Source organism: Emys orbicularis, chromosome 10 (assembly GCF_028017835.1).
Source record: "Emys orbicularis isolate rEmyOrb1 chromosome 10, rEmyOrb1.hap1, whole genome shotgun sequence".
NCBI lineage: Eukaryota > Metazoa > Chordata > Testudines > Emydidae > Emys > Emys orbicularis.
Genome location: NC_088692.1, coordinates 2,774,893 through 3,013,248, shown reverse-complemented (window position 1 = coordinate 3,013,248; position 238,356 = coordinate 2,774,893). Strand labels below are relative to the sequence as shown.

Below are 238,356 nucleotides of genomic sequence, written 5' to 3'. Positions count from 1 at the left end.
TGTTAGGCCTCTGCAAGGTGCCATGTCATCATAAGAAGGACACAGGCATAGGTGCTGGAACTAGGGGTGTGCCCCCCCCCAAGGCTTTAAGTAGTTATCAACCCAAATACATGGTTTCCGCCTTCAGCACCCCCACTATAAAAATTGTTTCAGTACCCCCGGACACAGGGATGAGTCATCATGCAGGGATGCTGCATCAACACATCTGAAATGCAGGAGGCCGTAACTGTCTCACAGGCTGGATGCAGGAGGCTAAGCTCTGTGAAATTTGAGACCGGCCCACAAATTTTAATCTGAATGGAAAAATTGGACAGAGGCTGCATCCAGTGGGATGGAAGTGACTTCTTCTGAGTAGAGAGACCAAGACTGTCATGTGCTTTAAGATATAAAGACAGTTATTCTCAATTTCTAAGCAACTTGCCAGCTAATTATAAACAAAATAACATAGCAATAAAACAGCAATAAATTGGCAGCCAATGATAACAACAACAAGAATGATCAAATAGGAGGCACAATCTGGAAGATTAAAAATACATTTATTTATTGGGAAAAAAATAAAAGAACAAATGATCCAGTCTGACCAGAAAACCTTGGTCTAAGGCATGCATCTGTTTCATCTCCACACCCCGGAATACCTATTCCAACACCGCACTGTGTAATAATGGCATCCAGGACATGTTACTTCCTCAGGTCTGAAGAAGAGCACGGTGAAAGCTCAAAAGCTTGTTTCTCTCATCAACAGAAGTTGGTCCCATAAAAGATATTCCCTCACAGAACCTGTCTCTCTAATATCCTGGGACCAACACAGTTACAACACCAGGGCATGTTACTTATAGTTCAGTGGCACTGGAAATTGTACAGAAGCCCTGCAAAAGGGTAGGTTAATAATCTAGTCAGTGAACTGGTTGGTAATGATGCTGTGATTTATAACCTAGTAATGTCCCTTTAAGCCTTCAAAGTCCAGAACTGAGATCTTTTTGGTTGCAATTTATTACTAGTGCAATGGCAAAGCCCAAGTATTTTCCCCAAATCAACCTCCCTGCTGTTGGAAGCCCTCCCCAATTCCCACTTGTTGTGCACAGCTCATGAGAACTAGACAATAAGAGCTGCCATATTGGGTCAGACCAATGGTCCAATTAGCCCAGCATCCTGTCTCTGACAGTGAGTACGGCCTCCAGGGAGTGTACAGAACACGGCAATTATGGAGTGATCCACCCATGCCTTTCACTCCAAATACTGCCTATGTGATTGTCAGAAAACATTCCAAGAGTCCTAGATATATGCACTTCCTATGTGATCCACTTCCTTGCTTGCAGAAACCCTCACACATCACACCTGGTGTGGGCCTCCTCCTTCATCTACCTACTGCTTCTGCCAGAAACCTTCCCAGATCCCCCAACACTTGTCTCCCAACTGCTGAAAAGCCTCTCTGATCTATCTCCTGACCTGTGCTTTCTATTTTACCTACTTTCCTTCAGCCAGAAACTTACCCTGACCTCCTGGATGTGTACTGTCTTTCTGACCCACTTCTCTGCTCCTGGTTCCAACCCCCAGATGGGTAGAGTGGCAGCCAGCCAGGAGTACATGTGTGGGGAAAAAGCAACAAAGAGTCCTGTGGCACCTTATAGACTGACAGAAATAAGATGCCACAGGACTCTTTGTTGCTTTTTACAGATCCAGACTAACACGGCTACCCCTCTGATGTGTGGGGAAGAATTTCCTGAAAGGGAAATAAGGGTTTCTTGTCATGGGAGGAGGCAAGATCAACAGTTGGGGTAGATGAGTCAAGGATCTTTGAGGTCGGGGAAGAGGGAGGGATGAGAATCCCCCAGTGTAGTTTATCACTAAGGTTTAATGAGAGGAAAGGTAGACAAATATAAGAAGGGTGCAGCAGCCAGCCACATATAACAAGAATCATGATACAGGGTTATGAGAGGCTGCAAAGATTACATCTGGTTGTTGTAATTGGATAAGCCTCTAGCACTGGGACTCTCCTAATAACCCCCTTTCAGATGGCTCAGGCTGGTTTTGGAGCCGGGGCACCCTGACTCCTAACTATCTGCTTAACACTGACTCCATTTGTGTTATTTCTTTTTATGGAACATAATGAGAATGGCTGCTGAGAGGTAAAACCAAGACAAGGACAGAAAGTGACTGGAGCTGCCCTTGTCCAGCTGACCTAGGCAGTACAGAGAGTTCAGCTCCCAACACATACCTGTGTTTCCTTCCTTTGAACTAAGAATCTGAGATAATTAAATTTTAATTCTAGGCCTTTAAGGAGTCATTGGTCCCCTGGAGAGAAAGCAGAATCCAGACTAGTGCAGACAGAAGTTTAATGTAGGAGGAAAGCCTTATTTTTAAAAGGGAAAATGCCTCTCTATAGTCTCTTCTTAGATCTCAGTTTATTGCCCAGGCTATACAGGGATTCAGCTGTATTATGCAGAGCCAGCCCATGGGTGCAGCTCTACAAGGGGTAGGGACCACTGGGATAGGAAGGTTTGTTAATGAGACAAGTGGTACCATGGATTCAAAATGTAGCAATTACAAAACAAAACCACCAGGGAAATGGCTCCAAATTGAAGCACAAAGTGGCCATCAGTTCAGGGAGTATTGTGATCAGGACTTGTGGGGTTGGGGTGATGTTGTTGGAGGTAGTAGCAGGGCCATTAATTCAGACTTGCTTCCACATCTGTGGCCCTGAACAGTAGAAAGAGGATAAAACCAGTAGAAAGGGAGGATAAAGCCAAGAAAATCCCCTAAATCCCAAAGCTCTATTTAGGATTCTTATTAATGATCTAGTGTAATAGGAGTTGTGTGTAAATTAGGGCTGTCAATTAATCGCAGTCAACTTACGCGATTAACTAAAAAAAAATCTCAATTAAAAAAATTAATCGCGATTAATCGCCGTTTTAATCGCACTGTTAAACAATAGAATACCAATTGGAATTTATTAACTGTTCTTGATGTTTTACTACATTTTAAAATATTGTATATTGATTTAAATTACAACACAGAATACAAAGTGTACAGTGCTCATTTTATATTATTTTAATTATAAATATTTGCACTGTAAAAATGATAAAAGAAATAGTATTTTCCAATTCATCTTATACAAGTACCATAATGCAATCTCTTTGTCGTGAAAGTGCAATTTACAAATGTAGATTTTTTTTGTTACACAACTGCACTCAAAAACATAACAATGTAAAACTTTAGAGCCCACAAGTCCATGGAGTCTTACTTCTTATTCAGCCAATCGCAAAGACAAACAAGTTTGTTTCCATTTACAGGAGATAATGCTGCCTGCTTCTTATTTACAATGTCACCTGAAAGTGAAAACAGGCGTTCGCATGGCACTTTTGTAGCTGGCATTGCAAGGTATTTACGTGCCAGATATGCTAAACATTCATATGCTTTGGCCACCATCCAGAGGACATGCTTCCATGCTGATGATGCTCGTTAAAAAAACCGGTGTTAATTAAAATAGTGACTGAATTCCTTGAGGGAGAATTGTATGTCTCCTGCTCTGTTTTATCCACATTCTGCCATATATTTCATGTTATAGCAGTCTCGGATGATGACCCAGCACATGTTGTTCGTTTTAAGAACACTTTCACAGCAGATTTGACAAAACAAAGAAGATACCAATGTGAGATTTCTAAAGCTAGCTACAGCTCTAAGAATCTAAAGTGCCTTCTAAAATCTGAGAGGGATGAGGTGTAGAGCATGCTTTCAAAAGTCTTATAAGAGCAACACTCAGATGTAGAAACTACAGAAGCCAAACCACCAAAAAAAGATCAATCTTCTGCAGGTGGCATCTGACTCAGATGATGAAAATGAATGTGTGTCAGTCCGCACTGCTTTGGATTGTTATCAAGCAGAACCCGTCATCAGCATGGAAGCATGTCTCTGGAATGGTGGTTGAAGCATGAAGGGACATATGAATCTTTAGCACATCTGGCACATAAATATCTTGTGACACCGGCTACACCCGTGCCATGTGAATGCCTGTTCTCACTTTCAGGTGACATTGTGAACAAGAAGTGGGCAGCATTATCTCCTGAAAATTTAAACAAACTTGTTTGTCTGAGCGATTGGTTGAACAAGAAGTAGGACTGAGTGGACTTGTAGGCTCTAAAATTTTACATTGTTTTGTTTTTGAATGCAGTTTTTTTTGTACATAGTTCTACATTTGTACGTTAAATTTTCATGATAAAGAGATTGCACTACAGTACTCGTATTAGGTGAATTGAAAAATACTATTTGTTTTGTTTTTTTACAGTGCAAATATTTGTAGTCTAAAATAAATATAAAGTGAGCACTGTACACTTTGTATTCTGTGTTGTAACTGAAATCAATATATTTGTAAATGTAAAAAACATCTAAAAATATTTAAAGAAATGGTATTCTTTTATTGTTTAACAGTGCGATTAATCACGATTAATTTTTTTAATCGCTTGACAGCCCTAGTGTAAATACATGTTTGGGTCTCAGATTCTCAAAGATTCCCATTGAATTTCCTTCTGATCACTGTGCACTGCTAGATGGATCCGGAAAGCTGAGGTCACCTGGAAATGCTGAGACCCAAGAGGAAAGATTGTGTGTAACACAGATATATGGTATGTGCTATTCTTTGTGTTTGTTTAAAAAGCAGCATAGAATTCATCTGATTCGCTGCCTCCACTTTCCTGCAGCTTTCTTAGGAGAAACATTTTCTTAAGCAAATAACCCTTTGGCTTCTGTAGGAGCTGAGAGATATATCTCCACTGGCTGTACAGTGCTTCTGCAGTCACCAAAGTGTTGTATCTGCTGTACACCCATGGAGTTAAAACAGGGATGAATTTAATTCACTGTTTAAGGGGAGCAGCATCTTCCCATGCAAATACATTGGAGGTTGCTTCCTAAATTCTCCCCTGGGAATTTACATCTATCTAAAGGTTTAAACTGGTTAAAGCTTTAAGAGCCAGAGAATTTTCTTCTTGTTCCAAGCATGGTGACAGTGTTAGCTGAAACTGCTCCTGTGCCTGCCCTGCACACTTTGTACTCCTGTTCTCCAGAAAGCTCTTTAGGTCGGCTTGCTGATGAATGGCCTATTAGGTTACTGTACTCAGACAGAATTTGCCATAGAAACTCAGGTAGTTGTCACCAGTGTGTAACTGATCCAAAAGCTTTGAAGCTGTTGTGATGGTCTTGTCTGGTAATTTTCCTTATTCCAATCTACTACTGGCTAGACCCTGTGAAGAAGAGGTAAGCCTTGCATGGGCTGCTTTCATACTGAGAGTAAACTAATTTTTCTAGTCAGGGAAAGCTTCAGAATGCCAGAAGGTAATTTTTTAGGGCAATGGAAACCAGTTCACTGGTAAATTCCTGACAAGGAAAGTGCCAAAGTAAAATTGGAGGAGACAGAAAATGCAGCAAAAATATTAGTTGTAGGGCAACTCCTACCCCAAAGTGTAACCCAAAGGTCAGGTGTGGTGTCCTATAGGCTACAATGCAGCCCACAGTCATGCTGTTCCTGTTATCGTAGAGTGAGGACAAAGCTAAGGAACCACAGGTTCTTACTGCTGGTGGATACAACCAACCAGCAAGTTTTGTGCATTGATTCAAGTGCAAGAAGAGGTTCTGGGTGTGTGTATTTCTTTGTGATGTTATATGTATGTACAGTTTAGGCCTGGCCCTTGCTCCCCTGAGGAGTTATTAATAGGACCCTTGGTTGGGCATGGTTTGGGAGCCCTGGTTTAAGATCCTCGGGGCAGGGACTGTAATTTTATTTGTCTGCAAAGTGCCATGCACAGCTATAGAGCTGGCTAAATAAATAGGAATAATTGTAGGAATCCCACAGAGCCACCAAGACTGCATGCTGGCACAGATGCGGCAGCTTGATATTATTTTTGGGACTCTCAGATAAAAAAAATCACCTGCTAAATATAATAATATTAGGATGAGTTTGAATCTGAAGTAGGTAAAGATAATTGAATCCACAGGCTGTGCTGAGCAGCCACCACATACCAGTCTGTGTCTCATCCAGAAGTTTGGATGATGGTCTATTAGGAAACAAAATGAGTCTTTTTTCTAATCCAGAGTTTTAGCCTTTAGCTCAGAGATCCCCGGCCATTACTAATTCCTGTGGAAGCTCTGTTTGCAGACCAAAGGCTGGAGCTCAGTGTCAAGCCCGTGTCTGGTGCTTTAAATTACCCAATTACATTGAAAATGTATTGGCAACGGAGACAAAGTTTTTTTGACATGCTAAAAAAGAAAATCCATCACAATTATTGACCTTCATTCATATTGAGTGGGTTTAATAGCTAAAGAAAATTTCTCCTGGAATTCCTATTTTTATTTCTGTGTCACCACCAGAGGGCAGTGAATACACCAGCTGGCGCTCCAAGTCAAGATTTTTTTTTACCAGCTGAAACAAAACAAATTTTCTGTTAGTTATGGGCTTTTTTAAAAGGGGGTCCCACAAATCAAAGAGGTTTTCCTTTTGCAATCCCAGTGTATCTTGGTCTTTTCTCTCTCTTCTGCAGGTGTCTGGATGGACATGGTAAGACTATTTGGTTTTGTTGTTTACACAAGACCTGTCACCAGGTGCTATGTTCTTCATAGTCTTAATATGGCCAATTATAAGCTATAAGGGTTTCCTAGCTCTTCCCTAATCAATAACACCCATGCCATGTTAACTAGACATGTTGCAGGTGCCTGACAAACATTGGGGTGTCTCTGATCATACCAGTGCGGAAGTGGGAGCAGTTCGGTACTAGACATTTTTCCTTCATTTTTGCTATTGTGTGATTTTGGGGCTGATGAAAGTGAGGAGCTAGAAGAGCTAAGCATACGGAGGAGAGATGCTGTGCAAACTTCCGCTCACAGCTCTGCCAGTGAACTTCAGTCCTGACCTGCAGCCCCCACTGCTAATCCAGTCATGAGTCCTCACAACTCTGCAAATTAACCTCAGTCCAGACCTGCAGCACCCAGGACTATTGGAGATTTGGTCAAGAATTCCCTGTGAGTTCTACCCATGCACCTCAATTCTGCTTTATAGCACCTTGTTTTATTCTAGTCCGGGGTTCCTCAATTTCCATTAATTTCTGCCAGGATACTGGTCTGCAACACACCTTGCTATTTCAGCCGCTGCCTCAGGTTTCTTCAGAGCAGAGACTGACAGTTAGGCTGAACTGTGCTAAATAGTGTACTTTGTGATGTGAGCAAATGCCAATCCGGAACTAGGCTGAGACACCCCTCCCCCGCAACTCTTCACATCTGTGATCTTCCCCTAGCTCAGCATTTCTATCATGACCCAGATCCCTTATCAGCTTCCTCCATTCCCTGATCAAGAGAAGTTAAATTTGCACCTGGGAATATGGCAGCCAGTGTAGGAATCAGCAGCAAACTGGGTGGGATTATGGAAGGGGAGAGTAAGGAGCACAGTAGAAATGCATGGACAGACAGCACTGCTAGAGGAGAGCAGGAATGTACATTGGCCAGTTAGCAGAGTGAGAAGTCAGTCATTAGCCTTTGATGTTAAATGCTGCCTTGTCCTGCTCTAGACATCCTGCAACAGTGAAAATATTTAACGTAGAAAGAAGAGTGTAGTCAGGAAGTAAACACACACAAACAATCCTCCAGGAGATAAAGCTGCTGTTTGCTGCTGATTTTCTGTGCCTGGCCAGAGACTGAAGAGACTGAAGCTGCATTAAAATGGATTAGGGGCACATATGCAGTGTTGTTGTTGCTGTGGCAGTCCCAGGATATTAGAGAGACAAAGTGAGTGAGGTAATATCTTTTATTGGACCAACTTCTGTTGGTGAGAGAGACCAGCTTTTGAGCTTATGCAGAGCTCTTCTTCAGTTCTGGGAAATGTACACAGTGTCACAGGTAAATACAACGTTGCTCATATCACAGAAACCAGGAAGGACCAGAGGCATCTCCACAGCATCAACAGGAACTCCAGCCATTAGCTAGAAATAAGTGAGACATCTCAGATTGGGCAAAATGATTGGCATGAAGTATAGCTCATGGAATGCCAGGAGGAGTTGGTCCTTAGGTGATGTACTATGACACTGCCTATGAAGAGAGAGGGCCACAAGATATCGAGAATTTCATCTCAAGATGTGTACACAACTGGTGAAGAGTAGACAGATGTGTGGGAATCTTACATCTTCCTCCGAGATATATGGTACTGGCCACTGTTGGAGACAGGATAGTGGACTAGGTGGACCTTGGGTCTGATCTAGTCTGGCAATCCCTGTGTTCACTAAATTATGCGTGGAATTGTTCACTATTTCATTCTGAGCAATTTTATGCCCCTGCGTGTAGACAGCTGTGCTCAAAAATGGGTTGTTTTGTGGTTGATGACAGGGCCTATTTTTGCACCCCCCAATACATCAGAGGAAGAAAATATTTTTGGAAAAACATGTCTTCTTGAGTTCATGCCAAATGAGAAAAAATCCTCCTATTCTGAACAGCTTCACTTTTGTTGTGAATATTTTGTACACTTTATTGCAGTCAGTCACACATCTGAAAAGATCAAACATTATCCCTCCTGATTAAGGATGTAGAAATGCTTACTGACTGAATGGGGCAAATTTTCAGATAAGCCTCAACCCATCCTCTAAAATTAGAACATAAGAATGGCCATACTGGGTCAGACCAAAGATCCATCTACCTCAGTATCCTGTATTCCAACAGTGGCCAATGTCAGGTGCCCCAGAGGGAATGAACAGAACAAGTAATCATCAAGTGATCCATCCCCTGTTGCCCATTCCCAGCTTCTGGCAAACAGAGGCTAGGGACACCATCTCTGCCCATCCTGGCTAATAGCCATTGATGGACCTATCCTCCATGAATTTATCTAGTTCTTTTTTGAACCCTGTTATAGTCTTGGCCTTCACAACATCCTCTGGCAAAGAGTTCCACAGGTTAACTGTGCATTGTGTGAAGAAATACTTCCTTTTGTTTCTTTTAAACCTACTGCCTATTAATTTCATTTGGTGGCCCCCTAGTTCTTGTGTTATGAGAAGGAGTAAATAACACTTCCTTATTTACTTTCTCCACACCAGAATTAGTAGGGCAGTTTTTACTCTTAGGTATTTGTAGGCACAATTTTGCATGCCCAATATCTGCAGGAGCAAAAAAGTCAAGTATTTCTGTTCAAGCTGCATTTGTGCGTTCAAAGTGAGTAGTCAGACATCTAACTACCTGACTTGGTTACACAAGTATACCTTGTGCGCACACCGCATTTTGCATATGCAAAATGTTCCACATGAAAAATTGTGCATGCATAAACTTGGGCCTGTAATGCTCTGTGTGCAGACTGTGTCTGGGCACCTACATGAGGCAGGGAAGACAGGGTTTGCTGGGAATTCTATGAGAGAACCTGAGCTTTCTGGGTCTCTAGTCCCATTTCCAGATTTGAGAGGTTCAGATACTTTCCACATAAACATCTCTTTGGGCTGCTTTTCTTGTTCAAATTTCCAGTGTCCCTGCTTCGCAGCCCATCACTATTTCTGTTTCCCTTTGGTTTTGCATTTGTGTAGATGGGGGCAAAAGTAACAGTAAAAGCACACACATGTTTATATTGGGCCAGATTTAGCTCTGATGCAACTCTACTGAGGTCCACAGTGTTATACCAGGGAAGTGTTCGGCTCCTTGTCCGTATGATGGATAAACAGACTTGTTGTAAAAGTAATGATTGCTGTGGAATCAAGAAAGAGAAGGTGAGAGGGGACAGATGCTTATGAATGTTACAGCAGTGACCCATTTATGGCCATTAACAGATACAATTAGAGATGGAAAAGACCTACATCTTTAGGAAAAGACCTACAGCATCACAGCCATACCAGAGCAAGGTGGGATTGTTGCCCATGGTGTCCTCTCCAAGGCTTTATCCTGTCAAGTTTCAAGTTTCACAAGTAATGGGGCTCTCACCAGTTCCCTTGGGAGACTATGTCATGCCCCTCTGGATGTCACCATTGGGCAGTTTCTCCTGATATTCAGCCCACATTGGCACATAAAACAGAAGAAAGTCGTGCTGTGTGGTTCCTAATGGGATGTAATATCCCTCCCCCAGATTTCTACCCCAGGCCCCAGCTCCTGTTGGTGCCACAGCAGGAGGCATAATACCTTAAAATCTTTTACCTTGCTAAGCCCAGGGATCCTGAAATGATGAGGAAGCAAAGGAGAAAATCAGAAGACAGCAGTTTAATATTCAGTCCATGTTATCACACATTTCCCTGCCTTTCTGGCCCTCTGTGTCCAACTCTTTCAGCCATTCCCAGCCAGGAGAATGGCTACTGGTTTCTTTGCATGGGGGCCGAGTATGAATAGGAAGTAGGAAACACAGTTCTGATTACACTCTTTAGCCTAGATCTTGGCAGTCATCCGAGTGAGGTGCTTTTCTGTGTGCCAGATATGTATCGATGCATTTCTACCCAGCACAATATCCCTGATTTTCTCCCCAACACAGCTGGTTGCCGGACCAGGCCAGGACAGTGCTTCTGGCCATTCTCTAGCCCTGTATTTCTGCTGCTTTGACATCCCATAGTTGTCTATTTTGATTTGCTCGTGTGGGTAGTAGATTTCCCTGCTTGGGCTCTAATCCATTTTAACTCCTTTCAAATTCTAATTCCACTTATAGGTCTTCAGTCTCAGGTCAGCGTGAGACAAAGCCATTACTAACACTGTAATCAGTCTGCAGTTCTCTTTGGGGTGACAGTGAGATTAAACAGAGTAAAAAAAATACGCATGAAGCTAACACGCAGCATCTTGAGGGGAACTTATTCTGTTCTAAGGAGACTGGAAGGTCATTTTAGTGGCAGTTTGTTGTGGTAGTGAGTGGAGAAAAATGAAACCCTGCTAGAATGAATCTCTCTTTATATTGCTGATCTCAACACTTTCACCATTAAGGTGCCTTACATAAGTTTTTAGCCAGTTCAATCGCTATTGTGGGCCTTAAGGAAAAAAAATAGCGTATAGGCTATTCTTCCCCAGTGAAGTGCACCTTGAATGCTGGATTGTGGATATAGCAGCTGATCAGACCTGGCTGTCTGAAGGAGTAAAAAGAATTTGTGTGGATCAGTGATACGTGCTCCTGAAGGAAACGGATGAGAATGAAGACAGTCCTGAAACCTCAGGGGGACAAACATGTCCTTTGTGAGAGCCTGGCTGGCCTGCCTCCGAGGGCCACAGATTTCTGTAAGTCTTTTCTCATATCACAGATTCATAGCAGTTAGAGCTGGAAAAGACCTACCGTAGGTGGTCACCTGGTCCATCTCCCTTTAGCCAAAGCAGCATTGTTCCCTAGTACATAATCACCAGTGTTTTGCCTAGTCTCATTTCAGATGTTCAGCCTGAAGGACAACTGTCTGTCTGTCTGTCTCCCTGCTTATATGGCCCTTGTCTGGGGTCTCCAAACTTCCCTTGGGGAGCTCACTCCACAACCTAATAGCTCTCCTGATATTCAGCCTAAATTTTCCTTTGCTTAATTTCACTCCATTAATCACAGGCTTGTTCCACCCTGAACACTTACGCTCTCTCCTGGACATTTTCACCTGTACGATGCTCACAGACAATTGTTATATCTCTCCTTTAGTTATTGCTCCTTGTTTAGTTCTTTTAATATTCCTTTGTAAGACAATCCTCCCAATTCCCTTTACAGCACAGCTTCAAGTAGCTATTTGCAGTAGCAGATCCAGACGGTGATTATTAATATAGGTTTCTATAGTAATGGATCTCTCTCTCTCCCCCCACTATCCTTTCCCCCTGTGAACAAGCTGCTCCATGTCATCCCTGCTAAGAGGAGGAGGTTAGAGATATTTGTCTTTCACCTACTTGGATTTTAATAGGATATTAAAAATCTTTTAATCTCTTGCTGAATTCCAAATGATAAAACTGTAAGGAGGGCTCCTCAGGACTTAAGTGAGAAGAGAAAACATAATTTTATCACTAAAATTGGAGTTAGAAGAGTCAAGCTGGTCCGATAGTCACTGGGTGAAAGAACAGCTGAAATGATGATGCCATGGCTTCTTTCACACATATGCTTCTGTACTGGGGATGAGCGTGGACTGGAGTAGGACTCTGACCATAAATGCAAAGGCAGAAGACAGCCACTTTGGGTGATAAATCAAGATTCTATTTACACACCAACCCTGCCCCCGCTATTCTTAGTGAAAGGGCTGGCACAGATGAAGGGTGACTCAAAATAATAGGGAAAAATAAGAAGGGGAAGATTTTCAAAGATACAAAGGAGAATGAGGCACCCAGTTCCCTTAACTTCCAGTAGGAATTAGGCACTGAGTACACAAATGGGCACAGGAATTCTCTGTGGTTCTCTGCTCACAGTGCTTTGGTGTAATCAATCTCAAGATGGGAGTCAGGTATTTGGAATACTCTCCTATCACTAGGTATGAAGATTGAGAGATGCTGGAGACTGATTTTCTTTTTAGTTTGTATTAGCGGTTGTTATTGGAGCTTGTTTGGAACTGGTCCATGGTACTGGTTTAAAAACACCTGGGTTTTGTTACTTTGCTTTTTTGTAATCTTGAGTGGAGTTAGAGGCTTTTGGAGTTGAACAGTGCAAAAATAAAAATGCATTCATGATGATAATTGATTAATGGTTATTATTACTAACAAGCCTCCATAAATTGTATGTAGTGCAGTTGTAGCTGTAACGGTCCCAGGATATTAGAGAGACAAAGTGGGTGAAGTAATATCTTTTATTGGACCAACTTTTGTTGTCTCTTTCACCAACAGAAATTGGTCCAATAAAATATATTACGTCACCCACCTTATCTCTCTAAGCCTCCATAAAGTAATGTATCCAGTCATTTCAGGCAAAATGCTTTTTATTTCCTTTGGAATATTTTGATTGCAAGGGCCCTGTCTCTATTAGCTTTTCAGACATGCTGAATGCATGTTAAATAATGTGTAATAAATAAATCTGAGAGTAAACGGCATCTTCATAGAGAGGCTGGATCAAAGGAGAGCAAGTGAGTCTGTATGCAAATTATTTAGCTAGTATCAAAGGACAGTTGATGGGTATGCCTACAAATTATTTAGTGAATCCAGTGCAGCTGAAAAAGAGGTTCAAGGATGTTGCTCTGGAGTGTTTAAAGAAGCCTTGATGATCACATGTTCCAGTTTCCCCTTAAATGTGTGCTTCTTCCACAAACACTAGTGGCTGGTGAGCCTGACACTTCTTTTGTGGTTTGATCTTCCCCATTAAGTCAATGGGAGTTTTGCCATTTGTCAGGCTCTCTGTAGTGGCTCATGACATTGAGTGCCTGCCGCAGGGCAGACTGTCAAAAAGAGGGCAGACCCCCCAAACTGGTGGTATGTTCTAGAATTAGATTTCACCAAGCCGGTAACAACACATTTCAACTCTTGGGTCACTATAACAATCTCATCATGGAGTCACAGACAGTCCCCTTAGACTCTCCACCCTGGCAAGCTGGATGTAGTGATAAATGGTCACTTACACCAAAAATCACAAAATGTTCAGATTGCTTCCAGTCCCAAGAAACCAGTCACATACCCCAGATCAACTGGTACCCTAGATCTTACACCAAAGACAACACCTGTAACCAATTCTGTAATAAACTATCTAAAGTTTTATTAACTAGGAAAAAGAAAGAAGAGAGTTATTTACAGGTTAATGGAAACAAACATATACACACAAATGAGTTGGAATCTAAATCCTGAGAGTGACAGTTGTAGTAATCAATTGTGAATTCAAGATTCTTTCAGGGCGGACCCAGGCATAGCCCTGGGGGATCTCTAACTTCAGTTTGGTGTCTCTGGCCTGTGAGAGTTCAAACAGCAAAGAGATGGAAGACTTTCCTGTGTCTTTGATTTATTTCCTTCACTCAGCTTCCAAGTCCATAGGATGAGCTTCCTTGCATGTAGCATTCCCAAGGTGCGATAGGGCCATTCACCAATTATTTGTATTGCAATGTTCCTTGATGGCCCATCTGATTTCGATAGTTCTTCTGGACGGGCTGGGGGAAAACACCCATCCCATCTGAGTTCACAAGTTTAGAGCAAACATTTTCAAAGTTGTAAAGCAAAACTTACATATTTCCTTGTAGCATGGAATAAAAACATTACAAATAAGATTAATGCATGCAGCATTATACAAACATTCTATAGACTCTAAACACTAACTACATTCTTATAAGACTAATTCCTATGTTGAGCAACACATAAGTGAACTGGTCTGGTCTCCAGTTCTGAGTTTGTCAGTTCTTAGCTGATGCCTGCAGCCTGGGCAAGAGCTGGCACTTGGCCTGCCAGTATCACACCATTGATTTCAGTGGACGCAGAATCAGATCCTTTGTTCTTACTCATGAATCAGGCCTTTCATACATCCTCTTCTTAAATTCTGGCTTTACCCTTCATTATGCTGAAAGTAGGTCGGTACCACATAAAGGGTGTTGCAGCTTACCTGGTCTTGGCCAGACTGGTGCGAGTGCAGTGTCACCTTCCCCATGTGAAGCCTGTGAGTGCTCATCCCAGCAGGATCTAGAGGATCTGGCAAATTCTAATATGCAGTCGTTGTGTAATGAGAAATCTTTGTTATAGTAACCCATTTGGAGTCATTTGTGTGACCTGGTTTTTAGGGTGACATTACCAGGAATATGAAATGATGGTTTCACTACGCGGGTAAAAGACAGTTAGTTTGCTTCCAAAGGAAACAAACGGACTAGACTAGAAGGATAAGGAGCAGTTTGTAGGGAGGGATAAAAAGGATCTTCTCCCCACCCTATCATGGGCATTTTCTTTCCAAAGGGATGAGAACACAGAGCAGACTAGAATTCCCACCAGAGGGCATCCTATATAAATAACATCAGCTGGACCTAATGTTCTTACTGTATGGGAAACAATTTGACAACTTTTTTTCTTCCCTCCCTCTCCAGTTACAACCATGCCGGCTACCAATCAGGGGTGGCCTGAAGAGTTTGGGTTTAAAATAAGTGGAAACGGTCCTTGCTACATCCTTGCAGTAGAAGAAGGCAGCAGCGCTTATGTAGCTGGTCTTCAGCCAGGAGACCAGATCTTGGAGATAGAAGGCCAGCATGTTTCCGCCATGAACTGCGAGACTCTCATCAACCTGGCGAGGCAGTGTGAGAATGTGCCTCCCAGCATTGGAGTGGTCTCACGCATCCAGCAGATGGATATCAATCCTGGCCCGGATGGAAAGTTTGGTTTCAGCCTGATGTGTAACAGTGGCAACTCCCTGCAAGTGGAGAGCGTAGCCCCAGACTCACCTGCTTCTGAGTGTGGAATGAAACCGGGAGACTACATGCTGGAAGTCAACGGGATCCCAGTGAAGCTTTATGAAGCAGCAGCTGCCATGATCAGATCCTGCCAAGGGAAGGCTCTGAGACTGGGGCTACTGCGGCTTGGGCGGGTGCAGAGATGGACCAGCAGCAGTGTACGGGGATTCGTCCAAAACGCCGACGCCATCCACCAAGAGAGAAAACAGAAGGCTCAGGAATTCAACAAGAAGGTAAAGCCCAGGGTGCAGGGCCAGATGGCTGTCTGGCAGGGCACTGTGAGTCTGGCTAAAGCCAGGGAAGGGGAGGAGGCTGTGGTAAAAATGGCCAGATCCACGTGTTCATAGATGATTGTTATTAGAACATTTAGTGGAGCTCTTCACTCAAGGAAGGGGTGCACACAGAGTCAACACACAAAGTATTATTCATGATTGAGCTCTATTAACAGAATCTGTCCAGTGACATCTTAGCAGATTTGGATAATATAGATCCTTGTTTTCCCTTTTCTCATGTATTGGGGTCACTGATGTTTGAGTTGAGTGAAACTGGGACACTTCTGGTCTCAGGAATTCAAATCCCCTGGAGTTTTACCATGAGCATTGGGTTTGTTCACAAAATGCAAAGACCAAAAGGCCATATCCTCAGCCAGTGTAAATCAGGGTAGCTCCACTCAAGTCATTGAGTTTTATATGATTTCCATATAAATCTGTCAGTCACCCCAGGTGTGCTCAAATATTGGGGGCCAGATGTGATTTGGGTCAGGGGCTGTGGGTTGCGGCTATTTCCTGGTCGAGGCAGGACCCTATATATTCATGCATAAACAAGGAGGACTTGCCTGGTGTCTTGGCCATTTCCTGTTATTTCCCTTCCACCATGTAAGTCACAGGGAACCTGTGGAGCTGCCTTTCTCTTGCCACTTGTTGCTTAAGGCAGAGTCCTGGCAGCCCAGCTATGCCTTAGGCTCTCATGCCTGCTACCGTTTTTCTGGTGTGTAGAGTATTTTCAGTGCCAAGCAGAGTGTTGGGGGCTGACTTTGGGCTTAGCGCTTCCATCTCCCATTGACTTCAGTTTGAGATGTGGGTTCTCTGAATGTCTGAAAATCAGGGGTGTGCCTCTCAGATCCAGCTGGAAATGAGAATGTTCCCATGCATCGAGTCTATCTGTGCAGTGGAAGGGTTCACAGAGGCAAGTTTTGGGGACATTCTCTTTCAGTTACCAAAAATGTCTTCAAAAGGAGAAGGGGGATGGTCTTGTGGGAGGAACCTGATTTGTCAAGATGGTTTTGTGGTTAAAACATAGACTTGGGAGTCAGGAGACTTGGGGCCAGATTTTGTTCTCATTTATAACTGTGTAAATTAGTGTGACCCTAAAAGAAGTCAATGGAGTTACATTTGGATAAAACTTGGGTTAGTGAGAGTGGAATCAGGACTCCTGGGTTCTATTTGCAGCTCTGCCATTGACCAACCGGATGGTGACCATAGGCAAATCACGTCCCCTTTCTGTGCCTCAGTTTCCCCATCATTTTACAGATGAGGATTGTGAGAATGAATTAATGTTTGCAAAGGGCTTTGAGATCTTTGGATGGAAGGCTGAAGAGAAGAGCCAAGTATTATTAATTTTTCGCCATGAAAACATAATTATTGTCTAGCGATAATCTGTAAGGCCAGATATCCTTCTCTTCAGTATCTAAATATTCATTTAGAGTTTTATCATATCAGCCTTTAAAAAAATTAGCTCTTATTTTGCAGCAAAGGAAAAAAATCAAAGTAATTACAGCTTCATTGTGTTCCTGATGGTTACCCGGTGGGTAATTTGCCAAACTCATCACCTCTTGCTAATTATAAATTTGATCACGGTTGTTTCTTTAATCTTCCTACTTTCCATTTCAAAGTAACCTTTTAAAATACTGTTATGAAATAACCGGGTTGTGTTTGTTGATCCCAAGCTGATAAACACCAAGACATTAGTAAAGAGATGTGTCAGTATCAGCTGAATCTCACTCTTCAGTCAAGCTTTAAATTAAGGGCTCACAAATATGCATTTAATTTATGATTCCAAAGGCAGTCCCACTGCATGTTAGACAGATACCTCCTGATTATTGAGGATTAACAAATGGATGAAGGTGTTGGTCTATTTTACACTGTCTAATGCAACTGGATTAAATCACAGTAAATGTTTCTTGGATGATTGTCATTAAAATTTAGGAAGCAAGCACATTAATGATTTTGGAAAGGTTCTTCCTCATGCAACGTGTGCCTGTAAGGTCAATGGGACCATTCATGGAAGTGGAGCTGGATTTAGCCATGTAGGTGTGGTTGCTGCATCTCTATGTAACTTTAATCAATCTGCATTGCTTGCAAGCAGTAATCCCTCCACACACTTTGTTTCTCTACCAGCTCATCCAGCCTCTTGTTCCCCAGAGGGTTTGAGAGGAAATGAGTGTGTAGAGCTTTGTGGGTTGCTGGTTTCAGGAATGAGAGTGTAATGGCTCTGATGTTTTAAGTAGCCTAATTTTCAACAAGCTGCAGAAAATAATAAAACCCAATAGAGTGCTTCCCTCCATCCTTTATCGGTAAACGCTGTTTCAGTTAGAGCTGCTGGTGGTAGAACTGGATAGAAAAAGCCAAAAAGCCAGGGGGAATGCTTGGGAAGCTCATCTGCATGTTATTACCCAGAATGCACTAGTAGCTCACCTCACAACATCACTGGGGTCCAGGCTCTGGTCACGTGCTAAAAGGTTTAAGGGTGCTTGTGGTAGCACTGGGTTCTCTGCTGTGTGAACCTGAGGTGCAGAAGGCTTTTCCTACACTGAGCACTAGATCATTATCTTATTTGATTCCGTGGGCTATCAGCACTCATGGAGGGGGCTGGGTGACTCACGTGCCAATATTGATATTATTGTCATGGCTAGCTATGCTGTGGGCATGAATCCAAACCCTCACTGCCCTATCCCTGACCTAGGGGCTCGAAATCTGCATCCAAACATTCTCAGTGTCTGAATCACTGATCCAGGATCTGTTCCTTGTGTGTTATTGGATTTAATGTTCCAGTCTGGCCCACTCCAAAGGGAGCTACAGAAGTTGAGGGGAAGAATGGACCCAGAGATGGGGTTCTGGCCTCCTCGCTTGTTGTTCTTTGTCTGAATGGCGAGGTGGGGTGGGACTTTGTCAGGACATAATAATGATACTTAGGCTTTCAGTTCCAGGTCACCCTCTCCTGTTGTTATTCACTAAGCACCCAGGCGTGTGCCAGGCACCATACAGACAATCATAACAATGAAAAAGACAGTCCCTGGCCTGAAGAATTTACAATGTAAACTGAGCCCAAGTGATTGGTGGCTGCTGAGTAATGAATGAGATGACTGGTCCCAGTCCCCTTCCCAGTGGTAAATGATACTGTTTGCACCATTAGGCCCCCTTGTGGGCAGTCAAGGACTGAACGGACCACGGAGACTGAACATCTCTTATCCCTAGTCGTAGCCCCTTCAGGTCATATTTATGTGCCTCAGTAAGGCAAAGGAAGGGCAGCTTGTCCTGCCACTGCCCATCCTGTGTTTGCTCTGTGCATAAACACAGAGAGTTCCCTCTTATGGCTGCCAAGCCAGCTGTGCTACTTTACACCCACTTGACCATGGCCCAAGGGGCCACTCTAGAGCTGAGAATTGCAGGGACGTAGAGATGCCCTGACAATCTCTTTTCCCGAGTCACCTCCCTGCGTGGGGAGGAGAGGAGAGGGGAAAGTAGCTGCAGAGTGTGGTGTAGGAGATGCTTTGGTAGCTGTGCTCCACCCCAAGGATTCTTCTAGGTAGGGGAATTTTTAACTCGCTAGATGGCTGGGTTTATGGCTGCAGCAGCCAGAGGGCACCCAGGATTCTGGCCCAGAATTTTCATTATATGACCAGGTTTTATCATTTCTTTTGGGCTAAATCCTGAAGTCCTGACTCAGAAAAAACTTTAACAGGAGGACCTCAGGATCTGGGCCACTGAAAATACCAGGTTCATTGTAAACCCTGCACTGGCACTTGAGAGTAAGGAGCATGTGAGTCTGTATGCTGTCTAACTGCTGTCTTTACTGCTCCAGATTTAATAACCTTGAAATGTCTGCTGCTTACTGGGAATTTCAATAGTTGTCACGTGATGGCTTTTTCAAATTGGCAACTACCTTGTGGTTTGTGATGTAGGTTAGAAACACCTGTGAGAAGTGACTTTGGAGAACTTCAAAGTGGAACAAGGACCAGGAGGCAACAGCTCCTTTTCCTTTTCTTATGTAAAGGTCTCTGTCACCCAGCACATGGCACTTCTCAGATGGGTTTTATTTTCTGCTCATTTTAGATATTTTTGTGGAGTGGAGAGAACCCAACCTAAGGAAAGGTGTGGGTCCCTTTGTTACTCAGGAGCAAAGAGTGAATGAGTTCTCTGGCTACTATTTCCAACCTGTATTTGTAAGTGTAACGGGGTGGCAGGAGCTGATTAAGAGCTTTCCTAGCAGTGCCCTGCTCCAGTAAGTCAGATGCCTGCAGCATTTGGGGGCAAAGCAGTGACCCCCAAAACGTTTAACCAATGGAAAAGCAAACAAAAGAGGAACTGGGGCAGGGGGGGATCTAGACAGTTTTCTGCTTGCTTGGCATTTATTGTTTCTGGAGAACATTTGCCTAGAATGCAGACTCTCTGAAGTCATAAATTCCAGGGTGAGCAGATGGCTCCAAAGCCAGCTTACACAGCAGGTGCCAATCTTTTAGGGCAACTGTAACCTTGAGCTCAGCTGTACCTGCCAGTACCTATTGATGCCTCCCATTTATTTATATGTCAGAGATGGGATTTTTCAGGGTCATGACCCCCTTGCCAGGGTCCGCTATGGGTCAGAGTATGTGTAAGTGAGTGATTGAAGGCTAGCCAAGATGCACTGAAGACTAGCATCAAGGCTCTTCATTAAGGCAGAGAAAGGGAGCTCGGAATCTCAGTCACAAAAGTCGGAGGTACCAGCAGTGGCATACATCCCAGTGGTTGGGAACTATGAGCTAACATGGCCCCTTCCCACTTTCTGCACCAAGGCAAGAGTTTCTCTAAGGTTAATTTCCTATTTTTCTGCAGCATTTTAAGAAATTAATAGCAAGAAAATATCACTCTGTGTAATCAAGCAGTAATTAAAGGGTTAGGATAGAATCAGAACTGCTCAACTGTGTCATGCCCTACACTGCAAATGAAGGTTATCTTTGAGCTCATGTGTGGGGTTCTGTGGTTTTGAAGTAGGAGAATTTCTAATCCTGCTGTTGCTGTAAAGTTCTCACTGGCCATCGCATGTGATCAAGGACAGTTGTGAAGTCCTAGGGAACCCTGAGTTTGTGTCACTAGCATCTAACATAATCATTTGATGATAAAAGGTGGGTTTGATTGTTTTTTAAGTAAATTGTTTCCTCTCTTTTGTGTTGGTCCAGGTATTACAATTATGTATGTGTTTCTGATGGATTTATTTCCATTGAGTTTCATGTCAGTTTCTTCTTCTATTAATGTGTATCTTTCTCCCACTCCCACACAGGCTGACGAAATTCTCGGAGATCAGCCAGAGGTAAAAGAGAAAGTTTTCACCATCTTGAAACAGTATGCGGCAGAGAGGAAGGTGGAATACTTGGCTTACACCCTTTCCATGATTCTCACCAAAGAATCCCATCAACTTCTCATTGACAATATCAGGTACAAAGTGATCAGTAACTATCACGTTGTCATGCAGTTAATTAATACATGGGGAGACTATATTGTTTTGACTCCTACCAAGGGGAGCAGGCTCCTGACTGAGACCAGATCAGCTTTGCCAAGAGACGCTAACTCGCAGCTGAGACTAACTCAACATAGCACAAGGATAGATTGTCAAAAGCTGACATTTACACATTGTTCTCCATCGGAGCTGCTTGGTGGTGAGTTCAGTAGAAAATCTAGCACCTTATGACTAGCGTTTGTGTCCCCACTACTGGGTGGAACATTAGACCTACTCCAGCATGTATGACTATGTCACCCTTTGCTGGAGCCCCACGGAGCTATAACTACAGCTAACTGACAGTGTCCTGGAACTCAAGTGAGGGGGCTTGTAAATTAGAGCAGAAGGGCCTGAATTCTTTCCAGTGTGAAGTTCATAAGGCCACAGATTAGCCATCAGGACACTCTCATTTAACCCACTTGCAACAATCACTGCTTACAGATCACAGGCTCTTGGTTTGAGTCCCAGCTACAGTATTGTGCAGGACACGTTTGCATGGCAGGTGCATTCACTAGGTAGAGGAGTCAACTGGTTAGAGATGTGTGTCCTAGCACATGGGCATGTGTCATGCATAACCCTGCTTGCAGAGGTGACGTTCACTGTGGCTAACGTCGGTTGAGGGATGAAATCTCCCATTGTCAAGTTCACAAAAATGTTCTGGTTTGTTGCCTTTCTCAGTGAGTCATTCCATCTACTAACAGCATTTTAATTGGATCCCTTTTTTGGACATCATTTGAAATAGAAATTAAATTAGCTACAGAATGTCTGGAAATTAACCAAGGAAGGTGATGGAAAATAAACCAAAATCCACAATTAGAAAACTGGAGCTAAATTCGGGTTCAGTCAGGGGGGTGATGGATTGACGAGCAGCAGAGGCAGACTTCTGTGTGTGGAGGCTGGGGGCTGGAGGGTGAATCAGAATGAGTGGGAGCTGGCAAGGCTTCATCTCTGCCAGATTGGCTGGCAGATTTTTACCGTCTACCTGTCTGCTGCCATTGCAGAGTGCTGTGTCTGAGCTCAACTGCCTCCTGTGCCCCGGGATGGCATGTTGCCATTTCTATGGGTCACACACTTGCAAACACTCATGGATGCCATGGGTCTGGGAAACACCAATTAGTAGTTGTGTCAATTCAACTGAACTACTTTCCAAAGCACTACATTTATGGCAGTTTTTTAAGGGAAGAGGAGAAAACTCCCCCCAGTAGCCTTGGTTGTAGAGCAACTGCTAAGTGACTATGTAATTCTAGAATAATAGAACATTAGAAATGGAAGATGGGTCACGTCCCAGTCAGGATTGCTCTCTACAGTCTACTTCTGTGCTTTGTCCAGTTGCCTAGGTGCCCCAAATGCTTCCACATCCCTTGGGAGACTGTTTTGTGGCCTAATAAATCTCACTGACAGGATGCTTTTCTGCATGTTCCTTTGCTTAATTTTACCCCATCAGCAGGAGTCCTGACTCCCTGGATCACCCTACAAAATCCCAGCCCCTTCTTGGTATTTACACCCTTAAAAATCTTGTGGGGCCTGATTCTGCTTTCACTTACACGAGTTTTATATAGATGTAACTCCACTGACGTCAGTGGGCGACTCCCAAATTACACTAAGGTAAATGAGAGGAGAACGAGGACTGTAGACTTTTCTCATGCCACCCTATGGCCAAGACCTACTGGCTTCATTCTCCTCTGCCTTCCACTTTTTGGTGTCATTTACACCTGTGCAAAGCAGGTGTGAAATGCTGCCCCGTCTGAATGGCAGTTGGGAACCCGGCCTTGCATGGTTAGCGCTGTTCATTTCTCCTCATAACTCAGCCCCTCCAGCCCTTTATCACTGTGGTGCTCTTCTCTGAATTCCTTCCAGTTTGTCCTGATCCCCAGAATGAACAGCACTATTTTAATTAATCTGCGGCACAAACCCATTGTCTCCCATGAACAAACAGGGACTGATCCTGCTCCCTTTGAAGACAGTGGTAAAATTCCCAAAGTCGGGGATCTTTAGCCTGACTTTAGACTTCTGAAAGTGGCTGGCTTTCCATTTCCCAGTAAACACTGCAAGCCTTGGTCCAGGCGACAGCCCTGGTATCAGCTTTCTGTGGAGCTGAGTGAAGCCTGCAATTACAGCACTGACCTGCCGTGTGCATCCCAACACTTGCTGCCTGTCATGAGAAAACCAGGGGGCCAGAGGCTCTGCAAGGTCTTGTCAGGATAATTTGTCTTTCAAAACTTGATGGGAAAATATTGTTATTATGAGAAGGAAAAAAGCAGCTCAAATCTCCAGCTCCAGTGACGTTTCCAGACAATACAGCTTCCCTTCCCCTGACCCTGAGTGTGAACTCCTGGTGGTGGGGGAAGTGGAGAGGGAGGTGGGAAATCAGAAGGATACAAGCAGGCTCTGTGCTTGGTAATTTTCTTTTAATATCACACAGTGTTGAATTAGTGGCAAATTCATTATTTCCTGTTTCCCATGGGACATTTCCTCTCAGCTTTGACACCCAGCACAGCGGAAACACCTAATGAGGGCGCAGTGAAAGGCTGGGAGATCACTTGGCGCTGAGCCATTTACAGGCTGTGTCACTACCTCCAGTCAAGAAAAAAAAGTTTGCTTGGCCTTAAATATTGCTCCATCTCTGAGCCTCTGGATGAGACTATCCTTGGCAATGCTGCTTGCTCTGCTTTCTGCTGCCTTGCATGCGTGTGTGTGTGTGGGGTAGAGCTTGAGGTGTCTTGGGAATGTGGAGGTAGTGTGTGTGTGTGTGTGTGTGTGTGTGTGTGTGTGTATACCAAGGGGAAGGTGTAGATTTGTGTGTGTGCAAAGGAGGGGTGTGTGTATTGCACCTCAGGGGGGCTGCAAGTCCATGTATATGCGCTGTACCTGAATCTCTCCCCACCTGCCGGTAGATACACTAGATCACAGCAATTGGTTTTTCTGGGCTTGGCACTTACAGCACAGCTTGAATCCCTGCATAAAGGCTGTACAGGAAAATTACTGCCCTTGAAGCTCCTTTTCTCACCAAGTGGCAGAGAGAGTGGCCTGTACCATCACTCCAAAAGGAGCCAGAAACACATCAGTTAGAGTGGCTAAGCTGCGGGGAGATCAGTGTGTCTGTGGACAGCACTTGGAACGTAGAGGTTAGATTTTCCTATGCAGAAAGAGCCTTTGTGCCTTTCTCTTTAAGTGTAAAGAGTGAGGACCTGATTCTCATTTACAAAAAAGCCACTTCACACCAGTCTGGCAGTGTAATGTGCCTTTAAAGTAGTCATAAATGACATTTACAGTCACTGCCAGAGCAGTGTAAAAGGGCCTGAGTCGTAAATGAGCATTAGGCACGGCGTATGGCATAATGTCGCAGACATCTGCCTTTTCTGCAGTCACTCATTATATTCAAAACAGGTGTTTCATGCTCTTTGGCCATGTTGATAGGATGCACAAAATCACCCCAGCACACCGTGCTCTCAAACTCTCCATCGACATGCAAAGGGGTGCACGCCCTGACCTTACCTGGCTCCGCCCATGGGCTATCCAAGAGAATTGTGGATTTGCAGGATTGAGCCAGATCTGGGAACTTCACTATGTGATGCCTGGTGCAACCCCATCAACCGTGCTCACTCTGACTAGTACAATGGCCCTTAGTAGACTATGATTGTTTAATGCTGATGATGGCATGGGTGTGCATGCCCCATGCACAGAAGCCTTGACTTTGAGCTCAGTTACATATTGATTTTAGTGGAAATACCCTGCTGTGAGATCAGGATTGGGCCCACAGTCTGTATAGCAGGCACTGCACATTCTTTTTATGGCCATGCAGTGCCAGGTCTATTTTGCAGTGGGATGCTGTCTGCATGCAGAACACATGATGGGGATTATGGTCCATCGGAGATGATGTTCATTAGGGAATCAGGCCTCCATCTGGCTCCACTCTGGGCCCGGCTTTCCAATTCCTGTTTAATCAGTGGAATTGTAAGATATTACGGTTACCATAACAACTGTCCTCCATGCACAGGGTCTTAGAAACCTTTTCAAAGGGAACTGCAACTCAAAGAGAGTGATGGGAGCTCGCAGCCCATCTTGCCCGCCTTCTTCATGCAGCATCACACCATGTTTCAAATGAAAATATTGTCACCTTACCATGTGCATTTAGCGCATGTAGCTTCCTTTAGGAGAAAGAAAAAGTGAATCATTAATCAGGCGATGGCCACCTTTGAAACATGACTGAGAGATAGGCTCAGCCTCCTGGTACCCATCCATGCTTGCCACCTTTCAACCATCTGCAGCTCCTGGTGTGTGTGGAACTTCTGATTCTCTCTGACCTAGTGGCAATCAGAGTGGGAATGCTGCTGGGAGGTGCCAGGGGGCTGCTCTCTCCTTACTTCAACAACTGCACATCTCAGGCAAGCAGACCTTGGCGAGAATGGGCATCTGTGCTGAGAAGGGGTGGGCCAGATGTAGCTGATGGCAGGTCTCAGGCAGTGCCTCCCTTGCTGGGTGAAGACCAACCAAACATATTTCCCATGTAATTATTCCAGATAATCATAATGGATTTTGTCACCTTTAGCTAAATTAACTCTGCCTTTCCAATTAAATCTTGTTCCTAGTGGAATCTCTCTGGGTGCTTAGCCACTGTGACCCTGGGTGGTCTGGGGGCTAGTGCACAGTCTAGGGTTGCAGGAGATTAGGGGTCTGCTCTTGGCTGTGCTATTAACCTTCGTGTGACCTTGGGACAGGTTGTTTCACCTCTGTGTCTCAGTTTCCCAATCTGTGAAACACACTAACTCACCTCATGGTTCGTTCATTACTTGATGTAAAACTGAGATCCTTGGCTGGAAGACACTATAGAAGATCTCAATATTGTTATCGCTCAGCCCACTTTCTGACACAGGAAGATGTACATACAAGGCTGAGCTGGCACACTTAAGGAATTTACAGGCAGAAAATTATCTTCTCTATGGAGGCAGATGGTGGGGAAACTTCCAGCTATGTTCATTTCTTTCTAGGTTCGTCTAATGCTCCTCAGTGAAGGGAGTAAACAGACTCCAGTGAGTTAGACGTGGAGCTGGGAGTCATGAGCACTGGCTTCTATTCTTAGCTCTGCTGCTGTGTGACTTTGGGCAGGTCGGACTCGTTTCACCTCTGTCTCTCAGCTAACTCATTTGGGAAATGGAGACCATGATTCTTACCTCCTTTGTGAGGGGCTTGAGACCTAGGGATGGAATTGAAAAAGGTTCAAAAAGGGGCAGCAAAAATGATTAGGGGTATGGAACGGCTTCCGTATGAGGAGAGATTAATAAGACTGGGACTTTTCAGCTTGGAAAAGAGACGGCTAAGGGAGGATATAATTGAGGTCTATAAAATCATGACTGGTGTGGAGAAAGTAAATAAGGATGTGTTATTTACTCCTCATAACACAAGAACTAGGGGTCTTCAAATGAAATTAATAGGCAGCAAGTTTAAAACAAACAAAAGGAAGTATTTCTTCACACAACGCACAGACAACCTGTGGAACTCCTTGACAGAGGATGTTGTGAAGGCCAAGACTATAACAGGGTTCAAAAAAAACCTAGATAAGTTCATGGAGGATAGGTCCATCAATGGCTATTAGCCAGGGTGGGCAGGGATGGTGTCCCTAGCCTCTGTTTGCCAGAAGCTGGGAATGGGCAACAGGGAATGGATCACTTGATGATTACCTGTTCTGTTCATTCCCTCTGGGGTACCTGGCATTGGCCACTGTTGGAATACAGGATACTGGGCTAGATGGACCATTCGTCTGATCCAATATGCCTGTTCTTATGTTCTTATGTAAAAATCACTATCAAGATTATGAATGTTATGATTAGATTTTTATGGAAGCATAGGTACAAAATATAAACAACTGAAATTGTATGTGACTGAATGTACAGACAGTTGGGGCAGAGATAGGTGAACCAGCATGGGTAGAATAAAACCCCAGCTGGACCTTCACTCAAAACTCAAATCCATCCTGAACTTCAAAACAAAAAATCTTATAGAAAGGACCTTATTCTCTAAAAATTCTCTTTGATATTCACATCATTTCTGTAGCCCGTATTCCATTACTATGGAACTATATTGTCTTCAACTCTCTGAAATTCTGTAGGATTTTTCCATACAGGGGATTCAAATGAGCACCTGAACTTTCAGATGCTTATTCCATCTGGACCTCTAAGCCCATGGAGCGTTGCCTGTTGCTTGTTTTCCTCACTGTTCATATTATTCCCTAATGCACAGCATGTTGTGTCAGAGTCTGAAGTCAAAGTAGCTATCATCTATTACTCTCCTGATGCTAATGCATGAATTTCTGAAGCATAATCAGAGCTGTCACTCCCCAGCATCTGATTCCCCAAAAGGGCAAAGCCATCAAGGCAGCTTCAAATTTTGTTTCCTGTGATTTGGAAGATAACTGATTAAAAAAAACCTTAATCGCTCCCTGTGCCCTGGTGTGAAAGGTTAGGGCTGGAGTAGGAGGGCTCAGTGTACTGGGCAGCTAATCTCAGTTTACTTAGCTCAGGGAAAAGATTTACCATCTAATCTAATGAAATGAATTTGAGAGAAAACATTGCTGTAGAAACCCAGGTTCCTGTTTGCCAGCTGTGTTGTTGGAAGCACGAGCTAGGCTGTATGTCTTGCCTTCCCTGGGTACATTCCCTCCTAACCCCCAAAACTTTGTCGTTGGCTCATGCTCTCAAGCATGAGAGTTTATTTCCCTAATAAATGGGGGATATACATATAAATGTCTAATTCTATTATGTGCTTGGCTTCACTGATACCGTGTGGCAGTGAGTCCCACAGGTCAATTACATGTTCTGTAAAAAGCATTTCCTTTGCTCAGTTTTAAATTTGTTGCCTTTTGGTTTCATTAATTGTCGCCTTATGAGAAAAGGGTAAATAGAAGCAACCTCTTTAGCTTCTCTATAACAGTTAGTTAGTATGCCTCAAGTGTGTTCCTTCTTATTTGTCTCCTCTCTTAAAACTTTACACCATCTCAGACCATTCACTTTCTCTTCAGGAGGAAGTTTCTCCAACTTCTCATGGAGCATCTTTGAGCCCCCTCTAGTTCTGTGTTTTCTTTTTTGAGGCAGGGCGACATGAACTAAATACAGTATTCCAGGTAGGGACCATTCAGTCAGATAAAGGTATTAGAAGATTTTCAGCATTAGTCGCCATCTCTAGCCTAACATTTTGTTTGCTTTTTTGACTGTTGCTGCTGATTGAGCAGAGCTTTTCCGTGAACTATCCAAAATGAAAGATGATGAGATGCCCTGATTTGCTGCAGACTTACTGGATATTGTATATAGTTTTTGGTTATTCCTACATGGCTTGAGATGGATCTATTCCATCAGGTATCCTTCCACCTTTTCATTAGGGATGGGTTTAAGTCAAGTCCGTGGATCCAGCCACCCCCAGACTTTGGAGATGGAGGTTTGAAATCTGGATCCAGATCTAATTTTTGTAACTTGGGCGGGTCTGAGCTTTTGATGTATTCTGTTCTTTTCTGTGCAGATAAATGTTGTACCAGGTCCATCACCATGGTATCTGCACACCACCAATAAATGCATTAAGTGACATGACTAGCATCTGTCACATGTGCTCCCTTCCTTTCTCTTTCCTCTTCTTAAGGGGAAAAATGCGTATGGCTTTGTTGGTTTTGGCTGTGTGCTGTATTACGTTTCTATTAGCAAAGGCAGTTGGAACAAGTGCACCTGGCACTTGGAATTGAAGGTAGTGAAGTTTGAGTTAGTTTTTAGTTCCTGGGGGAGTTCATTTCAAAGTCTTGGTCCAGTCTCTGAAAAGTTCAGTCTACGGCAAAAGTGAGCTTTACCCTTGCAGTTGATGGTTCCATTAGGGATGTAAAATATCGTTTTAAAAGTTAACCCTTTAAACAATTAAAATTATATTGTTTAAACAGTTAACTGATTAAAGGGAGAGGGGCTGGGGCTGCTCTGGCCGGTGTGAGGCTGGGGTCGGGTTTGACCAGCTGGGCAGCGTGGCTGGGGCTGGGGTCGGTCAGCTGGCTGGCCAGCCGGCCCAGGGCTGCTGGGATTGGTGGGCGGGTGGCTGGCTCAGGTCAGCGGGCCAGCCAGCCAGTGGGGGGCTGCTGGGGTCGGCCGGCCGGCCAGCCCAGGGGTTAACAGTTAAGGTGGGTTAACCAGTAAGACTAATGCTTACCGGTTAACCGGTTAATATTTTACATCCCTAGGTTCCATTGGGCCAGAGGAGCAGAGCTGTCAGCCAGGGTCCTTGTCCTGGAACTTTAGATGATCTTTTAGGTATTCTTGACCCAGACCATTGAGTGCCTTGAAGATAAGGGCTGAGACTCTGAATTTGCTGTAGAGCATAAGAGACAGCTAGCACAGGTCAGGGTACATTTCCTTTGCAGCAGAGGTGGAATGAGTTCTAATGGATAGAGCAGGTGTCAGGGAGTCATTACTCCTGAGTTCTTTTTCAGACTCTACTCCTGGGCATGTCGCTTAACCTCTTTGTGCTTCAATTTATTCTTCTGTAGATTTGGAATAATATAATACACCTCTACCTCGATAGAACGCGACCCGATAGAACACAAATTCGGATATAACACAGTAAAGCAGTGCTCCGGGGGGGCAGGGCTGTGCACTCCGGTGGATCAAAGCAAGTTCGATATAACACGGTTTCACCTATAATACGGTAAGATTTTTGGCTCCCGAGAACAGCGTTATATCGAGGTAAAGGTGTACCTACATCTCAGGAGGGCTGGGAGGCTTTGAAAGGAATATTTGTTAAGCATCTGGAGGTTTTCTGAGGAAAGGTATTGCTGTTACTATATTAGAAATGTGTGTGGACCTACAGCATACCTGGGCAGAGTGCACACAGGCTGTAATTCACATGAGTCTGTACTGTATTCTGCACATTCAAGTGAATGGCAATCAGTGCAAACTGGAGAAGAGTTTCTGGATGCTACTGACTGAATCATATGTTCTTTAACTCTGAGCTATTGTATGGGGGCAGCAGGCTCCTTAGACTAGCATATGGAATCCCCTCTCAGCCTCGCTAGACTAGCGTATGGAAATCTACTCAGCACAGCAGACTTGTGAAGTCTCCAAGGATTTCAAGCCAAGCAGAAGGAAATGGTGAAAGGAGCTGTCTCCCCCTTTAATTTAGTTTCCTAGCTGTTTAAAAAAAAACAGTACAAATACCCAGCCTCTCTCCTTCCCCCACTGAAATCAGCCTGAGGACATGTCATGAGGGCACATGCAGCCTGAGGAGCATGGAGGTCCTGGAGTGACTGTCTGGGGTGGGAGGGGGCTGTAATGATTTGTGCCGAGGGCTGGTGGGTAACATACATTTGCTTGGCTCTCACCCGTCTGAGGATTCCTCTTGCTTTCATCCCCCAGTGTACTTTGACTTGCTCCTCCCTCTCGTTCCATCTCCCTTTGTGTTGATGCTGTCTGGAATTCTGCCCACCCTTCTGTGTTGTGCTGGTCCTGTAAGGTGCTGTGCACCCTCCACCCCAATGGAGCAGAGGGTGCTCAGTGCCTCTTTCCGGAGGATCAGAGTCCAGAGGGAGGAGGTGAGATTTCGTTTTTCCACCTTGCTGGTGCCAACCCCCAGAGAAGCTGAGCAGATGCACCAACAAACCATCCAACAGAGCATCAGGAACAGCAGTTCTCATGTCTCTGAACGGCAACTCTCTTGGCCACCTGTGGATTGGGACCCTGGAGTAAAGGGGTTGGAGACAATGCAGAGACTGAAGTGAGATCTGGGAATAGAAGGAGCTGCTTTACAAAGCAAGCAAATAATTTCCCTTTAATTCAAAGCCTCCAGACCTGGAGACAAAGAGGACTAAGTATAATTAATGGTTGGGATTTTTTTGTGGTCGAGGAGCTCTGTGGTAAGTGTGGCCTTGGTTTAACATTTGATTGAGCATTTAGACCTAACACTTCCCTGCAATCTGCAGCTGGCAAGATCACCTCTTGGCTGGAGAGCCAGCTGGGTCCCCAAGGAGGATGTTTGGCACTGGGCAAATCTAGGGAACTCTTCTAATCCAATCGAGCTCACAGCTGTCTGTGCAGAGCACTTGGTGTAAAACCCCTGAAGAATGCTCCAGTTTCCTGAGCGACTGACTCAGTGCTACATGGACTGAAACAATAGGTCCTCGTGGGGCGTGTAGTAGCTTTGGGCCTGTTATTGCCGTGTGCTGAGCACCTTCCGGTCCCTTTGGCTTTAGTGGGACTTGAGTGCTTTCAGCACCTTGCAGGGTTGGGCACTATAGACCAGATTTTCAAAACTATTTAGGCATCTAAGATGTAGGTAGGCACCTTGGGGGAGTTTCAAAAACATCTACCCAGGCTTTAAATTCCAGCCCCGAATGTCTATATTGTCTCCCGGTTTGCCAACACATTTACTCTTTGGGATCCTTCATACATTAAAAGGCATTGTCCCAAATCAAGTGACTTAAGATGCAAATGCCTAGTTTTAGAGAAGACAGAAGTCATTGGCTGTAGTGATCTAGAGACACACTTAGGTGTGAATGATACAGCAGTGTACAGTCTATCACCCAGAATGAGGTCACCCAGTCAGATCATTTCTCAGTGTTTGCAGTCACTGGTGTGCTGAAGATGTATGTTGTCCTGAGAGCAGATTTAACTCCTTGTTTTCAGTTCTGTGGGCAGGGATGCAAGGGCAGAGTTACAGATGTTTGAGTGACCTTAACTATGTATTTACATGTTTCCATTTTTTTAAGTTTAACTAGAAATTTCCCAACTAATCTTTTTTAAGAAAAAGCAAGCCTTCCCAAAGTTCTTTACCTCTTCAAAAAAGAAAACCCTCCCACTGGCATGCACACATACATGGAGGAAGGCTGAGGGTTTTTTTTTGTTAAAGCATCATCAGTTTTTCTCCAGCTATGCCTTTTGTAATTAAACATACTGTCTTGTTTGAAAGTTGATGGGCAATGACCCTTTGAAGACACTGTCCTCAGCATTCACCTGACACACCAGGGTTCTAAGGGAACCATATTCTGAGGCATTCACACCACTCTTGCTCAGTCCTTACAAAAGCAAGACTCCCTGTGACACCATCACCTGATCTCCCAGCTCCAAACACTTCAGTCTTCCCCCCCCCCACACACAAGCCAGTTCCAGTGCTTCTTAGTGATTAAGACTCCTGCTGAGTTGTAAAGTCATTCCACACTCCTGCCCCCATATAAACAAGAAGTCCATCACTACCAAGTCTTTTCAACTTTTCATCCTCAGCTCAAAGTTCCCCACATCCTTGTAGCTCCCCGGATTCCCCAGTCACCTCATATCAGAGCTTCACAAGTCCATTGGATTGCTGCCTTCACATCTCAGCTCCCCAGTTCCCTCTGAATAGAGAGTTCTGCTACTCTCACTCCAGACCCTGAGTCTCTCGGGAGAGACTTTCCCCCAGGCTTCCCTAGTCCCTGGTCTCCCTTTCTGGCTGTTTCCTAGACTCTCTCTCTAGCCCACTGCAGAGAGTGTCTCAGCATTCTGGGTCTATTATAAAAGAACCCTCCTACTCCCTACAGATCTCTCCTTCTGCTGAGCTCAGAGCTTGCCCAATTATCAGCTGACCCTGTTCAGTCATGTGACCTCTCCTTAACTGTCTCTGCAATTATTGTTAGCAGCTGAGGCCCTTCCTAAGCAGACAGGTTAATCCCTTCCCTGCCAGTCAAGGGACAGGGTATGGGCACCCTGTCACACTCCCACTTAAGTGAATGGTGGTTTTGCCTGAGTATAAGCTATGTAAGTAGTTTGGTGCAGTACTGAGAACAGTGTGACAACAATTTTTTTATGAGGTTCAGATGAAGCCAAGGGTTTCCACAATGACGGCAGCTCACCTGTGCCGAGCTCATTCAGAGACTCACTCTGTGGTGTTTGCAGCCGATGAATTGAATGAGACCCTCATAAGCTGAGCTAAATTGAGCAAACTCAACAAATGCCCTTTGGAAGGGGACTGGATGACTCAGAATAGATGAAATGAGATGGAACCTTTTGCCTGTTAGCTGTCAATTTGAATTCAGCTCAGGTTGCTGAAATTTGTTCCCAACTAATGGTCCCTTACAATATGTGCTAACTACTTGTGCTAAATAATCTGTTCCATCTTGCATGTTGCTGTGAGGCTGGGAGTACCGTTCTGAAGGAGACTCGGCGTGGCTCGAAAGCTTGTCTTGCACACCAACAGAAGTTGGTTCAATAAAAGATATTAACTCCCCTACCTTGTCTCTCTTACCAACCAATGGTCATTTAGTGGCTGAAATGAGTTGATCGTTTCTATCCAGTAGAAAGGTGTCCACATAATAAAAAGCCTGTCACCATGAATAGCACTAATTGCTTCCTTGCTGGCAATCTCAGAAGAAAGACCAAGCACTAAATGGGCCCTGGAGCCTGAATTCCTTTTGGGGGGTGGTCTGTCAGGTCAGGGTGGAGCAGAGTAAATATGGAGATATACCTATCTCATAGAGCTGGAAAGGTCATTGAGTCCAGTCCCCTGCCTTCACTAGCAGGACCAAGTACTGATTTTTGCCCCAGATCCCTAAATGGCCCCCTCAAGGATTGAACTCACAATGCTGGATTTAGCAGGCCAGTGCTCAAACCACTGAGCTATCCCTCCCCCCAATAGATAGGGGATTAGGGGAGGCTTGTTGCTCTTCTGTACCCGTGCTGGAGATAAACCGAGAAACTCAGTCTTCTGGTACTTTTCACCAGCATTGAAACCTTCCCCCAGCATCTCTGTTTAATTTCCTTTACATTTTCTGTAATGACTCAGTCATTCCTGGTCAGCATGCCATGGGTTTACAAATGCTGAATTTCTACATAAGAAAAGGAGCCCGTGCCTTTGACTTCTTTCGGTGGCTGTATATTCAGCCACTCAATGTGACTGCTGAATTCTCTCTTATAAAGCAAAAATAACAGGAGTACTTGTGGCACCTTAGAGACTAACAAATTTATTAGAGCATAAGCTTTCGTGGGCTACAACCCACTTCTTCGGATGGTTGTAGCCCACGAAAGCTTATGCTCTAATAAATTTGTTAGTCTCTAAGGTGCCACAAGTACTCCTGTTATTTTTGCGGATACAGACTAACACGGCTGTGACTCTGAAACCTCTCTTATAAAGGTGTGTGAGACAGGAAATCATTAGCACCATATGACATCAAAAGCCAGTAAAGTCCTCCGCAAGTCCTCTACCTGCCCAAGTGACTCCTAGACACAGATATTGTAGTGATATGGGCCACATAAGTTCCTAGATATAGGAGGTACAGATGAACACTGACTTCTGGCCCATTTCTAAACCAGTGCGGTACTTTGCATCTGAAGTCTTGGGGTATCCAGTGACTCACTGTGCATCCAGGAATAGAAGATAAAGAAGCAGAATGGAGACGTGTTGCATGAGAGTATTCTTGGTTTTATCACTGGAATCCAATGGTTTCACAATAAAATACATACAGTTCTTCTGCATGTTAATTCTCTGGTGAATTATTTTAATTGTAGATTTCAGCACAAGCTTAGTAATTTTTTTCATAGAGAAATGGTGAGATTAGGAGTGTTATAATTGGGTCCCCCAGCAAGCCCCTCTGTGGTCTGCCCCTTGGGCAGTGAAACTCTAGCATTTTTTCTGCTGATAGGGCCTGCTGTGCCCCCCCTGCAGGATGTGCACTTAGTTGTCATCTCTCAGCCCACAGTTTAATGTGCACTGTCTCCTCCCCCAGATCCCAGCACCACAAGCGCATTCTTTCTCTGGTTAAAGCACACCTCTGAATGTGATGCAGATTTTTCCGTGCTGGCATGTATTGTGTGAAGAGTAATGCAGCTTATAAATCCCCAGTTTAGCTGCTAACCCTAGCTGTAGCCTGATTGGCTCTTTCCTTTGCACTAGCTGGATTTAATTTTGGGATGCTGCTGCTGCTGCTGTTGGGTCTCCTCCTTTGATGATTCCTCCATATGCCTCCCTGTCTCCCCCCTTAGTGATTTAACATATTTCCTGCAAGGTGTTTGTTTGGCATACCTCACGAACCCATAGATTTAGCACACAATCAAATCCCCCTTCTGGAGAAACACTCCCCCTCCCTCCATGCTAGGGTTGATTTTTTTTTTCCAAATGGATTTCAGCCCATTTATCCAGAATTAAGCTCCTGCAGATTTTAATTTGCTGACATTTTCATCCGTTTCGTTGTGGATAGCAGGGATAATGCACGTGCTGTGCCAATTCCTCACTGCGCTCAGTCCCCTTGCCCATATGGTTGGTGTACATAGTAAAGTGCACAATTTTAGTTCTGCTCAGATATGATGAAATACAGCAGCGAGAGGGAAAGATGAGCTGCCTCGGGTAAGTAACAAATGAGACCTTTCCTGGGGGAGTCAGGGGGTGGAACTGGAATGATTTTTAACAACTTAATTCCGTAATCTAATGATAACACCGGACACTGCAAAAACTCAGCCTGCTAAAGTTAATTAAAGCTAAACATCCTCCCTGTACAAGGGCTTCCGTCGTAGGTGACTTGTTGGGTCAGTGGGACTCAGCCAAGTAGAGGGAGACAGGGAAACTTTTTCCTCGATTCCTCAGGCACTTATAAATGTCAGACTTGTTTTTTTCAGACAATGACTCCAAACAATGGAACTCTCTTGTTAGTTGGGGAACACCTCTGGGTTGAACCTGGGTATGGGTGTGCGGAGGGGTGTGTGTGGGGGGGGGGGGGGAGGGGGAATGTCACATATTTAAGTTAGAAAGTGACTGTGTTGTGATTTTAGTAGTTTGGGGCCAGCTGGGATCCCGACAGTGTGTGAACCTCTGGGCTCTTCTTTCATTTCACAACTGTTTTTATTACATGGAGGAGTTGCAGTATCAGCAGAGAAGTTGCAGCACATCGCTATACTGAAGAGTACCTTCCTAATGCTGTCTCAGAAGGACTGAGTATCTTTTTCCAGATACTTTAAAGGGACACAACTTAAAAATCATGTGTTGTAAAGAAACAGATTTATTTCTTAAGTTACTAACAGCATTTTAGTGCCTTAAAAATCCAGTGTACTTGTCACTATTTCTGCTCTTTGTTTACATTTTGCATTTCTCTCAGCTTGGACAGTGAACATCAGTGAAGTCGCAGTCACTTTTCGTTATTGTCTGTTTCGCTTTTAGGTGCCCAATACAGCAGTGTTTGGGTTTAAAAACAACTATTTTCATTAGAAAAAATAACAGGAGTACTTGTGGCACCTTAGAGACTAACAAATTTATTAGAGCATAAGCTTTCGTGGGCTACAACCCACTTGTAGCCCACGAAAGCTTATGCTCTAATAAATTTGTTAGTCTCTAAGGTGCCACAAGTACTCCTGTTATTTTTGCGGATACAGACTAACACGGCTGCTACTCTGAAACCTATTTTCATTAGAGTTGTTAAGTTGTGGAAATGTTTAACCCTATCACCATCTGCTTGATTGACATTGGACATTAATTGACTCTTTCTATTGCTCTTCAGTGTTATAAAAGCTTGTTTTTACAAACTATAAATGTTAATGCCATACTTAAATTGATATTGTCCCTTTAACTTGGGGCTTGACTAGCTGAATGTGTGTAGTGCAGGGTACGTTCAGATTCTAATCTTCCTGTCTATTTCACTGACCTCAGATCATATTTGTTCATTAGATGATAACTCTAGGCATGTTATGCAGTTTATGATACATTTTTATGCACTTTCTTGACATCTTTTCCTCAGGCTGTATTTTAGTGTAAGGATGCGTTCAGCGGTAAGGTGTGTTACTGGTACTTTCTTTATTGTAAATTATTTGTCCGCTTTCTAAGCAACCTACATTTGTTGGGAGAAAACCAAACAGTATATTCCATGAACATCCCCCCTTCCAGGGAGATGGGAGTATGAGTGATTTTTTTTTATCAGTCACTTTAGATTGCTGACAAAGATAAAACCTCTGCCCACCAGGGATTCTTTTATTACTGAAGAGATTCAACTAAGTTCATTTTAATAATGGTTCAGACACAATCTATTTTTCTTGGCATGTTTTTCACAGCAATAAAATTGCTTGGAATGTCACAGTATTAAACTACTACAGCCATCTGTGACACTCACTGGATAAGAAATTTAATTTTAGCCAGAGGGATTTATATATTTTAGATTGTGCCATTTTCCCCACTCCCCCCACCCAAAGATCAGCTCCTCTAAGATATGATGGATGTTTTCTCTGTTTTTATGTGGAAATACTGCTACTAAGAGATATAAATATCCCCATTGGATTTGCTTTATTTTGTCTTGCTGATTTTGTACAGAATTTAGAACTTCAAACCAAAGAATGCTCTCATCTTGTCTAAAAATCCATGCAGATCCTCTGTGAAATTCTGTGCAAAGCAGGAGAGATAAAGGAGGAAAAGCAGCTTCTTGCTTGTTTCCCTTAAAAAACCCACTAATCTTCTAGTCAGACATATGTTAAATGACCCAAAAAAGGAATTAGGGCAGCAGAAAAGGTATCTGCAACTGGATAGCAAGAATCAAAATGAGTGGGAGTGAGGCTCCTTTTACATTGGGGAAAGTTCAAATAGGTCATGACCAGTATAGTCCAATGTAAACTCTCCTGTGAAGATACTACTCTTTGGTTTGACATAGTTCTTTCTCACGATGTCATGAATGGTTTGGTCAAAACAGATAGGAGGTTATATTTTTTTTAAAAGTTAAAAATGATTTGTATCTTTTATGTCAGAAAGTAATTGTTCGATTCAAAAATATTTTTAGCTTTCTGTAAATGAAACAGCCATGGGAAGCTGAATTAGTTGTTATTTCCAGACCATGGAGTTTAAAAAACAGACTAGACCCTGAATAGAGCAACGTGATTGGATGTGCTTGGACGAAGCTGTTGCTGACACACATCAACCCTTTAGAGTTAGAAATGCATTGACATGTATTTAGTTCCTTGGAGGGATGATATATTTTCACAAAACCTGGAGCCCCCTTTCTACCATACTGAAATATCACTCCTAAAAGCAAAAGTAAGGAGTCCACGTCTCTCTCACTTCCAGCAGTTTTACATCACTAATTCTCCACTAACTTCCAGAGACGGACTCCAGTTTTTCATTGGTATATGTGAGTAAAGGATCAGGCCCACTCTTTTCAGTTTTAGTATGTGGGGGGCATAACTGCTACCTGCATGTCCCTGGGAGTGCAGGCTGCTCTACCCTTCAGGGGGAAGGAGGTATAGGCAGGGTTAAGCGGTCTGCAGAGTAGTACCTAGTAGTGTCTTCACTAAAGTGCTACAGCCACACAGCTGCACCAGTACCTGGGGCTCACTGGGGACTGCTTTGGCCCCTCGTGTAATTTAAAGCAGCCTGAGGGCTGCTCTAATTTATGTTGGCAGAAACAATCCTTTAGGGGCTGTTATGGACTGCAGCATGGTTTGGCCACACTTTTGCCAACCCTCTGCCTGCTCCCCATCTGCCCTATCAAGCCAGCTATCCTGGCTTTACAGCAGGAGAATCCCCAGCTACCCTGGTAGGGCTGTTTCGTGCTGGCTGAGCATTGTCAGAACCCTGGCTCTAACTCCCCTTATACTTTGGGGAAGTTTGGATTCAAATAGGACCCATGTCTAAATTAAGTAAAACGAATTCAGATTGTGGACTTTGAATTCTCCTATGATGATGGAGGACTGAGAGAGGACTCATGGCTTGATTCCATGTTAACCTTGTCTCTGGTGTAGTGCTTTACACCAATGCAAAGGGGATGCAAGGCACGACTATTCAGATTGGGTGTGTTTTACCCCCATTTGGCACTGGTGTAATTGAATGCACGAGGTGCAGGGCAATGGAGAATCAGGGCCTTGGAGTCTGGATCCAGATCCAGATCCAGATCCTTTGCTCTCTCAGTGCACTGGGGCACTGTAAATGGCACACAGTAGGAGTCCGAACCGAAGGAGCTGCAGATGGTAATGAGGAAGGTGCTGGGCAAAATGATGTGTGGGAGCTGACTGCAAACACTCAGTTTCACCAGCTAAGCAGCACCTGCCTGCAGGGACCAGTCAGCCGGCTAGAACATGTTGATCTGTTATGAGGGAAACAAGTCAGCCTGCTCTCCTAACATTGTGATCTACAGATAAGTTGAACCAGTTCATCTCCAGTGTAACATCCCCTTCACAGAGACCAAGTTTGCTAGTGTCTGCCTCATAAGATACCTTTGAGCCTTGCTGGTACTCTTTCCTGGATGGAGTGGTTTCTCACTGTAGTATATGTATTCCATAGACTGGGGGGCCTCCATGCAGCATTCAGAGTACTACAAAGTGCCGTTGGCTACTGTCAGAATTCTGAGGTGCAGCCTATGGAGGTGTTTGGTCCCAGTGTGCCTGCTCTATCATGATCTGAGGGGTTCTTGTTTGGTTCCAGATGAAGGGTGTGACAGCACAGGGCCTAGAAAAAGGCACGTCTGAAGTAGGGGACCCCAAAGAAGGTAGAGTGTCTGCAGAAATAACCCCCTTCTCCTCTCCCACAGAAGTCTAGACTGATTGATTGGAGAGAGGCAGGCTGCAGCTGCTCTTGGCAGAGCCTGCACTCATGGGAAAGGTAGGAATTGTTCTAACTACACCACTGCAAAATAACTCTGAGAAAATGGCTCTAGGAGTTAGGTTGAAGCCTGGCTGTGCGATCTGGGCATCTACTTTGCAGTGTGGGAATAAATTTTGCTTTGGAGTAGGCTATCAGCTGTCCTGGAAGGGGGAAGGTAAGTCACCACCACAGGCCCTGTGGGCTAGTCCACTACCTGTGTATGTGGCACTTTTCTGTGCAGGGAGGGGCAAGATGTCCCTAGGGGTTAGCCTGCAGCCTGTGTGTGGTACTTGGCAGAGGAGGGGGACGTGGTCACTGGGCCTCTGTAGGTCAGCCTGGAGCATGTGGGTAAGTTGATGCTTGGTTCAAAGGGATTAGGTCACAGCCTGTGAATGGTGCTTGGCATTGTCATTTGCTAAGCTGCTTAGAATAGATGATGCAACAAAAACTTTCCTGTTTGTTTGTTTGGTTGTTTGTTTGTTTTGCCTCTAAATGAGAAGTCCCTGTGTCTTGGGTATGTCTCTGAAGCAGGATTGTCAGAATTACCCTTCACAGTAGGACAAAGCCACTTGATCAGAATGTATTAAATTACCTGAGCAGAAGATGACGTCAGTTTCAGTAGCTGAAAGGGATGTTACAAGCCCATGTACTTCTCTGCTGATTCCTCCCAGATTCTGGAGCTCATGTAGTGACAAGTGAGAGCGCCCCAGGGACCAGACTCCCATCTATTAATAGGCAAGGTCACCCATTAATGAACACAAAGTGTTACAGTGGCTCCAGGGAAGCTCTTACTGGCCTTTTGTTCTGGGAGATGGTGCCACAGTGGCAATCAATAGTTATCTGAACAGAGGATGGGGTGTGTGAGTGCAGAGGGGATTAATATGGTATCTTCTTGCTGTTAGAAAAACATTCTGCCATGCAGGGGATCTAAACTCAGGGCTAGAGCTGTGGTCCTGGGTCAGCTGGGGTCAGGAATGCTGCAGAAACAGCACAGTTAGCACCTGGGAGAGAGGGAAGGAGGATCACCTAGTCCCCCTGGTTTTGATGCTCAAAGCAAAATCTATGGACTCTGAAACAAATCACATCCAGCCCTCAGCAGTTGGTGGGAGGGCCACTACCACCCAACAAGTGTGATTCTCCTCTGCAGTGTCCCTTGTGTAGCCATGTACACCTGTGCAAAGTGAGTGGAGGACTAAGAGGAAGAATAGGGGGAAGGAATCCCAGATGAGTCCCTTTTCATGAAAATATTGGACTTCTTCTTTTGTTTAAACAATACCCCATTATCATGCCTCCTTCAAAGCATTGAGCTAATTATCTGGATCAATAAAAACATGCTACGTCAGCTTTAGTGGCTATACAAATGATTCCACTTATCTTGGTTTAGTACCCTATGCCATTACAGACTTCATTTGACTCTTTCCTAGCATTTAACAAGAAATCTGGAACCTGTGTCTCTGCTCTCTTACACCGGAGCAGCGCAAAGCAGCTGGAGAGTAGCAGAGTATCAGGGTCTGCGATTTCATTTCCACCTGTGCAACGTGAGTGTAAAACTCAGCCATGTTGGTACGGCAGCATTGTGCATTCGCTTTGCACTGGTAGGAATGACTAGGTAAGGTGCAAGGCAGTGGAGAAATCAGGCTGCTGTTGAATTAGAAAACTACACTGTGACATAGCACTTTGCAATACTGTGTATATTATGCTGCTAACTAGAGATACCTATAGACGTCTCCTTCCCTAATTTCTTCCTTTCATTTTAACTGCTAAAATATTTCACCATGTTCCCTCTTCCTAAAAAAAAAAGCATGTGGAGTTCTGATAGAAAAAGGCAGACAGAGGTGACTGTGCTTTGGGGATCTCTCAAGATAAAAGGTGTTATAGAGAGGACTTCGGGTTACGTTGGATAACCAGCTGAACGTGTGCTCCCAGTATGGTGCTGTGCCTAAGAGGGGTAATGCAATCCTTGACTATATAAACCGGAGAATATTGAGTAGGAGTAAGGAGGTGGTGTTGCCTCTGTCTATAGGATTAGTGAGACTCTGACAGTTCCAGTGTCCACATTTCAAAAAGGATGTGAAAAACTGGAAAGGATTCAGAAAAGAGCTATAAGAATGATTCAAGGTCTTGAAGACATGCCTTACAGTGAGAGACTTAAGAAGCTCAATCTCATCTTGTCAAAGAGAAGATTAACAGGTGACTTGATCCCAATCTGTAAGTATCTACCTGGGGAGAAGATTTCTGATAGCAGAGGGCCCTTTAACTTAGCAGTCAAAGGCATAAGGAGCTCCAGTGGTTGGAAGTTGAAACTAGACAAATTGAGACTGGAATAAGGTGCAGTTTTTTAAGTGATGGTAATTAGCCATTGGAACAATTTACTAATGGATGTGATGGGTTCTCCATTGCTTGGAGTCTTTAACTCAAGACTAGATGCCTCTTTCTCAAAAAACGCTTTAGCTCAACCAGAGGTTATGGACTTTATACAGGAATTACAGGGTGAAATTCTATGGGCTGTTATGCAGGAGATTAGATTAGATGATTTTAACAGTCTCTTCAGACCTTAAAAATCTAAGGATATTATGGTTCTCCTGAAATCCTTATCCAGTTTGTACTCAGTCTTTATGCTGTCAAAGCTCCAATTGATGACTTTGGACAAAGTTTTGCATGAGTAAAGACGGGGAAGGCTTGGTTGAGAACTTCAGGATTTGACCCATTGTTCTCTGTTCTGATTTGCTTCGCTCTTCTTGTTTGTTTACAAACAGCTATCACATAATGCCCAACTCAGCATCTGTTCTTAGGTGGAAAAGTGCCTTCATTTCTCTTTAATGATAATTATGGCCACATCTGCAAAACATCTGTGGCTAAACGAATAATTGAGCCTTATATTACAGGGGATAATAGTCTTGTGCACATAAAAATGCATTGTGTGAAAATTACAGTTCTGCGCTTGCTGCAGAAGCTGAAGTAATAATTTCCATTTGCAAATCCTTCTTGCGTACAGCTTGTTTTGTAGAAGCTCTGATGTTCCTGGGTTGTTGTTGTTGATGGCCTGATTCCAAGACAGGGACTGTAAACACATGCACATGTATTGCTGATTTTCCATCTCTTCTGTTCTCTGGGATATGCAGGATCTTTACATGTTTCCACTATATCCCTGAGCATACTTGCAGAGAACATCCCCTGCCCCAACTATTTTAAGGTCTGGAGTATGTATCATGAGAGTATCCACTGAAGTGCTGCGGTGGAAGGGTGGTAGCGGTGGAACTTTGTTTTAATTCTCTTTAACAGTGTTCGGTTGCAAATAACAGTTCCCATTAACCTCTTTAAACCTCTAGGGTACCTTGTGATACCGCCTCTGCTTTTAGGGGGATGGTGTGAGATCATACGCAGCATCTGCATTTTGGAGAAATGGCAAACACCACCACATCATAATACCAAGTCAAATTTTGACAATGTCGTGCAGTGTCACAGAAAATATATTTAGCTACTTCCAGTGCTTGGTGGCAGAATGCTTATGTCTGGAAGAGACACGGTTCTGTGAAAAGTCAAGTGGGACATCCCTAATATATGGCTTTGCAGAGCATTAATTGGGCTATTTGTGAGCTGAGAATGGACAACTTTAAGCGAGTCCTGGAGGTAAAATGTGGCCCCATATTTAGGTTTCGTAAATAAGCTTTATAGACTAATACAAATGTTAGAAAGAATTTCTTTTTTAATCCCAGTGGAAACAGGTTTTCGTTTTGAAACCATGAATTGTGCCCTGCAACCTGTGCAGCTTCCACATTGCAGCACTGGGCTAGTGCATAAGAACCCGAAAGTGAAATTGGCTAGATTCCAAACGTGACTAGAACTGACTGCCAAATTAAAAACCTGGCATAACTGTGAAAAGTAATTCAGTTTAATAACCTCGGCTCTTGCTGTATTTGTAACACAGGCAAGGATGTTTGCATGATAAGAATAAGTGATTTTTTTATTTTTTTTTTACCTGGCAGTGTATGTTTAAGGCTGAAGTGTTTTTTCCCGGCTGGTAGCCCTATTGGAGGAATTTATATAGTACAACTCAGATGTAATCCAAATATAGTTCAGTGCTTTAATCCATCCTGAGACGTGTTTCTCGGCACAACTGACAAGCTCAGGGTCAAGTTGTGGCGATAAATCAAACATTTTTCATTTTTTATTCCCTTGATAGCTACCTGAAGATAATTTCTTAGACTGGCAGCTCGGCGCCCTCTTTATTAAAAAAAAGAGATACTGTGCTGTGTAGAAAGACAACATTATTAAAAATCAAGGGATTTTTTTTATATAGCTCTAAAGATTGGACTTCCCAACATTGCAGAAATGACGTGGAGGGCTGCTTTACATAATGCAGCTTTTATATCTTGGGGCTGCAGTTGGACTTTCTAAAATTATGTTATCTTTACTGAATAAATAATGTACACTGCAGCATAAATTTACATGGCTCTTTACAACCCTGGATTAAGGCACTGAAGAGTGTGCAGTCTAACAGCTAAATCACCTCCCTTTTCTGAGCTAAATCATCTCAAGGGGCCTCCACTGCCTAGCACTCTGGGTTGTCATCTACCCTTGTGCAAAATGACTGTAAAAATGCACTGTGCATTGTTTTTACACGTGTAAATGACAGCACAAGGTGAAAGGTCGTGGAGAATCAACCCATTGACTCAGTAGAAGCCGAGTTGGGCCTGTATTTGACACAAATGAGAATACTGCCATGAGCAAGGCAAACAGGATTTCTCCTAACAAACGTAGGACAGTGGCCAGCAGTCAGATATGGAAGGGTGTGGGGACTATTAATCATGAGAAGAACAGTGGGAAGATTCTTGGAGTATTTGGGTTTGAGGAGAGAGAGGATGCCTGGCAGAGGAAGACGTGAAGACTGTTCCAGTTTTGGGGACAGCATGGTGGAGAGAGGGCAGGAAGCTGAGAATGAGAGGAGATAAAGGACTCGATCCTGCAAGATGTAGAACACCTCCGTCCTGCCAGGGGATGAGGTGGTGGCAGCTCCTGGGATCTAGCCAAAGAGAGCAAGCAGGTAGAAAGACTGGGAAGAGGAGGGAAGGGGATAATGCTGAAGCCCTCGTTCCTGCTGGTGTTGGTGTCGCTGCATACTCTTGGGTAATGGTGTAAGGAACGAGACTGAGCATTGCACTCGGCTCGGAATCACATTGGTCTCAAGTGGGCTTTTTTCAAAAAGTAACAGTGATGAAATTGCATTGAGGCATGAGTGTGAATGGACAGAAACACAGATAGGCTCCTGCTGTGTGCTTGAAACATCACAAGAAAGGCAGTGGCTTCTTTGGCACCATTTCTCATTCTGAAATAGAGCTGGTGTGATCCTTCAGCGCTATTTTGAATCAGGAGCGTAAGGGGAGGAAATGTTGTCGTGGCTGAGAGGGAGAGAAGAATATAAGCTGGAAGGGGTATAAATTGGTGATAGATCCTATATCAATGCAGCACCAGCCCCTGAAGAATCAGGGTTGGGAATAAAGCCGTCTGCTGGAACAGATTTGAACCCATAGCCTTCCAGGCAAGAGGCTCTGAACTGAGCCACAGGAGTAAAAGCTCACAGAAGGATAGGTCTGAAAACAGCTAAGCAATCCAGAATCAGAGGGGTAGCCGTGTTAGTCTGAATCTGTAAAAAGCAACAGAGGGTCCTGTGGCACCTTTAAGACTAACAGAAGTATTGGGAGCATAAGCTTTCGTGGGTAAGAACCTCACTTCTTCAGATGCAAGACACTCCCAATACTTCTGTTAGTCTTAAAGGTGCCACAGGACCCTCTGTTGCTTTAAGCAATCCAGAGTCACTGGTTGCTGTTTTCCTTTAAGGCTTTTCACCCATTATAATGGCATGTAATTTAAACAGAAGCACTTTAGAAGTCAACTAATAAGCACTATCAGAGGCATCCCTCCGGAGTTCAGGAAAGATTGGTGTCCTCCTTTCTTTGCAGTAATGCTATAAGATAGTTTCCAGCTGGAACTACAGAGACCGTGTCTGCAGTTTTAGAGAAGGCAGGAGGCTTCCTTGCTGGGGTATGGAGAGGCAGGGGACAGTCAAAAACATCCCTCGAGCCACTGGGCAAAATAAAAAGCAAAGCAGTCCTTAAAAGCAGAATTGATGAACAAGGAAGACCTTATTATGTGGTAAACCCCCAACTCTGGGACAGAGAGTGCAAGAAGCTAGACAAGAGGAAAGCGTGAAAGGGAAGACAGGAGAGGCTTATCCCAGGTACAGTTCATGGGCAAATGGTCCATCTGGATACATATCCCTCAGCACTGAGGGAGGTGTAAAGTGACAGCAGGTGCACCGGCTGGTGTGTGGTTTGCATTAGTTTGGATCTGAGTGTGATCCTAGTCTGACTCATCTGCCTGAGGATCTGAAGAATCTTCCTTTTGTTCCTATCACACGCTTACCAATGGGAAAGGACCGGAATTTCTCTCGACATTTTCGGTATGTCTTACTGATCTCTCTCTCTCTCTCCATTTATAATGCATGATGTTAGATTTAATGAGGATGTTTCATAATCTTTGGCAGAGCAGACTAATGGGTCCCACCCCCACAAACAGCGTGAGGCTGATTTTACTAGTGACTTCTGTTGTTGCCGTTTTATTAAACTATATTCTTTAAACATATTCTCTTGTGTATCATGTTGTGAAGCAGGGAGGTGAGAGTCCCTCTTGATATGGCTCTGGGAATATTGTTGTACATTACCAGAAAGATACTGAGAAATTGGAGGGCGTTAAAAGAAAAAACAACAATAAAAAATTCAGGGGGCTGGAGGGATTGGGGAAAGATTCAAAGAGCTGAATGCGTCTGGTTTGGTTAAGCCAAGCACACAACAGAAGTCTGAGGCGTGTAATCGCTGAAGATGAGGAGGAATTATGTAGAATGATACATAATATAGGCGTAATGGGATGAAACTAGGAAAGAGAAAAATTAGGCTGAATATCAGGGGAAAAACATCCCAACAGTGAGATGTATCAGGCTGTGGAACAGTCTCCCCAAGGGAAGGGATGGAAGCTCCATTGTTTCGGGTTCTTAGAACTAGACTGGTCAGAACTCTAGGAATGAAAATACTGACGAGAACAATCCTGCACTGTTAGGAAGCTGGACTGGATAATGTCATAGGTTTTTTTCCATCCCTAACTTCTCTGATTGAATCTTAGATCTCCAGTGGAGGTGCCATTCTTAGCTATAGAGTCAGCCCTAATTGACTTGGAGCTCTGAACAAGCTTCAGGCTTCTCTGTTTGCTAACTGTGGTCAGAACTTGTTCCCAATCTTCTATCTGAATCTTACTGGAGGTCAGAACTGTGGAATTTAAACTGCACTGAAAGTCTGCAGTTCAGAAACCATACCTGACACAGAAATCACAGCAAACTGGTTCTGGTTAACACATCATTAGTGCACACCTGTTTCTGGAAACCTCCACTTAAAAAAAAAAAAAAGGGGGTATCTTTTGCAAGGTGCTTTACTGGGTATAGGAAATAGTGGGAAGGAAGGAAATACCTTGTCTCTGAAATATAAGTTGGAACAATGGGATTTTCCTATATTAAGACAGACAAATCATTACAGCCTGTTTTGTGAGTTTTTAAAAGCGTGATCATAATACATATACTGCAAATCCTTTGCTGGTATTAATTAAACAAGGAGAAACAAGTGGTCCTTAGATACTATGGTGACAGGGGTCTTATAAAGATCCAGGTTAGATAAAAACGATGATTACTTTTAAAATAACACAGCCTTGTTACATGTGCGTTTGGCTCTGAAGCTGGGAACATGCATCCCGCAGATACACAGTACAGATCTATAGCAGAGTGAGCTTTGTAAGAGGAGTCTGGGCGGACACAACCCTCTAAAGCCTTGTCTATCCTGAGAAATTAACGGAGTTAGAACATGTTAACTAACATTTTTTAAATAGCACGATATGAAACACAATTTTATCCTTCGTATGGACCGGGATGGTCATGTTTAAAAGTGTGTATCACACGCTTACTTAACAGGTTTTAAAACTGACTGTCCTTGTTCACACCAAGGGCAAGCTCATTTAATGTCAGTTTGGTTAAAACGTGTTAATTAACACGTGTTCTGACAATGTATTTTCCCATAATAGACAAGGCCAAAGAGCTATGCTCTACACTCGGGCACAGTGGCAGGACGCCAGCTGTGGGGGATACCTTACCGAAGAAGATGAGACGTGTCTAACCCTGACCATGTTCATATCTAGGTGCAATATAAAGCCTTCTTCCAGAAACAGCAGCTTCCCTGGCCCAGCCAACAATCAGGGAGATAGCTGGGAAGGAAGCAGAAAGCAAGAAGGAAAGCAAAAAACCAAAACTTCTCCCAGGCATGTGCACACAGGGAACAAGGGGAGCTGTGAGACAATTGCCACTTAGGGCATGCTCAGTGCTGTGCTTAATTGTGGTACACAGCATAGTTACCACGGTGATGGGCACCTTAGAAAAACCCAGGGTAGATTGAAGAGTGAGCAAACTCAGGGGCATGGATACCCCATGCTGACTCTTTTTTTCATCCCATTGACATGCACATATTGTGGTGGTTGCCACAGAGCAGTTGCACATGATCAGATTGGCCTTTCATGCTAGATGTACACAGCTGTACTCCAGCTTGGGTGTGTGTGCGTGAGTGAAGGGAGGGTTAGTTTCAAGCCCCATATATATTTTGGACTCTAAATACAAACATGGAAGCTATTACCTTTCTCTTTATATAATCAGTCAGCAATTTCCAATGCAGAGTATACAGTCAGCCTAGAGAGCTTGGGGCCTGACCCCTGGGCTCCCCATCACTAGGTCATCTGGACAGTTTGTGTTATGAAAATGCGGAACATTCGGAGAGCTTGTAGCCACCCTGTCAGCAGCTCTGGAGCCTTGGCTAAAGCTGCAGACTAAATACTGCTGACGCATGGGGTCAGGTGTAGCTCTTTAGACTCCACCCTGAATGTATGGGAGATGGTGGTAGCCCTCTGGAAGAGGGGTTTATGCTCTGGTTTCCGCCAGAGTGGAAGGAAGTGTAACAGCTGCCAAGCCTGAGGAAAGGAGCCCTAGAGGCTGCCAATCTGGGGTCAGGGAGTGTCATTTTGGAATTACTTTTTTTGTCAATGAAACCAGAACCAGGGTGAGGGTTTTCAACTTGACAGTGAATGTGAAGAGTTACTCAGGAGCTGTGTGGGGACGATACCAGCACCAGGGCTTGAGATCCCCACGAGCAGCATGGAATGGTATTTTATGTCATATAAAGATAACGCAATGCAGGACTTGGCAATGTTCTGTATCGCCAAAGTACTGCAGTAAATGGATGCAACCTGAGGACATATCTGCAGTTAAACCATTTGCTAGTCCTCACTGACCTTGTTCCACCATCCCATTTCAGACCTCAGAGCAGAACCTTAACGGGAGACATAAGCTGTCAGATCAATTTATTTTGCTACCGGAATGACTGCATTCTGCAGCACACCATGCACAGCCAGCTAGAGAATAGCCAAGAAAGACGCTATAACTAACGAGCATGATGACTAGTTGTGGAAGTTTGGAGTGATGACTCAGTGCAGATGAAGGCTAAATTGTCGAGCTGTCCCTTCAGATTTATGCCTGCTTAAGGTGAAATGCACAGAATGAGTTAAACAGTGATTTCTGTGAAGAACGTTCCTTTAGCTAGGCAGCAGGGATACTGAGCATGGAAATACCTTATAATTAATCTGTTATAAAATATTTTCTTCCTCCGTGAAATACTCTTGATACCTCCTGGTTCACCGGAGGCATCCCAGAAGTGCATCATTCTGCAACAGTGAAAATACTGTGGGCTACGAAGAGACCACTGGCATCTGTGACGTTGCTTTTTGGGAGAACTTTAGTGAAGCAGGAAGCAGCCTGAGGATTTTACAGAGGGCAAAAAGATTTAAACAAACATGTTTATGTGCTGAATGCCCACATCAAGGTTCGATGGCCAGGGAAAAGGGGAACTGCATGCCTCCCCAAGATCGGGTTAGTGGGAGGAGAGGGTGCTGAATGTCACCTTAGATTTGGTTAAAGGGGATGGAGTTGTGTTGAGTGCTCTGATGCCTGGCTAGTGCGATCATTCAGCATAGAAACCTGGACTTAACTCAGTTTTCATTGTTGCTTTAATTTGCCTTGGTCCTGATCTGAGAGTTGGCAGGGACAGAAACATTGCACAGATACACTGTGTGATCTGAATGTGTTTTCAGCGCTCCCAGGTATTGGCAGGGGCCTTCCAAGGTACCATCCTCTCCACTCCCATAGAATCACACCAATTAACAATGGTGAAAGGCCTGTGGCTCCTAGTTTGGTGGGGCAGATGTCAGTTTAGTACCTTGGGACTTTTGTGCTATGCACTCTGGGCTCCTCATTCCCAATATAACGCAAAGTCTCTAATACAATGCAGAGTCTCTGAGGCAGGTCCTTTGTGTCACCACCAGTTGCCTAAGCAGATTTGCAGTTGTCATTTCTACACCTGCAGCACAGAGGGGTGTCTTTATTTACAATAGGGCCTGATTCTCCTCAGCCTGGCATCGTGCGTCACAAGTTACTTCTGTGCAAAATGGGTGCATCCAGTGGTGAGAGAGCAGGGAATTCTCATTTGGTAGCATTTTCACAGCAACTGCACAGGGCTAAAGGCAGCACAAGGTATAAGCCCCTGGGGAGTCAGGGCCCAAAAGCCATAGAAGCTGTGTCAGCATCTGGTGCAAGAGCAAGTTATGGTGCTGTCCTGTCACAGATCTCTGGGAGCCTTTGATATATGGAAATGCTCTCTTGCTCTCTGTAATAAGATAAAGAACAAAGCTTTAGAGAGCACATTCAGCTGGGCTGGAGGTCCACACAGAGATGACTGAACTCTCCTGCTGTGCCCTGTCCCATTATGCACTGGGCATCATGGGATGGATTCTTTGGGGACTGTCTCTGCTTCAGTTTTAGTAAAGCCCTGTATAGCCAGAGGCTGAGCACATGAAGTGAGGGTAAAGAATTGAATGTTTTATTTTCAGTCAATGCAGACCTTGTGTGTACTGAGTTACCAAGCCATTCTAGGGACCTGTTTTAAGGAGTAGCTTTGAGCAGGCACAAAACACTCCACCTATGACTTTTCTAGGACATTACAATGCCCTCTAATGGCAACCATAAAAGCCTTCTCCCTGCTGAATCGCACAACTTCTGTGAGACTCAGGCAGAATCAAACCCAGAGCTGATCTGTGGGGAGCTGGGACCATGCTGTCCCTTTGCTGTGCTTTCCAATAAACTTCACAGATATACTCTGCTTTGATGAAGTTGCAGGGTGTTTGTGGTCTAATATGGAGTGTTTACTCAGCCACCCCAAATGTGAGTCTTGAGGCAGTTACTCATTGTAATTTACGATCCAGTCACTGGCTTTTTGCTAAGCTAGTGCATTATTGCTAACAAGGAGATTTAGTGCTCAGATGCGTCTTTAATTCAGTGGCCTAGCAACATGGATGCAAAAAGGAGAGCTGCATGGTATAACATATTGTAGCAGGTGCACTTTTGGTGCACAAGTGACTATGACTGTGCCAGCTGCACAGCCCTCACTCCCCATTGCGGGTGTTCCCAGACCAAAGAATCAGGGGAGCAACACCGGGCTTGGGCTGCGATCCAAAATACTCTAAAGGCTCATATTTAGACATTAATCAGCTGGTATCTGATCTGTTCAGCGCTCAGACAGATTCGATAACACCTGCTCCCTTTGGAGAATTACTAAGGGTTCAGATCACATCACTTTCAGAAACACCATCGCATTTTCCTAGATATAAGGTGTGCAGAAAACAGTGTCTTCAACGCCACTGAATAGTGGGAGCTAAAGGGAGTCCTTCCACATTTTGCGCACACAGTGGATTTTGGTATAGCTGGGGCGCAGTCAGCCCCATGGCCAAATAATCCCACCTCAGTATTCAGTAGGTTTAGGAACTCCTTTTGCATTTGGATCCAGTATTCACTCTGTGCCCTGCACCATCGTGTAGTGTTACCGATCATTGCTAAACAGTTACATCCCCCCAGATGCATTCTAGTGGTGAGTGATATGGTTCTTGTGTAGACTGTATAGTTATGAATGAAAGGCAGCATGTGAGTAATTATCATTTAATGGTTTGTAAAGTGCTCTGAAGATGAAAAACACTTCATATGGTTTTAGTGAGATTATTATACCAGTCTTTTACCCTCATTCTTGCTAACAACTCCTAATTCTTTAACACTGAATAAGTTAATAGTGCAACACTTAAAATAGCCTGTAATCATGTTTATAATACTAGCTGTAGTTTCTCTCTGTTGTGGTTTTCATTTAAAGAGTGTGGGCCAGCTCTCATCTGGTGTGAATTGGAATAGCCACACTGGCTTTGCCAGTTTACACCAGTTGAGGTTCTGGCCCTCAAATTTTAACAGCAAAAAAAAAAAAAAAAGGGTTTTATTTTGCATGTAGAGAGTCCAGCGTTTACCCTCGTGGGGAAACAAAGCACAATGTAGTGATTAGGGCACAGGACTGGGAGTTCTGTTCCTACCTCTGAGACCAGTTTGCCGTCTGCACCTCAGCTTCCTCATCTGAGAAATGGGGATGATGTTGTCCTACTTCCCAGGAGGGTTGCAGTTAGTGCCAGGTGAGCTATTTGTTGTCACCTTTTAAAAAAGGAATGTAATCCTCTCTTCTGTGTCACTGTGGGGGGTTGTGCTGATTTCGCAGCACACAAAACAGAGCAGTCAGGCAGCCTGCAGTCAGTTGTGGTCCCTTCTTCCCAGGGCCACTTTTATAAGAGTTTAGAGAGAGTCCAAACAGAGCAAAACTGGCAATAGCAAAACAAAGACAGCAACTACAACCACCACTCCCCACATGCAGACCTGTAAGCAGGGCTCCAGTAGTGCTATGCAGCCTCCTAGGCAGCCCTTCCCCGCTCCCTCTAGGCTGCTGCATTAACCCTTTAGGGTCGGGGCTAGGCAGTGTCCTTGTGTCTTGTCACAGCCACTTATTCACAAACACACTGTGAAATTTATGAATGTGTTCATTCTTTTTTTTAAAACAATCACCAAATTTAACATGGGCATATTTCAGTCTCAGGGGTGCTTGTGAGCAGTTTGTTGCTACTTATTATTAATGTATGAGCACTAGTTTTGAGTTCTGCGTTTCACTATGAGGGAGTTAAAGCCGTCATTGTACTTGGTAGACGTGGGATTTAAAACCCTCCCTCCTCCCACTACCCTGAATTCATCCATTTTTTCCAAAATCCCCTTTGATGAGTTGCCTAAATAAAGGGGGACAACACTCCTGGGAGCTTGATGCCTTTGACGGGTGCAGCTGTAAATGCTAAACATTCCTGCTGCAGCAGAGACACTCGTTATTTTCTACGCACAGTCAGGGATCGTTTTTCTTTTAAATATTTTAAAATAAATGTTAATGCTGGCAGAAGGGGCCAGATTGCAGCTTGGGATTCCTCTGCTTCTCCACAGAACGGGCATGGCACAGGCAACAGGAGTGCTGTTCCTCACCAGTGTGGGTGAAATTTGACCTGGAGGAACCACTCTACGGATTAGAGACCTCATGGCCCAATCAGTCCCCGGGCTCTAGATTACCATCTAATGCCATTTATAATGGGAGTTGAAGTGAATGGATGGCTGCATCCTCAGAACTGGCCTGACTCCCACAAACTCATTTCACAGAAGGCACCAAACAGCAATCAGATGGTAATGACTTTTGGTCACCACTGCCCTGGGCTGATTACTTGATTCTACATCCCACCTTTAGTTCCCCTGAACTATCCATTCAGTTCCTCTCTTGATGTTCAGTCATTATTCTATCACCTTCTTCTCTGCTTGATTTGTGTTCACCAATAGATGGCTGTAAGACAATGAGCCAGATTCAATGCCTGGATAAGAGGCCACAACTCCACTGAAGTAATGGAGCTGGGTCTTGAGAAACCAACACTGAGTTTGGCCCAATAATTCTGCTTATAATTCAGCAAAAACTTGATGTATATCATTTGTGATCTTTAATCTAGATTATTTGGAAGCTGTAAACCATGGGTCCCTAGTTCGCCGTAGATATTAGAAATTTTTTTTATGCACTGAGTTCATTTTGATTACCAGAAGACAACAAGGCAGCAAAGTAATAATGAACTATTGACCCTAGCCAGAATGTATTGGGTAGTGAACAACTATAATTGTGGAAGAATAGACTGACAATAAGACACCCTATGGAGGTATATTGAGTTATAAGGATGGTTACTATAGAAACACTAAAGGATTCCAGTTTCCCAAGGAGCCCTTAACTAGTGCAAACCAAATGGGTGGGAGTGGGGTGAACTGGGATGTCATTAAGTCACTATTCCAGTCAGTAAGTGGAAATGAAAATTTGCTCCACATACTGAAACAAAGCAGTGACATTTTCCTGAGTCCCAGGAGCTGAAGCCTGAAGCTTTATCCAGGAAAGTGAGGCCTCTGGCTATCTGATGTGCATGCCTTCGATCGTACGACCCCATGGGCTCCGGCACAAGGCAGTATAAATGGGCAAGCCCAGTGGGGCTGCCTGCATGTAACTGAAGTAAGAACTTGGCCCAAAATGAATAATAAAGAGCCAATTATTGGCAAAAAAAAGCTCAAAAACTGAATGGAGACCAGTCTTCTATGTGAACTGGTCTATACTGGAAAGCTAAGGCTCCGGGGGAGTCAGCCAGGCAGTCATTGTTAACGGTGGGCGCCTGCTCCTCCTTCTTGTACACTTCGGAGAGTTTACTGATCTCCTAGTGGGAACATGCTAATCAGTTCCATGGGAGTCATAGATTCACCTTGAATAAACTGTGAGAGAAGGGACGACACAAGAGACGTGCAGAGGCAGACGAAAGTTTAAGGCTTTAGAGTTTTTGTAACTCATTTTCTCATATACTCAAAACATGAATGAATCTGTTTTTTCCGAGGAGAATTCTGTGTTTGCTGGTAGATCCTGGTATTTTCCAGCTTGCCAGACAAATGAAGATGGAAAGCATATATAATATTTATCAGACCGAGATATGTTCTTCGAGGGGTTCAGAGTTGGCACTGAACCTAATGTAACAAAGAGAAGAAGGTTGGCCTCTCTTGTGCACAAATCTTTTAGCCGAAGCCTATCTGAGGAAATTGATTTCAGCCAAAATGACCCCAGCAGTAGAGCTCTCTGTACTGTGTGCTGCACTCTGCTTATCAGATCCTGGGCTGAGGTTGCATGAGGTGAAAGTCAGAGCAGAGTTTAGATCTGGGTCTATGCCAATGACTGATGTTGACTGTGAAGCCACAGTTCCTTATGGAAAGACAAAGGGAAGACTAGAAAGGGAAAACTCAAGTCAGGATACAGGGTGAAGCCATGAAGTCCAGATCCCCTACTCAGAGCAGTGAGCAGCAGATGGTATGGTGCTCAGCTGATTGGTGCTGGCAAAGGGCACAAGCAGGAAGAGATACATGCTGATTCCACGGTCCTCCCTTAGGATTCAGTATGCTGGAGAGAGAGAAATTGTTAAAGAAAATCACTTTGCATGTTCTATATATCAAATGCTGCTGCTAATGTGATAGACAAGGTATGAGTTTAAAGGCTGCCTGGTTAGCGTCTCTCTCCTTTCTGCCTTTCAGTTCTTGGTAATCTCTTTCTTCCTATTTAATATTATTATACTGGCACCCATCACCCTAATATCAGAGCATCTTCCAAGAGTAAGAAAGACGACAATATCTCCCGCCCCCATAGCCAAGAGGTAAGCTCAAATACAGAAGAGTAGGAATGTTGGTGTGTGTTAAGATACTATTGCAGGAAAGTTGGGTGAGGGGAGATAGATATCAAAATTCTGGGCGGCAGATTGTCCCAATAAAAAACCAGTAAATGTCTGGAGGTGGTAGCTTGGCATCCTTGTGCATAGACATTAGCGTGGGGGCGTTTGTACACCTGAATATCAGTAATACGGAGAATGCCTGGAGGAAGGCAGATGATTTCATCCTGCTTTTGCTGTTAGAACGTAGTTCCTATGAAATACCATCTGGCTGATCAACTTTAAAAATCCTTTTTGCTACGACACATGCTGTAGAGCCACGATACTTCATATACACGGCAAATACCATAGCGGTTTCCAGATACTGAAGGGGGGAAAAAATCAATGACGTTTTGAACTACCAGAACCCACAGAAACAGAACCTGTTGGGCTGCAACAGAACAGACATTGCAGGGGCAAGACTCTTCCCCCCCTCATTCCCGGCTGTTTGGGAAGTTACCTGGAGCGGGGCAAGTATTTAACTTGACAAGGTTCAACGAGTTGAACCTTGTCATTACCAGAAGAGAGGGACTGGCAGCTTAAGGAGATTCAGAGACTGGGCATATGGTGGGGGGTAATAGAGTTGTTCAAATCCATCTCTGCTGGAAGAAATCCCTCTTGTTTTCACGGCCGTTGCTCCCAAATTACAGCCGCTCTATAGAGGGTGGCATTAGAGCCTTTTCAGGATTGACTGGAGCTGTAAGGAGTTGTGGGGAGGACTTTGCAACAGAATCCTACAAAAATATCCAGCAGGTGATGTAGCCAAAGATGTGATGATCGTGCCCACTGGGTGTGGTCCTGTATTCTTGCATGAGTTGCTGTTTGGAAAGCTGATGGATTTATGGTGCAGTGGGGTTTAGTGCTACTGGAGGCCACTTTGAACTTTTCCGCAGGTGCCGCTGAACCCAGAGCCCTGCCACCACAACTGGGACACTGCTGGCTTTGCTCCTCTTCTGATTTGCCTCCTCTGTCATGTTTGCCAGGATCTTCATCCCCAAGAAACACCGGCAGCGCTTTGACGAGGTGGTGTCCCAGAGCCTGATCAGCAAACTCTGCCGGTCAAAGAGCGAGCAGCACACCAACCGGCTGAGGCGCAGCCGCAGTGAAGACCACCAGGAGCGGCTGCTAGTGTCGACCAGGGCAAGCTCAGTGCCTCGGAGCCACGAGGAAGCCAGCAAGGGTTTGCGGAAGACAACTTCTCTGATAACCAGTAGTGTGGGATCAGGGGCTGCCCGCAGGTAACATACTTCCTTTAATCTTCAAATGCAAAGCTGGTTGGTCTTTAGTAGAACAAAGCTTGGTTATTGTGAAGGAGCGGGTGCACTGTAATGGGGAGAGACATGAGAAAAAGGGAAGAGAGAAAAAACAGGACTTTGGTAGCTCATAGCAAGTAAATTTAGTATAGAAATGAGACTGAATTGTGGCCTTTTTGCAACCATTTCCACTTTGAACTCTGGGAAAGTTTGGGCTCCACGTCACAGCTCAGGCCCATTTCCTGGTAGATCCTCTCATCTCAGTTGGTTTTCTAAAGTTGTTTCAATGAATTCCTTCTGGTAAAGAGGGTGTGCTCTGCTAGGGGTTGTAGAATTCCTTCCTGCACGGCCCAGGTCTGATGCGATGCAGGTCCCCGTCTAGGCTGCATGCACAGTGTTCAGTTTCTCAGCGCATATGCTGGATTGTATGATCCTGGGAACTCCTCAGCACCATCTATGGGAGGCCACTAGAAGCTGTAGCAGAAATTGGGGGAAGGAATGAGAGGTGCGAAACACCCATTTCCATGGCCCCATGTGGCTAGACCTCGGCATGCTTGGAGGCCTCAAGGAGCCTGTTTGAACCATTCCACAGTGACTAGTAGGACATGTGTTTCCTTCCCTTCCCCTCTGATCTCATTTCATACTTCACAAAAGAATGTGCTGGCTTCTTTTTTTCATTGTCATCACAGCTGGTGAATCCTCCTACGGGACTGACTGTAAAGCCATCATGAGACGCTTAAATTGCTTATACGCCTACCAGCATCTTACTGATGGGCACAAGCACAAAACAAATCCCTTTGCAGACAGGATTCCCCACGAGTTGGGACCAGGCCATTCCCTCCCCTGGTGTAGAGGAGCCTCCCACACTTCTCTCGTAGTCCTGAGTCTCCCCTCTTGAGTTCCTTTGACTCCCCTCCTTATCTACATCACAGTGACTGGACCTCCCCCCAGTTGAGCCCAGGGCTGGATGTGACTCTCTCCAGACCTTACGAACGCTATGCCTGAAGTGTCCAGAAGTGTCTACAGATTGACACAAGCTACTGTGTCTCTGGGTCCCAGCAAGTCACCACCATAGCACTCCTAGTTCCTGCCAGGCCAGAGCGAGGAATTGAGTTCAAATCTCAGGCTTGTGCTAACTGTAATTAGATGTGCCATAGTAACACCAGAGTGCTGGGCCAGTTCAGCCCATTCAGCGTTTTCAATAAAAAACGGTCTCATTTTAACACAAATATGAAAAGCCCCATGCTGCCCTGTCTGTGGGAGCCACGGGATTAGGATTGCCTAATTACAAAGAGAATGTTGCAGGCAGGGTGGAATGAGGGTGATGCCTTGGTACCTCCCAAGGGGGGTTATAACACAGATTATCCCTTGCTATTGCACCCTTGTTTTATTTCACAGAATTAGCAAACTAAATTCTGCCCCGATTTACGCCAGGTACGCCTTCATGGAAGTCAGGGCGGAGTTTGGTGCACAGAAGACAGAAATGGAACTAATCAAAACTCCATGCCATCCATCTCCCTGCCAGCACAGGATCAGTCCTTATAACAAGTTTTCTAGAGCTGTATCCCAGTCTAGTTTTAAGTGGTCCAAGAGAGGGGGCTTCCATCACTTCCCTGAGACAATTCCACAGTCTAACAAACCTCCTGCGGGGAAGATTTTTTCTAATGCTCACCCCAAATTTTCCTTGCTCAATTAGTCTTAGTATCATCTCAAGTAATTCTTCCCCCCTATTGTTTGCATCCTCAGGTGACCATGTCTGTGTGTCTTCATGTTAAGAATATAGTATTTCTGCTGAACTGCACCATTATACATTTGTTAATTAATTGCTGAGAAAGGAAATTTCCAAAGGAGAGCAGGAGTGGGTGTTCTGACTTTCCTTCCAAGACCTGAGCAGCTCTTGCTGCTGCTGGCATCCCTTCCTCTCTCCTCAGTAGCCCATCTGCTCTGTGCCAAAGGCTCTCATGTTAATGCACACTAAGCTTTAGCTTCCAGAAAGTTTCAGTTGGTATTAAAGATCGCTTTTATGGCTCCAGAATAGATAGCTTAATCATGTGTCCCCCAGGGCCAGCACTTGCCTGTTCTGCAGCTGCAGAGAGAACACTTTCTTCATTTCAGTTTATTCAACTAGTTCAGTTCAAGGACTAGTTCATTCAAAGTTAAACCAACTGGGCATTGAAAAAGAAGAAAAGCTTGTTTTCCTCTTCCATTCTATGACTAAAAACTAGGTGAGAGAGGATGAGATTTACTAGTTCTAAAACGTTGAAGGACATGGTGACCAGAAACAATCAATTTAATGTACTAACTACAGATAATACTTCCTTTGTATAATCATTCAGTTAGTTTTACATGCAAAACATATGTTGATCAACTTTTGATTTTTTTTAATGTAACCAGCATATTTAAAGTAGTTTTATTTAATAAAAAAATTAATACTGTTTATATGACTTTAAATTGCATTTGAATTTCCATCAAATAGAATTTGACACAAATTGCAAGTAAAAAATTAATACAGTAATTTGGTAAATAAGAAATGCATCATTTACCATTTTCTAACGTAAAAATGTAAAAATTAATCTGAATGTGTGTTAAGCTATATAATTGTTTAAATAAATGTGTAAATATATAGTGTAACCTCCTGATTAGCAAAAAGAAGCAAAAAGTTAGTGTAAAGGTTGTATTTGGTAGTAAATCAACATGTCTTAATGGTTACCAACCAATGAAAATCAGCCTCTCTTTAGGAAAATAACTAAAAGATACAAATGCAAAACATCATTAAAACTGATTATTTAAATCAAGATTTTCTGATTGCTGATTTAAAGCATGATTAAAATCAAAGATTTAAATCACTTTGATATAAATCATTCCCTGCCCATATTTCAGCAACTGATTTGCCCTTGATTTCAATGGGAGCAGGATTGGGAATGATGCTCAACATTTTCTCAAGTGACCAATGATTTGGTGAGCCTTAATTTCTGGATGCCCCAGTTGAGGCAGTTGAGTCCAAGAGCACTCGAAGAGCTGGGACGGGGCTGTTTTTGAGCTGCTATAAAACCTGCGGTGGCAGGGGACCCCAGGGTGAGACACCCCTGTGTAAGGAGTGAGTGGGCAAGCTGTGCTGTTCAGACACCTGAGAGTGCTGTGTTCCAGAACTTTCTGGAGACACTCTGTAGCTCGCTAATTAGTTGAGGTATTCATAGAGCACCAAGCACCGCAGGGTCCTGGCATGGGCCCTCTCGCTGACTACCTGAGGATGGAGGAGTGGGGACATCTGAGGTATGGCTGGGGGACTTCCTCTCTTGACTCATTATCTGCTCCATCGCCAGGGTCTCCCAGCTGCTGTCACTGCTTGCTCTCCGTCTCAGATTGCCTATAATTAAAGTTTTCCCCCTAGTCACTGCCGTCTCCTCCAGCTCAGACTACAGCTCCTTTCTCTCTCCAGTGCAGGCGGAGCTGGAGAAGGAGGTGAATGATTACATGGGAGATGGGGACTGGTCAGTCAGATGATCTGCAGAGGGCCCAGGACATATTTGAATTGGCCTTGCCTGGGGAGAGATGCAGAGCATCTGAGTCCAACAGCTCTTTCAAGTGCTTTGCATTGTGAGGAAACGTGTTACCCAGGGGCATGATGGGAATTAGCAAGCCTGGGGGAGCCCAGAGTGATGTGAATTCTATTATATGCCACCACCCAAGCTGGTTTAGCGCTTCAACAAACTCTAGATGCTTAGTCAGTGAGTCAGTGGAACTTTCTTTAAAATTTGGCAGCAAACATGTAGGGTTTAGTATTATTGTTCTGTATTTCATTGTAATTATTTTAATAGATTATAATAAGTTTAGGCTTTAACATTGATTGGCAATTTTAAATAGGTTTATGTTTAAAAAATAAACTTGCATTTAATTTAAACAAAAAAACTATTATTTAAATTTTAAAAAATCTAATTTAAATGTTAAAATTCTGAATTTTTTATTAAAAAAAAATCATCAAATTTTTATCCACCTTAAATAGGGGGCACCCAACTCAATGTTAGTGAAATCCAGGGCGAAAAAGATCCAAAACGTGCCGTGATGCAGGAAGGGAATATGAAACAGGAACCAAAAGCTTATTGGGTTTTGATTTAATTCCTTGTTGGGTTTTGATTTTCCACCTGCAGAACGGTTCGAGTTTACAAAGGCAGCAAAAGCTTTGGCTTCACGTTACGTGGACATGCCCCCGTGTGGATTGAGTCCATTTTGCCTGGTAAGGAAACCTGACGTTACCAGGTGACATTGAGCTTTACACCCAAGATCTAGTCTGAATGGCTGTCAGAAACATTATTTGTTTTTATTACTTTAGCATAAACTCTCATCCCTTTGACGCTGTCAAGCTGCTTTTCCCCAGAGTATCTTTATGAATCGGGCATTTTCTAGTGAAGTCATTCTTCCAATAGACTAACTCCCCTCTAAGCAGAGGTCCCCTGTAACCATATCCACAATCAGCATGTTTCTTTGTCAGCAGCCTTAATGCATCCCGCACTAAAAGACCAGTACAACTAAATGACACGTTTCATTTCCTCCTATATTTAGGCAGCCCAGCTGAGAAGGCTGCTCTCAAAGCTGGGGACCGAATCTTATTTCTCAATGGGCTGGATATGAGGTGAGATGCTGGCTGTTAAAACTGTCTCTTAAAAATGGTTTAAATGATGCTGCTTAATATGCAGCAAGCTTAAAACAAATATAAGGAAGTACTTCTTCACACAATGCACAGTCAACTTGTGGAACTCATTGCTGGAGGATGTTGTGAAGGCCAAAAGTATAACTGGATTAAAAAAAGATAAGTTCATGGAGGATGAGTCCATCAGTGGCTATTAGCCAAGATAGTCGTGGATGCAACCCCATGCTTAGGGTGTCCCAAAACCTCTAATTGCCAGAAGCTGGGACTGGATGGCAGGGGATGGCTCATTCAATAAGTGCTCTGTTCTGTTCATTCCCTCTGAAGCATCTGGTACTGAACACTGTCGGAAGACAGGATACTGGGCTAGATAGACCATTGATCTGACCCAGTGTGGCCATTTTTATGAGAACCCAGGATAGTGTGAAATAGCCAGGCACAACTGTGTTCATGAACATGAGAGGTGTGCAAGTTTGTGAGGAAGGATATAGTAGGTATGTGCACTAAGTGGCTACTTACGTAGGATGTGAGGTGCTTTTGTGCAAGGGGTGTGTGTGTATAACATATATATGCAGGCATAGATGTCTCTGCAGTGATCCTGGCCTCATGCAAATGTTTTATTTTAATATTATCATTTCTGTAAGATTGGTATTCCAGAATTTTGTCTTCCATTCCCTTCATTTATTTACAGATCATTCTGCCAATAGCCATGCATAATGCATGAAATAATATAAACAAGACAGCTCTTAAATGTAACAGTCCTGGAATCTCTGACTCGAATCAATGTCAATTCAGTTGTGTGTGTTATGTAGTGTGGAAGGGGCAAGGTACAAACCAGTCCATGAATCACCCCAGAACAGGATCCTGAGCATAAAACTACACCGACCATAGTAGTTCCACCCAGAACTACTTTTCTCCACCTACTATTTGCACAAACAAGGATTAAAAAAACCAAAACAGTCCAACCCCACCAAACCTCGGCTTGCTCTGTGTCCCATTACACAATGACAGTAGCATTTATTCTAGGGCTAAATCTTACTGTACAATAAGCAGAAGTGAAGTGCTAGAACAGTCTGCATGGTAAAAGAGTGATTCATGTTTAAAGGTTAAACATCTAATGCTGCTTTGGCTGGTTCCCGAGTTCTCGACTTTCAGCTGATCCAGCAAACTTTTGGCTGAAGCAGCAGCCCCAGAAAACAGATGAGACTATTTGTAGATTACCCTCTGATCCTGCATTTTGGGAAACAGTGTCTCGGGTCTGCTTGTACTTTATCCAAAATGGCTGTGCCATCAGCAGGTAAAATGTGTTTCGCCCTCACTTTGGATCTTCTCTTCACAGACAAGGCTCTGTGAAAGTGTATCATGTTAGATGGAAAGATCAGTTAAGGAGTCTGTCAGCATGAGCTGCAGAAGTGCCTGCATCATTAGCCACAACAGACTCCTTGACTCCCTCCATATACGTGCTTTGTAGTTATTCCATGCTGCAGGCATGGCCGAGAACATCCCACAAATGTTCTACAATGAGATCCACTGCTGCCCGCAAGCTAGTTCTGTTCTGCATGGGATAGATCACCAGGAGCAGAATTTGCTCCTACATCTCTAATGCAGAGCTGCAGCCCCGGGAGACTACAGCTAGAGTACCATACTCTACCTCGGTCTGAGCAGCATGCTGAATTTATAGTCCCAGTCGTAAAGATGAAGGCAGCTGTGATCTTCTCCATTTTATACCAAGGGGTGCAGCTGTCAAAGTCCTGCCATTGTGCCTTTGTTTGGGTGTCCCTCCCAGACTTGTTATGTTCCTGTTAGGTGAATCCTACTTTTCTTGTCAATCCTTTTCATCCTTAGGAGACTTCAGAGATGCCCATGTCACAAATGGTGGGTGCAGTGTAGACTCTGAAAGTGTTATTTATGTGGGTTCTCTTTGTCTGGCTCTGCAGGAATTGCTCCCATGATAAGGTGGTGTCCATGCTGCAGGGCAGTGGGGCAATGCCTACCCTGGTTGTGGAAGAAGGGATGGTCCATTTTCCAGTTGGTAAGATTGTTAAAGAGAAATGCACAACAGGTAGACAGAACGGAAAACCTGGAGTTCACTCTTGAATTTGCCATGTCAGTGCATGGTGGGGCTGGTGGTGGGGTGGAGATGACTATCCTTCAAACCACTAAACCTGGTGGAGGAATCTGCCGGGTTTCTCCTTTGCTCCCCATCAAATTTCGCATGTTGGCTTGAGCCTGACACTGCTCCTGCGTTAGCTGGAGAGTCACTGGACAACGAGGAAAGGTAGTTCCTCCCCCAACGGCTGAGCATTCTTCCTCTGCAGTCAGAGTTGCTGCTGCCAGTCTTGAGGGAGCAAACTTGGTCTCAGCCCCACACAGCTATCCAAGGGATCACCGTACTGCTGTTAGTTTTCTGGGCTGGCCCTTTAGAATGACCTGCGTTCAAAGCCTGTGTGTGTATATGACTAAATGAACACACCTGTGCATATGTTGTTGAATATGTAATTTTGTACATCTTATTTAATGTAACTCTGCTGTGTTCATGAATAATTTATCCTGTGTAACTTGTGTACTTGTTGGTAAGAATGTCAGAGTCATCGGAACATATGGGGCAAATTCTAGTGTTTCACCAGAACAACTCCATTGACTTCAGTGCAGCGGAGAGGAGAGCTTGGCCCACAATGTATAGGTGGCTGAAGCTATGTCTACACTGCACTGCAATGTGGACTGTGGGGAGTGGGGTGGGGGGAGGGTGTGTAATCACAGAGTGCATCAAAGTGCTACGCTCTAACTACCCTGTGTGGCTGCTGCTGGCGTAAACTAAAAGGCGCATTAATGTAGTCCTCTTTCAAACAGGAGTACAGTAACATGAACTAGATACATTTTAGTTCATGCCAGCAGCATGCACTTGGGCCAGTTAGAGCACAGCACTGTGGTGTGTTCTGCAGTTCACACTCCCATCATCTGTACTTTGGCACATTGTAGACAAGCCCTAAATCATTTCCTAAGCCAAGTAAGGGCAGGCTCGGTCAGTATTTTGTTGGAATGCTGCCAAGGAACTCCTAGCCCCAGGAAATACTATTGGGATTCCATGAATGGCACTGTTCCCTTTCCCTCACTACTGAATCCATTCTAGAGCCGAGTGTTAGGGGCTCGGTGCTGCTGAAGGTGCTGTCTTTTGGATGAGAAGGAAAACTGGAATCCTGGCTACATAATAATAATAATAAATAATACTTATTTCTTACATAGCACTTTGCATCAGTAGATCCCAATGCACTTTACAGTCTTTACTGGATTTATTCTCCCAGCACCCCGGTGAGGGAGGGCAGTGCTATTATCACAGATGGGGAACTGAGGCACAAAGAGGCTAAGTGACTTGTTCAAGGTCACACAGAAAGTTTGTGGCGGAGCAGGGAATTGAACCTGGAATGCCTAGGCTTGTGCACTAACCACTGGACCATCCTTCCTCTCAAAAAAAAGTGTCTGGTTTTTAGTTCTGGTGCCTTGCCAAATGCCTACTTGGGTAATTACATTTTGCAGCCCTAAATTCCCTCTCTAGGTTCTGTTGGATACAATTTTCTTTATTTCCTGTCTCAAACGGTTGTGAAGTATTGCTGTGCACTGTTAAACAGCTGCTGTGTCCCACTCCAGAGGTGTCTGTACTTCAGTGGTAGGAGCAGTACAGCGTGACTGTGGCAAAGTAATCTGACCTCTTTGTGCCTCAGTGTACCCAAGTATAACATTTGAAGTACTGCACTCAAAGAGGATGTTGCGAGGGCTAAGTACATTAATGTTTGTAAAGTGCTTTGAGATTCTCAGCAGAAGGTTGTCTAGAAAAAGAAAGTATATGATTTTGTGTATATTTGCTATTCTTAAAAAGAATCCTTCACTTTAGAAAATATGACTCATGAGGGGACGTAAACCACGTTCAAAAGAGCTGAGAAAGGTCTAAAAGTCTCTTTTTGTACTGATTAAATTTCAGGCCTATTGAAACAATAGAAGCTCCATGATAGTTTATTCTGTTTATATTGGTTCAGCACATTTGAGAATGGCAAGGTTAATGATAAGCTGTGATTCAGCCGGAGTATCTTCTTCTGACGAGCTAAAGTATCCTGTTCACCACATTGCTTTTCAGTGGCTGAAGTGTTTTTGTAAATTAGTCTGTTAGGTCTGTTTATTTTGAGACAAAGATGCACATATGCTCCCTTACACATTCCTTTTAATATCGGCCTTGGTGGGTTTCCACTCATAATTCACACACTCTGCGTTACCTCGCTGATCTGGCCTTATCAGAGTCCTTCCTACTGATAAAAACACAGAGTCCAGGATGCCTGGGCAATCGAAGCTGCAGGTATACAGGGATCAGAGACTCAAAGATTGAACCTGTTCTTGGAAGTCTGTTCAGGCAAGGCTCCCATTGAAGTTAATGGGAGTTTTGTCTGAGTATATGTAAAAGTGGAATAGTTAATTAAATGAGGACAGAAGGTTTTGAGGATTGTCGGATACAGCTTTAAGGCCATGCACATTAGGTTCCCCCCCCCCCCCCCCATAGGTTTGTTTTAAAGGCTAGAGACCCTTTGGCCTTGATAGTTTTTCTTCTCCAAGGGAAGAAATTCCTTGTAGTTACAGGGATAGGTGTTGGTGGACTCCCTTCTTGTCTTTTCACAACAGACTTGGCTGCAATCATTCCCAGCTCTTTAAATCACTTCCCCTCTTCATGCTGGAGTGCAGATTCCCTCAGAGGTACCGGGGCTGAAACTGGATTCTGATGCCTAAAGCTGATGCTAAGATTCATTGTTGCCTCCTGTTCTTTATCCATTTAATAATCTCTTTCCTCTGTGCCCATGTGCTGCAGATTCTGAGTCTGCTAACTCCCCGAACCCCTCCTCAGCCCTCACCTCCCTGCAGTGGGTGGCAGAGATACTTCCCTCTAGCATCAAGATCCAAGGAAGGACCTTCAATCAGCAGCTGGAACGTCTGTTGACACCACCTGAGCGCTACATCATCTGCAAATCACTAGAAGGCTTCTTCCAGCATCGGTAACTTATTAAATGCTGTATTCCTTTAGTTGGTTGTGGTGGTGGTGGTGATGTCCCTGGTTACAATCTGCTTCTTGAATCAAAGCACTGAACCTCGGTATTGATGGCAGATGACAGAACAAGGAGCAATGGTCTCAAGTTGCAGTGGGGGAGGTCTAGGTTGGATATTAGGAAACACTATTTCACTAGGAAGGTGGTGAAGCACTGGAATGGGTTCCCTAGGGAGGTGGTGGAATCTCCATCCTTAGAGGTTTTTAAGGCCCCGCTTGACAAAGCCCTGGCTGGGATGATTTAGTTGGTGTTGGTCCTGCTTTGAGCAGGGGGTTCGACTAGATAATCTCCTGAGTTCTCTTCCAACCCTAATCTTCTATGATTCTATGATTGGAACAGACATTAGCTTTATTGACCATATCAGCATTGCCTAGATACCTGCACTGTACTGATTATGGTGCTTAAGGACTTGATCCTATAAGATGCTGAGCACCCTCAATGCCCACTGACTTCAATTAGAGTTGAAGTCACTCAGCACCTTGCAGGATCAAGCCCGAAACTCTTTGTTCTTTCCCATTATGCCTGGTCCCAGAGTAAACCTGGGATGGATTCTTTGAGTTGTTATAAGGCCTGGAAGGGATCTTCCCAGAACATTGTAAAGGATTCAACTGAAATTTCCTCACTTTCTTGGCTATGTTCCCCAACTATCCGCGAGGCCCTGTATCCCAGTGACTGTCACTCTGGATGAGGAGATGTGGCCATTGCTCCCCTACTGAGATATTCAGGGCTGCTGTTTAAGCAGCAGCTAGAAAAGGGTGCTGGAAGGCAACATGAGGTGCAGTTTCCCTTCTCCCACAAGTGATGAGCACCCACTGGGATACTGATCTGTATTCCATGCCTACCCTGTACATATCCATCAGAGAAACCATTAAGATAACAGGGTGGAAAGCCCCATCTGGCCAGATGCCCAGCCCACTGAGGGGTCAGGGAATCATCCAAACCTATTACCTTTTGAGATTCACCCATAATTGCCCCTTAATCCAACATAAAAATTACCTTGTTCTTTTCATGCAGCTAGGGGTCTCTGGCTGCCTGGACAGGCCCTGAGCCAACAGCATGTCCTGTTCTTACAGTCAGCCCCTTTTGTTTAATTTTCATTGTGTTTTATGCCTCTCTTATTGTTCCTTTCAGCATTTTGGCTAATGTGTTCCCTTGGCCTTAGCACAAGAATGCCTCCCGCTGGCAAACTTTTCTTCCTGTAATTGAACACATCCTCTTTGCCCTGCTGCAGGCCTTGAAACTGATCTTATGGAGGTGTTGAGAACTTCAATAATGCACTTGTTTTCCACCCTTGACCCTTAATCTTTTTCATACAGTGCTGATAAAGCCATCATCAGGCCTGACATTTGGATATTAGGAGTGATAATGTTCCCGGATGGGCTGCTCAGGACCATCTTTCTTAGGCTAGGTCTACACTACCCGCCTGAATCGGCGGGTAGAAATCGACCTCTCGGGGATCGAATCATCACGTCTCGTCGGGACGCGACAATCGATCCCTGAATCGACGCTCTTACTCCACCAGCGGAGGTGGGAGTAAGCGCCGTCGACGGGAAGCCGCGGAGGTCGATTTTGCCACCGTCCTTACAGCGGGGTAAGTCGGCTGCGATACGTCGAATTCAGCTACGCTATTCGCGTAGCTGAATTTGCATATCTTAAATCGACCCCCCCCTGTAGTGAAGATGTAGCCTTAGAGCCTTGGCATTCATTGGGAAAAGCAGCCTGGCTCCCCTCTCCCTTCTATCGGATATTAGTTACTATGGAAAGTTTACAGGTGTAAATGCCAGTGGCCAAATCCAGAGCTCCTACCCAGAGTAGTCAGGCAAACTCCTGCTGACTTCGCTGGGAGCTTTGCCTGAGTAAGGACTGAGTACAAATGGAGTAGGGAGCTGACTGGCCCATTGATTTCACTGGGAGTTCTGAGGGAAGCTTTCAGAATTTAGCTCCATGGAAGATGAGGGACTGTCCATGGTGGTATAAGCTACTAAATACAAATGCACCAATAACAGCACTGTTCATAGCACTTCTCCTTCATTTCTTCTTCACCTTCAGGGCATGATGCTGCACACACTAAAATCAATGGGAGCATTACCGCCTACATCAGGAAGTGCAGGATCAGGTCCCTACTTGGCAGTGTCTCAGAGCTCAGAATTCCACACCTGATTAGATACCTTTTAGCACCTTGGCACTGGCTGAATGAGCCCTCCTTAAACACAGATTGTGCTAATCCTGCCCCGATTAAGCAGCATTCGTTGCTTTGAACTCTCATGAGGCAAGAACAGTTCTGTATAGATTCCCCAGTCACGCACTCCCTGATGGAGCAGAGGATGTTGTATTCTGCATTTTGTTTCGATGCCGGTCATTAACAAGATGCAGTTTTGCAGCCTATAGGCCTGATCCTACTTACATTATAGTTTTGCCCTTGTCTTCAGTGGCAGCAGGATTGTGCCCATAGATATTAAAAGTAATGAGTCTAAGGCTTTGTCTACACTGGCAACTGAATGACAAAGCTTTTGTCATTTAGAGGTTTTAACCCCCCCTCCCCTCCCGAAAGGCAAAAGTTTTGTCGATGAAAAGCGCAGGTGCTCCTGCCCACAAAGCTACCGCCGCTCATTGGGGGTGAAAAATTTTTGTCAGCAGGAGAGCTCTCTCCTGTTGTCAAACAGCAGCTACACTGCACGCCTGTACCTGCACAGCTGTGTGGCTAAAAGGTGCGTAGTGTAGACAAAGCCTAACACTTCCTCTCAGGTGCTGCATTCACCTGTGGCTTGGTCCTTCGGATACACCAGCTCTGATACACCAGCTATACGCCACTGCACGAGACAGGGACCTAGACTTGGTGGACTAGTGGTTGGATCAGCTGTGGCACCTCCTATGTTCTCATTTGATTTTGTTTGTGTATAGTTTGCCATGGTTGTCTGAAAATGAGGGACAGCAAAATAGAATTAGCTGCTCAGTTACATGCTAAAACATTGGAAAGGTCAGAACTGTACGATATAACACTGCCTGTCACCGACTAACATGCCAGACGTTATAATCCCAGTGTCTCCGTCTCGGACAATGATTGAGTGTATTGAGGACTGCAAATGGCAAGCCAGGAACATACATTGCTTCAATTCTCAGCATCCCTCGGGAGGCCAGTGCAGATGACTGGTAGCCAAGACTCCCAAGTTTTGTTTTCAATTCTGCCACTGATTTGCTGAATGATTCACTTCACCTCAAAGACTGGCCAGCCCATTAGTAAAATAGGGGTAGTATCTACCTCACAGGGGAATAGGGTGGGCTCATTACTTAATGCTGATAAACCCCCTGAAGATCCTTGAATGGAACATGTGCTTGAGATGGACAAAGTATGATTGTCTCAGGTGCTGTGCCAGAGATGTAGGTAGCCAGAATAATGAGCAATCTTGGCCTTTGCTCAAAGCTGGAAATGAACCTTCAAGCTTCTGTGAGGTTCAAAAAAGTTTGGGTAACTTTGTGCTGCTTCCTCATCTTTGTGGTTTCCCACTAATATAAACAGCTTCCATTTCTCAGGTGACCACTGCACTGGGATGGACTAGTATCTTAATCCTTTTACCCTGGAATTCTTTGCTACCACATGCAAAATACAGTCTTGGCTCTTAAGAAATCAGTGACGTTACTCTTGATTTAAATCAGCATCACAGAAAGCAGAATCTGGCCCTACATAGAGAGTTCCCTTCCACTGATGCAAGGTTGCCCTTTTCAGGCTAAACAGTCAAGCCGTTTATCAGTCCTCTCTGAGGCTTAACAATCCTTTCCCACTTGGTGTAGAGATTTCTACACCATCTTTACATGGCACCATTGGGGAGACCCAGTCCAGCCTTTGCTGCAGGCTGCAGCTTAAGGGTCTTAACTATGCAGTGGCTGTCTTCTCCACTCAGAACCCCCGGCTTCACTTTGCCCTGGGCCACTTCCTACTTACTGCCTGACCAAATCTTACCTCTCCCTGGGGGTTCTCCTTCTTCTTCCACCTATCTCTAGGCCTCCTCCCAGGCCCTTTCCAGTAGTCTCTAGAAGCCTGCTTCCTTAGCTCCAAAGGGGATCAGCCTTAGGTCTTATCTCATCCTCACACTGACCAAAGAGCAGTACTTTTTATAGCCTGGCCATCACATGGTCCTTGAGTCACATGCTCTGGGACTGCTGCAGAACTACATTTCCCAGAATTCTCTTGCTTTAAAGAGTCAAGTACCAGTGCCAAATGGGCTGGCAGTGCCTGCTTATAAAGGGCCCAGTACAGTTACACAGACAAATAAGAGACAAGCCCCTGCCTACAGGAGCTAAAATCTAAGTTAGATATAGGACAGAAAGAGATGAAACAAAAAGGGAGTTTTCATGGGAAGGAATACTGCAGCAAAAGTAGGTGATCATTGTCTTGACTTCTCTTTTCAACTGTGCAGGAACATCGATACTCTCATAGTGGATGTGTACCCCGTGCTGGACACACCAGTCAAGCAGGTCATTTGGCAGTTTATCTACCAGCTATTGACATATGAAGAGCAGGAGCACTGCCAGCAAAAGATTGCCAGGTTCCTTGGTTACAAGTCAGTGGCAGGTGAGAGGAAAGCTCCTGTATTCTGACATGTGCACGCTGTGTCTCATGACTTCCCTGGGGATTGGGTCTTGTTGCATGTTATCACATTGTCAAGAGCAGCCTAAGATTACTGGAGGTTAGGTTGAATATCTTGTGTTGTGCTAGGGCTCGAAAAAAGTGGTGAATTCTCATTGGAAAGGGTGGCTTGCCAGCCTTTCTTGAATTGGACAGAGCTCCGGGGCCTGATTCTCCCCTGCCTTGCACCTTGTATAGTCACTCACACCTGTGAAGACCGGGTGTAAAATTCTACCTGATCAGAATGGCAGTGTTGTACATCCACTTTGCACAGGTGTAAATGACTATCCAGGGTATAGGACAGTGCAGAATCAGGATCCTCTGTTTCAAGCCCTGATCATTCATGAGATATTGATCTTTAAACCTGGGATTGGTCCAGGACTGAAGGCTGCTCTTCCTGCACTTTGGACCAGTGTAATTTTGGGAGGAAACTCCACATTTTGGGGGAAAGAAAGAAAAATATTTTTGTGGTAGGTTGTCTTAAAAATGCATCTGAGACAGTCGAAGAGCTGCCTAATGGATGCAATTTCTCCCCTGATGTCACCAACATGTGGCATAAATAAATGTCTACAATTAGGGTTCAGTTAAAATTAAGGACCATCAAAGATCACACAAAGAAAATGAGAAACATGCTTGATTCCAGCCTCTGCCTAGGAGGTTTTGTTCTATCACAGAGATTTAGGGTGGCATTAGCAAATCACATTGCATCCTGCAGTGAAGGAGTCTGCACCTACCTTTTCTTACTTGTCACTATCTGTTGTTGCTGTGGCAACATACAAACCAACTGTGGTTTGCTGTGGATTATGTGCTTCACAATCAGACAGCAAAAAGGCAGAGGGTAAATTTAGAATGAAAGGTTTTAATCTTTGTATCTAGATTTGTTAATTACTTTTAAATTCCTGTGTTTTAAACCATTTACATTTTGCTGATAAGTTTATTTTAAACATGGCTAAAACTGCAGGAAAGAGTTTTCAATTTGAAGAAGGGGAGGACTTGTTGAGACACACTTTTTTTTACACAATCTGTTTACAAAGGAAAAGTCATTTGTGTAGGGGCAACCAGCTCTTGCAGTGTAGGCACAAATGTTCTGAATTGAGCATGCAAAAATGCTTGTGTATTTGCTCACCTAATTTGCACGTACAATTAACATGACTGCGTTTGTGCATTCAGAATAAGTGGGCAAACGTTCATATTTTTACATGAGCATTCCAAGCAGCTGGGCCCTGATATTCAAAATGAAAACTTTAAATGATATTATTATTAACATCAGAATCATGTCAGGAGACAGATTTGAAGTCTTGATTTCAGTTGCCTGTATTAATTTATTTTAACACTGGTAGAGAGTGGGTCATCCTTTCCTATTCTATGAGTGCAGTTTTCAAACATAGGCATTTAAGTTGCACAAGTAAAATGTGCTACAAACATGTAATTGTGCCCGCTATACATGTATGTACTCTTTTTCATGCACATATATGTATTTTACAGGTGATGCTATTCTAAGGTTAGCCCTTTCCCCCGTGTATATGGTTAGATTAGATATGTATCTACTTCAGGTCATTTGATGTGAGCTTGGGCTTCTGAGTGGATTAATAATATTGTTTGGCACATACACATCACTTTTCATCTTCAAAGCACTTTACAAATAGTAATTTAAGAATAACCTACAAGGAGTTGGCGTTACTGGTCCTATTCTACAGATGAGGGAGGTGAAGCACAGGGTGTGGAAGTGACTTACCCAAGGCCACATAGTTTCAGAGGCAGGATTAAAACCAGGAGTTCCTGGTATTCAGACCTTACAATTAGGAAGTGATGGATGTGCTCCCTTCCATAAAAGGTCAGTCTGTGCTCACGTGACTTTCCATGTACTCTGGTACAGTGTGTGCATACCCATGTTTGGGAACATGAAGGCCAGACCTCCCCAGATTTGGGGCAGCTCTTCATTTGATCTGGTTCCAAACCAAATGGTCGTCTCCACTGTGGTAATGTTTCATGGATGTCTGTCTGAGTGCCTACCTGCCAGGCACTGAACACCATAGCCTCTAGGTTCTGATGTAATGCTAAGATTATTTTACCCAACACCAGCATCAACCATGTGGTTTTGGAGAATTCTTCTTACAGCTTGCATTGCAGCAGTGCAGTACAGACTGCTTTGCATGCCAGGAGCCCATCCCTAGAGGGCGGAGAAAGAGAAGGTTGACTGTTTCCCTCTGGAGTCATTCCTGATGAGCCATAAATGCTGGGATCCTGTCCCCATGTGGGGGGGGGGGGGGGGGATTTCAGGCTCACAGAACTTTGTGGTCAACAGCAGCTGCAAACCTGAATGTCCAGGGGTTGTTCCTCTGTGATGAATAGGAAGATGGTAGGTGAGGCGCACTGGGAGCCAGTGCATCTTGCAAAGACACATGGTAACTTATCAAGTCTCTTTGCAGCTGCAGCAGAGCCAGAGGCAGAGGAACGGCACCGTACTTCGGTTCGAGGGGCCTCAGGATGTCGGGGAAGCATTCGAACGCGAGGCCCTGAGGAAGGTGGGACAGGAGGTAGGTAATTTATTGCTCCATTAAGATTCCCTTTGGAGAGCTCCTGTGGCTGTTTCCCATTTATCCTGGGCCCAGCGGGCCTGGTTGTTAAGACGCAGACCCAAGAGTCAGGATTTCTAGCTATCAGAGGGGTAGCCGTGTTAGTCTGAATCTGTAAAAAGCAACAGAGGGTCCTGTGGCACCTTTAAGACTAACAGAAGTATTGGGAGCATACATACATAGGATTTCTAGCTGTTGTTCTGGCTCAGTCCTTGATTTGACACGGGTCTAAATAGCAGCACGAGGTACAAGCTAGCAGAGAGTCAGGCTCACAGTCCTTGGCAGCAAATCCACTTTTGTTCTGACAAGGAACAAACCGTTTAACATCAGAAAGTCCTAATGTGAAAGCTGCCTGGGCTGAGCCTGTAAGTTATTTATTCAGGATCCCTAACGTTGTTTAGAGGGACAGCCAGGGAGAATTACAGTGGGCTGCCAGGCCAGTGGATTAGCAATAATCTAAACCATTCTGCACATTCCGCCCCGGGGCTCTTCCAGGGATAAGCCTCGCTGCAGCATTAAGGGATGGATGAGGCTCACTTCTGTCTGTCTGGATCCATAGTTCTTTCTGGATCTCATCATTGCTTGTCCAGACCTCCCCAGGTTCACACCTAAAATGGTGTTTGGAAAGTCCCCAGGACCACAAACGCTGGTTCTGAAGGGGTCCTGGCTCGTTAACCCGTCCAGCTGCTCTCAGTGCGCGAACTGCACTGAGGGATAGATATAGCCTTCCTTCTGTCCCCCACAAACACCTCATTCTCCCTCCCACTGGTAAGCCACAGCCTTCTAACCTTCCTGCAGGGCCTCTTCCAACATCCTGAAACCCCTGCAGCTCTCCCCAGGAGAGCATTACACTGCTGCTGGTTCCATCCTCCCACCTCAGTTCTCTGCCAGATCCCTCTTGATAGTTTGACGTGCAGTCACAGCCAATCCACCTCCCTTTAGCAGCTGGCACCCAGCGCGGAATAGAAGTCTGCCTGCGGCGCTTTCTCACTCATCGGTTTCTCAGCACCATGCGACTCACCATAACCAGCCATGTTCCTCTGACATAATAGCCTCCTGTGCCTCTAACAGGGGGATAATGGGGCGTTTAGAAATGAGAACCTAAGTTCTCATATGAACTTGTCACCATTAACAGGGACTGTAGTGTTACTGAACTGTCAAAGGAGGATGCTGTCAGAGCCGCCAGTTAGAAGACATTTCTACTGGGAGAATCCAGTAACCTGCTGTTGAGGGGGATTTCCTGTGCCTGATATTAATGCATGGAATCCAAGACAACTGCATTAGCCAGAGGGAAGCCTCAGATTCCAGATAGATATTTGGCAGCTGTGAGGTTAGGAATATTGTCCTCAGCTGCCCTTCTGAAAAACCAGAGCAGGAGGGAAGCGTGACCTGTTGTCCTAATAATATTGAGAGTGAACTAGTCCCAAACCGAAAGGAGACTGGTGGGAATAACCCATACCCAGCAGATTTCCAGCTGTCTTTATTGTACAAACCACTTGTTCAAAAAGGGGTTTCTAGGTCAGTATGACAAAGAATCTAAACTGGAGGATGGTATCAGCCTGTCTGCTATTTATTGCTAGTGAGGAGTGGCAAAAGTGCCAGAGATTCAGATGAACACCCAAAAACACAGGGGCCTCTTTGAATGTCCCCCAAGCTACCCACACCTGCTGGATTTGCAGGGTGCCTGGTGAATTTCTGCCTGTTGAGCTGCAAATCTTAAATTCCTTCTCTAGATTTTACTCAGGTCTTGCTCAGGTGTTTTACCTATTGATTTCAGTGGGCCAAAGCCTAAAGGCCTTACTCAGCATTTACTCAGGCAAGCTTTATTGAAGGCAATGGGCACTTTGCCTGAGGACTGAGTGAGGACCCCAGGATTCCAGTCCCCAAGAAGGGGAGCAAAGGTGGCATTATGCATAAGCTATTGGGGCCATGCGGCTGGCCCAGGATCACTGGAGTACAAGGTGTTCCAGCCATGTCCCCTCTGCCCCAACACACACCTGGATGCTGGCTCTACTCCATCTGGGTGTCCTTTTATAGCACAAAGGCATGGAATGGGATGGGGATCTGTCCCTTGGCTGTATTTTAACCCCTCCAGGTCCAGCAGGAAGTAAGACGCCCCTGGGACTCCTCTGACCCTGAGCAATAATGCTTCAGGGTGGGAAGGACTGACAGTGTTTGAACTCAGTTAGAGTTTTTGGTTACACTGATTTGCCCAGCTTTGAGTTGCAGCCCATCTCTCCATTATGGCTGATCTGGTTCTTTGGCCTGAGGTGAATGGTTTGATTGGCCACCGTGGCCACTTCTCCCGAGAGCAGGCTCAGAGTCCCAGTTCCATTTAGAAACACGGGTGAGTGACTGCCAGGGAGGAAACTCTTTTTAATCCCTGTCTTTTTCCAAATATTAAAGAGCCGATGGAGAGATTTACATTCCTTTCAGCCCAAATATTTTTATCTCCACATCTAGGGCCAAATTCAACCCTGGTGCAAGCAGGCACATCTCCAGAGAAAGCCGTGGTGTGCCACCCAATCACACCAGGTCTGACTTTGACCCATTTGCTCTGAATGGACAAAGTCCAGCTATTAATGGCAACTGCAGAAAAAACACCCTGATTCTGACACATGTGGCACAGAGGAAAATGAGTTTAGGAATATGCCTGCTGGCCTGTTGCTAGTGGAGTGGCTGTCCTAGGAAAGCTGTTCTATCTGCATACTCCCCCATCATAACCCTGTGAGTCCCAGCCCTTACCTCGTCTCACGCTCACTGTTCATGCTCCTGCTTTTATTCTGGTGACAGCTCAGAATCTGTGGCATGGGTTTTTCATTTGTAGTGATTCTGGAGTCATCTGTTATCCAGCACATGACAACTAGGGTGAAGTGTCCTAATGAAAAAATATCCAGGGATTTAATAAAAAAGAAGAAAATCTTTGGTGTTCCAGTAACAAGATGCCTTGATAGCACTATGAAGGCACTATGATGGATACATTAGAAATACCTATTGACAAACTGGGTAATGTTCCTTCCTTCCTATGTTGTACTAGAGATGTGCAACTGGTGCTGAAAATTTGTGCAACACTAGTAAAGTGCATCACTGATGAAGTGGGTTTTAGCCCACGAAAGCTTGTGCCCAAATAAATGTGTTAGTCTCTAAGGTGCCACAAGGACTCCGCGTTGTTTTTGCTGATACAGACTAACACGGCTACCCCTCTGAAACCTATTGATTATACTGTAATAATAACACTGAGCACCTTTCAAACAGTGAGAAATTACATGAAGCCTCACACCAACCCACCAGCAAGGTAGGCAGGTTAACACTAATATCCTCATTTTATAAACACAGAGGGGCAAAGTGTCTTGCCCCCAAGCATAGGAGTAGCTGTTGAAATGCAGGCAGCATTCCACTGTTCCTTGCTGCCAGGCTTGTATGCCAGTCACTAGGCCACATCTAATTGCACATGTGATGTCTGGTGTCTCTATGCTCAGTGTCATAATTAAAATATTTTCGCACATTTGCCTGGTCTACACAAATATTTTCCCTAGTGGGTGACCCTATCCTACAGTGTAGATGGCAATTTAAATGAAGATTTTAACAAATTACCCACAGTGCAGAAGGAAATATGTCACCATTCATTTAGGGTTTGGGGACCATACAGTCCGTAAAGTCTGAATTATCCTTGTTCTGCATCAAAGGTTCTGCTGAAGGGAGTGAGATATTTGGGTCCACAGGGAAGATGAGATCAGGCTCTTAGTCTCGTGTGAGTGGATGTTCCCTGTTCTCTGAGTAGTGAGAGGTGGGCAGGTGCAGCAGTGAAATCAAAGGATGCTCATACAGGGGACATCACTGGCAGTTCTTTCCTTCCCAGCAGGTCACAGCGACACCGGGGAAGTATCAATTCGACTGACGCCTGGAGAGAGGCAAGCGGGTGATGGCACATCCCTTCCAGAGACTCCCAACCCCAAAATGGTTTGAACCTTGGCTATCTATGTGTGCAGCTGTTTGGGTGGGTTTTTCTGTGAGGAAAGTGGTGGCTGGGAGAGAAGAGCTTTCCTGGGCAGCTCTTGCTCGATGAATATGTAACATTTTGACTTCACAGGGCAGCAGAACAGTTTGACTTTATTTTATGTTCACATCAGAAGGCAGATAAACAAGGGAAGGGTGCTAAGGGTGCTGCATGCAAATGTATCACCTTGGCATCTGCTTCCCATGCCAGAAACAATCCCTTCAGCACCTCATCAGAGCGGCTCTCTAAACATATTACCCTGGCAGTCAGTTGCTTTAACAGTACTGGCATCTTTCAAAGCCTTGGTACAACCTAATCAGAGAGAGTGAACGGTGTGAGATTCAGAAAAGAGGGAACCATCTTCCCTTAGTGTCAAATGCTCCTTAGAAAAGGGCGATTTTTTAGTGCAATCAATAATAGAGAGCAGTTGGGATCAGGGATGGGACACAGAGCCTTCCTCTTCTACATCACTGGTTTTCAGACATTTCCAGAGTTGGACATTTATGGTTGTTTTTTTCTTTTTGCTTTCAGATGTCAGCTGTCTATGCAGAGTTAGAAAATCGCCTGATCAGCAGCTTTGCAGGAAAGATGGCTAATGCCCCCACACACAGAGATTCACCCCCTGTTCCAGACCAAGCAAACGCTGCAGGTAGAGGCTTTCCTTCTCCTGGTTTTGGGATAGAGGCAGTTCATTTGCTCTAGCTGGTATGATGACCCGCAACACGCGGGTTTGGTGCTAGTTATGCAGTCCCAGGATTATGTTACATTTCTCTTTGCACCCGGGATCAAGTCCTTTGAGGTCTCGTGACAAATTACTGCTCCATTAGGGTGAAATCAACACAGGTTTATTGCAGGCAGTCATCCCCTTTGGAGGAGAAGGGGGGTGAAGGGTCTGTTGGCTCCCCTGGTAATACTCTGACCTTCCGCAGCGCTTGGGCAGGGCAAGAAGCACAATCTCCCAGGTCCAAAAGAAAAACACATCAGTTGTGTGAAGTGTAACAGTTCCTACCTACCCCCAGGGAGACTCTCTCCAGAGACGGGTAGATCCTGGCCCCAGCCACACCTTCCTTCAGGTAGTCTCTAAATATCCCCTGGCCCCGCCCACTCCTTCTTTCAAGGAGCTAGCGCAAGACGTCCCCTCTCTCTGCTGGTCAGCCACTACTGAGCTGGGCTTTCCCCCTTTTAACCCTTCCTCCAGGCTTGACAGCTCTCACAGGTGTATTGGGGCAGGGTTGATGGAACCCAGAGGCTCTAATTAACCCCTTCTTGGTCAGTGTTGGGTCTGTGCACCGCATCACAGCAACTTTTTATACTAAGGAAGGCAACAGTGCAGCCTCTGAGTCTAAGGGGGCCCACAGAGTTCTAGAATGTGACCTTTATCTTCAGTGGGGAGTTGCCATGCTCTGGTTTGATCCAAGAAGCTTCTGCTCAGATCAGGATAGATCACTGCATGCTGGCAACTATCACCTCTCCAGGTTGCACCTTTATTTCAAGGTTGCTGTATTGTACACAGACATTGGAGCGCCAAACAGTTTGCTCTAGTGACCCATGGCTGGTTGAAGGCTAGGCATCCGTGTTAGACCACAGGAAAGGTTCATAGCCCAGCTTTCAAATGAGATGTAGGCCTGGAGGAGTCTACTCTGCAGCACTGTTTGTTTCCTGCAGGTGTTCGGAAGTCGGGGATGACGATCTCCTGGCAGAGTGATCCTTTGCCCTCCCAGCAGTGCTATTACCACCCACACAGCAGCATCCCCTCCCCCAGCAGCACAGAGTCCAACCCCTACGTCAGCCTAGACAGCAGCCCTGCCCCTTCCCCCAAGCACATGGACTACATGCTCAGCCCCCTGTCTCGACGGAAGAAGCTCTTCACCTTCTCCAGGCCCCCACGCAGCCGGGACACAGATCGCTTCCTGGACGCCTTGAGTGAGCAGCTGGGACACAGGGTCACCATCGTGGATGACTTCCTCACACCCGAGAATGACTACGAGGAGGTGAGTAAGGGGACCTGGACAGGGCTGCGCTCAGGGGTTGTGTTCCCTGTTGGGATGATCGGTGAGGTACAGTCGCATCACACTCAGAGAGCAGGAGGGAGCAGCTTGGTGGCTCTATCTCGGGGAGGCTCCTGCAGAAGTAGCTGGATGGGGACAATGAAGGAGAGTTCTGTGCTGTACAGCAAAGCACTGCGATCCTGGGGCAGGGAGCTCTCCCAGGGCCTGACTGCACTGTGGAGTTAACTCAGGTTATCTACACTTAGGCCAGGTCTACACTACCGCGGTAGTTCGACGGCTGGCAATCGAAGTTCCGGGTTCGATTTATCGCGTCTGGTCTGGATGCGATATATCGATCCCGGAAGCGCTCGCCGTCGACTGCGGTACTCCAGCTCGGCGAGAGGAGTACCGCGGAGTCGACGGGGAGCCTGCCTGCCGCGTGTGGACCGCGTCTGAACCGCGGTAAGTTCGAACTAAGGTATGTCGACTTCAGCTACGTTATTCACGTAGCTGAAGTTGCGTACCTTAGTTCGAATTTGGGGGTTAGTGTAGACCAGGCCTTACATTACTGCTCTCCAGTCAGCCTAGCTCGAGTGAGAGCAGCCACACACAGGCGCTGCACTCCTCCCGTGAGGGCTCAGCCCATGGTTCTTTGCACTGCAGGAAGCTGTGAATTCTTCCCCAGTGAATTGTGTCCTAGGTGCTAGCCTGCGTCCACACTACAGAGTGGTCATGTTAACAGCTGACGAGTTGTGCTAACTCGAGCTTTAGCTTGTACCTTGATGGGCTGTTGTGCCCAGTGGCTGGGAGTAGAAGCTTTTCTCATGGTGTAGTTACATTCTCTTTTTCCCAAATCAGATGAGTTTCCATGACGACCAGGGCAGCTATGTCACCAATGACATGAGCAGTGCCAGCGAGTACATCAGCAGCAGCGATGAAGGGAGCTCTCTGACCTACTCCACCCTATCCGATCACATCCCCCCTCCCCCACTCAGTCCGCCCCCGCCCCCGCCGCAGTTCCATGCCTCCAGACCAGTCACTTTGAGCTCAGAGACCACAAGAAATATCTCCTCCCCACTCTCCAAAACCCTAGGGAGTCACTCACACCCAGTTCCTCCCCCTCCCCCTCCCCCGCCTCCCCCACCAGTGCCATGTGCACCCCCCCTGCTGCAGCGGGGCCTCGTACATCGCAGGAGCGAGTCCAGCCACATGAGTGTCAAAAGGCTGCGGTGGGAGCAAGTGGAGAACTCGGAAGGCACCATCTGGGGGCAGGTACCGTATGGAACCCAGCAACTGGAATGACAGCACTCAGGCTCAGTCAGGGCAGGATGACAGTGGGTCCATTACTGAAGTCTACATCAGGAAAGTAACAGTCCAAGTAATCAAATCTCAGGCTCCAAGGCCTACACTATAGGGGTCGGGAAAGAAGATTTCCCCATGTGCAGCAGCATTTCCAGTTGGCCAGGTGCATTCTGTGGGGGTGTTCTTCCCTCCCCCTGGAATATCAGGGGTTGGCCACTCCTTAGGCAAGAAACTGAAACAGGTGGACTCACTTATCTATCCCAAGGTGGCAGTTCTTATGGTGCCTCTCACTTAATTTCATCCTTGCTTTGTTTGGATCAGAACCCAAAGGACCACATAAGGGTCAACTGTGATTAGTACTGGAAAACATATCCAATAAGATCTGCCCCAGCAGCACTCTGCGGAATATTCCTTTATATCCATGTGGCTTGGTCAGTGTGAGCAGGAGTTTCATCAATCACCAGCCATAGGAAACTGCAGTTTTATCAACAGGGGTGGGCTAAAAATTGTGAACATGCTGGAAAGCAGAAGAATGGCACCCAGGTATCACAGGGATGGGTGCATTATAACTGGAGAGATGGAGAAGAGGCTAGAACCAGAAGTGATGTTTATTAGACAGTATTATTGACCTGTGCCAGGCAGGCTATGATTTGCCCCCTGGTGGTGACACAGAACTCAGCTGCTTATCTCAGCTAAAATGATAGGATTTGACTTGATTGAGGTGAATTTTAGTTATTTTGAATTGATTTGGAAAAAGCTGAGTCCAGTGAGACTTAAATTTCAAGCCATGTACTTTCTTCCCTAAACAGCATTAGAAAACGTAGAAATTAACAACTGGGCAGTCTCTCATGCGGATCCCTATTCCCCAAGTGATTTTATTCAATGAATTAACTTGGAGTACTCAGCCTGTACATTTGTTTCTCACTCCCCTTTTTCGGGGGCTGGGAATGAAGTATTTCTGCTTAGTGATTTTTTTGGATGCAAAAGGCCCTTGAGGTTTCTGTAATTCCTATCGTATGCGTTAGTGAAATAATATCTGCCCAAGAAACATGCTGAAGAGTTATTGTTTTTAATTTAAATGTCATACAACCTTCTAAGTTAACTCCAATGGGACTATCTGCTAGCAGCAATGCTGGAGGATAGAATCACCAGGTTCCTTTCTTTCTTCTGAACAGAGAATGATCCCATGGGATGTAGTCAGACTCTGATATAAAAAATACCTCCGTTCCAGGACATTTTAAGAGAGAAATTCATGACCACATAGACTCCAGTGTCTGCAGTGGCTTTGTAGTGGGCAAACCCCAGTTATAAGGAAAATGCCACAAAAATGCACCTGCCTCTAGGTATTCTGGGGCTGCATAGTTTAGGGCCTTTCGGGTGGGAATGCAGCACAGAATGGGGATGTGCAGCATGGAGATCTCCTCCTGGGACAGGGTCTTACTGACTATATTCCTCCTCCTGCAGCTTGGAGAAGACTCAGATTATGACAAACTGAGTGATATGGTCAAATACCTCGACCTGGAGCTTCATTTTGGAACTCATAAGCCTGCAAGTAAGTAAACCACTTATGAACAGCCATGCTGCCACTAGAACCCAGAGCTGACACAGAACAGATAGGGAACACTTTATGGTGAAAGAACTAAGTAATCAATGAGATAATGCCTATTTCCAGGGACACTGTCATCACAGAAGTCATATATAGTGGTCTACCAATAATTCTTCCACACGATACTAAATAACATCTCAGATTATTAAAGTGGAGATTATTTTAAAATCTCCCTTAATTTTCTCCAGTGATGCTGTTTGTTTATTGTCTGCATTTCAGTCAAGTGGGGCTGTGAAACTCAGCTGGACAGTTTCACTTTATATGTTCAGTTTCACTTACTGGTTCTCATGCAGCTGTATCTCGGCTCCCCGCCCTAACAGCACTGAATGGGCTAGAAAGAACTCCAGGTGGAGCTCTAAGCATGAGCTCAGGAGTCCTGGTCTGCCTTCCTAGCAGAGCAACCTTTAATGAATGAAAATCAGTTCCATAGCTGAAAGAGTGTGGGGGAGGAGGGGGATAAGGTCAGGTCTGTCTCTTGTGGGGCATGGGGATGTGATAACCTGTCTGTCTCCTGGGGGAAGGTGGATGGGTAACTTCCGATTGCTCTCCTGGGTGTGGGAGGAAGTGATGACTAACCATTAGAAAGGCAGTCAGTCTGTGACTCACTTGAATTGAGAAGAATAAAACCGGAGTGGGATTTCTGTGCTCAGGTAATAAATCTGATATGGGAACATAGTGGTTTTGGAGGGTCATTCGAGGGTGCTAGTCTGCGAGGCTTTTTGGCAGGGTGAGGTGGTACTAACTCACCCAGTTAAGTTTCTGGAGCAATCTGGGATTTTTCTGTGTCTCTCACCTCTTGTTTTACCTTTTTCAGCTCAGCGTGAGTCTTCCATTCAGGAGATCTTTGAATTACAGAATTCAAGGATTCCCGGAGCCATTCCTGTGCCCAAAGCATCATGTCTCCTCACTCTCATTCATTATCTCACTGTTTTCAGCCCAGTTTCCTCGGTGCTGGAGTCAACTGAGCCCGTCCTTACATCTGATTAAATCTTTCAGTTTCTCTTCCAGAGCCAACTCTGTTGCCTGAATCCTTTAAAAAGAAAGACGTCGTTGAAATTTTGTCTCACAAAAAGGCCTACAACACATGTAAGTAAATGTCAGAGTGGAAGCAAAACCCTAAACAGGTCCTGAGATGGAACGGCAGTACCTGGCAGTATAGAGAACTGGAAAGGTAAAAAGAGAGCAAAGATAAATAGGTACATCCCAGCTTGGCTGGGTGCAGTGGTCAGTACAGGACAGTAGAGACCACTGCAATACAGTGTCCTTTGTAGGCTAACAGAGAGAGTCAGCCTTAAGCTACCGAGAGGAAGGCTTGAAGGAGAACTATAAAGATGGGCTGTGACTCACTGGCGTGGAGTGGTGTGGATAGCGCACCAGATAATGGGGCAGCCCCAGGAATGAGGCTTTACTCCCTGCATTGTGGAGAGTGGCAGGCGGGGAGGAGGTGCAAAGCAGAGGACGCTGCAGAACATGACCAGAAGCACCTGAGGGCAGCACACTCGGCTGATCTTTACAACTTCTCCAGTACGGATCGGTGTGCATTGCCCCAGAGCCTGCCTCTGGATGAGGCACCAGCAGGCACATAGATGGGGGAGGGGGGAAGAGGGAGGGCTGGACTGTGACTCCAGACAACTTGGCCACTCCCCCTTGAATCCAAGGAATGCAAGTGGACACTTAGCTTGGCCCTGCTGCCTAGCATTCAGTAGAGCGACAGGTCACCATTCTGCCTGGCTCCTGCATGGGAATGCTGTGAGGTGTCCTCCATCCCCTGTGCACTGCATAGGACAAGGCAGAATGTTACCATTAGGTATCTGACTTTATCATGCACCTGAATCCCATTAATCCTAGGGGAGCCCCATGGGGAGACTAGACCCTGACATGCATGAAGGCTTCTGCTCTGTCACTCAGGCTAATCCCCTGCATTGCTTCCACTCGGATATTTGTAAATGAGCACTTTGGATAAAGGGGGCGGGAATGGGAATGGAGTCTCCTACCTCTGGATCACATCTTCCGATCCAGCCCAGCTGGGTAGTGACTGAAAGTTCTCACCATCTAATGGTGGTTTGGTGGCTCGGGTGAGAAGACAGAACTGTCCCGGCCCAGTTCCTGTTGGGCAGGTGTCCACATCACAAAAAACAGCTCCTCAGGTGACTCTCTTGCCAACAGTCTCAGCAGAGAGGCCAAGAGGCTGCCCTCCTGCCCCTATGGAGTTTCTCTTCGGGGTGTCCACCCTGACACTAATATTCACATAGAATGTAACCAGCCTCTGGAGTCTGCTTCCTCCCTGTGCCCCAGCTGATGCCCTTCCTCCTCCTCCCCAGCCATCCTGATAGCCCACCTCAAGCTCTCGCACATCGAGCTGCGCCAAATGCTCATGACAATGGAGAGCGACCGCCTGGAGTCCTCTCACATCAAGCAGCTCCTGCTGTACGCGCCTGACGCAGAGGAGGTCCAGCAGTACCAGAACTACCAGGACAATCCCAGCAAGCTGAGTGAGCCAGACCAGTTCGTCCTGCAGGTAGCTGCCATGTGGTTGGGCATGGGGAAGGCATGGGCGCTGCAGTGTCATTGGGATGGTCCTGCTGGAAATCCAGCCAGTTCAGCCAGCTGTAGGAGAATAATTGCACGTTGTTTCATAGACTAACCTGCATCAAATCAAACAGCTACAGGTGTTATAAAACTGTGTAGCACCAAGAATGTGCTGGGCCCTTTACACTCATGGGTCTCAGCCCTGTAGAGCCTACAGCCTAAACCCACATTATGCAGACCCAGGGAGGGAGGTGGAGCACCTGGGAATCCACGTGGTTGAGCAGGGAGGATTAGCTCACATCTTGGCTCCTCTGAGATTATTAGCTGGACTTGCTTTTAATTGTAGCTTTTCTCTGGTCTAATTTGCCAGTGTTTTTTTTTGAGACAAGACTCAGGGCTCATAGGATTCTTGGCAGGAGGGTGTTTAAAAAAACTGGTTTAATGAGGGGAGGGTGGAAGTGAGTCAGGGAGGAAGTTCCAGAATCCAGGGTTGCATTTCCTCTTAATGGTTAGTAGGTTTCATAGAGCTGGCTCCTTTTTTCGGGAAATAATGCAATGTTCTGACCGGCTTTCAAGCTTACAGCCCAGGAACACCATGCCGAGAGGAAAGGATTTTCAGAATTCTGTGATCTGCTTGTTAGTGTTGGATGCACAGCACTATTGGGGTGGGGGCAGGTGTGTGTTCAGTGGAATAGCCAGATCTGCTCTTGAGTTTTGGTTTCGCTGATGACATATAAGTATGTGGCCAGGCATTGTGAACTGCTCTGCATTCAGGTACCAAAGTAAAGCGTTTTGACCTCAGGCTCTGCCACTTGGGTCTCCCGAATCTCCCTTGCCATGTAAATGGATGGGAATCAGTGCTACCAAACAACTGAGCTTGAGCTTTGATTGTGCAATTTTGCCCAGCTGTGAGTTTCTTCCTAGTGATAGACTCTCTGGTGGATACTGGCATTGAACCCAGCCTGTGGCAGTGAGCTGAAAGCTATTGCTGATTAAAAACATCAGCAGCTACCCACAGTTGCCACCCGGTGATACCTGGGAGAGGGCAGGCAAGCGCTGTTTCACAGTAGAGGGAAATTCTGCATTAGGGGGAACACTGCATGTTAAGTGGGAGGGAAGGGAGTTAATCAACGGTGACCCCAGTAATTTGTTGCTCCCTTTTTTCTCAGATGTTATCAGTACCAGAATATAAAACCCGGCTACGCAGCCTTTACTGTAAGACCACCCTGCAGGAGAAGGCAGAGGAGATCAAAGCCAGCTATGAGTGTATCTGCAAGGCTTCCCTGGAGCTGAAAAGCAGCAAGAAACTGGCTAAGATCTTAGAGGTCAGAGAACAAACCTCATTGCCAGTAATAGCCATTTGGGGGCATGCAGCGTCCGCCACCCAGCGAAGCAGGCACAGTCTGTACCAGCTTGTTGAGGGCTCCCTCCAGCCCATCAGCATCCTTGGATCGGTGCTGGTGTTGCTTTAGCCTGCTGGGGCATCACAAGACAGGTGGAAATTGTACACTCTCTAAGGCCTTCCACTTGCCACAGTAGGTGAGGCAGTGGCTGTAGCTACTGAGCTGTCCAGAAGTTCCTTTAAGGTAGGGCCACCCTCATGTTTTTTAAGGCCCAGAGGGGAGAGCTGCCAGTGGGTTGTTTCCCTGCTGAGGAGATAGGTCTGACCCATGAGTTGCAGAGCTTGCACGGACCATGAAAGAGCAAAGCCCCAAGCAGCAGCAGGCTTCGTTTTGCTAGTATGTAATGCTGGCCCTTCTATCAGGAGAAGTGCAGAGGAGTTATGAGGAGCAGGTCGATTTCTTTTTAAGCTTCATTGAACTCATGCAGTTATTTCTTATCACTCTGTTTCTCCATTCTGTGCCCTGGAGATGGGAGGCCACATATTGCATCCATGTGTTGGGCCTCCTGGTTCTACGGCAGCATTTTGGGCTTCAGAGGATCCCATTGCCGCCCTCCTCTGGAATGCATGTACAGTGTAAGGGTGGGGAGAGAGTTAGTGCACAGGCTGATCCAATCCAGGCTATTGGTTTATTCCATCAAGGACCAACCCTGGGCTCCGGTAGAATTGACAGCTGGCTGCATGTTAACTCTGCAGCAGAATGGTTGGCTGTATGTGGGCTTACAGAGCCTAAGAGATTCTCCTTTAGCTCAAGTGGCCAGGGCCTGGGCCTCTGGAGCAGGAGGATGTGGGCTCTAACCTAGCAGTGGCTATGAACATCTGAGGGGCCGTGGTGTGCAGCACAGTGACAAATGCGAAGTCCTAGCTAGCCAAAGATTTTTTGCCAGATGGAAAAAATCCTTCTTCCCTTGCTGTGTAGCTTGGCCCTGGACTGCAGCAGCCTACCCCTGCCTTCCTGACCGATCCACTGAGCGGGGGGGCTTGTAGATTTGCCTCTTGCTATCAGTTTCATGCTTTAGAAGAAACTGGTAAAACAAACAGAACACGATGTGACAAAGGACATTTCCAAATGAATGTTTAATCCTCTTAATGACCTTTTCGCAGCAACCCAAATCACACCTAGTTAGCCGTCTGGAGCCAGTAGCTGGCTACCGATTAACTTGTAGATATGAGAAATTCACACAGCTCCAGTGGTGGGCTCTAGCACTCATGACAAAGGGACAGGGCCGGCTCCAGGGTTTTTGCTGCCCCAAGCGGCGCAAAAAAATAAATAAATAAAATAATAAAAAAAAAAGCTGCGATCGCGATCTGCGGCGGCAATTCGGCGGAAGGTCCTTCGCTCCGAGCGGGAGTGAGGGACCATCCGCCGAATTGCCGCCGAATAGCTGGACGTGCCGCCCCTCTCCGGAATGGCCGCCCCAAGCACCTGCTTGCCAGGCTGGTGCCTGGAGCCGGCCCTGCAAGGGGATCCCCCACTTTCCTTTAGCTCCTCTGTCTTCTTGTCATGACAGGTCTTGAATCATCTTCCAGTGACTGTGAGGGGCCTTTTCTAATGAAAGGCACTGAGAGCACTTTATTGAAGGCTCAGCCCTGGGGGTCCTAGCCTATTTCCAAAACTGCCCAGCCTCACTGTGAAGGGTCAGAGGGACAGAAAGGAGGGAAAGCCTGGCTCTGGTGAAAGGGTTACATGTCAAGAATTCACTCCTCAAAGATCTCCATGTGTAAGCAAAGAGAGGCGTCCAAGCCCTTTGGCCTTCTGCGGCAAAGAGCATGGGCATTTTGCTATTGGATCAACAGGAGAGTTCCCTATACAACAGGCTTACAGATCCCAGGGCAGGGCCTACATACTCAAAACATAAGCGCACTGATCCTGAAAGGGAGACTGCTGCAGAAGATAAAGGAGATTCTGTTTACTACCTCGAGTTGCAAGCCAAAGTCAATCTGTCACGCACACGTGCCTGCACAGAGATAGGGGCCAAATACATCATTAACTATCACGCAAGAAGCTGCCTCCTGGCCAGTGAGATGCGATGGATCAGGCCATTAGTTCCCATTTGAACTTCAGGCGGGATTGCAGATCCTGCAGGACAATCCTCTGTCTGTAAGTCCCACTGAGCTCTCTGACTGCGCAAGCCCCCTCCAAGTCAGTAACCAAACGTGCAAATAATAGACCCCCAAATGGCTTTGAAAGTCTCCTGAGTTCCTGTACATTCACATGGGAACTGCATTCCCTGTCTTGGTCTCTAGACCATCAGACTGGAACACCTGCTGGGAACTCCAGTGGCAGCTTTTGCTGAGAGAGAGACTATTTGCTCTTACAGACCCACTAACGCAGTGATGGGTATTCCCACAAACTGCATGGAGAACTCATTTTTAATAAATATGATAGCATGTGCTTGAAGCAGCCACTGTAGTTAATGGTATGTTCCAGTTTCCATTCTACCTCCCCACCTTCCTCCCTTCCCAGTTACTCAGAACTTTCTCTCCCTATTGCTTTTTAGGCTAACATTTTCCATGCTTTGTCTCAGCCCACAGCTGACACGGCCTCAGAATTAGTTCAGCTGAGTTATGTATGTGGGGGGGGGAAATGACCCTTTTGCCATATGTCCTGATTCATAGAATCAGAGAAATATCTGGCTGGAAAGGACCTTGAGAGATCATCTAGTCCATTCCTCCTGTGCTGAGGCAGGACTAAACCATCCCTGACAGGTATTTGTCTAGCCTGTTCTTAAAACCTCCAATGACAGGGATTCCACGACCTCCCGAGGCACCCTGTTCTAGTGCTTAACTATCCTTAGGGTTAGACATTTTTTCCTAATATCCAGCCTGACATGGAGAACAATTGATCACCATCCTCTGTATAATCATCTTTTAGATATCTGGAGACCGTTTGATTGAAATGATTGTACAGTCATTACTCAGAGGTAGCTAATGCTGGAGATGGCCAACGTGGTATGTTTTGTAGCCCTCATTAGGGAAGGAAAAGAAGTGGGGTTGGAAGAGTTTCCAGAGCTGATGGAGAACATTGGTGGTGCTGAGCCTGCGGTGTAGTGCATCTTATACTTGTCTTTGAAAGGAGCAGCACACATTCCTCCCAGCACCTCCTGCCACACGCCAGCTTACTGACCACATCCCCGTGGGGCTGGGATGCTGCTGGCCTGTTGGTAGCCCCGGAGCCTAGAGCTCAAGGGAGTGCTCTGCCTGGACTGTGCCGGGCTCCTGTGCAGGTTAGAAGAAGAGACTGACTGTGCATTCACCAAAGAGCAGGCAGAATTTTGCCCTTAACATTTATTCGTCCGTCTAATGCCTTGTAACGAATCACTGCAGTTTCCCTTCATCACTTCCCCAGCGTGCACAGAAATAAGCTTGTTTTCTCAGCTTCTCCCACGGGGTGTTCTCTATCCGTGATCCAGGTGCTGCACCAAAACTAGCTTCCCTGCTGGGCTCCTGATGTGTCCGCTCCAGCCCAGCATGAGGCCCAGTGGGAGGGAGGGCGAGTAGCAGGGCAGGGTTCGGGGACTGATCACTCATGGGAGGTTCTCTTTGCAGTTTGTGCTGGCAATGGGGAACTATTTGAACAACGGGCAGCCCAAGACCAATAAAACGACAGGCTTTAAAATCAACTTCCTCACCGAGGTAAGGCGAATGGGAACAGTCCTCATTGCACATGCTGTTCTCATGCTGATGAATTCTGAGAGCTCAGGAAGGGACCAGGGTACTGGATGTATTTCCAAAGACAGCTTTTGAGTGCAGTGGCCATTTCAGGGCCCCTTGAAGGGAGCAGGTCAGTGGCAGGGTGGGGATACCAAGGCAGGGGTTAGAAAGCAGGGCTGGGCCAGTAGTGACACAGTGCACTTCCCTGTGGGGGTCTCAGACTCACACTCGGTTCCTAGGTTGGCAGGAGCTAATAATGGTGCTGTGGTGGCACCCTGGACGTCTCCTGGGAGAAGGCCTGCTTCTCTGTATAGGTTCTTATACTGCAACCATCACTGTAGTATCTGAGTGTCTGTCTGGGCCCTCATGCAGCTCAGGTGTGCTGGTGACATAGGGGGCATAAAGAGAGAATGCTTCAGGGGCAGAGGTAGACTCACAGGGTCCCCAACCTAAATTCCCTGCAAGCTGAGCAGCATCCTATTTATCACCATGCAGGTGTTCAGGGAACCTGCCCGGGGACCTGCCAGGGGAGGAGTGCCCCTCCCCCGGCCCAAACCTAGCCTGGCCCCCAACTATGCTGGGCGGCCCCCCGGCCCCAACTATGCCGTGGCCTGGACCTGCTGGGGCCAGGGGAGGGGGCACCTATCCTGCAGCCCCAGCCTCAGAGCTGCTGCAGCGGGGAGAGGCGCCTCTCTCCCCCAGCGCAGGTGCTGCTGCAGGGAGAGATAGCTGGGGGGAGTCCTCTCTCCCTGCCATAGCCCCAGAGCACCCTCCTGCATCCCAAACCCCTGGTGCCTGGCCCCACTCCAGAGCCCGCACCCCCAGTCGGAGCCCTCCTCCCCACCCCTGCACCCCAAGCCTCTGCCCCAGCCCTGAGTCCCTCATCCCTGGCCCCACCCCAGAGCCTGCACCCCCAGGCGGCACCCTCACACCCCTGCACCCCAACCCTCTGTCCCAGCCCTGAGCCTCCTCCCACATTCTGAACCCCTCAGCCCTACCCACACCACATGACTTTTGTTCTATGCACCTATATGAAGCTGATGTGTCACACATCACCTCCATATTGGACTCCAAATTCAATCTGCACATGGGTGGGAAAAATTAGAGGGAACGTTGCCCCCAACGTGGAGAAACTTTTCATCTAGTTTCTCCATTTCACTAGTCTGGATTTAACATACTGTGTAAACATTAAACACCACTTTTAAACATTAATCCGTAACGTGCCGCTGCTGCTGGTGGGAGCTCCTGTGAACGTGAGTGCAGACTGATCCCAGCAGGGGCGCGTGAATGTTTCTGGCAGTATTTTGGAAACTGCACATGTAGGCTGAATGGTCAGTGAAAAACCCACCCTCCTGTGTATAGGAATCTCCTTACCTGTTTTGCTTTGTTCTAGCTGAACACAACCAAGACCGTTGATGGGAAATCCACTTTCCTGCACATTCTTGCCAAATCGCTTAGCCAACATTTCCCAGAACTTCTGGGTTTTGCCAAGGACCTTCCTACAGTGCCGCTCGCTGCCAAAGGTAAATAAACAAGGAGCATCCTCAGAGAAACCTGTCCTGATACAGGGCCAATGAAGGACTCCCCTGCCCCTTGCCTCTCTGCGCCCCCCTCTTGGTTCCATGCCACCATTAGGCATAGCATATGAACTGCAGTAGTTTGACACAAATAGAGACAGGGGAAGAAGCCTGGATAAATAAGAACTAGCGATGGGCTGGAGCCATAAAGCACGGAGGTATCTGGATCTGGGGTTTTAGTTAGGTTCCCTTTAGAGATGGGTCCATTCTTGTGTTTTGAAAACATTTGGTTCCCATTTTAATACTAGCTACTCCTTATGCTGCGCTTCGGCCCGTCCACGTCCTGGTGAGCAGTGGAGGAGAAATACCATAATACCATAAGGAAGGTTCTGCCCCTGGTGTTTCTGGCCTCGTGGAAGTATTGGAGATCTCAGAAGGGAGCCTGCTCTTGTGAGATTTCCAGCGCAGCGTAGCAGCCTCAGGAGGCTCTTGAGTTCAGATGCCTTGGGGGAAGTGTTCCAACTCTAGGGGGTGTATTTGAACTCAGCCCAGACTCTGGCCCACTGGGCAATGCAGCATTCGCTAGACCCCAAAGGAGACGTTCCATACAGTGGTAGTTGTGATTGACCTTGCATCTTCTTTGGTTTTGCTGGTTTTAAGCCAGACCCTTTAGTGCTGACCTGGCCTAATGTACTTCATGGTAAAACCAAAGTGCCTTGGACAGGTTCTTACCTCAGGATTGTTCATGTGTGTGTTACCCTGCGGTGAAAAATATACCTTTTTAGCAGCGAAGCTGAGGCCCCAGTTGTTATATTGAATATTCACAGACATCAGCTGGGTTGGTTCATTCTCATGGCTCATCGGCATCACGCTGTCAGGACCAGATGTCTGAACAACTCCGGTGCAGCAGTACTGAGCTCACAAGCATCTCAAACACAGGCCTCTTGTGGGCCATATCACAGCCAAGCTGGGGACCTGACAGCCACACCTGATCTGCAGGCCCCGTCCTCCTGAGTGTGCAGGTGTGACAAAGGTGGCTGTGATGATTACAGACCCCAGCGTTTGATTGTTTAGAATGTTTCTGTGCTGTGTGCCTTAGCGACACGCAGAGCCGCCCCACGCCCTGCTCCAAGTTCACATTCTAACTGCAGACATCACACAAGTGGGAGCATCAGGTGTTGCTGAGTTATAATTGAAAGGTCTCATGGTCCTTTGGCTTGTCATGTGCATGTGTCAGTGGTGGCCCAACATACAGTATGTACATGCTGAATATCATACATGGGGCCTAAGTCTCTTCTCTCTCCCTGATATTTGGAAGTAACTCAGTCAAAGTAAGTGGAGTTGCACTTGCATAAAACTGTTGTAGTGTAAGAGACAGGAGATTCAGGCCCCTAGGTTTTAATTTTCTCCTCTTAGCCTGTTTGCACCTGTAATATTCCTGCCCAACGCTCTTACTTGACCTAGCTTTTCTTAAAATAATTCTCTGCCTTTATTACTAATTCTTTCTCCCCAGCTCCTGCTCCTCCCTCCCCCACTTAACAGTCAATATCCTTCCTTCCATCCATTCATTTTGTGGCTAAACTCACTAAATTCCCCTCCCACATCAAAGTACTCATTGATCCATAACTACCCTTCCTCCTCTGCCATTGAATCCCCCAGGCCTCTTGCACTTGGCAAGACCCAGTTTCTCTCCAGTGTTCTCTGCATGTCTCCTCCTGACAATCACCAGTTCTTTCTGGGCTAATGGGTAGCTCACTCACCTGGTAGAGGTCAGTAAGAATGTCTCTGTCCCCACCTGGAGGTCTGGCTTCACCCAGAATGCAATGCAGCTTGGTCACTCAGGTCAAGAGGGAGGAGCACATGCTGGGACATGTACCTCCACAAGAAGAACTTCTGCATTAAAGATGAGGGCAGCTGTAGACCACATTGTAAAGCCCCTTGGTGTGCTTTTGACCTATGGATCTCACTTTCCCTGCTCTCGGTTTAGCAGCAGCTGGCACCGACTCAGAACTATCTTAATGACATTGTTTTAAACTCTCCTCCTTATTCAGTGAATCAGAGAACATTAACAGCCGATCTCAACGACCTTCACATCACCATCAGTGAAATAGAGACTGCCTGCCACAGCATGCCAGCTGCTGAGGAGGACAAATTTGCTATTGTGATGAATGTATCCTTCCATAAAACACAAACATCGCTATCTGCTTTCTTTATCCCGGTGTTTGTTAAGCGTTCTGGCCATCTAGTAAGGAGGCACCATTTGGTGAAGAGCATGGTATGGAACTCCACCCTTATGGCTCAGAGGTGAGAGGGCTCCCAATGGAGCTGCCAGTGTTCATGCCTTTGCAGAGTTATCATGGGGGAAGCCACTCCCCTGTGGGCAGAAGGCTCTTGCTGTCTCTCCTCCTTTTGTGTGTGGGTTTCTTTTTAATTAATTTATCAGCCCACAGTTGCTGTGCTCACGTTGCAGCTGTAGATGAAAACCCACCCCTTTATAAACAGCATCTGTTCAGGATCTTGCCACAATATGGTGTAGTTTTCCCTTAAACCACTCCTCTCAGTCTTTCCTGGAGAGTGCCCATCCCACTACAAAATCTCTGGATGACCTGCAGCATAAGGCCATGGAGGAATTCAGCAAAGTGCTGTCCTTTTTTGGGGAAGACTCCAAAGTGACCACATCTGAATCTTTTTTTGGCATTTTTGCTGAGTTCATGAGCAAGTTTGAGGTGAGTTGCATTGCTATGGAGCCAGCAGACATGGGTGGGGTCTCACCATAAAGGCCCGGGATGGATTTTGCTGCATCACCTGCTAGTGGGGCTTAGTTTAGCTTTAACTCAATATTTGGCTCTGAATGTGAGTAAAATCCAAATCTTTAAAGAAAAGCAAGTCAGGAATTGGCTGGCTCAGGAGACTTGGCTGATACTTCAGAGCCTTTCAGCTCTAGGTCACCAGGCCGAATATTGACCAGATGGAAAGTGAAGCAATTGCTGTTACCATCTGATGGGCTGTTGTGAAGGGCACTGATCCCGGGCTTGAGTCTAAGCATAGGGACAGCAAGTTCCACAACAGACCTGGCATTAACTGGCACCCCTTGCCAATGGGCCCAGCAGAAGGCTAAGGATGGAAAGGGTGCAGAGACAGAGGTATCCTTGCAGACAGTCCTCCCAGGACAGTCCTGAAGCACTCCCGCAGGAAACCTGCCTTTGCACAGCGCATGCTGTACTAGTTCTGTGGAAGAAGAGAGGACTTCAGTCTCAGAGGCTCAGTGCAGTCCCCTGCACCTGTACTAAACTTGCTGTAGAAGAGGAAAGTTGGGCATAGGCCTGATCCTCTCTCTGCTTGGCACCATCCCTGCAACCGGATTTACTGCCCTCAGCCACTCATGCTCACCACTCGTTGACTTGGGTAGAATGTGCATGGAGCAGTTTGAGGGCAGAGCTCAATCCTGCGTGTTTCTGCCAGTCGGAAGCATTCTCCTTGTCCATGGAGAGCTGGCTTTGCCTGATGACACGTCTCATTTTGTTTCCTTCTCTCCCTGCAGCGGGCGCTCAGTGACGTGCAGGCCTGCGAAAGCCAGCGCAGTCCCAGGATGACCTCGCCCCTCGCCTGGTGATGGGCTTGTGGTGACATTTGGTGCAACACTTTATTGCCAACAAAGTGCAATTGGTTCCTGTTGGTTGTAAATATGCTGCTGTCATGTTAGCACCAATCAGAACCATGGACCAAGGCAAAGGGGCTTGTTTGGTGGTAATCTGGACATTGTAGGAATAACTTCTGGGACAAGGCACCATGGATGGGTCCTGGGACGGATGTGTGTGTGTGTGTGGGTGGGGGGGGGGGGGAGACAGGGTTACAGAGTTAAGACAAACACTGTGTTAGTCCTAACTACAGGATCTTACGTTTAGTGCCCTAGATTTCCAGTGTATTGTTGAATCAGATTTGCAGACACACCGGGATGTAGAAACCCCCTTACATTTTTCAGAATCTGTATATGTCGGCAGTAGTAAACCCTGGGATCCCTGCCCAGGACTCTGTTGTGGGTGCACAAAGAGTTTTCTTCTCCCCACGTAACAAGGGCTCAGCACTCTCCCACTATGGGACACAGGCTCTGCTCCCAAGGAGTCAGAGGGAGAGCAGGGCCAGGGCCTGCCCCCTACCCAGTGAGCAAGAGCTGCTTGGGCACAGAAGGCAGCACATGCCAAACCCCTTGAATTGGTGATGGAGCTGCCACTGGGGAGTGCTCTCCAGGGAACCTTGGGAGGAACCGCTGATGAGTCAATCTGAATTCCTCCTCAGAGTCCCTGCAGCGCTTTCGAACCCACCAGCCAGCACTTAATATTTCCACAGCTCTTACCCAGTCAGAACTCCCACTGACCCCGCACTGGTTGAGTCAGGGCGCTTCAGGGTTTGGGCTCTAGCAGGGAAAGGTCAGTGACAATGTCAGGAGATTACCTCCCAGAATTGTGCATGGTGTATCCACTTTGTCCCCAAACATGGATCCAATATGATTTCATCCAGTTGCTTTATACAGTGGGACAATCCTGAAATTCCTTCCTGGCTGTGTCATATTTGCTTAGGTGTGTGGCAATGACTGATGGGTCTGGACAGTTTACTAGAAAATTAACATCTTCCTCACCAGATCTACATGGACTTGCCAGGAGACATAGTTCACTGAGCATCTTGAAGCCTCCGTAGAAAGTGTAAAACCCTTGGCAGTCTGAAAGTCTAGCAATCAGTGGGATTCCTTCAAGCAGCTAAAGCCCTGCAGTGTAGCTTCTGAGGCTAGCCAGAGAGCCCAGCAGAAAACCAAGTATGTGCTGTACCTTTCAATCATTTACTGAGGGCCTGTAGTTCTGTGGTAACATCTGACATAATGTAGGATTCAATCGATCCTTCATGCCAAGTGTATTCTGTGAACTGCAGAACTGTACACACCATGCTCCATTGCTCTGGCAGCCTCTGATTATTCTGTAGGTAAATGTAATTATATCTGAGATATCCTTCTGGGATTAATGCTCTACTAGACTTCTGTGGTCTGCATGTGCCTCCAGGTGATACAGCTTGCTAAGATCCTTACAGCAAGAAGCATCAGTGCGTTCACGTTGTTGGGCATTATTTTGTGCAAAAAGCAGTCATTGCCTTTCAACTCTGATGTGCTCTAACATCCTGCTCCTTGAAACACTCCAGCAACACCTGGAGCATAGGTAACATTTCTCATCCAAATGCTTCTCCTCACTTGATGCCAGAGCAAGAGGTCCTCTCACAGCCTGTGCGGAGAGTAGAGCATCACCAACTGGTGCATTATTTACAGGAGACCTTATGTGCATCAAATCCTTTGTTTTCAGTACTTTTTAAAACTCCCCGCTGTAGAAAGTGATGTATATTTCCACAAGTGTTTTCAGTTTTTACAGCTTTAAGTGCCAGGTAGCTTCTAGCATTGTATTATCAGCTGCCCAAGCATTGCATTATCAGAGCTGTGTTTTTTCTTCTTGATTTATGATAGGACAATGCATATTTGTCTCCATTCTGTGTTTCAGATGCTGCATACTGTGTATAGTTGATCTTTTTTTAAGCACATATTATGTATTTAAACCATTTGAGGTTATTTTGAAACTGACATTAATGAAAATGCTGTACATAGACTTTGCTACCTGTTGTAACTTGACAAAATAGCTAAAACTCCAATCGCTTTGTTTCCAGATGGTATTTTTATGTGAAAATTTTCAGAGAACCAGAACTTCTGAGATATGGTTATTTTATTTGATAACAGGACTATGTGTATAGTCACAATTCAGTCTCTACCCAAAACCTATGTGCTGTCCCCAAAATAAAGCTACTGCCGTCTGCCTCCCAACTGCATTTGAGTCCATTATAGGTAAAAACTATAACACACCCCGGTTTTCCACAATAGCCTTATAAAGAGGGTGTATATCTGTGGTTGGCAGCTTTTATAACTGCACATCTTAAGACTGAATATTTTATATGGCCCTTCTTATTCCTTTGAGAGATCATTGCCCCAGTTAGGGAGAGGTTTAACTTGTTTAACCATCTCAATAGCAGCAGTAGAACAGAAGGGATAATTGCATAATTATCTCTGCAGGAGGCTTCCTGTGGATCCATAGTCAGAGAGTAGGGTGGGGAGTGTTTCGGTTTAAAATAGTGCTGCCATTTTACATTGCTCAGCAGTAAATATTTAGTGTGCGCATGAGCCAGAGAATTGCAGTCCTCTCAAAGGCAATTGGAGCAGGTGGAGCTCGTTCCCTAAGGGATTTCTCTCCTGTGGCAATTGCTTCATTTGCATTAGCAGGAAATAAACCATGTGATTGATTTCCCAGATTTCCCATCACGGTGGCTGGTAGGCGCTGTGGCTTTTTGCTCTTTGCATATATGTAATGGTTTAATCTGACAATGAGGCCTTTAATGAGGCCTCAGCATAGGCCTAAAGGGTAGACTGAGTTTGAAAGAGTTTTACAAAATACCACAGATAAAATCCATTCACTGGGCAAGCCCTCAGTGCCACGTACATGTAAAATAAATGTACCTCCTTCCTAACTCTCTGAGCCCTGCACAGCTGCTCCTCCAGAACGCGAGTCGGACAGCTGAGCGGGTGCCCCAGCCTGCCTCACGCGCACCTCCGGCATTCCAGCAGGCGATTCCGAGGCAGCGGCACTTTCTAGAAGAGCCCACTCACCACAGTTAAATACCGAGCAGCCCTTTCCAAAGTGCCCTTAATGAATGAGAACACGTGCAGCTGAGGTGAGCTACTGAGTGCCATTGAATATGCTGACCTAAAGCCACCACTGCAGCTGTTATCTGACAGAGGCTGAAATTGGTTCTTGTACCTCAGCATAACTCTTAAGTCACATGCTCTTGAGATCAGTTGATTCTTTGGTGATAACCTTGAACACTCTAGGAAAAAAAAGTATCATTTGAGAGCTGCCCCTGCAGCGCTGCGCAGTTAATCATTAACAGTTTGTGCCTGGTCTGCTTTGCGGCCCTGCGCCTCTTGTAAGGAAATAGGAAGTGGCTGAGGCACAAAGCAGTCAGTCTCCTGATCAGTGTCAGACACTGGCTCCTCCCCTGCCTGGCTCAGCTCTAGGATGTTGTCTCCCTCTTGCAACAAGAACAGAATCATCCCCAGCTAAGCTGAGATTCGATTTCAGACCTTGGCATGTGTTAGGTTTTCTCTGTTTCCTGCAGCAAAAGAGGAAATTCTAGAAAAAATTGAATAGCCTCAGTGGAGTCACAACAGAGATGAGTCTGATTCAGTTGAGACCCAGTGGACAGAGTAGCTGGGATAAAATGACACCTGATGACCAGCATCTGTGTCAAAAACTGGACCAAACCTGAACCTCTTCTCTAGCTACCTTTAAAGGGATACAGAGTCCCTGCACTTCCTGGGGTCCCATGCACTGAGATAGGGGCTCAGATACCATGGCGGTGGATGCTGTGAAGGAAATTGAAGAGAAATCCCAGAGGAAATAACTGTACTCAAAGCATTTTCTGGCCCAGCTCCAACCTGGAAGGGCTGAAAATCAGCCTAGGTTCAGCTGCGTAGGTGCCAGAGTCTGGAAGCTGGCAGAAGGATCTGGCTGCTGAAGTCTGAACTTTTTGAGGATCTGCCTGTCACTGGTTACAGACACGATTCTATCAAATCACAGATATTGAATCCCAGGAAATCCAATTAAAATATTGCTAACTATGAGTCAGGGCCCTCAAAATCATGTGACGGGGGACAAAATCACAAGCTTTTTCTTTGTCTTCTGATTTCTGAGCCTTTGGGATTCACTCCAGTCACATTTCCAAGCCTTTCTTCACAACTGGGAGGGTGAGGACTTACCTTTTTATAAAAATGAAAGCTGAGATTCTCCTGCCGTCTCCTGGGTCCAGCTGAGGGGCTTTAAGAGAGAGATCAAATACGGCGAGACTTGCAGTAGCATACCAGAGTTGGCAACACTGGTTCAATTAGCCAGTCAATGAACAAGTGAAACAAACGGAGGAGATGGGTTCCCTAGAGTCCTGTGAAGCTTTGTCAGATCTATCCCAGGTGGGAAGTGCTTTCCCACTCTTCAAGGCCACGCTGTGGGAGGCAGTGGGGATCCCAGGAGCTCTCATCCTCCCAGGTGATGATGGTCACCACAGTGTCAAAGTGGAACAGAGACCATGCCAGCTAAAAGGCCAGTAAAACATAACCTAAGAGAATGGAAGATTTTAAAATCCTGACTTCAACCCACAGCCTCAGGAAGTGGATCCTGCCTGGGCTAAGTACGTGAATGGGTTAATACTAGTGTTTTGAATAGCACTGGAAGCAGGGGGATATTTCTGAATCAAACATGTTCTCTGACATCATGTAGTGCCGTGGGACCTTCTGGCTGAGAACGGCATACACAGCAATGCTTGGGGCCTGCCTGGCCAGAGGCCAGCAATAGTATCTATTTCAGAGGGTTGTATAGCACCCCCTGCTGCAGCATCTCAGTGCTTTGGAGAGTTCAGGTCCCTCTTTAACATTTTTAATCCATGTATTATTTGACATTAGTGGTTTATTTATTTTAATATATTTCTGTCAGAGATGATGCCTAAGACAGAAGCCAAATCTAGATTCAGATTGGAATCCAGATGAGAAGTTAATATCCAGATTTTGGATTTGTGTTCTGAGCACTCACCCTGCCCCAAGATTGTGGGGTGAAGGGGAGATGGATTTCTCCCCCCTGCTTTTTACAGATCTAGGGCTTAGCTGTGACTTTAGATACAGAGCTGGATTTCAGCTCCCCTTAGGGCTTGGGGAGTTCATCTTGGGAGGTTGGCAGAGCCCGTTCCTCAGTGTAACTCATCTTCCTTTTAGCTGGAACGATTGCTCAAGAGAGTCGCACACTTTGGAGTTTGACCCCACAAGCCCTTATAGTGAGAATGGCACAGACTTCACACCAGAGGAGAGAGGGACTGAAACAGTAACTAGGACGAATTAGTTTAACTATCCCCCTACACATTTTTCTTCTCATTCCTTGTGAAACTGTTAACAGCTTCACTGGCAATTCCTGGTTCCCTGGCAATATTTAAGCTGCCCCGTGGGCTGGCAGGCGGTTGGTCGGTGGAGCCTAGTGCAAGTGAACAGAATGGGACCCAGCTGAACATGGTAAGTTCCTTTTCAGTGTCTTGCTTGAGTCTGGGATGGTCGCAGTTAGTAGGTGGGTTCAGTTCTGGTTGTGGACTCAGTTTTATCCCTTCCACGTCTGTAGTGTTTTTAGCAGGTGAAAGGAATTAGGAATGTTTAAAAATCCTATTTAAGAAGCAACAGAAGTGATACAATCCCGGCGGGTTACGAGACACCCACATGGGCTGCCCTCTCTCCCAGGCCATCGATAAAGGGCTGGCTTCAACCGATTCATTTCAATGCCACAGATGTTCTTTGCTCACAATCCCTGACTAGCGAAGCACTGCAGCTCATGCCAAGGGAACTACGGGAGACTCGGTTGTGATCTGAATTAGCAAAACAGTCAAACTTTCCACTAGCTCAAGGCGCACATAGAATTTGAAATCAGATGCATCAGAGTTTACTAACCTTCTCCCTGCCCCCAGGCAGGCTGTCCTACGGGGGATCCTATGGAAAGACCAGTAAGCAAATACCTACCACAGGATCTAAATTCCCCTTGGCATTCCACTCGGAGTATATATATATCTTCACTTCATAGAATCATAGAATATCAGGGTTGGAAGGGACCTCAGGAGGTCATCTAGTCCAACCCCCTGCTCAAAGCAGGACCAATTCCCAACTAAATCATCCCAGCCAGGGCTTTGTCAAGCCGGGCCTTAAAAACCTCCAAAGAAGGAGACTCCACCACCTCCCTAGGTAACGCATTCCAGTGCTTCACCACCCTCCTAGTGAAATAGTGTTTCCTAATATCCAACCTAGACCTCCCCCACTGCAACTTGAGACCATTGCTCCTTGTTCTGTCATCTGCCACCATTGAGAACAGTCGAGTTCCATCCTCTTTGGAACCCCCCTTCAGGTAGTTGAAGGCTGCTATCAAATCCCCCCTCATTCTTCTCTTCTGGAGACTAAACAATCCCAGTTCCCTCAGCCTCTCCTCCTGTGAGAGGCTTCCTTTCTTTCCTGCTGTGAAGTACCACTGCAGTGTTGGCTGTGTGCTACCAACAGCTGCATTCGGGGGTGAAGCAACTCCTGTACAAAAAGCCATAATTCCTGCATCGTGCTGAGCATGTGCAGCTCACCTTGATTTCAGTTGCAGCTGTGGGTGCTGAGCATCACCTGGGATTTCGGCCATTCTATGGTAAATGCTTTACGTGAAAGGGGCAATAGGCATGTCAGACAGAAGTAGCAGTAAGTAGGATGTGTTCAAATGCTGGTGATGGAAAGCAGGTAATGGATCATCGCTCCTTTGGGAGTGGTGCTCACCATTCAACTCTCCTCCAGCTGCATGAACCAAATGCGGCTACTCCTGAAGCAGGATATGCCGGAGGACTGAGCCCAACAAGGGGCACTGGCTAGAGCCGGCACCTTTGAATATTTGGCTAACGGGATGAAACCACTCCATTGTGCTGTCATGGGACACTGTATTGCGGTGCCGCTGCAACATTGCCCCAGTGTGTGAGGATGGTGGACAAGCTGTTGAGAATCCACACTCTCTCTGGGTTCTGTCACTCATCCAGGCATGAGAAACTAGCCACGCCAGAGACAGGCCTGGCTGGGGACAATTCCAAGCAATTCTTTAGGGAGAAGGTAATGCTTGGGGCTGGTAGTTGCTGACTGGTCCCTTGGAGAGGCTGCTTTGTTTCCTTGTACCGGTAAGTGGGCGAGGCCAGTGGCCGTGGTGAAACTGACACCCACAGACAAGGAGTTCTTTTGGCTCTCACCTCCTCAGGGCTTTCTGAGGCAGAACTCGTTTGTCTGCTCCTCACTTCCACAGCACCAGGCAATAAGAGCCTCTTTGTCAGAGGAGCTGAGCGCTGGGCCAGAGCACACGCTCTGGGGCCTTTTGGGTGAGACTGCCCACCTCTCCTGCTGGGGGCGTCGGTTTTTCCCCACTCCCAGGCGGGGTGCCATCGTAAGGTGCCCCATTTTGGGCACAAGAGGCCAAAGGCTCCAGCCTGCGTGTGACGAGGGAGCGAGGAGCAGCAAAGGCTGGATCTGGCCATCCTGGAAAGGACCGCCCTGCAGTCCAGCTCCCTGACCCGTTCGAAGGGCGCAGAGCGAGCCCCGAAGAAGGGACGCTCTGTCCCCATTCAGAGAACCAGCCGCGGGGAAAGGAAAGGTAAATCACTAGGGAGCTGGGCAGTGATGCGCTGGTGGGGGGTCATGGGGGCTCCTGGGAAACCCTTGTTAAAGCCCCACCATCAAACTGAAGGGAAGCTGCTTGGGGCAACTTCTCTGGCTATGGCTAAAGCAGCCCCATAGAGAGGACTTTCCCTGTGCTTCTGCAGAGCAAATGTGCTGCCTGTACAGGGGACGCAATTGTACCGAATGGTAGATTTGTTCAGCTCGTTCCCCAGGGGAGGACACCTCTCCTGGAAGGTCTTTGCTCTGTGCCCATGCTCCACATGGCACAAGCTGGCCATTGCAGGGCACTCTCAGCTCACTCAGCGGAGTTCTCAGATCCCGGCCAGGACACTCCGTGGTTTGTTCACCCTCCGGTGCCACCTCCCCCTGGGCCGGGCTTACAAGAAAGAGCTTTTGTTTAAGTGGAAAACAAACAAATATATCATCCCCTCCCCCCTCCCTGGGGAGTGGGTCTGTGGCAGGCAGAGGGAGGAATGTTTGTGGAAGCCTCTGGTTAGGTGTTGGAACCTGTCAGTGCTGTGCTTGGCAGCAGCAAAGCAACACAAGCAAGGTTTGCTGCTCATCCCTGGTGCCTCCGCACTTCCCCCCGCCCTGCTGCGGGTATATTGTCTCAGCGCCTGCTGTTGCATTCCCATTTCCCCCTCCTGCCATGCGGGATGGTAAGGGAATGGCACGGCCAGTGCCTGGACGCCAGCCATTTGGACTCACTTGTGAGGTGGTTCAAACATTCTCTCCTCCTGGGCCCAAGTCCATCTCCGAGTAAAGGCCAACAGAAAGACTCCCGCTGTCCTTCCCTGGAATCTGGGCCGGGCCCTTTGATGGTAGCACAGAGCGACCAACCATCGGGATGCTGGGCGTTCACAATCACCCCCGCTCTCCTGGTTTCCATGGAAGGAATTGTTCAGCTTTTGTTTAGTTCATTCTTTCTTCTGGCTATTCACAGGCATTTCTGTGGCTGCGGCTTCTCTCCAAGGTCAGTGCATACAGTGCTGTCAAACCTGCAGCCACAGAGCCCCTCCAGACCAACAACCGTTCCCACCCCATCTGGCAGTGGTTGCTCCGCTTCCCACAGCACAGGGTAGGAGCTGCTGCACAAAGGTAACACGAGTTGCTCAGAGGAAAAGCCCGCCCACCAGTTTCAGACACCATCCCCTGCTGGCCCAACTCAGGATGGGGGCAGCATCCTCACTGCGCTGCCGTCGCTGCCGTAACAACACAGGTCCCTATAACTCTCAATCCCACTTTTCAACAGATAAATGCATCAAGAAAGAGAGGAACTGAAACCGTATGAGATGCAATGGAGACCCCTGGTAGCACTCCGCCCTCTGTCACTCCCAACTGGAACACATTTCCCCAACAGAACTTGGAGGCTGTGGACATTGTTGTTCTTGTTCTGTACTTTGTATTCGTCCTGGCGGTTGGATTGTGGGTAAGGAGATGCTCTTAGATCCTTTCTTATGTGTCCTGTTATATTTAAAGGTGATGGTTGCACAAGTAGCACTTTTTAATTTTTTTACTAAGGCTTTCATCAGGCCTAACTTCACTGGCATCAACTGACCAAATCAAAAGCACAACAGTGTTTTGTGTTTTTCCCACCTGTTCAACCAGATCTAGGGATCCTAGGAGTGCTGTTCACGGTCAATGTTTTTTTTAAACACTTGAGGATCTTTCGATGGAAGAGGTGTAGACATACAATGTAATATTATTGCTAATGTTTGGTATCTAGCCTGGACAGAATCCAACACACATGTTAGGCTCCTACAGAGCTATCCAGGAAATCATATCGGCTTGACAATAAGATTCTGATCGCAGATCCTGCATACTACAAGTACTCTTAAACTGTAGCTAGGCCATACATCAACTTTCTGGCATGCCTTCTATCACAGGAAAAGGCCAACCCAGCTGCCACGAGATTGGACAGGAATTGCTGCTCTCTCCAGATATGGGGGCAAAACTCATGTAGTGTGATATACGATAAGTGAAGACAATAAAAAGTGAGAGTCCAGAGTTCTAAGTCTAACCCTGCGTGTCCCTCTCAGGTACATCTGAAACAAGTGATGTCCCTAATCAGTGACCCAAATCTGCGTGCATTCCTCATGCATCTGGAGTGATCATGACGTTTATTGCAGAAAACACTGAACCAGGAAGCTGAGATTGTAAAAAAACTTTGCATGTGATACAGACCTAAACCTCTCCCGGTGGCAGTTCCCTTCCTCCCTCAACAACTATTTCAGATCTTTGCCACACAGGATCCTGTAGCTGCAGCAATTGAGGGTTCTTCTGCCATAACAAACTCACCCACGTCCAGTGGGGATGACAGTATAGAGTGTCCCTCTGGGGAAACTGCTGTGCTCTGTAACGTTCTGAGCAGAACTTGGAGAGTTCTAAAGCTTTTGTCCTGTTTTTCTGCTTTCCCAGTCCATGTGGAAGACAAAACGAAGCACGGTGAAGGGTTATTTCCTGGCTGGAGGAAAGATGGTTTGGTGGCCTGTAAGTGTCTCCATCAAATTGCCTGTTCCACTATGTCACAGTGAGACTGAACGGTGCTTTTGTCCCACTGGCATGTCTCTCTGTGGTCAGAACAGGAGAGCCTGTGACCTGCTTTTCCAAAGCCTATGGGGAGGGAGCACTTTCCATCCAACAATATGCCTGTCACAGCCCCCACCTCCTGCACCAAGACAGTTCCTGTTTGCTGACTTGCAAGACTCATCTATTTCCTTAAACATTGGGTTGGGGCTTCCGGGGCATGGGTGGCTGGGTCTCTGGAGAGGAAGGGGCATTTAGCTGGTCTGGTAGGGGTAGGGGTTTGATTTGGGATGTGCTGATCATAATGAAGTAAATAAAGCCATAACCAGCTAACTGATCAGTTGGCGTTTCTCTTTGTTTCATCCCGTGCCCCTTTGCTTGTCTTTGAGGCTCCCCAGTGAAGGGACCGTGATGCCGCAGCTAGGAAGCGGGCTGCTTCCATGTAACCTGACAGATGAGTGACAGAGCAGGAGGGAAGGAATGAGGTCTGACAGCAGTACCGGTGTCAGCGAGCGAATGGGGCGAAGAGAAAAGGCAGCAGGGGCTAGGAGGGAGGGGATTTCAGTTCCCACGGATTGTGAGGAACCTGCAGTCTGGCCTGTGGGAACTGGGGCTCTGCAAAGTCTACATGGAATGGATCCAATGGCGAGCTAAGTGCAGTGGGAGACACTGGCCCACTCCATTTATTTACATATGGCTCACTTCTGAGACCCCTCCACCCCCCACCGCTGGGCTAAGAGCTCCTTCCAGGGTCTGAGAACGATGCCTTATGCCATACACAGAACTAGCCTCCTCTTTATCTCTGCAGGTGGGTGCGTCCCTGTTTGCTAGTAATGTTGGGAGTGGGCATTTCATAGGCCTGGCTGGATCAGGGGCAGCGTCGGGAATCGCTGCTACGGCGTACGAGTGGAACGTAAGTTTTGCAGTGCAGGAACTGCTCTCGATATCATTGGAAGTTGGCTTGGTCCTTTCTAGCTTTTACCGTATTGCACCCACATGGCTCCATCTGCAGCTATGTAAGAGGCAGAAACTGTTTCCATATTAATTAATGATATGATATTTATTATATTTATATTTATTATTCTAATGAACGAGGATAGTTCAGGTTGATCTAACATATCAGAGTCAGGGTCCTCAATCTGCTCCACTCTGCTTGGCATTGCAGCTCATACAGGGGCACTGATGTTGGGCAACATTACATCCTTGGTCAGCATTGTAACAAACCTGTGCCTGTGTAGGTCTTTGTGGTTGTCACTATGCTGCATACAGCGGCTCCTTGAAACTTCACAGGAAGAGCAGGAATAGAATTCAGATCCCTTAGCTCCAAAACCCCATGACCTACTACATGAGCTAGAGAATCGCTATTAGCTATACAGGGTATTTGAATCACAGCTGGACAGTTGTGTGTACACACACATAGAGGCATGCGTGGGCATTAGCCAACTGACAGCAGCATTTTTCAGTATCTCTGACCTGTGTTTCCTTTGCCTTCCTAGGGAATGTTTTGTGTTTTGGTGCTGGCCTGGCTATTTCTTCCTATTTACATAGCAGCTGGGGTAAGTCAATGGGCCACACTATGCGTATCAGTGACTTGCTTTTTTAACATCCTTTTAAATGCTGAACCTACTACAAAGGCCTGTGCTGCGGGTAAAAGTTCCCGAAGCAGCAGCGTTCCAGGACTCCCGTGCAGGGGTGTTCTTCTCTTGATGTACTGACTGAGAGGAGAAGAGCCCATGAAAGATTTACCTTGGAAAGGAAATCAGTCAGGAGATCTCATGGATGAAAAAACATGGTTTAGAAAGGGGATGAAAGAGGGGACAGGAGGACCCACTCGTGTTGAGCCCATCGGAGCAATGCCATGTCCCACTGCCAAAAGCAAGAGCTACTTCCAAGCACCTCCTCGGAAATGAGACTTCAGGGACAGAGGCTAGAGTTCAGGTGGAAATGGTGCTTCCCTGACACAACGATGAGGAGAGAGGTTGTGGTGACACTTGACATTCCAGAGCCACTGCCAAGCGACTGGGGGCAAGTCTGGCTTTACCAAGTTGGGGCACAGGTGATGCCTTAAGAACTGCTAGGTAGGGCTAGCCAGGGGAACCACATGGGGTGCACAGTTCCCAGATGAAGTAGGGAACAAAGCAGATTGTGTTTTTGCAATTTCTAAAGGCTGTGAAGGCTCCTTTATCAAGTAGCCTTACTGGACCTTGTGCCAGACCCTAGAGGCAAAATATTGGTGACCATTCATTGTGTAAGAGTGTGGAGTTGAGAGGGACAGACATTTCCCAGCAGATATGCCAAGACACAGCAACTGGCCAGGGTTTGTCAATCACACAAGGTCTGTACCAATGCCTCTATATGTTACTTAGAGGAAGTTGTTGTATTCTGCCTCCTCTGATACAATCTCCTTCCCTGCAGGTTACAACCATGCCTGAGTACTTACAGAAACGCTTTGGTGGCAAAAGAATACAGATCTTCCTGGCAATTCTCTATTTGTTTATCTATATATTCACCAAAATATCAGTAAGTAAGTAAGTAAGTAAGAAGGAAAGAGGACTGACTAGAATTCACTTTGAAAGAGTATGTCTGTATTAATCTATGGGACTCATAAGTGCAACTGAGTCCTGGTCCCCTCGCTGCTATAGTGATAGTGATATTATGAAAAAGTCTTGGAAGAGTGGAGAAAAGGGATGGATTTCAATTCTTTCAAGACGTTAGGTGCCAGACTCCTGGATCCATAAGCTTTGCCATGAATGGTTTGAATGTTTGCTGCTGTCGGAGGGAGAGCTTGGTAATGTATCAAAGCACACCAGTCCAGTCAAGGGGAAGGAGTCGTTTTCATTGGAGAGTTGTCTGTTAGATTTTTGGCATCTGCTCAGTTAATTTGACTTAGCCTCTCTGTACATTTCTTCTGACAGCAGCAGGATATAGGAGCATATGGGAGTGGGGTGCACCCTCCGGCTGGCAGAAGGAGCAAGTTTGCTGGCTGCCTAGTTTAGTAATTTATTGCTCCTGTTCGCTCTAATGCTTTAAATGAGTGATGTATTCACCCTTTGTGCAGGGCCTTGCCAGCTGTTAATTAACCACCACATAGTGCTTGAATTGACAAAATAAGAAGAAAAACTCCTAGCTGGGTGTTTTTCCTTTTATAGGCAGCAGTGGGAAGGGTAGACTGGCACATGCCTCTCGCCCCCCTCCCTCCTTGAAACTGAAGATGCCTATGGTGTCAGACTGGGGCCAGGTGGCTGGTCCTCGGTAGGGTTTTTTTTATGGAAACAATCAACTATTTTTTTCAAATCTCTGATGACAAGTTTTCTGAGGGAGAAATTGGATCATTCTAATCCCCAGTTGCTGGATAATGGGAATAATGGGACAGGCCTATTTATTTACAGCTGGCCAAAGTCATCAAGGCTTTGCACATATACATGCTTTCATGGTCTGCAGGTTGCATTTATACCAAACTCTTCTGCAGAGCAACCACCTCAGGCCACCGGGACACAAGGAGGCTGCATAGTTCCTAACCCACAGCTCTATAACAGCACACTGTGGAAACCCCTGCTGAGGTTCATCCAACGCCAGTCAGAGGAAAGGAATTTGCACTATGCCAACCCCTGGAGCTCTGGTTGGCTACTGTCCTCAGAACTCCCCATGCTCCAGCACATATGGCTGCTCCAGTTTCTGACCCTCGTTGTCCCCTCACTCTTTGGCTCTCATCCCGTGCCCACTGCTCCTGAGGAATGGAGAAGCGACCCCCACCAATAAAAGTAATTTCTTCTTTGAACTCAGCTCTCTCTCAATGGAAAACTCCCTCCCCCCCGTGCAAAATGAGCATTTTCCTCATTAAACTGTATTTCAAAACTATATTGAGCTTGGCTGTTAATGAGGAGTGTGGAGAAGGAGGTGAGGCCAGATTAGGGTTTATGTGCCAGTTGGAGCAGCTGCCCTTAAGATTGATAGAAAACAGGGAGTCATGAAAAGTGAATAGGTCCTTGAGAAACACAAGGTTTGGTTGGCTTAGTGTACACTGTGCATCCACTCAGCTGTCTGGCATTACGCACGGAGCTGTCACCATTGTAACCCTTATAAATATCTTTTTCCATTAGGTTGATATGTATGCTGGGGCCCTGTTCATTCAGCAAGCCTTACGCTGGGACCTCTACGTTGCTGTCATAGGTCTGCTGGCAATCACTGCTGTTTACACTGTTGCAGGTGCGTCTCTGTGTTTCAGGTCATAGGAATGCAATGTCATACATCTTTGCTAATGGGTTGAGAACAGCCGAACAATGTACCATCCATCTCCCCGTGTAATAAGTATTCAGCAGTTTCCACAAGGTACCGTTCTATAAAGTACTTCCTTATTAGCTGAGGCACTAAATCTGTCCGCCTGCCCTTTACCAAGACGACTGTTTATAATGAAAAAACTAATTATAGTAACGCACTTGTCAAAAAAATTACTCTCCAGGTGAGAGCGGGTGAGTGTAATTTTACAAGGCTGGCGTAAAGTGCCTGCTTAAAGCCAGCCCAGATCTGTGCACAGCACTCTCTGGCTCAAAGTGGAGCCACACTGAAGGTTTTTGCTCAGAACTTTTCTTCCTTTTCGCTTTATGGGTGTATAGGTGAGAGCCACACACAGCACTAGGCAGGGTGATGTGGGAAATATCTTCACAACTTGGATGGAAATGGTGCCAGGAAGGAAGTGAAATGTGTGTCCAAAACAAATGGAAGTTTCTCTTCTTGCAGCGCTCACCCCCAGCGATATGGGCCATACAGCTACTTCCTTTTTGTTGTTATGTTGTCTTTTTGAAGCAGCTTCTGTTTCAATCGGGTCCTTCCTCCTTGTGGTTTTCAATGCATCTCCTGTAGAGATTTCTGCTATGGAGTTTGGGTTTCTAGTTACAAAACACTGACTCACTGTGGTTCAAAACATGCAACATTTCAGACAAAGTATCAGCCCTGGGAATTGGCCAAACCATCCCACAAAGTGGTCAAAACAACCCACAAAACATCCCATTGTGTCAGCCAAAGCATTCTGGCTATGCTACTGGCCAAGAGACTTTTGCAAAGCAGGAGATGTTATTACACAGAACAAACCCAGTTCCCGACAATTTGTCCCTCTGATTTTTTTTTCTTTAGGTGGCCTGGCAGCTGTGATTTACACAGACACTCTGCAGACTGTCATCATGCTGGCTGGGGGATTAACTCTTATGGGGTTCAGTGAGTACTTCTCTGGGATTTTACTGCTAAAAATACATTTGTTCCTGTACCAAATCACTGCAAATATGCATCACTGGAACAAGCCATTTAACGTTTATACAGTGCATCTTGTGAAATAGACATTCATGTTAGAATATTTTCTATACAAATAATCTTGTGATAGTTCTTTGTAGGGTGAAAAGTGTAGGGGTGTTCCATGAAAGATATGAACCCCCCCAAAAATAAACAGAAAACACCCTGTGGTCTGAGATTCATATCAAAGCAAACAATTACCTCCTCTAGCCAAATAACGTATGGTATTAAACCAGGTTTGCCATTGTAGGTCCTGATCCAACTCCCAGTGAAGTCTGTCAGAGTCTTTCCATTGACTTCAATGGACACTGAATTGGGATCATACAGAGCAAACTGCCGAGAGTGAAAATAATAGCATGAACCTGATCAATGTGGTAACTGCTTCCTATTCCCATTTTAGGCTTTGTTAAAATTGGTGGGCTTGAAAGTTTGCAGGCCAAATACTTTAAAGCCATTGCTAGTAGCCACAAAGGAAACAGTAGCTGTGGCTTACCAAGAGAAGATGCCTTCCACATTTTCCGAGACCCTGTCACCTCTGACCTTCCCTGGCCAGGAGTTCTGATTGGAATGACCATCCCATCTCTGTGGTACTGGTGTACAGATCAGGTAGATCAATGTTTCCTTCACAAGGTTAACCCTCAGGTTGGGTTTTGAGACATGCCACCTGGCTGGCTGTAGAACCATGCAGAACTTTCATCGCAAGCAACTAAGGCCAAGTTTCATTACAAAACCCAGACTCGGGCCAGAACCTGGGCTGGTTTACTATTTCTGTGGAAACCATATGAAATCTGATGATTTCAACCTCAAACCAGACAAAATCTGACACCTGCAGCTAAGTTAAATTAGAGTTTTGAAGCTCATTTGAACTCAGATATGTAACATGAGGGGCATGTAAACCCCAAACTATAAAGTGGGCATGTCTGAATTCTGTGTGAACCCACCCCCTTCAGGCTGTGCAGGGCTCCAGTTGCTGTCTCTCCAATTGTAAACAGCAGTGCCAGGAAGAGCAGAATCATAACAAAATCTGTGTCAGATATTTCTGGCGGATTTGTTTATCGAACTCTTTTTACAGAGTGAGGGTCAATTTAGGGGATGTCAGCAAATTTACCCGTGCCCTGGTTTGTGAGGCAGTAGTCCTGTTGACCTGACAAGACGTGTCAAGGCGTATAAGATACACAGGGTCCAAAAAAGAACAAACTGTGGAGAAAAATGATGACAGGGATTTATATGGGTTAGAAGTGAACACAATGAGATTTCCCTTGCATAAGGGCAAGAAGCGCTAGTTAAAGCACCACAGGTGAGTTAGCTAATTCACTGCATGATGCTACAAGGTTCGGCACGGCCGCTGGGAGTTAAGAACACTCAGCACTTTGCAGGATCAGATCCTTCATGATGATGATGGTCTGAGTTCCCTCTCAGTTAAATCAATGCAATCTAGAACAGAGTCTGGCCCTAGAGGTCCGGTATGGTGCTTTTGGAACCAGCATGTCCAATTATAAATAGAAACATACATCACGTCATCTTGCATCTATGTACTCTCCCTGCAAAGCACTGGATCAAACTATTTTCCTGATTTACAGGTCATTGTTCAAAGGTCCCTTGCAGCTAAAAACCTCTGTCATGCCAAAGGAGGTTCGTTGTTGGCCTCCTATCTGAAAATTTTGCCTCTCTTCATGATGGTGATGCCAGGCATGATCAGCCGGGTTCTCTTCCCAGGTAAGAGTTGAAGGAGAGAAATATTCCTTGCGTCTGTCTCTACAGATTGTGATTTCTATATAGTGCATAAGTGACAGACCCGCCAGAATAAGCTAAAAGGTTGTAGCAGCTCAATTGCCAGGAGCATGGACTTGCAGTTCATAATAGACTTTTTTTCAGACAACACTCTATTAATCTACACTCCCCTTGCTCCCCAGGGACCACACCCCTTCATCCTGAACACAAGTCCCAGGTCTCAGGTGCTTCCTGAGGCAATCCAGCTTTAAGAGCTGCCCCGATGATGTTCCCTCTGGACCCCATGTTTGTGGCACTCAGAAAAGAAAAAATCCTAAAGTCTGCTCCCTGAATGTTCTAAGCCACAGAGAGAGAGAGCATGCACGTCTGTGGGTGTTAGCACATGTCTGGAGGGAGTCACTGTTTTCTCATGGTGAACAGCATTAGTTTTAAAAAAGGACAAGGTTCAGAGAAGAGAGTCAGGCATACAAGCCAAATGAGCTGTTAAGGCAAATCTTGACTAAACCTACTTCAATTGGCAGAAGATAAAGATAAGAAAGGGGAAAGCTTAGAGCTACTCTTGTGAATGTGTGTGTATTTCATTATCTGCTGGATGGGTTTCACTCCATGGTTACCGTCTGGATGTATTTGTTTCTTGTAACTAATGGATTACTTTCCCCCGTGTTTATTGTAGACCTGGTGGCTTGTGCAGACCCAGAAATCTGTCAGAAAATCTGTGGCAACCCATCTGGCTGTTCTGATATTGCTTACCCCAAACTGGTCATAGAACTGCTGCCTCTAGGTGAGGAGCTTCACAGCCGCTAACTAACATGGACAGGGCCTACACCAACCAAAACACAGACTGTAGGAAATGTTCGGGGAGGAGAATAGACTACAGTCATGATATTGGGGTTGATATTGGGCCTGATGGTATAGTGACGAAAAAGGAATAACATGCAACAGGGTGCGCAGCTGCTGTGAGAGGCCTCTGCTGGGGAGCAAGGCATCCAGCATTCAGGAAGTCTACTTCTATCACCTGGGCACGACTAGTTCCCTAAAGGATGAGGACATCGTAGTGTCCAAGTGTACTGAGTTACCTGTAACCCGAAGGGGAGCACGATCACTATAACAAAGGAGTGAGCAGATGGATCAGGTCTCCTCCTTGCATCTCAGCTGCCTCTCTGAGCCAGCCAGCTACCAGAGGAGAGGAAAGACTCTGCCCATGCAGACAGAGCTATAGTGGTCCAAGAAGAAAGACTGACAAGTTCATATGGCCTGTGAGGTCACCTGCTGTCCAGGACGTTTGGGAGGGCAGTGTAGGCAGCAGTCCCTCAGCACAGGGGAAGGGCTGAGTTCAGAAGGGAGCTGCAGCCGTTAGTCTGAGAGGTTTGGCTGATGGGGGGTGAAGTTGGACCCTTAGCGGTCTGTACATTGTTACTAGAGCGAACATGCCTCTCCCTTTGTTTTCAGGGCTCAGGGGCCTCATGATGTCAGTGATGATTTCAGCACTTATGTCCTCCCTGACTTCCATCTTTAACAGCTCCAGCACCATATTCACCATGGATCTCTGGCGGCACTTCCGGCCCCGTTCTTCTGAGTGGGAACTTATGCTTGTCGGCAGGTACGGAACTCTAGGGCATGGCGTGTTCAATCACAGAGCCTGTCCTGGGGATCTTTCACACCTCACTCTGCTCTCTGGTGCCCTGGTGTAAACTGAGAGCAACTCCTTCATCTTCAGAGCCCATTGCTCCAGACCTACCCTGCAATAACTGAGAGCAGAATTTGGCTCTTCCAGTCCATGGTATTTTTTTTTCTGTTGCCAATGTTACATTTTCTTTCCCTGGTTGCTCATGAGAATGAATCTGGCCCAGCGAATGGATGTAAGTTATAGCAGCAGAACCAGGATTTAGGAGACAGAGGTGGCAGAAAGGCACACGAGGGCAACAGCATCTAGATTTGGGTGTTTGTGTGAGGCTGAGCTCTAACGGAAGACAGGCAAGGGGACATAGTACAGATGAACAAAGGCTGGATGGTGGGGAGCACCATTGGGCAGATTTCAGAGAGAGGAGGGAGGCTCTCCTGAGAGGGGAGACCCTCATGCAGAGGAAGGGGCAAAGGCCAGCAATAACACTGTCTTTTTCTTGAGCAGGGTGTTTGTGCTGCTGCTCGTGGTGGTGTCCATTCTGTGGATCCCGCTGGTTCAGGCCAGCCAAGGGGGGCAGCTATTCATTTATATCCAGACAATCAGCTCCTACCTACAGCCACCTGTCGCCATGGTTTTCATCCTGGGCTGTTTCTGGAAGAGAACGAATGAAAAGGTAACACTTGGGCAGGGTCTGACACACCGTGCTCTGTGTGCCGGGTACGAGCCTGTACTTCCGCTGTCTACACGGACAAATAGCCAGGCAGCTAGAACAGCTGCACCGTGTCGCTGCTCTGCCTCTCCTTGTGGGCGCTCTGCGGAGTGACTGGACTCATGCTTGGGGCATTCTGTTGGGGCCACGCAGCCCATGCAGCAGGGAGCACTTCTTACTGCTCTCAGGCAGCTCCCTCGGCTGCTCTAGGAGAGAAGGCAAAGGTTGCCAGGTGCCTTTCACAAACCTAGGAGCAGAGATTTGCAAGCCATGGCCTTGCACTGGTGTAACCCAGGACTTGGTGTCCATGGGGGTGGAAAGTAAGTCGGAGGCGGGGAAGGGGGGAGTCGCAGTGGCACAAGATGCCCACAACCTCCACTCCTCTGGGGAAACTGGAGCTGGCAAGTGCAACCCCAAAAGAGGGCAACGCTGGCTGGGGAAGGGTTGTATCCAGGCTCTGGAGCATCCTCAGGGCAGCCTTTGCTGGCAGGACTCCTATGAAGCAGCAGCCACAGTTAAAGCAGCCCATGACTAGGGCAACCATTGGGGTGGGTAGTGCTGCAGAGGTGGGAGCTGGTGGCTATTGAACAGCACCAGCAGGTCTAGATAGTGGCTCTCCTCCACCGGAAGGGCAGGTCAATAGAAAGTGGGGTGCTATGTGTGTATAAGGGAGAACAGCATAAGGAGGAGAAAATGAAGGGGATCTCAGAAACCCTCCCAAAAGCCCAGTAAACCTCCCCTCCCCCCCAGAGAATGTGCTGATCAGAATGTCACGGTTGTGACTGTAGCATATCTCACTCCTGCCAGCACTCAGCCTGAGAGCCAGCGTGGGCTTCGTCGCCAGATAGGATGTAGACATATGTTTCCTGTTCCATCAAGGAATGATCTTCATTTCCTAGGGTGCGTTCTGGGGCCTGCTGACTGGCATGCTGCTGGGCTTCATCCGGCTGGTGCTGGACTTTATCTACTTGCAGCCCCAATGCGGGGAGCCAGACCGCCGGCCGGCCGTGGTGAGATATGTGCACTACCTGTACTTCTCCATGATCCTCAGTGTCATCACGACAGTCACTGTGGTGGTCGTGAGCCTGCTCACAGAACCTCCCTCGGAAGAAATGGTGAGTCTCCCCCAGCAGGTTTCTTTCACTATTTTTTAATGGACATCCAGTAAGGCCCCCCATTATGCACCCATGGGGATGGACGTTCTCATTCCTCCTGTACACATGTGAACACTTGTAATACTGTATCAGACCACAGGTCTGTCTAGTCTGGCATCCTGCCTCCCTGCTGTGCTAGGTGACAGCACTGGTCCCTCAAGTCCAGAATCCCACCTCCAGGAGCAGCCAACACCTGGATGCTCTGGACAAGGGTCTCAAACCCCAATATGTGTATTTTAATCCATGACAAGTTTGCTTCTTTCATCATATTATTGTCTGAGAAGCTTTGGCCACTGGGTCACCTTATTAACTTTCTCAAAGAACTGCAGTTGATTAGTGAGATAATTTTTCCTTATGGAATCCCTTACCTAGATCTTATCTGAGCACAGTGAAAGCAACCCGCCTGCTTCCTCTGAAGTAGGTTCCTGCCAGTCTGCCTAACTCCACAATGCATACAGAGACTATAAACCCTCATCCAGTGCTGGATCCATGTGTGATATCCCAGATACTATGAGATGAAAGAACATCACAAAGACCTTCTAAAACTTATACACTCAGTTCTCTGCTTTTAGTTTTGTATGACACATCACAGCAGAGTTCTAGTAGTAACCCTCATCATCAGGAACGTAGCAGTGAAGTAAAATAGGCAAGTTTCAGATCAAGGTTTAATCTGGATAAACAGCACTTTTCTTGCTTCATTTGGCCTCCTCGTATCTATTTCCATAGTACCTTATCAGCGCTGGATGTTCCCCAGCTCCAATGGGGCTGCCCAGGTGGGGGACCAGAATTTGGTCCCAAGTGTTTAGAAAATATAAGAACCCCTCAAAGCTGCCTTATGGCTGAGGTATTCCCTTTAAACAAACATAGGAGCAGTTCTCTTTAACAATGCTCTTCATGCCGACAGATCAGTCATCTCACCTGGTTCACACGCTGGGATCGACCAGCCAAGAAACACCCAGCAGTCAGTACTTCTCCTGATACTGGAAGTGGCGTATGTAAGTCTGAGTGTCCGCCTGCCCAGCTCGATATTAGCGTTGTTCCTGAAAATATTTCCAATGACAATACAAGTAAGTGCCCTGTTACTATATACAGCATGCGCTTCAATTAAAATCAGTCCTATGCATTTTGTAAAGGTTATAGAGGCAGGAAATGTTAAATGCATCTTCCTGCTACTTTCAGATTTCTTAGGTTACAAAGTAGCAGCCGTGTTAGTCTGTATCCGCAAAAAGAACAGGAGTACTTGTGGCACCTTAGAGACTAACAAATTTATTTCAGCATAAGCTTTCGTGGGCTACAGCCCACTTCTTCAGATGCATAGAGTGGAACACACAGACAGAAGATATTTATATATACAGAGAACATGAAAAGGTGGAAGTACGCATACCAATTGTAAGAGGCCAATCATTGAGATGAGCTATCAGTAGCAGCAGAAGAAAAAACTTTGAAGTGATAATCGAGATGACCCATAGAAGGTGTGAGGAGAAGTTAACATGAGGGGAAAAAAATTCAATTAGTGTAATGACCCAACCATTCCCAGTCTCTGTTTAGGCCTAAGTTAATTGTGTCTAATTTGCATATTAATTCAAGTTCAGCAGTCTCTCTTTGGAGTCTGTTTTTGAAGTTTTTTTGTTGCAAAACTGACACCTTCAAGTCTGTCACTGAGTGATTAGAGAGGTTGAAGTGTTCTCCCACTGGTTTTTGAATGTTATGATTCCTGATGTCAGATTTGTGTCCATTTATTCTTTTGCATAGAGACTGTCCAGTTTGGCCAATGTATATGGCAGGGGGGCATTGCTGGCACATGATGGCATATATCACGTTGGTAGATGTGCAGGTGAACGAGCCCCTGATGGTGTGGCTGACGTGGTTAGGTCCTATGATGGTGTCACTTGAATAGATATGTGGACAGAGCTGGCATCGGGTTTTGTTGCAAGGATAGGTTCCTGGGTTAGTGTTTTTGTTGTATGGTGTGCGGTTGCTGGTGAGTATTTGCTTAAGGTTGGGAGGCTGTCTGTAAGCGAGGACTGGTCTGTCTCCCAAGATCTGTGAGAGTGAGGGATCATCTTTCAGGATAGGTTGTAGATCTTTGATGATGCGCTGGAGAGGTTTCAGTTGGGGGCTGAAGGTGGCGGCTAGTGGCGTTCTGTTATTTTCTTTGTTGGGCCTGTCCTGTAGTAGGTGGCTTCTGGGTACTCTTCTGGCTCTGTCAATCTGTTTTTTCACTTCAGCAGGTGGGTATTGTAGTTTTAAGAATGCTTGATAGAGATCTTGTAGGTGTTTATCTCTATCTGAGGGATTGGAGCAAATGCGGTTGTATCTTAGAGCTTGGCTGTAGACAATGGATTGTGTGGTGTGTCCTGGATGGAAGCTGGAGGCATGTAGGTAAGTGTAGCGGTCAGTGGGTTTCCGGTATAGGGTGGTGTTTATGTGACCATCGCTTATTAGCACAGTAGTGTCTAGGAAATGGACCGCTTGTGTGGATTGGTCTAGGCTGAGGTTGATGGTGGGATGGAAATTGTTAAAATCATGATGGAATTCATCGAGGGCATTCTTTTCCAGATGATGAAGATGTAATCAATGTAGCGCAAGTAGAGTAGGGGCGTTAGGGGACGAGAGCTAAGGAAGCGTTGTTCTAAGTCAGCCATAAAGATGTTGGCATACTGTGGGGCCACGCGGGTATCCATAGCAGTGCCGCTGACTTGAAGGTATATATTGTCCCCAAATGTGAAATAGTTGTGGGTGAGGACAAAGTCACAAAGTTCAGTCACCAGGTTTGCCGTGATGGTATCGGGGATGCTATTCCTGATGGCTTGTAGTCCATCTTTATGTGGAATGTTGGTGTAGAGGGATTCTACATCCATAGTGGCCAGAATGGTGTTTTCTGGAAGATCACCGATGGATTGTAGTTTCCTCAGGAAGTCAGTGGTGTCTCGAAGATAGCTGGGAGTGCTGGCAGCGTAGGGCCTGAGGAGAGAGTCCACATAGCCAGACAATCCTGCTGTTAAGGTGCCAATGCTTGAGATGATGGGGCGTCCAGGATTTCCAGGTTTATGGATCTTGGGTAGCAAATAGAATACACCTGGTCGGGGTTCTAGGCATGTGTCTGTACAGATCTGTTCCTGTGCTTTCTCCGGGAGTTTCTTGAGCAGATGGTGTAGTTTCTTTTGGTAATCATCAGTGGGATCAGAGGATAATGGCTTGTAGAATGTGGAGTTAGAGAACTGCCTAGCAGCCTCTTGTTCATATTCCAACTTATTCATGGTGATGACAGCACCTCCTTTGTCAGCCTTTTTGATTATGAAGATTTCTGTATCTTCAAAGTGCTGACAGACTTTTTACCTACAAAGACTAAAGATCAGGGCTATGTTTCTTCTGTATCTTTTAATGGTATCACATATCCTTGCAATGGAGCAGGGAACCCATTATTTCTGCACCAGGGAATAATGCTGTTAGTATCTGCTGCAGGGAGAGTTGGTTGGAAAATGGAAAAAAAATTGCCAAAGTTTTCACAAAATTCCATTTCTGTTTTCATTGGTATTTTCTGACCAGCTCTAGTGGCAGGGGAAACACAGAACCCTGAGTTGAGCTCTTGGCAGGTTGCAAAGGAGAGTTTGCAAACATTGTTTTTAATATCAGAGGGGTAGCCGTGTTAGTCTGAATCTGTAAAAAGCAACAGAGGGTCCTGTGGCACCTTTAAGACTAACAGAAGTATTGGGAGCATAAGCTTTCGTGGGTAAGAACCTCACTTCTTCAGATGCAAGTCTTGCATCTGAAGAAGTGAGGTTCTTACCCACGAAAGCTTATGCTCCCAATACTTCTGTTAGTCTTAAAGGTGCCACAGGACCCTCTATTGTTTTTAATGTGGCTTGATGTACCAGTGTTAGGTACACACTTGTATAGATCCTGATCCTGCCCTTTTCATACGCCCAGAGATGATTGTCAGGTTTTGCAAAACTTGCACTATTGCTTAGGCAGCTTTGCAGCCTTGGCCGATGCATATTCCTTTATGTGCAATGAAATTAGTATGAAGTGGAGCAATGAGTCAATGCACTAGACTAGAATGCTGATTCCCAGCTGCTGGGACTTTAGTCTTTTGTGACTGGCATTCTAATTTCCTCCCTGCCCTCTCCCCAACCCCGTGCACCACTGTTACCTGCTTACTGTTGGGTTATGCATGCCCTAATCTTCAGTAGAGTTTGGGGAACTTGCATTCACAAGCTCTAACCCTGGCCCTAAGTGGGTTCAAGCATACAGAAACAAACGGAAGATGATGAGCACAGCCATGTTTTTAGACTTGGCTAATTGATACCATTCCTTAAACTGTTTGGAATGGCAGGATTTGAATTCAGAGCTTTAGAGCAGGGTGACACTGAAGTGACAAATAGAAATGACTGTAATGGCTACCTAGAGCTTGGTGGAGTGAACGTGTCACTTTGAAGAGTTCTGATATGTTTTCTGGGTAGTAATGTCAAAAATGATTTGTACAAGATTGTAACACTCTTTGTGTTACTGGAGTTTGTTCCATGGACAAAATTTTTACCACACTAATTACTATCATTGTAGGCGTGACTGGTACTCAGAAAGGGTCTAAACCAATGAGAGTCTTCTTGTGGCTCTGTGGGATGGAGAGCAAACAAGAACATCCTCCTGAGAACACAGCTCCTACCAGCCCTGAACGTGCTGTGGCTTCATTGGATGAGCAGCCTTTGGTGAAACACATTCTGAACATCAACTTGATACTATGCATATGTGCCGGCATCTTCCTCTGGGGCTACTTCGCATAGCAGCTTGCCAGATGATTCAAGGGACACCGTCAACTAATCTTAGGCCCCCAAATTAAGATTGGTGTAAATAATAATAATATAATCAATGATGGTTCAGTGTGATTTGTAATCCATTCTTACATTTCATAGGAAAAAAACTGAAGTATTTTAGTTACACTTAACGAAGGGCTCGCTCCTGAGAGTTGCTGAGCTTCTTTACCTTTGGCTCAGCACCAATGAGATCAGGCCCCAGACAGTGATAGGCTATACATGTGTAAGGGGTGGGGGGAGGTTTGGAAGGCAGAAGGGGTTTGTTTGGTTATGTTTCACATCTTGATAGTTTTGCACTTAAAGCACTAGGGACTCAGGATATCTGCCTGACCTGTGTAAAGCACTTAATTTCTCTGTGCCGTAACTCCCCCATCTGTAAGAATGGGTAATAATCCTTCCCCACCTCCAAGCGGTGCTGTGAGGATCAATATTTATGTTTGCAAGGTACATAGATACTGTAGTGATGGTGACAGTATTGGCATATAGAGATACTATATCCATTAAGGAAAACAAAACATTACACCAAAATGTATGTACATGGATAAATGTGTGTGTGCCTATGTTGTACAGCTCATAGGTTCCATTGGCTTTTCTGTAATACAGTTGGCACTACAATTAATATAGATTTTTTTTTAATTGTTTGCATACATTTTAAAAAAGTTAATAAGTTTCTTAGCATGGGAAGTTAAATCTTCTGCAGGGCTGTAAATCCAAACACAAGGCTGAGGGTAGTGTATGTGGACTAGAAAATGAAACTGACAATTTCACTGTCAAATGTGAGTGTATGGCTCAAAAAGTAAAACAGCACCAGTGTTGAAGAGTATATTAGGCTGCTTAAATCTTTTCAGATAATAATGTCGGGGTTGTTGGTAACACACATACAGAGAGATTATCATATGTGTATAGAAGATTTTGACAGTGTCTCTTTAGGTTTTTTTTTAAATAAATTAGGTATTATTACAACCAGAGTATTTTATGAGCAATGTAATGTATTGTCCTTTTAAAAATCCCTTGCCAGTGTTAATAAAAACATATTTATTATTCTCCATGGAGTCAGTAGCCAGCAGGAAAATGTATCCATTGATTGCATTCCTAGTCATTTTACCTCAGTCTGTTTCCTCTGCAGCACAATGATGAGTTTAAGCGAAGGGCATGTTCATTTGCTCCTGTTAACTGGACCTGTACGGTTATAAAAACTCAGCGCTGTGATGACAGGAGTACTAAAGAATCACTTCAGCATTGCAAATAACTGGAGCTCGAAGGCAGGGCCCTTCCCTTTGTTCCAATAGCCCGAGAGCCTGCGTGTGAGTGTCTGCACCAGGCACCAGCTCCTGTCGCTGGGGCAGCTGCGGTTTAGTCCCAGCAGCTGCTGCGGGCTGAAGATGAAGTTGGTCAGATACAGCAGTGGGCTGATTATTTCCATTGGCAGAGTTCAGCCGGGCCCCTGCAGCCCCCTCGCGCGGAGCCCCAGCCCCACACGCCGCTGCGCTCCTTCCCCCGCTCTGCCCCACACGCCGCTGCGTTCCCGTCCCCCCAGCCCCCGCTCTGCCCCACACGCCGCTGCGCTCCTTCCCCCCCAGCCCCCGCTCTGCCCCACACGCCGCTGCGTTCCCGTCCCCCCAGCCCCCGCTCTGCCCCACACGCCGCTGCGCTCCCGTCCCCCCCGCCCCCGCTCTGCCCCACACGCCGCTGCGCTCCTTCCCCCGCTCTGCCCCACACGCCGCTGCGTTCCCGTCCCCCCAGCCCCCGCTCTGCCCCACACGCCGCTGCGCTCCTTCCCCCCCAGCCCCCGCTCTGCCCCACACGCCGCTGCGCTCCCGTCCCCCCCGCCCCCGCTCTGCCCCACACGCCGCTGCGCTCCCGTCCCCCCCGCCCCCGCTCTGCCCCACACGCCGCTGCGCTCCCGTCCCCGCTCTGCCCCACACGCCGCTGCGCTCCCGTCCCCCCCGCCCCACACGCCGCTGCGCTCCTTCCCCCCCCCAGCCCCCGCTCTGCCCCACACGCCGCTGCGCTCCTGTCCCCCCCCAGCCCCCGCTCTGCCCCACACGCCGCTGCGCTCCTTCCCCCCCCCAGCCCCCGCTCTGCCCCACACGCCGCTGCGCTCCTTCCCCCCCCAGCCCCCGCTCTGCCCCACACGCCGCTGCGCTCCTTCCCCCCCCCCGCCCCCGCTCTGCCCCACACGCCGCTGCGCTCCCGTCCCCCCCGCCCCCGCTCTGCCCCACACGCCGCTGCGCTCCTTCCCCCCCAGCCCCCGCTCTGCCCCACACGCCGCTGCGCTCCTTCCCCCCCCCAGCCCCCGCTCTGCCCCACACGCCGCTGCGCTCCTTCCCCCCCCAGCCCCCGCTCTGCCCCACACGCCGCTGCGCTCCTTCCCCCCCCCCGCCCCCGCTCTGCCCCACACGCCGCTGCGCTCCTGTCCCCCCCGCCCCACACGCCGCTGCGCTCCTGTCCCCCCAGCCCCCGCTCTGCCCCACACGCCGCTGCGCTCCCGTCCCCCCCGCCCCCGGGGCAGCTCCTGCGCCCGGCCCCGGCCCGAGCCCCGCGGTGCCGGCAGGGGGCGCCCCACGCCGCGGGGGTAGCGGCACCGGAGAGCTGAGGCGCTGCTGGGCCCGGCCCCATGTCGGGCGCCCGCCGGTCGCGGAGGAAGGTGTCGGTCCGAGCCGAGTCCCTGGTGCCCGCCCCGCTCCCGCGGAGCAACCTGCTCAGCGCCCTGGAGGAGAAGCGGCGGCTACAGCTCAAGGTGCGGGGGGGGGGGCGAGAGGAGATTGGGCAGTTGGAGAGAGGTGGGCAGTTGGAGGGGGGTGTGGAGGAGGGGGAGAGAGGTGGGGGGAGGGGGAGGCTGGGGAATGCGGGGGTGGGATGGGGAGGGGAAGAGAGGTGGGCAGTTGGAGGGGGGTGTGGAGGAGGGGGAGAGAGGTGGGGGGCAGTTGGAGGAGGCTGGGGAATGCGGGGGTGGGATGGGGAGGGGGAGAGAGGTGGGGGGCTGGGGGAGGGGAAGAGAGGTGGGCAGTTGGAGGAGGCTGGGGGAGGGGGAGAGAGGTGGGGGGCAGTTGGAGGAGGCTGGGGAATGCGGGGGTGGGATGGGGAGGGGGAGAGAGGTGGGGGACTGGGGGAGGGGGAGAGAGGTGGGGGGCTGGAGTAGATTGGGGAATGTGGGGGTGGGGTGTTGGGCAGTGGGGGGATGGAGGAGTGGGAGAGAGGTGGGGGACTGGGGGAGGAGAGAGAGGTGGGGGCTGGAGTAGATTGGGGAATGCGGGGGTGGGGGTGGATTGGGCAATGGGGGTGTGGAGGAGTGGGAGAGAGGTGGGCAGTTGGAGGGGGGTGTGGAGGAGGGGGAGAGGGGGGCTGGAGGAGGCTGGGGAATGCGGGGGTGGGATGGGGAGGGGGAGAGAGGTGGGGGTCTGGGGGAGGGGAAGAGAGGTGGGCAGTTGGAGGAGGCTGGGGGAGGGGGAGAGAGGTGGGGGGCAGTTGGAGGAGGCTGGGGAATGCGGGGGTGGGATTGGGAGGGGGAGAGAGGTGGGGGGCTGGAGTAGATTGGGGAATGTGGGGGTGGGGTGTTGGGCAGTGGGGGGATGGAGGAGTGGGAGAGAGGTGGGGGACTGGGGGAGGAGAGAGAGGTGGGGGCTGGAGTAGATTGGGGAATGCGGGGGTGGGGGTGGATTGGGCAATGGGGGTGTGGAGGAGTGGGAGAGAGGTGGGCAGTTGGAGGGGGGTGTGGAGGAGGGGGAGAGGGGGGCTGGAGGAGGCTGGGGAATGCGGGGGTGGGATGGGGAGGGGGAGAGAGGTGGGGGGCTGGGGGAGGGGAAGAGAGGTGGGCAGTTGGAGGGGGGTGTGGAGGAGGGGGAGAGAGGTGGGGGGAGGGGGAGGCTGGGGAATGCGGGGGTGGGATGGGGAGGGGAAGAGAGGTGGGCAGTTGGAGGGGGGTGTGGAGGAGGGGGAGAGAGGTGGGGGGCAGTTGGAGGAGGCTGGGGAATGCGGGGGTGGGATGGGGAGGGGGAGAGAGGTGGGGGGCTGGGGGAGGGGAAGAGAGGTGGGCAGTTGGAGGAGGCTGGGGGAGGGGGAGAGAGGTGGGGGGCAGTTGGAGGAGGCTGGGGAATGCGGGGGTGGGATGGGGAGGGGGAGAGAGGTGGGGGACTGGGGGAGGGGGAGAGAGGTGGGGGGCTGGAGTAGATTGGGGAATGTGGGGGTGGGGTGTTGGGCAGTGGGGGGATGGAGGAGTGGGAGAGAGGTGGGGGACTGGGGGAGGAGAGAGAGGTGGGGGCTGGAGTAGATTGGGGAATGCGGGGGTGGGGGTGGATTGGGCAATGGGGGTGTGGAGGAGTGGGAGAGAGGTGGGCAGTTGGAGGGGGGTGTGGAGGAGGGGGAGAGGGGGGCTGGAGGAGGCTGGGGAATGCGGGGGTGGGATGGGGAGGGGGAGAGAGGTGGGGGTCTGGGGGAGGGGAAGAGAGGTGGGCAGTTGGAGGAGGCTGGGGGAGGGGGAGAGAGGTGGGGGGCAGTTGGAGGAGGCTGGGGAATGCGGGGGTGGGATTGGGAGGGGGAGAGAGGTGGGGGGCTGGAGTAGATTGGGGAATGTGGGGGTGGGGTGTTGGGCAGTGGGGGGATGGAGGAGTGGGAGAGAGGTGGGGGACTGGGGGAGGAGAGAGAGGTGGGGGCTGGAGTAGATTGGGGAATGCGGGGGTGGGGGTGGATTGGGCAATGGGGGTGTGGAGGAGTGGGAGAGAGGTGGGCAGTTGGAGGGGGGTGTGGAGGAGGGGGAGAGGGGGGCTGGAGGAGGCTGGGGAATGCGGGGGTGGGATGGGGAGGGGGAGAGAGGTGGGGGGCTGGGGGAGGGGAAGAGAGGTGGGCAGTTGGAGGGGGGTGTGGAGGAGGGGGAGAGAGGTGGGGGGAGGGGGAGGCTGGGGAATGCGGGGGTGGGATGGGGAGGGGAAGAGAGGTGGGCAGTTGGAGGGGGGTGTGGAGGAGGGGGAGAGAGGTGGGGGGCAGTTGGAGGAGGCTGGGGAATGCGGGGGTGGGATGGGGAGGGGGAGAGAGGTGGGGGGCTGGGGGAGGGGAAGAGAGGTGGGCAGTTGGAGGAGGCTGGGGGAGGGGGAGAGAGGTGGGGGGCAGTTGGAGGAGGCTGGGGAATGCGGGGGTGGGATGGGGAGGGGGAGAGAGGTGGGGGACTGGGGGAGGGGGAGAGAGGTGGGGGGCTGGAGTAGATTGGGGAATGTGGGGGTGGGGTGTTGGGCAGTGGGGGGATGGAGGAGTGGGAGAGAGGTGGGGGACTGGGGGAGGAGAGAGAGGTGGGGGCTGGAGTAGATTGGGGAATGCGGGGGTGGGGGTGGATTGGGCAATGGGGGTGTGGAGGAGTGGGAGAGAGGTGGGCAGTTGGAGGGGGGTGTGGAGGAGGGGGAGAGGGGGGCTGGAGGAGGCTGGGGAATGCGGGGGTGGGATGGGGAGGGGGAGAGAGGTGGGGGTCTGGGGGAGGGGAAGAGAGGTGGGCAGTTGGAGGAGGCTGGGGGAGGGGGAGAGAGGTGGGGGGCAGTTGGAGGAGGCTGGGGAATGCGGGGGTGGGATTGGGAGGGGGAGAGAGGTGGGGGACTGGGGGAGGGGGAGAGAGGTGGGGGGCTGGAGTAGATTGGGGAATGTGGGGGTGGGGTGTTGGGTAGTGGGGGGGTGGAGGAGTGGGAGAGAGGTGGGTGGGTGGGGGAGGGGGAGAGAGGCGGGGAGCTGGAGTAGATTGGGGAATGCGGGGGTGGGGGTGGATTGGGCAATGGGGGTGTGGAGGAGTGGGAGAGAGGTGGGCAGTTGGAGGGGGGTGGAGGAGGGGGAGAGAGGTGGGGGGCTGGAGGAGGCTGGGGGGAGGGGGAGAGAGGTGGGGGGCTGGAGGAGGCTGGGGAATGCGGGGGTGGGATGGGGAGGGGGAGAGAGGTGGGGGACTGGGGGAGGGGGAAAGGGGGGGGCTGGAGTAGATTGGGGAATGCGGGGGTGGGGGTGGATTGGGCAATGGGGGTGTGGAGGAGTGGGAGAGAGGTGGGCAGTTGGAGGGGGGTGTGGAGGAGGGGGAGAGAGGTGGGGGGCTGGAGGAGGCTGGGGGGAGGGGGAGAGAGGTGGGGGGCTGGAGGAGGCTGGGGGGAGGGGGAGAGAGGTGGGGGGCTGGAGGAGGCTGGGGAATGCGGGGGTGGGATGGGGAGGGGGAGAGAGGTGGGGGGCTGGGGGAGGGGAAGAGAGGTGGGCAGTTGGAGGAGGCTGGGGGAGGGGGAGAGAGGTGGGGGGCAGTTGGAGGAGGCTGGGGAATGCGGGGGTGGGATGGGGAGTGGGAGAGAGGTGGGGGACTGGGGGAGGGGGAGAGAGGTGGGGGGCTGGAGTAGATTGGGGAATGTGGGGGTGGGGTGTTGGGCAGTGGGGGGGTGGAGGAGTGGGAGAGAGGTGGGTGGCTGGGGGAGAGAGGTGGGGAGCTGGAGTAGATTGGGGAATGCGGGGGTGGGGGTGGATTGGGCAATGGGGGTGTGGAGGAGTGGGAGAGAGGTGGGGGACTGGGGGAGGGGGAGAGAGGTGGGGGCTGGAGTAGATTGGGGAATGTGGGGGTGGGGTGTTGGGCAGTGGGGGTGTGGAGGAGTGGGAGAGAGGTGGGCAGTTGGAGGGGGGTGTGGAGGAGGGGGAGAGAGGTGGGGGGCTGGAGGAGACTGGGGGGAGGGGGAGAGAGGTGGGGGGCTGGAGGAGGCTGGGGAATGCGGGGGTGGGATGGGGAGGGGGAGAGAGGTGGGGGGCTGGGGGAGGGGAAGAGAGGTGGGCAGTTGGAGGAGGCTGGGGGAGGGGGAGAGAGGTGGGGGGCAGTTGGAGGAGGCTGGGGAATGCGGGGGTGGGATGGGGGGGAGAGAGGTGGGGGACTGGGGGAGGGGGAGAGAGGTGGGGGGCTGGAGTAGATTGGGGAATGTGGGGGTGGGGTGTTGGGCAGTGGGGGTGTGGAGGAGTGGGAGAGAGGTGGGGGACTGGGGGAGAGGGAGAGAGGTGGGGGGCTGGAGTAGATTGGGGAATGCGGGGGTGGGGGTGGATTGGGCAATGGGGGTGTGGAGGAGTGGGAGAGAGGTGGGGGACTGGGGGAGGGGGAGAGAGGTGGGGGCTGGAGTAGATTGGGGAATGCGGGGGTGGGGGTGGATTGGGCAATGGGGATGTGGAGGAGTGGGAGAGAGGTGGGGGACTGGGGGAGGGGGAGAGAGGTGGGGGCTGGAGTAGATTGGGGAATGCGGGGGTGGGGGTGGATTGGGCAATGGGGGTGTGGAGGAGTGGGAGAGAGGTGGGCAGTTGGAGGGGGGTGTGGAGGAGGGGGAGAGGGGGGCTGGAGGAGGCTGGGGAATGCGGGGGTGGGAGGGGGAGAGAGGTGGGGGGCAGTTGGAGGAGGCTGGGGAATGCGGGGGTGGGATGGGGAGGGGGAGAGAGGTGGGGGACTGGGGGAGGGGGAGAGAGGTGGGGGGCTGGAGTAGATTGGGGAATGTGGGGGTGGGGTGTTGGGCAGTGGGGGGGTGGAGGAGTGGGAGAGAGGTGGGTGGGTGGGGGAGGGGGAGAGAGGCGGGGAGCTGGAGTAGATTGGGCAATGGGGGGGTGGAGGAGGGGAAGAGAGGTGCAGGGCTGGAGGAGGCTGGGGGGAAGGCTGGGTGGTGCTGGGGGGCTGTCCTCCAGCTACTGCTGTTTTTGTCAGAGGAAGCTGGCCAGCTCTTGCCCCAGAGGCAGTGGCCTGTCCCTGCACCCCTCTCGAGCTCCATCCCTGCACTCAGGCTTGTCCCCCCGCACCCACACATGGGGCCCATAGACCACCTTACATCCTCAAGCCATGGTTCTCTGCTCTGTCCCACACCCTCTTCGCTGGAGCCTGTTGGCTGGCACCATGCCCAGCCAGGCCGGCACCATGCCCAGCCAGGCCCTTGACTCCCTGCTGCATGGTACAGAAACAAGGCCCAGCTCATTTCTAACTCACTCCTCCATGGTGCCTGTGAGCCTTAGTGGGGGCCGGAGTCACCACTTGGGGTCTCCGAGTGGGGACCAGTAAGTTTTGCAGAGAGATGCTAGATTCATAAATTCATGCACCAGCTATTGCTAGGTCTCTTTCTTTGCAATGCCATTTTGCTCCCCCAGACACAGTTTTCTGAAACTGAATCATTTAGCCAAATGGGAGAAAGAGCCTGATTCTCTCCATTTTATGACCTTGTGCAGTCATTTACCCCTATGCAAGACAGTGTACAATGCCACCAGGCCAGACTAGCAGTGGATTGCACCCATCTTGCACAGGGATAAGTGACTGCATGAGGGCTCCTAGGTAGGATGGTAATACAAATAGGGGCTGATTCGCCACGGTCTTGCAACTTAAAGAGTCTGGATTCCTTTCTGTTCCCACCAATTCCCCACCTTTGCTGTGTGACCATGGACATGTTACTTCTTTCCCTTCTTTACAATGTAGTTGTTAGGCTAACTCCATCAATGTATATGAAATGCTCAAATACTTGAGTGTTCCACAGGAATGTCTCATAGTACACAGTTAAAAGCGATCAGTGCCAGGGAACAACAGCTTTTATGTAAACACATCTGGTTTTCTTTCCTGGCTAGAAGTTCCTGCTGCACAGGTTATTTTTTGTTGCCAAGCTATCAGAAAGAGCAGACAGGCGAGACATTACAGGTACAATAATATCTTTTCATCAATCTGCCTTTTGACTATTTTAGCTTGTAAGATACTTGCCTTGGGGATGCAGACTCTGTAGGTGAGGAGTAGCAGAGAAATGTCAGGGCTACCCAGCAGAAACAGCTGCTCTCCTGGATTCTGTATAGCTCATTTAAAAAGTGAGGATAGAGTTCCCAATACAGCTTTAATGACAAACAAATGTATACTTAAATAACCACCACTTCAGACCTGGCATGGGAGAATACACCAGTCTCTTTGGATCCTATAATAAAGCTAAACTGCCTTTAAGGTAAGTCCAGATATGTTGCTGATGCTGAAAGGAATCAGTTATATGACCACCACGACCAGGTTTATTCACTGATGAAGTAATTAGAGGCTGGTAGAACAAAGCTTGCTGTACAAATACATTTCTCATTTATGCCAGTATTATAAATGATAAATTCTTCTTCATACCTGTCCCCTAACACCTAGAGCAAACCTGTGATATCAGATAAAAGACATACTTTTAAAGTGCTGTTACCTGTTTCCCACCTTCACAGCCCTTTCTTCCTAAGTCCACAAACTCTCAGTGCCATGTCTGTTATTGTCAGCCACACACCAGTGTCATGGCTGAAGAGGACCTGAATCCATTGTTTTCACAGCTTCATCCCCAACAAGAAAAAGATGAGCACCGTGACCTCACTTTATTTTGAGAACAAAGGAACTAAGGATTGTGAATTAAGCAGCACCACTTGGATTTAAATCCAATGCAACGTGTATGCAGAGGGGGCAGGGATGACTGCAGTATATGTTAAAAAAAGACAGGAGCCTTTCAACATACCCTTTTTGTTTGGTATGACAAGCGATAAATACAAACAGTTAAAAAAAACCAACCTCAACACACAGATTACTTCGTAACCCAAACTGGAGAAGAAGTGTGTGAAAGTAGTTGACGTTTCCTTCTGCTATCACACCGTGGGACTGGTTTCTGTGATTCATTAAATCATTTCTTCTCTACCTTTACAGTAAGTGGTGATTTTTCAGTTACACACCAGAGGGAGCTGGCTTTGTCCTCAAGGAGATCAGACTTGGCATGAACTCAAATAAAATATGGAAAGTAGCAGTTACTGTGATGCATTCACATTGGTGTAACAGTTGAAGATTTATGCTGCTATGGTCAGGGACAGCCCCTAGATGTCAGCCTGATCACCCTATTGAGCAGGTCTAATTCCATACCTGGCGTTTTATTTTTTCTTCCTTTTTCTTTCAAATTTTTTTTGTTAAGCATCCGTCCTAAGCTGTAGCCACTACGCGGTTATAGCAAATGTTTAATACAAAGGGTACGCAACCTACAGATAATGGACTGGCAATAAAGCAGTAGTCTATTTACAGTGTGGAAGTACAGATGAACCTACCATCTGGTTAGATACTAATGCAATAAAAAGTTATCACTTGTCAAGAGTCCTTGCTTAGTACTAAATACAGGAGCAAATGCGGGCAAGCTATCAATAAGCAACCCTGAAGGGAATGGGGAGATCTTTATTTTCAAAGTAGGAGACTGATTCTGTGACCTACATTCAATTATGACTGTTTCTGTTAAACCAAATGATTAGTGTATATTGAATACCTTGATGAATGAGCATAAGGACGGCCATACTGGGTCAGACCAAAGGTCCATCAAGCCCAGTATCCTGTCCTCTGACAGTGGCCAATGGCAGGTGCCCCAAAGGGAATGAACAAACAGGTTATCATCAAGTGATCCATGCCCTGTCACCCAATCCCAGCTTCTGGCAAACAGAGGCCAGGGACACCATCCCTGCCCATCCTGGCTAATAGCCATTGATGGACCTATCCTCCATGAATCTATCTAGCTCCCTTTTGAACCCCGTTATAGTACAGGCCTTCACAACACCCTCTGGCAAGGAGTTCCAGAGGTTGACTGTGCGTTGCATGAAAAAATACTTCCTTGTGTTTGTTTTAAACCTGCTACCTATTAATTTCATTTGGTGGCCCCTTGTTCTTGTATTATGAGGAGGAGTAAATAACACTTCCTTATTTACTTTCTCTATACCACTCGTGATTTTATATACCTCTATCATATCCCCCCTTAGTCGCCTCTTTTCCAAGCTGAAAAGTCCCAGTCTTATTAATCTCTTCTCATTCAGAAGCCGTTCCATCCCCCTAATAATTTTTGTTGCCCTTTTCTGAACCTTTTCCAATTCCAATATATCTTTTTTGAGATGGGGCGACCACATCTGCACTCGGTATTCAAGGTGTGGGCGTACCATGGATTTATATAGAGGATGCAGTAGTTATTGGTGCCATTATCAAACAGCTACACATTTAGCTCCAAAAGCCAGAGGCAAGGATTCTTATCCATGTGCATTTGTAACACTCCCACAGATTCATTTCTAAAGCATTCCCAACCCGTATGGCCTTTGGGTGCTGCACAGTTAAAAAAACAACCACAACAACAAAGACAGAGCTAAGCATTCAGTGCAACAATTGTTAGGGGAAATTCTGGGCACTCTTTGCTACATGCCTCAGCTAATACACCAAGTACAACAGTTTTGGGTGCATCATGTTAAGATTAAGCCTATTGCTGAAATCTTATATTAATTATATTAGCCACTAATCAATCTGATTAGCTGGCCCCAATTTTACTGACTATGATACTTGAGCAAAGCCAATTTAAAAAAATCTAGGAGTCTTGTTTCTTCCCTGCATAATTGTGCCATGTGCGTAAAGGAAGAGAATAGACTCCCAAGCCAATGACTATTTTTAATGTTTCTTAGATTTAAGGAGTCAGTTCATTCACCTAGTTAGTGATGGCCTGTGACAGTAGTGAGTATGGCATAGGGTGAGGTGAAATGCTAGTTTTCTGAAGTTGTGCACTGTATTCCCATGTGACAGCCAATCCTGTGTTTTTTAAATAAGGTTACCATGAAAGACTGTTTCAGAACATATTAAAATACCACCTAGGAGAACCAGTCTCAGGTCTACTTCTCCTCTATCCCAGCTCCATTCTTCATATACTAGAGGTAGGTTAAGTAAAGCTCCTTGAATAATAAATTCTGTAAGCTTGGGCCTCCCACAGCGAAAGCTGGATTCTTGTGCGAACACCCCGGGTTCTATCTGCCCAACCATCCCTGTCAACCCTGGCTGATGTAGTGAACGTAGTGCAAAGCAGGCTCTAAGGGTGTAGTTAATTTAAGGCTTTAAAGAAAAGGACTCGAACCTTACAATTAGGGCTGTCAAGCAATTAAAATAATTAATTGTTCTGAAACAATAGAATGACATTTATTTATTTTTTATTTATTACAAATATTTGCACTGTAAAAATGATAAAAAATCGTATTTTCAATTCATCTCAGACAAGTACTGTAATGCAATCTCTTGATCGTGTAAGTGCAGCTTACAACTGTAGATTTTTTGTTGTTACAGAACTGCATTCAAAAAATAAAACTGTAAAACTTTAGAGCCTACAAGTCCACTCAGTTCTACTTCTTATTCAGTCAATTGCTAAGACAAGTTTGTTTACATTTACGGGAGAGAATGCTGCCCGCTTCTTGTTTACAATGTCACCTGAAAGTGAGAACAGACATTTGCATGGCACTGTTGTAGGCTCTAAAGTTTTACATTTTTATTTTTGAATGCAGTTTTTTTGGTACGTAATTCTACATTTGTAAGTTCAACTTTCATGATAGATATTGCATTACAGTACTTGTATGAGATGAACTGAAAAATATTTTTTTTACAGTGCAAATATTTGTAATAAAATAATATAAAGTGAGCACTGTACACTTTGTGTTCTGTGTTGTAATTGAAAACATCCAAAATATTTAATAAATTTCAATTGGTATTCTGTTGTTTTAACAGTGCGATTAAAACTTCAATCAGTCGCATGAGTTAACTGCGATGAATCGACAGCCCTACTGATGGGGTTAGTAACCGAGAATCAGTTGTCTCTAGGACTGTCCATGTTGTTCCAATCTATTCATGTAGTGCCCCCAATTTGCAATTCTGAGTGAAGAAGGCAGGACAACATTCTCTGTAGAGTCCATCAGTTCCAGAGGGAATAGTGCCCCCCACCCCACCTCTGGCTGAGCACTTGAACTTTCCAGTGCTCCCACCTCAGCATCTATGATCCAGCTCATCATACACCAATAGCATCTGATCCGTTATTTTTATATTCATTTTTTTTTTTAAACTGAACCTTTGTAACAACCCCACTTTTTCCTTTGCAGTCCTCCAGCGGCACATTATATCAGATCCTCCAAGATCTAGCTTCTCTCCAGAAGCAAGGCTCCAGGTAAGCGTTTCAGAAGAGCTCAAAGAAACCAGCTCATGTGGAAGTAAATTTTAATGCAGGAATGACAATGAATGTGTTAGGGTTAAAACTAACATTTAGTATAATTAGTATAGAGAAATAGCTTAGTATCTCCCCCTGCTGAACACCTAGAGACCATGGGTTGGGTTACATTTTAATTTGAGTGTGAAAAATATTTTCCTCATATTTATCATCTGTATTTATCCGTCCTTGTTCTTCAGGTGCCACATGATTCTTTCTTTTGCAAGGAGGAATGGCTCTTTTCCTCCTCTTCAGTATCCCATACAAAACTGGATAGGTGGCAATGAGTACCAAGAAAGTTGGCAAACCCCTCCATTGAAATTGCTCTGATTTGCCTTGGACTTTAGTTCTTTAGCAGTTCTCCTGCCCTCTGAGAGCCCATGCCTAGCATTTAATTTGGCTGTGCAGTTTCCAAATTCTGCTTTGAACAAAACATGTTTTTAGATATAGGTATGTCATTGTGTGCCCTACTAGCTACTGGGTGGCACCTCCTGCTGGCAATTAGCTCTGCCTACTTCAGCACCCCCTTTCTTCTCTTTCCTTGTTGCAGCTCTCCTCCCACTCAGAGTCACAGCATGGCTGCTTTGTGACTCAGCCCTCTGCCCAGGTCACTGTTTTTCCCTCTTCAGGGGAGTGGGTGGGGGTCTTTCAAAGTCTTTTGCCACCAACAGGGTCATGCAGTCCTCACACCCGCTGCCCTGACTGGGTCACGCCCACAGTCTTGCCATTCAATGCCTCATGCTGCTCTGGGTTCAAGTCTATGACCCTCAACAAACAATAAAGGTGTGTGTCTACATGAACTTTATTGCTGTCACCCACTATGCATCTTCTCCTTTACCTCAGGGAGCAGGGCTGCAGGCTTCCTCTCTGCTGCTCCCCACACAGTTGCTGCCCTCCTGGCTTTATAGAAGCCCTGCCTGTTCCCTCACTCTTGAGTGTCCTTCTAATTAGCTCCCTCCACACCGCTAAATATCCCCAATTCACAGCTTAATTAGCTGATTGAGCCCACTTGGCCTAATTCAGCTCTTGCAGTGGTAGTGTGGAGAGTACACCCCAGCACAAGATGCAGAAAAGGAGACAGTACGAACATGCTGAAAACATCTCAGGCCTTTGCTTTCATTTTGTAATTGGCTGCTGGTGTAGTCAGACTCATCAGGTGCATAAACTTCTACCAATCAAAACCACACCCCACAAGATATAATTACTCTTCAAGATAAGAATCTTAAGATGTGGTCGGATAAGACCACCACATCAATAGTTAGATCCAAAATGGAGGTAGGTGATCACTAATAAAGGCAGGAAGTTTAAAAAAAAAAAAAAAAAAAAAAAAGTTAAAAATAGCAAAGGTCCATATGATGCAAGCAATCAAACATTGCCAGTTTATGAAATACACCATGTCTGATCAGAAACTTTTTATATGTACATAAGAATGATGGAATTCAGACTATAGCTAACTTTCTTCACTCAGTGCTTTGTTACAGGAAATTAAGATTTTAGTGGTGTCCCACAACATCCCAACCAGGCTCTTCCTGCAGTGGTATGTCACAATGGTGACATTGCCTGTGACCTACCTAGAAGATGTGACACAGTCACAGTCTGCAGAAGAGGTGGTCACTGAATGTCTTACGCTCCTCCTCAAACTGGGAACATACCTTTCAAAGACTTTCAAGGTGAAACTTACATTAAAATATAAATGTTTAAGTTACTATTCTAAATTAACCTTTTTTCAAAACTGTGTGAGTTTACAAATGCAAATAAGTGCTGGTTTATTCTCATCTTGCTACCGGCCTTTCTCCTTTGACTCTAGAATGGTGTAGTGAGGGGAATGAAGAACACACTAATCTTTTATTTCAAACCTCTATCTTCCAAACTACACTGGCTTGTTTGGTGCAGCCACTGGTTACACCTTTGCAGTCCATCATTACTGCATTAACAAGCTGAAAAGGGTACAAATTTCATTACCCTCTAAATTCTGGTGACCCAGCACAGTCTGCTTCCTTGTTCTAAACAGAACAAGTATAACACTTGTAAATAGGGAAGATAAAATCAGATATGCTTCTTTTGGCACATTCCCTTAGTTGGGGGATAGGAATGTCATGGGTAACATAAAAGTCTAACTGCACTAAATACTATTATTTTGTTTCACACACAGGTGAGCAGTAAGGGACTGGGTGACAATCTACACACCCTTGTTCCAGAACTTCTAATCCCAGCAGAAACAATTAACTACTTGTTCAAGGCAAAAGAATTTATGAGTCCGGAAGCATTTCTGAAAATGTATAACAATCCTTTACAGCCTGCCATGGCTTCAGGTACTTCTGCAGTTTTACAAGGCAATTGGTTGGGATGAATTGTTAGGGGGCAGGGTTAGCGTTTTATACTCTCTCTGGAACCAAACTTCTGGCTCACATAATGGTGAAAGTCTAGGGATGCTAACAGTGAGTGTACCTATTAACAAGAGATTCCTTCCCTGTTAAGAACTCTTCTAAATACATAGGGGTATGAGTCACGGTTGCCTTTTAAAGTTATTCCATGAAGTCACCACCTCATCTGAAAATATTTAATATTGTCCTTTCACAAGTACAGTAATGAGCTTTTCATTCCAGCTGCAGCATGTGATTGTGTGCCTGAGGGGCACACGATTAGAATCTTGGCCTGATGCTTAGTCTTACTGGTAACACCCTCTCCTCCACTTCTAGGGGCGGGCATTTAATGCGACCCTCCAACTGTGCATATGAAGGGGGGAGGGGGAAAGAGGGCAAAACTGTCAGACGAAAAATCAGAAGTAAAGGTGCTTTCACAAGAACTGTTGCCCATTTTGTTCATGCAGGTCCCTGCAGTTGTCACCATGCTGCTTGGGAGGGGCAGAGCTACAATCTAGACAGTAAAGGTTGCTAGGAATGCAAGCTGCTTTCCTGAAAGGAAGCTCAAGGCCTTTTCTGCTCTATGTGGGGAGCAGTCAGGCTAAGTAGAGGGGGAAGCCTTACTCCTGAACCTGTATTAGAATAAGCTTGTTTTCAATCTGGCAGACAAAGCCATTCTGAAATGCATCATTTCTATCCCCCTACAGTACCAGAGGGTTGCAGGACTGAAGTGTAACCTGCAAGGCCTATAAGAGGTAGCATGTTCCCCCAATTAACCCTAAGGGCTAATCTGATATTTTGACTAATATGGGCTAGTTGGAGAGTTGCAGGATGTAGGGGTTAAAGAAATCACTTTCAGCAGCTTGTATGAATATTGGCTCAATTCCATTTCAATGATTAAGGCTTTCATCTTTTCTTCCTCACAGAAACTGTGTGGCCTACCCCTTGTCACTTGTATCCATGATACACCCGACTAAAGTACTTCCTCCTTAGCATTATGTCATGTTTTCATCATTTACAAAACACACACAGAATTCAAGGGGGCCTTGAAGGGTAACAAAGTGACCAAGCTACCATGAATGCTGGATATACTTATCTTTTAGAGACAATACACTTTTAACCTGACATTCTTCCTGGAGACCAGTGGAAGTATGAAGGAGGAGCTTCTATGCAGTAGGAGAGGGTCGGGAAGAGGGCTTCAATGTAAGTCATGTGTTATCTGTCATATAAAATGTGAATAAATAGACTTTCAAGGACAGTGTGAAACTATGGAATGTGACTATCACTGTGCATGAATTAAACCAAAAAATTCAGAGGCAGGGTCAAATAGATATGAGTACCACATGAGCTTGTATACAAAAGAATACAAAATTATGACGATCATACAAGTGTGATTAAAGGACTAGAAAACAACCTCAGAAGATTGGAAAAATTGGGTTTGTTTAGTCTGGAAAGATGGAGGGGACACACAACACTTTTCATGTATGTAAAGGAGGCCCTGCTTTACATACAAGGAGGAGGGGAAAAAATCATTTTTCTTAACCTCTGAGGATAGGACAAGAAGCAATTGGCTTAAATTGCAGCTAGGGAGGTTTAGGTTGGACATTAGGAAAACCACCCTGACAGTTAGGAAGTTTAAGCACTGGAATAACTTGCTAAGGGAAGTTGTGGAATCTCCATCACTGGAGATTTTTAAGAGCAGGTTGGACAAACACCTGTCAGGGATGGTCTAGATCAGGGGTAGGCAACCTTTCAGAAGTGGTGTGCTGAGTCTTCATTTATTCACTCTAATTTAAGGTTTCGCGTGCCGGTAATACATTTTAACGTTTTTAGAAAGTCTCTTTCTATAAGTCTATATTATATAACTAAACTATTGTATGTAAAGTAAACAAGGTTTTCAAAATGTTTAAGAAGCGTCATTTACAATTAAATTAAAATGCTGATCTTATGCCACCAGCCTGCTCAGCTCGCTGCCAGCCTGGGGTTCTGTTCACCTAGGCCGGCGTGGGCTGAGCAGGGCCTATGGCTGGGACCCCCAGACCTGGGGGGGGGGGGGGGTGTTTCAGGGGTCAGGGCAGAGGGCTGGGGGTGTGGGAGGGGTGCAGGGCAGAAGGCTGTGTGTGGGGGTTCAAGGGTCAGGGCAGAGGGATGGGGGTGCAGGGCAGAAGGCTGGGGTGCTCGGCTCGTGGGAGTGCTCCCAGCCCCCTGCCCTGAGCGGCTCATGCAGGGGGCTGGAAGGGATATGCCCTGTTCCACCCTCTTCCCCCAGGCTCCGTCCCTACCTCTCTCTGCCTCCTCTATGGAGCTGTGTGCAGGCTGTCGCTCTTCCCCCTCCCCCTCGCAGGGACGGAGAGGAGGAGGGGCAGGAAAGCACCACACTGGGGGAAGAAGCGGGGGAGGGGGGAAGCTTGGCTGCCCCAGAACCAAGCTTCTGCCTCCTGCCCCCACAGGGGAGAGCGGTGGGCAGGGGGCTGGGGGCCAGGACCGAAGCAGGGAGCTGCATGCCACTCAAAATCAGCACACATGCTGTAGGTTGCCGACCCCTGGTCTAGATAATACTTAGTCCTGCCGTGAGTGCAGGGGACTGGATGACCCCTTGAGATCCCTTCCAGTCCTTTGATTCTGTCTCTCTTGCATAGTCTATGAAAGATACACCAATTGAGCTCTCAGCCATACTTTCCCTGGTTGAGTAATTAATAGGCACCAGGCCTCAGATGTAGCCACTTTAAAGAGTAGCAGTTAAAGCTCAGCATTGAAGTCCTGTTGTGTTTTCAATGGATCACAACAATGCAAGGAGAAGTTAGTTATATTTGGATACTGGAATAAATAGGCCTTCAAATGACGAGAGAGAATCCTTTAATTTTATAAATGCTCACTCAACTGATGAATCCAAACAGATGTTCAAAATTCTTTCAAAATTCAACCAATTTAAATGAAAGCATAAACATTTCCACCGTTTCACCTTGAAACAGTTATGAATTTCACATAAAAAGCAGGTATGGTTAATACACATAACTATGACATACAGATAATGGTCAGTACTTAAAGTAGCAATAAAATGGTTAAAGATACAGTAAGTTTCTTTCTACGATATGACAGTCCTTCAAGGCACTGAAATACATCCACAGTTTTGACAGGTGACTGATAACCAGCAGTCACCACCAGCACTCTGGCATTTTTTGGTTCATACTTTAACAAAAGTCTGCAGCAAGTCAGTGAGGGAAAGTCTCTTGCAAGGCATCTCCTTTTTAATAGAATGTCTAAGAACTAGGAACAAAAGTAACAGTGACATTAAGTAGGTTATTTCCATACATGCACAAATAGTAACTGATGCACTGCTTTTTATTCTTTTGGGGGTTCTGCTAATGCATGGGTATTAGCAGCAATTAAGCTTCCTATGTAAATTTCCACAGTAATCAACTCTTCCCATCCAGGATTTTTGAAACCACTGTCAAGACACAGATCATTAAACTTCTTCTGTATGGTTAAATTGCCTTACATGTAAGTAGAGCCTTCAGACAGTTCCGCCATATCTTCAAAAAAGCTTTTCACTGTTAGGTCTTGATTTGCTACTTTTCCATGTGGACAGAAAGGTTTTTTAAAAAGTTTTGGAGTATTTGGTTTCTTTTACAGAGCAGTGCTTTCTGTATCATTGTCAACATTAAGCATTAGATGGTTGTGCAATTCCTTGCTTGCAGACTCTGTAGGAAGCTCTGAAGAGAGGCGCCTAAGTGGTTCTTGAACATTGGAATTGGAGTCTACAAAAAAAGCAGAAAAATGTAAAGTGTACAGTGTCTGGACACTCATTAGATCTCAGGTATATTTCCTTATAAACAAAGGGAAAGGAACAGATCCAGATAGGACAACAGTTTAACAGAGGCTTTGCAAGTTCAGGGCCTGCATATGCACACACAAGCCACTTCAGAAAAATGGAATGAGGTTTGGGTAGCTCCTCCCAGCCACCCCCCATCATTGTCACCTGCCTGACAGAAACAAGCTAAAAAAAGAACTGAACATTTCAGTGTCAAACTACACTGCCTTGTAAGATCCCCAGCTTCTGCTGTAGACACCCACTCTGGAGGAAACCAGAATAAATTTTGCATCTATAAAGAGTATTAGTCAAATATCTCCCCATTACTTGTTAAGTAACAAACATGTATGATATCCAGGGGAGGTGTCTATTACAGGTAGAAGAAGAAGAAATTATTTAAAATCAACACAAATGGTCCCAAGAAAGGGTTGGGTTCAGCTTCTTTCCCCTGGCCAGGTAGGGAACATCTTGTAGTTTGTGTTTGATCACTGACGGGAGAGTTTTGTTCTGGCCCTTTCTGGTAGAAGTATCTAGAAAGTGACAGAGGGGCTCTCAATCTTGCAGTTCTGGTGGTGTTAGGAACAGGGCAGAAAGCCAGGAAGAACAGCTAACCATTTGAATGAAAGCTTTCACCTCAGTGTTTCGGAAAGTAACCAAGTGTTCATAATATGCCACATACACTTCAGCTTCTCGAGACACAGATCAGTTATTTATTCCTCTGGCTCGAAGAGGCAATTTTAAACCCCCTTGAAGAGCTCAAAGATACAAACACTAAGCCTCAAACAGAAACAATGGGTAAGTATTATTCGTTTTACAAATGCATAAATGGAAGATCTGGGCCCAGGGATTGTCAGTGGCAGGGGTGGAATTAGAATTTAGGAGGAGAACTCCTGCTCCTTCCCCACTTTAGCAACAAATCAAATTTATGTAAATCTTTGCTCAAGGGTGGTAGGAAAAAACGGCCTGGAAAATCCAAGTGACTGCAGTGATGTTGCTGTCTTTGTAGGTGGAGTCCCTGAATCAATACCTCAAAGGCCCTATGTGGATAGCTTTTTGCAGAACGCTTAATCAGGTCCTTACCACATGAAGTCATAAGATCCCATGGCCCTTTCTGTAATAGGATTCCAATTTACATAACTTTCATCTTACTTAAATTCACTGTGTAGATTCAACCAGTAAGTTATGCATTTCCTTCTCTAATTTTTGTACTATGGTGTTGTGAGAAAAAACCCAAAACATACACCATCCATAAAGTGGCTGAATTTCAGCGATAAGTGAAATTGTACCTTTTTAATCCTTAATTCCAAAGCTCCTAAACTGTTAGGAATAAGGATAATAAAGGTACAATAAAAACCTTCCAGATTTTAGAACAAGCAGCATGGTAAACAAAGATCTATTTTGGTGAACCACCACTAAAAAAAAAAGTTAGATTTCTTCTTGTTTCCAGGGTAGAGCAAAACTAATTTTTGTTTAATACTGAAATAAAGAGATTACAATTTTAAGAACTTCAAAAAAAAGTATTAAAGGAACTTTGAAGACTTAGTAACTCATACACGTTCTTATACTGCCATCACCACAAGCATTACATACTAGACTCAAATGCCAGTAAAGAGACAAGGTGGATGATGTAATATCTTTTATTGGACCAACTTCTGTTGGTGAGAGAGACAAGCTTTTGAGCTACACAGAGGTCTTCTTTCCCACACCTGAAGAAGAGCTCTGTGTAGCTTGAAAGCATCTTTCACCAACAAAAGTTGGTTCAATGAAAGATATTATCTAACCCATCTTGTCTCTCATATCCTGGAACCAATACGTTTACAACACTGCAAGTTACAATTAAAGACATTCCAAATCCATCTTAGTATTTTATACCTTTTAAAATTCAGACTGCAGGGATGAACAAAGTTTTTTTTAAATGGCAGGGGCCTTGGAAGCATTTACACACTTAGCATCTTACACTTTCTACAAATTTAGTACTATTGACTTTGCACTAGTGGTTTAGTATTCCAAGAGCTTTTTTGCAGAATCATGTTAGACTGTGTCGTAACCTCCAGGGGAAGGCATGGGACAGGAGCGCTCCTCATCACTACTTCATTGTGAAGGATGGACTAGAAAAGGGAGGGTGACCGTTAACAGGAGGATAATGGGGTAAGATTTTTTTTTGCTACAACAGAAAAACAATAGTAAAAAGGCACAGCTGCTTCAAATACAACACAGAATAGAGAGAAAACCCATTTGTTATGATTCCCATTCAATAAAAAAGTAAAATAAGACATGAGACATTAGTGGTGCAAAACATGAACTACATTCTAGTCTTGAATGCATTTAGTATTTGTTAAATTTAGGGCAAGCATAAAATAGAAGAGCCATTCTTTTTGCATGCTATATTAATCAGAATGTAAGCAAGCGGCGTTATGGTGACAGGTTAGTAGTGGGCATTAGTGCACATTCAGTCATGAACTAGCAATATCTTTGGCCAATCAAATGCCTTTTCCTTACCATTAAACTTTCCAATTTCAGTTCACATTGAATAATGCAGGTCAAACATCTAGATTGTTTAATAAAATTTTCAATTAGCATTTAGAGCTAATTACTTTACAACCATTAACAAGATTTGAAGACTTACTCAAATCTAAAGCAGGACTAAGGAGTTGGTATAACAAACACCCTGCAGCTTTTCAGGGGTTACAGTTCAAATGTCAGACATTTATTGCTAGTTTTAATTGGGAGTTCGACAGTTTCAGCTTGTGAGAGTCTGGTTTTCCCTAGTATGCTATTTATTGTTAAGCATAAAGTTAAAAGACAGCCTATATACACATGGATCAGTTAAAAATATTTCACAACGGACCCAATTCATGAAAGCTACAGTAGCCCAGTGGTCTTTAAAATAAGTGCTTTTAAGGTGCACCTGTAATAAGAGTAACTGCTCCGTAACTTTTTAGTATGATGTTGGGTGTTAGGTTAAGGATGAAATTTTATCTTCCACCATAGTCTGTATGATTGTCTCTTTAGTCTCCAAACAGTGGATGATCCTATCCTAGTGTGGCTTGCAAGGGGTAAACCTGAGCATTGAGATTCAGCCTTTTCTCCAAATTCCCTAGCTTCCAGGAGATTTCTTGAATGTATTTGTTAGATTTAATATAGAATCCAATAATATAAACACTCCTGCTTTTCCCTAGTCATGTAATAATGCCAGTAAAGTTCTTGTACTATTGCTTACATCAGCCACTATCTGGCTGGTTTGCTAAAGCTTGCTCACTAAAGATTAAATTACTTTAGTACTTGTGGCCTTAAACTTTTCCAGTCTGACACTGTACAAATGGCATCATTTGAGATACAGTTGGCAGAATCAGCCCCTGGATACATTAAGGAAATATATGGATCAAATCAAACACTTTAGTTCTGCTTAAAGAGGCTTCTTTTACTAAACAAATGGAATTTCCCAGCACAGACTTGCAGGAGTGTTGTATGGTTACTGATATAGCCACACCTCTCAGCTGCACAGATTGCTGTACTCTGTTGTGATTAAATGATTATTCAAATGAGGCAATGTTACAACAGATAAGTAAATTCCTGTATTCTGAATGGCTATTATCCAAAGAGGAGGGATTTGCCTAATGACATGGCTATTCCTAAATAACCCTACGGGATTGACCTGACTAATAAAACTCAGTTTTTAGCTGTTTGCCAGCAACAAAGCCACTACCTCAGATGAAGCAGGAAACTCCATGTATATGGAAAAATACACCGAACCCCAAACAAAATGAGGTAGTCAAATTGCAGAAACCAACATTTGGGAAAGGAGGCTCAGCCCTTCCTCCCTGCCCTACATGTCAGGGTGGCTCTTATCCCCAGAATAAAACTCACTGTCAAGCATGCTGCAAGAATCCTAGCCCTCAGCATTATTTTCCCAGCTCAATTTGGAAACAGAATTTTGCTGTTATTCTGGAGAGATTAATGTAGCTGACCTGTGAAGAGCGGGAGCGGGATGGAAGAGGACAAAAGATTAAAGCCCTTTTTAAAGCTGTTCACTTTTCAGCAGTTTGACAGCCAGTTTAGTGGTAGTTTCATTTAGAAATTGCAATTACAATTAAGCTTCTCAGTACAATATTAATTTAAGTGCATTGTCTATAAATCCTGTAATAACCACGTCCTGGGGTAATCAACTCAGGTACAAAGAACAAGGAGTACTTGTGGCACCTTAGAGACTAAAATTTATTTGGGCATAAGCTTTCGTGGGCTAAAACCCACTTCATCAGATGCATGGAGTGGAAAATACAGTAGGAAGATATGTGGCCTCAGTTTATTCAGCCCACCATAAATTGTTGCCTCAAAACAGATAGCACCTGTAAGCCATTACATTAGGCAACTGTCAAGTTTCTAAACAACCTATTCTTTGGACAGCTTGTAGTTGAATAGAGACCTGCTGCACCATTAAGGAGGCTCGAGAGCTTATAGAATGCAAGTACAAACATGCCAGAATGCAAAGAGATGCTGCCAGTAGCTTTTCTGCATTGGGGTTTAGTTCATGAACAGTGTGCGCTTTATAGGAGTAAGTTCCAAGCAGTTAAAATCCAAATAATCAAAATCCTAGGGTAAAAGCTGCATTAGAAACAAAATATGAGTGGCTAAGTTTGCCTGTGCTAACTCCCAACTCTTCAGTTTGGCAAAAGTTAACCAAGGAGGGGAACAGACATTTAAAATGGGCACTATCTGTCACTTTAGACTCCAGAAGTGGTAGTTCTGGTAACAGCTGCGTTACGTTTTTAAGTGTTAATTATTTGCATGGTTTTACAAGGTACACTTTGAGGATTCTTTTCAAAAAAGCTTGCAAGTGAATATCAAAATGAAACATGGGTCCTAATGTCTGTTACAAACTGGCTGGCACGTGTAATCATGAGATAGTGCTAATTGGACAAAAGCACACATTTTAAAGCGCATGAACAAAATAAAGCTACAGATAAAAACAGCTGCGCAGGAGCATTTGTAGCTATATTGCAGGGTTTTGATCAGTACAAACCTTATTCGCAGTAACCTTCCCCACCTGTGAAGGCATCATGGGGTAGAGCTATTAGGTAACAGAAGATAGTTTGCATTCCAAACAAAATTAGTCTTTATTCTAGATAGCTGAAGCATCATTGGAAAGGATTGTAACCATTAACAAATCAGCAGATTTAAAAGCATTAGTCTTTTATGTTCATTACCTTTCCGGTTTAAAGTGTTGAAAAAAGTCCGACTTAGCAGGAAGACGTTTCAAAGGCGCTGGTTTTCGTGACTGATGGGTACATTTTTCGTCAAGATTTAAATTCATTATTCCCACCTATCATCTATAAAACGCAGACTCACTGTTCCTGTGGGAGCCTGCAAATAACCACCTTGTGCCCCACGAGGGTCTGTCTCCACTGCAATCAGAGGTGTGACTGCAGCATGTCTAGACATACCCAAAGTGAAGTGTGATCTAACTAGCCTGAACAATAGCAGTGAAGCCACAGCAACACAGACTAGACGTTTGAATAGATTCCCTGGGTCCCCAGACGGGCTGGTCTAGCCCATGTTGCTGCAGCTTCACTGTTATTGTTATTTGCATCTCTGACTGCAGTGGAGACATCCTTGGAGTAGCATGGAATGTTATGCTGCAATACAGAGATGCAGATTTATACCAGGCCATGGTGTTCAAAAACAATTCGTGATTTTGGGTGCCGAATTTGGAACATCTTAATGGGGGCCTGATTTTCACCCTCTGAAAAGTCAGGTCCATTAATATTGTGTCAGGGCTCACAAAGGCACTAGCCACTTCAGAAATCTTGGCTTAGAATATGTGCTTAATGTGTTCTTGGCTAGGCCTCCTCTCACTTCAAAATATTTGCCATTTCTGCAACTGGTGCCTACGTAATGGTGGCTGCCATGATGTGACGAGCTTGGGAAAGCCATTTAAAGTTGAGTCCTATAACAATGCTCTGCTGTCAAGGCTGGAAAACATATTTAGAAAGTAAATCGCATTCATTCTTAGAAGAACAAAAAGTTCTCTCCATGGAAAATGCTGGACCGTTCTCTGCAAAGACTTTGTACACCAGAATATGCAGGTCAAGCATTTTAACAAAATAAAACCAGCAAGTTAATAACTTAACTGAGCTTGCTTTTCGTATTTCACCAAAGAAGGTTCATCAGTATATTTTAACGTGATGTTTACAGCAGTAGACATTCCCCAGCCCCAAAATATATTAACATGCTACAGCATACAAAGAAGAATTCACTTACCAGTTATGATTTTGGAAGCAGTTTGAGTGGGATTTGTAAGAACACTGTCTCCAGATGAATGAGAAACAGGAGGATGAGGTGGTGGGGGAACATTAGGTCGGTTCCGGGGTTTCGGTACTGGCTTTGGTCTCGGTAATGTACCAGTCTGAGGAGGAGAATGAGACTGCGAAGTTTCTTGGGTAGATGACTGCAGCGGAAATAGTGCTGAGCTAGCATCGTGTTTTCCTAAAGGAGGCGTATCAGGTGGCGTTGGAGTCTGAGGAGGAGTACAAGATGGCTGTTCAGGTCCATATTCGCCACTAGGTACAGCAGGCGGAGAAGATACTTGACTATTTAGTTTAGGGTGCAGTGGAGGAGTAGCCTGTGTTGGGGGCTGTGGAGGTGGGTGGTTAGGAGCTTGAATTGGGGAGAGGCTGCTGGAGTATCTCCGAGGTGCAGAAGCCTGGGAAGAGGTGGAAGTCTGGACTGCCCCAGGGTTTGTAGGTTGACCAGGAGGAGAAGGACTTCTTGTGGGTGGTTTTGGAGAGACAGAAGGTAGTTGAGCTGCTGCGATAGAACCATGGTTTCCTGGCTGCCCAGGTGGAGGTTTGGGAGGTGCTGGTGCAGGCTTTTTAACAGCTTTGAGAGACATTGATAAGAATATATTAGTTACTATGTACAGTAGAAATAAGGGAATGAGTAACATTATTTAAAATGCCCAGACGCTTTCCAGTTGAAATTATCCAGGCCTACTACTGTTGTAGTTTCATATTGGTTACCAAGAAATGAAGACAAAGATTATTAATCAGCAAACTCCTGCCTGAGTGATACCACTGTACACTGTTGGCAACATCGCAGTATGCTTCAGACTTGTCCATGGTAGCACACTCAAGTTTAAGTAGGTTTTGGTAAAATACATTGTTGAACTATTTGCTTGAGTGGAAAATTGGTCCATCCAAATAAACCAGGAGTGCAATAACTGACAGCGATCCCAGAAAACAGCTACTTGGGCAAGCACCCAGCTGAGAGAGGTCAATATTTTAACCACAACAATTGTTTAAGAAATGAGTCTAGTCACACTTTGAAAACTGCAAACAAGAACCCAACATACCTCGCCTCACTGCGTGGGGGCTGGGACCAGCAGCATTCTGTGGTTGACTAACACAAAGCTGGTTAGAGCTACTGGATGACTGTGGCTGGTTCTGCATAGTGCTTAAGTGCCCACCATTTCTCACGGGTGGAGGAGTAGTTGAAGCTGCAGTGTCCCTGGGCTTTGAGGTACTGAAAATTTAAAACACCTGAATCAGAAGTTGCTTTTGAAATACCTCTTCCCCCAGATGTACTGCACCAAACTCATGGGCTTACATCAGAAACAGGTAAATTCCAGATACAGGTGTCTGAGTCATGGGAAACAGATTCCTGTACTAAAATGGTATCTGAAGGGATTCGGAGTTACAAGTGAAGTAACGAGACTGTGCATCTCTAGAGCTGCCATGGTCAGCTGTCCACTTCAAGCTTGTCTACACTTGAAACGGTAGAGCGGCACAGCGGCAGCACTTCAGCGTAGACACTACCTATGCCGATGGGAGGGACGGTGTAAATCCACCTCCCCAAGAGGAGATAGCGCTGTCTACACAGGGACTTAGGTCAGCTTTAAAATGCTGCTCCCAGGTGTGGATTTTTCACACACGATGTAATTAAACCAGCCTAATTTTCTAGCGTAGACCAAGTCTTAGTCTTAAGTGGGCCCTGTTGACTACGTTTGATATAGTCTCACCAAAACAATGATCTGGAGTACAAATAAATCTATAGCCAACCTTGCATGATCGCCGGAATACATATCTGCATTAATTACTGTTCTAACACCGACTGTATTCTCTCGGTGTTGAAGAGGAGTCAATACATTTAAGGCTGGTTCATCAGACTCCCAACTTGAACGTTCATGGAAAACACTTGGATTACTCTCAAAAATTCTAACCCCACTTTAAGTCACCATGTGTTTGTGGCTTTAACAACAGAATAACCTCTGTTGCCCCAGCATTGCAGGACATCTCAAATAGCATCTAGTTTGATATACTCAGAGGTGAGATTGGGGAATAAAAGTGGGGATGCTCTGTTAAGCTCTGCCCATACAAGGTCACGTGAGTCACCAGAGTGAGACACCGCTCACATTAGATCATGTAGATATTCAGTGTGCAGGCAGTTCTGAGCTCCTCTGCCTTCTTGGCGTGGCTCCTTGACTGGGGGGAAATGTCTTGAGACAAGACAGCAGCAATATTTTACCACAGTGTAGCTACCCGATACCACCCCCCGGAGTTTAGCTTTTAACTTCCATGTAGTTTGTCAGGGTAGTAACTATAGTGCAAGACTGACATTGAGATACCCATCTTGGTATAACTCCCCTCCACCACTACCACCTTGTGCGCAGTCCGGACGTGTCCAGTGATATCAACACTGGTGATCTGATCTAACACCTCACTGAGCTGAGATAGGCCAAACCCCAGGGCTATTGCTGGGGCAACAGACTCAGACATCTTTGCATTGGTTATGCTTTATTCACATTGGAAGTTTCCCTTGCAATGTAACAGCTACAGACTATTTTAAAGGAGAGCTGAGATTCTGGAGAACGTGACAGTAGCTTCTGATTGAGCCATTGACACACTACAGAACCTCTGACCTAGATATTGCAGCATATCAAACTAGGCCCTGCAGAGAGCGGAGAAGCACTGTAATGCTCTTGGCTCTGAGTGCAGCTGTAGGCAGGACTGGAAAATCCATGCTGAAGCTGCCACTAGGGGGGCACGGTTGAGGCTGCTTCATAAAAGGAGTAGCTTCCTTCTTAAATCATGTATGACCCACGAGCAGCACCAGAGAAGCTGCCATGGGATCTGCTTCTACCAGACAGACCACCACTGAGGTACTTCAGAGGAAGACAGGAGGTTAGTGGGGACCTACGAATGGAGAAAGTACAGAGGGGTGGGGATCTGTATAAAGATCTAGGCATTGAGCAGGGGCGGAGGAAGAGTGAAGCCAGACAACAGGACAGGAAGAGAACCAAGGAGTCTGAATGGTTTGTGTGGAGTGCAGGTTGTGGGGAATGCATTTCCCCCTAATCCATGTCCTTCCTTCCCACACCCTATACTTGCCTCACAATTAAAAAAAAAAAAAAAAAAAAATTAAAATCTATGCCCGATCATTTTTCCTGCATGTTGTACATTCCCCTCCCCAGTCGGTATTGTTAGATTGTAATCTTGAATTTGGAGAGGCTATTGGCTTTTACAAGATCCAACACCATTGAAGAATTCATTAACACTCACGAAACAAGAAAGTTTTTCTTACCTAAATTTATCTACACAAAAGCTATCAGTACATTCTCTTAAAGGCAGAGAACAACCCCTTCTATACAGCTGTACTTCTGAATCCACTAGTACTGTCCTTGATTGCTAATAGCTTGGGTGTAGTTCATGTTTTCAGAGTTAGAGATCTTGGGCATTGTTAATTTAGGAGAGTTAATCCATTATGATCAGATCTGCAAGAATGTCACTTGGGGAACAAAAGTGAAGTAAAGTGCAACAAAGTTACTGATCTGAACCAATCCAACAATGGCACCTGTGGCCTGTTTTACTTTGTGGGAGGTTGCCTAAAAGACTAACCTTCTCCAAACTTCACTTTAAAATGCTTTACCAGCTCTCACTTGGAGGAACCAGGAGAATACCAAAAGCAAAGTGTTACATTAACCCTAGAGGGTGAAAAGGAATGGGCAAATCTATTGTAATTAGTCTCCGGATCAAAATATATAGTGACTAGCAAAAAAGTAAATGATTGCATAGAATTTCAATAGCAGTCAAGTGGTGAAAATCTAATATACCATTATGCTAAAGAAGCTGATGCCAAAGAGTGATAAATTGACTTCTGACTTGCTGTTTAAGGGTTAAGATTAGGTCTGTTCCTTGCTAGCTAACACACTTGCTAATGAAAAGCAAACAAGACATGAATCTAGATCACTTAACAGAAATGACCAAGACAAGACTTACAGGCTTCTAGTATTGCCACTGAGTTTCTTAGTGCTTTCAGCAATAAACTGAGCCTGAGTTTTGAAGATACTTCCAGGATTATGACTTGAAGAGATCAATCAACAGAGGGCAGCTGAGTATACTGATGGAGACTTCTTGAAAATTCTCATGTTGTAAGACAGATTTTATAGTAATTAACTTCAAATTAAAAAGAGAAAGATGCATAATCATCTCTTGTATGGTGCTTTTTATCATACATCTCAAAGCACTTTACAAAAAGGGAATGTATATTCAAGTTGGATGGTAATACCCTGTTGATTAATTTATACTGACAGAGACCAGTTTGTTGCTGAAGCAGCCTGTTAAGCCACTGCCAACAGAAGCCAGACTTCTTACCTGACATCCTCATTTCCTTGACTTTGTAAATGTTCTGCTGTGCCAGCAAAGGGAGCAAAAGTTGCACTTACTGGGCTGGTTTCAGCCACAGAACCCTGTGAATGCTGCTCTGCTACAGGCTGAGCCAGCATGCCAGCCTCAGTAGGTGGAAGTGGTGGCTGGAAAGCTGGGGATGTGTGCTTTCTATTTATAGTGCCACATCTCCGAGGATTCACTTGGAAGTCCACAACCTTGACACCAAAGCTAGAGAGAAGAGAGAGTGAACACACACCATGCAGGCCAACTCCAGATAAATAAAGCCAAAGAGCAATATTGCATGTTATAACTCAGACAGCAACCCATGTTGCTTAGCATGCAAAAAAGCAACAAGGAAAGCTTCACCTTTCTCCATATAACACCACTATTGTTAAGACATGCAACACAACTTGACTTATTCACACAGAAGGGTAAACTAAACATCAGTGGGATGGGCTATTCAATTACAAATTGAAGACACACATTGATGCAAGTGAGATCTGAGTGCTGAGTAATTTTACCACACTGGTAAATATATACAAATTTCCTTAGACACCAGGATATCTTCAGACTTTGTGCATTAGGTGTTTCACAAACTTTTTAAAATGGTATCTTCAAGTCTCCATATAGACTTCAAGATAAACATTTATTTACTAAAGAAAGGCTTATATACATTTGCATGGTTAAAAGCATGAAAAAAGGAAGGAAACTACTACCTTATTTAACTATGGATAAACTGTCATTCCAACATATGCCATTTTAAAAAGCTAACACAGCATGTTCTAGAAATATTTTTTTTGACATGGTTAAAATCCACTAAAACAAGAATGAATGAACCTTGAATTGATTCTCTTTTTCCCCTCCGTCAATACTGTTCACCACATGACAGCAGTAGGGAAATCTAGTATACAGTTGCGATAAATACAATAATTTGCATGTGTCTAACCATAGTTAAAACCAAGGTAACAATTTAACATTTGCATAAGGAGTTAGAACAGCACATCCCTTAAATACTGATATGAAAAACTGATAACAAATGCACTACATGTTATTGTATGGGGGTAAATACAGCACATCTGCCATGGTATACTGTACCATCATCAAATCAGAAGTCTTTTATCATGAAGGCACCAGATAACACCACTTCAGCCTGTGGTTTTAAACAGAAGCCTTGGAACATTCAAAAGTTAAAGCAATAGATACTTTCAAATGTACTTTTATTTTTAATGGATTATTTTGAGACCTAAAATCTCGGAGTTGGGAATATTGTAAACAGAAGCAGTAATTATCTGCTTGGCTTTTATCATGCAGAGAGCATAACTTGAAGTAAATGCCAGTACGTTACCTTTGACCCTTCCTCAGGCTGCAATAATATGAGGGGAAATAAATCACTCACGGGTTATCTAGGAGTATTTCCATAGAATTCCCCTTCTGACCACAATTTTATTTTAAGATGAACTACGAAACATGTTAAATTACAACCTCCTCCGTGGTTGGGAGTTCTCAGTGTGTGCTAATGGCTCTAAAAAAATGACAGGAGCTAAACATACCCTTCCTTCTTCAGCAAATCGCCTTCCATTACAGCCATGCTGACAGGCCTCTTCCTCTCCAGTGTCCCCGACTCAGACTCACTCCCAAGTTGTGAGGAGTGATTGGAATTAGTGGCAGGTAAAGCAACAAATGCTCCAGATACATTAAAATCCACATCTGGATGAAGACAGATAAAGCATTGTAAGACATGTATGTACACAGAAGCAGTGCATCAACATTTTATATTCCTAATTATTTAACAGTGTAGGAATACCATGGAACTAGTATTGACAGAATTCCTCCCATCACTGCAAGTCTTTACCTTCAGGGAAGAACCAGTCTGCATGCTGAATTATTGGCTCTATAATTGCTACCACGTGGACAGAAGTTGCTGCTGCCATTTCAGCAAGAGATCTGTGGACAAAATTCAGAAGATCGTGATCTTGGATACAGACACCTCTTTCGAAGCTAAAAATACTGTTGTTTTCTTCATTTTGCATGCCGAAAGTTGTGAATTAAACGAGTGCCACTACACACACAATTACTGCCACATAAAAAAAAAAAATAATCAAGCACAGGCTTTTTCCAGAATATTCTAGACTTCCACAAAGTGCATGGAACGGAAAAATTCTGAAAACTACACAGCCTTTATGCCACTGGTCTGTGTGCAATTTCATAATGTTTGCTGGAGGAAGAGAGCAGACATGCTCCTGAAGTCCCACCCTTTACAATTCATTTCTCAACAACTTGTTTAAGACCTTTTCAGATCTTGGGTAAGCACTTACAGCTATATTTCTATTCTTTACTGAAGATACAATTAGTAATAGAACCAACTTACCCTTCAGTCTTTGCCCATAGCAAGTTGGGGCCTAACACTATTGCAATGTTGCTGGGTGTCATTTTGTTAATGTCACTGTTCTGTGCAAGTGTTGCTAGGAATTTGATTAGATACCTACAAAGAATGAATCAAGTCATTAAACAGTTATGGTGGCAACAGTTCACTACATACAATGCTCTGCTAGCACATGACTGCTAATAATTGCTGTCTCTCATTGGAGGGGATGCGGCTAACTGGAATCACACAGAGATTAAACATTTCAAAATCAAGCTTCTAGAAACTCCTAAGGGTGACTGTGGTAAAAATGGGACTAAAATTTCATGCTTAGTACTTTGCTACTAATTTTCTTCCCATCAATCAAGGAAAACTGAGTTTACTGAGAAAGTGACTAATAGTTGGAAAATACCTTCCATCTTAAGCATGGAAGAACTAGCATGCCTTCAAAAACTTTAATATATTTACAGCAAAAACTAGAGTATTGAGGTTAGAATGATCATGCACTAGGAAAGCACATTAAATAAAGACAAAATACCATATTACAGTAAACATTTTCCTGTCATGCACTTAAGACTACTCAGAGACCTTGTTTTCCCTGTGTTTCACTCTGAGGGTGAAATCAGCAAGAGGGTTAGCTGCTTAGGAAGAAGCCAGGTGCAGTGTCTGAGCTTGGGAAGTTCTCAAGGAAAAGGAATACTATGTGAGAAGTTGAGAAACCTTACATAGTGAGTGTTGGTTTATGTAAGGCACCACTGGAGTGAAGCTACAGAAGTTACACTACTGTTCTATGATCAGTCCAGGGCGTTAGAGAGTAGGGAACAATTCTACGGGACCCCACTTCAAGGAATTAATAAAAGTGAATGGAACCATCAACAGTGACACTAAGGCACTTTGTGCTTTGATAAAACAAGATGTCCCTTTACAATCCTAATTGTACAAACCAGATCAAAATGCGTATCATTCATCCTAGCCTTGAAACAGGTTAGACTTTTTAGCATTGAAGCGGTAGTGCTAAAAATTGTAGCAATTGTTCTTAATGTACCTGAAATTAGCTAGGTTAGGCTTTGGCAATCTTTTACAAATTTTCCATAATTCTTGCAGCTTCTTGTCCTGGTCCTGTATGCTGTGGGGAAGAGAAATTTTAGATCAGCAAACAGAATTCCTTCGGCTACCAGCAAAGGAAAAGCAGAGTCTATAGGCTTCCACCTATGTATAATTATCCTCTTGCCTCTGCATTCACTCATTTAATAACTGCTCTGAATCCCTTCATTAACTCTGCTTGTAATAGGCAATGCCCTTTGCACATATCTCACAGTGTGTAACCAAGAGTCTGAAGTAGTTTAATACTCAAACGTAATGTAAGCTGTTTTACTTAAGTATATTTTAATGCTTTTACAACCAATTCAGGACACTAATGCACAAAAGTTTGAAGATTAATTCAGCACACAAATATTTATTAGCTGGAGTTGAAAGCACAAAGGTGTAAACCTGTGAACTTTTCCATAAGTTCATTTTTCCTCACTTAGGGTACGTCCAGACTACCCGCCGGATTGGCGAGTAGCGATCGATCTATCGGGGATCCACCAGGGCGAGCGGCGGTAGCTCGACGGGGGAGCCGCAGCCGTCGATCCCGTGCCGTGAGGACGGGAGGTAAGTCGAAATAAGATACGTCGACCTCAGCTACGCTATTCCCGTAGCTGAAGTTGCGTATCTTACATCGACACTCCCCCCAGTGTAGACCAGGCCTTAGTAACACAATTCAGCACACACACGTCTTTGCATATCTAGATTTTAAGTGCTCTTACTTTGCAGCTTGCGTCCATTCTTCATACAGACTGTAGGTCATTAAAGGTTCAGGCAACTCTCGTAAATAAGACTTCAGGGCACCTGCAAGTAGGGGGACATTCTTAGCCAGTAGATCATACAGACTCTTTTTAGATTTTGTTTGAAACAATCTTGGCTTCAATCCTTGCACCTCTGAAGCCCCACTGAAGTCAGCGCAGGATCAGGCCTCCGACTGAACACTTCAGACTTTTCCCTCAATAGATTTGTACAGCACGTCACAGACTGGGGCCTACCACTGGACACTACAGGGATCATTTACGAATCTAGCTGACAAGAGTACACTCTATAAAGCTTCAAGATGGTGCTAACAGGTAAGAGCTACAGTTACAACTGTACATGCCCTAGTCTCTCTTGATCATTTTAATAGACCTGTCATGAGAAAGATGACACTCGTATGAACATCGCCACCTGAATTTTGAACACTGCTCTGGCCTTACAAAAATCAACATGCAAAACTTTCACGGCACGCGCACCCTACGCTTGATCTCTAAGGCTATGCAGTTAGGGTGGAAGGTTCATTTTATTTTCATTTACAGATCATATCTAATATCTTAAAATACTGTAATATGTCTGCCAGGTTAAACATGAAATAAAAGTAAGTAGTTTATACAGGCTCTGATTCAGAATACTCAAAATACCTGCAACAGCATGGGGGTCTGAATAAAATTCATCTAGCTGGGAAGTAGAACAGTCCAATGCAGCTTTCAGCTTCTTTAACTTGGAGGCTCCAGCAGCAATTCTGAATAAGCCCTACATCATGAGAATTAAAGTGTCAAATTCACTTGACCGATAGCTGGTCTCATCTTTCAGACTTGCAATACTATCACACTTGCAGTACTATGACCCAGACTCCATTTTCACAGCAGTTACAAGTTTTATACTTTTTTTTTTTTTTTTTTTTTTAAACTGTGCCATGACTGAGTCAGCTCTTGTTGCACTGAAAAGAGGAGATTACGTCCCTGTAACTGGAGGCTCTTCGAGCTGTGGGGTCCCGATTGGTATTCCAATCATAGGTGCGTCAGCGTGCCATGTGCTGGAGCTGGAAGGTTTCTGTAGCAGTGTGTCCACTGACGCACATGTGCATCTCCTCATGCTCCCAGCTGAGCGGGTCGACAGCTCTCCAGTGACCCACTTACCGCTAAGAATGCCAGTCTGCAGCAGATGGGATGGAGGGCCAGTATTGGAATACCAATAGGGATCTCGCATCTCGAAGAACCTCCAGTTACAGATAAGTAACCTCTTCAAGTGGTGGTCCCTATATGTATTCCAATCGTGGTGAGTAGCCAGCAGTGTGGAGGTGGGTGCAAGGATGCAGAAGAAAATGCAGTCTACTACAGCGCGGCCCACAGCCACTGCCTGGGTGATAGGCCAGTAGGAGATGAAGGTGTGAATGGATTGCCATGTTGCTGTTTGACTGATGTCCTGCCAGGAACATCTGCTAGGTATGCCAACGTGGTAGCTTGCGCTCGCATAGAATGTGCTATAATTGTATCCGGTGGTTGTACGTCAGAGCACGTAGCACGTCCAGATGCACCCAGAGATCCATTTTGAGATCCGCTGGCAGGAGAGTGCTTTGCCTTTGGATTGGTCTGCAATTGCTACAACTAGCAATTGCAGATTTTTGGGCGATGCCCGAAAGACACGGGACCTCTGGAGGTAGGCAGCTACAGCACTGTGGACAACAAGGGAGTGAAGGGTTCTGTCTGCCTTGGCAGCATACACGGCCTATTATAAACTTGGCTGGGAGCACAAGGAGATGCACGGTGCATGTGCGGGTCAACGGACACTGCTACAAAACCTTCCGGCTCCAGCGCATGCGCACCCACGACAGAAATACAAATAGGGACCATCACTCGAAGAAGAACTAAGGGATAACCATGCTCTTTCCGGTCTCTCTGCTTTTCTACATTTAGGTTAAATTGCATCTGAATCTTGGATGGAACTGAAAAACGTAATCTTGGAAGGCCTATATCATACCATTGGACAAAATGCCATATGCAATTATACACCTTAGCGCGCACACTGATAGCTATAGCTGCTATTTCCCGCACCCAATAGTTTTACTGGGCTCTACTGTGTCCATTTTTTTCCTTTGAGTTGAGCCTTTTACAGGAGTAAAAGACGACTGCGCATTAAGTAGAAGTTCTTACCTCCTCTTTCATTCCTGTTTCCAAGAGCATCATTACACAGGCTTCAACTGGGAGTGCAATTTCACGACCACTGCGTTTGAGATGCTCTTCCAATGGCGTTCCAAAGGCTGGCTTTTCTGTCCATTTGTCTAGTTAAAGAGTAGAAAAACACTGAGCAAGATATCCAATAAAACTGAATTATGCCCCAGAGAAGTTTAGAGAAGAGTCTCCAGTATGGTAATAGGAATTTAAAAAAAATACTGCAAGTTTGAGCCTTGATTTGTAAAGCCCCTTAAATTTACGAGTAAAGAGAAAAATGATGAGCTTGCAGGTGTTACCAAGACGGTAAATAATGATCCATCTCTCGGAGAGTGTATCAAATATTTATTCCTTTGTATAAGTGGAAGACATTATGTCCCCACCACGCTTTAGTTGGAACATGCATGTGGTTTTAAATTTATTAAGAAGTTCATTCTGATTCTCTGAGACCCCAAAGTGTAGATTTGCAATCCTCTTGTAGATCAAGAATTTTGCTCAGAATAAGTTCAAATTGCTTGGTCCGAGCTGTTTGTAGTATGGTTTTACCTGCAGCTGACATTGTGTGTTAACAGCTAAGCCAAACACAAAGCCTACTACTGTGTTAAAAAGTCAGTTATTTAGAAACTTATAATTAGTAGCCCCATGTCTCCATTAGAATCACCATATTAAAGGGGGTGTCGTTGTTCTAATATCAATCCTACCCTCCCTTTTCCAAAAAAAGCATTCAAGCTCACTTTAAAATTTTGCTCACGGCTGCAAGACTTGGGTTTGTTTTGTTTTAAGTTTGACACAAAATGTTTTCCCCATAAGAGACCAACTTGCCTTGCACCCTATAACAAATGATTTCTCTTTTTAGCCACACTTCTCTGCTGTTGTCATTGAAAAAATGCATATAAAGCATTGACAGCCTGTCAGTCTATATGCACTATTTCTTTCAGAAAGAAAAAACGAAAGAGCGGAGTATACCAGGTTTGAAAGATTCTAGTGCAGATGCACTGTGGCTTCTTCTAAGGTTTCCATACCGCGTATATGCAATATAAAAAGCTGTACCGCCACTACCTGGCATTTATTTAGCCTTTCATATCCACCGCTCGCAAAGTGCTTTACAAAAGGCAAGCAAGCCATAATTATCCCAATTTTTACAAACAGTGGCAAGACTGAGGTGCAGAGAGCTTAAGAGTCACTCAAAGTCACAATAACTTAGAGCAGAGGTGGGAAAAGAACCCAAGTCTGCATCCACTGGACCATTCTGCCTCCCAGCATGCTTTTGAAGTGATACAGACTGCTATAGAATACTTAGCACTTATGCAGTACTTAGTCTTTCAAGTGTTGAACAAATTGGTTAATGAACATGCAAGGAAGCAAGCCAGTGCAGTCAGACCTAGTTCCCTTAAATACAGAATAGATCTCAATTGTCCACAGCATTCCATCATGGCACTACAGAAAGATACTTATTAGGTTGCACTAGCCTGTTAAATAGCGTCTTCCATTAGGTCTATCAAATGCAGATATTGTGTGTCTCACTTCCAGCAAAATCAGATCTCAAAATTTCCTTGCTTTAGAGAATTTAAGAATTTCCTCTTGGTCCATAGCTTGATATGCTCTGCCAAAGTCTCAGCACATTTGATATCGATCACAATATAGTGGTGTCTCAGACTTTGCTGAAGCTAAACCCTTTGGCATTAGTGACTTCAATGACAATAGTGGGCACCATGCTGGTAAGGGTGATATTTAGGACAATGTAAGGGTAATCCTAAACTCAAGTTGACTAATGCATAGCCTGATAGAACAGATGTAGCTGCCTCATTTAGATGTACCCTGAATAGTTGATGTAGGCTAGCTCTGCAGTCTTGGACACTTAGAATTAGCCACAGAATTCGGGGCCAGGATGTAGTTGCAATAAAATATGCACAGAGAAAGGGGGGGTTCAGGAAAAAAAACATCCCCCACAAAGTTTAGACTCAGACTTACAGCCAGAAGGGACCATCATGATCATCTAGTCTAACCTCTCGCACATTGCAGGCCAGAAAACCTCATCCACCCCCTCCTGAAGTAGGCCCGCAACCTCTGGATGAGTTACTAAGTCCTCAAAACTTGATTTAAAGACAAAGTTACAGAGAATTCACTATTTACTTTAGTTCAAACCAGCAAGTGCCCCTGCCCCATGCTGCAAAGGCAGGGAAAAACACTTAGGGAGGGGTTTGAATCCCACAATACTAGTAGAGAAATTAGTATCCTAGCTTCTCTCTCGAAGGAGAGTTCTCTTTGGCATACAGGTGCCAGGAAGGGGTTAATGAAAAGTCACACTATGTCCAGGTAAGAGAGGGAACACCCCAGTGCAAGCTAAAACCATAAAGAAGTCTTCCCTTTCTCTCTCAGGTTTCAGACAGACCCTTAATGTTACATTAGTGTGTTAATATAGGACTGGAGCAGCTCCAGAGAGCACAGCAGCAAAAGACGGAAGTATGTTGGGGAACGTAACGTTAAGATTATAATGTCCTTATTAAAAAGGGTCTGCATGCAAAAGAATCAAGATAAAGAAGGAGAATATAGTGCAGAGGTGGTATAGGCAAGGAGAAGCATCAGCCAGAGCACAAGTTACTTTACCTTGATGGGCTTGAATTTCAGGGAGGGCCTTTTCTAAGACTGCTAATGCTTTTCTATGGTAATCTGCTTGTGCTTCTAATAACTGAGAACAGAACCCATATTTTAAAAAAAACAAAAATATTGTTAGCTTCTGATGAACACATACAAACACTAGAAGGTTTAACACATGAAATGAAATGTGAAGGTTTTTTTGCACATAAACACCATAACTGAATATAAGCAAACAAGAGGACACTCACCATGACAAAGTATCTGGCATATTCCCCTTCTTTGGACACAAAGTTATACATATCTGCAGCAAGTTGATCCTTGGAGGAAAGAAAAGCATACTTTGTAATTTTATAAGCCATTTTACATTGTGAGACTCAAATTTACAAGTGTAATGTGTTTGGCAGCCCCCATTAAATTTATATATTAAGAATACAAATATTTTTTCCACTCAACTCAGCACTGATAAGGCCTCTACTGAAGTATTGTGTCCAGTTCTGGGCATCACGCTTTAGCAAAGATGTGGACAAAGTCTAGCAGAGAGCAGCAAAAATGATTAAAGATCTAAAAATATGACCTACAAGGAAAGATTAAAAAATTGGATTTGTTTAGTCTGGAGAAGAGAAGACTGGGGGGCAGGAGAAGGGGGCACATAAATCTTCAAGTACATAAAAGGTTGTTATAAAGAGGATGGTGATAAACTGTTCTCTTTAACCACTGAGGACATGACAAGTAGTACGGGGCTTAAATTGCAGCAAGGGAGATTTGGGTTAGTCATTAGGAAAAACTTCCTAAATCTAAGAGTAGTTAAGCACTGGAACAAATTACCTAGGGAAGTTGTGGAATCTCTGTCATTGGATGTTTTTAAGAGCAGGTTAGACAAATATCTGTCAGGGATGGTCTAGATGAGTGGTCCCCAACCTTTTCCATGGGGCGGGCGCTGGACGACTAGCCGCCGAGGACCGTGGCCGGCGGACAAGCAGCCGCCGAAATGCCACCGTGAAACGGCAACGTCAAGAGGAGTCGCCGCCGAAATGCCGCCGTGAAGCAGCGTCATCATTTCGGCGGTAGCGCTTCTTGACGTTGCCGCTTCTCAGCGGCATTTCGGCGGCTGCTTGTCCAGCGGCCAGTAGGCGGGTGCACATGGATGCCCCGGCGGTCGCCATGGCGCCCACGGGCACCGCATTGGGGACCCCTGGTCTAGATAATACTTAGTCCTGCCTCAGTGCAGGGGTTTGCACTAGATGGCCTATAAAGATCCCTTCCAGTTCTACATGTCTATGATTCATATTACATAATTTCCCCCCCACTAAGCCCAAAATGCTGAATCTCCAGGAGATCTGGAAGTTAGCTAGCCACCTGCCCACTGAGCAGGTGGCAGGTTATCAAGTGGACGAATGGGATCAACAGTAGTGGCAGCTGCAGCCCAATGGTTCAGCATCACCAGTGATGGGCTTTACCTGTGGGAGGGCTGACAGAGAAAAGGCTCTTTTAGGAACCCCCTTCCAAAAATCCACACTTCCGCCCAGCTACTCAGGGCAAATCAAAGGTCTGTACTATTAAACTGGATTACTATCAAGGTATATCATTTAGGTAACAATACTGACAGCATCATCCCTTGACGCAAGTAAATATAGCTGTTCAAATGGCACCTTGGGTTTTTTCGCCCAAGCATTGTTGGATTTTACTTAACTTTCTGTTTTTATTTACTACAGCAAGTCAAGTTGCCCACTAAATATAACAATGATTTGTGCTTGGATATTATAGTAATACGTGGTAGAAATACCTACAAATTTCATTATAAAACTCATTAGTTCCCAAATACTTTCCTGCCCAAACTCCACAGTAGTGAGATAAAAAGTAATCAAGAAATGTTGTCACTGAGTAACAAAACCAAAGAAAGGCACAGATGGGAGTAATAAAGCCCAGTGAAGAATCTCCAGCATGGAGTTTGGACAGCTGAGAGATTGTGTATAAGGAAACTGGGAGCATAATCTCCAGGTCATTGTCTTGAAATCCATCCTTCTAGTTAGGACCTAGTGGCTCTTTGTTGGTTTAGAAGAGGATGCAAACATCTCAGTCCAGGCCTAATGGATAGATGTTCACAATTGTCTCCCTTGTTTATAGCCTCAGAGACCAAGAAATGAATGAACCAGAGAGACAATTCACTTCATTGAGAAAACAGTGCAAGGTTTGGGGAAACATTTTTACTTGTGGGATGGACAACACAGTGTCTGACCTTCTGGAAAGCAGTAAGATATCCCAGTAATCAGAAATAAACAGCTAAATGAGAAATGTCAATCAATTGTGCCAGTCTCTGCATTGCTTATTAGCCCCAATAACCCTTATTAACTGCATATTGTTTTATAACACTTAACCCATTGAAGTTTGTGAAGATGGCAGCAATTACAACTGGTGCCACAATGAGGTATACAAAGTCATCCACGGACATGCCTTAGTGGCAGATATATCCAAGGAGAAGATTCATAGAGATCGCCTTACCTTGCATTGTTCTACTTTATTTCCAGCCTCATCCATCTCTTCCTTAAGGGAATCTATTTTTGATGGATGCATTTGAAAATTAGTTCCTGAAGTCTTGCAGGCTTGGCTATATCTGTATAAGAGAAACTACAGTTATTCAGTGGAGATTATAGTTAGCGCTTAATATACTACTTACAAAGTCAATGTCTTTAAGGTCCCCTCTGCTTAACTGCTTGCCTCTGGTGAGCAGACATCTATTCACTACCCCAGAAGGTAGTCTCAAAACCAGGTCCCAGTACAATTTAACCCCCCCCCTTCTGGGCCATTAGTGTGAAACATGCCTACTGTCTTGTAGAGGAGACACAGGGTGGCCAAGTGAATCTAATGTGCCACTATATCCTAGCATGGGTCCTGCAGCCACTCCTCTCCAACATGGATGTGGAGTCTGCAGAGACTACCAGTCTTAGCAAGCACCACAGGCAGCTCAGATAAAAATGAGCATGACTTAATATCAGCAGGCCACACTTCCTTAATAAAGAGGGCATTTATCCATAATGACAGGTTCAGTAAGCCAGGATGTAGAGAGGTCTGAAACCTAAGTTTGGGCAGTGGCCCATGAGAGGGTTCCATTGACAATGCTATAAAAGCACTCCAATATGGTGACAGAATTAAAATCCTATGGCAACACAATGACGATGCCTCGCCCTCAACCTGGTGTTCACAAGCAGACGGTGGGAAGTACACGACATTGAAAGGCTTTTTAAAAAGCTCTAGTAGCACCCTGAACAAATAAATCTAACACAGTATAAACACCACTGCCCACAGGAACGCTTCCCAACACTGAGCAGAACACGGTTTGGACAGATGCTGAACTTGGTTTCATTAAATTATTGAGCTAAGTGGAGTAGACTAAAGATGCACGCTTGTATTCACTTACATGTGAACAGTTTTCCTACCTATATTGGTGGCTGACAATATGAGAGATCTAAATTTGAGCCATATTCGGATCAGAAAGCCAGGTGTTCTTTTTTGTACCATTTAAGGTCTTAAACTTAATTGATGTTTTTCCCCTGTAAGTGTTAACATGCACATTACAGCACTTCAGAAGCAAATACCAAAGCGAGGTTAGGCATGGAGGAGATATTACTAAGAAATCAGCATGTACTATGCAAACTGTATGGTATTTGAAATTACTTCTTACCTAGCTCTTGCAGAATCCCAGTCCAAAACCAACTTTGCAAGCTGTTTCCTCTGCTTCTGAATATTGGGGATTTCTGCCTGAAACCACAGACATCTAATGTTTATATTTACTTTAGAATTGTGTCATGTAGCTAAGTGTAACTGAAGTCTGTAAAACTTAAAAAACACCACAATCCTGCATTAAATAAAATATTCACTTGTTTTTTTTAACAGAAGTGAAGTTTGCAGCATGTACAGTTATGATTTTGCTCAGAAAATATAATGCTGTAAGTGTTTCTTGGAGCATGAAGTGACTTACCTCTGTTAGTAGGTTTAGTGGGTCTAAAATTTCTTTTTCAATCTGTACCTCATGGTGAGAGAGCTCTACTGCCAGTTTATTCTCTGCATCACCACAAGTGTCAAGCATCTTCCTTTAAAAAAAAAAAAGGACAGGAAAGCATTGTGTAGTTTATTCAAGTTATTACACAACTACAGCTAAAAAAAATAAAGATGCAGAATGAAGACCTATAGGACAAATCCTTTGTCCCCTTTCTGGCTACTTTGTGCTTCTGAAAATGCTAGAGATTCCTTTGGTGACATAAAACTGGGGTAGCTGGCTCTATGCTACCTGCTTCTCGCCCTGACAGGGGGCATATCAGGGTGAGCCCAGGCAGGCAGCGAGAATGGCTAGAACACCTTGTTCATCCAAACAGTCCCTAGGGAATCTATTACTATTGTAACTTTAAAAAGCCTTTAGGATGCTTTGTTATTCTAGGGGACAAAGTGGTGCCAAGACTGGGGAAGCAGAATTCTCCTTCCTACCCTTCACTAAATACAGTTTGGTTGGACCTGAGGACCTGGTTCTGTATGTAGGAGGTTTTTGATTTCCTTCTTTCCAATGTACAACATCCCTTTACTATCAAAAAGTCTTAATACTGTAACATTAAGCAATAAAATATTTTTGAGAGGTTCAAAACCCAGACCATGGTTTGGCCTTTGAAGTAATCCTGGTTCATCTTTAAGAACAATATTGTGACCTTTTGTCTAAGTTCTAGCGACAACCCTAAAAATAAATACAAAGGCTTTTAGGAAATCCTACACCATCCTCATTAGAATGCATTTCAAGTTTGAGGAAAATGTTGGTTCTTGGGAATCTAGAATTCATTGTTAGCATACTGAATTTAATTTGTTTCAGAAATCTACAATCAATGATTCGCTGGCAAACTGGGAGGGCATATCTAATGGGATCCCACAGGGGTCAGTCTTGACTAGTACCAGACCCAATATTTTCCTTAATGACTTGGATAACAGAGTGGAGAATAAGCTTATAAAATCTGCAGATGACACCAAGCTTAAAAGGGTTGCAAGTACTTTGGAGGACAGGATTAGAATTCAAAATGACCTTGACAAATTTGAGAATTGGTCTGAATTCAACAAGATGAAATGCGGTAAGAACAAGTGCAAAGTTCTTTGCTTAGGAAGGAAAATAATCAAATGCACAACTACAAAATGGGGAATAAAATTGGCTGGATGGTCATACAGCTGAAAAGGATCTGGGGGTTATAGAGGATCACAAATTGAATATGAATCATGTGAGGACAGCTGCAAAAAAAGGCTATTATTCTGGGGTATATTAACAGGAGTGTTGTAAGACATGGGAGGTAAATGTCTCACTCTACTCTGCACTGGTGAGGCCTCAGTTGAAGTATTGTATCCACTTCTGGGCACCACACTTTAGGAAAGATGGACAAACTGGAGAGAGTTCAGAGGAGAGCAACACAAATGCTAAAAAGTTTATAACACCTGACCTCTGAGGAAAGGTTAAAAACTGGGCATGCTTAGTCGTGAGAAAAGACAACTGGGATAAGAGACTTCAAATATGTTCAGGGCTGTTATAAAGAGGATGGTGATCAATTGTTCTCTTTGTCCACTGAAGGTAGGACATGTAGTAATGGGCTTAATCTGCAGCAATGGAGACTTAGGTTAGATATTAGGAAAAACCTTTCTAACCCAGAAAGGTGGTTAAGCTCTTGAACAGGCTTCAAAGGAGCATGGGGAATCTCCATTGGAGGTTTTTAAAACCAAGTTTAACAAACACCTGTCGGGGATGGTCTAGGTTTATTTGGCCCTGCCACAGCACAGGGGGCTGGGCTAGATGAACTCCTGAGGTCCCTTCCAGCCCTGCATTTCTATGATTGTATGGAAAAAACCTGCAAATGTGCATTTGTCTAGGGTAATAAAATGTCAACTTTAGGGCTAAATACTATTAGCACTGTCCTGCAGATTACCTAAATTGATGCAGCATTTATAAACTGGATTAGCTGCTGTTATTTTTAATTAACTAAAGGTACAAGCATTTTAATAGACTCATTTTACAGAAGTTATTGCATGCAGAACTATACAATGAGGAACCATAGCTCCACAAAACCCCAGACACTTACCCCAACAGAGTGTCATCGCTTAGCTGGACAGATCCTTCTTGCATATTTTGAGCAAAAGCTGTTAGAGGAAGCTTTTTCTGTAGAAGAGAAGAGACTTAGTATTTAATTTCTCTCCCTTAAGATACTCTTTGCAGTCTTTTTCCAGTGTATCTGTTTTAAAATTTGCTCTTCCCTTTCCTACAATCTCTACTGAAGTATTTAGCGTTCCAGATCTTAATGGCCTTTGAAATGAATTTAAAATTATTCCAGACTACTAGGATATTTGCTACTCTTATGTAGGACAGGATAGTTGAGAGATTAACTCTCAAGCTAAATGGCGAATTTCAAAGCTTCTCAGGAGAAAGTTGAATATGCCACAGTTAGAGATGCTAATGACCATGCATCGTAATTTAGGAAGCATTTAGTGAGACATCTCGTTAGTGTGAACTGTTTAGTCAGAATAAGTTTGACTTTCAGAAGACCCTGATCAACAAAGGTTGTTTTTCACCCCCACAGTTAAAGTTTTTGAACATGGAACACTCGGCATAGTGAATCATAGAATATCAGGGTTGGAAGGGACCTCAGGAGGTCATCTAGTCCCCTCAAGGATTGAACTCACAACCCTGGGTTTAGCAGGCCAATGCTCAAACCACTGAGTAGTGTCTCACTTACAAGACTCACTTTCTTAGATTTTCTCTTGAAACTACACCTTCTCACTCAGTCTCTAACTACGATTACCTCAAAGAAAACTGGCCAATAGGGATTCTGTTGTCTGTATACTAGGGCTGTCAAGAGATTTAAAAAAAATTAATCATGATTAATTGCATGATTAATCGCACTGTTAAACAATAGAATACCATTTATTTAAATATTTTTGGGTGTTTTCTACATTTTCAAATATATTGATTTCAATTACAACACAGAATACAAAGGGTACAGTGCTCACTTTATATTTATTTTTGATTACAAGTATTTGCACTGTAAAAAAATCAAAAGAAATAATTTTTCAATTCACCTAATACAAGTACTGTAATGCAATCTTTTTGTCATTAAAGTTGATTTTACAAATGTAGAATTGTATACAAAGAGATCTGCATTCAAAAATAAAACAATGTAAAATTTTAGAGCCCGCAAGTCCACTCAGTCCTACTTCTTGTTCAGTCAATCGCTCAGACAAGCAAGTTTGTTTACATTTGCAGAAGATAATGCTGCCCGCTTCTTGTTTACATCACTAGACATTTTTGAGTTAATCATGTGAGTTAACTGCGATTAATCGACAGCCCTACTGTATACAGATCACAACTTTTGCCTGAGGTCTAGACCAAAGTTTTAAAATCTGGTGGGAGGGCATTCTCAGTGTCTGTATGTGTAAGAGCCTCTCCTGAGACTTTCCTTCAGATGATGTTTATAGTCATCTATTTATGTTTAAGTATTTAGTCGGGAAAGGTTTTTGACTGATTTTAGTCAAAAGGATTCTGAAAGTACTTTTAAGAGAGTTTGATTTTCAGAGTTGCTGAGCACCTGAAACTCCTAATGAAGTCAGCAGGGCTCAGCACACCTAAAGAGAGGAATATGGATGCATTTTACAAATGACGTATCCTAAGTCAAATACATTCCCAGACAAAGGGAACAGAGCAAGTGCTCTGACCACATTAGAGCACCCTGCACACAGTGGGGCTTTACCAAAGCATTCCAATCAGTAGGAAATGTCAACATGTCGGATGAATCAGGAGAGTTTTGTTCTGGTAGCTGACTTAGGACATGTCAGCTGATCAGTACAAAGAAGGCCTTTACAAACCAGACTCCGAGTACTATCTGAAGTGCTCTAGTACTTACATGTCTTTTATCAGCATCAGTGCCATACTGGCCTTGAAAACATGCTATTAGCCGCTTCTGTGAAATATGGCACACAGATCTCACTGTGTCCAGACGTCTCTCAATCTAGCCATGGAAAAGAAAAAAAACAAAAAACAACCCAGAAGTTATTTTCTTGGCCTCAGCACATCATCTTCCTCCTATGCCACATTTAGTTCATGTTTGTATGTTTCTCAAGTTCTACAGCTTACAAAAAATTCAGTTTAACAGTAAGAGCCTGACAGCAAATTTATTTTGAAGGGGACTTAAATGATTTCCATTAATGGTGGCACAAACTTTTCCTGATTTTGCTGTGACTTGCAGAATCCAAGAGACTCGGGAATGGAAGGGAAAGAAGAGACAATATTCTGCTTCTCCATAGAGCAGCCAGAAGGGGTTCCCACTTTGACACCTATTATTTGGAGTTTGATATGAAAGGCACGTTCACAAGGATTATTTAGGGATAATATCCTGGTAAGAATTCAATAGTCCTTTCCCTTCCCTACAGCTGTGTGGGGTGGAATGGAGGACAACCACGTGGTTGCCATCTAAGTGTTGCCTTTGGCCAGTGTCCCCCAGCCCTCATCATTGGTCTTTGGCTAGCAGGTTTGCTCTCTGGTTATCAAGTATGAAGGAAAATTCTAATCTTTATGCAATAGTAGATGGAGGACAAGGTGATGTAGGCATGGACGGGTGGAAGAGATAAGAAGACAGACAAGTATTGAGGGGTTTTTGTGATGAAGAAAAAATACTGGTATGTTTTTCAAGATCTCCACATAAGTTGAGTTTAGTGCATTTGAACCCTTGTCCTTGCTAGTTGAAATATTAAAATGTCTGTGTGTATTTTAAGATTATTTTGCTTCAAGAATCACTGAAAGCCAGTAAGGGAAATAGTTAAAGGATTCTTCTAAGTAAAGGACATTATCAAGAATAGTCCCCAAAATATGAGTGTGTTGGGGAAGGACTGCTTATGGCACTATAAACTCTATGTACACTGTCAAAGGAATGCAGTTTATCTGCATTTTGATGGCTCACCAAGATTAAAAGGAATCCCTTCAGAATGGTTTCTATTTAAAAAAACCATCAAAAAAGCATAACAAGTTTCATCTGCAGAAGTAATTTGAACAGATTCAAGTCTTCAGTTAAGCACCTAAAAATGCTGCTAGTGGCTGAAAAATTAACGTTTTCAGGAGGGCATTACATTTTCATGTCTAAACATAAAACATAGCTTACCCTCTGTCTAGAAAAGATTAAAATTTGTTCTGCTTAGGTATCACACCCTTAAGCACACAGCAACTGGTTGTAAAATTACAAAGCGTATCAACTGTGGGCTTCCCCACAAATGGCAAATTGAGCTTCCAATTTTTCTTAATTACAAAGAATGCAGAATGAACTTGCTGCTATTTCTCTTCTTTTCCATTTTGAGAACTGTCCTACACTCAAAGCCCTGATGAAGCTTTTTCCAGGAATGGATTTCCTTTCACATTACCCCTCTTTAAGCTAGCTGAAAGCTTTCACGTACTGTTTGCTTGGCATCTATGGCCATTTAAACACGAAACCAGCTTGCTGGCCTGAAAGACTCACATTTAGCTATGTAGTAATCTTGATAAAAGGAGGCTTTTTACTTTAATAAGCCAAGATGTAAACAGCCATTGTAAAATGCTGCACTGAAATTATGTACACCATTGCTTTCTATTTGCTGAACACTGCCATTAAAATCGATTCTTCCCGAAAACGATTCCACTCTTCTGAGACAGAGTATTCCATGCTCACCAAGGACACTGGGTGGCCAGGACGGCCGTGTTTCAATAGTTGGTTTTCATATTTCTGCTACATGCTATGTGCTTGACTGCTTCATTTCTGCTGTGCCTCCTAAGATGAAGCTTATTATACCAGTGCTTGCTTTCTTGATGTTTTAAGGTGGTTCTGAGATCTCAAGGTTATAAGAAGTCATGGGTACCTACTGAAGAATATTACCACATTTTTATTAATGGTCACTAAATCTTCACTAAATAAATTAACCACCTAAAAATCTTACTGACTGAGTTAATCACATCTTTGCTTAAGAATTCCAGCATGATTAGAAACCATTATCACAAAAAGAGCAGGCAACAAAAGCATGAAGCAGTATTTTGTTCTGCAGAAGAATATAGAACTGAGGATTATGTCACAGTGCTTGCTACAGTAACTACTGTGTCAGCAACTGGACAAGTGGATCTGACTGTCCTAGACATATAAAGGGGGAACAAATTTGGTAGTTCTTCCTATCCTCCTCCAGGTCAATGAAGCTACTGAAAGACTCATCTTTGCTGGTAACACTGATTGTAACTTTGTTTAGATATCTAGAGTGTAGATTAGAAAGTAGCATTTTTTCATTCAAGGTTCAAACACAGATGCTTCCAACCTTGCCTCAAGAAAAGAAGATATACAATTGGTTGGACATCATTGTGCTAACTGTAGGGAGTATGCACTACAGACATATATTAACTTTTCTAATACTGTTGAAGGGTAGTCCCTGCCGGATTTGGAAAGGCACTAAATTTAATCAAGGCATATTTGAAGATGAATATTGCACTCAGCAAATTAGAACAACTATTTCAAAATATACCAAAGCCAAAACTTATGAGTTAAACATAAAGTTGAAAGCCTGTTTATAAAATGATCACTACCAAATGCGTAGGCAGTTTAGTCAGACAAGAGTTTTCCCCAAGAACGAGCAAACTCTTCCATCTGGGTCTAACCAGTCTGGTTACTGAGCCTGGGAAAACTGCTTGCAAAATTTTTTGGCAACAAGTGACGAAGAGTTTGTCTTTATTTCACATTCATATTCTGCCTTCTAACTAAGACAACAGATGAGCCCTGCAAGCTCTCTCATGGCATATTTTAAAGTCCTTAATATAGCTAGATTTTTTTAAGCTTTACTTCAGATATTTTCTCAGAAATGTTGCCAAAAACTGTTGGATATTTCTGATCCAAAGATAAAGTAAACCCTCTAGTCCAGGAGAAAGCTGGACTATGTCAATTTAGCTTGTTTCAAGATTACCGGAGGTAGTTATAAATACACCTCCAACATCAACATTTAAATTTTTTTAAATATAAATTAATTTTTCACTCTTGTAACTTCAACAGCTGAAGAGATTCTCAAATTTTGAAAAAAGGAGCTTCTTTGCAGAGACCAAGCATGGAAAATTTCAGCCTCAAATGCAAGTCTTTTGGAAATTTAATCATATTAGAAAGATTCTGTCAACTTGGAACCTAGCTATATAAATAAGTTTGAATTGGTTTGGGGCTATTACTGTACCCGAGTTCTCCAGCCAACCTTTGTGGTTTAAGCAATCACATTGTTCGTAAAAAAGGTTTCTTCCCCTAATTGCTGTGCAAAAGACCTACACATACAGGAGAAACTGATTAAGAGCCAGCAAATGAATGAATAAAGGTGAAAAGAAAACTTCCATTAATCTGTCAATTATACCTGTCATGGGTAGTCACTGTAAAAATAGCATCTAAAAATTCAGGCACAAATGCTATGTTTAAGTAGATGGTACAACTTTAAAAAAAGATTAGAGACTTGTAAAAAAATGTCCATTACAACTCAAAGTATCACAATTGCTATCAGCATGACAGCTAGGACAGCACTTAGTGTAAACTGCAAGAAATAAACAGAACATGGACTTATTCAGAATAATCTTTGGATCTCTGCATTTATTGCAGCTTCTGAAACCCATATAAATTAACTCCTTCAGGAAGAAACAGAGGAACAAGGGGACAGGAAGAGACCTTGCCAAATAGTAATGTTCTCCCAAGCTAGAAACAGCCAGAGAGAGTCAACAAGAAAAGCAATTATATTCTTGTAAAGAATCGTTTTTATACAGTGAACGAGTTTACTTAATACAAAGCTACAATTTCTTTGCTTCTAATCTAGGACTTGCTTTTTTAGTGTACTTCAACTTTCAAATCCCCTTTTGTCTCATGTGGCTTGACAGTTCCTCTTCTCCGTAAGCTAGATCATAGATGGCCCAGTCTGAGGAAGCAGAGCTACAGGGCCCCTAACTTCTGTCCTTGTAATCTTGTGATTTGTTTCCACAAACAGCAGTCTATGAAGTCAAAAGGCTTGCTTAGTTCTTTATAATAAAACATTTAAAGGCAGCACATTAACTGAGTTACAGTACCTGTAATAGATCTTCACTGAGGACTTCAGTTTTCTCAGCTCTGAAAGGAAAAAATACCAGGAGAAATTTAAGCCTTGAATTAGAATAATTTGCACCTAAAAAGATTTTAAGTCAGGGGTAAAAAAAAAAAAAAAAAAAAAAAAAAAAAAAAAAAACTTGCAGTACATTAACAGGAAAAATATTCAGCGCTAAGAATTGATCTCTTATGAAAAAGTTCTCCCATTTTAAAAAATACCATCCTGTAACAAGCTTATGAACATTGTTACGATACACAGCACACACTGTCAATGTGGCATGTACCATACTGCGTGCAAATTGCAGATCACCACTTGTCTAGCACCACAAATTAGTGAGATTAACAAGGAAAGCCGCACATTTCTAAAGTTGCAAGCCGAACCCACTAACGCACTCTGTCATGCTTGTCGTCACTTAGCTCAGACAAATATAACAGCAAGTTTCCAAAAATTATGTTTATGCTCTTCACATTTAGAAGCATCTATAGCTATCATTTCTGTATATTACCTGCCTAAAAACAAGAGTAATTTTAATGCAAGAAACATGTAACAAACTGGAATCCCTCAGTACTTAGCCAGAAGACAAGCAAGAGTGAAACTAAGTTCCAAGGGTAATTTTAAAGAGCACTTCTGCTCCAAAAAATGATTACAGAAACATCATGGAGCTCCATGTTTATTGTCTCCGTGATTCCAGCTCGGAGCATGCGCCACTCCGTTTTTAATTCCTCCCTAACTTAACACAGAAATTGCCAGATAAACCAGTGGTCCACTCAGTCAAATACCCTGTCTGACCGTCCTTGTCAGGTGTTAGCCAACCCATTAAAAGACTTGTCCACATTAGGGCGTCAACATATGTTAAACTAACAACTTCCAATTTCTAGTCTTGACAAAGCCACAGTGGCCATTACCAGATGTTCAGCTGAAGGTGCAAAAAACACTGCTGGTAGACAATTACAGTATAACCTGCTCATGAGAGAACTCATGTCAGTAGTTGGCTAATGCTCTGAAGCAGGAGGGTCTAATTCTCTTTATAAAACCCCTATCGGAACTGACTCTTCTCTCCATATGGGTCTTGCCCTTTTTTGAAACCTACTAATATCTTAGTCTGAATGATATTTTGTGGCAGTGAGTTGCCACTACTGACTCGTATAAAAACAATTGTCAATTTTAAAATTGGCTGCTTTTCAGTTTTGTTCACGGCTATTGTTGTTGTATTCTGAGAAGAGGTAAATGAAGCGCCCAATTTACTTTCTTTATACTACTTGTTATTTTGTAGAGCTACCATTTCCCCTGTTATTCATCTCCTCCCCGAACAGTCCCTTCTATTCCAGTCTCTCAATGCTTCATTTTTGCTATCCTTCTCTGGGCCCCTTCTTTTGCTGCTGTATTTGAGATAGGGTACTATAAATGAACGGTATTCTAGGTGAAGGCTTACCACAGATTTATATAACAGCACTATGAAGTGTTCAGTATTATTTTCTAAACCAATCCTTACGCATTAACTTTTAACAGCTGCTGCGCATTGAGCAGATACTTTCATTGAGCTGTCCACAGTGACATCTAGATTTCTTTCCTGAATGGTCATAGTTAATTTAGATCCCAGCATCGTGTACATGTAGTTCAAATTATCTCTTCTAGTGCATGTTACCATATATTTGTCAACAATGAATCTCATTTGCTATAGAATCAGGACTGGAAGGGACCTCAAGAAGTCATCTAGTCCAGTCCCCTGCACTCACGTCAGGACTCATCTAGACCATGCCTGACAGGTGTTTGCCTAACCTGCTCTATAATGCTGCTCTTTTCACCTAGCATTGTTAGGCCCCTCTGAAGTTCCTCCGTCTTCTATAGTCGTACCCAGCCTAGTCTGTCACCTACATTTTACTTCACTGTTAATCCTTTTTAAACACTGGTTTCGATACAGGCCCATGATGCACCCCAATATTAACATTTTGCCCTACTAAAAATGTATTTGTTCTTCCCCTGGTCTGTCCAAGCTAGTTTGTAATCCAATGCATTGCTTTACCTCTCCCCTATAATTCCTTTAATCTCTTGTGAGGGATTTTGATCACATGGGGAATGTATCAGTTAACATGCGTCAAACTTTGAAAGGTATTTAATTTCAATTTCATGACAAGTTACCTGCCTTGGGCTATCAGTGATCCATAAAGTGTTAATTGTTAAATATTTATTATATGATAATGCTCAAAACTACCAGACAGACACCAACACTTAAATACTTTATAGTGGCAATGAAATGTGCAAAGGCTACAGCAAAATGATAATTCTGGCAAAGTTAAATATAATGAGATCTAATCATTATTTTCCTTGTAAATAAAGCATGACAGCTCTGCTTGATATAATTATCACTTCCTAGTAGTGAAGGATAAACTGGTAATAAAAGCCTAGGATCAGATAATCACAGATGAAAAATCCCATTGGAAACTACAAGGGAGAAATCTGTAGTGTAAGAAATGTGTTCCTTTAACTGGAGTGCTCTTAAAACAGATGTTCTTATAAATGTGTTGACTGTACTTGCATTCCAAGCATGAACACTGAAGAACATAAGAGTGGCCTTACTAGGTCAGACAAATAGTCCATCTAGCCCAGGTCTGACAGTGGCTGGTGCCAGATGCTTCAGAGGGAATGAACAGAACCGAGCAATTACTGAGTGATCCATCCCGTCATCTAGACCCAGCTTCTGGTTGTCAGAGGTTCAGGGACATCCAGAGAATGGGGTTGCATCCCTGACCATTTTGGCTAATAGGCACTGACAGACCTATCCTCCATGAACTTAGGTAATTCTCTTTTGAAACCAGTTATACTTTTGGCCTTCAGAACATCCCTTGGCAATCAGTTCCACAGGCTGACTGCATTGCGTGAAGAAGTACTTCCTTATGTTTATTTTAAGCCTGCTGCCTGTTAATTTCATTGGGTGACCCGTTTGCATTATGTGAAGGAGTAAATACTTCCTTATTTGCTTTCTCCACACCATTCATGATTTTAGACTTCTATCATATCTGCCCTTAGTCATCTCTTTCTTAAGATGAACAGTCCCAGTCTTTGTAATCCTTCTTCATATGGAAGCTGTTCCATACACTTAATCATTTTTGCTGCCCTTCTCTGTACTTTTGCCAATTCTAAGATATCTTTATTGAGACGGGGTGACCAGAACTGCATGCAGTATGCAAGGTGTGGGTGTACCATGGATTTATATAGTAGCTTTATGATATTTTCCATCTTATCTAGCCCCTTCCTAACGGTTCCTAACGTTGTTAGCTTTAATTGCTGCTGCACATTGAGATGTTTTCAGAGTGGAAACAATTAATTTAGACACCCATCAATTTGTATGTATAGTTGAGATTTTGTTTTTCAATATGCATTACTTTGCACTCACCATAATTGAATTTCATCTGCCATTTTGTTGCCCAGTCACCCAGTTTAATAAGACCCTTTGTAACTCTTTGCAGTCAGCTTTGGTCTTAACTTTGAGTAATTTTGTATAATCTGCAAGTTTTCCTACCTCACTCTTCACCCAGTTTTCAAGATCATGTAAGAATATGTTGAACTGCACAGGTCCCAGTACAGACCCTTGGGGGATCCTGCTATTGGCATCGCTCCACTGTGAAAGCTGACAATTTATTCCTACCTTTGGTTTTGTACCTTTTAACCAGTTACTGATCCATGAGAGGACCGTCCCTCTCATCCCATGACTGCTTATTTTTATTAAGAGCCTTTGGTGTTGGACTTCGTCAAAGGCTTTCTGAAAATCCAAGTATACTACACCTACTGGATCACCCTTGTCCACGTTTGATGACTTTCTCAAAGAATTCCAATAGATTAGTGAGGCATGATTTTCCTATACAAAGGCCATGTAGACTCTTCCCCACCATATCATGTTCATCTCTGTGTTGATAATTCTGTTCTTTACTATAGTTTCAACCAATTTGCTTGGTAGTGAAGTTGGGTTTACTGGCTGTAACTGCCAGGATAGCCCCAGGAGCCTTTTTTTTTTTTTTAATTGGCAATTCATTAGCTATCCTCCACTTACCTGGAGTACAGAGGCTGATTTAAGAGATAGGTTACATACCACAGTTGTTAAAAACGAAATTGCAGAACTGAGTTCCTTCAGAACTGCATATCAAGTCCTGGTGACTTATGTTTATTTTATCAATTTTCTCCCAAACCACCTTTATTAACACCTCAATCTGGGACAGTTCAGATTTGTCACTAAAAAAGAATGGCTTGGGTGTTGGAATCCTCTGAAGTGAAAACCAGTGCAAAGAATTCTAGCATCTCTGCAATGGCCTTGTCTTTCTTGAGTGCTGCTAAATTGTCCAGTGGCCCCACTGATTCTTTGGCAGGCTTCCTGCTTCTAATGGTACTTTAAAAAATATTTGCTGTTAGTTTTTGTGTCTTTTGCCATTGCTCCTCAAATATTTTTTTTGGCATGCGTAATTACACTTTTACACTTTACTTGCCAGAGTTTATGCTCCTTTCTATTTTCCTCAGTAGGATTTGACTTCCAATTTGTAGAAGTGGTCTTTTAGCCTCTAACCACCTCTTTTTTACTCTGCTGTTTCTCATAGCATTTGTCTTTTTTTTTTTTAAATATGGGGTATACATTTAACTTGAGCCTCTGTTGTGGTGTTTTTAATAGTTTACATGCAGCTTGCAGGCATTTCACCCTTCTGACCCTTTTAATTTCCATTTAAACCAGCTTCCTCATTTTTGTGTAATTCCCCTCGTTGAAGCAATTACATTGTTGAGCTAGCAGACTTAGTAAAAGCATACAGGACCACAGTGTGTCACTGAGGGAACAATGTTATGTAGACTACTGTAGATTTCTTATGGAAATGCATGATTTGAAACTCAGACCTAAAAAAAAAGTCAAAAGAATTCTGACATACCAAAGCAGAGTGCACTGCTAATTTAAGAGACCTTTCTATTAATTAGATCAACAGAGATAAGAATTAAAAGGGAAAGGTTTACTGTCGCTTGGAAAACTCCTTTCTGAAGTTTCATAAGCAAAGCAGAATCTCACATTGCCATAAACAACTTGAAAAAGTTAACTTTTTGCTGTCAAAAGTATGAATATCCAGAATAGGCACCTTGCAAGTTACCTTCAGGCCTACACTGTTTTAAGGTCTCTGTGCATCAGGAAAAAAGTTTCTCATTGCACTCATAACTTCCTGTGTCTGCTCTGGAGCGAATCTGGCAACTAGTTGAACATACATTTCTCATAAAAATGAGCCAGATAGCTGATCACCCAGAACTTCCACAGGAGTGGGTAAGATTCACACATCTCCCTGGATCATCTTTGTTCTCTCACTTTAAGCAGTTCTGTCCACTAAGAGAAAATATTTAGAAACCAAAACAATTGATCAGAGGCTATCTGATAAGAGTGTTCTCACATTATAATCAGTATGCTTTTTACAAGGCTGCCGACTGGACCTTTAGTCCATGCAGTGATTCAAAGCAATTGGCTAAAAATAATCTTCATGTACACATCTCATCCAAGTCCCTCTGTGCACAGCACAAGTCTGTTAAAAGACAAAACATGAACAATTTAAGGCTCTGAACCTACATCCCCTGAAGTCAGTTAGAACTTTGACATTTATTTTACTTGGAGCAGCAGTGAGCCCTTAAGCCAAGACTGACTTAAAAGAAAGCCAATCACTGGATTTCAGAGATACAGAATGATGCCTCTTGCATGAGCAAATCAGATGCAGCCATCAAGAGACAGAATTTACATGGAACAGACTGAGTCGCTGACAGTGGTAGTTTGGGCTTTGTAATATTGATGCGTAGTATAATACTGGAAAATAAAACAGGAGAGTTATTAAGTTAAATCAAAGGGGATATACTAAATACAGCAGCTGTTCATCACTGTAGTCAAACCATGAAGCAACTGTACAATCTTTATTATAAGGCTAAGTCTTCCAGCTACTTCCTATTACTGAATAGTCACAAGCAAGTGGAACAGAGGGCTGAGCTGTCATCGATAACCATGCTTCCTCGTGCATTTTATGTATTGTCTGTTCCAGTCCAGATTTTACATCCAAAATCCAGCATCATGGGATGTACATTTCTTATTTTTTTTGCCACCTGCTTCAGGAATTAGTGAAGATTTAATTTAAAATATTCATGTTCAGTTCTTAACAGCAGTGAATCATGTAAGAGGGAACAAACATCTAATACAGCCATAGATTTATATCAGCTTGTTAGAGATTTTATAGACATGTATTTAGAGGTAGATGTACACATTTTCATAGATGAGCAGGTTTAAGACAGGAATGCAGAATGCTGTTACACTCTTTCAGCAATGAGTACCACTAATAAGCAACTATGTTGCTGGATACACTGGATGAGAGAAGACACCCTTTCACCCAACCTTTGTGCAAAACTAAACAATACAACTTGTTAGCTACTAGCTTAGAAGTACCATACACACAAAAAAAGGGGGGGTGTATGTGGTTGGAAATAGGGTTCAATGAGGGGCAAATATAGGCAGAATTTAGCCCTAGTTTTGTAGGACCTATATACAATACACATGATTTTGCTCTAAGTATATAGAAAAGATATATCCTTTTATCTAATACCGAGATATCACTACTCTGCCTGAAAATAAAGTAACACCTAGAAATAAAAGTTTATGCTACTATGCATCCACTCTCCCAGACAAAGAGCGTCGAGTGCATGCTTTTTATATCAAAAGATGCCAGTTTAGAAAGGCGTATAGACAATGAGCAAATTAGATGCAATGTATTTTATATGAATAATTAAATGCCACAGTGACAGATGTATAGTAATATCAACAAAAACACTTGAATGACTAAAACAAAGGACATCCTGTTGCTGTCTAGACAAGTGTCTGTCGCTTTTCAGTTTCAAGCGCTTCCTCTAAAACTGATGGGAATACATATGTCTACAATATACAGTGCTATTTTAAACACATGCTGAAGACAGACTATAGTTAGCAACATTTCAGCTAAGAACTCTTCCAGCTAAAATAACTATCCCACCTTTAAGCACTAAATTCCCTCTTTTTCTGTGAAACTAGCCAGGAAGCATCCTTTGCAGCCATGTACTTCATGATAATCTAGGACTTGCCTACACAAGACTTTAAAATCTGACAGCACATTAGCAAACATGTGAAAACGTGTTTTAGATATCAAGTATAAACCAAGCACTCACTGGCTTTAACACGTGGTGATGGCCTAGATTTTAAATCAACCAACTCTGTAGAATGTAGAAAATATTAAGTGTAAATATTATGTAAACAAAAAGACAGTGGGCTTTATGAAACAAGCAGGTCTCCAAAGTGTTAAAAATAAGCCTCTCTTTACATTACAAGACGGACCCAAACTAGAATGCTGCAAACTGGCACCACACTCTGAAAAAGCTTGGGGTTGTTCAGAGCACAAGTAGTGGTGGTGTCGATTTGGGCCTCAAATCCAAGTGTTTGTCAATTGTTCATGATCCTGGTCTGACCAGCAAAGTCATTCACCAAATTCACTCAGTTTTAGTTCAACATAACATCTGTTAACTGTCAATATCTAGGCTTACAAGGATTGATACAATATTCATGGACTGCAGTTGCACACAGGATCGTACTTTTTTAACCATCACTTAGCAGCTCAAGGTAAGGCTTAAAGTATTATTGTCTCTTGCATTTTGAAAAGACCTAAAAGTATACTTCATATAGAGGTTAGTTACAAAAGTTGCTTCATTTGTTGCACCTCCATGTGATGAGGTGGGCATCCTGATGTCTCTTGCTCCAGCACAGTTTTAACATTATGGGAAGAGGTAATGCATAGTAAGATTTTGCAGAGATGCTTTTATAGGAATCAAGACATACTGTACTAGACTGATCAGTGCTCTGTTGACTATGGGCAACTCTTGGGTTATTAATAAGAAAGATTTCAATTACATTCTACTTGAAAGACCTTAATGGTAGAGCTGGAGAACACTATTTTTCTTCAGCTAGGTTTTGTTACAAGCCAAGGGAAATCCTTTTTAAAAAACAAAAACACACTTAGTACAAAAGCCATATTCTGCCATATGCACTGTTTCTGATAAAAAAAAAAAACACACCTTTACTGAACCAGAAGCAGATTGAACAGGTGCAGTTACTACATGTATGTAATTACATGCCCAACTCCATTTGCAATTCTGGCGTGTGTGTACAATTCTAAAAAAAAAAAAAATGGGCCCTGTCCTACATATTAAAATTAAGAACTTTGTAGTTTTGAAGTTTGTTATTTTGGAAGTAAAAACTACTTTGGAAAGATAGGAACTGTCTTTGTTCAGTGTCTGTACAGCACCTAGCACAACAGTGTCCAAGTCCATGACTGGGTCTCCCAGGTACTACGATAATAGAAATAAGGTAAGCTTCGTTAAAGATGTAAGCTAGTATTGTTCCAGAAGACAGACGTTAACAGTGGCAGATAAAATCACCATGGATTAATAAATGCATAGCCTACTGATACCACCACAGCTTAAAAGAATCTGAAGGGGTTTTTCAACCAATTTTTTGTGGGCCTATATCAGTAAACAAACGTTTTTCTGGCCTGATCCCCTTATGTTAAAAGGTCTATTAACTTTGTATCAGACTCATGCCATGAAATGACAAAGCATAAATCTGACAATGAAGCAGTGTTCTACTAGAGTAGATTAACAATTGCAACTAAGAATCTTTCAAAGAGCATTCCCAGATGCTTTAGGAAAAATATGTACCAACTAGGAAAAAACCCAGACTAGCTGGGTTTAACCAAGGTGTTCAGTGTAATAAACCAAATCTGCAACTTCAAAAACAAATTCCCCCTGCAGTACCTGCTTATTTATATACATAGTGTGATCTTTAATCTAGTTTCTCAAACTAAAATTCCTAAACTACATTTTCTATGGTAGTTTCACAATTTAAGAGTTCAATTGAATGTAGACAAAACAGTTAAATACTGGGAATGTAAAATGAAGTCTCTCTCCAAACTATGACTAATTGAAAAAGCATGCCCTTTCTCCAGCCCCTCCTATGTACTAGGAGGCCCAAAACATTCCAGGTTTATGACAGGATCTGTTGTGTGAACTTCCGCTATACAGAACCTACTGGCATGTGTCTTGGAAACAGAAGATCTGTTTAAACTAAGGATATTCCCTGACATTCTGTAACAACAAAGATAATGCTTACGTAAGAATAAAAAAGACTGTTAGAAATGATTAGTAGACTGTAATTACAGAGTGGAAGCCCTGCATGCACCAAGGTCCTTCTCAAATGTTACATTGCTTTCCACAACAGAAATGGTCATTTGACTACTCATCTGTTCACACGGTTTAGATATAAAATAGCTGATTAATTGGCAACACTCCACTGAAAGAGTAAGATTTGGACCTGTGGGAAAAGGAGGATTCTGGGAACTGAAGGCAAAGTTGCAGGATACAGCACAAAGGACACAATTTATTGATAGCTGTTCTGGAGCAGTGCAAGTGTTCCCATTTTCTGAATAACCACTAAGGATTCCACAATTAACCATATTCTCAATTACCTGTGTTCTCAAGTAAAATGAAGGATTACACAATTTTAAAAGGCTGTTTTAGAATGACAAAGAATTATGTTCAGGTTTTTTTGGCTAGTATTTTTGAACATCCATAAGAAATATACCAGTTTCACCAGGAATATCACAAACAGATGCAGAATTCCTGTAAATAGAAGAATGATGGCACACAAAACATCTTGAAAGGCAATAAAGATTAACTATCACTGCTCTAAAGTTAAAGCTGGGAAATAATCTCCCCAACCTGTTTGAAACCAGTCAAAAGTACTATGGCAAAATTATCATCTCCTTCTGCATACTACAATAGTGTACTATTTTGAGTCACACAGTAGGACATGCAGTCTCAACTATCATGTTAATGTTTAGATAGTCATTTCTAAAGACAGTAATTAAATTGGATGTTTAAGGTGGAGTACATAATTCCAGATTATGAAGAGACATTAGGAAATTATATATTTTGGTCCACAGTCAGGGCAATTACCTGCTTCTGTGCCAAGTCCACTAACCATGTAAGAACGCAAGAGTTTCTTAATGGTTATTTTAAAACTTTTTAAGTTAGTCATCCCACCATGGTTATTTATTTATTTATTTACTGCATGTTCCAGTACCGCTCCTTTAGTTATGTAGTCATATCCATTGTATTCATCTTTCCTCCTTTCTGGAAGGGCTCTTCAGCCCAATAAAGCTTTGGGACATAATATGCAGACATTTTAAGTTGGAGCAGGGCTGCTCCTCTCTTGTCTGGGTAGGCAGTGGGGAAAGTAGCAGCTCATAGCTACACTTTCACTTTAAAACCATCCTTTGTCTTCTACTTTCAGTGAGCAGTTCTGCTTCATGTACCGTGGCCGGGGTCACTTATACTTTCTAAACAGTAGATCAGGAGGAAGAATTCGGGAGCTAGGAATTTTCATCTTTGATGTAGAAAAACTCATTAGCCAAACCTGGAGAACTGAAGGAGACATTAAGGGTATATTTACGTACTTTAGAAAACCCATAGAAGCGAGTCTCAGAGCCTGGGGTCAAGTGACTCAGGCTCATGCTACAGGGCTAAAATAGCAATTTAGACATTCCCACTCTGGCTGGAGCACTGCTCTGACACTCTGGGAAAGGGGTGAGCCCGGGCAAGAATGTCTACACTGTCAGTTTTAGCCCTGTAGTGTGACCCCAAGTCAGTTGACCAAGGCTCTGAGACTTGCTGTTGCAGGTTGTTGTTGTTTTTGCAGTGTAGACATACTCTTAGCCTCAGTTTGGCAACATTCTGCACAGGCCACTGGCTTCAGAGAAAGTCACAAGTCCTGTCCAACCAGCACAGTAAGGATTCTGTGTTCATGGATGGGCTAAAAAGTAGGTCAAGAGCTACAAAACAAGAAGCTTAATGCCTTTTAAAAGCCAGTAAGGAAGCAACAAGAGCAATCCTAAAACAAAAAATGCTGTTAAAAAAAAACCTGACACTCACTAGAGAACAAGTAACTCAGTTCAAATGTCAAACTGGTAATGAATCTTTACTCATACTGTATATGGAACCTTAAGTGTTGGTGTAATAGATGATGCCTATGGGAGTAGTTTGCTTCATGGTGAAATGACAAGTCTGAGCTCTTAAATTCTGACAAGATTATAACAGAGGCAAAGGTATCCATGAAAACATGACACAAGACTATTAAAGTTATTAGTTTTTCCTGCCATTTGATTTTCCTTAACTACATGAAACCTATTTGTTTGCTACCCAAGAGAGGCCAGATGGGTAGCTTTTGGCATGCTAACATTTCAGAGCACCTTTACATAGGGCTTTGTTAGCAGTACATCCTGCTCAATTTCTATAGTACAATAGGCAGGATTTGCTGCCAGGAAAAATGGAAAATTAGCAGCTCTGTTCAAAAACAGAGATAAAGCATTCAGAATTAAAGAAGTTAGCTTTAGAAAAACAAGGCTCTTAAGGAAAACTAACTAGAGAGTCTCGATAAAATGTAACTTGACAAAGAAAGAGATTTCACATTTATTGATTAATTCCCCCCCCCCCCACACACACACACACTCATTCTACAATGTACTAAGAACCAAAGCATCTTGGTGACTAGACTTCAGCTCTTTCATGTCACTTGAATGATATATGCTAGTCTGAAGTTCCAGGTCTTAATTTAAAAGTCTTAACATGTCTGATAAGAGAAAAATGCCCAAAAGGGGGAAGACATGATGTTGTGGAACACCACCAAAGCAAATGGTCCCCAACTCAGTTTCAGATTTCTGGATGATCTTGGTGGAAATAAAACTAAATAATGTGATATCATCTAAAAAGTAGTGCCAAAATTCAGGAAGAGTTGGCTACTTTAGATACGGTTAACTGTGCAGTTAATTAAATAGAAATAGCTATAACTTCTATCTCTAGAAAGATAGAAACATATTATGCAAACTTTTAATATAAATTATTTACCATAAAGAAAATATAGTTAAACTTTCATTGGCCTTTTTTAACCACTGGAGAGAATATGGGGGAGCAGAAACTCCAGGATTATCAGGAACATGACAAAATACTATTTGGTTTTTCCTTCTTTCCTTTTATCCGTTCAGCTCTCAATTGTTTTTTAAAAATTGGTAAGTTATCCTAGATAGTCTCAACACAACTTAAAGTTTTATTACTGAAGCGATAACCCACACTTCCCTTACTGCTTTATCTCCTATTGGTGTGAGCTGGAAGAATATATTGTTAGTGTTCACAAGTTCTGTACTTATCTACTTCTATAAACAAACAGTTCAGGGCTTTTGAACTTGTGGTTGCTTGCGGACCTGATAATACCAAAAACGTGCTGTCCAAGAAGCAAGCAAACTTAGCTTTTCCTTAAGGGCCCAATCCTGGTTCCACTGACATGGGAATCTGCCTATTGACTTTAATGGGAGTATATAAGTGCTATAAAGTTGTTCGATGGGGAGAGGAAGAAGAGGTGTAGCAAGTTTAATGAAGTGCATTTGTTGCTTTTAGTTTTGTATCCTTTTAAGAAATAGAACTTTTATATAAAAAAGTGTTAAAAAAAGTCTTTAAGGGTAGTATAAAAATATTTTCTACAATTTGTCCCTGCCTTTGGAATTCTATAACAATGATCATTCTTCAGAGCCATTTTAATGTAGGGGAATTATTTTCTCCTTTTGGCAATCTGTGCCAGCATTCAGCTTTCTGGATGCAGCAAGATCTGTTGCATGAGTTTGATTTTACTGGCATAGCATTTTGAACACAAGCCCAAAGAACAGAACACTGTTTCTCTCGCCACAGAAACCAAATCCACCTTCTTACTCAACTATTCTGCTCTCTGTAGTCTCTCATCTGCTTTGGTGTCAAAAGTAGTTTTTACTATTTTACTCCTGTTCTACTGGAGTCCGTGTGGCTCAGAGACTCGGCTGACTCATGCAATTCTGTTCTGACAGCAGAATTACTACACGATGCAAGAGTCAGCAAGAGACCAGCTTCGCTTTCAGGACACCTCATGGAGTCTGCAGGGCTTATAGTTAGAGAACGCCGGTGTCTCGTTTTTACATTGACTGAGCAGATTTGATCTGGAAGTGACAGACAGGTAAACATGGAACCTCAATGCCCCCTCCTCCCCACTTACAGATAATTTCCAGAGTAGAAGACAATAAAGTTTAGAAATCTGGTAGAGTATGCACACATGGACAGTCAGTAGTTAAGAGGATAAATAGGAAATAGTTTCTTATGGCAAATGCTGTTGCTCATATGATCTTCCCAACTTCTCATTTTGGGTCATTCAGCATTATCATCAAGTGCATTTAGTGAGAAATTGCTGAGAATGCCCTTTCTCAACTTCAGCTTATTTTATTTGAGAAGATAGCGTCCCTTGCTCTTCCGCCCAATCGGAACAAGCTGTGTGCTTAGTGCCGGAGAGGGGCAAAGGGAGCCCAGCAAGTTATCCTTAAGAGCTAATTTTTGAACAACATCTGTTGCTTTACATAGAGTGGATTCCAATCTTCCTTGGCTGGGAGAGAGGGCACAGGATACGGATGACTTTGGAGAAGGCTGGCAGGAATGACAAAGGGGAAGATCTCCAAACAACACTTCTGCACAGATTTATCGTAATATACTTCCCTAGCCTTCATACTTCAGTTTAGACTGTTCTGCATTCGAGATTTTGTACGTGATACATTATGAACAAGATTAGTATTTAATGCTGATCTGAGGAGAAGTGTTCAATTACACACCACATGTAGACAACTAAAACAAATGTACCAGGTACATGTGTTACTCTTAGCACAAAAGTGCTGTTAAGTTATTTGAAATTTTATTTTATTTGAGTCATGGTAGAATGGGATATTTTTCCCATCAGAAATCTAGACATGAATCTATGCTCCCGCTTAACCAGAATAGCATAGACTAAAACTTACATGAAGTGCAGAATAGCATAGCACAAAAAGTCCTAGACCAAGTCATTTAGTGAGATAATTTCTTTTTGGTACATCTGAATGCTTCTTGCCCATTGCTGAAACATGGATACTAAGCTGTAAGGATGCTTTTCCCAACCATATTTCTTTTCACTTGGCATCCTGACTTCCCTACATGCAGTGTGCTTCATGTCAATGGAAAGTTAGACAAGCCAACTTCTTCAGAATTTCTTTTCAAAAAGTAGTTTCCCCCCGAGAATTACTCAATATTTAAGAAGCTATAGCATATGCTCTGACTAGTCTTAGGGACATGCAAACACGATCTTTTTTCAAAACATATGCCGCTTCAAAGTTATTTTGCCATTTTCAAAGAACACAATTCTAGCATGGGATTTCCCATACACACCTATCTATACACACCTCTTGATAAGAGAGCACTTGAACTTTTCAGAAGTAGAATGAAATGCTGTTTTCTTCTTTCATACTTACGAGTGGAAAAAGCTACGGTGGTGTCCTCATTAAGGTTATATTTAAATTCAGCTTCCAATAGGTTTTGGCTAAGTTCTAATATTCAATTTTGGCAGGTTTAATTTTCAAGTCGAATAGGAGGCAGCACTATTCCTTCCACAGAGTATGCAGGGAATAGCCCAACAAGGGATGTTAGGAGTCTAACCCGTCTGGTCAAATCATATTCTCCAACTCAGGAGAGAATTTTGGGGCCAGATTACATTAGGCTGTAAGCTCCCCAGGGAAGGGACCACGTCCGCCTGTGAGACAATGCCAAACTCAATGAAGCCCTAATTCTGAGGTGGCACCACCACAATACGAACTACCAACAGAGTGTGCACAGTAGGAGGTAACATTTCCAGAGTGCATTTCTCTTCTACTTTTTCCTTTAAAAAAGCTTACAAGAATTCAGAATAGATTAGGTTCTATTTTCCAAATATTTTAGCAATGATTAGGGATTGGGGTATTCTGAAATCCCAGCACAGCCATTTATTTTCAGTGTTTTCATAGTCAGGTCAATAGCAGTTAATATCCATACACTTTGGTTCTTTGTCCATGCCCAGACAGCATCAGCCATACCACTAAAACCAAACCACCCATGATTATATGTACACAAAACACCACCATGTATTTAGCAACCAAATACAAGATGGTGGTGTTCCACAGAGCAGGCAAGGAGGTTCCAACTATCTTTTTTTTTTTTTTTTTGGGTGGGTGGGTGGTAAGGTGCCAATACTGTGCTCAATACTTACCACAGCAACCCTCCTATTCCGGGGGTAGGCAAGCCATTACTGGCAGATGCCAATGATGCAGCCCAAGAGGTGGGGCTAGTCCTTAGGCCCTGACAATCCAGCACCATCTTGAATGGCCTGCCCCATTTTAAACAAATTAGTTTCCTACTGTGAATGAATTTTAGACAGCTTATTGCACAAACTATAAATAAGTTATTTCCATCTCCACCTCTTTATTGAGGGTTTTGCATTTGTCATCAGATTAAAGCATTAACTCAAACTTAAGACATTAATACTCTAATTCTGGAACAGATACTGCATGAACTCACCCAAACTACTCTTCCTGGGTTAAAAACCAGTTTGGATGACTGAGCTTGCAGTTCGCAGCGTTCAGTCAAAGGAGTTTGTTCTGGTACAGCGACTTTTCTATTCCAGAACGGGTTTAATACCCAACCCTTCAGGAAAGTTAATTATCTGACGGGTGCCATTTTTAAGACAAGATATTTCACTAATCAAGAGCTACAGTTTTAGAAGCTTATGAAAAAACAAAAGCTTGCTGAAATAGTCAAACAACAAATAGTTAAGAACTTCCATTCTCATCTTCTTTCTCTTGCTCCATTGAGCTCTTCCAGTGAACTCTGCCCAAAGGTATGGCCAGTTTTCTAGTTCTAAGTTAAATCTGTTTATTCAGTTTAGATTTAAACAACCATTACATACTATGCCAGATATAATTCCCACCACCCAACTTTGACAGGATGAAGCTATTCTAATCAAAGGCATCCCAACAAGTTCCACAAATCATCCTGGAAGGAAAGTGGATTGTTTCCTCACAGGGAGAGGGAAACCCAAGGCAGACTGTTCACATTAGCAGATCTGGAATGCCTTAGTAAACGAAATAGATCCAAGCCCTCTCCCAAGTGAGTCAAGAGACTTTGCTATTAAGGAACAACTGCAATTCAGGCCAAATTCTACTTCAGAGTCTTTGTAAGGCATAAGTTACTGTAATGAGGTCCTGTACTATAACTTCACAAACCTCATTGCAAAACACATGTTGATAGACATTTAAATACTTAACTGTGGGCATTCAGTTTAGTATAAAATAACCTTTACATCATCACTGTGTGCTCAGGTATCAATGGAGCAGGGTAAGCATCTAGACAGCGGCTGATTTTACATGCCACATGTATTACAAATCCTGTACAATAATGTAGACAGATACAGACTGAATACTAATATCGAACTTCGTCGCTTTAATGAGGAGTTAAAGGCAAACCTTTTATACATCGCACAATTGCAGGTTTGTGAATGCAGAATAAAGTTAAATGTAGAATAAGTTCCTTGCTAGAGGAAATTACCACACGGACATTTCAAAGAGAAATTGTGTTTCTTGCCTTGAGCCTGAATCTGATTTCAATTACAGATATGAACAAAAAAATCAAAAGCAATTAGTAACTCTAAGCTTCTACTGCATTTTCTGTTTATTATAATGACTTAGAAACTTGTCCATTGTCAAGTTGTATATTTATTGCAGCTATACTGTACCTTATTATGCAATTAAATAACTTGCTGGAATGTTTTAGCTAGTAGGGCTTAAGTGACCCATTTTTCTGTATTCGTTACATCTCCCCCAACAAACAAAGTTAGAAGTTTATTTTAAATGAGTGTAAGTACTCCCGCTAACTATAAGATGTGCACTCCCATTGTTCACTGTTAGGAATGCAAAAAGAACGTTCTGTTCACTGAAGATACTAAGTGCTGTCAGGGGGAATAAAAATGTCACACATTTAACTCTGGTCAAGATGGAGTCCAGCATCTATTTTTTTTAAGCAGTGCAACTGAACACAACAGTGACATTAAGTAAGTAATGTTCTTAGATAACAGAATGAGTCAGAAGTTCCCTATATGTGAGGCTGGCAAGCTTTTGGTTCTAGAAAAGAGCCAATTCCCTGGCTAAATCACCTGGTGACCTGGGAGTTCCCTTGTCTTGTCACAAAAGAAAATAGGCCCCCTCAGATTTCTAAGTTTATTTTTTCCTGCCCTGGGCACCAAGAAATAGGTGGGCAGCGTACAGTTTAAAGCTCCATAATCTGTGTAGCTGCAATTGCTGTTCTGCTCCGTATTGGAAGAACAGCTTAGATCTGGTTATATAATGAGATGTTGAAAACAGTAACATGTTTAGTATATACAGCCATTAAAAAGGTATGTTTAAAATACCACTGTCTCATTGCTTAGTTTTAGGTGCAGGCACACAATATTAATAGCATATGCTTGTGATAAAAAAGGACAACCATATAAGTAGAATTCACAAAGCATGTTGAGTTAATTAAAAGCATTTAGATTTTTTTTTTGCATTGGCAAGACTTAAGTCTTGCATCTCAGTCACATGATCTTCCAAGAATTGAGAAACAAATATTTTAAGCAGAAAATGCACATCTGGCCAGAGATAAATGGTTTACATAACTTTAAAATGTCCCTCCCTAAAAAAAAAAAAAAAAAAGCATGAAGTTTACAGATTCAAACATTCAAGGTGATGTAATAGTTTTTGTTACTATAAAGGAGACACACTGCAAACATGATACCAAATAAGCCCATTTATAATCTTAGATAGTAGAGGTAGATATTCTGAAATGGCATCCAAATGGCACTGCAGTAGTATTTAATATCTGAATCTAGATGTTTAGTACTCTATATAGAATGACATCAGGGCTAAAAACAGATGCAAGTTCTATGCAGACAAGGCCATGGAGAAAGAAGGCAGCAGTTTGTAAGGAGAGGCAGAACTGTGGATAACAAAAATTGAGCAAAACAAATTAAACAAGGAAAAAGGGACAGAAGGAGGCAGGAGTGAGAAAATTGGCAAAAACCAGAAGTGACGCAGCAACAGTCAAGGCATGACAGCAGGGAAAATGGGGGCTCAGGTATTCTAGGACCAGAGAATGCAGGCCATACTTACAGGCTGGGACACACTATCCAGGGAAGCAGTGACTCTGAAAAAAAGATTTGGGGATCATGGTGGATAATCAGCTGAACATGAGCTCCCAGTGTGATGCTGTGGCCAAAAGAGCTAATGCGATCCTGGAGTGCATAAACAGCAACCTTGAGTAGTCAGAGAGCTTATTTTACCTCTTCATTTGGTACTGGTGAGACTGCTGCTGGAATACTGTGTCTGGTTCTAGTGTCCACAATTCAAAAAGCATGTTGATAAATTGGAGAGGGTGCAGAGAAGAGCCATGAGAATGATTAGAAAAAATAACCGTGATAGAGTCAAGGACCTCAATTTGTTTAGCTTAGCAAAGAGATGGTTAAAGGGGGATCCTCGATCACAGTCTATAAATATTTACATGGAGAACAAATATTTAATAATGGGCTCTTCCCTCTAGCAGAGAAAGGTATAATACGATCCAAATGGCTGGAAAGCTTGAAGCTAGACAAATTCAGACTGCAAACAAGGTGTACATTTTCAGCAGTGAGTAATTAACCATTGGAATAGTTTACCCAGGGTTGTGGTGGATTCTCCATCACTCATTTTTAAATCAAGCTTGGATGTTTTTCTAAAAGATCTGCTCTAGGAATTATTTTGGGGAAGTTCTCTGGCCTGTGTTATACAGGAGGTCAGACTACAACAGTCCCTTCTCGTCTTGAAATCATTGATGCCAATGAAAGACATTGGGAATTGAGCGTTTAGTTAAAAGCTCCATCTTTTCACATTCAGGTCTCACACCGGTTTCCTGAGAGAGAGAGACACCTGTGTAAGAATTAAAAATTGGGCACAGAAGTTTTCCTAAACTCTTAAACAGGTCCCAAACTGGGCTGGACTCTCCTCTCCAATAACAAACCTTCATCTGAGACTGCTCATCTGAGTACTGTGTTTTGCGTCACTGGACACTCAAGTCTGTTTTTATGTTACTTAGCTACAGTGTATACAGAAACCATGTTAATGTGTATAACATGCAGAGTTATGCTATTACCATCCTGGTATGTGTCATGCACAGTATGATGTTTTTGCTATTCAAGCATGAAGCTGGAAATTAACTAAGCATCTGAGAATGAATTATGGAGCTCTGAGTAAAAGGCTAATTCAGGGTAACTAGCCTCATACTATAGCTTTTGTTCTGACATTTTAGCATGTTTAGAAGTTGTCTGTTACAGTGTAGAGCATTAGATTTAAAAATACATCCGACTTCTGTTCCACAGTGTTCTTTTCACATAAGGAAACTGCATTAAGACCACTGGTTCTGTATGCCAGGTCAGTTGATGGCTCGACTTAAACCAGCTAGTTTGAAACGTGATCCCAGTAACATAGTGCCTCATTCCTATTTCTGTTCAAAGCGAAAATTAAAGAAGCTTCTTCCACGGTCAGTTTTACATATTACTGTTTTCTCTTCATCTGAAGCAACATGATTACTTTAGAACAATTTAAATGGGGGGGGGGGGAACCTTAGAATTATTCCACCGCTACAGCATCTTTTGAGGTATTAATTTATCAAACTTCAAAATATTTGCAGAGGTATGAAGCTATACTCCTTCAACACAGCTGTTTCAGATTTTAAATGGAGCAACAGATATCGTAGATGGAGTGATGTAAGAGTAATGAGGTGGTCTGCACCCATCCAAGGGATTTATATTTTCCAATATAATGGGTCAATTTTACAAAATAAGAACTGTACCATTAGCCGTGCGAATTTTACATGCTCATATCTTGCCAAAGAGGTCATCTGCAGACAGACATACAAACTACAGTATTTCCCTTGATCAAATCATGAAAACAATGACTGCCCTTCACATCATTCATGTTTAAAGTGTTAGTGGTCTGGTACCATCTAAAACCAAGTTTGATTTTTTTAGTACATTTTAGAAGTATGTTAAGGTGGTTTACAAACTACATGTACTGTTTCTAATTTATACCTGTGCTAACTTTAGTGGCATATGCTAGCAATACTGTATTAACATAGGCAGGAAGCAGGTGTTAGCAATGAAATACCCCTTCTCTGTTTATTGGACACTCATTCAAACGCTCGTTTAACTTTAAGACTTGCTTTTTATCTAAAAGTTCCTATTTTAGAAAAAGTGTCATTGGTCCCCTCAGAAGTGTTAGATACATCTGAACACCGTATTTACACAAAAGTCTGAGCCAAGTGATTTTTGGTGGATGAAACAAGCTTGCAACCTCTGAGCAAAAGAACATTTTCTGTCCTTCTGTAAATGTCACTGACTGCTTCCAAAATGGAATTAGTGACAGTGCATGACTTTATTTTTGTGGTTCTACTGGCGCTTTGTGCAACACAGTGAATCAGTCAATCCAAACTGTTCTTGTCCCTTTGCAAGGCAATTAACTTAATAAGAAAACAATTCATGCAAAGGAAAAAAGCCTCCACCTCACTTAAGTGGAGAAGTTGTGGCCTCACCCAGCTGGGTTATTTAAAAAGGGCTACATTTCCTGTGGGACTGTAAAAGTATAAGATGCACTATGATGTGCTTTTTTAGAGACAGGAATGTTTCATAAGTTTGAGAAGGTAACGTAAGTCTTAAAAACAAATACTTAATGGTTATTTTACCCAAGTCATTAGTGAAAATAATTCACCCTATAAAACAGTGTCACAAACAGACATTTGAAAATCTCCCTGGTCTTATTTGAGTCTGCACTAAGTGGTGGTTTAAACATGGTAATATTAGTAAATGTCAAGTGTGACCTTGCTTCCAGAGAAGTCTTGGTAACTATAGCAATGAAACAAACAACCAGCTATCAAGCACGCCTTAAGACAATGAGCCAGATGCAGAGAGGAATGATTTATTGAAACCAGTTAGTAAGCCATCACAAGTTTTGGACAACTTCATTATAATACAGTATAGTAGATCTACTGTGGCTCACTGTATTAATTTGTATTAGACTAGAGTAATTCCTAGAGCAATGGTTCTCAAATTTTTGTACTGGTGACCCCTTTCACATAGCAAGCCTCTGAGTGCGACCCCCCCTTATAAATTAAAAATACTTTTTTGTATATTTAACACCATTATAAATGCTGGAGGCAAAGCGGAGTTTGGGGTGGAAGTTGACAGCTCGTGACCCCCATGTAATAACCTCCCGACCCTCTGAGGGGTCCTGACCCCAGTTTGAGAACCCCTGTCCTAGAGGCCCCAGAGATCAAGATTCCATTATGTTACATGCCATATAGCTATAGTTACATAGTACTTAAGAGAATGTGGCCCCAATTCCCAAATGGGGTACCTAGATTCTACTGCAATATGAAAGACAGAGAGTCACTGATTTTAACCAAGTAAACCTTGTTTCCAGAAGTTATATACAACTTTAAAGTGTCCTACAAACAAAGTCTTTATTACAGGTCACTGTGCACAGGCAAGTTATGAAACATGTACTATAAAAACCAGCTTAATTTATTAAACGGTCAAATAGCCTATTACCACAAAAGTTCCCTTGTTCAGAATATGATTCGTATGTCCACTCCATCAGTAATACACCTAAAACCAATTCAAGTATCTAACAACAACAGTTGGCTTTAGTCAATCTCAAGTGAACTGCATTACTCTATTATGTAGAAACAGCTTGTTAGAACTTTCTCTCTAAATAGTTATTTTAGCAGATTAAAATCATTCCTATTTTAAGATTCTGTGAGTATGAGCTGGTATTAAAAATTTTTAGTTCTGAAACCACAGAATTCTTCTGTAGACCTGGCACTGTCTATAAGGGGACCGAGATCAGCTTAATGCTGCCACTCAGGGGTGTGGATTTTTCACACCCTGACCAACAGTGAAACTGACCTAATCTTCTAGTGTAGACCAGGCTTTATAAAATAGATTGAAGTTACCCTAGAATCTTCAAAAACTAGAGCGGTAGCTAAAGAATGACTCTGTTGGCTGAAAGGCTTTGGCCAGTCAGGCACTCTGATACGAAGTCCTTGTAACATTAACAAATGAAGGCTTATATCCTTCATGCCAAAATTTAGCCTTTTCAGCATCTTTTAAAAAAAGCAATAGAAGAATTGCACCTGTTTCTCAAATTGCAAGTGTTCATATTTATTAATAAATTTATAAAGCACTCCCAAAAGCACTCAGGGTGCTGAATAAGCATAAAGGCAACCTTAAAATTACAAAGTGGGTAAACAAAAAAAAAAGAACAATAATTTTGTTCAATAGTTATTGAAAGACATCTATCCTGAGCAGTCAACATTTCTAATAGCCGTAAGTCCTGGATCTTAGCTCATTTGTCTGCTGTACCAGAGAACAAAATACCTTGCACAGTGTCTACCCAATAATGGATTGTCAGTTGTAGAAAGTCTGCAAAACAACTATTTATCACCATCACTTTTTGACTAGCACATTTTAAACATTCCACTACAAGAGGCAGAAAATTTTTTACTGGAGAAAAAAATATTGTCAAGTGAAGGGAAATAGTAAAGACTTGACACTGAAAACTGAGGACATGTAAACTTATGAATAGCATTTTCTGCCAGCTATTGAGGGAACTAAAATAAGAACAGAGGCCAGGTCTGCTCTGGTAAAAAAAAAAAAAAAAAAAAAAAAAAAACTACAGTTGAGGAAAATGAACCTGTTAGTCCAAAACTTCACGAACAGAAGGTATATAAAAAGAGGGATGCATGTAGATAGTTGTAATGGTTGCACTCTACTCACTGCTACATGGCACCCACTTCTGGGGGTTAGCTCTGCTTGGTTCCGCGTCCCCTTTCTTCCCTTCCACCATTGCAGCTCTCCTCCCACCTCCTTCAAGGGAAGTCTTTCCAAGTCTCTCTGCACAAGCAGCGTCAGGCATTCCTCATGCCCCCTGCCCTATGTCATTCCTGCAGTGACTCAGGCAGCCTTCCCATTCACTGCCCCAAGCAATAGGACTCTGCAGTGGAGGGTAGGGGAACCCAGGCCTGCCCTCTATTCTGGGTTCCAGTCAAGGGCCTTACAAGGAGTAGTTAAGGTCTGGGTCCTCACCAACCTTACCGCTCTCTTGCCTGGACTACTTCCTGTTGCACTTCTTTACGCTCTTCCTTTGCCAACCTTCTTAGTCAGGCCCCTCTCTCAGGCCTACCAGGCGAAGGCTTCCTTCCTGCCACCCTCTCTCAGTGGTGCCCCAGCACTGCTCCAGTGCTTTAAGTGTAGCCAAGCCCTACACTTTTTTTCCCCCCCCTTTCTTTAAACATACACTAACCCTCTCTTTAGCACTAGAAGAGTCATATGAAGCAGATCCTTTGGAACGTTCCAGAAGAAATGCATATTTGAATGGCAGATGAAAAAGCTGCAGCAGTGCAGATAGTCACTCAGATTTACTATCATTAATATTAGGTTATTATTCTCACAGAAGCTATTCTTTTATCTATATGCATCCGAAGAAGTGGGTTGTAGCCCACGAAAGCTTATGCTCTAATAAATTTGTTAGTCTCTAAGGTGCCACAAGTACTCCTGTTATTTTTGCGGATACAGACTAACACGGCTGCTACTCTGAAACCTATTCTTTTATCAGTGTCTCAAGTCAAGTAAATCCAATACGTTCTCTCGCAGATTGTCAAAAGGGAGTTTGGCATATAGTGCCTTCTCTCCTCAAGAACTGTTAACCAAGAAGCGTCATTAACAGATTGACAGAGCAAGCCAGAGGTACTTCACCAGACAGTCTTAGGCTGTCCACACTACCACTTATGTTGGCAAAACTTGTGTCTCTCCGGGGTATGAATATTTCATCCCTCCAAGCGACAGTTACGCCAGCATGAGTGGTAGTGTGCATAGCACTATGTTGGCGGGAGAGCTTCCCCTGCAAACATAACTACCGCCACTCGTGGGGGGTGATTTAATTATGTTGACACTGTAAGCTCTCTAGGGTAGACATAGCCTTAAATTCTCTCTCCAGTTCCTATTGGGAGGAATTATGTAGGCTCCCTAGCAGATCTACAGTTAAGGCTGAATTGTTATCTACCTTTAAAAACAGGAGTAAATTCCCTCTGTAACTTGAAGTCTTTAAATCATGATTTGAGAATTTCAAAAACAACAAGGAGTCTGGTGGCACCTTAAAGACTAACAGATGCCACCAGACTCCTTGTTGTTTTTGTAGATACAGACTAACACGGCTACCCCGATACTTGAGAATTTCAGTAACTTAGCCAAAGGATATGGGTCTACAGGGGTGGGCCGGCAAGGTTCTGTGGCCTGCAATGTGTAGGAGATCAAAGTAGACAGTCATTATGGTCCCTTCTGGCCTTAAAGTCAGTCTATTTCACACTTGATTTAGTCTCCAAATTTAATCCTTTTCAGAGGAAATTCACCATAGCATCTTATTCATTGTTACTTTAATGCAAGGAATTGCTAAATTGTAGAAGATGAAGTATGTTAGATAAGCAGAAAGTCTTACCGCAAGAAGTAGATCCAAACTGAAATCACATAATCGATACACATTTTCCAAACATGAATAATTTAGGGTTTCTATTGCTTATAAATGCATTTTAATAGCACAACATGTATTATATTGCTTCAGTGCACTCAAATGGTCCTGAAAATAAGTGTATGCAGTATTGTTGAAGCCTTGTTGGTCCCAGGATATTGAGGGACAAAGTGGGAGAGGTGTTAACTGGCCATTTCACCTTGAAGGATCCCTTGAAATGTGTTAACTACTTATGCTAAACACTCTGTGCCACCTTGTATGTAGGTGTGACACTACATTTCCCAGACCTGAAGAGCTCTGTGTAAGCTTGAAAGTTGGTCTTCCTAACCAAAAGAAGTTGATCTAATAAACGACACTACCTCACCACCAGCACCCCCTTTGCCTCTGGAAATAAGTAGTTTTGCAGATATGAAGAAACTTATTCCACTCTGGTTTGGTGTTGAGAGGACAGCCTGGAAGGATAATCTGATATCAGGTATTCATGAGCTGTTCTGTTTGCTTACACAAGTAGCAGATTCAGAATTCCTACACAGCTATACATCTTAAGAGGCTGACCAATATCCTTCAAAACTAGCACACGTAACTAAAGTTTCATACTAAGGCTATGTCTACACTGCACTTTCGTTGGTAAAACGTTTGTCGCTCAGGAGTGTGAAAAAAAACAACAACAACACACACCTGACTGACAAAAGCTTTACTGACTAAAAGTGCTGCTGTGGACAGCACTTTGCTCTCCCACCGACAAAGCTACCGCCCCTCGGTGGGCGGTTTTATTTAGTTGTCAGGAGAGCTCTCTCCTGTGAACAAAGCGCAGCTAAACTGCATGCCTTACAGTGGCAAGGCTTTAGCGGCACGGCTGTGCTGCTGTAAGCTACGCAATGTAGGCATAGCCTAAGTACAACATACATCATAGTTTCAGGCAATACTGCTTCCTGTTCCTTGGACACTGACCAGTAACAGTGTTCCACATTGCCATATAGAAAACACATTCTATTAATTCCTTTTGCTACTAGCAGAAGAGTGATTTAGAGGCAATGAGCATCTGATGTCACTTAATAGCCACTTGTCAATTTAGTGATTCATGTTAGCATTAAACAGAATTTGCATAGATCTAGAGTTTGGCAATCATATGAATGGACTCAAGAGTGTCTGTTAAGGAAAATGAGATCTTCAGGATTTCAGACAGCTCCCCTAAACCATCTTTTACACAACGGAGGTCTAATTTCATTCTCATTCACTGAGCAGCACCTGAGCTCCATTTGGAGACAGCATGGAATATATACAAGTTAAAGGTTATATATTATACACACATTTTTAACCCAGTATTTGTGATATTGGTATTTATACCTGTGCTTGAGAAAATGCTCTCTTATGTTATCATATGGGCTGAGACTGAACATGGTTGAAAGTATACAGATTTAAAAAAGCAGCTAAGTGAACTTTATGGGCTAAAACCAGAACAGATTCTTCTTGCAGAAGTACACAGCTCTAATATAAAGACCTTTCCTCAAGACAAGCAGAAAGTTTGGTTATCAGTGAGTGGGTTTTTGTGCGTGTTTGAGATACTGGTCCCAGGATCCTCTATGTCAGCTTCAAGTCCTGTGCAAACAGATTTCTCCACTGGGCCATCAGCTAATGGAATGCTCAATGTAGACTAATTGCAAGACAATTTTTTCCATACACAAAACGAGCCTGCATCCTAATCTGCAGTTTCATACTATACAAATCAGAGTAGCAAAAGGGCAGTCCAAGGAGGACACCACTAGGTTTACATATAACAGAATGAAGGACCAGACTACCAAAATGCAGGCCCATGAACAGGCATTCTAGAACCAGCACCACCACCATCACAGATACATGCTCTTTCACTGAAGACATATGCACAGATACTAAGGGTTTGTCTACACTACACAGCTTTTAGCAACACAGCTATGTCGCTACAGCTGCGCTGCTAAAAGTCAGGCAGTGTAGCCGCTGTTTGTCGGCTCTCCTGCCGCCAAAAACTTCCACCCCCATTGAGCGGCATTTGTATTGTCGGAAGGAGAGCGCTCCTGCCGAGAACACGCTGTTCACACTGGCACTGGTCCTGACAAAACTTTTGTCTTTTTATTTGGGGGGGGGGGGGGAGGGTTAACACCTCTGAAAGACAAAAGTTGTGTCATCCAATTGCCAGTCTAGACATAGTCTTAGTTTTCAAAATACAGTGTAAAATACCAATGGAAGATTAATGCTCTTATCTGCCTCCCTCAAACAAAGTACATAATTCTGAATAAATAAAAGCAGTATTAAGGTGAATAGTAAGTGTTGATGTGCATGTTAAAAAATCATTAAGATTGAAAATACACTCCTAAATGTGTTCAGGCTACTAGTGAGTGGTAGCCTGAGTATCCAATTTCTGCATGATATTTAAGTACTGGAAATTAACTGCTTAACAGAACTGTGTATCATTATGGATGAAAAACTGATTTAGTCAGGAGTTACTCTTAAATATTGCTTGTTACAAAGTACTTGTAAGTAACACTAAATGCCAATTTAGATCAATAAAATGACAACATATTCCTGATTCCACCTTGTATCTTGACTGTCAAATGGCTTGGAGAACTACTACTGCTTTAGCATAATCATTTTTATCCTGGGTGTGAGCTATTAAAAGATACATTAGAACACTTCTGTTGAGTCAGCCTGATATCACATGTGCAGGATATTGAAACACACTCCACTTGTATAGGAGAGCTTGCACTAAGAGGAGAACTAAGTGGGATGCAGCTGCAGTAACTGTTGTCCCATCTCCTATAAGGCAGGTGGTTTGTGGTGCAATCTGGAAGGCAAGTTATTCAGATTTGCAGTCTGTATTCTTAGGCCTGGTCCCCACTAAGCCCCCACTTCGGACTAAGGTACGCAAATTCAGCTACGTTAATAACGTAGCTGAATTCGAAGTACCTTAGTCCGAACTTACCGCGGGTCCAGACGCGGCAGGCAGGCTCCCCCGTCGATGCCGCGTACTCCTCTCGCCAAGCTGGAGTACCGGCGTCGACGGCGAGCACTTCCGGGATCGATTTATCGCGTCTAAACCAGACGCGATAAATCGATCCCAGAACATTGATTGCCTGCCGCCGGACCCTCCGGTAAGTGTAGACGTACCCTAAGAGACCAAGACCATTATTTAATAATAGAGAACATCTCTGCCAATGCCAAGCAACACATGTACCTGTCAACCTAAAGTTTAAGATGTACATCTGATAAGATAATTTTCCAGGAAAACTAGTCTGATCCTGACACCTCCCAGTTTGAATTTGATGGTAAATGCATCCTAAAAACCACCAAGAGAATTACTGGGAACAGTAGTGATACAGATCCGTCTCTGGAATCAGGAAAGAAACCACAGTGATGAGTAACATTTATTAGACGTGAAGTCTAATAGTCTTAATAACTGCAAACCTGTTTCTCAAACTAAACAGCACATCCTTGAAAAACACCCTTATGAAATCATTTTTCAGGTGTGTGTAGGTAAAGTGCACATTTGTATTCGTATCACTTGAACAAACCTTCATATTGACATTACTTTCAGAATATAATTTGTTGAGATGATAATTACACTATAAAGCCAAGTTCTGACAACTACCCCAAACCTCATTTTTTCTTTAGGCACTACCATACTTCAAATCCTGGTTAGAGAGTCTATTGGTTCTGGACACAAAAATAATTAGTATTTTAACACTGAAGCAAGAGAACCCTTACAGTTACTTCTAACTTCACTTCAGGTTCTACCTGGCAGAATCAATGTCTGATCATGAGGAGTCAAGGGTAAAGAAACAAACAGTAATCTTAGCCACTATTTCATTGTCTCTTGAAACTCTTGAGAGAGAATATAGCAGAGTATTCGGAGTTTACAGAATTTTCTGCGTTTTACTTAAAATTAAATCATGATTGTCTATTCAGCTAAATAGAAGTGAAACTAAGAGCATACATTTGTCATTGTAGGACATGCAGAATACAGAAACCACTTATCTCAAAGGCTGGGGCCAACCTGGTATCCAAAACAAAGTAAATGCCAGGATGACAGAAAGATGGGCAATAATTTAATATGCAAATTCCATAACAGAAAATCTCAGTTTCATATATGATACCACCAATTAAAAGCTATACACTATCTTATGAGATTATGTATAACAAAATAAATCAAGCCATACAAATATCTAAAAGCCCTGCAAATATCTGAATTGGCAAAAATGAGACTATCGAGGTAAGGACTTCTGTAAATTATTAATTCTAAAAGAAGTTGAAAAATTCTATAATGATATACTGTCAGCTATGACTTGCAGATACAGTATGCAGCTAACCACATGAAAAACACAGATCCAATTCCCATCTGAGCTATGGCCAAAATGCCAACCTAAGCAAAATGTTGCTTGGGATCAGTTTCAAGGTCCTGGAGTTAAGGCTTCAGATTAAAGAGAAAGCGTTAACTTTAGTTGATTATTGTAACTTGATAAAGTCTTCAACTTTACTACTTCTTGCACATCTTGTATTGCCATTTCACCCTTAACTGTAGCAACACTGAGAACACAGCCACACAACGATGCCCTGGTAAACAAAGGCAATTAAATCAATAAGATATAAGTCAGTCTAGATGTGGTATTAAATTGTAATTCAGTTTCTTTGGAGAATTATTTTAATCAACTACAATAAGAAACAAAAATTGGTGGGTATATATAAAAACAAGGTGTTAGGCATTAGCCAGGAGTATTCCCATCTACAATTCCTGATTTAAATCCTCAGAGCAAAACACACAAATTCCATAGTGTTTTAGCATGCCAAATCTCAATGCATTCCAGACCATGGACACTAGACTACATTCTCAGTTTATTAGTAGAAAGATTAGCACAGGGAGGCAAACTGTAGCCAGCTGGCTCAGACGGATGTTCAATTTTTCTATTAACATGGAATCCAAGTCAGAGACTGTAAAGCTAAAGCTTTTACACATGCAACATTCTAGTAAAACTATCAAGTTTTAAAAACACGGGAAATTTTTAATGATGCACAGTTAGCCTGTGAAACTCATTGCCACTATAGGAAGGCCAAGAACTTAGTTGGATTCAAAAACAGGGTGGGCATTGATTGATATGGTAACAAGAACATCCAGAGTAATGCTAATGAAGATTAAAAATTTTGGAAGGGATGTAACACTTGCTTCAGAGCATAAAACATCCTCCTCTGAAGAGGGCTAAGGCGTTGCTTCCTGTAATGGCAGGTTATTTTATTATAGTTGTTGAGTAAGGAGTTACTTGCAACTTCCTCTGAAGTAGCTGGTACTGGCCACTATCAGATAATGAAATTAGAGGGGAGACCACTGATACCATCCAGTACGGCAATTTCTATGTCTCTTTCCTGAGCAGCATGTTAACACAATTTTTACTAACACCTTTTCACTTAGAGCATGGCTACTTGCAGATGTAGAGCGCTTTGAGTTAAACCAGCCTTCGTAGAACGCAGTAGGGAAAGCGCTGCCATCTGTCCACACTGACAGCTTCAAGCGCACTGGCATGGCCACCTTTGCGGCACTTGCAGCAGCATTGGGAGCGGTGCATTATGGGCAGCTATCCCAGCATGCAATGACTGCAACGTGTTTTTCAAATGGGGGGTGGAGAGGAGTGTGACAGGGAGTGTGTTGTGTGTATGTGGGGGGAGAGAGTGGGTTTTTGGGGGGCTGAGAGCATGTCAGCATGCTGTCTTGTAAGTTCAGACAGCATCAGACACCCACCCCCCTTCATCTCTCTCTCTCTCTCTCACACACCCACACACACAGCATTCCACACTAATGGTTGCTTTGTCTCAGAGCAGATAAGCAGCCGGCTGTCAGAAACGGAGCTTTCAAACGGCATATCCGCATTCCTACAGTGAATTCAAAACAATGAGAAGAGTGGCCACTTGACTAAAGGGGATTTATGGGACGTTTCTGGAAGCTGATCAGAGCGCAGTAATGCAACACCTTGTCAACAATGGCGCTCCAGCGGGGGCGCAGCAAACGTTATTCCTCTCGCCGAGGTGGAGTACCAGCAGCGCTCTAGCCGCAGAGTCCGAGCACTGTACGTGCCTTGACAGTATGGATGGGGAGTGAGCTAGTGCACCCGGGGCTGCTTTATTGCGCTGTAACTCGCAAGTGTAGCCAAGCCCTTAGAGCAGTTCCCCTCCTTTGCCCCTTTCCTCAATTATTTTAAAATACAGTAACTTGATATTTTGTTTTACAAACTAACCATGGCTCTTCAAGTTCTGTCCATCTCATGCAGAGTTACTCGTTTCCAGGGCTGCATTACTTGCAGCAAGCCATCAGTTAAAAATACTGAAAAATAAAGCATTCCACAAGAGTTAGGAGTGGTTGTTAGAGTACCAAAATGAAATGGGGAACCTAACACCATCCTCCAGTCTGAAGGATAATTACTGCAGAACATCTAAAACCAGGCAAATTAGTGATTTTGGTCTTCTGCTCCACTTAACTCTCCCCATCTCAATTATTTTCTCTCAGCTCCTTCAGGGCTTTTGTAATTCCATATCCCTCTTTCAATATATTTACAGGCATACTTCCTAGGTGTCACTTCTCTACTCTAATACAGTTTTTCCCTGTTGCTACTTTCACTACTCCAGTAAGTTGCTTCTTCTCTTGTACTCTTGTTTTACCCATCCTATATGTTTGACTCAAGAAGCAGAAACTAATCTCCCTTAACTTCCCACTAGGTTATCTTTACTTTGACCTAGTTAATTTTTCAAGTGACCACTCTGCTGCAGCACCAGAAGCTATTTCCTAGCCTAGAGGATGCCTGCAGCTGAAGTAGCACTATCAGAGCTCCAGCAGGGAGACAAAGTTGTAGATAAGAGAACAGATGCATTTCCAACAGAAAGAGATATGGTAGTTTTAGGGTAGTTTTAGGTAAGGAATACATACCACCATACTGACTGCAGGAAAGGCCTTTCATACCCCTGGAAAGATCAATTGTGTGGCTCCCTAGCTATCTTTGAAGAAAAGGCCATCTTTAGCACTAGCCAGCTAAAAGTAGACATTTTTCTTACAACAGTTGATTCCGCTGAAAAATGGATGACACTCAGATGGGTAAGGGGAAGTTGTACATACAACCACCAGATGTTATTTTTAAGAGAGTGTGGGAACATCTGCTCAAGAGGTAGTCTAGCCTTTTGTTGTCTTTTCACACAATCACCTTTTCTGCTAGGGTGTCATATAGCTGTTCCCTTTAAATAATGGCTTGAGGAAAATCTTAACATTTTAAGTCAGTCTTTAAAACGGTGTTTCCTAAGGTGTAGTGGGGTGGGGCACATAGTCAAGCCTCAATTTTTCTCCTCTCATATGTTATGGTTGTGGAGATATCTTTGAGTCACATTTTTTCAGGCCAACTGATGCAGTAACCTCTGTCAGAGTTCGCAAGGAGCCTGAAACAATAGCTTTAAGGTGTGAATTGCTCCATTCATTTGAAAGGGCATCCATTCAAATCCAAACAGTTTAAATATCAGCATTGTAACTTAATTCACAGCTTAACAAAGCACATAAAGCAAATGTTATATTATGAAGATTTCGACAATCTACTGAGTGACCACCCATTTTGAAGCCAGAAGTGGATGGGCTTGGGAGATACCACCACACACTTCCCCCCCTTCCCTCCCCATTCAAGAAGCAGCCCAGCAGGATATCTAAGATGCACCAAAGGAAAGCCAGGCCAGAGGAGTTCATAGACGTTCTCCTGTCGGGGGGTGGGAGTGCGGGGTGGGGGGGGGAGAAGGGGGTGTATTTCCACTTCACCATATTCTGTATTGTTATTGCAAACTTGTTTCACTTTCAGACAAACCTACAAGCGTGCAAACATCTAACATCCAGAGTTGAATGTCATTCCTTAAAGTACATTTAATCAAGAAGTCTGATATATGGCTATGACTATCACCACATGGAGGAGTTAAGGGGGTATGTGTGATTGGTTTCATTTCTCTAGAAGGGGGCTGAGCTTTAAAAGAAGTGGGCAACACTGCTTTAGAAATCCTGCATGCACACTGCAAGCTACAGAAATCACCTTCCCTATTACTGGAAAGTGGCAACTACATAATAGCACACTCGTCTCACCTGCTGTGCTAAATGAGGCACAAGGGTGATGTCTATTATTAAAGTATGTCAGACATCATAGTAAAAAAAGTCAGTTTTTGCTTCCACCTAATGCTATCACCACACACATTCTGCAGAAATAAGCAGATGTTTTCTTGGTGATTTTTCAGTCATTCCACTTAATATGGATTTAAAAAGGAATAAACACGAGTTTTCAGTAAACATTTATTTTCCCTGATCAGTGCTTTGCAACTCCCTAAACTGATAAGTCAGCAAAACATGCATGTTTATCGTTGGCAAGCATACCAATGCTAACTAAGAACTACATTTAGTTAACCCCAAGACTGTTGCTCAGATCTAAACTAAAGATGGAACTGTAGTTAACTCAGTCTGCCCTCATAATCCCTGGCTAAAGGTATAACCACTATGGCCAATGATCAAGTTACACTGTCCAAAGTGTGAAGTACTTTTTCCTTCCTTAATGTCCCCACTTCCATTTAATTCTTTATGCCATTTGAAAAACAGTGGTTTAATTCTCTTTGGAAAGAGTCCATGCTTGCAGCCCTGCACTCACGAGAAATCTACAATAGGAAAAGTCACTATGAGTGAGCAAAAAGCTGATAAGGAAAAGTTTCCATTTAAAGCGTACAAGGAATTATGGTAAACAGAACAAAATGTTAAGAAATATCTTGATAATTCCCTTTAACTTTGGACCTCATGACATGTTAATTTTCATAACTTTCATGTCATTTTCAACTTTTTTCCCTATGAGAAGTTATTCTGTACATTTGTTTATATTTTAACGAAGCCAGTGATTCCACTATTCCAGGCACAGACGATTAACACAGCAACAGGCTACCTGGCAGAGGAATGTGACTTATAATCATGCTTATATGGTTACCACACCCTGAGAATACCAGTAATGAAACAACTCTGATAGCTGCAGCTTCCATCGGACTCTAGCAATAAAAACATTTTTCAACTGCAGTAGTCAAAGATCACCTTCAAGGTTGAGACCTCTACTCCCGTACACATTGCTACATATAGTTAACAAGATTTCATGCACTCTTTCCACACATTTTCTAAAGTGAGAAGTTGGATACGGCATTTGTTGGCTCCAAGTAGCTATATATTATATATATATTTACAATAGCTCCAAGAAGCCCCATGTAAGATCAGGCCCATTGTTCTACGAACTGTACCAACACAAGATATGATTCCTACCTCAAAAAGCTAATATCTTAAGATGAGAAGTGAGATGAAGATGTGGGGCAGGGAAGTGAGAATGGAAGAGGTTTGAAATATCTCCATTTATTAATCATAAATAAAGAACCAGCTATCACTGTATCCCCCTCAAGCTATCATTAGTTGATATTTCTTATTTGTTTCATGTAGAAGTGGATCCTGAAGAGAAAGCACATAGCTCTAAGTACCCTGTAAAGAGTGAGGCAAAAGTTGAGCCTTGTTCCAGACCAACTTTTAGCTAGGAAAAGCAAAACTCGAACAAGAAATAAGTTACTCTAAAAGATACAAATCGATCTTAAAAGAACACTAAATCACATTTCAGTATATACAGATGACACCAAGTTATGCTTAGGTATGTGAAATTTATTGGCTCAGACCTTTTGGAAGGTCTTTGGCCTAAACAAAACAAAAAACTAAATTAGTGGCATTTATGCCTGGTGAAACTTACACTTTGGTTACTGCAGAGGCCTAACTTCTCTGCCAATTAAGACTGACCCTTCTTTGTGCAGTCTGAGCTTTCTTGAAAAATATCAAATAGAATTAAGAAGAGAGTAATTATAAACAAAATTTACCAAAAAATTAAGGAAATGAAAGTGAAAGAGTTAAACAAAATATGAAAAGGAAGTGTAGAATGCAAAGTGTTTTGTAGGAACTTTGTGTAGCCCAACTTATAAATCAAAGAACTGTACTGCCACATGTACAGCCAATCCAGGTGGTAAAAAAAAATTCCTTACATTTCTTTTTTTGCATCAGTGTAATATACCTCCAATAGATTAAAGTTTTTGCTTTCTGTGTTTATACATGTCAAATTATACTACTGAAACAATATACTGATTGGCCAAAATATACCTGAGAAGCAATATTTTATAGGAGCTAGCTTTAAACTCCTAGCACTGCTGAGATGGCAACATTTAATCACATCTAGGAAACATAGGACCCAGTGCACATTTTTTCTACTTTCTGTTTTATATTTATGTTAGCCAATCTCATAAATCACTGAACTGATAACAACATATGTGAAAAGAGCATAAAGTCCTAGACGATATGATAAAGAGTAGCATAAAAAAATAGAATTTCCACACCCCCAATTTCATGAAGCAGCATTTCCAAAGTCACTTTCAGTATCAATAAAGGAGGATAACAGCATATTCGTGTGGAACAACAGGAGATCAAGTGCTCCTGGTGTCCAGAAGAAATTAAGTTTCTTCAGTTACTAAAGTAGTGTAACAGCCACAGAATAGTTTCTGTACTAGAACTGCTGGAAACAGTGAGGTCATAGTGTATTCAAGATGCTGAGGATATCTGTTTGGCCTTGTTCATCAGTGGACCTGTCCCCTCCCATACATTTTACCAGACCAAATTCCGAGCTCTCTCTCTCTCTCTATATATATATCCTCAATATATGTTCCATTCTATGCATCCAAAGAGTGGGCTGTAGCCCACAAAAGCTTATGCTCAAATAAATGTGTTAGTCTCTAAGGTGCCACAAGGACTCCTGTTCTTTTTGCGGATACAGACTAACACGGCTGCTACTCTGAAACCTACTAAGGACAGTGTGCCCCAAGCTGTACTGAGACACAGTCACCTAAGGACGACTTCTCTAAAGCAAGTCCATCTCACAAAACGCCCTAGAGACAGTCTGTCACTGGGTCAGCTATGCAGAGCCCCCCGCCCCCCGGGCCGGGGAGCTGACCGCGGCAAAGGGCTGGCAAGCCCTAGTGCTCGGAAAGAAGGGGGGAGTCGATCGACCCGGGAGCAGCAGACCAGGTAAGGCGGTGTGGCTGAATTAAACAACCTATTTTGGCCAGGTCCGTGACCCCCCGCAACCCCGCCTCCTCCGGCGCAGCTGGCGAGTCACTGCCGCAGCGGGGCGAGCGAGTGCCCCGGGCAATGGTCCGGGCAGCTCAAAGGAGGACGACCCCCCCCCCTCAAAGGGGAGGGGGCGGGGCCAGACCCCTCCAAACGGAGCGCCAGCCGCCCGGGCTCTCGGAGGGGAGCGAGCGTCGCCGGAGGTTCCCGGGGGTCCGGCGCGCCTCCCGGGACAGGTTCCCGCCCCCGGGCAGGGTGAGGGGCTCCCGGGCTCTTACCGGCCCACGGTCTGGTTGGCCAGCAGCCGCATGCGGTTGAACTGCTTCTTCATGGCGGCGGCTCCTGTCTCTGCGCCTCCCGGGAAACGCTGCGGCCAGACCCGGCGTCGTCCCTGCTCCCCGCGGCAGCTCTAACCCCGAGCTCCGCTCTCCCACCGCACACCCAGCCGGCCGTCCCCCACCGGAAGCCACCGCCACTTCCGGCTCCGCCTTCCCCGTGAGGAGCGAGTCACGTGGGTGCCAGCGTCATGTGACCCAGTCGCCTGCCTTGTGGACAACATCCGGGCCCTGAGGCAGGGAGGGGGCGAAAAGACCCGGATGGGGGCCACCTGGGGGGCCGTTGCCCTGCGCACTGAGGCCCGGATGTTGGCATCACGCGGTGATCGGGGAGCCATTTTGTGCCCCTTCGACCTGAGGCCGCGGTGTCCTGCTCAGCAGCCGGGGCAGCCTGAGCCCTGCCTGGGGCAGCGCGCCGAGCCCTGCAGGCGGGGCCAGGTGCTGTGGCGTCCGGCCAGCCCTCAGCTCCTAAGGTGTCAGCCAAGGAGCAGGGGGAGCCGCAGAGGAGTCGCTTACCCCAGCGTGTGGGGCGGGGCAGCTGTGTGCCCCCTTCCTCTCCGGGTCACCCTGGGTTCCCTCCTCTTTGGGGCCTTGCGCCGCCCCTGCTTGGCTGCGAGTTTCCTTTCAGGCCACCCAGCCTACGCGTCCCTGGGGATTTCACCAATGAGGGTCTGTTTTCTTAGCCACCCCGACTCACTCCTCTTCCTGATGTCATCATTCATGATCATTAATAATAACAAGCACCTTCATGTGTCGGGGGTATTTTTTGCTGCTTTTTGCGGCACTCAGCAACTCTCAATTTTCTTGTAGAGAGATGGAAAAATAATGGATGCCCCTTGTAACAAGGGACTGTTGGCAACCCTAAGTAGCTTTTAGCAGGGTGCAGTAATGCTATAGAACAGGCTTCTGCAGGAAGGGAATGTGAGACAGAACATAATGACTGTGGAGTGCAGTTTGGCCGGGACACTAGGGCTCAAGACTTGCCAGAAGTGCAATCTTTAATATCCACAAGTGTTTACCAGCTTATTTTACACCCTAAAATTGCACCACTCTCTAACAGTACTTGCTCTAACCAAACAAATGCATTAGCTTTAGTACTGACCTAGAGAGAAGCCTACGTACTGAAACACCAACATCACTTCTTTCTGCACATTGGGTTTCTCTGGTGTGTTATCTTTCATTAAGAATCTATATTTAAAAAAATAGAAAAGTAAACAGCCTTATGCCGCAAAAGTAGAAATCTAGTATAATATATTTGTGCAGTAGTATTCCTCTGTGGCTCTCAAAAAGATTATAGGTATTCAACAGCTATTGATGAAATCCTGTGAAACAGGCAAATATCTCAATTTTACAGATCAGGACATAGAGCAAGACACAGACAGAGCTGAAAGCACAAACCATGATGACTGCTTGCTTTCCAAGCCATCCTGTCCTTTAGCCACAAAACCACTGTTCTCCTAGGTGACATTATTTTATTATTTGTGTTACAGTAGTGTTTAGAGGCACCAGCTGAGACCAGGGCACCATTGTGCTCCTTACTGTAGTACGAGGGTTTACAATCTAACAACAAGAAACACAAAAGGTGTAAGTGGAAACAGAGTGGGAAGTGGCTTGCTCAAGTTACCCTGCAGGTCAGGAGCAATACTGGAATAGACCAGGTCTCCTTATTCCCATTCCAGTGCCTTATTCACTGGAAAAAGAACAGGAGTACTTGTGGCACCTTAGAGACTAACAAATTTATTAGAGCATAAGCTTTTGTGGGCTACAACCCACTTCCACAAGTGGGTTGTAGCCCACGAAAGCTTATGCTCTAATAAATTTGTTAGTCTCTAAGGTGCCACAAGTACTCCTGTTCTTTTTGCGGATACAGACTAACACGGCTGCTACTCTGAAACCTGTCATTATTCACTGGACCACTTTGAAGCCCAAATACCAAGTGAATTGTGAATAGGCAGGTAATTTTTTAAAATTTAGAGACTGTACTGTCCCCCTGCAGGATACAAGTAAATCCCATTGATGTGAAGTGTAGATAGATTCCCAGCACAAAGTCACTTGTAATCAATTGAAGTTACTTGTATATCGTGTAAGGAGAACCATGCCCTATGGAGGTAAAAAGGATTCTGCAACATAAAGCTTTAATGGGATGAGTCTGTAATACTGACGGGCAGTGCTGATCACATAAAGTTTGCAGAAGTGTAAGCACTTAGAGAAAACTGATTTTTCCTCTCTTGTGGTCTGGCTTTTGGAGGATGAGGCCGGTCAGTCCTGCTATTAATTAAATATTATTATGTAACGTTTGTGAGCGGCTAGGACTACATCTCCCAGACGCCCCTGCGGCACGCTGACTTTTAATGGGCGGAGCTTATTAGCTCTCCCACGTTCTTATTGGATCGAATTTGAATTGGCAGTACAACTGACCAACAGTAGCTCCCTTCGTCATGCGGCTGCTAGCCACTGGCCAATGGGAGGCGGGAAGGCCCAATGGGCGGGGGCTAGCTTGTAGGGGCGGAAGTCTGCGCGGAGGTTTGCGAGCCCCTTCGCAGTTCCCAGCTCCATGCCCCTGTCTGGGCCTCCCCCCCGCTGATCCCCCCCATGGCGACCGCCGTCCGGGACACCCTGTGCTTTGCCGGCTCCGAGGAGGCGGACGAGGCGGTGAGGGGCACCTGCGAGGACGCGTCCATCTGTAAACGGTACCGGGGGGCTGGGCCGCGGGGCCGGAGCCAGGGCCTCCGCAGGGGCGAGTGGGGCAGAGAGGGGCGCTGGGGGTGGGGGAAGTGCCTGGGAGTGGAGAAGCTGGCTGGGAGACCCCTCCCCCCCAGGCGTGGGGGAGCTAGCCGGGCAGGGAATGGGCTTCAGCCCCTCTCCCCCATATATATATATGAGAGAGGAAAGAGAGTAGGTGGCAAAAGAAAAGAAGGAAAGGAAATTCACCAAGATCTATTTAGGAAAGAAAAGATGAAGAGGAGGAGTGAGTCCAGAAGGCTTAAGACGTTTTTTGTTTTCGCTGGTTGGTTTTCAGAGCAAAAGGGATGTAGTAAATTACATTATAAACCAGTGGTTTTCAACCTCTTTTCATTTGTGGACCCCTACAAAACTTCTTCCACTGAAGGTGCGTACCCCTTTGGAAATCTTAGACGTAGTCTGCAGACCCCTCACAGGTTGAAAACCACTGTTCTAAACAATTAAATAGAAAGTTGATTGACAGGACTTACAGTTAAATATAGCACCCTGGATGGAGGATCCAGGCAGGGTGGCACACTTATTTTTAATTTTACTTAGTACACTTACTCCATTGATACGTTTTGGACAGACATTTAAGAGCAGGGCTTGAAAAAACATCCTGACTTTGTAGAGATTATATATAAAGCCATATGGTGAAGAGAATGTGCGTCATACTTGCAATGGAAGTCTGACACAGTTTAGTAATGTTTGGTGTCTCTGGACAGTCTTTTCAAGTGACTTATAAATCTTTTACTGTAGTCTAATGTTTCAGTACCTCTAGTTTTGCCCTCATTGATGTCATTATGGTCAGTGTTGTGGAGACAACATGCCGGCGATTAGTGCTGAGAGTTAATTGTGAAGAGATTCGGGGGTGGTATTATTGTTATTAGTGTTAAGGTAGCACTTGGAGGCTCCAGTTTGGTATAAGTGCATACAAGCCACATACCCATTAGAGATTAGGTTGATGTGTGGAATTAAAATCCATGTGATGTGCAGTCCTTGGAATTTAACACAGACAATGTAGCTGAGCTGTCTATTAGGCCTCATGGAAGAAATCTTTGGACTGAAGTTCTTCAAATTATTTTGCAGGTGGTACCTGAACTTTGCTTTTCCTCTCTGTGAAGTTCTTCAAATGCATGGGGAGAAATACATTTAAAATGTTACAATAGTAACAGCTGTCTTTTTCTAGTTAGAATTACTCTATGTAATCCGTATGTGTTTGAACGGTCTCGGGTGTTCAGTGGCATTTTAAGTCTCTCACCCAAGCATATCTCTTTGGAAGATAGTCCCAGGACAGCTTTTTAGCTTGTCTGTCTCGGTAAAGTCTTCATCAGTAAACCCTGATGGCTCTATTTGCTAATCCTCCTCTTCTCTTTTTTTTTTTCCTCCCCCCACCCCATGCCCTTGTCAGATTTGCTGTAAGTATCGGCTACTGGAAGGATCCTTACATCCAATATTTTGTGAGACAGGCAAAAGAAAGGAAAGCACCTGAAATTAATAGAGGCAAGTTAGCATGTGAATTTAAACAAAGACATGCAAAGATACTCTGAACATGTGGAGTTTTTGAACAACAGAAGATAGAGCTTCCATATACTGGATATGCTAGAATGTATGTGGGAATCATGTAATAGGTACATCTCCCCAGTGTAATGATTGCACACTGGACCCTCACTCTTGGAACGTTACTTTCTAATATTCTGTCACATTCCGCCTTTAGTATTGTAAACCGTGTGTTCATGCGTGTCCCACTTAACATGTAGTGTACTACATAAAGCAACCAAAGACCAGGGATGTGACCCATGACCTCAAAGCACAAGGCAGTAATACTCTCCACATGAGAATAATAAAAGCAGCTATATAGTTTGTACATCTCCCAGAATTAATCTGCAAAGATGACTCAGTTTGAACTCTTTTTAAACTGAAATTTCCAGTTCCTCAGGTGTGGAGCTCTGTTAGTAACCTTAATTTAAAAAAAAACCCAAAACATAGAATATACATATCCCATAGGGGAGCATCTAATGCTTATAGTTGTCTGGGTTTTTTTAACACATTTTCTTCTGCAGGATACTACGCTCGTGTCCATGGAGTCAGTCAGCTACTTAAGGCTTTTTTAAAGAAGACAGAATGCAACTGTCAAATCATAAATCTTGGTGCCGGTTTGGATACCATGTTCTGGAGATTAAAGGTGATGATCACTCAGAATCATGACATGAGCAAAAGGAAGGGTTTGCACGCATCTGAAATTTTCTCCTATTTTCTCATAAGAAATAAATAAATACTGACCAGTCAATCCAGTGTCACGTAGGAGTGCATGGCACAAAGGTGACCTCTAGTGGCTGTTTGGAAACATCCTAATTCTCTATTCCTTATAGCTATAGTGTCATCTATAATACTTCCATCCTTGCTCGTATTTAAGGGTCTAAATCCAGAATCAAGAGAGAGCAAGTGCAACATGATACTTGGCACCATCTCTGGGTGTCCTAAATACTACTATGAATTATTCTTTGAAAGATTCTAAATGACAAATTTTATGATAAGATTCTATATAAAAGCAAACTCTAGTCCTTCCTCGTTTTTATAAGAGGTAAGGATGTTTAGCATTTTGCAGGATCAGGTCCTATCAATGTAAATGGATTGCTGGAAGACAGCCTGAAAAAACTAAGTTTATTTAGCAGGACCGTAAACCATTGTGTTATAGTCATCCAAATAAATTGGATTTAAAAAAAAAAAATTAAGCACTGAGGCCTTTACCCTGCCTGCACTCATGCTAAAACCATGTTGAAATACTGTTACCAAGGTTTAACAAAACTAAGAGTGGTGCCTTTAATTATATCCTTGTGCTACACCCCCTTCTGTTCCTTGTGACCAGCAGGTGTAATATAGAAAAAGAGACCCAGTTAAGAATAATTGTCCATGTTCTCCTTGGTAGTTAACACAACTCTTTGTTAATATAGCGTTCTGAAGGTTGCAAGATTGACAGCCCTGGAGCTAGCAATACATATCTATCCCCAGAAGAACAACCGTATAGGGAGTGGGACAGGGCAAGCTTTCCCATGCTATCCTGGTTTTGTGCCTAAACTTGGGTCTGGTGGGACTCCCCACTTCATGCTGATGGGAGTATTGAGCTCTGATTCTCTTTGAGATTGCCAGCATGAGTGCAAGTTGTGGACTGCACACACAACTGTCCTCTAGAACGTGGACTAAAACTAACCCTTTGGATGGATTTTTTGAGAGATGCAGCAGTTTGGCTACATAGCAGGTGCATATTTGTGAGCAGTTGATTAATACATCCCTGTGCAATGTTCCTCTTTCCTTCCTTGGAGGCATACGCTGAGTGAACGACATAGGTGAAGTTTTCTGTTGCTGCAACCGGCTGTTGTATACAATGTCCTGACAGTATATTGCAATTCAGTTTCCAGTATGTTGGTTGCCAAACCATACTGTGTGTCCAGATTACTTGAATATCTTAAACGTTTGTTTCTTTGCTATTGGGTGGTATATTGTTTCTTAATTTTTAGTTCATTTATTTAAAAAAACAAACAAACCCCAAAGCATTAAAGTATGAAGGACTGGAAACTCTACTGTAACATGAAACAAAACTGTCAGGGGAAAACTAAACCAAGTCCCCCATTCTCTCTGTGTGAAGCGTGAATGTCCCCTAAGTTTGGACTCTTGCTCTGATTTTTTTTCAGGATGAAAATCTTCTCCCTAAAAAATATTTTGAAGTGGATTTTCCAATGATAGTAGCAAGAAAAATATATAATATCAAGTAAGTGTGTTGCTTCATGTTCAGCTATACAGAGCTGAACATAATTTCTTCTAAAAAAAAAATAATAATAATACAGCAGAACCTCACTAATCCCAAATCACATGTACTAACTGCCATATCTATTTGCTTCTCAGCAAAGCTTTAATATAATAAGTAAGAAAGGATTGAAATCTATATGAAGGGGCCGTCATTAGCAAAGAGTTGAAGACACTATCGGCTTAAAAACTACACATCTCTCTGAACATTTTTGGCTCACAATCGTTACAAGTAACACCTGGAAGAGATTGGAGGAAAAAAAATTTCTATTTTTTTCAGTTTACTTTTTGTATTTAGTTAATGTTTCGCGTATAGTCAGTGTCACTGTCTCCTTGTTAAAGAGCCACATGAACAACAGAGCAGGGACAGGAAAATGTGACTACAAGGTATTTTTCTACTTTTAAATCCTACAGAAATTAATAGGAAGATTCATGGCCGGTATGATGCCTGAAACAAATTGAAATTCACTCTCTGTTAAACTGATTAGATTTCCAGTTGTGTCTCTTTTATAAAAAAAAAAAAAAAAAAAAAAAGATAGGGTAAAAATATAACTGAAAAATGTAAAATAGTCCTCTATCCCCACCTCTCTATGTCTGTAGTCTATTTAAACTGTACATTATCTAAGATCAGGCTCTGTCTCATTATTAAGCCGTGGTTTTCAAAATGGGGTACATGAGAAAAATCCTATAACAGTGGACAATGCATTTTATTTAGTAAGACTTAGGTATATTATGACAATATGATTAGATTTCCATCTCAGATGAGGGTATGTGGTAGACTACATTATTTGGAAAGTGGTATGCAGCCTAAAAAGTTTTGAAAACAACTGTTGTAAAGGATAGCACAGTTTGGGTGTCCTAAAAATAAGAGGTACTGTAGTGAGATCTCTTACTATCAAGACTTAGTTATATATACAGATTATACTTTAGGTTACCCAGTCACTATTACAAACTAATGAGAGTTCTATGGTATACAGAAACTTCTGGAGCAAAGCAGGCTTTACTTCTGACTGCAGAACAGAAGAGGGTTGTCTCTAGTGATGCTAAGCGCTGCATTTCCCCCCCCCCCCTAAAATCTTAGAAGGAGATGGAAAATCCTCAGACTTCTATGCTGAGGCCGGCTACCATGGGGGAGTGATTTTGAGGTAGAAAGAGCAACTATGATTAGTAAATTGAAGCTCATAGGGAATTTAGAGAGTATACGTGACATGAAAGACTTGTTTCAAAGCTTAAGAGTGCCCAGAGCTCAGTACATTCCTTTTCCTAGTGGAGCTCGTAGTTTCTTGTTCACCTTTTAGTTATAGAACCAATCTTTAGTAAATACATCTAATGGTAAGTTTAACTGTAGATGTGTCTGCAAAAAGAACAGGAGTACTTGTGGCACCTTAGAGACTTAACAAATTTATTAGAGCATAAGCTTTCGTGGGCTACAACCCACTTCTTCGGATATATATATCTCCTCAATATATGTTTCACTCTATATGCATCCGAAGAAGTGGGTTGTAGCCCACGAAAGCTTATGCTCTAATAAATTTGTTAGTCTCTAAGGTGCCACAAGTACTCCTGTTCTTTTTGCGGATACAGACTAACACGGCTGCTACTCTGAAACCTGTAGATGTGTCTGTTACCACTAGAGGGCAGAGATGCTTTAGTGTAATGAAAAACGACATCATGTAAACCAGTTAACTGCTTACTGACACTTTTCCCCCCCCTCTCCCACAGATCAAAACCTCCCCTGTCAAAACCAATTATGGAATCCCATTCTGGGGAGTCTTTTCTAATAGGTGAGTCATTTTAAGTAAATCAGTAATGCACTGTCTTTTTTTAATCTCTTCACTTCAGTATGTGGGCAGGGTTTTAATGTTTTAAGCATTGTGTGAAGGGAGGGGTGAGAAGGGAGGCTATTCATGTTAAAAAAGTCTTCTCTCCAATGGGCCTTGGCATTCTCTCACAGTATTTTTTTCTTTTCATTGTAAATTATTTACTGATTATGCTTTCTTCTGATTCTTGGGAAGGGAAGAATACAGGTCTGTCTCATCTTACCCTGGGGTTACATTCTGCGGTCAGCGCGTAAAGCGAAAACTGCGTATAGTCAAAATTACATTGAGTGTAATGGCGGGCGGAATCGCCCGCACTACAGGTACAGTATTTAAATTGTTATTTTTCTCTTTTTTTTTTTTTTTCCCCCCCGACTGCATAAAGCTGAATTCGCGCATGTTAATTGCGCGTAAGGTGCGACAGACCTGTATAAGGAATCACGCGTACTGTAGCTTGTATAAAAAAATCTTCCGGGTGTTATCCCTGCATCTCTTCTTTTGTCTCATTAATTACACAAGTCCTTTATCTGTATCTACCATCTGAACTGTACAATGAAGTCAGTCTGCATAGTCCATTCTCGGATGGTAGGGCCCGTCAATGTGTTTTTTGCAGCTTACATGAAAAGCCTGACTCTTGAAGTTCCGTTCCAAAGGGTCTACTTCCCACCCCCACCAAAAAAACTCCCTTCTGTAGCTAGTAGCACCAGTGCCAAAACAACTGTTTGCACAGTGGTATAGATAACTTGCTTTTAAATGATGGGCTGTATTACCTGTCTATCAAAAAAGCATACTCTGACTTGGCTGTCTCATTAGTGAGTCCTTGCATAGCAGTAGATTGCACAGTTCAAAACTCTGTCCTTTTGCTTTTGGATCACCAGGGCTCTGGGTGAGCAGTACTCAGGCCTTGGGTGGGAGAATGTTGCACTGTAGTGACAGCTGTGGACTTGTCCCAAAGCTAGTTAATCTGCTTCAGTAGAAATGGGTCCATGGAAGCCTCACTGAAGGGGGCTGTCCTGCACACAGTGCTACCAGATGATGTGCTTTGTGATGAAAATAGTCCTATTGACTTTGTTAATAAGACCTATTCTCAGTAAGTGTTTGCAATACTGAAAAGGAGAGCGTGTACTAATAGTAGCAAGGTCTGCTGCCAGCTCCAAAAGCAGATATAAGGTGGGCTGTATCCCAGAGATCCCTGGAGCTTTAAATCAAGAGGATGTTGATAAATTAGAGCGGGTTCAGAGACGAGCCGGGAGAATAATTAAAAGATTTGGAAAACCTACCTTACAATGATGAGCTCCTTAAGTCTAAATGGTTTATCTTAACAAAGAGAAAGTTAAGGGATAGATTTAATCAGTCTGTAAGCATCAAATTTCAGTTCACGGTGTAAATAAAGGGCTCTTCAATCTAGCAAAGAAAAGCATAACAAGATTCAATGGTGGGAAAGTGAAGCAAGACAAATTCAGATTGGATATAAAATGCGTATTTTTTTACCAGTGAGGATAATTAACCATTGGAACGATTTATCAAGGGTTGTGATGGATTCTCCGTCACTGGGAATTTTTAAATCGGGATTGGATGTATTTTCTGAAAGATCTGCTCTAGTTCAAATAGGACTTTCTTGAATTAATCCCTATGGCCAGTGTTAGACTAGATGATCACAGTGGTCCCTTCTGCTTTTATAATCTGTTAATCTGAATTTGAGTTCATAATCTTGAAATGAAGTGATTTGGAATAGGTAATGTTTGTTGATGTGCTCAAATTATCATCTCCTTAACTATCCAACATTTTACATGTCATTTGAATGGCAGGTTGTTCAGTTGTGAATTCTGTTCTTGAGAGGTGAAAACCTAGTGCCATTTATCAGTGAAGGTAACAAGCTGCCTCTTGTTCTTCTCACTAGGAGATGATTGATGTCGTGAAATGAAAATATCCAAATTATTGGTTCTTTTTAACCCAAGTCCCAAAATGACTACTGTGATATAGACAATCTTTTTGTTGGGTCAGAAATCCACCCCAATTAGAGTGCAACAAGATGAAACGTTGCATGAGAAGTCACTCAGAAAAATCTGTTATGATATCAATCTATAGTTCTTATCATGATATCAATGTGTTTTAGCTATGCACTAGTAAAATTAATTGTATGCATGAAGTAACAAACAGCATATTGTAATCAAGATCTGTTAGATAGCATTACTGTATGACTGTAACATCATTTCTCTGCGATTGCCAGACAATGGCAGTTAGTTTGTGTCTGCTGTATGTGCTGATACTTCAGTTATTTTTCCAAAGCAATTAAAATTCAACCTCTTTTTTTAAATGTTGGATTGTTTTTCTCCTATGTTGGTACAGCCCTAGAAAGTTGGACACCCTGATTCTAATTGGTGGCTACCATAATATAAATATTAGGCCATTGAGGAACTCTCCTATGGAGTCCTGGTTTAAATTAGCACTTGCTGAAATGCCCGACCTCTGGGAATGCAAACTGTCCCAGGGATCCTAATCCAGGAGAAGTGCTGGATGTCAGTGCCACAGAAGTTAAACTGATGGAACAATACTCTCCAGGGATTTTGGACTCTTATTGTGGTCTTCACTTTAACTTTGCTGGTATTGGCATCCAGCATTTCTCCTGGATAACTTTCTTCCTCTTAGGTCAACTCCATGCTGTTGCCCCTTGTACATAAATCACTCCTATGATGTATGCTTTGGCATCTGCTACTTCAGTTGATGAAAAATATCCTCTGACCTGACTCTTGTCCTGTCGCCTCTTTCCATTCCACAAGCATTTAAATGTTTCTAGTTCTTTCTTGGGACACATGCCAACAGATGAATTTTCTTGGTTCCAGGACAGCATGTTTCTTCCTTGGCATTTCCTTCCATGAAGGGGTTGCAGTCTGAGACTAGATGTCTGAGGGAAGAGCTCCATAGCTTGCTGAATTGTACAGCTATTTGGAGCCACTGTGTTGACACTTGGATGTTTGGTCACTTGAATGCATTGTTAGTTTTCTCTTGAAGTCCAGGATCAACATGGCAGCTTTATTAAAGTAACGTTAGGAGAATTGTTCTCCACCTTCCACTTTGTCAGCATTAGCTAGAACTTTCTCGGAGCTCTGTCTCACCATGCCACTTGTGTTGATTCCCGCTCTTTAATTAGCTGGTGCCCTGTCTAGACTTTGGAGCAGCTTTTTTGCCCATGCATTTCCAGATTTGTTCATTACCAAATGCAGAGGTCTTCAGATGTTGAATCCTTGCTGTCTAGTCTGCATATCTTTCATTGGTGAGGGTCCTTTGTCATTGTGATTGTATGACAGCAAGAGAACTGGGTTACTTTTCATTCTTAAAGTCTGTTCACTCTTTCAGTTGTATCCAATGTTTGGGACCAAATTCTTCAAGTCTTAGTCTTGTTATACTTTATCCAGGGGGCTCTTTCTTGATCCCCTCAGATGTTTGTGTTCTGGATGCATGGATTCATAAACATTTGGGATGTAGGTATTGATTTCCATGGTTCGTTCCCCATCCCTCCCTTTGTGGTATTTCAGATGGTACTCCTCTTCATCTGTCACATTGCTGGTGGGAGTAAGCTATTCATTGTGGCTGTCCTGGAAAGTGCTGCATTTTCTCATCCTTCAGTAAACGGAGAGGCTAGAGTATTGATTATTTTCTTTTCTTAAATGATTATACAGAACTCAAGCCTCAGGCCATCGCCCCATATGTAAACCTACTGGGGGAAACTGAGTAAAAGAAACCCACTTTCAAGGGAAGGATACACATTGCAAAGGTATAAATTATTTAATACAAAGCTACTCTGAAGCTTTGCTATGGTTGGATATGTGTATCTTACCCAGATTGCATGGAACTGAAACACAACTGTTACAGTTGTTTCAGAATTGAACAAATAGAGGCACAAATCAATAAATGTCCTTTCAAAAGAAAACGGGAGTGGGAGAAAACGGGGGAAATAGCACATAAGCTATTGTGGTCCGCTAACAGACCAGGATGGGTCAAGGCCCAAAGTTAGTTGCATATTTCTACCAGTGTAAATGCTGAAGCTTAAATAAACCCCTCAATCTTAGACAGTGACTTTTTAACTTTAAAGCCCAACTGCTTCATCTTCTAGTTGCATACAGCTAACTCTTTCGTCTGTTTTGGTTGCCAACGTAAGATACTAAAAGAGCCATGTGCTTAGTTGTCTGTCCCAATCTTTCTAATGATGGTATGTGGCAGGACTATTGAAAAGTGATGCACAGAAAATAAAAACCTCTTCCAAAGAAATATTTCAGCTTTTGGAGGGGAAGAGTGCATGCTTTTCCCTACTTGGAAATATTCACAAGCGGGGCCTGAAACAGGAAGCCTTATTCCTTCAATTTCTCAATCACCTTTTGTTCTTGCCCACCTCTCCACTGTGTGCCATGGAGGAGATTCGTTCAGGGTTGCAGCTCTCTGGCCCAGCATCGGGGGAGAAAGCTCTCAAGCAACACTCCTTGGCTGGTGGAAGGAGCCTGCTTGTCAGACTTCTGGGCAACTGTGAGCTCTTCTTCCCAAGGGGAAGGTTATTGTGATGTGAGACCTTTGGAGGAGCAAGGCAGATAGTGAAAGCAGAAGCAGTGGAAGTTCCTTGCACTAAAGAGAGCTGGAATCAACTTCACTTGACTAAACTTTCTGTTCATAAATCCCAGGACTCAGACCAGTCAAGACAATACGACTGCAGTACCAAGATGCTGTTAGCTTTTTCTTTTTGTGCTGCACTATAGGTTGCTGTGTGTTATGCTAAAATGTGTTCATATTTGTTCTGCTTCACTAGTATGAACTGTAAATCTGGAGCTCTCTAAATGGGATGTTAAGTAATATAATAACATTGCCATGTGGTGGCAAAGTGCAATGCCAGTTTGTGATATTTTCCGCAGCTATTTATAGCCTGACTTCGACTTTTGGCCTCAGAGCAATATACACAATATAGCCCCCTGACCTTGCCTTGGGTAAGTTTCCAGTATACAATTACAGAAGGATGTTAATCTGTCCATTTAAAAAGGTTTAAGCTTGATTTTTATCATATACCTTCACTATTAGTTTTACTAAAACCTGACTAATTCTTCCTAAAATTTACATGGCACATCTCTTCCAAAGTTAGAATTTTTGTAGAGATCTTGGGGAAAATCCTACAAGGAATTTCAGAGAGATGGTGGTTTAAAAACTTTTGCTTGCTTTTTAGAGACTTTTCCTAATGCTCTTTTGTCTACTCACGCTTTTCAGAACAGATTTACTTACCCCCTTATACTTTATTTCTCCAGGATTCCTTAACAAGTAGAAGTGCCACTTACAAGTTTTGTGGGTGTGCATGTAAGAATTATTGTGATATTTAAAGGTGCTATTGCTTGAAAATGTCATGTTAGTGATATGACACATGCATCAGTTTGCATGCCGTATGTACATGCACTTGTGCCATAGTTTGAACTAAGGGAGCTCAGTTGTGTTTGCTTGTAGATTATAGACACCTAGACAGCCAGTATTAAAAGCCAGATGCTGTGCCCATCACAACATCCTCTCAAGCCTTGCATTTTTTTTATTACAGCCAAGAACAAACTTAATTTACTAATGTAGATTATTCAGGTTGATGAAGTGTGAAACAGAAGTTGTATTTAACTTAGTTGCTAATTGGATGATGATGTATTTTGCTATATCCTGTGTGGATAGGACAGTTTAACTCCGTATTCCTTCTCTGCTTTTTGCTAGGCCATCTGGAATTCTGCTTGCATCACCTGGCCCTTGAATACCACTTTTGTGGGCCTGGTATAATAACAGGAATGAATGGGTGAGGGAAATAGAGCTGCTATTACAGAGTAAATGGGCATAAAAAGTTGACTCAAAATGGTCAATCATTTACTCTGCCCAACTTTATCTTCTCTCCTGTAACTTTGAGTGAACTTTCTGTGTTTGTATTTTTGTTCAGAAACTGTTGGAGATAGAGCTGTTTTATTTTGCTGGTGACAGTTTGGAGTGCTGGTCGCTTGAGAGCTAGGCAGGTTTATGCCAGTTACAGTGTCTGAAGTACTTATTGCATTTAATAAATTGCTTCTCAATTACTAATTTTTCTGAAATGGAAAATCCTGTTCTTCCTGTCTCTTCATTCACTTGGCTGCACTCTCTTTACCTAGCTTTTGACACCTGGTCTTGCATTAACATTCAGTAATGATGTTTGTCTGCAATGGTGTTACAGGCTTCCAAATGGAACCATGCCAAAGCTAGTGATCACTATTGCAGATGTATATAGACTGAATGCTGCAAGGCCGTTTGAATCTCACTTGGGGTTTTTCCATTGTTTACTTATTTTACTGCTAGTGCTCGGAGGGGGAAATGAACGTGCCATTTTGGCCTAGCGGTTTTTTGAGTTCAAAGTAGGGCATAAACCAGTTGCTTGGGCAATCTAACTTTATGCCTGAAGTCCTTCAAAATATGACTTCTGCCCTTTTGCCCCCAGGCAGTTTTCAAGAGTCTCATCAAACCAAATTTTCAGTTTAAATGTAAAGTCCTTCATATGGAGACTAGACTGAGAATCTAAATCGGCTGGCTACTCTGGACATGGGATTCCTTTTGCTACCAGTCACGAACGATAATGCTACTACTGGCTTCCTTATACTGTCTATTTAATGCCAGCATAAAGGAACATCCGTGTGTATCTTAAAGCCATGGTAGTCAGAAAATTATCTCTTTGTATTGCTCAAAAGCCGTTTCCTGAGAGCTCAGCTATCCTTGGATCTTTATGAAGCATCTCTGCCCCTACAGAATACCTTCTCCTTTCAGTCACTTAATCTTTGAACACAAAATTAACATAGTCATTAACATAATCACTAGATAAAATGGTTGAAGCTGGGAATGGGTGACAGGGGATGGATCACTTGATGGTTACCTGTTCTGTTCATTCCCTCTGAAGCACCTGGCATTGGCCACTGTCAGAAGACAGGATACTGGGCTAGATGGACCGTTGGTCTGATCTAGTGTGGCTGTTCTTATGACCTAAAACCAGAAACATTCAGAACTCCTATCCTTTGTCTGCCATCCAGTAATGTGCTAATCCTTATTGCATCATAATGGTGGTTACCCTGCTAACTTATATGGAATTAAAATTTAATTATTCATTAGTAAATCAGAGTGTATGGGGAAATGCTAGGAGGTCTTACAAATAAATCAGGCCTTTAGGCAAAGCTTTATTTTTCCTTAGGGGACAGCGTGCTATCCTTCTCTTTTTGTTTCCCTTCTCTTCTCCCCACCCTGAACCAATGGCAACAATCAGGGTCATCTACCTGCAGTAGTGGCAATAGCAGCAAGAGACTCCGTTTGCTGAACATCTGATAGTAATGCATTGCAATCTGTAAATATCAATATCCTGCATATACAGTATTCAGTTACTACAGAGGGCTTTTAAGACTCTGTTTATTTCTTTTTAATATACAACAGGTCAAACTTTGGATCTCAAGTTGCTCGTGTCTTCCTTTGTTAAAAATACTCCAGTAATTGCAACATCCCTTTTGCTTATCAAGAACTTAACCATTAATCTTAAAATTGCAGATGCTCACAGCCTAGATTCCAGCCGATATGCTATACTTGCAGCAGATCTTCGAGACGCAGCAGAGCTGGAGGAAAAACTAAAGAAATTTAACATGGATATACAGTAAGATAATCTGTTTCAAAGGTTTGTGGAAATGTACTGGAGAAAGTAAAATCTGTTTTGGGAGTACAGTAACTGCCTCCAGTTTTTATTATGCCATTTCCATGGTTACCTTGTTCTGAATCCTTTGAGCAGAAGGAATTGTGCAGATACTGTGTAGCTTCACTGAGCAGGCTGCTACTGCAGTCATTGCCTGCATATTTCCAAGTCCTAATCAGGATAGTCCTCGTCTTCAGCCCGTTTCTGCAATATTCACACTCTTCCTACATGAGAACATCAAACCTCTTAGAGGAAAATCCACTAGATCATAGATCAGCTCTGTAAGTATGTGTAGTTTGTTTATAATACCTGGGATTATAAATATCACTTGATTAAAATAAGAACACTGACACATTGCCCAAATGTTGCCATTCTGAATTGCCTCTTTTAGAAGCTGGATTCATTGCATTTGGTTAATGATTAGTGACTAAATCACTATATACTCTTATATCGGTGAACTGTTAGAGGGCACTGTCCAAGAGAGTCTGGAACCCAACTACAGTACTTGATAGAATAAAGACTCTAACATACACGGAATTACTCTTCCGGGTTTCTACTCGTGCAGCTTGTTTTCTATGCCTCTTTGTAAGGTCAATCTATTTCCTAAGACTTTTATTTTTTTCCTGAGGTGGGGAATGGGAGAATCTGTCAAGGACTCTATCCTGGAGGTAGAATCTGGGATTTTGTTGCTCCTAAACTATGCACTTAAGTTTCCATGCACGAGCCCAGAGAGCTTTGATGGATGCCATTTCCAAAGTGATAGATGCCCTTTCCAAATCTGAGAGCGAAACAGAGCATCGCTAGCAGGGAAAAGGCAGGTGGGATAGTCAGGATGTATTAGGCTTTCATTTAGATTTTTGCACTTTCATCTTAAAAGCACTGTCCCTGCTTATCTACACAACTCCTTGTGAAATTACTTTTGTTTCTAGTGATGACGGTATCAAAAAGCAAACTTCTTACTTGTAGGCAAAATTACTCATGTCGATATTTGCATTTCTCAGTGTGGATGGAGGGGAAAAGAGAAGCAATAGCTGAATCATAGCTAGCAAATCGTGATCTAGTACTATCAAGGCCTTTTTGCTAGTACTCGTCTGTATGTGGCTGTCCTTAAAATGTTCCCCTCTTAAATATTACGTGCAGAGAGATACTTTTGCTGTGTGAAAGGAGTAGAGCAGGGAGCATGTGCTCCTCAGAAACAGACTTCAAGTTCCATTGAAGTCCACATCTCCACAGAATATACACAGCCTCCAGCTCCTCCTATGGCAAAGGAGAATTAAGATTCCGGATGTGATAATGAAAGTGAAGTATCCATATTGCCTTTGCTGATCAAGACAAAATTGCAGGATGAAGAGGGGACAAGCTCTTGCCAATACCTGGTTTGCTACTGGGGAAGGGACAGGCCAGGGTAAAGAACAGAACCTAGTAGTCATGAACAGGTTCTGGGGGCTCTTGACACCTCCCTTTCATTATGGCTAGATGGGAAAGGGGCCTTGTACCTCTTTTTCTGTTGTAATGTGGGGTCATGGTATAGAAAAGATTAGGAAACCACTGGAATAGAAAAGTTTACAATTCCTGTACAAGTAACCTCGCATTCCTAGTATCACCTGGAAAGGCTGGAGACCCAATCCCAATGATTCAGTCCTCAATGAATATCTGTTTCATTGAGATGTGGAGTGTCCCTAACTGGTTCACATGTGCATGTGAAAGCACTTGTCTGTTGCTCACCATTCTTGAATGATATATAGTAGAAACAGTTTGATCTTTTCTTTCTCTCTCTTCCCCCTCCCCTTTTTTTTAAAGATTGCCTACGCTCCTGATAGCAGAGTGTGTGCTGGTTTATATGACCCCTGAGCAGTCCGCAAGTCTTCTAAAGTGGGCAGCGAACACTTTTCAGGCGGCTATGGTTATAAACTATGAGCAGGTAAAAGGAAAAAGATGTAGCTTTTCACTGCTGCATTATTTGCATAGAAAACTCTGAGAGCAGTGGGAATTTTGCATGTAAAATGATGATAGATTACAACTTTGTAGACTTTTCTAATCAGAACTCTGCAAATTCAGGATTTAGCTGGCTTTTGGGTTAGAATTCTAGAAATGGTAGGGCTGGAAGGGATCTCAAGGTCTGTCTCATCTATCCCCCTGCATGAGGTAGGAGCATGTGTACCTAGACCATCCCTGACAGGTGTTGGTCTAACTTATTCTTAAATACCTCCAATGCAGGGGAGGCTGTGGGACTGACCTCAGGTATTGGGTAACAAATAGCTACAAATGCATGTTCTGGTGAATGGCTGATTTGTGTCATTTTGTACCAAAATAGTTTCTCTGAAATGAAACAACTGAGACTTTTTTAAAATCTGGATTAATCCGATTTTGGAAAGAAACTAAGATGATGGGTTGCAGATGGCACAATTCAATGAAATGGCACTGAGTGATGTTATATAAGCTTATTACATTTTATAGTCATCAGTCCTTTGGCACCATTGAAAATGGAGCAAACATTGCATCAGCCTTCGCTGAGCCCTTCTGTGTGAAAGTGAAAAGCTGCCTTTTGGGACCTAGTAATAAACCTTCCACCTTGTAAGTTATTGATCTGAATCTAAACCAAGTTGGGAGCAACCAGAAGTCATGGCTCTGTTAGTTTTAATTGGTCTGTGAACAGCATTGGCAGGCCTCCAGTCCAGTTGTTAATGCTCAGTTACCCACAGAAGGAAAACCACCATCCCCACCTACATTAAACTGGTCCCCTTGATGGCAGTCGTGATTGAGGGGCCAAGGATTTGACATGGCCGTGGACACGCTGAGTGAGAGCTGAGGCATGCTGGCAGGAAAATGCGTGAAAAGCTTGCACTGCATGTGCTGTGAAACTTCTGGGGCTAATCGGAGGGTTTTGACTCATCTGAGTGACCAGTTTCCACTGTAGGTAAATCCCCTTTCAAAGTGAGCAATGACCCCTTTTGTCTCCTTCTTTCCAAGGTGAACATGGCTGATAGATTTGGGCAGATCATGATTGAGAATTTGCAGAGAAGACAGTGCAGCCTGGCTGGAGTGGAAGCCTGCAAATCCTTAGAATCTCAGGTGAGTCCAGCCCCCACAGAGCAGTGAGTCTCGCTGATAGTAAACGATCAATCTAATGGCAAGCTTCAGCTTCTCCAGATATGGCAATTCTAAGACCCAGACCAATGAATAGCCGCTGTGTGTGCCCTAACCTGCCTCTGCCAATACAAATACTTTCTATTCCCGGTCATCATCATAATTCGGAATTACCCCTCTCTATTTCATAGACGACATTCATCTCCTGTATCCAGCGAGTGAAAAGGTGACTGTTTTTTGAGAAAAGCAAAAATCTTACCCTTGATTTGAGGCTTATTAGGAATCTTAATTTCCATTCATCAGAAGCGATTTTTTTCATCAGATACTTGCAATGTCAGAGAGTAGGTCTCCTGTCTTAATGCAAATAGCCCTCCTAGCAAATGCTAAGGAAAAGACTGGGCACTTGCCTTTCCTTCACTTTCCTTCTCAAGTTCTCTGAGCACTTCACTTCCCCTTCGTTTTACAGAGGGAGCGGTTACTGTTAAATGGCTGGGAAACTGCAAATGCCATTGATATGATGAAAGTCTACAGCTACTTGCCACAGGCTGATGTCAAAAGGTACTGCTAACTGCTTGCTTGTAGGCAGAACTCACCTTTAAATGTTTCCACCATAGCTCATCTCAATCACTGGTTTGGCATCTGTAATACATAGCACCACCTTCCTGAGATCTCCTTGTATCTCTTGAGCGAAGCGAGGTTTATCTAAGGGTATGTCTACACTTACAGAGTTTTTGCGCTGTAAGTTTCACTGGTGATAGGGAACCAGTGAAAGTAAAGCACTGGTTTGTGTACTCACTCAATTCCTCGGGCGTTGGAGAGTGTTTACACTACCAGCACTTCCATCACTGATGAGAGCAGCGCTGTAGGGCAGCTATCCCACAGTGCAGCTCTCTCGATAGGTCTTGTGGGAAGGGGGACGTGAGCGGAAGGCATTCGGGGTCCCTGCTCAGTGCCCTGTGCTGCCCTGCTTCATGTCTCAGGAGCCCCATTACTTCCTTGTTTCTTCTGGGGCATTTTTTTTTTAAAACCTCCTGCTGTCTGGCTGCTTTCCCCGCCACATCTACAAACAAAGGGAAAGGGAGCTTTAAACTTCCCGGCACTTACAGGGGGAAGGGCGGACGTCCTATGCGTCAGAGCAGCGGAGATGCTGGCCAGAGTGGTCACTTTTGGAACTGTGGAATATCCTTTGGAGGCCAAAAGGCGTTTACGCTGGTAGAACGTGTCTTCACTTTCACAGCAGTGCAAAAAGAACAGTGGTAAGAGCTATATGCCTCTCGTGAAGGTGGTTTTCTTTTTGCGAAACTTCTGAGTTTGACCGCAAAAAGTCATTAACAAGTGTAGCTGCTTCCATGGCTTTAGTGCAAAAAAGGGACTTTTTGCGCTTTAAATGGTAAGTGTAGGACCTGTAGGAATGCTAAGTACAGGAATGAAAGTTCCTTAGGCATTCCTTGTAAGGGCCTAAGCCACTGCAGTGATGGGTGAGCTAGAAGTACGCAGGGCTAGCTTGTAACTCATGCTACATGCTCACACCAGGGAGTCAGAGCTCCCCTTACCCAGATCTTTGATTCAGACCTGTAGAGTAAGCAAGGTTTGTGTCTGCTTCCTCCCTCTCTGGAGCAAGTGGATGGGGAATGGTCAGCCTCTGTTCCATTCCCCCTGCTGGCTGGGTAAGGTAGCTGAGCCAGGGCAGGGTGGATACTGCTGCTATAAGCCAACAATACATTGCTGCACCTCATGAGTAATGAAGCAGGAGAGGACTTGCAATATGGAGGGGAGTGTCTGGGTCACAGTGGGTTGATGGAGCTTACGCACTTTGCCTTGCTCAGATCTAAGGGCAGAGTCTAGCCCACAGAGCATAAACTGCAGGTGTCTTGTGTCCTCGATAAACTCCAGTTGGTCAATTGCATTCTACCTACAGTTTGAACTGATAGAGTTGTATCTATCCTTTGGTTGACAGAAACTGTTACGTAGTGTTGCTGCTGGCTGTTAAACATCTGCCATGCCCCCACCCAGCGGTGCCATTTCCCTGCTGAGTGGCAAAGTGATCTATTTTATACATTTGCTTTTATAAAGCAGATTTTCATCTGCACTTTCCTTCCCAAAGTGAGCCATTGCCATTCACTACCGTTGGATTATTCATGAAATAAGCTTTCTGGGCATGAGGCCATCTCCACAATCAGAGATATCAGTTTAAGTCCTTAATGTGAAAAAGAACGAGACAGATAAGTTTTTAAATAAGTAACTTGCTCAATGTTTAATCAGAATTGCAGGCCATTTAGATGTCAGTCGTCAGCTGCAGTTTGAGCTGGCCAACTAGATTATTTTGATCAAAATAAACATTCACATATGGAGATTTCCCAAACCATGAGATTGTAAATCGTATGCGGTCCAAGTCTGGGTGACCAGGTTGTTTTTTCTCAATCTGTTACTGAAGTGTAAAACATTTCTTCCTTACTTTCTAACATGGTAAAAAACATTGACTGTTCAGTTCCTTTTGTCTGTCCCAGGTGCCCGTGAAAAAGCTACCCCAGTTCTCTGACCTTCAGTGAGGAGAATAATGCCTTTTATTTCTATAGCATCTTTTATCCTGAATGATTTTCCCGTGTTTACTGACATGGTGTGTGCACTATGGTAATATAAATGATTATACACATCTCATCCATAAGATTTGGGAGTGTGGCCAGTCACTTGCTGACACAGGAAGGTGGTTAGTGGGAGCCATGATGGCATTCAGAAAAACTCTACTGCAAAGCAATGAAACTTGCCCTTTTTCTGGACAATGGCAATGAGTAAATATTGTGGCTTTGATGGGAGTATAGTCTGAAATGATAGCCTAGAATCATTCATCAGGATATAGGTTCCTTTCATCAGTCTATAGTATTACATCGCCACAAACCTGATATCACATGTACTTTAGCAAAAGAGATGAATAAAAAATATGTATCGTACTATAAAGATGCATGATTTAGCATTGGTACACTGAATCCCAGCAGTTAGAAGGGAGGGGAGGGGGCAAGGGTAGTATATAAAAAATCACACTTAGGGATGCACATTGGTAGTTATTGCACAACTTACTTGGGACCTTAAGAAACCTTCCCTTTAAACAGTGAAATCAGGCATCCCTGGCTCCTGTACGTTCTGTCCTGAGCAAAGGCTCGGAGCACTGGCATTTCCCCTTTTGTACATATTCGTTTACCAAAAAGAAAACTTTTACTACAGAAACTGCTCACTTCTGGGGAATAAAGAGACATGTTACAAAATGCACAAGGAAGATTCAGTTTTAAACCATCATTTCTATTTCCCTGCAGAGTAGAGGGACTCGAATTCCTCGACGAAAAGGAACTCCTTGAACAACTTATGCAGCATTACTGCATCTGCTGGGCTACAAAAGATAGCTGTAATCTGGGTAATGTTTCTTTAAGTTTTAGGATGTCTGTTTAAAGCTTGGCAAGGCTGCCTGCATACATCAGATCTATCACTGGAGTCTCCAGCAGCAGGACCTGGGGGCAGCTTCTCTACCCTTGTATGGCAGTGGGCACCTACCTGGTGGTGACTAGACAAGTGCCTCTTGCTCCACACCCTCCAAGGGTTTGTACAGACACTCAACCTGCCCCCCCCACCCCCCCTCCCCAGGAAATCCATCCAAGTAGATCAGGGTTAGGGTTTTTAAATTAGAGACCTTAAATAAGCTTTATGGCAGTTGCCAGCTTGTGATGGATGTCAGAGCTAATAAAGTGGGTTCCAAAGTCCTGCACACTTAGAGTGCTGTATAAATTAATAAACAGTCTGGTTTCATAGTGACTTGACAGCACTGAAATGCGCTCTCTCTCTTCATTAGCTTAGTCTTTTTGACATAGTTTATCAGAAAATGCCAATATGTTGAAACCAACACTTATTGCGGGAATATATCAAAAAGAGAGAGGGAGCCCAACCCACCCCTGAATAGCCCAGTGACTAGGGCACTTGCCTGGAAAGTAGGAAACCTGAGTTCATGTCCCTGCTCTGAATCAGGTGAGTATCCTAACCACTGGGCTGTTGGCTAGTCTGGGGTGGGTGTGTGTCTCCTCAGTTTTTTACAAAAAAAATTCCAAAGGTCTCTGGTTTGTCTTGATGCAGAATGGGAAACATTGTCAAAAGCTCATATTTTTGCAGAATGGGAAAATGGTTTTCTGACTAGTTCTAGTTAGAACTACTCTACAGCAGAATTTCATAGGCTGCTTGATAGTTTGAATATTCCCAAAAAGCTTCTCCAGCTGCATAACCCAAGAAAAAATGGCAGGGAATCAGTTATTCCCAATTGTCCATTAGGTGCAAAAGAGTAAGATTCTAAAGTAATCTTCCTTCATGCTCTTCGTCATTAACTCTTCCAAAGGGTTTCCCATATATCCTAGCCAGGCTGGGTGTGGAATAGTTGATCTGGCTGATGAAGCTAGATCTAAAGCTCTCCTTTGCTGCAGCATAACAGCTGCTGGCCTATGCTGTCTGCTAAGCAGAGCCTACAACCTTTGTGTGTAAGGTGCAGGAATGCATGGTTCCCCATTGATGATAGGGAGATGAGAAGTTGATGACGAGGTAGAATTATATCTTGAGGAGCTCAGCACAAAAAGTTCACCTCTCTCCAGTAATATTGGCTAGTGTTATCTCTCTGCTGTGCCTCACTCTGATTAGAGTGATAGGCTGCCCTTCGTTCACAGGGCCTCTTGCTATCAGCAGGAGCTGTATGTGCAGGGACTGAATGGTACAGCATATCCAAGAAGCTGCAGAGAGACTAGACTTATTTGTTATCTCCATTGGCTAATCCTAATATAAATGTACTGGTTCTTTGTCCTGCCTGATTGTAAGGCCTCGAGCAGTGAGACTTCCACCCTTTCCTTTGTGGAGCAGACTGATCGCTCCCATTGTCAGAAAGTGGCCTGTTTCTTACACTGAACCTGTACTTTCCTGTTCTTGCCCTGAGTCCTTACCTCCCAGCTCCACGTTGGTTCTACCCAAGGTAAATCCTCACTTTCCTTCAAATTGGTTTAAACCCTTCAAATATTTGCAGACTTGCCATGTGGCTTTCTCTTAGCCGGGCTACTGGATTCTTTTACTCTTTCCTCACAAATCAGTCCCTCTAATCCTATAAATTGGTTCTGTGGCTTTTTCCTGGGCTTCTTCCTGTTTGTTAATAGAGTGGCGGCTATGCTAGAAACTATATGGAGAGGGACTAGAATCTTTCTGCTTTGTTCCATTGCTGCCCACTATCACCCATGCTGTGTCTTGCTTTTCACGTTCTATGACCCTTAAAATGCAGTACTGGAGGGAATAAAAGATTATAGTGTCTGGAGAATGTGGGAATTCATTTCAACATATTATTTAAATCACTGATGTTTAATTTCTCTTTGGTTGCAATATTGCCTGTTTACCTTGCCCCCTATGCTCCTTAGATCCCAGACACTTGTTATAAACATCCCTTTCCTCCCAATAGCTGTTCTAATAGTTCTAATAGTAGTGGAGTGTGTTTGGCATAGGAATATATTCTCCTTTCACTTTCTTTTCAAATAGGCCTTTCAAACATCACATTTTAAAGTATTCGATTCAAAGACCCCGGGGGCACAGAAGCCAAAGCTGCCACCTACTGCTGGAGGGGAGCTCACACAAACCATGGGACTGTGCATGTGAGGACTCCAGGCTGCTCATCCTCATAACAGCGCCAGTGAAAAGAAAGTGACCAGTGCAGTGTTGCTGATGCTGACCCTTTCTTGTTGGCTTGTAATTGTTTTCATAAATCTCTACTGCCTTTGTGAGCAATCGTTCCGTTATGAGACTTTTCTCCCTTTTTCAGGGACTTGGTATGACACTGTTTTGAACGTCAAGAACTCCTGTTTAAAACATCCACGCCCTTTGTTTAAAGGGGAGAGCACTGTCTCCTTGGTCGTTTTACTTCTCCTGTGTGTCTCTCCGGATGTATGTGAAATGCGTTTGTGAAGGGAAGATGTGTAAGCTGTGCCGTGGGCTGCGGTAGTGGATGTTATGTTGTGTTGTTCACAGCTGATCATAGAGGGTATTTTTCTTCTATTCAGGTTTATTTATTTTTGTGAAAAGGTATCCTCTGGGCCTTCTCCAGGTTCAGGCTGTAGCTAGGTAGCTGCCATTTTACTCAATTTCTCACTGACTCTTGCTCAGCTGTGTTCAGGAAAACTGGCTGTATTCAGCAGGACTTTGAAAGTGGAAAGGTCTTGCTTTGTAGTCCAGCAGTGATGGCAAAGGTGAGAAATGGAGTCGAAGACGCAGAGCTCCAGCTGTGTCTTCACACTAGTCCCCCGCCCTCCAAAAAAAGCTACCTGAAATTGAGTCTTGCAACTTGCCTTCAAGAAGGGTAATAAATGTCTATTAATTATAACCTGTCTAATGTCTTATTCATAATGGGAATATCTAATATTTAGACACTTTCACTTTCATTTCACCAGACACTTCAGCATTACCTCTAGTAATGGGTGCAAACAGATGCAATTGTCTTAATATCCTACACTACTTTTTCCTAGTGCGTAATACTTGGCTACAAAATAGTTACCCCACTCACTGTATATTAACTGTTTCTCTCCCCCCCACCCCCAGCCCATCCCTTTTTAGAATCTTACACTTATTATGTGACTTGAAAGATAAAATTGCGGTTCAGGGAAACAGCCACTGCATAGGTCCCCGTGCTTGTACTTTTCACTCTGCCAGTACTGTGCTGCTGAAGTAATTGGCGACTACAGTTTCCACTGCTGCTGTCTGAATCAAGCTATTTTCTTTAATCGCAAGGTATAAATGCCATAAGTCGTTAATGCCTTGCTCGCTGAATGTCTGTATTATTTACATTCCCTTCCCTGAAAGGAAAAAGCGAGACTGAGGGCCCCCTGCATACACGAGAGGAACTTGCATCTCTTTGCTCCCTAGATACTGATCTTCATGGCATGCTTATCCCCGTACCCTTTACATGCTTTTGGCTTAAGTGTGCCTGTCTTCTATCAACAGGCACGAGCAAGCTGTGTCTGCAATAGCCCTGACCCTTTGTGCTGACCTCTATGTTCATGGGGACTAGAAAGGGAGGATTTAGCCTTGATTTTCCCATCTTCACCTAAGTCTCTTCTTGTGCAGGAGGACTACTACCAAAGAGCATGGTACGCGTTTTGTCCTTCGCCATCCAGTGTCCTCCCTCTTGTCTGCTGGCTCATGAGCCCCTTCTGCTTCCTGGGGGCCGGGGCAGTTCACTCAAGAGCAATGGGCTGCAGCCTCTATGCTTTTATTACTTAGAATTTAATTCTTCCTGTGGTCCCATTCCCCCACCTCCACTACGTCTTGCATCCTAACTTAAGCACAGGGCCAAATTTGACAAAGATGGGTAACATATATGTTAGACCCACTCTATACATTATACATCTAGAAGAGCTCTGGGTGGCTTCAAAGCTCATCTGTCAGTCCAATAAAAGATATTACCTCACCTACCTTGGCTCACTTATGATTGTGGCAGATGGGCTTGTGACGGGTTAGATCACAGAAACCCCCTTGGGAGCTGCCACTTGATGTACCAAGACTGCTTCTGCCCCTGCTTTCCCTGCCAGCTCGGGACCCCAGCACCCTGTCTTTCTGAGCCAGACACGCCTGTCTGCTCCAGCAAAGACTCAGGGTCTGAATTACTTGCCCCAAAGCTGCAGGCTTGACTGAAAGCAGCTTACAGAAGTGTTCCTGTCTTTAACACTCAGACCCAATGGGGTCTAAACCCAAATAAATCTGTTTTACCCTCTATAAAGCTTATACAGGGTAAACTCATAAATTGTTCAGCCTCTATAACACTAATAGAGAGGTCTGCACAGCTGTTTGCCTCCCCAGGTATTAATACATACTCTGGGTTAATTAATAAGTAAAAAGTGATTTTATTAACTACAGAAAGTAGGATTTAAGTGGTTCCAAGTAGTGACAGGCAGAACAAAGTGAATTACCAAGTAAAATAAAACACGCAAATCTAACCCTAATACAGGAATACAACTAAATACAGGTAAAATCTCACCCTGAGAGATGTTTCAATAAGTCCCTTTCACAGACTGGAGCCTTCCTAGTCTGGGCACAGTCCTTACCCCTGGTCCAGCCCTTGTTCCAGCTCAGGTGGTAGCTCGGGGATTCCTCATGATGGCTCCTCTCTCCCTCTTTGTTCTGTTCCACCCACTTATATACCTTTTGCATAAGGCGGGAATCCTTTGTCCCTCTGGGTTCCCACCCCTCCTCACTGGAAAAGCACCAGGTTAAAGATGGATTCCAGTTCAGGTGACATGATCACATGTCACTAAGACCCCCAAGCCTTCATTCCTCCCAGCCTGACCCACAGGGAGGCTTGCCTGCAACCAGAGCCATCCACAGTCAATTGTCCTGGTTGATGGGAGCCATCAAGATTCCAAACCACCAGTAATGGCCCCCACTTTGCATAATTACAATAGGCCCTCAGAGTTCTATTTCATATTTCTACTTTTAGATACAAGTGATACATTTATAGAAATACAATGACCACACTCAGTAGATTATAAGCTTTGTAATGATACCTTACAAGAGACCTTTTGCATGAAGCATATCCCAGTTACATTATATTCACTCATTAGCATATTTTTATAAAATCATATAGAGTGCAACGTCACAGGGCTGTCTGCTGATATCTCCAAGATCAAGTAGTTGGCCAGTTTGTCTTTCATCTTGAATTCTTCCACTTCAAGTAAATGTAGCACCAATGAAAAGTGCTGTATCAACCGTTCCAGAACCTGATGTCCTCTATCTACAGAACAGGGGCACCATGGGCAGCAGCAGGGCAAGCTTTCACAATGCTCCTCCCTGCAATGGACTTGAACCCTGGTTTGGAGGGATTCTTGCTTAGAAATAAAACAGGAGTTCAGTCTCTACCATCTGTTCATTCCCTGGTGGCTCTCTCTGGGCTGCCTGCAGGAGAGCCAGTTAGAACAAAATGTAGTGATGGCTTATGTTGTGTCAATATCTTTTGAGATGCCCTACCCAACTCCTTTTAGAGGACACCAAACAGCTATCCAATAACAGCCATTGACCACTGCTGGCTATAGTTAAATTCTTGTCGTTTCTGCCCTGATCTAGAGATAGGCCAGTACCATTTTCTCTGTTGTTTGAACAGCAGCTTATTGAAATGTCTGATTAATAACCTTAAAGCACATACACAGTGAGCACTGTACAGGATTCCCCCCATTAGCTCTGAGAAAAGTAGCTCTGTTGGGCCTGCAGCATTCCTGCTAGTCCAATCCTGGATCCATGCTCAGCTCTGTCAGTGCACTTAGTAGAGCCTAGAGGCCTCACTCAGGATCCGAGCTGTTGTGCTAGGGGCTGTATAAACAAAGGGAGAGATGGTGGCTTCCCTGAAGGATTTACAATCTGAATCAAGATAATGTCCCTGGAAGAAACTAATGGTAGGAGTTGGGATGGGAAGAGGGGAAAGCGTGCCAGGAGCATGTGGCTACATAGACTAGCTGTGAGCATAACTTGAAGGTTACAAGCCTGCCTGTTTATATCCTAGAAAAGATTTATGGCATCAGCAATCCTTGCTGAACTGGAGTGCCCCCTCTACTCTAGTACTGCTCATGGCTTGAAAAGATGGCAAGCTGTGTCAAATTCTGCAGCAGCATGTGGGTGGGGAAGGAGGGTGGTGGTAGCTGAAATATGCAAGTGTCTAGCAGCATGGGAATCCCTGTCTACATAGCAGCTTGGGTGATCTATAGAGAACACCTGAAAAACCTGGAGCACCAGCACTTTCTTCGGAAGATCCTTAACCTAAAGTGGGAGGATCGTCGCACTAATGTCAGTGTCCTCACAGTGGCCAACATCTTCAATGTTGAGGCCCTGAGTATCCAGCACCAGGTGAGATGGAGTGGGCACTGTGTGCGCATGTCTGATATACGCGTACCAAAACTGCTGTACGCCCAACTCACCAAAGGAGAAAGGAAATGGTGAGGCCAAAAGAAACGCTTGAAAGACACCCTCAAGATCAACATCAAGAGATGTGGCATCAACACCACACACTGGGAGACAGCAGCCGAGGATAGGGATAACTGGGCAAGACTTGTCAGGGAGGGAACGTCCACTTTTGAGGAAAACCGCCTTGCCCTGGTTGCAGAAAAACGCCAGAAAAGAAAAACAGTCACGAAGCAGTGGAGTCACACAGCCCAACCCTGTCTTCCAGCACCACCTGCAATGAGCCTGCGGCTCAAGGATCGCACTCCTCAGCCACCAACGGACCCATGAAAAATAAAACGTGAAAGAGATCACCCTCGACCTCAAGGGATCGCTGATGACGACATAGCCGCTATTACCACGGCAGGGGCTCGATGTGTCCCTTGAGCCTATTAAAATTGTAATGTGGGCATGACCTAAGTGCCCAGGCTAAAGCCTTGGATGTGCCTTAGGTATCCATGACCAGTTCTACGATGAAGCACCAAGCTGTTACAGGGCTTCTGATGCAAGCCTGCTTTGAATCTAGTTTACCAAAGCTGAAAGACAAGAGATTGCACCTTGTGTTTTTCCCCTCCATTCCTACATACACACAATCTCCTTTGTTACTTTCTCATTGGTGATGATCTGGGTCTTCTTCTGCCTCTGGAAATGTTGTCTTCCCTGTAGTATTACCAATTGTCTCTGCTGATGGGTGAGATAAGGCAGGTCATTTAGGGGGAATTTCTTCCTGTCAGCTCTTCTTCTTCCCTTATCTCTTGAGTAATCAACTATCTCGGATAAAGCATTGAAGAATACAATGAAGGAGAAATATTGCCCTAGCCAGAAGGATGGGGATAGTTGTTTGTTCTATGGTCCAGTGGAATCTATGAAAGCTACCCCCTTTCTAACATCTTCCAGCTTGCAAACATTTTTTTGGAGCAAGGTAGAAAAACAGCTGAAAGATGCAGCAGCGAGGGGGTAGAAAGAATAGAATTGTTGTATTGAGTGTAAGCTTTCCTCTAGAGTTTTTAGTTAAATGGTCCAGCTGCAATGAAGCTTGAAAGTAGGTCAAATTTGCTCTAGGGTTACAATAACGATCAAAGGAGCGTGTACTACATAGGTAGCTTTAGGGGTGTTTGAAGGGAGGAAGATGTGATGAGGGAGAAAGTCCGGCTGTTACATCTGCACTGGATCATTAGACTAATGCAGTCTGGTCTAGTTAGTCTGCAGACTAATGCAGTCTGGTCTCTCCCTTCTGTCACCTTTTCTTAGGGAAACTTGGTCTGTCTAGGCAATGGGAATAGTCTCTCACTATTTCTTCATGTTGCCTTCTGCATGACTCCCATACGCCTGAACCTGCTTCCCTCTCCTTGTGGGGCAAACATCTCTGATCTCCTCTCCAGAGCCCACTCCTTGGTCAGGGCTCTGGAACCAAACTGGCCTTTGCTGCACAACTCAGGCCCACAGATGATATGTGAAGGGGGGTTGGGGAGGAAGTAATTAACGTGGAGTCCGAGTTGGAAGCAGCGATGTCCTTCTCTCGCTGCAGCAAGCTATGGCCGATGGCTGCATCTCCCGCCTCTCGCTACTGCTGCCTTGCTCATCTCCCTCCACGCCTGTTGTCAGCTCATG

General features: G+C 44.3%; 5 protein-coding genes across 9 annotated transcripts; 4 read left to right on the top strand and 1 right to left on the bottom strand.

The window, feature by feature from the left end:
* Nucleotides 1–14,920: 14,920 nt before the first annotated feature.
* Nucleotides 14,921–95,145, top strand: GRID2IP (Grid2 interacting protein). Of its 2 annotated transcripts, XM_065411798.1 has the most exons (25): nucleotides 14,921–15,195; nucleotides 15,247–15,275; nucleotides 15,345–15,505; nucleotides 20,808–20,962; nucleotides 56,339–56,593; nucleotides 60,757–60,842; nucleotides 61,169–61,238; nucleotides 63,191–63,285; nucleotides 66,103–66,286; nucleotides 70,753–70,924; nucleotides 73,154–73,160; nucleotides 73,391–73,498; nucleotides 77,400–77,497; nucleotides 78,066–78,183; nucleotides 79,200–79,525; nucleotides 80,381–80,794; nucleotides 82,289–82,376; nucleotides 83,439–83,516; nucleotides 84,752–84,948; nucleotides 86,129–86,284; nucleotides 89,911–89,997; nucleotides 91,409–91,538; nucleotides 93,584–93,702; nucleotides 94,094–94,258; nucleotides 95,074–95,145. In XM_065411798.1, exons 1-25 carry the CDS (start codon nucleotides 14,921–14,923, stop codon nucleotides 95,143–95,145), a joined length of 3,645 nt encoding a protein of 1,214 aa, XP_065267870.1. The 2 variants fall into 2 exon arrangements, with proteins under 2 accessions (XP_065267870.1, XP_065267869.1); XM_065411797.1 differs by having other exon boundaries at nucleotides 14,921–15,505.
* An 8,980-nt stretch (nucleotides 95,146–104,125) lies between these two features.
* Nucleotides 104,126–120,639, top strand: SLC5A11 (solute carrier family 5 member 11). The gene is made up of 15 exons (XM_065411804.1): nucleotides 104,126–104,257; nucleotides 105,247–105,318; nucleotides 106,163–106,267; nucleotides 106,851–106,910; nucleotides 107,770–107,874; nucleotides 109,455–109,560; nucleotides 110,485–110,565; nucleotides 111,038–111,243; nucleotides 112,218–112,353; nucleotides 113,042–113,149; nucleotides 113,818–113,968; nucleotides 114,497–114,665; nucleotides 115,601–115,816; nucleotides 116,760–116,922; nucleotides 120,419–120,639. Exons 1-15 carry the CDS (start codon nucleotides 104,126–104,128, stop codon nucleotides 120,637–120,639), a joined length of 2,031 nt encoding a protein of 676 aa, XP_065267876.1.
* A 2,647-nt stretch (nucleotides 120,640–123,286) lies between these two features.
* On the top strand, nucleotides 123,287–137,144 carry TEX47 (testis expressed 47). Its single transcript, XM_065411808.1, has 7 exons — nucleotides 123,287–123,409; nucleotides 129,250–129,319; nucleotides 132,239–132,342; nucleotides 133,549–133,613; nucleotides 135,121–135,322; nucleotides 135,805–135,964; nucleotides 136,942–137,144. Exons 1-7 carry the CDS (start codon nucleotides 123,287–123,289, stop codon nucleotides 136,977–136,979), a joined length of 762 nt encoding a protein of 253 aa, XP_065267880.1. The 3' UTR covers nucleotides 136,980–137,144.
* A 1,717-nt stretch (nucleotides 137,145–138,861) lies between these two features.
* Nucleotides 138,862–207,732, bottom strand: ARHGAP17 (Rho GTPase activating protein 17). 4 transcript variants are annotated; one of them, XM_065411800.1, is made up of 21 exons: nucleotides 207,580–207,732; nucleotides 171,564–171,603; nucleotides 167,377–167,481; nucleotides 165,562–165,638; nucleotides 163,440–163,551; nucleotides 163,143–163,219; nucleotides 161,963–162,074; nucleotides 159,712–159,780; nucleotides 159,473–159,554; nucleotides 156,848–156,975; nucleotides 155,336–155,447; nucleotides 154,658–154,739; nucleotides 153,895–153,975; nucleotides 152,856–152,969; nucleotides 152,340–152,431; nucleotides 152,038–152,194; nucleotides 150,473–150,715; nucleotides 147,175–147,344; nucleotides 146,085–146,702; nucleotides 144,847–144,894; nucleotides 139,692–139,773 (listed from the first exon to the last, which is right to left on the bottom strand). In XM_065411800.1, exons 1-20 carry the CDS (start codon nucleotides 207,630–207,632, stop codon nucleotides 144,848–144,850), a joined length of 2,571 nt encoding a protein of 856 aa, XP_065267872.1. In that variant the 5' UTR covers nucleotides 207,633–207,732; the 3' UTR covers nucleotides 139,692–139,773; nucleotide 144,847. The 4 variants fall into 4 exon arrangements, with proteins under 4 accessions (XP_065267871.1, XP_065267872.1, XP_065267874.1 ...); XM_065411802.1 differs by having other exon boundaries at nucleotides 144,847–144,870; XM_065411799.1 differs by lacking the exon at nucleotides 144,847–144,894 and having other exon boundaries at nucleotides 138,862–139,773.
* A 2,409-nt stretch (nucleotides 207,733–210,141) lies between these two features.
* On the top strand, nucleotides 210,142–233,146 carry LCMT1 (leucine carboxyl methyltransferase 1). The gene is made up of 11 exons (XM_065411700.1): nucleotides 210,142–210,326; nucleotides 211,769–211,860; nucleotides 212,421–212,542; nucleotides 214,050–214,126; nucleotides 215,884–215,945; nucleotides 223,539–223,641; nucleotides 225,478–225,598; nucleotides 226,648–226,749; nucleotides 227,231–227,322; nucleotides 230,073–230,170; nucleotides 232,309–233,146. The coding sequence occupies exons 1-11, from the start codon at nucleotides 210,229–210,231 to the stop codon at nucleotides 232,329–232,331; spliced, it is 990 nt and encodes a 329-aa protein (XP_065267772.1). The 5' UTR covers nucleotides 210,142–210,228; the 3' UTR covers nucleotides 232,332–233,146.
* The last annotated feature ends 5,210 nt before the right edge of the window (nucleotides 233,147–238,356 follow it).

Excerpts from the sequence above, each read along its gene's own strand:
- TEX47 (XM_065411808.1), top strand. The coding sequence starts at position 123,287 with ATGTCGGGCGCCCGCCGGTCGCGGAGGAAGGTGTCGGTCCGAGCCGAG. Across the intron at positions 129,320-132,238 it reads AGACAGGCGAGACATTACAG|GTTACCATGAAAGACTGTTT; the intron begins GTACAATAATAT and ends TTTTTAAATAAG. Across the intron at positions 132,343-133,548 it reads CCATTCTTCATATACTAGAG|TCCTCCAGCGGCACATTATA; the intron begins GTAGGTTAAGTA and ends TTTCCTTTGCAG.
- LCMT1 (XM_065411700.1), top strand. The coding sequence starts at position 210,229 with ATGGCGACCGCCGTCCGGGACACCCTGTGCTTTGCCGGCTCCGAGGAG. Across the intron at positions 225,599-226,647 it reads TGGTTATAAACTATGAGCAG|GTGAACATGGCTGATAGATT; the intron begins GTAAAAGGAAAA and ends CTTCTTTCCAAG. Across the intron at positions 226,750-227,230 it reads GCAAATCCTTAGAATCTCAG|AGGGAGCGGTTACTGTTAAA; the intron begins GTGAGTCCAGCC and ends TTCGTTTTACAG.
- SLC5A11 (XM_065411804.1), top strand. The coding sequence starts at position 104,126 with ATGGAGACCCCTGGTAGCACTCCGCCCTCTGTCACTCCCAACTGGAAC. Across the intron at positions 106,911-107,769 it reads CTATTTACATAGCAGCTGGG|GTTACAACCATGCCTGAGTA; the intron begins GTAAGTCAATGG and ends CCTTCCCTGCAG. Across the intron at positions 114,666-115,600 it reads GGAAGAGAACGAATGAAAAG|GGTGCGTTCTGGGGCCTGCT; the intron begins GTAACACTTGGG and ends TTCATTTCCTAG.
- GRID2IP (XM_065411797.1), top strand. The coding sequence starts at position 14,921 with ATGCCGGCTACCAATCAGGGGTGGCCTGAAGAGTTTGGGTTTAAAATA. Across the intron at positions 56,594-60,756 it reads GGATCAGGGGCTGCCCGCAG|AACGGTTCGAGTTTACAAAG; the intron begins GTAACATACTTC and ends TTCCACCTGCAG. Across the intron at positions 91,539-93,583 it reads AGTGCCGCTCGCTGCCAAAG|TGAATCAGAGAACATTAACA; the intron begins GTAAATAAACAA and ends CTCCTTATTCAG.
- ARHGAP17 (XM_065411799.1), bottom strand. The coding sequence starts at position 207,632 with ATGAAGAAGCAGTTCAACCGCATGCGGCTGCTGGCCAACCAGACCGTG. Across the intron at positions 156,976-159,472 it reads TGAAATTCAAGCCCATCAAG|ACAAATGGACAGAAAAGCCA; the intron begins GTAAAGTAACTT and ends CTCTTTAACTAG. Across the intron at positions 152,432-152,855 it reads CTATGGGCAAAGACTGAAGG|ATCTCTTGCTGAAATGGCAG; the intron begins GTAAGTTGGTTC and ends TTTTGTCCACAG.